The sequence below is a fragment of the Strix uralensis genome, chromosome 20, assembly GCF_047716275.1.
Source record: "Strix uralensis isolate ZFMK-TIS-50842 chromosome 20, bStrUra1, whole genome shotgun sequence".
Classification (NCBI taxonomy): Eukaryota; Metazoa; Chordata; class Aves; order Strigiformes; family Strigidae; genus Strix; species Strix uralensis.
In genome coordinates this window covers 10,512,562-10,786,965 of record NC_133991.1, presented here as the reverse complement: position 1 = coordinate 10,786,965, position 274,404 = coordinate 10,512,562, and the positions used below count along the sequence as shown (strand labels likewise).

At 37.7% G+C, this 274,404-nt stretch overlaps 6 protein-coding genes and 2 long non-coding RNA genes across 22 annotated transcripts; 2 read left to right on the top strand and 6 right to left on the bottom strand.

Moving 5' to 3' along the window:
• Positions 1–51,981: 51,981 nt before the first annotated feature.
• Positions 51,982–115,479, bottom strand: BRIP1 (BRCA1 interacting DNA helicase 1). 2 transcript variants are annotated; one of them, XM_074890288.1, is made up of 21 exons: positions 115,432–115,454; positions 114,807–114,910; positions 113,860–113,988; positions 112,965–113,076; positions 112,288–112,482; positions 111,852–111,979; positions 110,824–110,958; positions 104,290–104,583; positions 103,599–103,820; positions 102,873–103,072; positions 99,500–99,632; positions 98,837–98,988; positions 98,129–98,300; positions 97,884–98,021; positions 97,309–97,470; positions 73,505–73,664; positions 72,625–72,746; positions 58,997–59,109; positions 56,714–56,796; positions 54,696–55,022; positions 51,982–53,964 (listed from the first exon to the last, which is right to left on the bottom strand). In XM_074890288.1, exons 3-21 carry the CDS (start codon positions 113,950–113,952, stop codon positions 53,108–53,110), a joined length of 3,798 nt encoding a protein of 1,265 aa, XP_074746389.1. In that variant the 5' UTR covers positions 113,953–113,988; positions 114,807–114,910; positions 115,432–115,454; the 3' UTR covers positions 51,982–53,107. The 2 variants fall into 2 exon arrangements, with proteins under 2 accessions (XP_074746389.1, XP_074746388.1); XM_074890287.1 differs by lacking the exon at positions 114,807–114,910 and having other exon boundaries at positions 115,432–115,479.
• Positions 115,480–115,812: 333 nt separating this feature from the next.
• Positions 115,813–135,515, bottom strand: INTS2 (integrator complex subunit 2). 5 transcript variants are annotated; one of them, XM_074890282.1, is made up of 24 exons: positions 135,178–135,515; positions 134,612–134,750; positions 133,793–133,895; positions 133,447–133,560; positions 132,616–132,746; positions 132,347–132,520; positions 131,595–131,821; positions 130,664–130,789; positions 130,019–130,090; positions 129,810–129,924; positions 129,083–129,151; positions 128,508–128,642; positions 127,851–128,027; positions 127,024–127,207; positions 125,918–126,022; positions 125,295–125,459; positions 124,905–125,106; positions 124,240–124,365; positions 122,551–122,740; positions 121,367–121,609; positions 120,237–120,344; positions 118,746–118,851; positions 118,391–118,567; positions 115,813–117,532 (listed from the first exon to the last, which is right to left on the bottom strand). In XM_074890282.1, the coding sequence occupies exons 1-24, from the start codon at positions 135,468–135,470 to the stop codon at positions 117,363–117,365; spliced, it is 3,651 nt and encodes a 1,216-aa protein (XP_074746383.1). In that variant the 5' UTR covers positions 135,471–135,515; the 3' UTR covers positions 115,813–117,362. The 5 variants fall into 5 exon arrangements, with proteins under 5 accessions (XP_074746383.1, XP_074746387.1, XP_074746384.1 ...); XM_074890286.1 differs by having other exon boundaries at positions 121,445–121,609; XM_074890283.1 differs by having other exon boundaries at positions 127,030–127,207.
• A 159-nt stretch (positions 135,516–135,674) lies between these two features.
• On the bottom strand, positions 135,675–195,179 carry MED13 (mediator complex subunit 13). 2 transcript variants are annotated; one of them, XM_074890280.1, is made up of 30 exons: positions 193,607–195,179; positions 191,434–191,668; positions 181,505–181,673; positions 166,934–167,079; positions 165,661–165,858; positions 164,554–164,748; positions 163,465–163,627; positions 163,060–163,170; positions 160,379–161,062; positions 156,241–156,457; positions 155,231–155,315; positions 154,744–154,865; positions 153,446–153,536; positions 153,060–153,274; positions 152,414–152,610; positions 150,272–151,188; positions 148,662–148,829; positions 147,318–147,541; positions 146,575–146,764; positions 145,595–146,060; positions 144,885–145,104; positions 144,048–144,239; positions 143,679–143,902; positions 143,084–143,226; positions 142,698–142,856; positions 142,420–142,605; positions 142,072–142,220; positions 141,657–141,830; positions 140,392–140,492; positions 135,675–139,701 (listed from the first exon to the last, which is right to left on the bottom strand). In XM_074890280.1, exons 1-30 carry the CDS (start codon positions 193,670–193,672, stop codon positions 139,569–139,571), a joined length of 6,540 nt encoding a protein of 2,179 aa, XP_074746381.1. In that variant the 5' UTR covers positions 193,673–195,179; the 3' UTR covers positions 135,675–139,568. The 2 variants fall into 2 exon arrangements, with proteins under 2 accessions (XP_074746381.1, XP_074746382.1); XM_074890281.1 differs by lacking the exons at positions 166,934–167,079; positions 181,505–181,673; positions 191,434–191,668; positions 193,607–195,179 and adding an exon at positions 166,435–166,478.
• Positions 195,180–196,984: 1,805 nt separating this feature from the next.
• On the bottom strand, positions 196,985–227,776 carry LOC141952686 (uncharacterized). 2 transcript variants are annotated; one of them, XR_012631692.1, is made up of 5 exons: positions 227,033–227,776; positions 226,206–226,281; positions 205,958–206,015; positions 203,191–203,335; positions 196,985–197,463 (listed from the first exon to the last, which is right to left on the bottom strand). It is a non-coding gene; the product is annotated as an uncharacterized LOC141952686 (long non-coding RNA). The 2 variants fall into 2 exon arrangements; XR_012631693.1 differs by lacking the exon at positions 196,985–197,463 and adding an exon at positions 198,912–201,263.
• A 243-nt stretch (positions 227,777–228,019) lies between these two features.
• On the top strand, positions 228,020–237,140 carry RNFT1 (ring finger protein, transmembrane 1). Its single transcript, XM_074890414.1, is given in 10 exon segments — positions 228,020–228,039; positions 230,003–230,028; positions 230,031–230,420; positions 230,744–230,820; positions 231,447–231,547; positions 232,168–232,321; positions 233,976–234,134; positions 234,963–235,028; positions 235,859–235,960; positions 236,148–237,140. Coding segments are annotated over 10 exon segments (1,215 nt in total). The 5' UTR covers positions 228,020–228,034; the 3' UTR covers positions 236,283–237,140.
• On the bottom strand, positions 230,322–235,934 carry LOC141952687 (uncharacterized). The gene is made up of 3 exons (XR_012631694.1): positions 235,847–235,934; positions 233,410–233,470; positions 230,322–230,386 (listed from the first exon to the last, which is right to left on the bottom strand). It is a non-coding gene; the product is annotated as an uncharacterized LOC141952687 (long non-coding RNA).
• Positions 237,141–240,800: 3,660 nt separating the features above from the next.
• Positions 240,801–257,718, bottom strand: RPS6KB1 (ribosomal protein S6 kinase B1). Of its 3 annotated transcripts, XM_074890411.1 has the most exons (15): positions 257,505–257,718; positions 254,093–254,142; positions 252,903–253,023; positions 252,482–252,550; positions 251,895–252,042; positions 251,191–251,248; positions 250,097–250,197; positions 249,069–249,159; positions 248,776–248,866; positions 248,358–248,465; positions 248,008–248,070; positions 247,102–247,179; positions 245,382–245,489; positions 244,685–244,797; positions 240,801–244,123 (listed from the first exon to the last, which is right to left on the bottom strand). In XM_074890411.1, exons 1-15 carry the CDS (start codon positions 257,574–257,576, stop codon positions 243,886–243,888), a joined length of 1,509 nt encoding a protein of 502 aa, XP_074746512.1. In that variant the 5' UTR covers positions 257,577–257,718; the 3' UTR covers positions 240,801–243,885. The 3 variants fall into 3 exon arrangements, with proteins under 3 accessions (XP_074746512.1, XP_074746513.1, XP_074746514.1); XM_074890412.1 differs by lacking the exon at positions 247,102–247,179; XM_074890413.1 differs by lacking the exon at positions 252,903–253,023 and having other exon boundaries at positions 257,505–257,525.
• Positions 257,719–257,987: 269 nt separating this feature from the next.
• Positions 257,988–267,410, top strand: TUBD1 (tubulin delta 1). 6 transcript variants are annotated; one of them, XR_012631676.1, is made up of 10 exons: positions 257,988–258,073; positions 259,383–259,577; positions 260,180–260,327; positions 260,753–260,969; positions 261,507–261,738; positions 262,527–262,691; positions 263,374–263,514; positions 264,052–264,235; positions 265,492–265,724; positions 267,282–267,410. XR_012631676.1 is itself a non-coding variant. In XM_074890339.1 (9 exons), the coding sequence occupies exons 2-9, from the start codon at positions 259,406–259,408 to the stop codon at positions 265,592–265,594; spliced, it is 1,362 nt and encodes a 453-aa protein (XP_074746440.1). In that variant the 5' UTR covers positions 257,988–258,073; positions 259,383–259,405; the 3' UTR covers positions 265,595–266,590. The 6 variants fall into 6 exon arrangements, 5 of the variants coding, with proteins under 5 accessions (XP_074746440.1, XP_074746442.1, XP_074746444.1 ...); XM_074890339.1 differs by lacking the exon at positions 267,282–267,410 and having other exon boundaries at positions 265,492–266,590; XM_074890341.1 differs by lacking the exon at positions 267,282–267,410 and having other exon boundaries at positions 264,052–264,139; positions 265,492–266,118.
• The last annotated feature ends 6,994 nt before the right edge of the window (positions 267,411–274,404 follow it).

The window sequence follows — 274,404 nt, the reverse complement described above, 5'->3', positions numbered from 1 at the left end:
GAAAAGCTGTAAGCTTTATCCTCATTCCTTTCGAGCTCAGCACTTTCAGCTTCATGTCTTCACATTTCCTGAACTGATTGAAGAACTTTCCCTAGACGTTTCTGAGGTTCTGTCCTGGCTAGCCTCAGAACAGTTTTTATGGTCAATTTTTTCATAAGTCTAATATTTAACTGAACTACTTCCTTTAATTTTTCCACAGCTGCCAATTTTCCTTGTTTTACAAACCAAGATTATCACTTTTCCTAATTGTACAGTAAGGCTAGGGATCAGATTAGGATCGCCCCTTTTCATCATTCATTTTATAAACAGTACTTGAGTTACAGGATTTGGCTGCTAGGAGCTCCAGTTTCTGTCCATCTTTCCAGTCATTCATCAAGGCTGTGATTTGAACAGACCATATGCGCTCCTCCTGAAGTCCATGGCTCAGAAGTAGAGGGTTTTGATATTTTTTGAGCTGATCTAAATTATCCCCTCTGAGTATCTGTAAAATTCAAATTACAAGTATTTTTTTCTCCTAATTTCTCATCTCACAGAGATCACTGACTGACAATCGTTTTGTTACACTATGGACTTCAAATGTGACCTAAGATTCTTTGATTGCATTCCAAAATTGGTATTTTAGCTTATATCTTCATCTGTGCTAGCAAGTTCCAGGTGGGCCAAAACTTTCCTGCTTTCTGCCATCTTCTGGTAAGCTTTCTGGGTGATGGCAGTCAGATTGCTGGACGAGACAGTTCAGTCTTGGAGGTCTGTATGCAGCCTTCCCATCTGGCCTGAGAATTTTGTAGATGTCCCCAGATCTTTCTTTTTTATCACAGGTCTCAGTCCCTCCAAAAAGGGCTTCCAGACATTGCAGATTCTTCTTGAAATTACATCTGGCCATCTTTGATTTCTGCAAGTCCTGCAGAAAACAAGATACTTGAGAAAAAAGAAAAAAGCCACAACTTTTCAGATACTGGTGCTTAAAAACACTGTCTGGATGTTCTGCATTAATATTGTGTTAGAAGAAGCCAAATGGCTGTACGCCAAGACTCAACTCAAGGTGTATTTTTACGGCAAAGCTATAAAGCCACAAAATAAGTGGTTTATAATGGAAATTCTGACACACTTCTAATATTAAGAGCAGAAATATACTGGTTGTGGCAAGTAAGTATTTGACAGCTGTGGTACTCACCTGTCAGCTGTACTGCCTAAACAAGGCCATTTTGATGGTAGGATTCCTCCTTTATCTTATCCTGTTTCAGCCACACAGTTTTAGGGCAGATGGGCTGAGCCATATTCTGCAGGTCATTCTGGAGCTTTTCAAAACTCTTCTTCTGGCTGATTACAGCGGAAAGCAACAACTGGGATTTGCAGAGTACTGAAGCCTGCACTGTTCTGAAGCTTATTGCACTGACTTGGCTCCAGGCAGAGAGCAGCTTTCAGCAGCTGAAAGATGGGAAGTTTTCTTTGACACTGTTCCTCTTGAGAGGCACTTCCCCACAGCGGGACAAGGTCGGGAAGAACTGTGGGACTGAGCATATGGGCCTTGCTTTCTGTTTGAAACTCAATCAAAAACCATCCTTGGAAACTTGTGGACACGAGCTACGTATGACTGGAGAAAGGGGCAACCTTGAGTAATATTTAGGATACTCTATCAGTTTACATAGGCATAAAGATTATTGACATGCTATGAATGTGATAGTAAGAAGATATTGGCAATAATGATAATGGACTAAAAAGAATTTCATAAGGCTGAAATGTCATACAAATAAATACTATACCTAACACAATATGCTGTAACTCCAATTTGAAAAAAGACAAGGGACAGTTTTATTTGCACATGAATGCTCTAACAGATCACCTACATCAGTAGTCTCCCATCAACATATCATTTACATATAAAGGGAAAGTAGGAGGGAGAAGTGTGAAGCCATTTTTTATTAGAAATATTCAAGACGACAATGTTATGCACTGGGTCTATATCTGATCTGTCTGTACAGCATGTATTAAACCTGAGATTTCCAAATATAGTTAGGGCGGTTATGGATACTTTTGCCATTCCAAGCATCTTGATTTGCAGTCATGTTCTTCAAGAAAACCAAGAAATGCGTCAATCTTTGATTATCAGAATAGAAGTTGAGACATGCATACACACACTTATATACACATCTTGAACTTATTTCATACTTCACACACAAGTTGGAGAGAAAAGATTGTGACTCAAAGTGAATGAAATCTAAACAGCTGACAAATAAACACAGGATGATGGATTAAACTTTCCAAGTAGCATGCAAGCCTTCTATGCTATAAGATTAACTTTGGCTACTCTTAATGCACAGATTAACTGCAACAGCAAATAACAATGCAGAAAGCTTTTTCTTTTAAATAAAACAGAGAGGAAATGAAAACAAAATTACACATTACTTAAAAATAATCTATCTGAAGATGAAATAAAACATTTGTGACTATGAACCAAGATTCATACCTTCACTTCCAACAGCTTCAATTAACACCCCTAGGAAATTTAACACAATTAAATTAATGTTCTAAAGGGTACGCTGGATCGAGGGAAGCAGAGCCTGGGGCATACTAACTGGCTGCAGTCTTTAAGAGAGTCTAACAGCTTAAAGACATGAGTGAATTTTACTTGCATCTTGAGGACATTATTCATAAATTTACATTAGCTTAGTTTGGTAGATTCTAAGGGCATTTATAGAATGCCTAGAAATTAAATCAAAGCTAAAAAAAAGGCATTGTTTTGTTTCAAATCACAAGCAGGCTGCTTGTCTCAGATTTGAAAACCTCTGTGGTTCCCCACAGAACTTCCTGTAAAAACAAAATGCTGCCATAATGATTTAAGACAAGACTGAAACACTACTGACCAAAACAAAAAGTTGAATACAAGGCAAGAATCAGATGGAAGCTGATGGAAAGACAGCATATGAACGAATCTTAACAAAGATACATCTAGATACCTCAATAATAATGCAATTAGAATTTTTCAAAGGGCTGTGAATTAGAAAGAGTCAGGGCTTATACAAGCTTGTGCTTTTCATGCTGGATACATTAGTAGAGTTAGCTAAACTGTCCACAGTCTGCCTGACAGACAAGAAACACCTTGGCGGTTATGTGCTCTAGCGTTTTTCTTTGGAAATACAACTGGTATGTGAGACTTAAATGCCCTGGCTTCAGCTTGGATTAGGAGATCATTATAAGGTAATACACAAACCCCTTTTATCAGTTACGGCGATGTTGTTTTAAAATGTGGTACAAAGCATGTTGCTGCTCTACTTAGTCGACCTATCTTTAAAGTCTGTGTATCTACATATCTAGTCTACATACCTTTAAGTTAATTATTTTAGTGGCTCTTTTCATGTTTGCGTATAGATAAAAGACAGATGAGGGTATTTTTAATATTCTGGTAAAGAAGGTTATGTTCAGGCAAACTTCTGTCATCAACAGAAATAGAGGATCGTGCCTCCTGCCTTCATCCCATATATTTTCTGAACAAGTGGTACCCATTATACTTTGCACTATTTACTTCAGTAAGTTTTTTCGGTGCTTCAAGCATATACACACATACATAGTTAGAAAATAACATTAATTTTTAAAATATAAAATCAGTTCTGACGCAACCTGGTGAGCTGAAGGAAAGTATCAACGTGTCTGGGGAAACAGTCTTTGGCAAGAGAGTTTATTTTTCTTTTTGCGGAGATCAGGCTTTTTTTTAATGATTAGTCTCATATGTTTCTTGTTGGTTACTCGGGTTAATTTTTAAATATAAATTAATGTCTATGTTAGTTTAATCTCTCTATTTGGATGCTATTGGAATGGAGCCGCAGTGTGCCCAGGTCTTCTCCAGCTGTGCCTTGCAACTGAGGAGAAGGAAGGAGATTGACAGCAGCTCTTGTTGCTCCCCAGACCAGCTCTGCGAATCTACAACAGCCACAGTGCTTTCCTTGGCCCAGCCTTCCTCCTTTTATTAGCTCCTAGCTGCCTTTCTGGGTAAGAATATCAATGGAAAATGGATTTTTAAAAATATTTGTTTTGGTGCAAAAAAAAGATAGCCCAAGAAAAGTGCTTCAGACAGAAATCTCATGACTGAAGAATTAGACTGGTAAGATTTTAAAACCAAATTAAGAGTTAAGGTTTTTCTTGGTTTTACTTTCTTTGGAAGCAGTAGAAATCTACAAACCCTTTTTTGGTACAATGATGCTCAGGACCCTTGAGGGTCTAAGTATCTCCTTCTGATATGATTTAAGTAAAAAGATTTTTCTTAAATTGTATTAACTATTAGAATATTAGTTGTAAAGAAAGATATACAACTTTCACCATTGAGATGTAAAAGGTTTAACAACTCTGAGCGCCTACAGTCCAAGCAGCAGAAGAGCTAGAATATTTCCGCTATGGCACAGGAGCAGGATGTGGAAAGTTGGAAGGTCATTGGAAAAAACATGTGCCATAGGAACTCCATTTTTTTTCCATTTTGAAATCATCAGGGGAAAATTGAGGGATGCACGCCATGAGTACGAATGCAACCCCAAGCAGGGGGAGTGCAGCTCTTATGGAGCTGCTACAGCACCAGGTCTGAAGTGGGAAGTTTGGAGATCTGCTCTGTTGGTGTTCCCTGAAATGGCCACCTTACACCACTGTGCAAACCCCATTTACCTGGGCATCGCACAGAGGTGGAGAACTGAGCCAGTGCCTGCGAATGTGTCATGCATAGTCAGTCTGGATGGAGTAGAAGAAATCCTAAAATCACACAGACAAAGATAAATCTGTTTCTTAGGCCCTATCTAGACTACGAAAAGATGGGTTCTGCCCCTCGCTGCTGGGGCTGGAGAGGATGTGGTCAGCTGGGTACATTTGATCATGTACATTGTTGGACTGCACAAAACAAATCACTTCGCAGAAACAATGTTTACTGAAAATATTACGCTAACCCTAGCAGTAGCCTTGCTGGGCCCACAATGTCAACCTGCCAAATATAAAAAAATGAGGTTTTGTTAAGCTACTTGTTATTAGCAGCTCAAACCTTGACTGCAGCTGAATGAAGAAACCCCAACATTCCCATGACGAACACATGGCTTAACTAAAATACGGGAGGTCCTTTCCTCAGAGAAGATGACAAGCCTAGGAATAATTGTTAAAATAAATACTTCAAAACTTGGCTCTCTTTCTTCACCTACACAAAAAGGAACAGTTAAATCCATAAGCCAAAGTTTCTGACTAACTTTTACAAAGTATTTCTCCTTTGAAACAGTTAAGCAGCATACTTTGATCTTTGTGTATGAAATACTTCAACTTTCAGAGTAATCACAGTCAATATCCAGTCTCATTTTAAAGTATAATTTGTGGCTTTAATATTTACAGTGTTATTTTGAGGAAACACAAAAAATATAATTCATTCAGTATTGTTTATGTCTGGTTTGAAGTCACAGATGTTACAAATTGAAGTTAAGATATTCAAATTTTTCACATCTTTTGGAATTTTAAATTGTACCTATGGGACAAAATTTCTTCCTTCACAAGGTTCCTTCCCTGACTGGTCTCCAGTTCATTTCAGGATGATTTGATTTCTACCTGACATTAGAAAACACAAATTGGCTAAAAGTAAATTCTGGATCATATTAAGGATTATTTTCCTTGCCAAGTAATATTATCCTATAAGTCTATACAGTATAAAGCACTATAGTAAGGGAATATTTATATATGAATTATTTCCATACAAAAAGAAACCGATTAAGAAATACAGGACATTACTTTCTTATATCAGTGTAACACTACTGTACCACACGTATAGGGCTGTCTGAAAAGATGAGGTCTGGGGGAAAGGCTGGGGCACACGACAGGAGAGACCTCTTGGTGCGTAGATTAATGGAAAATGAAGAGCATGGAGGATGTTCACTGACTCTAGCACAAAGCACAGCAACAATTTAAACACAGATCAATACAAATAAAAGTTTATATTGACAGAAATCCTACCCAATATAACACGCCATTTTACATGTAGTAATAATTTAAAAAATAAAAGAAAAAGAAAAAAAGGATTGAAAGAATTGGCTCAAACCTGTAAACTCTTTAATGGGAGTACCTACAACATTTTCACGTTTTCCTGCCTTGTTTGTGATTGTTTTTATAAGGTGGATAAACTGTACTACCTTTGTTGCCTTAGAAATAACATCTCTAGTATTTTGACAGCATAAGTCATGCAGTACTCCTTGTGCAAACAAGGAGGACTGGACAAGAAGATAGCAGTCTCTTTTTTTGGAATGGCATTACCGCACCCCTTCCAGAAGAAAACTGGTATGTGCTCCTTAGATGAGAAAATAAATCATTTCTTCATGTACAAACCACTATTTTATTTGCAATAGCATTCATCTGATCCAGTTTTTAAACACAAATAAATGCAGAAGACAACATCTTCAGAAGCCAGAAAGAAGAAAGGCTCATGTGCCTTGAGAGCTGTTGTTACCAGAGAACGAGTCTTCCCAAGAGGCACCAACAAAATTAAAAATAGGTGGCAAAGATAAATTAATTAAATGCTTATAAAAAGGAACATCCACTATCTCTGTTCCTTTCCAACAGACATCCCCATCTGGAATTTATTTTTAGGATGCTCATTCCTTCTCACAGGTTCAATGCTACCCATTTCACACCATTTAACTATTGAAAGCTCTTGAAATTCCGGACCAGAGAAGCCAGAGCCCAGTGTATTTCACAGTGATGTAGCTAATGTGTCAGACTTGTAAAATAGCTCTTAGTGGTAGACCTCCATTTAGAGAAAGACGGAAACTAGCTTTAAATACTTAAGGCTTTAATATCTAGTCCATTACGCTGCAGCAAGGTCTTGTAAAGAGTCAATTATGGGATACTTCTGATTTGATCCACATGCAAGGGAAATCCGCTTCTTTGCCTTTAAACCTCTGTAGTAAGTGTCCTGTTTAAATAATTAGTGACACTTTTTCTTTGATCAAATTGATTCACATTGTTATTCTTTTATGTTAATTTAAAACTTAATCCATGTAAAATCCAAGACAGATCTTAATCCATCATTCAGAGCGCTTTTACAAAAAGGGACTATCATGAGATTGTCCAGAAAACACGACAGGTTAAAGACAGTAGTGAACCAACTTGAAGTAAATGCTTTTTTTTTTTTTTGGCCTTCTGAAAACCTGTGAATCACCAACCAAGCTAATACTAGTAGCATGGGAAGCAGTGTGACAATTTGGAAATAATTGTGAGTGGAGACTCAAAGCTAGCAGCTACTCTAGCACAAAACCTATTCTCCAGCATATTTAATAATGAAGCCAAAATCTGAGCGTTTCCTGCTATTAAAAATGTGTTAATCATGGAAAATATTTTAAAATAAACTGCAGCTACTTTTACTTATATTCTTGCTTTCTATTCAAAGCTTAGTTGTCCAGGTTACAGGGAAGTTACTAGCAACAAAGTTGGAAGGGTTTTCAGGCCAGACAGAGCTAGTTAATGTGCTCAGCCAGTAGACTACATAGAAGAAAAAATACTCTCAATATTTATAATTTCATGTCCATGCCATTGTCATTGGTAACATATTTCTATAAATATATGAATGAGAGGCTTGTAATAAAGTTACCTGTATAAGTACATAAATATTTAAGTTTTGTCCAAGCCCATAAATTCAATAGACCATACCAACTCTTTACTTGCTGTACACATTCAAATAATTTGAATTAGTATCTCCACAGTGAGGTAAAAATTAGTAAGTCTTAATTGAACATGAACTGATAATTTCTGGATAGCAGAGTTACATTTTACCATAACATTTCAGATGCTTGTATGTTTTCTAATAATAATTAAAAAGTTATGTTTCTAGACAGCAGCACTGCCATTTAATGACAAATGAGGCACAGGAACTACTTTGCTAAAATACTGCTGTACATTTCTTCAGAAGGCTTGATGGAGGAGTACTTAAACCTTCCAAGTGTTTTTCTAAAATATTACTGCAACACTGCAAAAGAAATAATAACAGATAATATTTCACAATATTCTAAAAAATATTTAAGGAAAACAAGATGACCATTTTGTTTAACAGTGAAATTGTTTTATAAAATGACTAATGGAATGTAATTGCTGCAACATTTCCACTTGAGCATGAACAGCTAGGTCTTGAGGACCTCTGCTGTTCAGGCAGTGCACCGTACAACTGCACATTCAGAATATTATCTCTGCTCAACAGTGAAGGTGAACAATTTTGCCTTATCTTCAGAAATTACTCTGGCTGTACAGTCACACTGAAATGTAAAAAATTGTTTCTTTTGGTATAATAACCTCAGTACTTTTGTAAGAAAGTATTGTTCAGCTATCCATTATTTATAAAGTTAGGGACTGCTGTGAAAATTTAAATAGCCAGTATTTCAATTCACCTGCTTAAATTTGTATCCTGACCATGAAACTTGGGGATTTGCCTGTATTTTCCTTTCACCATTTCAAATAGAGTGGAGTAAAAAGAAACTCGCAGATAACATTGGAGACACCACAGCACCAAAGATATGGCAGATACAGTCTGGTGAGCTGTACAGTGATAAAGCAAACTGAAGATAAAAATCTTCACATCTTCCCTTCTGTATAGCAATAGTCTCCATCTTTGAGGACAATGGCAAGTGGCGACAGCCCAGGGAGGCTGCTGCCGATTGTGCAGGGCAGCTCGAACGGCACATGCACGCTACCTGCGAATCAGCCGGATCGATCCACCACTGATTGAATGTCACTGGCTACAAACACCAGTCCCTCTTATGTACAAAGGAAAAATATCTAAGTTAGGGCTACAAATGCCCATAAGAAAAAGAATGTCTTGTTATTAAAGTAAGAGGGCACTTTCAGGGAGCATGAGAAAGGTAAGCTTTATATTCTGCCTTTAGGCTTTTGGAATCCGTGTCACATCCTCTCTGTGACATCTGAGCATTGTGCATACAGAGCTCATACACAGTCTACAAACTTGCATGTTCTACATATCTGTGAAAGCTGCTGGGATATATTCTAACCTTGTTTAAGCTACTAATTGTCCTTTATTGAGAAATATTTTTTATTTTTCAGGAAAAGCTGGACAGTAAAATTTTGCCCTAGAACTTGCTATTTGCCTTTCAAATACCATCTGAAGAAAGATTGCACAAACAGAGTGCAGGCAGTGTTCTACCTCCACCCTCGGTGTCCTGCCCTTGACAAGTATTCTCCTTTTAGAGGTATTAAATCTTGGCAACATCCATTGCAGTTCCCACTTAAGCTGAAGTAAGTACATGTACAGAAGGGCTCTGTCAACATATCTGAGTGGAAAGATGTTTGGATTAACTAAGAAAACCTATTTCAAATCTCAGATAATAAAATGTCCTCCTAAATCCTAATTGCAACTTTCATCTTGTGTCTTAGGCCTTGCCACCAGCTCATGTGCCGATACAGATCAAGTGTTTAGTTTGATAAATGCAGCTTACTAAGGCCTTGGTATTGCTGACTGACAGAGTAGCTGAATAGGATCCAGGCTTCTAAAGGTGATTATCTGCCTAAAGAAGGAAGAAGATGAGCACGGGACAACGTTGTTTGTCATTTTGCGCACTTAATCAGACAAAGCTCATAAGACTAAGAGCTTCTCTATACTATCAAAAATAAAAAGCAGCTTTCAAATAAATTACACTACCATTTTACAGAGGGAGAAATCCATAAGCATGCATTGGAGAATTATCTTCTGGTTGCTATATTCCAGCAAAAGAACTTATAACTGGAACAGTAAATCATATTCCCAGATTCTTTTCCTTAGACTGTTGAGTTTGGAGTTATTGCAGCCAGATCTCACTACATGGCACCCATAAAGCAGCATTCTTCAAACAATACATCCAGGTAGAAAGTCACTAGATAACAAAACCTGTCCTTTTAGTTTAAATTGTTATCTAAAACCAAATAGAAGTATAATGTTTTTTTCAAGGAAGATACAGGCTGACAAGGCTAACTCACTAATACCCCTTTTCCGTGCTGAGATAACACCAGTGGTATGTGGTCATTGCTTTATCTTTGTGTGTGTACAAAACCAAAAATGCATAAACCAATTCTAATGTAATATGACAGTGGTATATTTCTCGCTTATGGATTTAACTTACAAAGCATTATGTTTAAAGAAGTGTCCCATTACACCTTACTTTCAGCTTTGTTTTATATGACAAAGAAAAGAAAAGAAAAATTAATTTTCATGAAGTTCTCTTTCAGAAGGGAAAATCTGAGAAGGGCAAAATGAAGGTGGCTTATTCTTGGTTTTGCTTTAGGGTTAATATAACATCTACAGCTGTGTTACAAACTTCTTTCTATTTTGTAAAAATTTACTCTGTAAAATATTTACTTTGCATTTCTTTAACCAAGAGCTTGCATTAAATTGGTTTAATACTACTATAAATACAGAGTATTAAAAGCAGACATAATCAAAATACATACAAATAAGCAGCATTTTCAGTGGGGAGTACTCCACCACTTAAATGACAAATAAAACAAAAACTCCACACCTAAAGAAGCACTAAAGATGCCTAAGTAACATCACTTTAATACTAGTATTTAAAAAAGAATGAAAGGACTCAAAATCTCAACTGAAATGCAATCAATCTGGAAAAAAACCCCTACACCTTCAAAATTGCCAATAAGTTGCTATTCTCATTATTATCACAATTTAACAGCAATTGAATTCCTATTTCTCATTGGAAGGGCCTAGTTTTCACTTGTATATCACATACAGCAAATATTTAAGCAGCCAAGTGTCATAAAACAAATTCTAAACTAAAGGCCATTTGCTTTAAACCCTTAGTGTGCGAGTAGGCTCACTGGCATCTACAGGGCTATGCACAGAAGTGCAGTCTTGTAAGGTCCAGTGTTGATACTAAGAACTGCACTTTTTGGCAGTTAACTGGTATCAGAATAAGAGTACTTCAGTTCACAATTTCAAAGTTTTACAATTGATTATTGGCAGTATCATTTATTACTATTAATTTCATAGCTGAAAGGTTTTGATTATCAACTCTGTCAACCCAAGCAATTTCCAAGTGTCTTGTAATCACACCTAATTCTACATCTAAATCATTAGAAGGATAAAGTTGTTATACTTGTAATGGTATTTGTCCTACTTTGAACATTACCAAACTGTTTTATCTAATCCTTTAGGAAACACCATAATGAGGCTCATCTAATGGCTTCTACTAGTTAGGAAGGCAAACGAAAAGATTTAGCTCCTCAGTCTGTCTCTAAATCTTCTAAGTGAAAGATGATTTACAGGTAAGCTATGAAAAATGTGACCACTTGCAAGTCTGGAAAGTCTCAATCTGATTTCAGCAAACTTAAATCATGAGAAAAGATTGTGTCCCACTAAGTATAGATTGGCTTACCTAGGCAATCAGCATCTGGTGTGAAACATTCATTAAGTTATAAAAAGTTTATAGACTTGTCTGAACTTCTATTAGGAAAAATTGTTAGATTTTTCACTGAAAACACTGATCTGAAAGGTTAAGTTTATAGCTTCAGTGTTTGATACCTAAAATAATGTTTTTCTGTCCCACTTCCAAAAATATTATAAAATCAAGTAAAATATAAATCATTATTGTGAGAAAAAACAGAGTCATCTCAATACATTAAGACAAATATTTACAGAAATTAAAAAGTGGGGTTCTTCCTGTTATGATGAAGTTAAATACCCATCCTTTTGGAATTACTTGATCTTCGAAGTGTCTGAAGAACAAAAGAGGATGATACTGACATCATAGAAGCCATAAAACGTTTATAAAGGCAAGACTACATTTTGCTTAGAACTTAAAGCAAAGATTCAACAACTAATGATTTCACAGCAAGCAAATCAGGAGGTGAGAAGGGGAATGGAACCTATGGAATTCAATTAAAATACAAATTTTTTTGTACCAAGCTTTTAAAGGTTGATGCTTGCCTTTTGCCTTGTCAGAGACCCATGCTCCATCCCTCTGTTAATTCGTATGAGTCTCTACTCAGGACTCACAAATAGGTTGGAATTTGCAATACAGCTCTGCACCCTGTACTACCCAGTTAAAACACCAACAGCTGCTCGGTATTAATAAAACTCAAGTCTCCAATAAACCAGTGGAAGCTGTTTTGTTGAAGTGAACTGAAATCTTAATTTCAGAATTAAACCCTGTGCAGCACAAAAAAGAAAAAAGCTGAACGTGCAGCCAACTCAAATGACAAGTCATGACTGGGACTGAGAAGCTGCATTTAACAGAAAGTTACTATCTGGGAAAAATTAAAACAAAACAAAACAAAACAGAGGAAAACAAAAGAGAGAGATATCAAGGCCAATATTAACCTAAATGTGTATTTAAAGAAACAATTTCAAACGTCTGTGCTGAAACTCACTTCCTGAGTCTTCACTGGTACAAGAAGCAGCACTAACATCCGTAGGCTTCAGATGGTCTTTTGCCCATTGGGAACACTGCAACTACAGCACAACTCCCCTCTGCAAGCATACGTTTGTTGTGTGTCCTCAAAGTCCCCTACAGCAAAAATCCGTGTCACGGACAGTGGAGGGAGCGAGGCTGAAGTAAGCACTGGAGGAGGACTGTGAGGAAGAAAGTGGGAGGAAGCTGGGACAGCCAGAGGCAGAGAAGCCCTTGTTATTAGAGGATGTTCTAGTGGAATAAGAAAGTAACAAGCTCATGGAGATAAATTGAGTTTTGCTGGTGGCAGAACCTCCTGCTGTTTCAGTGATAGTGGGAGCAAAACCCATGGTTTCTTATACGCAGGTCTGGAAAAAATGGGAGAAAGCAACCTCACAGAGGTAACCTCACTAGAGATCCTCACTGTTGGTGCTGCCCTGCAACCCAGGGAGATCATCCTTTCTTGTCAGGTTTTAAATATTTGTCATAGTTGTTATTACTATGCTTAATACTGTAAGATTTCACTGTTCTTGCTAAACAACAAGAAAACATTTTTTATTATTTTCTTTCTTAGGCTTCAGGCTTCCTCCCTCTCAGAAGATCTCACAATTGCTTTCTGTTCTCTATTAAAGTGTCTCCTCACTGCAGAAAGGCAGGGACGCACGTGCCTCTGCACTTGTCACCAGTATTTCTCACTTAACTGCAGAAGTCCTGCTAAATGACATGTGGGAACCTTGCACTTTAAAGCCAGAAGAGTTGGCTTTAGATATAAGCTTTTAAGTAAAACAGCCTAGGGAATACGCAATCTACATCTCTGAAAGTAAATTTGGTTTTGATCCTAAGAACCACTCCTAATTAGAGTCAAAGCAAACTATTTCCTTGCAAAAATATTCTTCTGTCTTAAAAATAAAGTTTTGTACATTAAACAGGAATTTTATTACTAGTTTGATGGCCAGACAATAATCACCTAGGTATATAAGCAAGTCTGCTATAGCTGACACCACCATGCAAAAGTTAAAACCCTGATCCCCTCCCCCCCACAAAAAAAAAAAAAAGAAAAAAAAAGAAAAAAGAAATGGCTAGAGAGAAAAGCAGAATCTCAGGAAAGGAGACTTCAAAATGTTTTAGAATAGAGGTGAATGCATATGCAATATGCTTATTTGTAAAAAACAGTGAAAGTATTTGTAATAGCCACAAGTTCATCATATTTAAATAAAAATTAAAGAAAAGATTAAAGCATACAAGTTTAGCACTATGGGTTAATGTGCCCATTTTACCTTCCTCCCAAGAACATATTCCAACAGAAATCTGGGAAACAAAGCGTTTTCACGGCCTGTTCAAAGGGCTAAGCATTGTGCAGTTTGAGTGGTTTTCAGTTTGAATAGCAATATAAGCACACCTGCTGAAACACTATTCTTCAGTTAATGTTTACTTGGGGAATAAGAGTTTGGATTTTGGAGTTTCTTGCTATGACACCATTGAAAACATAATTTGAAAAGGTTATTTCAGTATTACCTTTTCAATGATCTGCATTTGACTGTTGATCTGTTCTGTGCTTTTGTCTGCTGTTCTGATGTGCTTACTCAAAATCTTTGTTATTAGCAACTTGTTATTCATAAAACCTGTGAAAAGTTTAGTATAACTAGTGATCAAATGAAAGCATCTTCAAGAACACAATAACTTTTGTGGCACTGGGTGTAACCTAAAATTGGAAGCTCTTCAATATTATGTATCATTACTTTAGCACATTGATATAACTAAATTCTACATGAAACCTTTATCATACACAAAAAAGCTCTCCAAATGCTCAAGGTATTATAAAGGCTGAGTTATTATTTCTGTTCAATGCAGTGCTGACAATAACAGAACAGTATGATGTATGACTAAGGCAGATGAAAACGAACATCTGAAACAGTCCATGAAAGCTGTGAATTGCTTACTTGTTCTAAAGAATATATTCAAAGTTTGCTTTGAACTTCCCTCTGCTGTGAGTGATGACTGTGAAGCATATGAAGAAGTGGAGAGAGAGCAAACACAATCCATTTTCTGACTTCCAGCTCTATTGTCCTCAACGGCACTTTTCCCCCACCTTTGTGTGAGGAAGAACTACAGTATGAAGGAGAAGTTCCCTTATAGATTGTCATGAAAAGGTTTGGTTCATGGTCACATTCATATCACAGCATTGTCAATCCATCCTCAGTACACATCAAGTAATTTGTACTTATTTTATAAATATTTCTATAGTATTTCGGATTTCTAGGAAAAAAAGAAGTACTCTGACAAATGGTAGACACAATATTATTATTCTCAATAATGACTCCAATGCAAAATAAGGTAAAACCACTGTCTAATAACATACACAGAAGATGCCTATATGTTTGTGAGACAAACTCAATTTTTTATCTCTTAGCTCTGATGATACAAATTATTCACATGTTCTTCAAAAAGGGAATTTAGTTGTAAGCGAATATGCCAGGCTGACAGCTCTGGAGAAGAATACTCTGTTTAAACACAGCAATTAGAAATTAGAAATAGCAGTCTACTACCCCGCACCTACTTACTATGGTGATTCAACATGGACCAAGAGTATCTCTACAGGTCAACTCCTGGTTTTATCACCCGTTCATTCATACCTACCCAGACTAATAACAGACAATTACAACACACAAGATTTTTGCATTCCAGGTATAACTAGGTTTTCACTTGCCTCACAAACATACACAGAGAAACCGGATAGACATAGATATTTACTATACTAGAGGAAGTAGTTACCATTTTGATAGGCATGGTGGAATCGTAATGAAACCAAAGGACATTCTCTGGCTACCAGTCCTTCACCATGCCCCAGAAGTAGCCATCACACCAACCACAGCTGAAGCTGCATGGCTTTCATAAGTTAAAAAGCTGCAAGAAATAGGGAAAGAGTTCCTATCATCGAAAGCCTACAGAGAGATGGCTGCCTAATAGCAGTGCGACAGCATGGCAGCTTCCTCATCTATATAGGCTTTACTTCCAGCCTTCAGCCTTCTGAGGACTTACTCCCAGTCTTCAAGCCTTCTAAAATTTAATTTTAGGATCTTCCTGGTTCCTGATCCCCAAACTGTGGCCTGTTCTCCCTACCTGGGAGGCTTTGTCCTTCTTTACAATAATGCACATGCCCAGGACACACAATGTTGATTTTAAGACTCTGAAATGCAAATCTACTCATCAGAGAATATAAGGTAAAAAGCACTAGACAGCACACACATTCCAGTATGTCTGGTTCTTATTCTTACTATGAGGAATAGGCACACACAGCTAGGAAACAAGCCAGTAGTAACACTACTCTGTTAGGACACATCATTTTGTGAACAATTTAGCTAGACAGTGTGTGCTGCAAATAGCCTCTGTTTGTATTTCCCAAAGGAAAAATCACACCCCCCCACTACTTTCTAACCACATCTTTTTACAGTTTGTCCCTATTTCACTTTCATAACATGCAAGCTAAAATAAACTTAAAACTTAAAAATATTAATATAATATTTTTAATAATAATATCAACTTAAAACATTTACCTACAAGTCAGTTATATTTTGTGGTGTCACTTACAAATATTTTCTCCATTTTATAAAATTTTACAGGATTCTGTATAAATATATGTGGCAAATTATATTTGGCTTATATTTAAAGTTACAGTGCTAATCTCACTAATGCTTAAAATTTTCTGTTCTGGCTTTATACACAGCATATCAGTTTGTCTTACAATTAAGCTAATAAATATAGATCTTCAGGCACCAGGATAAAAATCTTAGAACTTTGTCAGACCAAATACTGAAATATAATACAAAAAGGGAAAATTAGTCCTATTTGCAAAAAAATAATTCAAGCTGCATATAAACTAAATCAACAGCATTATCAGCTTTTATATTAATATCCTCATAGCAGACCATTTAGACATTGGGGCTGGGTAAAAATAACACTAGTGTTCTGCTGCCACCTGCAGCTGAACGAAGAGTGCTTGTTTCTTCAGCCACAACCCAAGGCCAGTGCTTATGTCTGAAGTTATATACTATTTTTAACCGTTAAAATGATCTCTCCCGGGTTATAATCCACAAATCTGTACGAGTTTTATTGCCTCGCATTGCTGAAGAGAAAACTGTTGAGAAATTCAGAAGGCTGATCCACCTGCTAGAGCAATTCATAATAGACTAGGAGAATAAACATATGAAATCTTTGAAGAGTATGAAATACAAGTCAGTTAAGCACACAACACTCAACACTTACAGAGAGAATATTTTAAATTGGTCTTTATTTAATAATTTAAAAGCAGCATTAATAACTGTGGGTATTTTTAAATTTCCAGTGTCGTTATCTGTACATACCATTACAAGCAATCTGACTAATTCAGAAGCTTTATTATCACTTTGCTAAAGGAATTGTGCAGTATGAAAAAACTTTCATTTTTATGCTGAACAAAACTGATTCATGCTCTGGTGAACAGTCAGCACCTGCGATACACACTTGTCTCTGCAGCTGGACTGCCTTGTGCCAACAGGAGAAACCCATACATCCATCATTAGTTGTAATTTATTATCTGTATAGAGGGTCTTAACAATGCCTTAGGTGTCTCAGAGAGGATGCAAAAGTTAAATGTTCTAAGATCCCAAAGACAAAGAAGTATTACTGGTACACATTCTGCTGTCCTGAAGCTAAAACTATTGCTGAAAACCATTGAAAGTTGTCATGAAGGACTCTAGTGGATATTGGCTGCTATAACAGCTAATCTCACTCTACCCTTCCATTTTTTAAAAATGTTGTGAATATTCATATCAGCATAAAACAGAATATTAAAATGCATATTACAAAAATGCATTAACACTAGTCATTAAACTTCTGTATCAGCTGTGCTAAATCATTAAGCACTGCCTTTGACTTCATTTGTACAGCTACCTGCAAGGAAAGCATTAACAGAGGATGCTGTAATATTCTGTGTCTCCTTTAGGTCTTCCCAAACAGAAGCCAGCAGTAAATAAAAGAAAATATAAGAATTTAGTGCTGTTCTGGATGTGCAATGACAAACAAGGTAACACAAGAACAGAATTCTGTTTCTTCAGAGCAAACTATATAAAAAAAAAAGATAAAGAAATAAAGCCCAAGTAAACATGCTGTGTTTAAAATCTGTAAATGTTCAAAAATAAATGTGTGAGCTACTTGTTATTCTTATGATTTCTACAAGCTTTTAATCTATTTAACTTTTTATTTATAAAACACAATAATTCTGGAGCCATCACAAACATACTTATCAGAACTTCTTATGCTTTACTTGTCACTACAATCAATATAAATAGTTTCTTGAGATTACAGGTCATTCTTCCTGGAATGAGGCAGTAGTAGTCCTTCTAAAGATCTACTACAGCCTCCTACCACGTCCTGATACTTCTCTCTGGGCATGTTATTTCTAAACATTTATGAACATCCAAAAGTCAACCCAGCCATATATCTGCAATGACATATAAGACTTAAGACACACAGTCATAGAAATTAAATGAACAACCTCTCACTCATCTTTCAGCATTGTGTAAAATGTTCCTAGTTTATCTGTCATCTTTAAAATAAACAAAGCAATTGCCAAGAAAGGCTCTGAAAGCTGCAGATTAAACTAGAAACTTTCCGTAACAGATCTACAACTTGGAATGGTCAGTTCTGAATGGCCTAAATTCTCATGTAATAAAAGTCATATATATACACACATGTCCATATCCTTATGCATGTATGTATATATACATGTATGTCTGTTTGTGTACACACACATAGATCTATTTAAAAAAAAAAACATATAAAGATATGCCCTAAACCAATGCAGACCCAAGGGATGAACAGCCAAAAAAATTAAATAGGTCATACTGTGCATAACTTACCACATATTGCTTCAAGGAGATATAAAAGTCAAAGAAAATAAACAGATATCAATATTAAATCAAAGGAATAGATAAGAAACTGGAAATAAAGCATATACTCTTCCAAAGAATATTTTGTAACAGGAGCACGTGTTTGAAAATTAGCATAGGAAATGTGCCCAGACGTCAAATAATGTGACAGGTGGTATCAGTGCACGAATGATAAGCATCCCGTGGAGGCCCCACAAAATGAGCAAGGACTGCTTAATATTTACTAGTCTGAGTGTCCTGCCTGACAGGCTGGAATAGTGACTCTCCAGTCACTAGTGCTGTCTGCCTCCTTCCCTTCCAGCGTCAGAGCTGTGAGCTCCACTGCAGCTTCTTAGCTCTCTTGTTGATGTTACTATCTTATAAAATGTAGTGAACCCCTAATGGCATGATAATTTAATCATAGCAAAAAGAAGAGTGACTGCCATGCTGACAGCCAGTGATTGACATGGCCTGGATTTCTGCTGTCAAAGATGTGCATGTCAGTCAGTAAGAACCAATATGGCATGTGTTTACAATGATCAGAAGTCATTTGATCTCAGTATCTTAGCAAAGCTTTGACAGAAATGAAATGAGATCCACGTTCGATATTCCCAGACATATGAACTACAATAGATTCATGCAGAGTTCTCAGTAGCTGAGTTAATGCACATTAATGCCGAGATGGGTTTGAGAACACAATGCTCTAACAACAAAACCATCAGGCAACATTTGCTTATTAAATTCAACGAGGATGCCATGCCTACTCCCAGGACTCTGTTCCATAGCTGTTCCTATTGATTTTGCAGCTTTCCATTTTATGAAATAATACATCTCCTCTAAATGTGTATGTGTGTGAAACTCATCACCTCTGGTAATGTCATCAGCCATGAATTATTACTGAGCTACATCTAGACTTCTTTCATAGTTTCTTTTGGCACTTCATGTGTTCACTTCCACTTTCTGTCTAAAGTATTGCAAGATCATTAGCTAAATTTGGAATGCAACTGGAGAACACTCAGACTGACAGAAGGATCTGAACATTAGATTCCAGAGAGAAAAATAACTTATCAGGCAGATATCCTTATTGCTTTAAATATCTGGCATGGTGTTCACTGGGAAACCATTCTGGATGAATGCCACAAAAACTCACATGAACTCATGCTGGTTTTATTGCAAATTCTTGATAGCAAAAAAATGCACGTCTGGTAGTAATCATAGTTGGGCATAATACCATCCTGTAATGCAATTCTGCGCACCCAAAGAGTGATAAAAAGTGTCTTGACCCTTCTTATTCATGACTGAGGAGGCCACAAATTTACCCAAGTGTACTGCAAGAGCAATAAAGCTTTTCTCTCCATAAGTGAGTTTCATGTTCTTAATCCTGCCCGCACGCTGACAGATCACATCTGAGCATTCTTTCATACTGATATTCTGACACACCAAAAAATAATACACCAAGACTGCAGAATGACTGTACAACTCCTTCTAGTTTTTGGTAATTTCTTCCTGTTTCTTCACACAGAACCTCTTCTAATGAGTGACCTGCTACAGCTGCTAATGCCAGTTTTTCCAGATAAGCTGAGTATTAGCTGTATGTGACATTCAATCGCAGTCAAAAAGTGTAAAGTACACTCACATTATATGTAGCACTACCTGGACCATTCATTAGAAGATGGATAGCTGTCAGATTTCCCATGTCTCTCTGGGGACTTATCTAAACATATGACCAAATGAATTATCCAGCAGAACAATAACAATGTGAACCTTTTTTTGATAGAAAAACATGAAAAAATGTTAGAACTGGGGGAAAAAATAAAAAAAAAAAAGAAAAAAAAGAACTAGGAAAGAGCCCAAGTTCTCTCTGCTCTAACTGCCAAGTCCATGTTGCCTTGCTTGTATCAGCTATTTGCATTTCCTGGATGGTCACTCAATGAAGTAATTGGTTCATCATTTTAAAGTCTAAATGCTATGTGCCTAGACAAGTTTTGCTTTTGTATATGTATATAACTCCTTCATCCTTTTACTGGCTTTAGAGCAATTCAGCGTGACTCAGTTTATAAAGGAGAGATGTGCAATTTTAGTTGGGATAAGAATTAACTGGCTATCCAGTAGCAGCAAGTTTTTCCTTCCTGCAGAAAACATTTTTTCACTTTAGCACACCATTCTTCCATTGTGACCCTAATCAAATAAACTGATGAAAGTAAACATCTGTAATTCAGGAGGCATTCGATCACTGCCTTTCCTCTGCATTTGAACCTAGGGGTTCTTTTACAAGATAACTGCCCTTCCCAGGGTGGTATATGTGATTACCCAATTCCTGTTGTTACATCAGACATGCTTAACCCACCTATTGTGTGTACTATCCATAATTATATTTGTGGTTTTGTTCCTCACTGTCTCCTGCTCTGTGAGCTCATGCCTCTCCTAATCCTCTTTAAATGAATGACACAGTTCTGAGGCCCAGAGATCTTGTTACCAACAATTACCAATTTCTGCCTTTTTACAACACTTAAGGAATCAAACATACAAAGAGGATATTAAAGATCTTTCAAATACATGAATCAATAAGTCACACTGGATTAAAAGAATTTATCAGCAACCCTTTAATAAATCTGCAAACATTAAAACTAAGAAATATTACAGTGACCCCAGGTTAAGTACAATAAGGGAACATAGATGATGAAATATGTCTGATGATTGTATTGAAATATGTGTGCAGAAGACACACGGGAGGCTGGAAATACAGTGCTAGGTTGTCCTCCTCCCCCTTAATCTTGTACCACACTATTATTATTTTCATTGTGTTGGCACACCATGAATGTTCACAGTCCATGGAACTAATTAAAGGAAAAAGCCTACTCTTCATAACAGAAACACTTTTAAGAAATTTAAGGCACCTGCATCCCTGCAAGGTCTCGTCCTAAAGCATTTTGGCCACTTTAAAAAAAAGTATTCCCCTGATACCAGGCCAAACCAGCTTTATTTCTATTATTTATGAGTTTAAAATGTGCTATATGAGAGAACAGCACATTTTCAAACATTGCTTGCTTAGATAAATACCTGGCAACTATCAAGGGAAAGAAAAGCCCCTTCCCACCATGGTTACACCTGCAGGGATAAGGAGGAAAGTAACTCTAGTAATACTAAAGTAACCCTGTGGCATGATTTTCCTTCAGCATTTTGATAACCCAGCAAGTCTTTTCTTGATATATTCTGTGTAATTTCACCTGGAAAACAGACCCTATGTTTGTTCTTCAAGAATCAGCAGGTGACAAGTCACTTGAATTTTACTGCAACCCATTATGCCATTTTTAAAAAAAGTGGTTTCCCTAAACTCTTCGTAGTAAATGTATTCAATACGCTGCACCCAAAAGCTGAGTGGCATCTGAGGGGAAGGTATTTAAAGGTATTTAAAAGAGAGGAACTATGTGTGAGAATTAACTCTGACACTGGATAACCAAATATCATATGCCTGCAGAAAAAAAGCTGAGCAATGCTGCAAAATACTATAAAATGAGACAAGTATTTTCCTGGTTGTCTCTCTTGCATTTTTTTATGATAACACACAAATTAAGATCTGTGTATATTTAACAAATACAATTAAAAATACATTTTATTGATAACTATCAATTTTATCCTCTGCACTTTGCAGTACAATTTACAGGAATCAATATAAAGTAGCAATCCCAAACTATTGGGACTTCATCCAGCTGCAAAACACAGGTTCAATAACAGAAGTGTTTGATAATGCACAGCATGATTGAAATCAAAGTTGGGGAAAAAACCCTCTCTTTAAAGGTCAGATGTATTTAATGTTTGACTGACATTTCAAAAAGATGAGAAAAATAAAAGTTACATTCCATTGAGGACACAGCAAAAAGATGTATAAAAAAGTAACCTCCGTAATAAAGCCAGTTTTGGTTTTGTGTCACTCAATGTACTTATACCTTACTAAAGTTATCAACTAAACTTCTATTCATTTTATTTATTTAAACAATCAGCTACAAGATTACTGAATATATATTTGTTATATTTCAATGAAGATCTAAGCACTATGTTCCTACAATAATAATATTAATTCCAGAGATTAATATTTTATAGGGAGACCTTACCCTAAAGTTAGTATATTAACTGCATTGGTTTCTCAAACACAAGAGACAAATTAATATCCACTCTATGCTAACTACCACACATAAAAGGTAGCTCATTAGAATATTTGGTAGACTAAAAGTAAAAAAGAAAGCTTACAGACTGCACTGGAATACTAACATTTTACAGTCCATAGTATATTTATTTCTTTATTGCCTAACTGATGGTTTTATTTTCTTCCCTTTATATAGAACGTTTATATCTAAATTAGATTTGGGAGATTAGAAACTGGCTGGAAATTTTTCATTGAAAGTGGCCAAATTCTGAAAGCCCTTATAACTGAATACATTTTAGAAAGCATGGGCAGATCTGTATGAGCATATACACACATGTCAGCATATGTAACATGCTTTAAGATGACAAGAATATAAATATATACACAAAAATCCCATACTGGTAAATCTAATCTGCAGTTTAACTCCACACCTCACCTCTGACAGTGTCCAATTCTACTTGATTCAGACTGTCAGAATTGAGGTAATAGGCAACCACAAAATTGAAGTGTACAGTTCTGGACCCCCAGTATAAGCCAGACTCTGATAAACTGGAGCGAGTTCAGCAGAGGGCCACCAAGAAAGTCAGGCTGCTAGAGCAGGCAGTCTAAGAGGAGGAGCTGGGAACTGGCTTGTTTAGCCTGGAGAAGAGAAAGCTTAAAGGGGGGGGCACAATGGCAGCTTGCCAGTACATACCAGGTTACCAAGAAGATGGAACCAAGCTCCTTACTGTTGTGTAGCGTGGGACAAGAGACTGCAGTCATAAATTAAAACAGGGGAAGTTCTGACTGGATATAAGGAAACAAAACAATCAAAAAAATCACTGAGAGGATAATTGAGCAGTGCAACAGGGGCCAAGAGAAGTAGGGAAATCTCCACCCTTCCTTGAAAGTTTCTGAGATTGGACGAAGTCCCAAGCAAACTGGTCTGAATTAAATCCTGCTTTGAGCAGGAGGCTGGACTACTGATCTCCCAAGGTCTCTATCAACCTGAATAAAGTTGTTCTGGGCCAGGCTAAACATACATCTGAACCCACAAGACCATTCTTCTAGACCATGCTTTCACCAAAAAAGGTTGGACCAGATGATCCTGGAGGTCCCTTCCAGCCTGGTATTCTATGATTCTTCTGAGACTGGCCAGAAGTGACCAGGAAGAGAAAAAAAATCAGAATTATAATGACCCATAGCTCAGGTTCCAGTTTATGGATTTCCAGAGCTGGTAGAGTGTTTTTTCTTATTTAACATCTTGTTTTCAACTCTTGAAATAATTCAATCAATTCTTGTTGCAGAGCTTTCTAAAATGAGTATTTCTAATTGCTTTTGGAACCCATTTATGCACAAAGCACATGTTACAACCCATTTCAAGTAGTCTCACAATCTAATTCAACAATGCATGAGAAGTATCATGGCCTTTCATGTACATCAAACCCTTCTCATTCATTGCTGAGCTCATATTTTTTTCTCTTAGAAACCCTTTTTTCTTACTATTTACAAAAAAAGTAATTAAAATATAATCAAGTTTGCTATGATCAATTTGGAAGAAAGACAGCAGTGATAAAATCCCTTTTGGATCCATAGTAGTCAATTATTTTTATCTGTTGTCTTTGGAGTTCAAAATACTAAGATCAGATACAACTAAACACATAACACTGAGTCACTATTGCAAAATGCAGTATGGGCCTAAGAAATTAAGAGCATTCATAACAAATATGTTACTTCACAGAGGGACAAGTTCCCTTTTGATTTGCTTAAGGGCCCCATCTAAAACCTTTTTACACCAGTCTTTCAATGGATTCCAACAGGATCTGCATCAGATTTTTACTGAAAGATAATTACAGGCAAAAACATCCTTTTCAGGTTTGTTTTTTTTGGTCTCACAAGCCTAGATACAAGTCTACCACTTGCTATAACCAGAACGCGCCTCCAGCCAAATAAGGTATTTCATAGAATCACAGGATGGTTTGGGTTGGAAGAGACCTTAAAGATCACCGAATTTCAACCCCCCTGCCCCAAGCAGGGACACCTTCCACTAGCCCAGGTTGCCCAAAGCCCCATCTAACCTGGCCTTGAACCCTTCCAGGGAGGGGGCAGCCACAGCTTCTCTGGGCAACCTGTGCCAGGGCCTCACCACCCTCACAGGGAAGAATTTCTTCCTTAGATCTCATCTAAATCTCCCCTCTGACAGTTTAAAACCATCACCCCTCGTCCTGTCCCTACGCCTCTGATCCAGAGTCCCTCCCCCCTTTCCTGTAGCCCCTTTCAGTCCTGGGAGGCTGCTCTAAGGTCTCCCCAGAGCCTTCTCCAGCTGAACCTCCCCAACTCTCTCAGCCTGTCCTCACAGGGGGGGTGGTCCAGCCCCCTGATCATCCTCGTGGCCTCCTCTGGACCCACTCAGCAGCACCTTCTGATGTTGGTGCCCCCAGAGCTGGACCCAGCACCGCAGGGGGATTGCACAAGAGCGGAGCAGAGGGGGAGAATCCCCCCCCTTGCCCTGCTGCCCACACTGCTCTGGATGCAGTCCAGCACACGGATGGCTTTCTGGGCTGTGAGCGCACGTTGCTGGCTCACAGTCAGTTTTCCATCCACTAACACCCCCAAGTCCTTCTCCTTGGGGCTGCTCCCCATCCACTCCTTGCCCAGCCTGGATTTGTGCTTGGGATTGTCCCTACCCATGGGCAGGACCTTGCACTTGTCATTGTTGAACAACATGAGGTTCACACGGTCCCACCTCTCCAGCCTGTCCAGGTCCCTCTGGATGGCACATCCCTTCCCTCCAGCGTGTCGACCGCACCACACAGCTCAGTGTCATCAGGGAACTTCCTGAGGGTGCCTCGATCCCGCTGTCCATGTCACTGACAGAGATGTTAAACAGTGCCAGTCCCAACACCGACCCCTGAGGAACAGCACTTGTCACTGCTCTCTACAAAGACATTGAGCTGTTGACCCCAACTCTGAGTGTGACCATCCATTGCTGTTTGACTCAGCCAGGCTACAGTCAGCCACACACACGGGCAGGATCTGGACACAGAAGCTCATGCAGGAGGGCACAGTTGTTTCTGATTTGGTATTGTAAGCAATTTCTTATTTTGAATGTATTATTTCTCATTATGACAGTTCCAGAGAAGAGAGGTTAGTAACAATAAAGGGCTGCCCTCACTTGTCTTTCAACAGCTATTAGATACTCTTCTTCTGAACATTTGTACTAAATTTAACTTCACATTGTTACAAAACTTGACTCCTCCCAAATCTTTCAACATGTGTTTGATTCCCTCTCATTGAAAAACTGTTCTTTTCCTCTGCTGCTGGATACACAAGAAGAAATGAGCTTAATTTGCAGCAAAGATTAAGGTTGCATGTAGGAAACCTTTCCAGCTCTAAAGGTAGTGCAACACTTGAGTAGGCTACCCAAGGAACCTATGGAATCTCTTTCAGTGAAGATTTTTAAGATGACAAACATCTGACAAAGATTATATTTGATCTTGTCTCTGTATAAGGGGCCAAAACTAGAATGTCTGTCTAGTCATATCCTTCAATGATTTCTATGACTGATGGATTCTTTTTCAAATTTTAACTTCTGTGCATTGTGCAAATAATACTTTTATTTCAAATCACTCCAATCACTTGCTCATTCATCAGACTATAACGTTTGTAAACACTGTAATACCTAAGCAAGAGACAGTGCATGCCATGCAAATTCTAAACATGTCTAACGAAGTTTTATGCAATTCTAGTAAATCACGGGGTTTTTTTCTTTTTAAAGATAAGTATGCCACCAGAATTTTGTCTTATTCTCCTTTTAGAAGTGTCTAAATATGCTCCTCAGAGATTTACCATTCATGCAGAGACCAATATAGTCCAGGAAACTAGAAAGACGTTAAGTTTTTAAAAGCTAGTTACAGAAACAATGGCATTTACTGTGCCCCCTTATTCTAATTGCTGAAGTTTGTTTTAAATGACTATGGCCTATAACTTGGCATAAGCTATTTATACCAATACAACTAATTTTCAAAAGTTTTACTCAAACTAGATATTTTGAGAGAGTCACTTTTCCTACATTATTTTTTCTTTTTTTAAGAGAGCAATGAGAGTATAATATTTACAAAGTCTGCTCTAAAACAGAAGGCTTTGATGTGGAAAAAGGAAATATGTTCAATTAAACCTGTAGAACCAGCTTTAATCTGGGACTTTCAAAGTTGCTAAAATAAGAAACATTCTTGAAAATGCCGTAATCAAAATGAATACATTTACATGTATTTTCAGACAACTAACAGTTATATTAAGGAGGCAAAATAGGGCAAGTTAAGAACAAAACGCTAAACTGAACTATGAAGTTCGTTGATACTTTCAACAATACATTCAATGTTACTTTAAGATATTTTTAATAGAATTTCAACTAAACACAAACCCCTGTATATTATATATAAACCTCCACTGGGAAAAATACTCAATTACTTTCTGCATGCATAATGACACTACATAATAATCTTAAACTTATATACAAAAGGAGTTTAAGTTTTTAACTAGGGATTTAGTCACACTTCATCAGTATCATATTTACACGAGCTCAGCCAAACACAAGTGAAAGTTTTACTGTCAACTTACTTTGCATGTTCTGTTATTAATCCATACAAAGCCCACTGAGGTAGTCCCCAAGGTACAATCAGCTTTCAAATGTTGTGAAGAGTGTTTAAAATCTAGGCTAAATGGATTTGCTAAGGTATGGATTTTGTCCTATAACAAGTTTAAAATGTAAAATGCAATTAAAAACAATCTGTAGTACCAGATAAGAGCTTTAAAGATGACAGAAAGATAACGCAGGATATTACACAATGGTCACATATTTATCTGTATGATTTGTACATGTATGTATATCACAGATTGGTAAATATACGCATTGAAGAAATTCTATAAATCATTACTATGAATACTGTTTTATTCTTACTCGCAGTTGCAAATTCCCAAAAGGCACTAACTGAGGGTGAAGGTTCATCGTGCTAGGTGTTGTCTAGGAAACACAATGAGCTTTCAAGCATTTGCTATCTAGATAGATAAATCAGACAAGTCCTCTCTCTATTAATGGATTTATACATCCTATAGATAAAAGATACAACAACAAACAATACAAGCACTTACAGTGTAGGGCAGCATCATTCATCTGTATACCATTACAAATGTTTAATGTATATTTCTATACAGCAACAGTACTTTTTAGCTCTTTAACTATTATAAATAATCGGAGGGATGCATATATGGGAATTTAAGGTCTAAGAAGTAAGTGAATATGAGCTATTCTTAAAGTAAGTCACATAAAACTGAACATTTTAAAGCCATAAACTTCCCAGTCTATTAGAAATAAAGCACACTCATATTTTAAGAGGTTTTCCAAGTGCAAGTGTGATTTACATTGTTCAGACACTTACAGTTATTATTCATTTCCGTGAAGCAATGCCCAGGAGAATGGCTTTGCATGATTCATCTTAAACTTGTGCCAGTTCTGTACTTTCTGTTTACACCTGTGTAGATGGCAGAGGTTTCGGTGTTGTTTTTTTTTCCAAAGCTGTATTTTTCCTCTGAACTACCTGAACAAACACTATACCCCTTATTTTACAAATACCTGCCATTATTACAGAATATTTGATATATTCGGTGTTTTAGCTCTAAAAAATTCCATATAGTAGTCAAGAACTATCAAGGTTATTTCCTTTAGATGAGTTATGTTTTGACTGGATTTTTCAATTTTTTTTACTATGGCAACATATGGCCAATCAGAATAAGGAAATCCCATCTGTTTGCAATTGGTTTCAGCTACTATGTTTTAGTCTGCTGGTAATATTTTGCATTCTGAGCTAAGTAGGACATAAGCTAAGATTTTTTAAAAAATAGACCTCTACAAAGGAGAAGATTCTGAAACAGGTTTAATACAGCAGTGATACTTTGAGAAACAATTTTAAGGTTTTTCATTCTAAACCATTATCAGAATCAGAATAATTGCATTTGTATATCTGTAGCTCTGTAAAAGATAAAAGCACAGAGGAAGTTACAAACCCACCTACAACTATAAGTGTCTTTATATTACAGCCCAATACAGCATTCATTGTGCTGAGAGATCAATAATTGTCTCAAGCTATGATTTAAAGCATTTAGAGGAAATAGTTTATAACAAAGCATGACTGCTTCTGGCATTGAAACTACATGACACTGGACTTGTCCAACCAGCTTTGAGCGAAATTCCTCTCTCATCATGTCTCAGGAAGACTTCCTGCTAAACAAACACCTGGGTGGGGAAAGTAGCTGGATGAACCAGGACTGCAAGCCTGGGCTACATTTATTTTCACTGGATTACTTATAATCCCTATCGTTGCTTCTTTCTAAAACTCTTCCATTTATATATTCTTAGAAACTTTTAGTATGACATATCACTACTTTTAAACACAGCTAAACTACTTAAAAAAAAACCCCAACCCAAACCAAAACACAACAGTGGCCACCGAATGATCAAAAGGTATACTGAATTTTTTAAAAAAGAGGGCAATATTTATTATATTTAAGCTTATATTCACTCTATGGTATATTATGTACCTCTATACCCTCTGAAGCAACTAACCAAGTGGTATACCAGATGCTACAAAACGTGACTTATGAGATTGTCATACTTGCTAGGCATCAACTAAAACAAGTTGCATATTCACAGGACAAGGAAGTCTTAAGATTAGTGTCTGATAAGGGAGTAAATAAACCGTACACTAAACAGGAATAATAATCCAAGCATTTATGTTATTAAACCTACTGTGCATCAAATCATCTCACCACTGTGTACGATGAAAACTTTTGAAAATAAACACCTGATAAATCATTCATGAAGAGACACAGTTAAATACAGACTTATACAACATACACAACCAAATGAAAATTTCAGGACAGATTTATTAGCGTGTGGATGTTCCTAATTATTTGAAAAACTATAGTCTTACTACCAATAGTAACAGCAATCTGTAATAAGACTCTAAATCTCAGAAAAAAAGAAGTCACTTATTGAAAAAATGAAGAATAAAAGGAGAGAGAAAATTAAACCAATCTTGTAACGTAAAGCGAACATATGGTGGGCAAGGGCAGTGGTCCCTTGCATCAGCACTGTTATCCTGTCACTACCAACAAGGCTTACTATAAGTATGAACTCAAAGATACAATGCAGAAGGCATACCAGAAGGAAGGCAGGGGAAGATTTATTGCATTCAATTATTTTTGTTTAAAAGTTTCCTCTGGGGCACAAGCACATAATATATTGTACTTTCCATTACCTGGTGCAAATGTAAAACATACCTGAAAAACACATTTCATGCTTATAACATATTAAAACAACAAGTAAGATGTCATGGCATGAGTTTGATAGATTAACTGCCAGTTACTGATGTTGTACTATATTAGTTAACAGCAAATTAATATCATCAGGCATATTTCCTCTTGTATACCTAAAAAATATTAGTATGGAAACAGAGATTCCCATAAATTCTTATCACTAGATTATAGAATAGGGCTTTTAATCTAACTTGGGACAAGATAAACTGCAATTCATACATTTGTTGGGAAATGTGTTAATCATATTCAAAACCTTTTCTACCTCAGTTACGTTTTGAAATTTAGAGAATTTTTATACTGTAGGCCCCAAAACCTATATAGGTACCCCCATGATTTTTTCACTGTGATACTGATTTTACTTGACACACACACACTCTTGTACTTTACGACGTAGCTCTTAAAAAGCATTTCAGTGAATTGTACTGAGTTTATGATAACTGTCCCTACTATAAAATGCAACCAGATCTTTCATCAATACCTTTAATTTAAATTTATATAGCTCTGTAGATTCACTGTTATTCAAAGTAAAAATAATGGGAAGCCAGCATGTTCTTGTATAGACTTTATATCACCACGCTTACTTACTATATAGCCTGACCACCTGGAATGTACCCTCATTTAATTTGTTTTGTTTTGTCTTTTATACTTCTTTCAAAGCAAGAAAAGCAAAGAAATGAATAGAAAGCAACTTGATGTAAAAATCAGATGCAAACTAAAGTCGAAAACATTATCATGTTGAACATATGGCTAAGTTTGGTCTTTTCATGCTTAGCATTCCGCATGCTCCACTGGATGTGCATTTCAATTACAATTAACTGTAATAAGTGACACATTGCTACATGCCTTTCCTGGCTCCACCTTCAGAATAAAACTGCAGACACATTAGTTTTGGCTAAAACGCTTCGACTGCCATTGAGATACCACTTCAAACCACCTAACAAAATGAAGCTTGTTTTAATACATGGTGGCCAAGTCCTGCAAACCCCCAGCCACAGCCATGAGTTGGACACATCCCAGTGTTGCTGTAAGTCCAAGCTTTCCTTAAAAGGTACCCCCACACCAGACAGGCTCTTCTTCCATATTAGATCTCTATAACCTTATGCTTCCTTTGACCTGAGAAGAACACAGTAGTGACTCTCTGGCATATTTCCTAAGTACAGGGATTTAAAATCGGAGTTCACAATCCACTGTTCCTAGCCCAGTGATAACCCTCAAGAGTTCCTAGTGATGGAAGCACATCCTTCCTTACAGCCCCAGCTTTGTGGAAGTCAGGACTGCATGTCATCTCTTCATGTGTATAACAGAAAAAGTGGACACAAGGGGTTTACTTGAATTTTAAAAAATAAAATCCCCCAATAAACACTGATCAACATCTCCTAATTTTTGAGAATTTTCTAGGCTTCAATCAAATTTCTTAAAGTTGTACAAGACTCCACACATCCTGCTCATATTTACTGTCCAAATTATGAAGTTTCTCTCAATCTTTTTCTAACTCTCCCTCTAAAATAATGAATTTCCTCAATTATCAGAATACTATCCCATTGCCAGAATTAGTAGGTTCAAATGTGAGTTCTCCAGCAATCTCTATTAGCAGTGGCCGGACAAGGCAGCACTTCCAGGTGAGTAATGGCAACTACAAGTACAGTCACCCTATATGATGGCATTAGTAATAGTAATTCTATTTAAGGCAGCCTTTGGTCAACAGTATAAGCCAGCAGCTGTGGCTCCAAGCAGCACTCCTGACCTTTGATTTATATATCAATTTCTGGCTTAGACTTCCAGACCCTTGGCTGCTATTTTGGTTCCTGTCTGGTTCCAGAGCCTTGGCTCTTGAAACACTGGCTACGGCACGATTGCCTACAACCCCATCCTTCACAGCACTCAAAGGATTTACTACTTCTTCCCAGGAGTTCCAATTCGAAGAACTGTTTTGTCCCACGCATTCACAGGTTTTTGTTCAGTTACTATTTTAAATTGGGAATCATCAAACTTTCTTCTGTTGTCCCAGGTTCTGAAGATTTATTGTGTAGAGTTGATATGATATGGCTGACTTCACATTCAATAAAGCATTGAGTAATACAGAAATTTCGTAGCTGAAATTCGTAAGTTATGCATATATCATTGCATTAGTGACATGGTCACAGCTCCAGTCTCTGAAGCCTAGAAATAGTATAAAATCTACAAGAACAAATTATCCATCTCTGGTTTTCAGGTTTTTAAAGTGTATTTGTATTGCTGCTTATGTTTACTGTACAATCCCGAGTACTAGAAATCTAATTCAATCAAAGAAAACTCATGTTCATACATGCTCACACACTTCTAGGAATTAAATTGGGAACCACCCACCCACCTTACTTATCTTCACAAAGAAGACTTCAGAAAATCTGTGCACTTTGTCTCCATAACATTACCAATAGAAATGAAAGCAAAACAGTACCCTGGATGTTTAAAAGGAAACAGGCACCTCTTTGAAGAGCACAGTCTGTGCTACCTGCACCTAAGACTTTCTATCATCACCAGTGGTGGTATTTCTACATTTCAAGCTTGTCTTTTAGGCAAGTTTTCACTCCATCCAAAATACAATTTAAACATTTTTCTTACAGCTATGTTCTGTTTTTCCAGTTATCCCCCATCCTTACCGACATCCAATTTATTTCTCCAGTACTTTTCTCACTCCCAAATAAACAGTCACATCTATAATCTATCCCAAAACATACTGATTGGCATAAGCAGGACTATGCAGTGGAGATCAGGAGTCCAAACTCTAATGCACAACAGTGGACAAAGGTAGATTTAAGTTAATGTTAAGCACTTCAACCACAGAAGGTTTTCAGTATTATCTATGTTTTTAGTATTACCTATATATGTAACTTCATCTATTCATAAACTTAATACTTTAAACAAGTTGTTACTAAATATAAAAAACAGAAGAGAGGTAGACGTGGGCTATGTTTCTTGTAAGTAACTTTCAGTGGTCTGGTGTGGTACCTGTGGTTTAATATGGAATGCAAAGAGGACGAAAGTGTCTTTCAAATGCTAACATTTAAACTTTCTTCTTTAGAACGCCACAAAGCACCAAAATGACTGATATTCATGTTCTTTTGCAGAAGCAGCTAAGAACACTGCTTCCCCCTCCTTTACGAACAGCTCTTTCACAGGGTTCTAATGTAGATTAAGTTATGACACTACAAACCCAATGGAGTTCAGAGTCACGCTATTGAAAAACACAGTAATGAAGGAAGATTCAACCTCCAGTTCAGTGATGACAAATGAACTTTATAAACTGACATTCCTAGCTTTTGCCAAAAAGAAAAAGAAAATCAATAGCATCTTTAATGACTAGCAATCATCTTTAATCAAACCAAACTGGTTGAGAACCCTCCTGTGATAGGAACAGGGCTGTGTTAATATAGTAAAATATAGGCTATAAAATAGAGGAATGGCTCTACAACGCCTCTCTAAAGAACAGCTCCGCTGCTGCTCAAGAGACAGCTGGCATGTGTAGAAGTGCAGAAAAATAAAGCTTTGAAGGATCAGGGTTCCGTTTATTATAAAAATATTAGTAATAAGATGATAAATAGAGGAGAAGAGAAAAATCACACTAGTTACATTAATTTGTTCTGTAAACCCAAATGCAGAAGTAAACATGAATCTCTATTAAACCCATATTTTCATATTTTCCAGATCGAGACCATAAGGAAGTATAGAGTGGAGGAAGTGGGTTTGATTAATTAAAAAAGAAGCAATACAAGACTACAGCTGTTCCTGCTTAAGCACACAGCTTCAGAAAACTTTGTTCAGTTTTGCAACCTTGATCTCAAGGCATTCCATCCTGGTTTCCTTCAGAAGAGGATGAAGAACTTGAATAATGCCATACAACATGGCTAACCTTTCATCCAGAATATCTTCTGTGGGTTTTGTTCTGTTTAATTAAAGAAATACATTTTAAAAATAAATTTGGGAAAAAAACTGGCACATAAGAAACATAGCTGCTGAATTAGAACGTGAAATTGTTCTGGTAAATTTGTATTTTAATATTTTGGAGTGTTAAGCAAAAACTGTAAAAAAAAATCATACTGTATTTATAAAAAAAAAAAAAAAAAAAAAGGACTGTGCCTGGTCTACTTAGAATCTAATGAATGTTCCTAATGCAAAGGAGGAAGAAAGAAGTTCTGTGCAGGAATCCTAAAAAAAAGCAAGTATCAAAAAAATAATGAAATGTGCAGCCGAGTGAAAGGTTCAGCATCTAATGATAACAGCACAGCAGTGATTCAAAAGCAAATAAATCCTGCCAGAATGAAAAATCAATGAGCTTTGAGAAATTCTGACAATGAAAAGGTCTCTCTCCCTGCGAGATCAAGTGGAGAAGCCCCATTAACAGAGCAGCCATCTGCTTCTTCCTGCTTGTTACCTACTGTACAACCATACACGCTACTTTCTCCTTCATCAATGCACGGACACTCACAACTGAGCAAATAGGCCCAAAACTTGGGAAAAAAAAAGAAAAAAAAATCATCTTGGGTGACACAGAAGGGTGTCAGAAAACAGCCTTTAAAACCAAACCAAAAAAAATCCAGCCCAGTGTTTGGAAATCAGAGAAACAACTTGCTGCACACACTATCTTCAGTGCCAGGGAAACCGATGAGTCCGCGAGGCCCTGAGCCTGAGGTACATCCCATGGAGGAAACTGATTATTCACATGCAGAGAAATTAAATATTTGTGTCAATTCTTTTGTGAGAGTATCTGACATGGCAGTGGGCAAAAAGTTTAAAGAAGCCAATGTCAAACAAGCATGATTTCCCTGAATGCTGCTGAATAAACTTCGAGATGAAGGACAAATCTGTATTACTGACAAATGCCTCTACTTGCCTCCTTTGATTAACCACCATGTTGATGTCTTTCTAGACAGGGTAAATGTTTCTAATATAAAAGCTGAAATACACACTGCAGAGGAAGAAGTTTTACAAGAGACACCACGTAACAAAGCAGCGGTAGATAACACAGCTTAAAAGAGAAAGGAAGTAGAAATTCCACTCTCTTGAAGAGAAAATTGGCTCCGATTCATTTCCTGAAGGTGACATTCATAACAAAATTCAAAGCAACAAGTGGTTTGGATTTGGGGTCTGTTTTATCAGCTGATAGTTGAAATCTAGCTGTAAGAAAGGAAACATTCTGATTCCATTCATGGTAGTTCTCTTGTTGCTTCGCATGACTTTCAAAGCACAAAACAGTTGGGAAATAAATTAATAAAAGTTAAAAAACTACTCATTATAATTAACAATCAGACATCTGCATTTACCAAAACACCCAAAATAAAGCTTGGTTCTTAATCACAGTCAATCCTGTGGACAGTGCACTGTGGAGGAATGTAATGAGTGTTTGGGCTACAGCGCTAATTCTTTTCAGTGAATAAATGTATTTGCTTAAAAAGTAATACAAAACATACATATTCCTTTCCAAATTCCCCAAGTGCCTTCTCTTCTTTTCCCCTATCCTTTCTGAAGGACTGTATTTAATGGACAAACATTTCTTCAATTTAGTAGTCTTTCAGCTAATTACGAGGGTATGCTAGCTCTTTACCACTAGAATTCAGATCTGTTTCTCTTCAACAAACTGTATTCTTCACTACAGTTTATACTGAAAGTCTAGTATGAGCAGACTGACTTTATACAATGGCTCTCAAGTTTATGACATAAGGAAAAAATTTTCTCTATTACTATAAATTCTAATGATTTATTTTAAACTAGTAAAATGGGGTTTTTTAGCTCCATTGATGAACTTATATATACAGTATTGATTCATCTTTTAAAAAGCATAAGCAGTGCAATGCATCAGAAAAAAATAAACCCAATCATTCATCAGCTTGCGGCATACTGGCTTTATGAGTTACAATAAAAATAACCTTTATTTAGATTTTCCCCCCCAGAAATATCCTAGAATGTTAAAATTTGGCATGGAAAATATATATGCATCAAGCAAAACCGTATTTTACAGTGATAAAAGGGATGACAACAGTTTAAGAGACAATAATGCCCGTTTGTGTCCCAGAAGAATTAGTTGTAATCTCTTGGTAAGGTGGTTCAAACAAAATAACATTTACTCAAAAAAAACCCCAACCCAAACTACTCTGCAAGCTACATATTTCTTACTTTTAAAAAGAATGTACAGTACTATCATAGCTTACTACAATTTCTCAGATGATTTCCAAATGTTTCATTACTACATAGTATGGGATACAATTTCTGATCCAGATGCTTAAAAGAACAAATCTAACAAAGAAACTTAATCTGAGCTAGACTTGGCAAATTTTCCAGAAAAAAAGTAGAATGATGTTTTGGAAGCTGCTCAAACAAAAGCCAAAATGGAAATATGCCTCTTTCAACCATACCCTAGGCTGCTGTTAAAAATAAAAGGACACTTACAGTTTCCACAAGTGTGAACTGCAGCTGAGGTTTATAAAATACAAAACTTAGACGTCAAAACTGCCCAAGAATAGTTCTTTACTTTTATCTAAAGCTAAAACACCCATTTTCTACACTGTATTAACAGAAGAAATCTATAAATGAGAGGTCTTAAATACACATGAAAGATTCTATATCAATTAGAATGAAAACAGTCATTATTTTTAATTACTATGTCTTTAAAAATAAATCTTGGAGCATGTAAATGGTAGAAAACCGATATCAGTCCACTAAGCAATAATAATGCACGCTTCTATATAAACTTTAATCTGACCATTTCAAAGCACCTAATGAACACAAGCTAAATGTATATAGAAGTTTTTTCCATCTACGTACTAGGAAAGTATAGGACAGAGATCTTAAATATGTTTAGAGTCATGTACGATTTACATGAATTCGAATGTGCTGAGGTATTGTTTTATCTGATAGCCTTGTTCCTCCCCTGAAGAAAGCCATGGCTAAATCTTTGTAGAGCCATGCATCTATCTATAAACACTATAAAATTCTTTAAAATCTTAGCCAATTTTTTTTATTAATGTTATTATTTCAAGCCCTTCAGAGAAAAGAAAGAACCGAATTTATCGTTGGCTTTGCTTACTTCAGGCAAAAAATTTGGCCAAATGTTTGTATTCCATCACAAGGAAGAAACTATGAACTTAAACAATAAAAATAACCAATACCATATACAAATTACATATGGAAGATTGGTGGTAATTGTCTGTCTTTCCTCCCCCCTACCTTATATTACTGCTGTATGGTTGCAATTTAAGAACTAGAAAAGTTCTCAAACTAGAATTCCTACAGTGAACTAGCCAGACATAACTACTACAGAGCATATCCCCGCCACGGCATACCACAGTCTGCGTGGTCCAATATACACCATGGAGTTTAATTATGTAAATCTATAATACTATAGTCGCGTTATATAAATCAATTTTATTCTAATTTCCTAGAAAGGAGGAATGGCTTACAGAACCCAGAGGTATCTGATTTAGAAAACATCTGCATCAAATCTAATTCACTCTTTCATTCTACTACAGCCACTTGGCTCTTAAAGTGTGAAAAACGGCTATCACTTAGTAAACTTAGTGTCAGACTACTTGAAAGTACACTCACTTTAAATATAAAAGTTAAATTACAAATGTCCTTACCTTGATTGGAGGTTTACATTTTATAATAGAATAGAAATTTACAAGAAGGGAGAGTTCAGTATATAAAATTAATGATGAGAAGTTTAGATGCATCTAGCGAATAAAAGTTCTATGGCATTCGTATGCTTTAACTATTCATCTATATTTTAATTATGTAACGAGGTAAAGTACAATTTAAAAAAAAGACTTGAATAGAATCATTTATACGCAACATTTAGACTCCTGTCAATGAATCGAGGAGCTTTTAATTCTTCCTGTGCATGATTGCTATTCTGTTTTGAATTCACACCCACAATGGCCAAGATATTTCCCATACTGACAACAAAGAGGGGTTTTGTTACTGCTGATTGAGGGGTCAGTGGCAGCTGCACTATGTGGCTGACAATCAGTATAAAATACCAGCTTGCAACAATGGCTGCTCATTAGAATATAAAACAATTGGAATGTTGAATCTAACTGAATGTAATTTCAGCAGCTGCTACTGTACATTTTTCTGTAACTTTTAAGATTCAGCTATCAGTGTGCTAACTTTCTGCTTCTTCACATCCCAGATCTCCTCTTACTGATAAAAACTGTTTGTGAGATTTTACCACAAATCAGATGCCCGAAATGATCCAGTATAAAAATAATCCCACAAAAATGGTAATATTCTTAATCCAAACCATTCCAGAGATGCATTTTGCAATGCAGCTTCTCAGTCGCCCCAACGTAGCAGAGGAACAGACTGAGGCATAGATTGAGACCCAGGAGTAGGTGAGGGACAGAAACTTTCCAGCTCAGGCTTTCCTTCAAAGCCAGCTTGGCCTGCAAAGACAACCTGAGTCTATATAAACAAAACTTTACTCTATTTTTGCATCTATAGAGCACTTCTGCAAAGGGAGCAAGCACAATAATTGCATTTTGCCACTCACAACTTCAACGATCACTGGCCTTGTCCGATGAAAGATCACTTGATTATCAGTACTAGGTAGACAATAAATCACAGTGCTGGTGACTGTCTCAGCACTTTAAGAAAATTTTAATATATGTTGGGCAAGCCTAACACTAGTTTTTGGTTCCTATATTTTAAAATATATCTCTCTCTAAAAAATATTTAAAGAAATGATATATATTTTAAAGCAAATGTCAATATAGTGGAATTCAAATAAGCCTGACAACTAACTTAGCAGAATTTTTCTGGCAGGCAGAACGCCAGCATGAACAGGGGGGTAGGAGATTAATTAGTGCTTCATTTATGTTATTTACCTATAAACAAAATAAAAAGCTTACATGAAGTGGCTCTGGAATTCCAGCCTTGAATTTAAAAAATAATTAGCTGGTGAACCACAAACTCTGCTTTCCTGTAAGCAGTTCTTCTCAGAAGACCACTTCTGCAGCAGCCCCACGACCAGACATGCTTTCACGCATGTCCGGCAGGCTTGTTCCCAGGCTAGTCCCTTTTATTAGTGCAGGCCTACAGTGACAGAGGCACAAGACTATGGATCTAGTATCACATCGAAATGGCAATAATCTGTCAGCACCAATGATGAAAACCGTCCTCAACTAAGAGATCATCCTGGTAAAAGCGTATTACATCAGATGCCATGAAATCATTCTACAATACTTAGGGGAACCTACACAACTTGCCTCTAAGCCAGACAACAAAGGAAAGACAAACTTCCAGGTTGGAAAGATAACATATTAGTACATTTACTGGTTTCCCCCCAACCACTCTCACTCTTGTCTGGATTGCACCTTTGCTGACCAGCTTTCTCGTCCACATCTAACATCTTCTGACACTCGGCAAGCTCCATCATAAGAGACAGAAATGCAGCTGTCATCAACCTACTGAAAACTTTGCAGATAGTATCTTCTTATTCATTCTCCTAACACCACATTACATGCATGAAGACATTTATGATTAATGAGAATTAAACCATGGAAAGAGAAGAAATGGTACTTTCGGAATTTTAAAATCAGATTGGGTAAGCACTATAAATTGTATCATGAGAATATCTGGAAGAATGGATTTGATGATCTGGGAGTCAGCTTCATTCCTATGCTTTACAGGCCAGTTTCTGCATCTCTCCTGGTATTGGGTTTATGGGGCAATACACTCCTTAACTAGTTAGTAGTTACTCAAGACTTATCCCTTCTTGTCAGTGACCATAGAAATATGCATTTGTACAAGTAAACTTTTGAGTATCTAGTACTACAAATCAAGAGAGGAGGAAAATTCATGTCTCGAAAGAAGACATCAAAAGCACTAGAAACTATAAAACAGCACTCAGAGGTTGACATGTATTTCTCACTAAATAGGATTTAGTTTCACTTAAATTATAGCTCTCAATGAATTCATTAAAGAATGAAATATTCAGTCTGTGATACCTAAAGCTTTCAACCTTATCAAAGAATGGGTATGGGTAAGCATGGGTAGGATGATAAATACATGGAAGATTTTGCAATGACAACATGACACACACTAGCATCCATAGAGGCATCTACTAAAACATTTACTCTTCTTCCCAGAGTTATAAGCCTGTTTTTTCTTCTTTAACAAGGCCATATATTCAGCAAATAACAATATTTACAGAGTCTGCAAACAACCTTTTAATGAGAAAGGTAGAGGTAGACTGCAAGTATTTCAATGCATTTCATACAATTCAAGCAGCAATGTCAGTGGAAAACAGAAAGGAACACAGTGAGGAGGCGAGAGAGAAGGAAGGAGAATGCATGTTTGGTCAAGTGAAAATTAATATATTCAGTGTCAAGAATAAGAAAAGCAGTTCAGACAGGTAAGTCCTGGCAGCACCAGCAGAAAGTAGCACTACAAAAGACCTTTTCCAAGGTCAACTATGGCTCTTCCCTTCTGACCATGTGCATAGGGATGGTCTGAAAATAACTAATCCATTTAAACTTAAACTCAGGTAAGTTCCAATATCCCCTGGCCTGCCAGTAACCAGGTCCTTAGCATGTTATTTCTCAGAAATTCTCAACAAGCCTTATGCAAGTGCTCAAGATCTGGTGTGGTGGGGTTATAGTCTTTGCATGAAATAAAATCACACACCGAAAAATAGCACAGATTAGATTTAGTCAAGCTACTTAATTGTAACAGGGTAACTAAACAGATCAGTGCAACTCACAGTAGCAGGGAAAGAAAAAATACAGAGCAGAAAGTGTTATTTCATGAGAATAGAAAAACATGGATTGTGGAGCAAAAGGAAAAGTGCAGTGTCAAACCATTGCAAAGACAAGCTCTTTTCAGCCCAGTTTAACAATCAGCTGCAATGATTACGTACATTTTATAGAAAGGAGTGTGTTCATATGCACTTGTATTATACTACAAACATACACACCAGCATGCAATATTGTCACTGAAAATTTACAAAGCATTTATTAAAAATTATGATCATCATGGTTGCAGAACCTCTGTATTAATAGTATACCTGTGCCTGTTCACAGTAATATATTCCCAGTCATTTCACATAATCCAAGTAAAATAAATAATTATTTCTGCAATGCCACCCCAACTATTCTCAATTTTTATCAGTCAAGTGATTTGTCAAGTAAATAACTATATGCCCAACAGCTAACAGCACAGTAAGGAGAATTTGGTCTCTGCAGAACAATTTCATTTTGATTTTTTGGAAGCATAAGACATGTCTGTCCTTCATAAATATTCAGCAATGATCTGTTACGTGTGAAATGTTTAAAGAATATTTTACAGCTAGCATGCTCCATTTATTTTAACTTGTACTGTACGAAGCCGCCACCATATTTAAATGGTGGTATCAGCTGACATAAGCAACTATTTAACACCAACCAAATGCAGTTAGACTTAAAAGTAATGTCAGATGAATGCTATTCTCCTCCTAACTCAAAGATATCTGTTTCAATGCTCATATATAATAAATAATTGCCAGTCACAAATACTTTTCTTCAGAAATAGTCACTATATCATTTAGGTTATATTGTCAACAAAAGTAACATTAAGAAAATTTAAGCTGATGTAATGGTTTTCAGGGCATCTTTTTGACAACAAAGCTTGTATCCAAGATCTGACCACTCACAATTTCTAAACCAGATTATAAAGCTAAATCCATGCAAACCCTTAATGGATCAGGATTTTATTTCTAACGCTGCAAAAACTTCAGTTGTGGCCAAGTCTTATCAGCTACAGTGGCAGACAGATTACAGAAGATGTGCCATGGATAAGTATGAAGCACTACCAGCTTAAACCAATTACACACTTAGCACTAAGTTGTCAAACTACAGATGGATGCCAAATCCTAACGTGTACTTTCTATCATGCTTACAAATTTTAGGAAGAATTATACTGAGTAGAGAGCCTGTAGGAAATGCAAAATGTAGCTGGGAAAACATGTGGTAGAAAGAACAGTACTTGGAAATATGTAAGATTTTAGTGGTGTGTAAATAAGGAAACCATACTAACTCAAGAATTACCATTTCAGAATCTACAGGATTTTTTACTAGAAATCCACAGTTCAAACTTGCCTGCATTGGCAGACATATCTATTAAATTATTTGCCAGCTGAGACTCATTTCTTTTACAATAAGAAGCATAATGAGAGGTAACTACAAAGCAATCCATAGCTGTCCTAATTACTCTTTACAGTCAGGAAATGTGTTTTGTGATTCACTTCCTCTGGTTTACTTGCTTTGGTACTGTTAACCTGTATCTTCTGATGGCCTTCTACAGTGCTCTTAAACCATATGAAAACAATCTAGACAGACAATCACTGTACAATTTAAGGCACATAATTAGCAATTATTTCATGCACACTTCACAATAATAATCTGTTACATTCTAAGGGAAAGAAACATTAATGAGCTACTTCTGGTGCTGTTCTGTGTATTGTGTTTGCATAATAATGAGGTACAATCTGCTAGAAAACACATAAAGGACAAATTAATAAGGTCATCATTTTTGTCTAATGATGCTCAATACAGTTTTAGCAATCTGCTCAAGACAAAAGACGGTCACTCAGACATAGCCGATTATGCATTCGCGTGGCAGATGAAATCTTTATTAAACAGAATGATGAATCTGATTAACATGCGATAACAAATATATAGTCTGCGAAAATGACTGTGCCACCTCCTGCAAGCATCCCTCACGTCGACTATTAAGGCTTTACTCAGATTGAGGTCAGACTGGTATTCCCAATAGGCGCATTAAGATAAAAGTTTGCCAAATGTGGTAACACGATGAACAAAACATCCTGTTATATAAAAGCTACTGTTTCAACAGCTGACTGTCTAATCGGTTATAGCAACAACTCCTTAATAAGTTTAAAAATTTAATTGTCAGAGTTTCATTCACCTTTTAACGTATGAAAGACAATTTATTACATTAGCTAAGCTTGTTTTTAAAGCACCACAAGTCCTCTGCATTTATGGCACCAAAATATTTTCTCTAAGTCCAAAAGTACTGTCTTCTATAAAGTTCTTACCATTTCACAAAGAGACTGCAAACAGGAATATACAATTATTTTGGGGTATTTTAAGGAATATAAATAACAATATTAATTTGTATGCCACCAATTTCACATAAAGCCTGAATAAGTTAATGGAGGTTTCTAGGTCAATGGCAAACACATGATGTAATTGAATTTGTAGAAATGTAGCAGTAAATTTAAAAATCTAATTTTCAATATAAATGTAACATTGATATAAAAGTAGATTTAAAAAAAAGATTTACAAAATGTAATTTGCTAATCACACCTTAAATCTAAAGTCATGAAAATACAACGTTGCCTCTTTAAATGATTACCAAACCTAGAGGTAAATTACAGATATTAAACCCAGTGATTCTATTTTAAGCTTGTTTTGCTATAGCAATGTGATTTCTATTAAATAAGCAATTCCTTGCCTTCCAGAACCAACTGTAGTTGATTTATAGACAGCACGTGACACGAAGTAATTTAAGATGACATATGATACCTCATGACAATGTACATGATTTAACAGAGGGTAGGCAGCAGTATAAACTACAATGTTGATTTTATCTCTACAAATACATTGCTCAACAGCAGCAGGATCTTGTATTCAAGAATATATAACCGGGAGCTAAAACTGACTTAATCACAGCTTCTTCACTTTAATGCATATGTGTTTGGTCTAGTATATGATAGCATATAATAAATCATAATTTTAAACTCCTTTGACTCATTCTATATATCTTCATTTGCATTCATATATTCTCAATTACAGGAACACACCAGCCATGCAATTTAAAGCAAGGAGATGATAAAAATTAAAGCTGGATTTACTTCTACCATCACTCAACCCTAGTTCATTCTACTTTTCTAAATAAATAACATTATTCTCACACACACACATTAAAAAAAAAAAAAAAAAGTAGTAGCTTCATTCCTCACCCTCACAACTCTCGCATTCAAATATCTGGCATGTTAATCTAGTCATATGGCATAGACTTTGCAACAGATCCAAAGCAGAGATGCCAGTTCTGACAATTGTTTCACAGGTCTATTGAAGATGATGGGATATCTTTTTCCCGAGCCTCTCTTTGAAACAAAGACATGCATTAAGAGATTAGGTGTCTCTGCTGAAAGCTACTAGCTTTCAGAATGACTCCAAAGCCAGATGTGGTCTTTTTTAGCCTATGTTACTCTTCCAAGCCTAGAAGTTTACTGAGATTTCTTTCTAGTGGAGGGAAATAGGATATAAGAAAAGAAGAGGAAACAGTCCCCGCCTTCAACTGCCTACCTAGCTAGCAGTATGAACAAAACCGCTGACAGGGTTTGGTTTGCACAGCCAGTCATGGGAAGCAACAAAGAAGTGGGACACAATGCTTCTAATTTCCTGGCAGTATTAGAACCCCTTACTTTAAATGTACAGAAAAAGACTATTAAAAAGATAAAACAAGAAATAATTTCATTATACCTCAGAGGAACCCATTATTTCATATTCTTTCAGTATACATTCCCTCAATGTAACATTTCATTATCTTTGATATAAAATGAATGCTAAAATACCATGAAATCTTAGGAATAGTGTTTGAAATATCAACGTTCATGGCATATAATGCTTCATAAACTTTCTTCCATCATCACCCTGTCATATAGTGCGTTTCAAACAGCTTGTACAGTCGATAATGATGCACACAGGCCAAAATGCAAGGATCGTACTCTGTTTATGGCAAAGTTTTAGTCTCCAAAATCTCCAATCAACTTCAATTTTATTTGTATCCACAGTATAACTGAAGGAAAATTCAGGAAGGGCATAGGTGTCCTAAGGTTACCTGCACAACCCATTCAGGATGGAGCCTCACCCTCTGTCTTTATCTTAAATGAAGGCATTAGTAAGAGTACAGTAAAAATACATATAGCTTTCTTGTCTAGATTTCAAAGAATTCTATTGAGAATTTAGTTTGCTGACATTGTTGGAAATACAATACCTCTACAAAAATTTCTTCCTGTTGACTCCTTTAGACTTTGTCTGTGTTCATCCACCAGGGTCTGATTAACACTTTTGTTGGTGCCACAAATAACAATAAAACTACACATCTGAAAATTCAAGTCTCACTGTATCACTTGTCAAAATATGTTTTGTTCTGTTTCTCCTTTCACAAAAGACATGGACAGCTGCTGCCTATTTTCCTATCCCTTTTCATAAGATGTAATACTATAGACGCTGCATCAAATTAGGTCTAGACAATTACAAATATATTAAGTGACCTGAACTCAGCTCTTAACTATAATTTCAAATCTGTGTAGAAATTAGATGACTCATATACAATTCATCTAAATAAAATGAAATTTTCATCCTACCTTTTACAGAAATGGTATTTTAATATATACTATACAAATCATTCACTAATCACTTTAATATACCAAATAAACTAATTTGACTTACCCATGAGTGTACTTTTTTATTGAAACAAGTAACCTCAGCTCCTATCAAAGGACATGGAGAAACTGACTGAATAACACAGGTCCTGCATTGTAAGTAACTTGTCAGAGAATATTCCTTCTCATTCCAAATAGCATTTAAAGATAAACTGGCATTCAAGTCTTTCAAAAAGAAAGAAAAATTGCTTTACATAGTCATCAAGAGGTATTTTAAAATAGATAAAAGATCACAAGTTGCACTTCACATTTGTAAACATAATGTTCTTCTTTTGCCAGAAAGCAACATGGTACAAAACGCTTACTAATCTTTCCAAACTTAGTGACTTCTAAAATAGAGCCCTTGTGACAAAAATCACGTATGATTAATTGTGCCATCCTAACACCAGAACTGCCCAGACACAAACAAAAGTACTTTACATTTGGTCTCTGTCACCTAAATGCTGCTAAAGGATTCCCCATTCCATGGTCTGACACCTGGACTCATTTCCTACCAAATACATTGCTTCTGTGGAGCCCTACTTTAACCACTGGGGCTGCAGGGTACATGCCTCCCAGTCACAGATCTTAATTTGTTGGAAGAAACTTAAATGATTCTGTTCAGTTTGGGAGTGGAGGGTAAGCTGGTATGCATCGTCAGTGTTTGGTTAAATGTGCAGAGCTCAACAGATCTCAGTGGAGTTTCGCCTGCTTCCAGTCAAGAGCTAATTGTGTGCGTCACTCCTTTTCTGTGTCAACCAATTCTACCAATTTCAGCTACTCATGATTGAGGAAACAAGATAGCATCTCAAAGGAACAAACCTTGCCATCAGCTTCCCAAGAGGTCAAAGCCATGGTCCAGTTAGGAGAAAATAAGTGTATATAATATATTTTCTTGGCCAAGTCCCACTATCAATAGCCAATTCTCCAACTCTGTATTTCCAGTCTCCTGAAAAAACCCATTGACTGAAAAACTCCATTGAAAAAACCCATGTGTTTTTTTTGTTTATCAGCTTTCAAGCCAAATGCTGTGCTTTGGACAGTAAGCTTCTACTGCCTTCAGTGTTCTTACTCCATAAAATAGTCAAACTTCTCCTTATAAGCTTTAAATAATCTCCCTCATTTATCTAAGGTCAAAGACATAGTTTATGGTTCTCACTAACATGTTTCAGCTTGGTAGTATCACTTTTATGCTTGTTTCACCTTCCAAATATTTCCTGAGATTTTCAGAAACATTCACAATCCTTAGGCAAGAGGACACAAAAATACCAGTATCATTGAAAGATGTGGTATTTTCACTTAAGAAAAAAAATTCATTTTCTTTAAGAAGCAAAATGTTCCTTTCAACAAGCTATGAAAAGGAAAGATGTCCCTGAAAGAGAAAGCAAATGGCCAGAGCATTTCATTCATATCCAGTAAAGAACTGTTGGATATCAGGTTTCCTACAAACTTACAGGAAGTTAAGTAGGAGCAATGGAAAGGTGTGGAACTTAAAGAACAATGTGGATGCAACCACCGCACTGTGGCAATAAACAAACCCTTGTTAAAATATCTCTTCAACAAAGATTAATGAAGCAAGATGCTAAGAGATGAAGATCACCAAAAAATCACCAACAAAATGAAGGCAGAATTATTGACCAACAGGTAGGCAAAAATCAATACCAAGACCTTACTGACACGAAAAGCAAAAGACTGTTTGCAGCAACTACACCCAGCCAATTGCTAACAGAAAACAGGTAGAATGCATTATTTGTAACATGGTATTCAACGTCCCTTACATGCAGGAAGTTTCCTAATAAGGAAACAATTATAACAAAGCTTTAAGTACAGCTTTGAACATTCTATATAACAACTTAACGAAAGACAGGTTACAGCCTTTTTGAAAGCTCACGTGTTTCTCTTGGCTCAAAAATGCTTTTCAGGAAAAATATCTGCAAAACCTGTACAGTGCTATTTTGGAGAGTAAGAAGTAGTGGGGCAAGAGACTTGTACTGGTCCTCTCCTATGGAGATTTCACACATAGATCAAGATATACAAACAGGTTATCAAAATCAAAAGCAACTGCAGGAAATGAAGGAAAACAATGTGTTGCGTTTAATTGAAAGCTAAAGGACTTGATGAATGTTAGGTGGTATTTATCAGTAATCAGTAAGGTTTACCTTCACTTTTTACTGGCACCTGATAAACCTTCAAAGTTTCTTTAAGATGGTTAAGACTTGCAGCATCTGAGATAATCAACATCGTATTATCATCTTCTGAAATGGGATCTAGTTCACACATGCAATTATTAATGGATTCTTTGCTTCTTATATTAGTATTTCTGAAGAGTTTCCAGATTATTTTCAGTTCAATATTACTGTAGCAAGCTTTTCTCAAAATTCCTATAATTTAAAAAGTGGGGTGTAAGACTTATATATACATGGTTTTGAATACAGTACTGTTCGAACATACTGCAAACTTTCCACATTTACAAGATGGTAATTTAGGCCCTGATCCAATACCCACTGGAGTCAGTGAAAAGACTTCTATTGATGTAAATGGACCTTGGAAGAAGGCCTTATTTAAATTTTTTAACGTGTCCAAAATTTACTTTTCAACAGATAATTTTCCCCTTGTTATTACTCCCAAATTGACCACTGAGTTTGAATCCACTTTGAATAAAGTCATTTATTTTTCATTTTCTTCAAACTGTGGCAGATTTTTTAACTTTCATCAATCAACTGACATCTGAGATTCAGTTTAAACAGCATAAAACTTCTTGTTGACAACGGACACCTTGGTAACTGTAGGCATTAGGCACCTCAGCCATTCAGAATGCTTTCATTTAATACATAGCAATGCCATTTCATTGATTCTATACCAAATTGCAAAGATATGATGATACTGATAAATTAAGGAAATGAAGGGAAGTCTACTGATGAGATTATACAAGTCTTAAAGGAGATACATTATGGTTACTCTAGGAAAACAGAGAGGCAACAAGTGGCCTCCATCACCTGGGCCTCCCTTTCTTTACCCGTAAGGCAACGTGGACTTTGCTAGCTGGCATGTGACTTTAATAGGTCCAGGAGCAATTGGGACATCTCCCACTCGCCGTTAGGCTCAGGTTTGGTTGGTGAAAGAGGAGACTTGTCCTTTGTTGAGTTCATCTGATCCAGATACCCTCTGGTCTAGCTTCAGGACCTGACGTCCAGTTCCGCTACATCACACAATGGAGTCATGAGCCACTAGCACTCAGTTCCTGCCTACTAAGCCTGGCCTCCCTCACTTTTATGGCTGAAGAGGATGACTTTGTAAGGGGTTGGGGTTTTTTTTTGCTAGTGTCACTTCTTTGATACCAGTTCCATCCTTGCTTCATCACTTAATGAACTTTTGGGGCAGTGGGAGGAACCTCAGAGAAGAGGAGGGAATGTTTAAGGGTCACATAACATAGGGGCTGTCGTAAACAAGACTCTGCACAAGAAACCGGTCTCTGCTCTGTGTCTAATGCACACCTCTCCAGCTCAACCTCCATATCATTTCTAACACCTTCTAAAAATGTAGTGTTCTGGCTTGCTTTCAAGGTCCTGAGACGTACTCACAAGGTACACAAAAGCAAATGCCATCTTACATTCAGATTTATAAAACCTGGGACCAGTTAAATCTTCACTAAATTCTCCTGGAGGATAATGTTTTATACCTTGTTTAAGTGTATTACGCATCTATATCTGATTGTTTCTGAATGTAAATGATGAGAATATTTTCTAATTAGGTCATAACCACAGGTCCAGTAGCCTGAAGAGTGCATTTTTAAAAAGTAGCAGAGTTGTTACTATTATCAGCTTTTAGACTTTCCCAAATTAAAGTGCCTCACAAAAACGTAGAGACAGTTTCCAAGAACATCTAATCTACTTTTTGTACAATGGGTCAACTGAGGACTAAAAAGCAAACTAAATTAATACAAGGTAGGTTACATATTGAAGAATAATAGTGTGATCATATGGTTTTTCAGTAAAACTTTTGACAGTTTCACTAAAACATGTATTGGATTCACAGAGTTACTGTGCCAAGATATTACCAAACTTCTCACAGCAACTGGTAGCAAATTAACACCTAATCCTTAGAAGGAACATACCCCAATGAATAGGCCACTATGTTACAAATAATTTCTTTCAGCCTCCCATAATATCAGGACCAGTTGCCTTCAGTTAACTCTTAAATACTAGTCAGATTCCCATTGTACTTCAAGATAGGTCAGCGTATCAGGACCACTGAATCAAGCACCAGAAATAGGTCAGAAAGAGATTATATTAACTATAACTTATTTTCACTGACATGCCAAATAAAAATAGTTGTGTTATTGTGACAACTCCCACTTTCTCTCCCAAAAAGATCTTCTGCAGGTCTCCAGTGCATTTCTAACAACTTGTTTATCTAGAGTGGAGAAATTATATCCATAATAATCCATATCCATATCCAGTGGAGAAATTGACCAATTATTCTGAAATATCCCTCCAGTATCCAAAACTGAGAAAGTAAAAAGGTGGATTAAAAAAACTATCATTCCCAACCTGAAACAAAAGATCAGTTACATAGATCTTACCCTCCGCTTTTGGCAGTATTTCAGCTCCACAAACAATACAATAAAGTCCCTTTTTGCAAGGCTGGTGGTGTGCTTCCTTCTAAGAAGACAACATACAATTTTATGTAAATACCAGTTTGCATATAGTAACTATGCAGATTGACACATTTAAATATAAACACAAAGAAATATATCAAAACTGCTTCAGAGAAATATACTAGAAATACTTGAAGAAATCTATTCAAATCAATGTTTATCATTTATATTAGCTAATAATATACATTATGCTAAAAATGCTTAACCTAACTTAAATTGAAATACTTTCATATAAAAGATGAGATATTTTATAGTCTGTAATGCTCAAACCTATCAAAGACATAGTTTAGAATTTTGCAAAGCAGCCTAGGAAGACAGATGCCCAACTTTTGAGTTTCAGTGCGATTACATTCTTACACTTTGCAAACCATGCCCTAAAAATTACGTACTAACCAGAAATCAGAAGCACTGCTTGTGATTCCTGTTTCAGTACATCTGTAATGAGTTATGAGCCAGACTCTGTAGGCAGTCCATATCTGCAGCTTCTACCTCTGTTAATAGGACTTGAAAACACTCAGCCTTTTTGTTTCTCACGAGAAACAAAGATATCTATTGAGCGTGGAAATTGTAAAGATCTGGAACAAATCGTGCAACTATGAATAAACTATTTCATCTCTATTATTTCACATAAAAGATCATATAATATTCCTATTTCCCTTGCACCTTAACATTCAACAGCAGCCACTTAAAAGAGGTACTTTTTTCTATCTGCATGGTACCTTTCTTTCGCAGGTGTAGCCTCTTTGCCTAACTGTAGCTTTTCTTCGTCTGCATTGTCTCTGAACTTTTAATCCTTTAATAAATTCAAGATTTTATGATTACTTTAGACAGAAGAGATCATACCTAGCTATTATATCAAAGTATGACAGGAATTTTCAATAATTTAGCTCTTATAGATTTGGGAAGTCCAAACAAATAATTCTAGGAAAGTTGGTACATTGACTTCACTTCCCTTCTATTTGTAGACGGGACTGCAGGGTATTTAATTTAATACTGGGAATCGCCATAAATATATTAACTATAGAAATAAAGAATATTCTTACCACTAACATTAAATACCACAGTTAGATATAAAGACAAATTAAGATTGAATTTACATAGCTTTTACACCAAAAGAAATTGCTCACCCCTTACCCCCCAAAACCCAGCAGTAATACAAAGGATTATGATCCATCAGTTGTCCCAGGCAACACAGCTATACTCAGGATTTGAGTTTAGTGAATTTGTGGACACTTTTCAAGAAAAATCTAGTAGGCCAAATGCTGATATTTCAATATGTATTTTAAAAAACAATGGTTAAGGAGTAGTTTTATATAAAATGTAGACATTGTAAATTCATGGAAAGTATTTGACAGGAAGAAGGCCATGTCTTCAAGGATTTTTGATCAGAGTGATATGCAACACAAGATCAAGAAAAGAACAATCTGCTTCAGATAAGGAAAGGAAGGTGGATTTTCTTTTTCTGAATGTAAACATTTTAAAGACAGACAATCTTCTGAAAGACACATAAGAGGTCTATGAGATGAGCAGACAAGTCATGAAGCTATAAGTGATTTCTATTATCTTTTTGATATACATAAACACAAAAAGTGGTTTGGTACAGAAGACTTGTTCTAAGAAAACTGAGCTCTTAGACTCATGAGGATCAAGCTGATCAGCTCTTGGGAGTGTAGCTGCAAAGCCACCTGCCACAGGCTGCCTCAGCATTTGCTGGGGGATATGGGACAGGTCAAGTCCAGAAGCCAGTTACGAAGAGAACCATACCTACCCTACTAAGTCCTGCTATCCAATCAATTACTTAAATGTAAATTAAGTATTTTTATTTTAGATGTGTCATTTGTTTAAATTGCTGTCAATATTAGGGCTTGCTTCTGCCCTATCAACTAGTTTAAAACCGTCATCATCCAATGATTAAGTAAATATCAGGAAACCTAAACCAAGAAAACATGATACTTACATGGCACCAATATAACAAAAAGTTTAACCAAATGCCTTAGGCTAAGTACTGCAAGACAACGCTTGTTAAAGAAATTCAACAGCATTCTTGCCATTCTTGCAAACAGAGTATCTAATTTTATGAAGATGCATTTATTGTCTAAAGAAAGGATACAATTCAAATTCTATTGATATGAACATATTCACAGCTCTCTAGAGGTAGACATCAGAATGTTATTTAGATGAACTTCTATGGAAAATGAACAATTAACAATTTCATCTTTGCTCTCAGTCAAAACATATAAGTACCTATGAACCAATCTTAAGACACTAAAAATCCCACATCTTCATTTTAATATGATGGAAATGAACAATCTTCTCTTGAAAAATCAGGCATAGTATGTTTTATTACAGCAAAATCCTAGCTGTTTTGATTGCAATATATGAAGGAAAAGTTTAAAATACTTCCAAAAAAAGTAGACTGAGGAAGATTTAAAGACCTTTATGTACAAATTTACATTGTTATATATTGCACAAAAAATGTGTTTGTAGGGCTTACAAATGAGTACATGTTTTGATATGAATGCATACAGAAGCTGACCAAAAGAACTTAGATCCTTTCACAAAAGAGAATTTTAAAGAAACTCAACTTTTATATGAAACAAGTTAAGGCCTCTGAAGAAGCCTCTCATCATCATCAAATATCAAACTGTTCAAATGCTACTATACTACTACTACACAGCTTCCGACATTTTGCCAAGAGAAATTTGAGGGAAACAAAGTACTGAAGAATACACCTATTTCAGTATCTAGTTGCTCAATCAACAGCAACTTGATCTGCAAAGATGCTGTTCTACATAATTAAAAGGCCTAACAAATGCAGAAAACCATAATTTGATTATACGAGTGTTTTGCTTTCTGAGAAAACCCCAGTTGTTTGATTGTATTTAATGGCGGATTAATTAAATCTCTAATAGACAAACCTCCTCAGCCTATAATTACAAGTCAGATGCTACTTGGGCTTTTGTTGACAATCTCCACACATGATAGCCTTTCGCCACACAGTTAGGATGAATAATCTTAACTGTATCTATAGAAAACTGCACGTTGAGTAACTTTCACAGTGAAAACCAAAAAAGTATAATAAAAAAATCGAGTCTGATAGTAGTATATATTAAATGAGAACTAGAAAGCCATCACTGCTCTACAGTGAGGCTATGTTGTAAAGGCTGCTCGCTACATTTCCTACAGAAGTGGTCACTATGTGCTAGTACTGTTCAATAGAAAAGATGACACACCTTTATTTCGTGATCTGGAAAGACTGATTTTCCGCTTTTTCGTGTCCCTCTCTTGAGATGCTATCTGCTCTGCTTCTATTTCACTAGTCATCTCTACATTATTAACTGCAGCACCCTTACTCCCCTCATTTTGCATTATTCCATGTAAACTTGTGCTTCTGCCATCATCATCAGTCATTTTTTTAGTCACACTTAGTGTTTCTGAGGTGTTGATTGCAAAAAGATCATCAGCGATTGTGGAGTTTTCACATTCAGTCCGATTCTCATTTGTATTACAGGTTGGAACCAGTGGTCTGATTATCTGTTCCTCTGCATCTACATCATCATAGAGTTCTGGTGTGAAATAGATACTCTCGTCCTCATCTTCAGCTTCTGCAGATACATTTAACATTGAAAGTTCAGATTTCCCTTCTGCTGAAGGAAACGCACTGCAGGGCTCAACTTGATGCTCTTCAGCAACTGGAGCCTTGGTATTTTGAACCGAAAAATTAGTTGTTTCCAAACATGGTTCAGGTACAGGTGGTTTATGTTCTGAAATTAACGATGACTGGCATTGATTTACACTATCAATAAATTCACTAGCCCTATTCCCATTCTTTTGTTTGCTACTAGCTGTGGACATGCAGTTCTTGGCTACAGGCACAGGAGTTGAAGTCAGTGGTTTAAGGCAGCAATGTTCTTTCATAATATCAGCATTAGTACAACCATTCTTTTTTTCTCGCTCTATTTCAGTTTCTAGCATTTTGGGTGTGGAGTCCATATGTTTTTTTCTTTGTGTTACATGGTGAGAATGACTCTCTGCATCAACTTTCTGGCCACCTGTGAAAAATCACAAAACATTAATTAATTGTATATGCCTTCCCCCCACTGATTTACAGCATGTTTAGCACATCAAAATTACCAGTTTTATTAGGTTTACAGTTATTTTATAATACTCATTAAGAGCCAATACAAACAAAAGCCCAGATGTTACAACTATCTTGCACATGAATTGTCTTAAGTAAATCAATAGATTAACTGGCATACGTAAAGTTAGAGTCTGACTGGATTTTAAATTTGTAATTTTTTTATTATTGTGTTCTGTTTACATCTTTCTTGCCTGAAATGAAGTCATAAGCTTTGCTAAAATTTAGGAATGGATAGATATTTACTTGTAAAGCTGGTACTAGAAGAGATTATATGAAAGGTGTCTCACAGCAATGTCTAAACAGGAGATATAGATTGAACCAAGGCATTCATCTTGCAATAATGCTAATCTTTATGTGTTTTAAATATATTTTAAATTAGTTTTAATAAAAAAAGAAATTTAAGTGAAAACATTTTTGATTGTACTATAAACTTATCAAACATTATCAATTGTTTTAAGACAACCAGATGGAATTACAATTAATTTCAGTCTGTTGATCACAGGCTCATACACACTTGTGAACAGTTATAATTTTGCACGATAACTCTTCTGTAATTTTAAAAACCATTTGTTTCTTCCAAAAAAGGTGCAACTTCCTATTTAAAATTGTTAATGAAGTTTTTCCCACAGGGAATGAACATACTTTGTTTCACTGTTGCCATGATGTTACTTGGCTGATTTGATGCTGTAGGATTAACTGAGTTTATGGTTGTATTAAAATTAATTTCTGAAACCAAACTTTGCTCCTCAATTTTAGCAGGAACATCTGGTGTCAGATGAGTAGTTGCCTCCTGTTGAGTAGCTTGTGACAGGTCTTTTGAATTTGAAGGTTCATGGAGAAATTCACTGCTGCACTCTGATGAACAATCAATGCTTTTCTGGTTTCTTATAGCAAATGCATGCAAGGACTCAAGTGCAGTACTAAAATTTTCATGGTGCTGGATTTGTTGACGAATCCACTTAGATAATCCTAAGAAAAAAAAAAAAGGAAAAAAAAGGAGTATTACTACAAAACTACATCACCTATACCAGGTATTTCATACCAGTAAATAGTACCTTAATATTGCAAATACTTCTACATATGTATAAGACAGATCCATAAAGATTTCAAGAAGTTGCTCATGAAAGTAAGATAACGCACATCTTCCTTTCCAGGGCTGGGAACTTGATTTAATCAACGGCAGTGTTGTGATGAGTAATACTAACAATATCTTTACTTTTCATTAAAAGACCTTTACCTTTTTCACTAATACTTTTTATAAGTTCAAACTTCTGTGTTGCAAAAACATCATTATACCTTTTTTATGCCTGGGTGTTCATTTTGCTCGTTATCATGAATTATTAAAAAGCAATTTACACACAGTACAGCTACTTATTATTATACTGACAGGGTCAGACAAAAATTAAAATATAATGAAGCTTTTACGACTTTATCTCAGATTAAGTAACAGTAACTCAGATATTCAGAAAGAATCATAACTGCCCAATAGCTAAAATATATTACAATACGCTCTTATACAGCAATTATTTTTAAAATTTGCATATACCAGATGTCTTGAGCATAATAGTCACTTAGATGATGTTGGAACACACAAGAGTGAAGTAAAAAATAACTTTCTTGATTTTTAAAAAGCGTTTTTAAATCCATTTAAATATTCTTTTAATGTCAATTTAAAAAAACCACAGAGAACTTGAATCTTCTGTGAAGTTTTACTTTTCAGAAAAAGTACTAATCTTACCAAGTCTTGAAAAGATAGATTATTTGTATTACTACACGAATTACTTCTGTTTACTTAGATAAATGTATTTTTAGTACAAACAGACATGTCAGGAAAGCAGTTTGACTTGTACTACAGCAGCTGAGCTCCACCTGCTGACTAGACTGCAATATTATCTGTTTACATCATCTTTTTGCCCATCTTCTGAACAGGGCAGGAACAAAGACACATAATGCATTTTTAAGCAATTTTTTTTTTTTTTTAAATTTTTATTTCTTTATTAAGGTAGTGAGCATGACCTGTTCTATTTTATCTGCATTTATTCCTAGCCAGTATAAAACCACAAACAGAAAATACTTTTTGCATATTGAGCATTTGGTGGTTCCAAATGACACAAGCTTTACCTGTTCTTACCTAAAAAGCCAGAATGTTAAATTCAGACTGCTAGCCCTACCCTAACCATTAAAGCTCCCGATAGGCAGAAAGTATACATCCACTAGAGACTTATCCAAAGTCCAAATAAAAATCTAGTAACTATTTTTAATACATACATATATACACATGCACACTTACGTATGCATACATTATATATATTTAATATGCAAGGATTAAGAGTCCTGAAGTTTTTATAGGTCCCATTTTAAGAAAGAATTCTCAAATTCTGCATACTGAAATTTCTGTATCATTATTTCTATATCCAAAAGGGGAAATTAAATTGACTGAAAATTGGTATCAACGTGATTCAGTGTATTTAATGAACTAGCAAGACACCAGAGTACAGTGTTAGAGTTTTCAGTTTCAACTGCACAATTTGAGCTCAATGGATATATTTCATTATGACTTTTCCTACTCACCTCTATTTGTATAACCATATTTCTGTAATCTTGATTTTTCACTATTTGTTAATATTAGGAACTTTCCCAGAAAAATTTTGACAGCTTACCAGTTATGTACTTATTAGGGTTATTCCGGAAGCGGTCATCAACTAAAATAAGAGCACCCCAGTCATTCTTATGTCTTATACACCTATAAGTGAGCAACAAAAAAGAATGTATATGGAATTAGAATGCAATGCAATAGGTTAGCTAGAATATGTAAAAATGTAAAGGAAGTGCTTTCCTACTGTCTTGCACTAAAAATTGTTATGGATGTCATGGAAGCTTAATTTTCCTTCAGTTCTTGAATTTACTACACAAAAACAGGTAAATGAAAAAAAACCCACATGAACATTCAGTGGCTAATGAAACCACATGTCATTTGTTTTCCACAACTGGGTAGTGTAAATACTGAAAGGAGAACATGTAAAAGTGCAAAAGAAAAGAAAATGGACTGATGCAACTGTAAGCAGTTTTTTAAAGAACTATGCACTTGTTTCTAAACTGCATGTTATTCCTAACTCTCCTTAGTAATGAAATGAATAACACTACATATCAAAGCTGTGAGCAATACCGTTCAGTTCGTAATTCAGTTGTTAGAGGCTTACAGAAATAATCTAATAGTCACTTTATATGTGTTGGCATTATTTTTAACATTATTTGGATTTCTATACTGCCTGACAGAAAAAAATTATTAAAGAAAACTGATAACATAAATGAAATATGGAAAAGAATCTGTCAGTAATAGTTTAGGATTTTTATCCCCATTGTATAAGAAGAGGACAACTTTTCAAGACAATGTTTACAAATGTACATAAAGCCACAAGTGTATCAGAGTCAGGGCTTCAAATGGCAGTGACAAGGCTGGCTCTCCAAAGAAATCTTATATATTTATATTTGAAGTCTCTCCATGATAAGAAAATCAAAATATCTTTAAGAAACAGATTTTTCCAAATTCTTATTTTTTCACTGCTTTAATAAATGTTAACTCACAGTTTAAATGAATTATGCCCACTAGAGACATCTCCCACACTTCTAGAAAAAGTAGCACTGCAAGGAACTCATAGCATGATTTTCACCTGGCCATACACACCATCTGTTATATTCCCAAAGGCTGCTATTTCATTTCATTGACTTGCATTACTTTATATAATGTAACAGCACTAAATTAACAGAAAAGTGCCAGATTGAAGACTATCACGCTCCTGCTCACTTCTATCCCTGCAGGCATCTTTGCAGTAAGAAGTGTGCCTATCTGCTATATGACTTACTATCAACTTAGTAGACTGTTCTGTTAGAATGGAAGTCTATTTTCTCCATTTCACTTTAGCACAATTTCATTCAAATGACAAATTATACATCAAGCAATTTTTACTAAAACTAGATTTAACTTAAAACTTTGTTCACTGTGACAAAACTTCAAGTTCATGTCTTACTATTAGCATTCCACAACTTTCTTAGGTTTTTCTTAACTAATTTTATCCAAAGAGGAATCTAAGAAATCAGACCTGTAACACATGAATTTACAATGAGATTTTACTAATGTAGACTATTTTCTCTCAGTTTGCTTTCTAAGCCTTCGTTTATGTCATCGCATTTGTATTGGGTCTAATTCAAATAACAAGAGTCTTCCAGCTGATGTTTCTCTTCTTATCTATAAACCTGTGTCTGTATCTCTATATATTTATGACAAATGTATGGCATCTACGATAGATACGGATGACAGATAGCTGTATCTATCTATGCATAGGGTAAATGTTGTTGGAGAAGGATGAATTAATTCTATCCTGTTAATAACATTTGGAGGGAATTTTTTCATTTAAGAAAGTAAGCTATACCGCTTCCTCTAAACCTGGAAAGAGATCAGTGAGCATGGTAATTGAATTGACCTTTTGCAAAGGTCTGAGAGAAACCCCCGCTTTTTCTCCCTTTCAAAAATACTTGTAGGCTAAACATCTAACAACTGTTGCGAGCCCACCAAGAGTGTGAACAATTAGTACATTTGAAAAGTCCTAAGAATTTTCATTTGGTTTATAAGCTCAAGAAATTTGTCTCTGCAAATGCTTTCCTTCTGGTGTATCCGGACTACAAGCAATAAAACCTGCAACCAAACTAAAGTGGATTCTGAATGTAAAACAAAAACTCTTAATTATAACAATGCTCAAATGCACAAAGAGAGTGAAAACCAGGCAGGTGCCAGTACAGAACAGCTGAAGACCCAATTTCTGCAATATGATGGTTTTGGCCTGATTTATCCTCTTTGTGTTAACAGTGAGGAATTAATCCTTAAAGATGTCACAAAAGAAGTTCTACAAATATATGTATTTTTAATTATGTTCAGTTTATCTCACCTTCCCAGGGCTTGGTTCAGAGCCCTATAAGCTTGAATTTCATACCACTGACTCCCTGGTAAAAGGCCTCTTGTACTTTTGTGCTGGTCATTGTACTTCCTCTTTAAATCAACCTAAGAAAGAAATTGTAAAATTTTTTTTTTAATAATGATGTTGAAAAGGAAGTATTCTAAAAGGGCAAAACAAGCAAACATTGACTAAATAAGTGAATATGTAAAGCGTGCTTCAAAGTTTCAGCTTTGTGTTTTGCATACTAACCAATTATGGCTTTTACCCTTCTGAAGTTATTCTTAACATGTGATCTACTCCAATAATTTATATGTAATGACACAACAACCACACTTATCCAAACCTCAATGCTAGCAAACAAAGGATAACCTGTTCACACAGGTAAAAAACCCAGATACAAGTACATGGACTAACTAGACCACAGTTTTATTTGCTCATCCAGAAGTAAATGATACAATAGAGATCTTTATCTTTTCCTTTATCACAAACGCTGACTCTTAATCTATTGCTGGAAAGAGATCATACTTTTCTCAAGTGAGGGTTAAGCAAATATAACCCCTTCTTCTACAAAAGCTAAGAAAGTACTTTAGAGACACAGTGGCCTTGCCAAAGCACCAGAAGCCAGCAACACCAACTCTAATTCCTAGCTTGGCACCACCTTCTGTGGTTTGGAAATGTTTCACTGGCTAAACGTGAAGCAAAGGCAGCAGCTAAGGTTTGCAGGCCCATGGGCTAGCATAAGGCAGAAAAGAGCACGCTCCTTTTTCAAAGACACTCTCTCCTAGCTGCTTCAAAAGCAGATCTGTTATCAACTGCAAAGAAATCCGTGGCCTCCCCTTTCTAATCATATGGATAATTACACATACAATATCCGATCCGAATCCGAACAAGAATTTGTATTTGGACATGATACACAGTTCCAACATAAATGAAAAGAATTTATTATTGGAAGGGGGATTTTTTTTAAAAAAAATAAACAAACATAAAACTACACCAGAAAGGGTCTTTCCACTGCTCTTTTGTACAGTATTAACCTTTCTAAACTGACAAGTGAAAGGACACGCTTCAGGAGAGAAAACAGCAGAATTCTAACCTCTTCTGACAGGTAACTTTCAGGTTGCATTTGGATAAGAAATTGTATTTTATGTACTTATGCCCTTTAAATTGCCTGTCAAATTTACAAATTCAATCTTAACAGCCAGAAAGTAAATTCAGTTTGATTTCACAGATTTAATATTTGTTCCAGTCACTCAGAATTTATTGACTTGCATGTGAGGTTTTCTTTGTAATTTTCAAAACTGAAGATGATTTCTTCTGAACATTAAAACCATTCCTTAAAAAGGAACTTAAGCACATCTGTGCATTTCTACAAATGGAAATCCTGCCTGGAGAAACAAAAAGGGTATTCCTCACCATTTGAAATGAGGTATGATGTCAGAAACTTTCACTGAAGTCTTTAAAACATAACCAGTGACAACATACTGCTGTACCTGCTTTGCATTTGTCTTCTAGTCCTGGTAAGTTTTCTAACAAACACCTTTTTTGAAGAATTTCTGTTACCGGTAAGATTTTGGCCAATTGTAACAAATGTAGCTTTACCACAGTTTGTTACTTTGCTAGCAGACTTCAGTATTAGAACAACTAGTCATGTGTCTTACACTGATAAAAATTATGACATTTTTAATTATGTGCATAAAACCACTGAAGTAACAGAATGCAAACCAGTCAGATCATCTGCATTGTACTGCATTACCTTGTGAATAAAATACATTACATTACATTCTTTTAATACATGTTAGCATTATACACATGTATACTGCTTGTACTGTACATCAACAATGACATTTTGTTTCTCAAATTATATAAAAATCCATATTCTCTTGGTCTGAATGTATAATGTGTCTTTAAAACCTATCTTTTCTATCTTGATTAAAAAGGGGTTAACAGAAACTAAACATTCTGTTTTCTCACTTAAATGATCATGTCTCAGCATGAGATGACAACTTACATTGCTGAGAGTTCAGTTTTCATTATAAGTCTACTAAAGGTAAAAGGCCAGGGCATGTCATTTTAATGCAATCAGAATCTATTTCATTGTATAACTCTTACATTATCAAGCATCAAATCAACGCCCAATTCAAAATGACATGTTACATATGTGAAAAAGCCAGTCTCTCCTGCTAGCAAATATCCTAAATGTGCAGTAAACCACAGGCTAGAAGGGATTAGTTAAAATGTCAAAAGACAGCCTTTTACTTTTACCTGTTCATCCTTAAAAATATACTCTTAGCTATCAGGCATGCTTTACAGACAAATAGCTTCAGCAAGCAGCAGCAGAAGGCCCGTGGCAAGCTCTGCCATCTTGTAGCTGTCAGACAGATTAGGCTTTGATCTATCTGGGAGGTCATGGTCACATTCACATTAACTGAAGTCTAACAACATTATACCTGCTAACCGCTCATTCTTTTAATGCTTAATTAGTTCGACATCTTTCACTATGGAATATTAACTGAGAAATTATCAACAAAAAATAAATGCCATAAACAAATTTCTTTTTATGACTTGGAAAAATATTGTGAGGCAGTTTCTGCTGCAATTCAAAAGAATTTTCAAGCTTATTTTTCAATCAAAATGAGCAATACAAGTTGTTCTTCGATAACAACAGCAGCATTAACAACATTGATTATAGTAGATATTAAGTGTTTGATACCCCCCCCCCCCCCCCCCCCCCAAGTTATCCATTGCTTCACATGAAGAAACTTGGACTTATTCAGGATTCAAGTGATATAAAGTGGGTTTATACTGTGACAACCATGGACTGTATCGGTTAGCTTATGGCACGAAGCTCAGAAGACTAGCTCAAAAACTAGAGCTTGTCTTTGAACCCCAAAATAAGCTACAAATCCAGACACAGAAGCCTGCAGCACGTCTTTCTAGCAACCCACCAGGCTGAACCAGATTTATTCAAAATTAACAAAAAACATGGCTGTATTTAACTGCAAGGTATACAAATGTCAATCTATTATGAACTATGTTTATATTTATGTTTCTACAGAAAAATCAATGATTAGACAATAAAATTAAAGCACCATTTTCTCCTTTGAGTTCTTTCCATTCTGTAAATATAAAGCTTCTCTTTGTTTTGCGGTCATAATTACAACTGAGATAAGGAAATGTGAAACACAATTTCAGTACATTTTCGATATCTTCAGCTAAAGGTCTGCACAGCATCCTACATGCTAATTTACCTGTTAAGAAGTTTTAAGGAGAAAGCATTTAACCTAAAAAGAATAAAAACTACTGTGCCACACAATTACTTTTTTAAAATTTTACTTTGGTAAAAAAAGCAGATGGTCCAACAGACAGTCATCCAGAATCATTTTATCTCAGCCAAAACCCAGGACCTTAGACCTAAAAAGCTAATAGCAAAGCCTAGCAGGACTGGAGAATGTGCACTTGGGGCACTTCCCGTTCATAATCAGAATACCGTAAACCTATTTATCAGTGCCAGTATCACAATACGAAGGTTGAATGGGCTAAACCACAGTATAAAATTTTTTATTTTGTGCGATTTAAATCAGCAAAATAAACTGTGTTGGGTTTTACTTCATCTGGCAAAGTTATGAGAATTTTTTAGATGCATTACTTTATTTAACCAAATGTAGTGCTATACTTTGCTTTCTGAAAACAAACAAAAAAATCCTAAACTGTTACTAATAGTTAACAAGCCAGGGCTGTTCTTTGACAAGACATCACTTCACAAACATATTCTATCGTCTCCTATTTTCTCTGGTAGATTAAAAATTACCTTCAATTTGTAACATGTGGGATTACAACCCAGATTACCCAGAAGTCTAAGGACAAGACAGAAATCAATGAATACAATGGCACTACTGTGAACAGTTAAACAGAGCACTCATCTCAACCTGCATTTCTCTTTACATCAGCATTTAGCAGTGTTGTGACAGCCCAGGTTAAAGAAAGGGACAACTGCTGAAAGGAAAAAGGCAAATAAACTTGGAACTGTGTCAACACATGCACACTTGTGTAGGTAGGTACATCTACACACACATGTGTAAATTCATGCCCTTCACTCCCCAGCACTCTCTTCCACCTATTCTCCACGGAAATAAAAGTCAGAAAATGGATATAAGTGTTTTCTGGCATTCCACTGACTTGTTTCTCTGGTTTTATGAGAAGAAAAATAGTAATGAAAGTAAAGACCACTGCTCATATCATCCAAAAAACTTTAAAAGACACATTCATGTTTAACATCTACTAATTCCCCATCTCCTAAAAACAAACAAGCAAAAAATACCAGGTGGTCATTGCCTGCTTCCATCTCAAAAAAAAGACATAAAAATGGTTTTTAAGCAAATCTACCGTCTTAAAAATCTCATGTGTCCAGTTAGAGTCTCTCTTCCACCTGAAATAGCAATAATTAGAATTCTTCAAGAACATACTTGCCATCTACTTTCCTCCTGACAAATGCCAAGTAATCATAAAAGTTTGTAAGTGCGGGAAAGTAAGAGACATGAAAACCCATTTCTTTTCTTTTACATCTGAAAATCCTTAAATGGAAGTAGCATTAAATAGTGCAGCATTTAACTCTCCCCCCTCACTTCAAAAGCAGTAACAACATCTGTAAGATTTAAGACTAAATAATGCAACGTGTAAAGACCTGGGTGAGTCATAGAATATGCTTCAAACATCCTCACTCCTCAGCAGACCTACTAAAAACTATATCTAAACACAATGTCTCAATTTATTGGCCCACAGGAAAAAGATATTATGGCAGGACGTTATCTTTAAATGCCCCAGGCATTCCAAGTGCAGTGTTACTACATATAAAACAGCATGAAATAAGCAAATGCTTATTACCTCTAATTTATCAAACTAGATTCTGTGTATGACAATAAGGCCATTCTAACCATCTCAGATACCTAAAGATGGTCACCAGACAGTTAAATACAACATTCTCTCCTGCTTTTACACACAAATACTGGATTTCTTTAGAAAAAAACCAAAACCCCAAAACTGTGAGCACAGCAATACCATATATCATAAGACATTATCAGCTAGAGACATGATCAACACTTCCTACTGCTCAATTATCTTCAAGACGATCTGTTAAACAGCTCCACCCTACACGAGTCTCTTCAGCAGAAGAATCACGGTGAGGCTGAACTCTGCACCCACCACCCTCCAGCAGCTGCCCCTTACAGAGGCCATCAACTCAAATCAATAGTTCATGCATCAAAGCCACATAAACTTAAAAATATTTCAGGTGACCTTTTCTGCCTGAAAATTTCTATGTGCACTTAAAAATTTGCCTTCCTTCAGTAATAGTGAATAAAATAAAGAAATAACATCTCTGCAGATCTAGATCTTGCAGCCTGTTGCGTCCAACCAGTGCACCTGGAAAGATACTGGGCATCCATGAGATTTAGTGCAATGGTTGTTGCTTCAATGAAGATATAATCAAAACTAGGAAAAGTTACTGGAACTGGGGAAGAAGAAAAAAAAAAAAAAATCACTAAAGTGCCAAGAAAGAAACCATATATGGAAAAACACCGATAGCTTGTTTCCCCGTTGCCCAAAAGCTTAAGTATGAGATATAACTTAAAAAAGTAAAGCCAACAACCCAACAGCAAACTACTGTCTATTAGAGTCTACTGAGTGGCGAGTGCTAGCGTCTGGGGCAGAGAAGCAGTACTATCACTGTATGCAAAGCTGATTTCTCTTCTTTTGAATTCACAAGGTATTTTATGACTAAATGCCTCCCCAGTATCTCACCCGTAATCCCAGTGTTAGAGAGATGGGAAGCTTATGTAATGTAACTGCTGAACACTTAGCATTGTCGACTACACCATGCGGCATCTCAGAGATCTGGAAGTTTTACAGTTTAACAAATCTTGTAGCACATTCACCCCAGGCCCATCTACTCATCTCAGTCTTGTAAGCTTTGAGGGACTGTGAACAAGTGACTTGATTAAAATCTAATGCAACCAAAACTCTCCTCTGAAGAGAAAATTCAATCCATTTCCAGTGAAGCAGAAGTGAAAAAAATCAAACAGCTTCCCTTGAGGTACAACGCTGCTGCATACGCTCAGTGCTACTGCGTCTAAGGTGAAGTGGTAAGTGTCAGTCATCCTTACAAATCCCCAAGGTGATAGCTTCACTTTTAAAGCTTTCAACATACTTTGACAGTAAAGTAAAAACTTAAAGGTCAACACTGCTTGCTAAGGACAAGATAAACGCACTTTGGAATTTTTTATGGATCAGAAAAGTAAACTATTAAATGTAAAGGGAAAGTTTTGATTTGCTATATTATTTATCCACAGGCTTAACTTCCGGATATACTCAGGGATGATTTCTGTGATCTGTGCCAACATATTGACATTAGCCTTGCACCAGTAGAAGAGAAATGCCATCCACTAGTCTTACATGTTAGGCTGAACTGTTAGCTGTTATCTTTCTTAGCTACAGGAATGCTATATTCCATAGGATTTTACAGCTACTCCCACAAATTAAGTCTCTGCCATCAATATTTTCTTAACACAATTTCTGTTGGATGTAAGAGTGTGGATGACTTTGACTTTTTACAACCATTCTTATTTCTGGAAAAGTGGGAAGTATAAGGCTTTTGAGATATCTTACTGCTTCAAACTGACATAAGAAATTGCCATACTGCCATATATTTACTGGATTGCTTGGGTTTTTTTGTAACACAGGTAGCTATACTCCCTGACATTTTCCTTTGGGGAGAAGGAAAAAAAAAAATGATGGAGATCTCCAATACCCAGCCAGTCATCTTGTTACAATGTGATTCTGCACACTGCATTACCCCTTAGTAAGCAGTATCACAGCAGACTGCAATAACTTACAGTGTACTGCTGCAAGACAAGAAAGATGCTGGCTGGATAATCTGAAAGCATGCTCTTTTACAAAATTTAAAGGCATGTTGTCTCGATAATTGTTATTTAACATCTAGAGGCTTGCTGCATAACATTGTACATTTCAATGGTGTAAGTATATTTCTTATTTACATCCTTCATCATTTCAAAAAGTTACTTTGCAATTAAAATACAAAATAAAATGGAATATGGAGTGGGGTGTGGAAGAAAGACAAGTGTGTGTGTGTAAAAATGTATCTACAAACACAAACACTTTTACCCTATTCAGTACTTCCCTCTCAGAGAACATTCAGTAAATAATATACCATGATATTTGGCTTTCCTGTGAAAGTTCCGTAAATGTTTTTCTGCTCCCCACTTTATATTTGTAATTTATTTCACAGTAATGGAATGAAGAAAAAAGTAAAAGTGGCTCAGGTTAGACAGCCATTAACATAGACAATAAAAAAAAATTAATCATTTTTACAAACATTTAAAAATCATACTGAAAATGATAGCACACAGTCTCAAGACTTTTACAATGAATGTCAGATTTGACTAGAAAGTTGTGGCAAAGTTGCTCAGAAGCATTCAGCCTGCTTAAAACAATCACATCAGTAACAGAACAGTCACAGCTCTAAAAGAATTCTTAACTTCACAGGGAATTTTCAAATTCTACTAAACACGACAATGACTTTCCCATAAAACACAGTTTTCTGTACCAGTTTGCCCATATTTTAAAACGATACTTTATTTTGAATAAGAAGTGAAAATATTTTTTAAGTGATGCAAAACTATGATAGAATTCATACAGTGCAGGTATGTTTCTCAGCTCAGGTTAAGCATTTAAAATAACAATAATTTTCTTAGAAATTTTTCTTTTCCTAGAATATACTATGCAAGAAATTAATTATTTCAGCAACCACTTATCTAGCACAAGATTCTTTCTCCTTTCAGTGGAGAAAAAGAATATAGGCTTAAAAATTGCCAGAAGGACTAGAAATTAACTTAAATATTTGGAAAAATGCCATTATTCTGAAATGATACAAATATCTCAATTTGTTGAGCGCTCAAGAAAGGAGAAAGAAACTTCAGCCAGATAATGATACAAAGAGTTTGCAGCTAAGTTACACATAACCCAGAAAATTGTAATTGAAATGATGTGTTCCATCATGTTTCACAAATTATCTTACTGGAAACAATAAAGAAAGTATCTGCCATCATAGTTCACATTCACCCTATAGCAGCTCTGGGAAACACTTCTCATTAATGGCAAACTCAGCTACAGTTCTCAAGTAACGTCACTGCACAGAAATCCTAGCCTTATCGAGTTTATTTTCCTTGCACATCTACTGATGTAAAAGAGTTTGACTGCATTTTCCTCTATATTTTGGTAAAGTTCTCTTAGCTGCTACATGATTAAGTACACTCTACTGTACTACGATCAAAAGCATCTGGAAAGGTGGAAGTGAAGAAATGCTCTCTGGGAAAGTTAGCTTAATGCTTGCACTTCAGAGTCGCCCATTATCAACATTTCATAGCAAGTTTCTTTATTTTCAGGTCCCCAAGGTAAGAACAGTAAATTATGACTTGAACTAAACAAGTCACACTTGGCTCCAAAATCAGATTTTCCTACCTCTAGTTTCAGGTCCCAGAGGTGGGCAGAGGAAATCCTGGTCACAGCCAAAGAAGTCATTTTTGGCTCTGAAATAAATTTTCCTGCTTCACTAGAGCCAAACCCTACCATTGAGAGTACCATAGCTTTAAGCAATACTTTAACATTTCTTTTATATATTTTGCTTTAGCAACCTGATTCTTCAGCAATACGAAACCCTTTTCAATAACACAGAATTAGGGTTTGGGCCTCTCTTTCTTAAATCAGTATTGTTTATTATCAAGTACACTTCTGAGCCTTAATCATTTCTTTCTCCCCAACACTGACAAAGTGTTTTAGACTCTTCTCTTTGTGAAAATAAGTGAACGTAAGATACTATGCGCCTAAAATTTTAAAGTGAAACTAAATGATACTCTTTAAAGCTCTACAGAAAATAACGTAACTTATAAAAGCATACAGTTACTTAAGGAAACCAAATGCTTGCCATTTAATACCAGAAGTTGTGGCATATATTTAGCACAAACATATGGAGAAAATAAAACCGGGTATTATACATCACACTCGACAATGAGATTCTTGCCCAAGTAAAGACTGATGTCTGCATCCAAAATGCTACAATTCAAAATATATAACAGAAGTTAATGAATAGTATGTTAGCATCAGGTAACATGTATATGGGATTACACATCTCTTTCTGTCACATTATTTATGTTCTCTAATATTACAGTTCACTGGTATTAGCATCAAGTTACAAATCATAAAATATATTTAGAAAGCAGGTTGATCACAGACAAGTAATATTAGTGGAGATGAGCCAACATCAAACTGCCAACATAAAATATTGGTCTCCAAAGGTACGATTCTACAAACCCTTATGACTGTGCACAGTCCTAAAAGTATTAAAGGGATTACTCACACAAGTAAAAGCTATGTGCAGGAGTAAGGGGTTATGGAATTGAGTCTTAAGAGGACTTTTATTAACCCAAAGAGCAGACAGGCAAGTGTATTTTCATGTAGAAGCAGAACACTTTTTAGTGATTTAAACCAATCCCAGAGGTATATCATTCATGGATGTTCCAAGGGAGCTGTTAATCATTGCATTTCCTATTTTTAAAGGGATGTCATTATTAATCATCTTATCTGTTTCTTCATTTGGTATACCTGCTAAGCACCTATTGCTATGTAAAAGCAACAGAAGTTCCTGGGTTCACAATTTTATGTCTATATAGCTCTAACTTGACTTGTGTCACTGTGTTTTGAATTTTCTTCTGCCTGCTGAAAACTCAAGCTCCTCCCAAAACTTCAAAGCTGGAAGTTTTAAAATTTCCAGGTTTTAATCAGCCTTCTGATTAGCCTACAAAATATAAAGAAACCCTAATCGACTAGATCATAAAAGTAAATGTTGTAACCATCCTATGAACTTTAACTGTTTCATCTGAGAACTTAACATATCCTAAAATTCTACAAAAAAAGATAAACTGTATAGTGTCCTTGAACATTTAATATCTGGATTCTTCTAATCCCAGGAGAAAAAAAGAATTCCAGTAGAAAAAACTGTTAATAAGGAGAGACACTTAAATAAAATCAGCCACCCTAAAAGAAAAGTCTCTTGGTTGCACTTGGAAGGAAGAATTAATATCTTCTTACTATGATGAGCACTACTGGTATGCTTTGAAAACAATCCTGAATAGGAAAAGATATTTGAAGAAAATACTGTAATCATATTCTTCCTGGTAGTTGTATCATAAATTATTTCTACTGTTTAATGCAAGGAGTATTTGAACATCAGCTTTCACTTAAAAATCCAACTCTATTCCCACCTCAGTTCCAAAGGATTTAGATCTGATCATAAAAGTATGGTTAGAAGATGAAGTTGCATCATAAGCAGGATGGCACAAGTATCGTTTAAACCCCTGGCAATTGGGCTTGTGACTTCTGGATTCTAACTGCTAATGAAACAGTAATACAGTCGGCCAACCTCCAACTGGTTCAGACAACAGCTTAAGCCTTAACAATCAATTGTCTATAATTAATACAGAATCTCTTTTCATTTCAGGTAATACTAATAACTATCTGTTACATGAGAGCATGGTTTACAGCATCCCTTCCAATCCCTACGAGTTTCCTGCACCTTTTTTTTCCCTTATTGACAAATTGATACTCCTTCGGTTCTACAAAGTTTTACCCACTGAAGATAACTCCAAAGCATTTAGAAGAATTATAATAAAGTGTACAGGAATAAAACTTTGACTTCTTTTCTAATGTTCAAGTAAGATATGTTGGTCTAGGGGGACTGAAGTAATTAACAACAATTTGCATTTGTTAATACACACAAACTATTAAAAATAGTTGTTTGTCACACAGGTTTTATATAAAGTTAACAAATTTTTTAAAATGTAATGCTAACTTTTCCGTAATATTTTTGCTTCGTTTCATTCTGGGAAGCAATACGATTGGATTAGCTCTCCACATATATACAAAAAGAATAGTTTCAGGTGAAAACTAGTGTTGTGTCCCATTCTCCCTCCCCTCCCTTCTTTTTATTTTTCATTTTACATGTTAGTCTTCACCATTAACAGCCAGTTTTCCTTAAAAATATAATTCTAACTCCTTTCCTGAGCTGACATGCTGCTGAAAAAGATGCTTAATCTTCCACATTTCTTTTGTATCTATGCTTATGATTCTACAAAGCTACTAATTAATCTTCAGTGAACAGAGTGGCTATCCTTCACTCTATCCTCCTTCACATAACTGAGCTCAACTGGTAAAAGAAACGCACATTAATCCAGAGCTTTGTGGTATCTGATAAACCTAAAGCCCTGGACAAAACAAAACATCGTTCAATTTAAAGGGAAATACTTCTAGTTGGGTATCACTTTGGATCCAAGTTCTTGAGCAAAAGACACATTTACAATAAAAACAATTTCCTCCAGCATTATTCCTGGAGCACTGCCACGCACCAGACATCTCCTCGGATCTGATGCTAAGAGACTGGTGCATGCCCTTCTCTCATCTAGAATTGATCACTGTAGTGCTTTGTGCATTACCATATCTAAATATATACACTCAAACCTTTCGCTGCTTGCAATTTGGCAGCTAGTGTTTCTATCCCTACTTAAAAATTTAGAGGTTTTCTTCAGTCTAATTAAAAAAATGTTTAACCCAACACCGATGTTTTGGAATTTAGTTATCAGTAATGGGATGTACTGCCTGTGATTCTATTATACTACATATTTGGTCGAACTCAAGGTAAAATCAAATACATTATTTTAATCTTAAGGAACATAATTCACTGTGAACACTTGACACATTCTTTTCAATTTAATTCTGTATCATTTAAACACAAAAATACTGACTTTCTGGAAATCATTTGGAGTAAATTGTAAGAGTTCCAGCCATACTACAGACCAAGTATTTCCAAAATATCATTTCAGCATACGTTTCTAAAACAAAGCATTTCTAACTGTAGCAAGAGTGCTAAGTATTCTTGAATGTAAATGTTTTTATGCTAAAGTACAGTGTACTTTAGTAAGATAAAAAAATGTTGTGGCTGAATAAGTGCCGCAAGAAAGTTATGCAAACATTGAAAGAACATTGCACCAGGCAGCCACCACTAATATAACCTTACTAGGCCTTATAGGATGTGGGGTTTTTTCCAGCAAGGCTGTAATTAGGCACACACTGTAGACAACAAAGAAGTCTTTGGTTGTTCACTTAAGCTCAGAACACATCTCTAAAACCAAAGCTGAGTCTGTCTGGGCTTTCAAGTGCAAACCTATGATTTTCTTGTTTGATTTGGCATTACTAATACCCAGAATCCAGCTGTTCCTGGTATTTATTTATTCTGCAATACTTCACTTTGTTTCTTAGCTTCACAAAGTAGTCCCCAAAAGCTCTAAAAGGTACATGTAAGATAAAGCAGCAACAGTGGCTATTGTCACTGGAAGAAGTGTGCCAGCAACTGGGTGACTACTTAAGGGACATGCACAGACCACTAAAAAAATAAGTGGTCTTACAAACTAGTCAAGAATAAATGTTCTTTTTCAGTGAAAGAAATTCTAGGAAAGCACTTTTCCATATTCATTGGCTTGCTTTCCCTTTACGAATGCCTGGCTTCAACTACGCTGTGCCTATTCTAATGGAACATCCTCTAGCCGTGAGACAAGACCTGCTGAAGTCAAAAGGAAGGAGGTGTTGGTGTGGGTACTTACACAGCAGTGCAAGCAACAGGATGTTACTTTGGCCACCTGCTGAAAAATACAAAGAGACTCAAATTTCTCTAACCAGAGGCACTTCAAAACACAATTTTTAGAATGCACTTAGAAGTTTTTCCCTAAAGTGAGATGAAACTTGAATTATCAAAATAGTAATGTCCTCAAGTACCCAGGAAGAGGTTATGCTATGTTGTAATTTCATAGCTCAAAATTCCAAGCTAATAAAGCAGCATGAGCCTGGGAAAGGTTTACAGTTCCATTCTAAGTGGGAAGTGTCATACACACAGTTACAATAACGAAGGGAATATAGACTGGAAAGGCGATAAACTGCAATCCATAATGTTCTAACGTGTGAAATACATTATGTTATTATTTTACACTATAACTATCTTTGTCTTTCCACCTATTTTCTGAAATAATCTTCAGATCAATCTGAATACCTTATTTAAAGTAGTATTTTCCTAGAATCTATCCCAGGCCTTCACAGCCAAATGCCCCACCACAGTAAGTCAGGAAATAACTTGATTTCTATACAAATGACACAAGTTTCAGTGTATGAAAACAGGCAAGTGAAGACGGAAACAGGTACTGTTGCCTGGCAGAGTATGAAGTTAACGAGCATTTTAACAATGCAATAGCTTTCACTAGCAATGTCAGACAAAACTTAACAATACATCTAGCATGATACACACTTACTTAGAATGACATAAATGAGTACACAACACATGCTACGCTGTTCCTCCTCTGACCTGTGTAGAAGGTAACTCAAAGGATTCAAACTGGATTGAGAAGAGCCCAAAGGTAAATAAACATTTAGAAAAAATATTTTGTGCACATTTGGTGTTTTAAACATGACATAAAAATAAAGTACAACTCTTTCAATTGATATCCTACCTGAAGGTCTTTCACATTTGGAAATGGAATACCTATGGTTATAACTGCACGGGCATTCTCATCACAGAAATCCAAGCCTTCACTAACTTTTCCTCTGCATACGGCTATAAGGAGTGCTCCATCTTGAACAAGCCAGAGAGGAATATACAAATCATTCCCAGTGATAAACTGAGTATCAGAAGAAAGTTTCACCAACATCTTTTAAAGAGCTAAACATAATATAGCACAATACACTCTGTATCAGTCTGGAAAAAGTAAGTCTATATAAAAATACAGACTTCTTTGTTAGAGGGATGAGATTAACTCCACTCTGATCAATAATATTGTGACTTTGAATAACAACTAGAAAAATAATTTTGCACTACATAATACAGTGGTACTTAGTTATTCAAGAACTATATGTATCTACAACAATCTTAAATTTTAAACCTTAAATTTTGCACTCCAAAAATCATGCTATTTGTTTTTTGACATACTATCATTCTTTATTCTTTACACTAACATTTAAGTATTTTGAGAAGAAATCCTATAGTGGCTGTAATATGAGAAGGTAAGTCACAGTTATACAACCTATTATAAGTCTGATTCTTTGAGAAGCCACTCTGTGCCCTGCTGGACACGCAACCACACATCCTTACACAGCTCACTGACTTCTGAATATCACTGTTAGGATTATGCATCATCCTGTACTTCCCTATATCCCCAAGCAACAATACAAATAGCAATTAAACTTCCTCATTTATCACTATAACTTATTAAGCTGAGATTAAGTTAACTATTTATCTCTATCTTATTCTAATTGTTAAGCACTTTAAGAATCCGTTTTTTTTTTAAACTTGAAGAGTCTGTATCAACTATTTCGTATGTCTGAAGAACATACCTTTTTCTCCTTTACATTTTATAGCATCATAGTATATTTTCAGCAGTTCATCAAAGTCACTCTTTGCTCCTCCTTGAGGCTCTGCAATGACTGTCTTAACCAGCTCCAGGTTTCTCCATAAGCCAGTGTGCATCCAGCGATCTTTTAATTTGTCCAACAGCTGAAAACAAACAGAAAAATCCAGAATAGCTGTAATGAAAGGTCAATCACTTGAACTGTTCAAATAAAGCACACAAAGACAAATTTTAGTGAAATTATTCAGGTTTTGTATTTATAAATACAAGTTTCCCTACCATACACTGCTCCACAGCTCTACAACACTTTGTAAACATGATGGCCACTAATTTTGCTAATTAGAAAAAGTCTAGATTTTTGAGTTATCAAAGCAAAACTCTCTATATCTACGAGAGTGGTCACTAAAGAGCATCTTCTGGATTTCTTCAAAGCAAGAGGAATGTTGTCCAAAGAAAAATGGAAATTACCTGTTTTTCTGACTATCAAGTAAGAGATCCATAAGTAAGACTGGAAGCAAATTCTATATTTATTTGAAACAAGCCTTTAAGTCTTAAATTTACACAGTATTTCAATATTTTAAAATTTACATAGGTAAACCGGGGGGAGCTATTCATGTAGGATTTATCAACAGCCCCCTCTGCTTCTTGAAGGGCCTGTCAGCTTTTTGTATCTACCAGATTCTGAACCGTGCATATTTTATTCCAAATCAGTACATGTTCAAATCTTGCAAGCAAATAAGCTTGTTCCACATTTAGTGCACATGTAATGAAAATATGTATTGCATTACAAAAAGCAAAGTCTAGAATTACAACAGAAACTGAAGTCAGATGGGTGGGGGTCATTTTACAGTTAGCAGTCATCAATTTCTAGACTGAATTTTATCAAGACAGGAGCAAAAAAGTCACTCCTTCACCTGACATGTTTGTCTGATGGTGCACAGCACTTCCCTCAAGATAAAAGCAAGGCAACCAACACATCGGAGAATGAACTGAGTAGATCTGGTTCAGTGGACAGAAGTAAATACTTTTAACTCCTTTTACTCTTCAGTGATCGTAGTGTGTCACTGTTGTGCAGTAGAGTTACTGAGCTTCGTATGTACAGAGATTTTAAATTCACAGATTCTGTAATAAGGGTTATGCTCCTAATTTGTCCGTACTTCCATCAACCCCACTCACTGAAGACTTTCTCAGTATTTTGCTTCAGGCTGTATAAACTGCTCCATCTGGAACCTGCACTTGCCCCAGTTCACTCCTCAAAAAGCCTCAGCGTCCCTTAACTCCAACCCACCTGCCTTTCTGATGCACTCCAGCCAAGATCTCAGGATCTTGAATGGTTAGATTGTTAGAAAATTTATCTGTTCCATCTCCACGTACACAGTTTAAGTGTTATTGTGAAGCAGAACTAGTGGTAACTAATTGTTGTCACGTTTGAGTTTACAGGGAGAACACTTGCAAACTTCTAGGAAACTCTTTACACGAACCCTGCATATTTCATGTTCTCAGCATTAAAGATCTGAACTTATTCTCTGACATTAAGTATTTGGATTGGTTTATTTTGAGGTACATGTGGTTCAGAGGGGACAAATACTATGTTATTCTTGAATTTTCACTAGTTTTGTTCAAGCCTCTATTCAGGGAATTACATTTGCTTACTACTGATGTGACACCACTATCAAGCAAGCACAGAGAGACTAAGTGAGGAATACTAGGAACAGTTTCCTACACACAGAGATGTAGCTGTAGAATAAATCATCTCTTCTAAATGTGTCTGTCCTACTGTTTGGCCCCTTCTCTACCAGCTCTGTCATTTCCTGGTAGCACACTGTCTGTAATCTCTTTTTATATAAAAGGTCGTAATACTATGACCGAGCAATGACTGTCCATCTTGCCATCCACAGCCTCCCACTATGTCTTCAGTTCTTGGATATGATATGAAGATAATTCTGGTAAAGAAAAGAATCAAACAAATTATGCCTCTAAGTACATCCATTTGGGATCTGCTAGAGCTGCCAGTGACTGTAACATTATTAGCTTTCCAGATTTCATTCTTCCTTCTGTGAAACTAATGTCTGCCTGAGCATCCACTTAGCAATCCACGCTAAAGTCGCTTCTAGCCCTGCCTGCTCTTTACCACGCACGACAAAAGGAGGCCAGAAAGATAATATAGACAGGATATATTTGGGTATAACCCAAATTTGATGTTTACATACATAAAACTATCCATGCTTTAACTTCTAAGGGTCACTTCCCCCTGACTTTCTCCTCCTCCTATCACCCCAGCTACTGAAATCAACTGGTATTTTTCACAGACACACCCTTATTGAGTGTTCTTAGCAGAAAAATTATTTCTTAATTTAAGAGAACCAAAGTCTCTTGATAGTCTCAGAAAGGGCAAGATTCCTTTCAAAAAATACTTAATCCCTCAATTCCACTGTATTTCTCTTATATGTGAAAGAAGTATAACTCATATTCATAGCTGGAAAGATGGCAGTAGAAAACCTTCCTCCAAATTCTTCAGAAAACATCTTTTCTCTTCTGTGGGTTACTCAGTCCCTCCAGGCAAGTATCTCTTAGACCACAATAGGTTCAAGTTTCTTGTTTAATTGACAGCAACCACCACAAAAGAAAATCTACAATTTTGATGGAAATGTGTGAACTATTCATGAAAATCTTTGGCAAGAATGGAAAAATTCATTTAATTCACACAAAAGCTATTACCTCTTCCTTTTAATAGAGTTTGCCAGATATAGAAACTTTCCTGCACACAGGAAAGTGTGCACAAACACACACATTACCCATGCTATAGACAGACACCAAAATGACAAGAATTATGGACATGACTGAATACAAATAAGTAAAATATAAAACACATACATGCCTTATAAGAGTTAGGAATCAAGTACAGGTTTCTCATAAAAAATTATTTCACTGCAGGTTGAAAAAGTGCAAATGGGAGCAAGACATAATGCCAGGAATCACAGGAAGCAACCATTAATGCCCACAGTCAGTCATTTTTTCTACCCAAGGGAATAATAGTTTCTGCAGTGGAAGGCAGTCTGTGTATATTTTATTAAATCCCTTAAAAATGGATTCTCAAATGGTTTATTAACAAATGGTCTTCCTCCAGGAGAGCAGAAAATCTTGTTAGAAAGAATCTGTCATCTTCCCATGCACTGAAGGATGTTTACTTTGATAGCTTTTTCCTTTTTTCCCTTTCTGCAATTTAAAGACACCTGTAAGCTATGAACCATAGAAACTATGAGCTCAGTATTTAGATTCACCATTCGTCGTTGTCAGCATCCCCCTTTTGAGGCAGCTTTTGAAGCACTCTTGAAGTTTGGGAATGGGGGAAACTGTTTTCTCAACATCTCTTGCCATTATGTTGCACTCTCAGGCAAAATCCTCTCATCCTGTGTCCACGAAGGAAAAGCTTTGCCCCTTTCCATTTGCCGCTTCGTTTTATACAGTGCCAAAAACTGCATTAGGGGTTTCCCATGTCATGAAGCAAGACCAAAGATTTGTTTAATGTATTTTACCCCAAGGCAAGTTCATTGTAATTTCCAGCATTTTAACGAAGTTGAGAAGTTAACTTGCAGCAATCAAGTTGCTGGGGATGCACTTTTTCTGCGGTATTCATTACCTCCTGAGAGTCATTTCTGAAGTAGCAATTACTTGAGATGAGGGGAGGGTCTAACAGAAAACACTATAACATGATGAGTTACTTATTCTAGTTTATAGTTCCCTAGCTCTTGTCCTGCTACAAGCACCTGCTACTAAAATTCTTTACATACAATATTCCCTAAAATTTTTAGCACTGATTCACGTAATTAATGGATTGCACCTTGCCAGCAGAGTAAAAAGGCATCACAGAAATAATCTCCCCATCCAAACATGCTTGGGGAAGCAATGGAACACTTAAAAACACAAAAGGATGTTCAAGAGCAGTACAGGACAAAAAGGATAATGACCTAAGCAGCACCTGACAGCAGAGTAAAATAACTCTGGGTTCATTGACTAGTTTAACAACTATTAACTATTTAATAATAACTATCCATTACAGTTGTATTGTATATTCTTGAGCACCTTTAAAACTATATGCTGTCTCGTTACCCATACATTTATATAATGATAACTGAACAAAAGGCATTTCAAGGTACATAAAATTTACATAAATATCCTGTAACCCTGTTAAAAGTCTGCCATTATACACTAAAAAACCCACTTCTCCAAACTTGGGTATTTTTTCATCTTGTTTCTATGTAATAATTTTTTTAATGAAATGAAATTCCACTTTCGTTTTTATTCAGATATGAAGGGTAGCTGGGGGAAGAAAGGAAACAGTCATTAGGTTTTTCTTAATAAAAATCAAAGTATTGGCACCACTGTTAGTGCAAAAAGTCAGAGATTCCCAAGGGACTAACATTGATCTAAAAGCCTCTTCCCAAGCAGAGATCTTCATGTGTTTGCTACCAGAATTTTCTTTTTGAATAAGCACTGCTTCAAATCAAAGTGTGTCTCCAGTGGGCTGGAAACGTGTTTGAAGGGTCAAATAGAAGTTCTACATGCAGCCAGCATAAAACTTCAGAAATGGAAAACAGACGGCCAACCCAGAGGTTGAGCAACGGGACTTACTTCACTAGGCTCCATTTTAGTAGAACTTTAGTAGAACTAAGAGGGCTGTGCTACACTGGGACTAAAAGGGCAGTCACTCACAGAAAAACAGGCTTATCATCCAATCCACCAACACGTTCAAGTGACACACAAAGATGTACAGCGCTGCTATAATGATGTAGTCTTACATCACCTTTTAAGTATCAGTCCAGTAACGCACATTCTACATACAGACACCAAAATTCTACATTTACATGAAAAGGAGTGAGGAAGAGGTGGTGTCAGTTTTAGAAGCAGCTAAAATCTCATAATACAAATATTTTCCCTTTAATTTCAAGGCTGTGTTACATGGTAGTGTGTTTTGGTTTTTTAAAATGTAATATAGACATATGCATCAAGATAATTTCCAAGTGTGGTTTGTAAAACCTGAAGAGACTGGCCTGGGCCATTCCCTGCTGAATACCTACAACCAATTAAAGAAAGTATTTCCAAAGGGAATCTAGCCTAAAGTAGAACACTAGAACATGTAGATTAAGGACTTCAAACGTGGACTAAAGGGATCCTCCAATGCTCTAGCAGATGGAGAAGAATATACTTTTACATCCACAAAGCTGAAATTCATCATGCTATTTTCCTAGTACACAGACTAGGGAAATTACAGATTATCTCATTAAACAGTTTCTTTTTCTACATAACTTTGGAACTGTCTTACAGATTTATTCTTTTTTAACTTTGCAATACCAAAAACATTTTAAGAAGCTGCAGATGTATGTACCCCATATCCAGCTGCACCTTTCTCCACATACGGGATGAGCAACTGTTTCAGCAACCATAATTAGATTCAGAGAGAGACAAGAGAACCTGTCAAATTGAATTGTGCTCTTCTAGTCCTTTCACAATCTTACATTGGGAAAAAGGCCATAAATTCCCCATCTACGCAAAATCAACCACAAAGTAAGGAAAATGGATCCAAAGGCAATTTCAACTGCCTAGAAATCTAGCTAGGATGAGGGAACAAAACTAAAACCTACTCATTTAAATAAAACAATAAAACTTTTTCCAACACATGGTACTATAATTTTAAAACTAGTGCTTCTTCAACTTTCATCTGAGTCAAACTTATGAAAATGAAACAGGTATCCTTGCATATTTTAAAAATACATTAATAAGGTCTTATACCTTTCCAAAGTATGCAACACTTAATGTCTTACCAGCATTTCAGTTTCAATAACACATTATAAAAGGGAACAAATACATCATAAAATAGACCACGGGAGATGCAAATCTGCAACTGATGAATATTGTGATTCAGTGACCAAAAAAAGCGAAATAACCTAGAGTCAGTACTCCAAACATCTAACAATAAAACAGCATTAAATAATTTTTGCTCTTTGTAAAATCTTTTAATTAAAAGTTTTTCATCTATCATGAAGAATGTGCATGAACCAGTCTTTCAAAAACATACGATTTAAGACAGACCTCACTAGCAGTGTGCCTAACATTTTCAATAGCTTTTCTTTAAATTTTACACTAGATGTAAATATAATTTATACCTTCTTCAGTAATAGAAGACATTAATTTCTCCTATCTTTCCTCTTCTTCCACTGATCTCATAAACTGTTTTGCTTCAAGACACTGAGTAACTCAGTCCTTCAGCGAGTGCTTTTATCTTATCTAAGCAACAGGAGGCAGCAGTAGAGTGGAGGAGGCAGAGGAGTGCAGATACCAAATTTATACACTGAGTTTTATCAAATGTTTTTGCTTCAACGCAGTGCTTGTATCTTGACAGAAAAATAACAGGTGTCAAAACCAAACAAATAAGAGGGTTTTTCTCCCTCTGCATCTACTGAAAACCCTAACATTCAGAGAGAATGCCAAGAAGAAATGCAGTTTTCTTGTGTTACTACAAAATGTTCCCCCCCATTTGGACTGTCTGCAAAAAAAGTAGTACAGGTTGCTTTATATATCACAGGACAGCTCAACCTGCATCTGCATCAGCTGCCTCCTCTCTTCCTTTCAGTAAAAAAACAATATAAAAAAAAAAATCTATACACTCTGACAGATCCTTCTGTAAATTTAAGCTGTTAGGATGGAGGACATCATATTTTCCACTAAAGTAATCCTCTGATGATCTCAAGGCACAGATGTTTTTATAATGTATCTAATTCCATAGGTATTGCATTACCTTTAATAAGCTTCCAGCATGATGCAGTTTGCTGAGTCAGCTGGTTAGCTACAGCTGTAACTTTTTGTTCAAATCACTCTCCCACTGCTCTCAAAGCTCTAGTCTGTTCAGCATGATGGTTAATTACCTGGTTGAATGTTCTACTTCTATTATGAAAGAATGAAACTGTCTCTATATTAGTGATAATCCCAAAATATATTCAGTCGTTAAATAAATGCATTTAGTACGTCACTTAAACACTAGTGGCCTTAAATTCATGTTATTTCAACGTAACCCTGGAGAATGTATCTGGCCAGACTCCACCCACTTTTTTCACATCACTTACATACTGGTATTACAGGCTCATATTAATCTAACTTCTTCAAGAACTAAGATGTTTTAGAAAAGTACAGAATTAGCAAAAGTTATTTGGCAGTTCTCTGCACTAAAAGGGTTGCCAAGCCTCTGTACTAAATGACCCGGAATCCTACAGGTAACTGACCTCCAGGACTATCAGAACTCTTCAATTTGGGGGAGAAAACATTTTACAAAACCAATGTGGTGGCATGGGATCAGTAATTAATTCAATTTCCACCTTCAGTTAAAAAACCCAACCAACAACAACAAAAGTCCTTTGAAGTTAAAAGTGAACACAAAGGCAACAGTAGAGGGAAGAAAGTAAACAGAGTAATGAAATGGGAATAAAAGATTGAAGGGACAAGGGGATAACTGCCTGGAAGGACTCGTGTGAAAGGAAAAAGCTGCGTTTCCTTCCAAAAACAGGAGGGAAAATATTTGGGCCAACTAACCAATAAAATCTAATGTCCGTTATCCAAATCTTTAAAACAAATTTGGAATAGCACTCTAGAACTATTAAAACTAGTACTCTTAAAAAGCACAATGTCCCTTAACAAGAATAAAAAGTTACATGTATGAAAAGAAAGCAAGGAAACCTAATAACATTTATCGACAACACAAAAAAATTACATGCTTTCAAAAGGACTGAGAGGATATGCACCTTTTAGCCACAAGTCATTTACCAAATTGGCAGAACTAATTTATAATCTCTTTTCCTTCTTAATCAACCTGTACACTTTTTCAACAGTGATTTTATTCTTAATCACATTCCTCACCAAAAAACAAAAAAACCTCAATTTTGCTTGACACCCAGACATTTGCACTCCACTAGGCTGGGACTATAGCAGCCAAGAATAACTTAGTCCATTGAATTATTTAAGCAGTTGTTCACACTCAATTAGATTTTCATGAAAGGTTAAGCAATAGACTGATTCACAGAAACCTCTTCATGTTTATGGGAGGTATCTAACATAATACAAGGAGGTTTTTAAAATTCATTCTTTTGAATGACTAAACTGATACAAAATACTAATGTATCTATTCATCAAAAAAAAAGTCTTTTAAGCTTCAAATTCCATTTTCTCCATTTCTAACAGATTCCATTTAAAGAGACCATGAAAATATCCGTGCCCAAAGTATTTCACTTGTGAAGTAAAATCTACTTTCAAAATAGAATGTTAATTTCCCACTGTTAATAGGAAACCAGAGAAAAATACCAAATGCCCATATAAATACATATGCACAGGTAATCTTTTCTTTATGTGCCAGAAATAAACTGATTTAAGGCAGCATTTTAATGGAAACAGGCCACACAAAGATGCTATTCTTATCGAGGAGAGGCTACACCTCCTTTCTACTGCACATTTCCCCAACTATTTATTATCATCGTGGGGCTACGACCAGCAATGCAAAGAAGTGTTCTTTTGAACCTGCCTGGGTTTACAGAGTATTAACTCCAGATCAATTTCTGTCTGATTTCCTTTCCCAAAGTGTCACAGAGCCTCTGTAATTAAGTGCCCCATAATTGCAAAACAGAAATTATATTTAAAAAAAAAATTAAAACAGTTTTTCTGCCTTCAGGAAAAAGAAAGCATTCTATTGCAAAACCAGTAATTAAAGAATACAGGGAACATAATATGTTCAGAGGCTTTGATTTCTTTGTTTTAGGGAATATGAAGACTAGGCAACAGAGAGGAATTTTAATGTGGAAAGACCTTAGAAAAGTCCTGAAATGAAAGTAGACATTATGAAGGAATGAGACCAGAATGTATGCTCATCTAAGTGCAACCTCCAGAGGAAAACACACATCCCTCACTTTTTTCAGAACCTCTCCTTTTCAGTTGATGAGGAAGATTTTCTAATGTGTATTTAACTGCTAACCCTTACCATCTGTTACAGCAAAAATCAAATCAAGTGCATAAAATACAAGCGCATATCTTTAAAGCAAAAGTAGTTAAAAGGAGAGCCATCTAAAAAACTTAAGCTTGCACAGACAGTCGTGATTCCAAAATTAAAACAAACTGAAGGTGAAGAATACTCAGCAGGTTATTCTCTTCTATAAGAAAAGTTACATTCTATTGGAAAGACTTCAACAGTCCACAGATGGAATTCAGGAAGCTGTGAAGGGACCTTGACCCAAGTCACACATTTATTCGGACATTTTACATTTCTTCCAGAGTGATGAAGAAAGATCATACGGGCTTTTAATTTTCTTAACAGGTGGTCTATACCACGGAGGCTTTCCTCAACATATCTCCTGGGAGAAAGCTGCCCTCAATTGGAAATACATATCGCTACTACATGTGCTATTTCAAGAGATTTTTCACTTGGATCTCTCTTACCATTTCTTTGCAACAGAAAATGAGCTTGAAGAATAAAACTTTAAAAGCATGTAAGTGTCTGTGATTTTTAGGAACTTGTGTGGGAAAAGTGTCTTTTTAAGTTTAGAAGTACTGTACTTATTTTCTCAAGGAAAATTTTAAACGAACATGAAAGAAAACAAACATTTAGAACCAAGACTCATGTGTCGAGATACCTACATATGCTAGGAAATGCAGGGTAAAAATCTGTGCTAGCCCACACAGGCTTGGCAGACACATTGGGGGGGGGGGGGGGGGGGCGCGCGGTGGAGGGGAGGGTATAGAAGGAAAAAAAAATAGATAAAGCTACCATGCAACTCAACTACATAATTAAACTAAACCCTGAACATGGTGAAAAACTCTGTATTATGAACAAGATTCTGATCACCATGTGCACACTCCAGCACAATAAAAGGTGAATAATTCATAATCATTTTCAAAGAAAAAGTATGCATCACTCAACTTGGGGGAAACACAAGGGATTTCACTGGTATGATTTTTCTTTAGGGACAATGACAAAGTGCCGCTCACCAGCAGGAAACTGAAGCACTGAACTGTGTTCCATGTGCCATAAATCAACACTGCAGCCTACAGGATGTCTCTCTGGTACCAACATACCATCAATTTTTCAATAACCTCCTTAAATAATGGAATATGTGAACGGCAACAACAGTAATGAAAAATGAAATGTTTTGCACGCCAAAGACTCTAGGATAACATGGTTAATACGTTGCTTCTACAGTTAAAGAAGCTTTTTTATATAAAATCTTTTCCCAAAAAACTCAACATGTTTTACCACAACACAATCTGGATAGCCTTTGAAGTATTCAGTCTTTGAGCTCCGTTGCAGCTGTTTCTAAACAACCCGGTTCAAAACAGGGTTTCTTTTGTGGTTTTAAAATTAACCAAGACAACAGCTTTCTGTGTTACAAGAACTGCTTGTACATTTACCTTAGGCTATCATTACACTTTCACATTCCAGTGAGAGAGCAATCCTTCACGCAAAGAAAGCTCTCCAGAAAAATTTATTTTTAAAAGGATTGTTTAGATCCTGATCCACAATCAGAAATAAAATTATTAACTGTTCATGAATGAATTCAGCATCCTACACTGCTGTCCTCTTCTTCACCAGTGAAAACCCAAGCTCAGTCATCTTTGACCTCTTTTTTTCCAGAATAAAGAGGAAAAAAGGTTGTCTTAGTGGCACATCAGCAGTGAAGCACAGTACTGTCTGGGCAAACTGATTCAAACAGACATGCAGTGTAGTCCTAGGGATGAGGCCAACCAAGTCCATGAATGTTCACACAGTAAAAGGGGGCAGGCAGATGTCTGTCATGGGGAACTGACTCCAAAAGCGGGAGAGTAACAGGTTTTAGTTTTTAGTCCTCCATTAACACTAACAGAGAAAATATTTTTAAATTTACAGAAGTCACTTTACACCTGTAGTTATCATACAATTTTAAGAAAGATTAATATTCTCTTTACTTTCTCAGAAAGGTTAGTCATTTTGCCCTTGTTATACAGAAAATCAATGCACGTAAAGGAACTAAGACAATGTCTCAGCAACAACCACGTATTGTCTGCACGATGTTGAGCTCTGAATAGGTAATTACATAATGATAAATTACAATAACAGGGAACAATATCAGCTCTGATTCTTGGAGACATCTAAAACCTCTCATTTGGGAAGTAGGACCAATAAACAGAAAAATCAGTACAATTCCAAGCCTAAGTCAAAGAATGAAGCAAATGTTGAAATACAGAAATGCAAAGTGATAAAACTTTGCACAATCATGACAATGCAAATGATGACCCTCACCACTGTCGCCAGTATTAGAAACACGTACTTCAGTCAGCAGCAATTAAGGAAGGAACAATAAGCAATTAATTTAACGCAGCAGGAAGCCATTCAATGACTTTACCGAATGAAAATTTTACAGCAACCTGCCAAAGTTAAGTATATAACATTTCTATAACAAACAAGAGAAAAGACAGGATTCTGTAGATAAAAAGAGCATAAATATTAAGAAAGAATCATAAACTGTTATCTATCCTATAAAAAGAATCTGATGCTGGGGAGGAAAACCTGAAAGCAGAATCCCTAAAGCCAAACTTTACCATAAATCCACTGACCTCATTGGAACTGTGCTAAGTTACACTACGTAAGGAGATGTTTTTCTGGTTTCGGGTGTTTGAATTTTTGGGGTTTTTTTAATTATCTTTCCTTCCAAAGTGAAAAAAAAAATATCTGACCTTATATAACTTGGACCATAGTTTTTCCCCAACAGTAAATGCTTGATATACCTTCACCATATATACTACATAATTAAAAAAAACCAAACCCCAAACAGTAAAAGAAAAAAAGCTAGTGTAAGTATTTCTTCAAAGTAGACAACTCTATCCCCTCCCCTCTCCCTCCTTTCCTTCTCCCCCATGAAAAAATGGAGGAAGAGAGAACATACATTTCAGAATATCTGATTCTTAGGAAAATAATTTCTCACCTTATGATCAAAAATAGGAAGAAAAAGCTGAAAACAAAGTTTTAAATGTAACACATTGCAATTTGGCTACCAACAAGCCAAGTGGCTCATTTGTAAGCCAAAACCAGAAGTTTTATGTTTTGTGCAAGTTACTTGTTTCAAAACATTTTTGCTAGAAATAATACATTAATGAGCTGTGAACTGAATCAAAATGCAATGAATACTCTTTAGAATACACCATCTCACCAATTAAATGTTATCACCAAGAAGCTTGCTTACCGAATTAGCAATTCAGTCTAAGGCATGATTTTCTAAGACACGATTTGATAGGCTGTCTTGACTTACCAACAAAGTAGAATTTTTCTGAATTTAAAATAGCCCAATTATCCCTTTCAATACATTTAATATTCAAATTCTTGTATATGCTAGTACATTGCTGATACAGAACACGCTACCTAAATATATGCTTTCAAGTACACTTTTTCTCATACATAGTGTTTTTCACACATGAAGAAGTCACATCTCTACGACATCAGGCAGTGAACCTCTCAGAAATGCCAAAGGGACCAGGAACTCTGCAGGCTGCAATGGTTCAGAACACCAGGAATGTCAAAGTAACCTGTGCAAGACCTTCTTAAAAATAATGCTGCTTATGTACACTGTTCCCTATTAATAACTACCGTTTTCCATCCTGCCTTCTCTCCCCTTCATTAAAAGCTCAAGGAAAAAAGCATGTTGACTGTAATTGTTATTTACTATTTGGACTTTTGTCATTCACAGAGTGCAAACTTCTTCTCTGCAAAAACTCATTTTCAATGCAGTTAATATTTAAATGGTAGGAAAAATATGCAAGCAGAAAGTGGTAATTACAACAGAAATTGGAGCATGTGTTAACTAGATACAACAATTCAGCTTGCAGCACTCTGACAAGTCAGAGCTCAGAAGTGAGAAATAATAATAGATTTTTAGTTTATTTTTGTGATGCTGCCTGCTCAGGGTATTTAAACTAACAGCGTAATAAAATATTAAACTACACAGCTCTCAGGGTGTGAAATTCACAAGCAAAACACTCATCTACCAGTATGGCATATAATTTTTTTAGACATAATATCCAATAATCTGCCACAGACTGTCGCTACGGATTCTACTTTATATGATGTGCAGATGCTATCAGAAAGTATATTTGCTCTATGCAAAAAGCAAGTGCCACAGGGCACTTGAATAATTGCACATCCCTTGCTGGTCACCGTACAAGTTCAGTAAGCCACGGAAAGTGTATTTGCTCATTCTTTGCAGCCAGTAATTCAAAATGATAAGATGGGACTCAAATCACACCTAGAAATTTCCCCTGAGCCAACAGCACCGAACTGCTAGAACACTCAAGCACAATGGCCATTAGGTACTCGAGGAGCAGCCGTGTGTAAAATGTCTGATTGCAATAAGTAGTACTTACAAACAGCAAACAGCTCCTCCATTCCCACAGTTTCTGCGGATTTCCCCAGAACGAGAAGTCAGAACAGGTCATTCCCTTCATATCACCTCACCCAAATTTCCATTCACCCAGAATATTCACCTGAGTAACTCTTCAGTTTATTTGGTTAATATGCAGTAAAGACAGACTCAGTTAACCGTGCTGCAATTTCATACTATCAACTTTATAACATCAACCATATTTCATAAAAAGATCCGAATTTCCAAATGAGTATCTTTATATAGTCTCATATTAAGGTCAACTACTGAAAAACGTGTTTTAAAAAAAAAAAAAAAGGACAGTAATGTTTCATCTCTGAGACTGAGCTCTAGCAGTAAAAAGGATAATCAGGTAATCAGGCTCCCTTCCTTGAGTGTGCGGTATCATCTCTTCCCTTGAGCTCTGACACTTCTCTGACCTTCTGATGACCCGACTCTGCTCATAAGGCAAGCAGAAAACTAACCAGGAAAAAAAAAAAAAAAAAGGAATAAAAACTTTTCCTTTGTTCTGGAGACGTAAATCAGCTGGCACAAAATTCAGAGTAGCACAAGAATGATCACAAGGAAAGGGGAAGAACCTTGTCATTCAGCAGCAAGCTGCTGGATTCTCTCATCTAACTTCTCTAAGCATATCTAATGTTTGGACTGTCTCTAATTTCCCAGAAACCAGGAAAATTACTCCATAACCAGTGCACATGTCTAGGATCCTGTCATAGTATTTAAGAAAGAAAACATATATTGCACAACTATTCAAATTGTCAGTTATCACCCCCCAAAGATGAAATTTTATCTTTGATGTAGCCCAACGTTTTTCTTGGCCTGCTTTGTGAGTAATCCATGTGGATGGTCAAAACTGAAATTAGCCATCGGTAACCAAGCAGTGGGGAAAAAAAACAACCACTGAAAAAAACCAAAACCCAAACAACTCCAGAGGTTAAAAAATTCTAAGTGAAAACATTCTGATAAATTGTTATAATAAAATAAGCATAAGCTTTAAGAGTTTAGGAGAACTTCAGCTATACAGAACTTCAATTATTCCTTTGGAGCGTAATTCAGCACAATTCTGGCTTTCTTATTTCATGGAGATACAAACATCAAGGAGATGTTTGCTGTAGCCTCTATAATTACACAAGAAATGATCTTGCCAGGGTGTGAACTGCCAGCTACATCTTCAAATTTAGTTTGGCAGAGTAACTTGATCGAACTGATGCCATGAAAGAAGGAGGCTTGCCAGCATAATTTGAGGATAAAGATTATATACCTGGTTATAGAAAACCCCTTATTCTAATTCTTTTTGTACAAACATCACTATTCCTTATGCTACTGTTGTTCTCTATTTGAACTGGTATCACCACAATAGTCTTCAGTGCCCGAGGCAGAGAAAAGAGCATCGTGATGGAATAGTTGAAATCTTCCATCCCACACAGTGATTTTTCATACATGTCTTCGCTATGCCCAAGTCAATGGGAGAAACTGAAACTGTAGACTTCAGAAAACACATTAAGATTTACAGGAGCTATTGGAGCTCTCAGAAGACACCTCAGATAATGTATATCAAGCCTGAAAATGGTTCTTTTGGATGAATGAGGGCCCCAATAGCTAGACAGTTTATATTACAGACATTTAAATGTTTAAATGATGGAAAAATAGAGAATAAAGCTGAAAGTAGATATTATATATATGATTAATGGGAGCAAAAAAACCCATAAAACATGAAGCAGCTGAGATAAAGATCAGAAAGAAAACTACCAGTGCAGAGTAGAGTGAAAAAACAAGAAATGAAGAAGCAACAGTGGACAACAAGTAAGGGAAAATTCCATCTAAGTTTATTAGGTAAAAATGTTGGAATGCATAGTTTTTGAGTCATTAGAATTCATCTTTTTTAGATCACATTTTCCCCAAATTACGCCCCATCACACAGAAATCACTTTACTAAAGTTTTCATCAGAGTAAGGGAAAGGACACAGCTTTAGAATCTGGCAATAAGCCTTTCTTTTCAAAGACAAAGAAAAAAAAAAAAACAACAAAGGGTCACTTCACCTCAGCCTTCTGCAGTCACTGAAAAAACCCCAGTGACTTCCAGGGGGCATTGCACAGAGTCGTTAGTGCCAGGAAAGACACAGAGTGCTCCTCACGTGTTGTTTTATTACTCTCCCATCACTTTGCTCTACTTTTATTGTTAGGTACTTGCACATAATTTGAGATAGCAAGGATGACAGAATTTTATTCCCTAAAGTCTCTTCTTGGTTTTAGGGTTTCTTACATACTGTAATAGCACCGTTGCAGCTGTTTGGCTCAAACAAATAAGGCTTCTGGAGTAAGAGAATGCCTTTCCCCTGAGAGCAGAAGGCAAATGCTGTGCAGAAAGTGAGTATCATTATTAATTTACCATTATTTCATAACTTACCCCTGATATGCCAGCCTGTTTAAAGGCCTCCTTTCTTTTCATCCCAACGAATGTGATGCTGGATTAGCTATAGTTAAAACATCTAAAAGTAGATGACACATTGGAACATTCTGTTTCCTTTATCACTTTAAAGCAGTAACAGTGTAAATTATATTCTCTAACATTAAAATTATGCAGAAAATTAATGTTCATGTAACTTTGAAGAACAAACTTCTGTCATAAAACATACTTGGTGCTAACAGATCCCCAGATCCTGCAAATATTTACACGCAGGAGTAAATCTGCTCCTCAAAGTACTCCTATGGATGTCAACAGGAATATCAAGGAGAATATTACTCTTGATAAAGCATTTATCCCTGCATGTTATACCTAAATACACCTAACAGAAAAATTTAAGCAATCTTATGGAACCCACCCGGACATTACTAGATAATTCCTCACATAAGCACTCTGCAATCAATGTGACTGCACCACGCAGCAACCATCTGTGGTGCAAATAACTGTCTTCCTATTTAATTTCAAATTCACCTTTTAACTGCACAAACCTAATGGCTTCCAATTTTTCCTCCGTACACATTACAAGCAAAAAGACACTGTGGAATGTTTATCTCTTATCTGGATATTGTAATTTCACTGTCTCAAACTTCTTAAAACAAGCTTTTCGCTAGGGAGGAAATCAGTCAGCATCAGACCTAGTGGGGAAACCCTGCACTTGCTCAATGTCTATGGCTCTTACATAGTTCCAGATGTTCAGAACATTAATAATGCACTAACTCAAAACCTCTTTTTGAAACTTTAGAATGTGCAAATTGCATTAAAACCTCTTTGCCCTCATTAATGGTATTGTTACAATCCCAGTACTCTGGAAAATGTTTTTTGGCATTTGTTTAACTTTGTGATATTGCCATTTACTCATTTTAACAGCCAGTGCTCAAATCTTAATGCTTTTAATAGGCCTGGCTAAACAGACTACCATCTTTTGTAAATTTATTGAAGTAATTTATTAAATAAGTAAAAGTTGTCCAAAGGCAGTGTTGGTTTTTTTTATTGATGGCAGAAAAAAAAATGGGTTTCTTATAATTTATTTACAAAACTCTGTTTCAGGAAAGTTTTAGAAATGAAAATATTCTGTTCTTTTTTTCAGTGTTACAACCAATTCATTTTCTGCCACTCTGACACAGACTTCTTAAAAAAATAAAAAATTTCTACCAACCTCACACAAATCTCAGTAAGAAAAGGGGTCTGTCTTAAACCAAGAAGAGCCAGACATTCAGAATTAATACTGAAACTGTATCCCTCCTTCAGGCTGTCATATATAGGGGTGGCACATTTACGTCCAGGCCAGGAGATGGATGTGAGACCAAGTCCCTGAATATACCATCGCAGACACGCTGCTGCGCAATGGCAGAAGAGTGCAATAGTCAGAGGTTAAACTGAGGTCCCTCCTGTTTATTCCAGATAAGTAACTAGACGAACCTGAAGATTCTTAATCTGAAGACAGCATGCATTAGATCTATTGCCATGCTCTACACTGCTCGCAGAGTTAATTAATATTGTTAAGGCCTACTTGCCTAAAGTTGTGTAATGCTGCCAAGAATGGTTTGTCAACAGAATGGTAAAGGGCACTTGTCTGCAACTTGACTACAGCTTTGGTTGATACCTTAAACATGGAAAGGGAGCTAAGACAATAAACAGAGGTGTTCCAGTCCAAATAGATTTACTGTCACCCAATCCTGTGTGTTCTCACTGAAGAAAACATGATCAGCCAAGAGAACAGGAAAATGGGATGAGATTGACAGAACTTAAACTCTGAACTAGCAGCTCTTAAAGTTACGAGATACATAGAAACTCAAATAAGAAACTCAGCATTTATTTTTTGCAAGTGGCAAAAGTTACTATATACATATCATTATAACCTTGCCCCAAAATTCTCAAGGGAAACAGCAAATGCAATGCAGCATTAATTGGTCTGAACCTACATGTTAATAGTTCCACCTTCCTAACACAGTACATGGCAATGCCAATTTATGACGAAGGGCATTTGTTCATTAGTAGTAGGATTGAGACTGCCAGATGTATTCAAGACTGGATATTGAAAAATTTGGTCTCAGATTTATTGCACACAAAACCCGTAACGTACTCACTTGCATGGAAAAGTAACAACTAACTGTTGTTAGAGCTGACTGTACTGCAAATATTTACCCTTATATTTAAACCTCAAGTTCAACAGCATCTGTGATAAAGCGAGCTAAAAATTATTTTCTCATTGTTTTGGTTGCTTTTAAATCGTACCCTTAGTTACAAGAGTCCTACTTCAATAATGGAGCTTTCAATTAGCCTTGTAATTCTTGTTTCCTCTTCTACTTTGTCTGTTCTGTTGTTCTTTTCCTCTATTTCAGCTCCCAGCGAAGGGCTGGTGAAGAGAAAAAGAACTCAAGCCAACTCCTGAACATAGGATGTATGAGAACCTTCCTTAGGATATACCAACTAACCTTACTAGAAGTAAGTCTGTCTGAAAAAAGGTCATCCACAAGAAAAGTGCTCTAGGAAACAAATGCCTTAGACCACTCTGTTCCAGCACCATATTTGTTACTCTTCAACAACCCTTGGAATCATTGCTGTATGCAGCAAAAGCTCTAGACAGTTCAAAAATTTTCCAGCAGCTATTGTTTAGTCGTAAGAAAGTCTTGCTACATTTCATTATTCTCCATTAAGTTCTCCTAAAAATATTAATTTGCTGGAAGTTATACAGACAAAAAGAATCAATGTTAATGCAATATAAGAAACACTTAAAAATTCTGCATTCATTTTCTTTTCCATTTCTATTATCTTCATTACTTTTATGGTAATTTTACTATTAGAGGTAAAATTCATATAGCACTGTAGCTGTAAACCTCAAACAACTGTAACCTGCATTTTAAAACAGTAACACAACTGGTATGAAGAAAAGCATCTATTTTACAGACATTTGGATACAAATGCTTCATAAAGAGTATAGCAAAGAATTTTTAAAATGTAGATTTAGATCATTCAGACAATTCTAAGGGGTTCATGAAACAGACAACAAAGCAGTTACTATTTCTATCTTTTAAGGTTAGTATTTCTTGAAATTCTCTTCATTTTTCCAAGACATTTCCCTCTACAAAAGTATTTGATACAGTATAATGCAAAATACACTGCAACACTGTGCAACTTACTGAGTAAAACTGCTATCTGACCTCAAAAATTAAAGTTTTGTAAAGGAAAGCAGAACAAAAGGAGTATGATTAATCTGAATCAATGAATAACACCACATCTTAGAGATGTGGGAGAAAAAGAAAACAGTAGTAAACAAATCTTTGATTGTCAAGCAAAGAATGCTTACCAGTTCATAAATTTTACTGCAGGTTGTTCAAACCCTTCTGAGCAACTATGTTTTTTAAAAATTTTACTTCCAAGTTATGGCTCAACAATTAGCAGATACAAATTAACCAACAAAGCCTTACAGAAAAAAAACCTCAAACCAAAACACCAACTTAACATTATTGTTCAAAGCTTATTTTGTAAAAAAGCTACTAAAGAAAGGTCAGTTAATTCATCATGATGGATTATCACTAAAATTTATAAGCATTAGCATTTTTCTCCTTGCTGGATACCTTGACTTTGATATGACACATATTGAATGAATCATCTAAGATGCAGGCACCAGGCAAGATATATCTTAATGCAGACAGGTCGGCAACATGAGCCCTAATGGTCCTTATCTTAATCTTGTTTAAAAGCATCTTAGATTTCTGAGTAATCTTTTCACCTTCTGATATTCTCTTTTATAGAGTGTTTTTGCTGGAGTTGCTACTGATTTTCACATAAATGCATTTTTGTTGCATAGTATCACCAGTTTTAGTTGCCCTAAAAATGATCTAGGTTTGCAACTTAGTAAATGTTAAGATTAAGCTTATTTTAAAAAAAGTCAATGTGTCACAACTCTGATAACGACAATAAAAATTTGTATGTTATTGTAGATTATCCCATTCATGAAACATGGCATCACAGCTGTTCATAACATCAACAGACACCTATTAAATGTGGAGTTGTATATCCGACACACTGTTTTCTTCTCATCCATGTATTTTCCTCCATTGCATTATTAACCTTGGATATTTGCCATACATATATTTTAAACAGTCACTCTTCAATGTAAAATATGTTTATTCAAATACCTGATTAAGATAAAGGGAACCTTCTCTACTATTGCTTTTTTCATATTCACATTGCATCTAGTAATTCCAAATTACACAGAGATAATGAGGTGGCAGACTCTTCCCACTAAACTGCACTGAGCTCCTTCTGCTATGAGCTGCTTTGATTAATAAAAAAACCACAAAAAAACAGGGGATGGAGGGGAACAGAGGAAGATAACAGGTGAATTATTTTAAAATCAGATTTTTTTTGCAGTACCAGCAGTTCATACATTACATAAAAAGGTCTTTGGAAAGTACCTTCTCAGCCTGACAAAGTATTTTCTTAAACTGATCATTAGGAAAGGATGCAGGCGTACAGTGTCATGGACTTTAAATTCTTTACAAAACAGTTGAGTAACTTTCTACTGATTATAAAGAGCTTGTTGTAAGGGGCACTCCGGAGCAAAACATAGACAAGTGACTACTACTTCCTGGCAGTAGACAGCTTCTTCAAAGAAATCTAGCATCTCCTAGGAAATAATCTACCTGAAGAAATGCTAACAGAGAAAACTGCAAGCCATTAAGGGATGCTTTTTGCACCCATTAGCACTGGAAGGAGTATGTGACTAAAATGCTGGCTCCTACAGCAACGTACTCTGCTGACATTTATAACGTTCATCTCAGATGTTCTGTAAGCAGCATCCAGTTTTCTCATTTTATGATTAGGTTAATGTGGTGACATTTAGAAATTTTACTTGCCCTCTATTTGTTTGCACATGGAAACTTTCTAGTAGGTTGGTATCTTCTAGGTGAGTATGAGGTATTTTTTCTATCATAAACTTCAGAAGTCTGAAACAAATCACAATTTCTGCCAGTTTGTTTCTCCAGCTCTAACATCAATACAGGGGTCATCACTTTCACCAAGTATTGGTAGATTATTTGTTTAATGTATACAAAGCAACCTGAAACTCCAGACAAAATATAGAGAAATAAATATTACTCATAAAAGCCCCTTAAATTTCAAACCGGGAATTTCAAATGGTATTATCTCTGCTAGCTCTGACATAAATTTGTTTCTGACATGGTGCAATGAAGTTCTGAATAACAGGACAAGAAGTAAGAGAACACTGCTTGGGTGCTAGCTCCAGGGTCCCAACATCGTTCATCCCAAACTGTGTCGGGCAGGGTCTCAACTTCTGCTTCCTGGGGCAGGTGTTAGACCCACCAGTCTTTCTATTCCCATCAACTGATGCCAAAAAGTGTTGATTTACAACAAAAACCCATATACCTATATTTTAAAGTGAAAAAAAGTGCATGAAATTCAAAGTGAATGGAAATGAAAGTGCAATAAGATGCTACTTCTGTTGCTGGCACTCTTCTTATATATAAACAAGGAAAGTAACATACTATTTACTACCTGAATTAAATTAATAATGGGCTTTCCAGAAAAATAAAATTAACTTTATTTACAAAGCAAAATAATTAGGGATAATCGTCAAAGAGGTTTTCAGGCAAACAGGTAAAAATGTGCCGCATGAGTGCTGAAAGAGAGGTACTGAAACAGAGAGAGCCATCCAAGCAGCAGGGCTTCTGTCAGCGGGGCAGAGCCAAGGACATCATTGCTGAGCCACAAATTCTGAAAACTGAAAGAATGTTGCACTGAGAAGTGCATCTGTAAGTGTAACCAAACTGAAACTCAATGTACACGCCTAAATTCAACCTCCATCAAATTACCTGAATAGATGGTACTCAAGATCAGAGCACTGCACCCTCAGCCTTCCAGAGATTTAAATAAGACTTTATTTTTCACTATTCCAAAGTTGAAACTCCAATTCACAGAACGGGTTGAGCCTTCAAAAGATCTGCTTAACCCATAGTAGTTAATTTAGTGAGGTACATGACCATGTACATTAGTCAGATCTTGATAGCCTTGAATTATTTCTTTACAAGCTGCAGGTTTTTTTAAGAGATGTAGCAATTTCCCCATGAAAATATCTGAAAATCAGTTTTGAAATGCAAATGTGCAGGTAAGCAATATTCTGCATGATGATGAAAGAAAAATACCTTGCTTTCCCTGTACTAATATGCTTACGCTTACATTATTCTGTGTTTTCAACATATTAATCTCAGACTTAAAGGCAACTTAATCCAGAACAAAAGAAGCAGAATGAAAAAGGGCATCCGTAGAAAAATATTGGCAATGTGATTTTAAAATATCATCCTTCAATGGTCTGCAATTTATATTTATCAATACTTTCGCTAGGATCATGGAAGTGTTCCCACAAAGAAAAAAAACACTCAACGTGTTTAGCTAGATGACCTTTCAGTAAAACATAAGGGCAGTGAGAGGGGGAAGGGTACCAGAGCTGTCCAGCAATCTCTTTCTTTCTTATTAAATGCCATTACAAAGTCTCTCCATACTTTCAATTCAGATTACTATTCTCATAAAAACTTTCATAAATATTTGTCAGGTCTGTATACATAAGATCAACTATCACATACTGTTCAACATTATACACTTTAGTAAAAGAATAATGATGATACTGAAAATGAAATATGCTCCCATCTAAGTTCTTACGTAAATTGAATGCAAAATTTCTTTTCCAATCATTAACTTTGCATTCAAGTGCATAGTTTTTGAGCTAGGATAAATAAATTTACAGTCAGTAATCTGCTTTTTTCAGTGACTGTACATTACCTGGTCTAATGTGGTCACCTAATGGTTACTGTCAGTAATTGCACTGATGACTGCAATTCTTTATAGACACCCAGCGAAGAAAAAAACCCCACTTCGCAGCCTCTTCAGCTAAATAATAAAACTAACATAAAGATTTTGTAAAAAAAGAAGAAATCGTTTTTATTTCATTTTTAAAAACATATTCTCTGTTAAGGAACCTTAATAGTCTGAAACCTTTATTTTCATTATGCTGGGGTTTGTGTTCATTTGGCAGGATTTTTTGGGGTTTGTTTTTTGAGAGGATTTTTTAAAATCATAAATGATAGTTTAAAACTAAAAAAGTCACACTCTTGCAAGCATTACAAGAAAAATGGGCATGAATTACAGAATTATATTGCAGGTTTATATTCCTGTTCCTCACAGCTGACCATAAATAATAGACAAGAAAGCAGAACTACTGTGAGGCACAGATTAACCATAATTAGATATCTGTTGTCACTGAAATTAGATATTGCATAGTTTGAAATGAAGAAATTGGATTCCTTTCAGCCAATGGGAGTGAGCAATTCCCCCAACTCAAGAAAAATAAACTAGGATCTCCAATGCAGTGAAATGGAACAAGAACGAAGGAAAGGAGAAATTAACTGGATGAATACTGCATGCAAACAGCACATAAAGAACACACAATGACATTCTTGCTGCTGAGGTATACACCTAAAGTTTCCTTTCATGTGTACTTACATGGAGGAGATATTTTTTTTTTTTAAATAATTTCAAAACATTCAGGGAAACAAGAAAAAAACACAGATCAGTCTGGCTTTTTTTTTGGTAAAACTAATTGAAACAATTGTACTCATTAACTAAGATATGGACAACATCTGTTGAAAACAAGTATGAACATGTTTTTCATGAAAACAAGCTTGTATGCCAGCCAATACGAGATCCAAGAAGTTACAATATAATACAATCACAATGTGTTATAGCAATACATTTGTTTTATAAACATTTATATATATTGATGCATAAAGCAAAAGATGACACACTACATTTTCAAGTAGAGTGTGTGTGATTTCAGAGAAAGATGATGTATTAAGATTTCCTTACCTTATAGGATGGCAAAAAGCACAGAATTCCTTGGCCAACTCTTTGACACACTGAAAGCAGAAGTGCTCCCACCTCATCTTGGAACTCAAAGGTCTCTGTATGCTGGAACGTGGCACACAGCTTCCGGCCGTTAGGGCCTGCTCCAATGGTGCCAACCCAAACCTGGTGTATTTCATATTAAAAAAGTTAATTCTAAAATATGCGCCACAAACTGTATTAAATTACATTAGGTTAAATAATGAAATTTTAAGCGTGAAGGAAAATATTGAGGTATTTCTAAAAAAATTAATTCCAGCAGTTAAAAACAGAAGGGAAAGTGCAATAACCGATATAAGACAGCTAATACCAAAATAGCATGACTTCAACTTTTCCAGGGGAGTATGTGTCTAAAAATTGCCCCCTTTTTCATTTGAAAATGTACTTTACAATTGCATTAATCCAAGCAATAGTCTGTTCTGTACATTTCTTTTTACTCACAGAATGGGTTTGTCATAGTTTTTATTTGCAAGTTATTGATTCTTTTACAAGGGCCAGCATTACACCTCAGGAGAGGGAACAACGATACAAAAGTTTACCTGTGAGTTCCGAATAACATGATTTGCCTCCAACTGAATAGAAAACTTCACGCCAAGCTCTGAAGAAAATGAATCCATGGGAGAGAGCGTACCAGACGTCAGAACAATTGTTCTAACATCACTTAAGTCTGAAAAAGCCTAGGTTGGAGAAAGAATGAATTTAGAAAAATCAATACAATCACTTTAAGATATATATTTATTATCACTCAAATTACTTAAGGCCTTCTACTTCACACTCAGCTTACCACGGCAGGATTCAGGCACCAAAAACTAAGCATGCGGACCGCGGCTTTCTGCCGCAAAGTCCTTTTATGCTTGGGCCGTGTAAAGAAGGCACTTGTTTCTGAAACATCAAGTTGGTTTTCATTCATCCAAGTGTAAGTTTGTTGTAGAGCAACTCTGTAGTCATCTGCATACCTATATAGAGATATAGAAAAATCAATAAAACCTATAATTAATCAATCTGTAGGCAATAATCTCATACAAAGCGAAGACAGTGCTGCTACAATGCATTTACAATTTAAGTATAAAAAAATTATACTTTCTGAAAAAACAGTGAAACTTTACAATAATTAATATTTAAAAATAAGGTTTAAATCAGAAATTTTTAGTAACTACTGGCATTAGTAGTCAAGATATCAAGACAGTCAAACAGTAAGTGCTACACAGAAAAACAAAACCCATGCATATTTAACTTGGCAACACATCAAGAAAATTTACACCTAGCCTTCAAATAAATTTCTTCAATATTTGAATTTATTTATGAATGAAAAAAAAATTGTTGGTATTTAAATTCTTCCCATACAAATAGATTTTTCCAAAGCTTTCTAAAATGTTAGTTTTGTTCAGAAGCCAGACACCATAACTGAGGCGTTCACAAATGAAAGAGGCAGTTTAGCAAAGCAGCTGAATTAAACACCACCACACAGCTCAGGCTATGTTTTTGCACTGACCTGCTATTATCTTTAAAAAGACATAAAAGAACCATGAATAACCCTTTCAGCACCATCTGAGTGGCAGGGCTCACAATCGGTATCTCAATAAGTTCCTCTCTACCGAGCAGCGATATTTTTTCTTCTTTTTCCAGGACAGTACACAGATGTTTCTATGACAGGCAAACAAATTCCACATTAACAACACTCTTAAGTATCTTCTCAAAACCAAAGCTAATACAGATACAAGACTATCAGCGCACTGTTTTAAAAGTTCACCTAAGATACCTATAAAGTCAGACCGAAGACAGAATTGGAAAAGTAGCAACGCTTTTAACATGTAACTTACACAGAAAGGAGGGATAAACTTGAAAATAGGGTAAATACATTTCAACAGTCAATAAAAATGAAGATGGATAGAACAGACAAAACTACCCCGACTCAATAGTTCAGTTTAAATAATTGTACATGAGCAACTATAGCCTTTAAAACACCGATTCTCCACAAATTCCAGTAGCTCAAATGGATTACTCCTGGTTTCCATCACGTATCATTTTCAGACAGCTTTTCGGTATTGCAGTAAATTAAAAGATCTGTTAGCATTTAGCTTATGTACATTTGAAAATGTTTAACAACATCAACATCATGCACTCTGGTACTAATTTATATAGCATACAACATTACCTGTAAAACGGGAAAAGTAATACCAGTTATTCCCATTTTGTACAAAATCGGGAGTATTTCTTTTCCTCTCCAAACCTTATCAGAAGTTTCATACCCTCTTTCTACTAGTTGACTACAGCTCTCCTTTAACCAGCTGTAAAAAGAGAGAAATCAGAAATCATTTCAGCATTAATTTTAGAGATTTAGAGACACTCTTCACATACATACCAAAGCTCAAAAACTGCACCAGGCTTCTATGATGATGATAACATCTAAGTAGAGAGATTCTGCTTTTCCTTATGCCAGTTTTTCACTGTTGAACTAACTTCTATGGAACTGCTCCTGATGCAGCTCATTGAAGCAAGAAGAAAATTCATCCCTCTACCTTTATATTTTATTATAATATCTTTACAATAAAGGGATTAAAATGTTATCTGCTCCTATGTCAGGCTCATTTAAGAGACTTCTGCTGTACTTTTAAAGCCACTCATTATTACTCTAACTGATGCAAGTTATTTTATCATCCCTGTCAACTGCAGACTTTCCTATTAAGAACAAACCTTGAGGCATGAAACGACTACTTTCAGTATTTATACACAGTAAGGAAAGGTAAGGCAATAAAAAGCGCATATTTTAACCTACCTACAGGTATTTGTAACTGCTACAATTTTAAAATTAAGTAGAATTATAATTGTACTGACAATGTAAAATGGGATAGGACTTCCTAAAAACATGATCTAAACATGCAGGCCATCTCATTTGTGGCAGAGCTAAAATTTTCTCTAATGGAATGTGTCCTTCATCATCCCTGCAGTATTACAAGACCTTCCCTCTGTCTAGAAAAGCAGGCAGGCTTCCCCCCCTCTCAGGAAATGCTGAAGCTGTCTGTTCCATCAACCAGCAGGAGGCATCAGAAAGACAGCTGTCATTTCTACAACCACTCAAAATATTTATCTGTAAAATCAGTTAATCATTATCAACTAAAGCAACAAGGCTCAGTGACTGCTTCCTGTCCTGTCACTGCAAATAATCTGATCAATGGAACAATTAAAAAAACCTTTCCTTTTACCAGGTTAAATGCAAACCCCCATAAATACTACCATGACAATCACTTCTTTGGCTATAATTTGCTTTATCTTATAAGGAATGATGATCACTAACATCAGCAGAACTTCACCAGTGGAGTACTCTGCCCCATTTCCTCAAATGTAACATCAAAAAGACCTGGAACTAAAATTAGGAAAAGGCCACATAAATTAAACAGCTTTACAACGGATAAAACATTTCAGGAAATGTAAAACTTCTGTTTCCCCATTATGAACTTCAAACACAATCACATACTTTCGAAATGGTCATGTTACAAATGCAAATACAAACCTAACACAACCACCTTCCTAATACTAAAATACCATGAAAAAAGCAAATCCTAGAATAAATTCCATCCAATTAAATCTAACGTTAAAGCATATACTTGAAATACCTCTTAATTTATTTTTAGAGTAAAGCAGTAAGCATAAATAAAACTAGCTTGATTCCCAGAAAGGTATCTATGGTTCTGAAGTGAAAACTGGTGTCTGCAATATTTTCAGGAAAAGATTTAACAAGTGTTAGAAACATGCCTTCAATTCAAGAAAGTATATTTGCTCCTTCTCTCCCTACCAGCAAGTCCCATTGTTGGTACAGCGTACTCCACTGAACAAAGTAATTTGTCCTGGTAAATCTGCATCTCATCAGCAAAGCCTGCCAGTACACCTCTATTGGTCTATCTTCAAATTCCTCTGAAAGGTCATTTTAGCACCTCTGTGGCACTAAGCCCATGCTTAAGTGCTTTCTGGAATGAGGGCCCAGGATCTTTATAACTGAAATAGGATTTTTCTAATTACCCATGCATTTGGCAAAGCCATGTCACTATGCAACAGCATTTTACCAATTACTGGCTATTTACACCCAGTCTTCTGCTTTCCAGCAACTGCTTTTCATGCTGTTGGCAGATTTGCCAAGACAATCAACCTTAGTTTTTCTGATAAGGTTAAAAAGCTTGAGGCAATCAAATCTCCAGCCATGCTATTCTCATCTTTTACTAAAATTTAACATTTGAAATATCCAAGGTAGGCGAATTAGCTTCTGCAAAAAAGAAAAACAGAAGTCACTTGTCTCTGTGGCACATAAACATTAACTCTCAGAATAGAGAAAGGATAGGAAAAATGGTGAACTACTTGCTTTAGTGTACTCCAGGGTCTATTTCACCAACCACTAATGCAACAAAATGACGATTTGACATGCACTGAACCAGAGTTCAGTTAACTTCAAAGCCACTTGTATCGTGATTCACTTTTATTCTGCTGACTTTGTTGTTCAAGGTTTCATTAGCAGTGCGTTTCTGAACTCTTTCAGTCCCTGGATCCCTCAAAAGAAAGGTTCAAAAATTAACAGCTGCAGAGCTGATTTCCAAATTCCACCTTTTCCTCTACGAGTACAGAGGCAGAAATAAGCAGAGAACATTTTTTATTTTTGCAGCTTTTTTCTGCCTTACGATCAACTCTTGCTTTCCAAACCACTCTCTCAACCATCCATATTTCTCTATCCACTGAACTCCACAATCCCCGTGTTCCAGCAAGGCAGGTACTAAGAGATTCAGCACATCCTTGATTTCAATTTCAGTACAAAAGCAAATCATCAACACCACATTTTACTGACACAGTCCAGGGCGAAAGAATGAACAATAACTCCATGTGGACAACTTTTGCCTGAGAATAATCAGAAGTTCAAAGAGATTAGTGCATGCTCTGTGAAAAGAGTTTGCTACCTGAATTCTCTAACGACTTCAACAAGTCTCTTCTGAGAATTTGCATGTACCCCAATTTTTCAGACCCTCATCTCTTTGCTCAAGTTCGAGTTGTTTCACAGGGAAAACAAAGGGCATGACTGATAAATTCACTTTCAACTACAAAGAATCTGTTCCAAATAGGTTCCAATCTGATTCCAAGAAGAGATTCCAACCTGTTCCAAACACTTCCTGTCCAAGGCTCTAAAAGCATTTTATAAATGTGAACTAATTAATGCTTTGACAAAATAATGTTATTATTATTTGTCAAAAAGGCAGAAGCATGTGAAAGACAAAACTGATTTATCCTAGGCAAAATTTCCATACAGAACGTCATCAACTAGGGCAGTAAGCCCCTTAAAGATCAGCACGCCATTCAAGAACATAACATTTTTCAAAACAGAATTTCAATGCTTCCCTTTGAGTCAGACAAGTATTTTTAATTAGATCAAAACCCTCTGGATCCCTCAAATGAACAAAACTCAGGTGACTGCCTAGTCTGAAGCATACCTCTGTTGCATTTTATCAGTAAATTGCATCAGCAAAAGGAATTAAAAAGAGTTGCCTTACTTTGTCAAAGAGCAGCACACACCCAGTAGGGCCTCATGATCCTTCTGTCTGATCTTGTTATTGACCATGAAGTCTAGCTCTTCTCGAGCAGCTCTGAGTTGACTTTCTGTAACGCTGTAGCTCACTGACTCCCGAGCACAGTCCTCAATATTATGGGCTTCATCTAAAATGACTACTTGCCCTTTTAGGTTAATTTCCATCTAAAAAAGAAAATGATTATCTGGTAAAACAGAGTGAAAGACATTAACGAGAAACAGCAACTAACAGGGTCCTGTTAAAAAAGTGCATATTCTGCATCATGGTGCAAGCAACAAAGTTTTCTGCTTTTCGATCCAATTTCTGTAACCTAGAAAATAACGGGGGGGGGGGGGGGGTGGAAAGCCTTATTTCAGCCTGGATGAATATAATCTGAACCTACTACACTCTCCATAAACCAAACAATTGTGAAGTTTGCAGGAGTTTCTTTTCCACTGATTGAAAAAATGATGTGACTGATCAGCTAGGGTATGAGACCAGTGGAAGCATTACTTGGAACACAGAAATGCTTCTTTTGAAAAAAGAAAAGAAAAAAAAAAAAGAGGGGAAAAATTCTTTAACCCAGGATTTATTCTGTAGATAGTATTTTGGATATAAATCAGATTTCAGTTGACCAGAGCCACTGAACATTATGTTTTTAACTTCCCTTTAACTTCAGTTATTGCAATCTCTTCTTACAAATATACTTACGCTCTCCCGTATCTGTGGGTCGAGGAGATAATTGTAAGGACAAAATACAATATCTGCGCCCACCATGAGTTCTCTGGCTGCAAAATATGCACAGGCACGAAGCTTTTTTCCAAGGCTCACTAGATCTTCAATGTCCCAAGCCTGATACATCCTATGTGCAGCCTGCAGGGCATGGTGTTCACTGAGTTTATGAACACCATGATAGTAAAGACAGGATTTGCCCTAAAAGCAAATAAGCGTAGATAGTTAGTGGTTACAAAAAATAATGAAAAACAAGTAAGCTTAAATCCTCCAAGTTGTTACATGCATTTGACTTTATTTCCTGGAAACATTTCTAACAGCTACTTTTTATGTCAGACAATAATGAAAAACACATCATGTCAGAAAGAAAACAGGCAAAACAGGACACTTCCTTCTTCTTCAACTATAAAACCAAAGACAATTTAAGTCTTACTAAGAACATTAACCTAGCAGTCATAAATATTATTCCTGTCATCATAATTTTTTTCAGTACTGATACCGTGTATCAACATTTTCTAACAATTAATATTTATTTTAAACCAAATTACCAGGAGGCATTTAACCACCACGGTATAAAGAAGTAAAAAATGTTACTTATTTCAGCTGTTCAACCACCTTTCATTTTAATATGTTGAAAGGAACGCTCATTTTCTGAAACAAAATTACTCACATGTTTTCCATCCAGCAATTCCACACACATTTCATTCCTGTTACTAACACTACTAGATACCACTGGATGAATACAGGTATGATCCCGGCTAGAAAGAATCGTCATAGGGACACTGGAATACATTGTTCTCTTCAACTCTCTGGTAATTTGGGATATTTGCTTGTGTGTTCGTGTTCCAAAAAATATTTTGGGAATGAACGACCGATCTCCATTTTCCTTCTTCTTTGTGTTACTAGTATCTTTATCAGTTTCTTTTCCAGAAGAACAGGAACATTCAGTGCAAGGGCCAGAAGACTGCAACCCAAGACAAAAAAAAGATTAACAAAATCTCACTGTAAAATGAGCATGCTAAATCTACTTATGGTCTATATAGAAAATGCCCTCTAGGATAGTTCAAGATTGCCTGTTCAATCACCAGGTTGGCCTATCAAACTGCAAAAAGTTTAAAAATGTTAAAGCATACACACAAGGTCCTCGTGCCTGACTATCTTAAAAAAACTTCTAGCAATCCCTAGATACAACTTTATCATAACCCAATGATAGAAAGAGTTATTATTCCAGTGGAGTATTTACACATAATGCAAATAAACTTCTCCCATTTAAGCATCAGCATAAGGACACTCCTGTTACAGAATAAGAAGTGTCCAGCACCTTCAATGAACCTTGGGACCAGACACTCAAATTAAAATACTGACAACATTTTTCCTTAAAGCAAGCAGAAGAAATCTAGACAGTTTAATGAAATCTGTTTGCAGATAAAACAGACTACATCATATACACTCCATTAGAAACATTTTTGCCATGCCATTATGTCAAAGGCCATCTAGTAACTGTAAGAATAAAAGACACATAGGGAATAATTCCAAACAGAACCTAATCCTGTAAAATATTTGTTAAAAGCCAGTTTTTTCCTTCCTGAGAAGCACCATCTTTCATAATACAAAATACTGGAACAACTGTCATGAAATTGTAATAATTAGTGTGAAAAGACACATAGAAAACAAATAACTCACGAGTAACCGTGTCCACACACACCTCCCATAAAAAATAATGAATTCTTCTAGTGTAAAAGAGTTTGGATTTGGTTTTCAGGTGATAGTGCAAGTAACAACATGTAGTTGCCCACTCAAATACTCCTCCCTCCCCTTTTAATTGTAATCAGTAAGATTATCCATTATAAACAAATGCTAAGTCATGCTGTGTGTTACACCACAATTCTGGGGATCAAGCTGTCTTTTAGCCTCCACTCTGAGGAAAAGCAAGTTCGTATTACCCTTGGTCCCACTCAGACTTGTCCGCCATTAAATATTACAATACATGATAGAACGCCTGTAAATGTAACCCTTCTGGAGCTGTCACTCACTGGGATAAAAGGTTCACTGATGTGCCAAATAAACAGGCCCTCAAAGCAGATAAAGTTACACCCATGCTGGAATTGTTACATTCCCCTCTCAGGTTGCCAGTAACAGCAGATTTCATTATAGTGTGCTGCCACATTAAATAGCCAGGTCCAAATATCCTGCCTTCTATATTGAATAATTACTTATTCACCGAAAGGATAAAAAGAAGAGTTATGAATGGGGCTCTTGTCAACAGCCAAGCAGGAAACAGCTGACATATGGTATATGTTACATATGTGGCAATACTCAACTCCATTTGTACTCACACACAAAACTGCAATGCAAATTGGACCTTGATATTTCTATCATCTATATTCTATTTTGCTCTTTGAAATAATAATGAAAAACACATTACCATGCTAACAATTAATATAACTGAAGCAATTACTGTGCAGGGCCTTTAAGAACATGTTTATCTTTTAATTTTAATTCAAGTCAGATTGTGTTTTCAGAGGTAAAAAGAATACACAGAATTCCAAGATGATACCATACCACCAATACTTTGCTGCTAATCCTAAGCCTCACGTTTAGTTTGCCAAATAAAAGTAATAGAAAAATATTAAGACCAATCAAGCAGCTATTTTGCAAAAATTGTTCTAACAGGAAAATGCAGTTCAAATAAACATATACATAAACATGAACAGAAAGGTCTTCTATGATGGGTCTAAAAAAAACCAGGTTGGTTTTTATGAAAAGAATTAAAAGTGTTCTTATGTGTAAGGCTTATAAATTACAGTATTTTACAGGTGGCCTTAAAAGTATTTCTTAAAAGGTTTGAAATTGGTATAATGCTGGCTTTAAGTAGCACTTTAGCCAGTATTCCAGTTTTAAAATGTTACCTTTAACTTTGAAAAAAGTTTAAAAAAAAAAAAAATCGACATTGAGAAAGTTGTAAACTCAGGCTCATTTTATAGTAACTAGTAAGAGTATAAAACTGCCTGCAGCAGCCATAACATTTCTGAAAGCCACAGACACCATTAGCCCAAAATGCATAAATAAATAAAACCTTTTTTAGAAGGTCCTTTATAATGAAGAGACTTTAAGAAAATGGTTAAAACATAGTTTAAAAGTTGAGTTCTTCATGTTATTTGCACATTATTCAAGTGTGTCAGCTTGCACTTGAATTCTTTGTCATCCTTTAGAAAATGGTTTGGCCATCTTTAAATTTTATTAAAGCCAACCTATTTTAACTCTGTATTTCTATAAAAAGAACTTACTGTCGATATCACATAGCAAAATCTAACGTGGTGTTAATCTTCCATTACTACAGCAAAAGGAAAGAGAATACTCTCCAGCTGAACAAAGTGATAACTCCAATATGGCAGTTTCCATAGCAGTGTTGCCTCATAAAGTATAAATTTGTAGACTCGTAACACAGAGATACTGGTTAAACTATAATAAAATTAGAAAATGGTTCAATTTATATGTGAAAGAATTGGGGGGCAGGGGCTAAGTAGAGATAATTAATATTAAGACAATAGAAAACTATTTCATAATTCCCTCTGGCTACAGAATTAAACCTGTTTTCAGCTGTTTGCATCTGAGATAGAGATTTTAATTTGGGAGAGGGGAAAAAAAAGATACTCCTCTACTTTCTGCAGTATTTAATCAGAAACATCCAGTAACAGATACTGGTAGAGATCAGATACCAGACTATATGGACCTTAGGCTAATCCAGCTTGTTTTTACTTCTGTCAGGGGATAGATAAAACAGCCTATCACATCAATATTTATATGGCAAAAACGTGGAAGTCCGATTAAAAAAGGAATAATCAAGTCTGCCAACCTGTCCTACGTGTAAAATAGAGCTAAACAAACACTGAGGCTATGATCTTTGAAACACAAAGAGATAAGAGGAGTTCTTCCTATCTTCATCTACATTTCCCAGTTACAAAGCCATCTCAATGATGCGGCAGTGAATACCTCTTGTGTGAAATATCACACAAGCACAATCTAGTAAGATATCAGCAGTGACATTACCAGAGCTTTTCAACTATTCCTTTATAAGCTCTCAAAAAGCACAGTATTCTGCTGCTGCTGCAGCCTCTTGATTAAAGTACACAAAGCAGCTGTTTATCCTCTCACAGTAACCAGCAGGTGAACCCGGTTCAATATTTATCACAGGCTTTCACAGATCACTGCTAACCAAGCAAACGTTTTAATTAAGCTGGAACTTGCTTCAAAGAGCTCATTCAAAATGTCAATCAGCATGAAAAGGATCAGATACGGTGTCAGGTGAGAGCGTGTAATACAAATCCACAACTTTCTTCATCCCATCGTGGTACATTAGCCTATTCTGGAGTCCAGACCCTGATTGTAACAGGCTGCCAGTCTCCTGGAATGTGTAACAGAAGTCACTCAAACTCCATTGTGAAGGTTGTAAGCAATATGTTAAACTGCAATGGGCTAGCACATTAAGACAGATTCTTTTCACAGTTGTTTTTTGATACCCCAAGTGTTTGTTACACTACTCTCCATTTACTGTTTACTTTTTTTACCTAGTATAAATGGGGATTCCTTAACCCAGCTGCCCCAGTTTCTCAGACCATATGCTTTGACAGAAGTAATCAAGAGAGTACCAGAAGGGTATAATTTCTCATTTAAACTCACACTAGAACTGCCCTCTCTGGCAAGAATTAACAGCAGAAGGACAGAAATGGATTCCCAGGCTCTGGACTGAAAGCAGCCAAGAGCAGGCAGTCACCTTGGGCAGAAGATCCTCACCTGTTGGATCTACAGGTGCAGCCATGCTGGGCAGTACCTCCCATGCTCTTACAACCACCAATCCATTCTCTTGGGCTACAAAAAGGACTTGACAAGAAGCTAAATTTGCTCTAAGCGCAGGATTGACTACAGTAAAGCACAAGTTATATAAAGGCAGGGTTATCTTATGGATTAAGAAAATATATTAATTGCATTATTGCATCATCCTAAGTATATAGCCATTACGGTAAGTGTTGAACATAACTTCAGCTGACTTTATTTCATAAGCCACACTAGAAAAGCATTTTTATACCTAACAGTCTATGCTGTGATGCTCCTCACATCTTAAACTTAATGTAGCTAAGCTGCAGAACTACTAAGTAAGGCCTTACTTTCTGCAATTGTTTCTTGATAGCAGACAAGTTCAGCCTGATAAAGTAAAACCATCACACGAACATAATACCTTATTCTTTCATCCTTAAAAGGAAACTTTTTTACAAAGAAATGTTCTTATTTCTTCTTAAAAATAAACTTTAATGGAAAGAAACACTTCTTTTTAGGTTACTTCTTTCTAAAGTAGTAGTAAACAGTATAGTGTGTAAACTTTGACTAGTATACTGTACTATCTGCAAAATCAAAGCCATGGATAGCACATCATAACACACACGTGTACATCTCTACTACACATGTAATTTTTGTAACTACATGTAGTTACAAAACTACTGTTACAAAAATTAAGAGTTTTCGTAGAAAATCAGACTATGATTCAGTATTTTATTAGTTAACGGTTAGTTGATCTATACTAAAAGTTTTCAGTTTTCTTCACTACGTGAAATTGTTACAAGTTGTAAATCAAGTTTTTCAGATACCCAACACCAAAGTACCAAAGCAAATTCTACAATCAAGGAAGGAAGGAAGATCTTTTTATTTGAAAATCAACAGCACACTCTGCTGGCCTTTATATTTCAAACTATCAATTGAAGTTCAGTGGCACAAAGCATTTCAAATCCTACTCAAAAACCTACAGAGCTTTCCAAAACTAATAAAAACTACTTCCCATCAAATGACCTAGAACACAGATTCACTTCTGTCAAGAAAAGATTTAGCTCCCAGTGTCTTAAAGTAATACCAAAGCTTTTGGCTCTTGAAGTTAAAACACACACTGATTGAAATAAAAGCTAATTTCGGACAAACAAAGAACCAAGGGCTGTTAGAAGAGGTGGAAAGAAAACTGAAATGCTTGTTGAAACCAATCATGTTTCCAAACGTCCATAAAAACCCCTGTACTTGGAAGCTGAGTTACCTACAGATGGGTATTACCATAAACAAACAAAAAATTACATTGAAAATGGAGAACGTTCTTTGCCTTTTGAAAGAAGAAAGTAGATTTTTGTACTGAAGAAAGAAATAAAGGTCAGACCTCATTCTTTCTTATATTTGTCTCAAACACATAATTTCATGATTTCATAGCATGCTCCTATATTTTAGTATTGACCAGAACTATTCTGTCACAGCCTTTGATAAGCATTCATAGGAACTACATCACCAACGTAATCTGGCATCTGACTCACCTCTCCACTGCCTCAGATTTCTTCTTCTACTGGTTTTGCTTCAACAAAGTTTTATGTAAAATTGGTAAGATTCAAACACCAAGAATGCAGAAGCTGCAAAAGCAACTGCATATTTATATCTCAACTTCTTACGTGATACTTCTGCTATGCAAAATGGTAATTTAAAAAAAACAAAAACAAAAAAACCAAGCCCAAAACGTAAATCACAGTTACACACAAGATTTTTCTTCTTAATCATGTGCAATATTTATTACTCAGTTTTTGTTATAATATATTGTAATGATCAGCTCCAACTTACTCCATACTACTTTTTTAAGGTCTAAAAGGCACATGTTAATATTAAATGCTGTCTTTCATTTATTACATGTGCCACAAAACAATGAATGGTAAATTGAACAAAAATCTACAAACTCTGATGCCACTTAATTTCCATGGTCCCAATTTCAAGTTCTTCCATAATGTCACAAATCTACTATAATGTACTATAACATAACACAGATTTATATCTGAATTGCTGGGTCAGATTTTGTGCTGTTGGGGAGCCGTGGTGTAAAAGAGTTCAACCCACTGTTTAGAAGAACAACTTTCACAGAAACAACTGACACTTCGCAAACCACATTGGTTAGCACCACTAGGAGTAAAAGCCACTGCAGTTCTCACTATGGATAGTGACAATACATTAACTCAACTTACACACTTGGGAACCTTTACATCAGTCTGTAATTCAGCTGGAGGTACAGTATTTTCTGAAACTATATTAACAACTTGCATTTCATGGATAATCTCTACACAGTAAATTTTTTTTTTTAAATTGCTCTTGAACTAACAGTCCTGATACAAGATATTACTATATTACTCACAGTTTTGGGAGAAAAAGTAGTGGTTTTCACACTTTTTTCAGAGTGAACAATCAGCTCTCCATTTTTTCTCTGATTATAAACTTCTAAAGCATCAACTAGCTGCACTCCTTTTGCAAAACAATGACGTTTTCTAACCTGCTTGGGAAAAAAAGTACCGTGTTCAAATCCACTGGACAGAAGTATGTGCTTACACTAGCAGTCAGTGATTTTGTTTCAACTGTTTTCCACTGAGTCTGTTTCAGTAACACAGTGCATCACTAATATTCGTTAACAGTTGAACCAAACCTAAGCCTCACGAGAGTAATTTGGGAAAAGTGATAAAGTTTTAATTACAAAATTCAGTAACAACAAAAAAGTCTGTAATTATTGCTGAGCTTTTCCTCTTTAATTTCCCACTGCTACAAACCTGATAGAAATTATAATACTATATAGATATAAGCAGAAAACTTCCGTAACTAAATCAAGAAGTAAAATCAAGCCATATTGATCTAAAAACTTAAACCAAAAGTAACCACCTGAGCAATACTAAAAGTTATTTACAGTGTGCATCTGAACACGAGCACTAAGTCACGTGATATCAGTACTGACACAGATGAAAACTTTACAGAAATCTCGCACTCCCCCTATGAGGCCAGAGATAATACATTTGACAGGATATAAAACAGAACTCTAATACATTCACAGTATTATTTGTATTTCTAATACATATTTGCAAGAGCGCTTTCAACTCTAGAATCTCATACTTTGACTTAATATTACAGATCAACTGGGGATAAATAGACTTTGGGGACATTTGGTGTTTAAATACGCAAGATATAATTTAGGACATGGTATTATGAACAATTTAGTGCAACAATGGACTTCTTTGTAACAACTAACAATAAAAATGAACAAAAACCTGTCAATCTAAACTATGACCATGATGTGACTCAATGATTCTCTATGCCCTTCGCTGAAATGTTGATTGGTATTTGACAGCTTTGTTGAGCTATGCCTGGATTATTTTACTGCCAATAAACTTTGCTCACCTGCTGCTCAGTTTCTAAAGGACGAATCCTTTTCCTGTCTACTTGAAAATCATCCTTCTCACTCTCACATAGAGATAACCTTTTTTTGGCAGACAATTTCGAGGCTAGTGTTTCATTTTCCTTACATTCTGTAATAAAAATACAATAAAATAAAAGGTATGTCCACTACTAGGAATGCATTAAATATTAAATAAGGGGAACATTTTAAAGATAGAATTTACTATAAAGACAGATGATGTAGGAAATAGTATTAGATGTTTCTAGACTCGTCAACCACCATTTTCATACAAATTTCCATGCAGGGCAGAATCATGTAGTACTCTGCTATTACGATGGTAAAAAAAGTCCCTGACTTAAAAGCAAAAAAAAAAATGACATCACTGGCTATGTATTTTACTTCCAGAACAGATTTTTAGCTGCCTATGTACGAAGTTACCTGTGTTTGTTACCGGGTTTCCAGGTTTTATGGAACTTCCCGTTTCAGAATTATTAAAAGAACATGAAGCACCATGATTCACACTTGTTGCAGCCTCGTTGCTCTTAGATTGGGAATGACACATGCAGCGACACGGTGGTGAGGGCTCTGGCTTTCTGTCTTCCTTTTCACATGATGATGTAAGCAGTGATTTCTCTGAAGGACACAGTCATTTGTCTTCCATTAAAAACTACTCAAGACTATACATGAGAACTAAGACTTTCCAAACAGTTAAGATTAAAGATTTTGTTTAGGTCCAGTTATAAACCTTGTGTCTCTACAAAATCTGAACAAGCTACTATAACCCTTTGAAGAACTGCAGTGCAAAGAACCGTAACAAGTTGCAGAGCTGAAAAATACCCCTCTTTTTCAATTCAGTTGCATAACTAAAATCCGCAAGTATTTTCTTTCACAGTTCCAACAGCCATGTAATTCCCTTATGATAACGGGTGGATAAACCCAGATTAGTATTACTGGCCATTACTGTTTTATATTGCTAATAAACAATATGCATAATGGTGGACAAAGACCTGGCTAGATTCCTGAAACTGAATGTTTAAAGGCTGATAAACAACAACAACTCATTAGCATATATTTTGGTAATAAAAACTGGGCAAACAGACCCTAAGACAACTTACCACGCAGAGACTGCTGCCATGATAACGCAGAACAAAGTAATGCCAAGCTTTTGCCACTTCCTGTAGGACTCTCCAACAAACAGTGCTGCTTGTTATTTAGGCCCTTAACAATCTTTAAGGAGAACAGCAAGAATAAAACCAGAATTAATAGGAAAAAAACAAAGAGGATGTCTTTAGCTAACCTAGAAATAACTTCTAAAAATAGATCAGGACACCTGCTGTCTTGTTAAAAAAAAACAAACAAACAAAAAAACCCCCCAAACCAAAACCACCTCCTCCCAATCCCCTTTAATAATAAAAACAGGTCAACAAGCCTTAGCTGCATTTCTCTCAAGAGGAACATGGCTCAGTAGCAATGCTCAGAGGTTCACTTGCAGGGGGCTGTGAAATACTTTCCTGCTAAGAGCAATACCTGATGGGGCTGGCTTGCTTCCTTTAGTCTTATGGAACCAAAACATTGAAAACATCTGTCAGACAACCAAACCATTTGTCCCACAGAGAAAAAGTGGTTAAAAATGGTTAAAACTGTTTAAATGTAAAGTATAATAATTCATTTTTAAAAACCCTCCAAGAAGTGAAAACTTATTGAAATATTATGTTCTGTTTAAAATACAGATGTTTTACTAAATCATTCCCTCCTTATATACTTATGAAATTATATAAAGTTTGTATTACATTATATCTAGTTCAATAATCACATATATTACATCGCACGTAACTTGTTTCTTAGCATAAATGTTCACAAATCCAAAATGTACTTCAGCGTTGCCTAGTCATGGGCCAGAGAGCATTGTACAGCACAGAGACCAGTAAGTTACAACTGAAATTCTCAAGATACCGAAGGCTCTGAAAACATAAGCTATTAGTTTAGCAAATGCTAATAAATTCTACTTACAGCATTCATCATTGCGAGTTGTGAAGGGTAAGCCTTGCAAGGGAATATAATCTTCACTCCCCCAATAGTATATTCTGACACATCAGAAGACATTGCCACTTTTTCCTCCTGGTTACTTCAGGTTTATAACTGCAATAAAAAACAGTATTAACAAGTCATCACTAACAACCAGGCAGAGCCTGAAACAACATATGGTACCAGACAAAACCAAGCAAAAACTGCTAAGCTGATAAGGGGGCTAAGCAGTTCGGGATAGTACCAGAACTGGCATAAAGGAATTTATACCACACACCGTCAGTTCAGACTCAGTCCTTGCTACACATGAGAGCAAGTGCCACCATCTGATGAGTAACATCAGCAATTTAAATAAAAGTATGAATGAACTCCACACATCATTTCAGATTCTATTTCTCACACTAAATATTCTTGGGGTAAGAACCCAAATCCTTAGGGGAAAAGTATTTTAGGATATTTAATAACTAAAAATAGCCAGTTTTTCAATTCTGCAGGTCCATTACCCTGAACTCCAAGACACTGCAAACTAAAAAGACACAGAAGACAACAGTAGCCTGTACTGTTCGTTTTATAATGAGAAAATAAAACTGGACACTGACTTTATAAATTAGATGTTTTAAATCAATGCTTTTTCTTCCACTACTAATACAGTAATTATTCAGGGGAAAATGAGGTGTCATCCACTTCACTGTTCTGTGAGCATTATCTTGCATTTCTCTCACTCTGGATAATAAAAGAAAGTCAGTTTTCCTATCACGCTAAAATGTTGAAACTATTGAATTAAAAATACTGAAGATGCATAGATGGCTTTAAAAAAAAAAACCTATATTTTTTAAATGACAGGGTTTTTTTCTATAGGTTTTCAGCATCTACAAAAGAAAAGGAGCCATTTTAAATTGGCAGGTTCCCTGTGATAAATTATACTCACTAACCTGTGTCTTTCATCTGACTTTTAATGAGTAAACATATACATCAAAACCACACCAATGTATCGCATGATTCAGCTTCATCATCAACTTTCTCAACAGAAGAAATCCTAGCGAAAAGAGAGCGCTAACATGAGTTTACCTCCTACCAAAAATGTAACCGCACCCTGTTAAAAGGTTTTTCCCCAACACATTCAGGGGGGTTCGCTTAAACGAGCACCACTTCGAATGGAGCTTTGCCCAAGGGAAAACAACCCCCCGTCGGGGCCATGGGAAGGATTCAACACCGGCCCTTCGTCCCGGTCTGCCCCGCTCCGCCCGGGAGCGCCTCTGGGCGAACCGGGGCCGCTCCCCAGAGCAACCCCGACGCCACCTTGGCCCTACTCTCGCTTCAGACCCGGGGAAAATTCTTCTGCCTCTCTGGGGCCGAGGGAGCGCTGAGGCAGCCGCTGTCATTGCCCTGTGCGTGTCGCCCCGCCCCAGCCTACACGGAGGCACCTGGGCGCCGCCTCCACCTCCTCTAAGCGGTAGGAGCCCCCAGACCGCCACTTCCCGCCCGCCGCGCGCGCACCCGCTCCCCTCACAGCCGCGCTCCGCGGAAGGCGACGAGCGGCGCCACGCGGCCGCGCACCTGCGGCGCCAGCGGCCCTCTTCAGCGTCCGTCCTTCCCGCCTCCGCCCCGGCGCCAATCAGCTGACAGGAAGGGGCCATCAGCCGCCAATCAGCAAATCGCAAACTGCGCTGCCCCCGCCTCCCACCTCTCCGCTATTAGAACCAATCACGGAGGGCCTTGCTAGTTTCCGGGTTGCGTGCGTTGCTAGGCAACCGCGTGTTTCCCGTAGGGGAATTGTATTGCAAAATAGTTTTAGGAAGTGGCTTTTAAATATTGACTCGAACGAGAGGCCTCGGTCCTTCTGTTCCCGTGTTCTGTGTGCCCCGGGGAGCTGCCCTCGGGTTACACTGGGCACGAATCCGGCAAATTTACCATCAAAACAAGCAACTCCCTTTGAAATTAAGTCATACGCTAGGGTTTTTTTATTTAAATACCACTATGGCATATAAAATGACACTTAGAACAGAAGAGAAAAAAAAAATACATACATTTAGATTATTTACATACTTTACATCGAGATGACAAAAATATGCTTGGTAGCCAGCTGGTGTTATGGGCTGGTGACAGCACGCTGGGAATCCCAGAACGCAAACCCAAGTGTGTGTGGCAATTCTGTATCAGCCTTCCTAAACCACTGTCCAACATGGGCAGAAGACAAGCTGTGCAAGGTTTTCCCAAGGCCACAGTAAAGAATCAGACCATTAATTTCTGGAATATAAACTGGTTTTAACTGAAAAATATTTTACTTATTTAAGGACCCTGGATGCTGTCATTTAAGAAAAAAGTAAGTGCTAGATTGACAAGTGTAGCAATTCAGGTGTGTAGAAGCACTACATTCACTTCTGGCACAACAGCCAAACGTTAATTTTCTTTCTCTGCCACAGAAGCATGTGCTGCCTCATGTAAGAGGTTGTGCAACCTTCAAGAAACTCCCAAATATTGCACCACACACTCCCTTCTGCAATGCCACAGAACACAGCTGTCGAGGCTAAATCCTGCAGCTTTTGTGGAGGAACAACCAACCAACTTCATGCGTGAAGCACAAAGGATTCAGTCTTCTTGTCCACTGAGCTGCATGTAACCGCCTTGGCATGGCAGAAATCTGTCATTCCTGCTTCCATTATAGGCAAATTTAGCTTCACAGTCACCCTCAACACTAACTTCTTTTTTTAAGCTTATCCTGATGACAACTTAAGATACCTTTGCACTTATTTCCTGAAGCCTTTCTCATCTCTTTTAAACTAAGTAATGTTAAAAAATACTAAACCATCCGAGCTGCATGAAAAATACATATTCTTTAAAAATCATTTACACAGCTCATTTTGTAGTATATTTTTTTTAAAGAAACTTTTGATCAGTTTCAAACTTTTACAGAAGGCTGGTTGATCCTTAAATGAAGTTCCTGATCTCATGAACTGAAATTTTGACCAATAGTTTGAAAGACAAAAAAAGGTTAAAGCATTTTCTTAGCACTCAATGTGATGGTGCAAGTTACTTACACCACTTTTTCAAGTCTTCCTTGGAGTATTTTATTCCATCTTGCTCTGTAAGGCTCTGGAACCACAGTTCATTTAACTTAAGCAAAGCACTCCAATCCCAAATTTTTCTTACCCATCATTTTGCTGTTTGCTCAACAAATTAAGTACTCACTTTTCACAGTGTTAAAAACCCTTTTGGGTGTGTTGCTGTATCACTTCAGAAACTGAGCAAGCCTGAAAATCATGCTCAGTTTTACTGAAACTACTTACTGGCCCAAACAGCCTCAAAAGCTTTCACTGGAAGCATCGTAAACCTCTTTAAAGAATTCTTTTCAGCCATAACTGAATTGAATGAATGAAGAACATGGACCTCTTGTGCTCCAGTTCCTCAGTCCACTTTCGCAGCTTTCTCCAAATTCAGGCACCACAGACCGTGGGACTAGCTACAGTACAATTTCATTTGCGTTCTTCCTAAACTCCACTTACACTCATGTTAATTATTTCAATGATAGTATTTTCAACACACTGGCATAACCGAACATCAGGGTCCATGCTTGCAATGTCCCTTGAATAACTTTTGTTAGATGAATCTTTACAAAGTCCTGACACTTCATGTGGTTTGTCCTTTAGCTGCTGGAGACCTAGAAAAATAAGTAGAAGAAGCAAAGTACATCTAAATAAATAATTATTTTTTTTTAAATGGTTATATTACATCCATAACACAAACATGTATGCTGTGAAATTACAAATTTAAGCCATCGCTATTTCATGCACCAGGCTTAACTCCACAGATTATTTCTAGAGAAACTACATTTCTTTTTCATTTCCTTATGTCTGAGTCCTTTGGGGTTTTTTATATTCCCTCTTACTTCTTTTAAAGTAAATATTCTAGCATCAGGGACCCTTGTATCGCATGAAGAGAGCATTTGTCTTTACACAAAAAGAAAAAAAGAGACAAAAACATGCTCAAGATCAGCTGATATACTTAAACGGTTCATCTGTGTTCACACAATCACTGTATCTTTATCCAACCATGCTACATCATGTGTAAGACTTCAGGTAGCTCGTTTGACTTTGCGTTTCCAACAGATTAGGAAAATTTGTATGGCCATTAAGCCTCAGCTGAGGGGTTGAAATGTCCTTGTGTTCTCAAAAGCCAATGGCCTTTGCTCACATCTTTAATCTTTAGACTACAATGGCAAACTCTATGCACAACACTTGCATGCAGGGATCCATCTTAAAACGATACAAGCAGGGAAATAAAACAGAAGGCAGGCAGTACAAAGGTTAATAAAAGGAGTACTTTCAGCCCCTTCAGCCTCTAAACTCTCTCCTCCAATCCAGTAAATCCACCTATCCTCCTATTCCTTCTATATTTACAAGACAACAGCAGTAAACTTCATACTGCATTCCAACTACACCCAAACTTTTGAAACATTCACATAATTTCCTCCCTGGGACCATGACATTACTTTTGAAATACAAGGTATTTTACTTACGTGTGATAATTGGATCGAAGTCTCTTGTCTGTGTAGCAACATCAGAGGCACAAACTTGTCCTATTTGTATCAGCAGAGACATAATGTCCTCATATAAAGGAGGAAAGGCTTGGCAGAACGACACCAAACAAGGCAGAGTTGGCATAAAAAAAGCATAGCGCTTCGACTGGGTTAAAACTATCAAGGAAAAGGAAACGGTTAAATAAAAAGGAATTATTATAAAAATCCAGTCAAAAATCATTGTTACTTTTACAATTATAATTAACATAGTGGCATTTAGACAACACTGCACTCAACCTAGACAAATAATTCTAATTTACACAATAATGTATCTAGGGGTTGGTGGAGTGCTTACCCGTGAGTAGGGTTCCCATCACATTGATAGCTAAACGAGCCACGCTGAGAGATTTTGGTAGTGCATACTGGATACACAAAAATGAAAGTAACTGGATGGCAAATATCTGTTAAGTAGGTGAAAGGCAAAAGAGAAACAAGCCATAAAGTTACAGATTGCTTTGAACTTTCTGTCCAAAGCTCTTCACATAACTTATGAGTTAGTAAATATTCTCTATTTTACCAATGAGGAAATTAAAGACAGAGAAGCCTTAATAATAGTTATTCTAATTTTTTTCTGTTGACATTAAGAAAAAAACCTCACACATACTTAACACAAATCAAAGTACCAGCATTAGTGTTTCAGAATTCCCCCCCCCCCCCCCCCCCCCGACACGATTTGTTCTGACATTAACGATGAGCAACAAAGCAACACATAATTTACAATATAACCCTGGTAACAGCTGTTTAAGGTCCGATGTGTTCTACTTTTAACTTTAGTTGAGTGTCCTCTCATCAGCAGTAATTTAATATTTGAGAAGGGATTAAATAAGAACAACTACAAAGTTGGCTTGATATAGAAAACAAAAGAATCTTTAGCCCAACAAGTTTCAGTTACCTACAACTAGCCCAATATGTAATCTCCCCTTGTCACAGTATACTAAATCAGGGTCTACAAATTGCTTTAGAAAGTAATAATAAACGATTAATTGACATTGTTTTCCATAATCATCGTGAGAAGACCTTCAAAAATATCAGTGAAACATTTAAAAATCAAACTCCTGACTCCCTCTTTGCTGAGCTTGCAGCGAGGAAAAACCACCACTTTCAGACTGAAACAGCAGAACTCTGAGGAAAGCCGTGCGTGTCATTCGAGCAGTTAGACCAGGGAAAGAATCGGTAAGACAACTGGCGAAGGAGAAATTTAAATTGATTTAGAAATATATGTCTTATAGGCTTGTCCCAAGCCTTCTTCAAGAAACAGTAGTAATACTCCCTCGAAAAAGACTTAGTAGTCAAGCTTTTCATGAGAATGAATAAAATTTTATTCTTACGGCTGCTTCATCTGTTCTACAGAATTATCTTTGCAAAAAAGGTTTTCAGAATTTAAATCTTCATAGAAGTCCCTGAAGCTATAAAGTATCCTGCAGATAAAAACTTAAGCAGTCAAAACTTTTGCCAACTGATTTAAACTCAACAAAAACAATGAATTAAAGTCATTGCTGAAAAAGTGTTTTTATTCATGTTCTTGAAGGCAATATTGGAACTCATGAGTACTTCCTGAACAAGTGTACAGAGATATGCGAGAGGAGCTGTCACAATCCCTGTCTGAAGGGGATTTAAAGGCCAGGACTTTAATTTAAGGTAAAAGTGCCTCAGATACTATCTTAATATCCTACGCAAGTTAGAACAGGGACTTTTTTTAGTGATGCTTTTGTTTTCTCCCCTTAACCAATACTTCATCAGGGTTAACTACTCACAGTGATTCTCAAACTAGATGACTGTACAGTACCTGTTTTTCAAGTTCAGGCTGGGCAATGAGCTCCGGTATAAAATCCAGACAGATGTGCATTGATGGAATCCCCGCCACTGTCAGTGCTAGAAGCTCACATGGATAACCCTGTGTGATAAAGAAAACAGATATGTCAAAGGTGTTTTAAAAATTCTGCTTCAATTAAGATTTAAAAATAGATTTGCGTTAATGCTTTTTTCAAAACTAATATACTTGCAAATCTCTTTTGTTCAGAATTATAAGCAACAGACCTGTATCCCAAGGCAACAACAAGGCAGGCTGGGTGACAAACCCAGGGTGTGAATCAGTTCTTTATCCTCAATACTCAACGTATTCTTTGCATACACCCGCCCCCCTCTCTGCTCCTTAAACTGAACCAGGCTGCAGTGACCCTTCCTTTCTCTGTCTTTCCGCTGTGTTCCAAACTTCACCATAGGCCCCAACTTGCTTAATTCACAACTGCACCATTATGACTTTTTTAGCACTTAATCAGTTCCAGGTCAAGGCAAATTAACTCCTTTTGAAGAGACTGCCATCTGGCAATGAGCAATTTAACACGCACTAAAGCCACATTTATATTAAAAAATGTACTAATCTTTCCCCTCTTCTTTTTTTGAAGGTGTACAGCTGCTTTGGCAGGGGCAACCTTTCTCCTTCCACTCTAAAGAGATAATCTGTGCCTTAACAAAAAGGAAAGATAAGAAGATGTTTACATTTGAAGCCAAATTACAGTTTTGAATAATGGGTATATGAATTTAAAAACATGGCCAGAAAAAAGTAACTCACGAAAGATGTGGAACAAGTAATTATAAGATGATTAGGCCAGTTTTCCCTGGCCTAGAATGGACAAACTGTTTGGGTATAAAAAAGGGCAGAGGCACAAACAAAGCATGTGTTTAATGATGAGGAACAGGCATAGTTTAGGTGCTCCCTTCTCAGCTACAGCACACAGTTCAGGCACTGAAATATGGAGGAAATGTAGGTACTACAAGCTGGCAAGAGAAGCAGAAAAGTGGGCCATTACAATTTCTCAGGAACACAACAACAGCGTTCAACATCCTTTGACCACTTCATTTGGCTCTTTCTTAACCAGAGGAACCATGAAAGAACTAAAACAGTGCAAAGCAGACCTGGAAATGAACTAGTTTGACTATGTTGGGATCAGCTATATACATCTGATGCAGTAGACAGCAGATCAGACACTGGACCTCTCGAAGATTACACAGCAAGCTATCTTCTTCTTCTAGTTCAGGACTCTTAGGGCCTGTGGTATTATGAACACTCTTCAGCAAACTGTGGGTATTACTGCTCTGGGTTTTCTCTTCTTCTGTAGGTAAGCAGATCTCTAGAAGAATCTGCACAGCAGCACTGTCCTGTGAAGAAAATAAGCAACAGAATAGGGTAAAAAACCCCAATGAAATCAAAGAAATCAAAGTAATGACAATTTAAGAAATGGAAGACTGTAAGGTGGCTAGAATTTCTAGCTATAGGGTTTTTTTATAGAGAATAAAATCAACTCTGTTCAAGACACACAAATTCTGTAGAACATGAATAAAAAAGCCCCAACACTTTATCTGAATCAAGACTCAAAGAAAAAAAGCTTAAATCCAACAGAAGATCATAATCACAGATCAAAAGAGTAAATTCAGCAGAATCCTGTATTGTTTCAAAATAAATATCCAAAGGTCCCTTAAAGCATCACGATCAAACAAAATATGCACATGGTCATGTAATTCACGTATTCAAGGGAGACTACACTACTCATTTAAATATAAAACCCCCTATTAACTCCAAAATCATGTTGTAATAGGGCTGATGTATGTGACATTCTTCTAGACAGAGGTAATAAGAGACTGTCTGCGAGAAAGGATTACTCAAGAATTCCCATAATGTCAAAACTAAGTAAGTTAACCATTCTTCAGCCTCACACTTTACAATACTGGCTGCTTCTCTTAAATAACACAGTTCAAATGATCATGCATAGGTCTGTCACATTTATTCATGTTTTACTGCTCCAAAACTAAGTACAGAAAGAGCCTCTGGATAACACAAACAATGAGGCAAAAGGGCTGGTAAGCAAAACTCTTCTGTTCTACCAGAAAAAAACACTATCAGAGCAGTTAACCAACACAATGCTTCAGACTAGAAAACAGAAGACTGAAAATACTTAACAAGAGGCTGTTTTCTTTTTCATGGTAACATAAGTCGGTAAAAAAAGAAGTTAAAACATCTCCTTTTTAATTTCCTGTTTCTGTATTTCTGTTTTATCACTGTCTTTCCTCACATCACTTAATATCCATTTCTTCCCCCTTACCTGAGCAGCAAGCAACGCATTTTTTAATTCTTCCCTTGTGACTTCTGGGGCCTCTGGACCCATTGTGTTGTTTTGGGATGGCCTAATGTCCTGCTCTGCCGTTTCTTTTAGGTGAGAATTGAGGTAAGCTTTTGAAGCAAGAAGATAGCCGTTCAACATGTGCAAAGTTATATCCATCAGAGGAGGACTCCTGATATGGGAAGACATGATAAAATAAAGGCATTTCAGTAGGCAGAACAGTAAGACAGCAATAATATGAACAAAGTAAAAGCACTCCTCAAAGGTTCCTTTGGTTGTAGTCTGGTTCATACTAAAGGTGTTTTCCCTCACACGGCAAAATACTACAGGTCACAATCCCTTCTGCTGCCCTGCCATTCAGTCCTACTTCTCCCATGCACACACATGTATGCAGACACTACAAAACCAAGGAACTGCAGAAGAGACTAATTTCTGATCAAGAGAGGAAACCCAAAAAGTGTTGGCTGTACATGAAGTAAGGAGAAAATAATTATCTGAATGATGGGGAGAAACAAGGCAGACAAGCTCTGAACTGCTTCCACAATACTAAGATGGTAGTTTTCAAATCACATTGCATTATAAATCTCCCTAACAGCTTTAGAAACGTAGGAGTTTCAATTTGCATCCAGGGCTGAAGGGACATACATTTAAATATTTCACCTACGGGTTGGGGATTAAAGATGTCATCAATGGAAACTTGCTAAAAGGCAAGGGGGGACAGATGCATACAAATAAGAACACAAAGAACAAATCAAGTTGACTATTAGCCATTTATTATGAACAAAAGGATAATAAAAAAGGGGAAAAATAAATCGCAGCTGACAGAAAACGTGAAAAAGAATACACAAGGAATAAAGCTGGGGGCTAAAGTACATTTAAAATGATTAACTATCTTTTTAGAATAACAGATGCAATTTTCTTCATTACTATGAAAAAGCAAAGTTATAATTTACAAATTCTGACTTCTTGTTTGCATTATTTCCTATTCTCCTTAAAAGCTGGTTTGTTGCTATCGATTATGATCATTTTCACTACTTAAATTCTCAGCTTATTCTTCTGCATCAGAGCCATAAAGCAGTATTACACATCCTCCTCTGTCATCACTGACATCTAGAGGAACTAATTTCTAAGTACTACTAAAAGATTTTCTTGGGAAATTAAGCAAATCTTTGTCATATCCATCAAGCACCCACTGGCAGAAATTGTTACGCAGAAAGATGGAATACCTACAGGCCCATGAGGGATGGCAAAAGACAGCATGCAGTGAAGGGTGTTACAGCTACAACCTCAACCACCACCACCACCATGTGGCAGCAGCCATTTTAAGCACTCTGCTGCAGCCTCTACTTAGAACAAATTCATACACGCAAATCTAAAATGGATGACTTATGTACAAATCCCAGTTTCTGAAACAGAACTGGGTGTGAAGTTGTCCAACAAGACACTCAGCTGGCCAGTATGACATGCTGAAACAGCATGCACGGCTGGCTCAGTCCTCAGACCAAGAAGCTTAATACAAAAAAGATGGAACTTACAAGCTCTTATGATTAGTTTGAAAATATGTTCTGAAGTACTGAAAGCTTTTAGAAGTTTTCTGAGTCACCTTTACGTTTAGCATATATCAATGTAAGTACCACAGAACACAAAACACTAAAGCAGGGAGATGCTTACCTATGAACTCTCTGATCGCATCTTAGTACAATCAAAGGATCAATCATCAGGTCGTTCTGAGTGTATTTCTGCTGTCGGACTATTTTTACTGAAGGCTGTAGAGCATTAACAGTCATCACCCACAACCTAAAATGAGATTATTTTTTATTATTTTTTAATAGATAGTCTGTATGAGAAAAGGGACCACATAGGCATCTGGACGCTCACTTATCTCAGCTGTATTTTTCTAAGCCTCTCAAGGCACAAACCCCCCATATTTCATTTGCACCCCTTGAAGTTAACCACAATAGTTAACTTACATTCACCAGAATTACAGCAACCAAACTGTTTTCACTGCAATAGAGCATCCACTTCCTCAGAAAAGGCATGGTCTTACCGAAGCAATTTTGTGTTTTGTCAGTGATTTGTCATGAACAACATACGCTATAAAACCTGAATTTTAAGCAAACTGGTGACTTCCTTTCCCCTGAGAATAACAAGTACCTTCTGTTTTAAATGCAAAGGTTAAAAATTTCAACAAAGCAAAAAGGAATGCAACTGCAACATATTCTATTCAGTTAACAACCTCCAGTTTCCCAGGCAAAGGCACCATGTCATTAGTTTTGAAAGAGAAAGCGGCATTCCACCTATCTGCAACAACAAATTAAACAGTATTCTGAGCCTACCTTCTTGGCATCACAGTGTTAAGAACCATCCAAAGTTTATTGACAGTCTGAAGAATCCTCCGAGGGACTCCAGCATTCAGCAAGCAATTCATATTCGATGTCAATACTTCTGCATATGGGATCAATTCACCAGCTGAGAGAAGTGTTAAATGTTCTAAGATCTGCATCAGCTGGGTATGATTTCCAGGCAGCATGGAAAATGCTATAAAATAAAGACAATGGGATCTTGGTAAAACTGGACTGCTGACATTTTTTCTGACTTGGCAGCAAAACATTTTCATTAGACAAATGCAGTATGATCAAATGAATTAAAGGGCTGCACACTTCCAAATCCACTCTATCCCAACCAATTTGGAAAGAACTCTGCTTACTTCACACGAAGTAATTTACCTTCCTGGAGCTGTTTGGGAGAGTGATTCTTCGCAATGTTTGTCAGAAGCATCCTCCTCAGTAAGGCATCAGTGCCCGTGATCTGTTCCTCACAGATCCAGTCTTCCACAATGCAGAGGTGTGGATAGTTAGTTGCAAGAAGGCGTAACAGTGCAGAATGCAAGCCTTTAGGGGTATTAAGAAAGTATGCATCTTAGATTTAAGCAGTTACATCTTTCGCCTGAACGTATTTGTGCCTATCATTTCAACAACAGACCTTAACTGAATCACCCCCAAGAAGTTCAGTGAGCTTGCATGTTCCTAGCCTGATATTCTAACTCCAACAGAAAGGAAAAGTTACCTTTTGGAAAGGTGGGAGGACCCTGTAGTAACTCTTAAACTCAGTCTGGAATAATTAGAAATCCTCCTGCAATTCCTACTCTGAAACCTACCCTAGCAAAGAACTGCCTTCCTCAAACTTTCACTATTACTCTTCAAACATATCTGTAATCTCACTAATTACTACTGCCAGATTTTAAAAGAAAGAGAAAGGAAGGCACACTACGAAACAGATGATAGCCACAGAGCTGGAAACACATTTAGCTTTCCTTCTTCATGCATTAGACTTTCACACACTGATATACCTCCCAGTTCCTGCTGCAGCCCTTGTGCCTGTCGGATGAGGTACTTGATGGGAATCTGATCCATTAATGCTGAAGAGTAAGACTTGGGTTTTTTCTGCATGGCAGCTATAAGGGAACAGGACAAGAAACCACGAATAACAAGTTACAGTTATAAAAAAATTATTTCCCCAACTGAATGAATACAGAAAATGTAAACCATTGTCTCTATGTTATCGAGGTAAAATAGAGAAAAACCCAAATAACACACCTCATTCCTATTAAAGTATTAAATTAAGCTCTTCAGGAAACCATTTCTGTGAACATTTCCATGTAAAGATTTTCCTGGCATGTAGATTTGTACACAAGATCTCCATAGTATCTTTGATAAATCCAACTGATTTTGAGATCATAGCTCAAATCTGCACTTTCTTTATTCAAGGTTTTTTATTTTTAAAGAAGACAGAAGTTGGTACAGGGAATTCAAACTGTTGGCACATACAACACCCTGTAGTGAGGTGGAAGTTATAAATGCAGGAAGAACTGTAATTGATTTTATTTCACTCTTTCTTGAATAGCATGAAGAAAATAGCACTGATGAATGCTGAAGTTTTGCACCCTAAAAAGGGCAGGTAAAAGCACCCACCAGATATAAACACTGTGTTTTCACTGGAATTCAACTCTGTTAATAAACTACGTAACATTCTTCTAGAATTGATTTAAAGTCTCAGTTTCAAAGGTAAAAAGGGATTATTCAGTATTGTCAACCATATAATTGCAAACCCAAAGAAATGTGTGTGCAAGTTTGATGACACATGAATAAATGAAGATCTGAAGTAATTAAGAAGTCTTTGTTAATTGTTGCTCTTTTTATTAGATGGTTATAAACATTTCTGGTAACTTTTTGGCTAGTTTGGACCTTTTTTCATCTGGAAAACAAATTACTCAACTACACCGTTTTAGCAGAAACTTCATCTCCTGAATTTCTACAGTGATGCTGTATTTATTACGACAATCTAAACTTTTTATGCTGTGCTTGAATCTGACAGCAACATGAATTCTGGTTATTGCAAGAATTCCTCTCTTTGCACCTAATTTTCAGGGAATCTGTCTTCCACTGATGCACTCACATGTACCTAGTGTCTTTGTGTTTGCCAGAAGTGCTTCTTCATACGACAGGACATAGTAGAGGACAAGCAATTGTGTTGTGATGCTGTACCGTTGAGTGAGACGAGTATTTTCTCCCTGTACATAAAACCACATACAAAGGTCATGTTGCATTCCTGATTCTTGAGAACAAAAATTTGGATTTACCTGCAAATACGAAGAAAAATAAGGCAGTAAGCCTTGTACAAAAATATCAAGCCATATGAGGTCCAAACTGAAAGCTGCAGGGGACCTTTTCTTTCTTTTTTTTTTTTTTTTTAATGAGCTTTGAACATAAAATGGATTTTTGGTATCTTGGGGCACTAATAAGGAGTAATCCCAGGATTCCAACGCAAGACAATGCTTGCCACTCATTCTACATGTGTCCAAGTGACTATTTTCATAATTCTATCAAAATGAAAATGCTTCTTTCAAAACCAGCTAGACTGCTTCAGTTAAACAGTATTTTTATCTAACAAGACCAAGTCAGTAACAAAAAGTATACAAATCCTGTGTAAACACCTCCACTTTTAAATCCATGAAGTGCTTTTCTTTGCATTTTTAACAGCGTGAGTTGGTGAGTTCCCAAGGAAAAGGGCAAAACAGGGACAAATAGCAATCTTCCTAAAAATCTGAGTAGCACTAACAAGTTTCACTTCAAAATACATGACTATCACTACAGTAGGACGCAGTTTACTCTACAGGTATTAAAGACAAAAAGTGAGACAACTTACAGAATCTGTTTTGTATATATACAAAATACTAAACCACGTGTTTGCATTAAAGTACATGAAAGAAGCAAATTATTTACCCCAGAGAGTCCTTGAAAAACATTCAGTATCTCCTGTTCCGTGACAGGCTGATTTGTGGCCTCTGGGTTGGATTTAGATGCAGGAGTAAGGATAGAGTTAATGTAGACATCAATAAGAGGAAGCAACTGAGGATGGAGTGGAGTGGTCGTTTCACAGAGCTGCCGATAGATCCAGTCCTAGAAAAAAACATGCCATTACATCTTCAGTTTCAGAGCTGAGGGCAACTTTTCTTGTCTGCAAGCACATCCCCTTTTAACTGGTTACAAAAAAAAAAGGAACTGATGAGGCTTTGACTTTGGAAAGTGTAATACCAGTTTGGAGTTGGGCCTGGTCATAAACTGTGTATCCTGGACCCTGCTCTGTATAGACCCACCAATAAAACTTGTCCTGGCTGGAAATATCATTCCAACTACCATTTTATTAAGCTCAAACAGGGGGAGAGAGAGAACTTGCTCATTATTTTTAACTTCACTAAATTGTGGGTTTTGGATTACAGAGCTAAAACTGAGTACCCTAACTTAATACACAGTTCCTTCTTAAATCACATGGTTAGGCTGTAAGATTCATCAAGAATTCTGTTCCTAAACAAAAAAAAACAGCCTGCAAAACCTAGTCAACATTCAAAATGATGAACAGAAATAAAATGAAGGTCATACCTTAATGGATACTTTGTGCTTGGTGAATGATCGACTTTTTAAAAGCTGGTAAATGCAGTGAATAGGTAAAAACCCAGTAATGTTGGCACTGAGATTGCCTGTAACAGGCACGCGAACTGCGTGGGCCGTAACAACCTAAAGGAAAGTTATCATTAACAAGAAAAATACCACAAATATTCAACTTATCACAATGCATAAGCACAAGGTGACAAAGTCGCACAAGCTACATTCTTTCTGGCAGTTATTTGGTTTTGTTTGGATGGAAGCTGAAGAACATTTTTATGTAGTTTAATACAGTATGTGTGAAACTGTAGCACACGTATGTTTGTGAAGATTTCTTGCTACTGCAGAAAATAATTTCATACTGGACAATTTTTCTCCTTTGCTTCCCCATTATTTAACAAAGTCAAGTGCTCAAAAAGCATAATCAGAGCAGAGTACAAAAAGAAAGAGTCAAGGCTCTTCAGTATCAGCAGGGCTTGAATTCTTGTAGGTCAAACTGAAGCAATTACAGAAGAAAGAAGAAAAAAAAAAAAAAAAGGAGGAAAAAACCCCCAAACCTAGGCTTAAAATACCTGCTCGGTGAAAATCTCCTGTGTGAAGATTGTCTTCATTCTGCTGAGTGAGCTGGGTTTAATAACAATCTGAAACAAAGAACAAAGTACTTTTAATTTTAAGTTCTAGCTTTCTTATTCAAAGTACTGCAAATTTATTTTATAAACTGTTAATTTTTAACCTTTTTAAACTTGTCTTCACTGGGATACCAGGAAAACATTCACATCTATACTTCAAATGTAAAACAAAAATATTTTCAAATGTCACGAGTTCATCGCTCTACGTCTTCCTTATCCTACAAACTACCTACTTAGCTTTTACATTTGATGAGATACTGTTTCGTGATAGTAAACTGAAGACAAGTCTCCCTCAGTAATTTTCAGAAATTAATTATTACATATATAGATATTTTTTTCAACTATTTAAAAGAAAAACTTTGCAGCTCAGTTTGGAAAGTACTTCAATTAGTCTTCTAAAAAAGTTCATTTCTTGAAAATAATAATTTCAACAATTCAGCACTTGTTGAAGATACTTTTATCATAACGTATCAAGAGGTATGCAAAGTTTAATGTTTTTCTAGAGGAACTAATTTAGTTAGCTATCCCTTTTTTTACTTTATGTTTGCTTTAAGTATATTGGCAAAACCAAAGTTCTTGACATCAAAACTGAAGTAAATACAAGAACATAAATACAGAGTAAAAAGTTAATTTTAACAGAGGAATGCATGTGCTAGAAATTAGGATTTACCTTCATTCCCAAGGTGGAGCAGACCAAATCAATGATAGCACTGAGCTGATTACTATGGAAATACATGGCCACCAAGAGAAGCATCTCTCCAAAAGAAGCAGACACACCAGAAATGCTAACGATAACAAAAGGAAGAGTTAATTTCCAATTGGACATGAGTAAATGCGAGATTACTGGAATCATTAAAAACAAAAGAAGCCTGCTCTCACCTTTCAAAGTAAGCTTCTTCCTTTATCATCCAACTAAGCCACATTACCATGAGTTGCTCCTGTTCTGGGGTGCTGCACAAAGAAAATCCATAAAAGAGCCTTTTCCCAGGAAGTACTGCTAGTTTCACTAATGATTTCTAGCAGAAAAACCAGTATTTTAAAATCTTACACCAGGAGACTTATTGTCACTTTCGCCTTCGCATCAAACAGCTGATAAGCACCAATATTTAGCACGAACTTCAGTCCAACTGTCAGGCAATTTCCTGTCTTGAACCACACAGCAGAAAGCTACACCCATTAAACACCTATATGGCTACTCTTTTGAACAGGGTCTCTAAAGAATTTAGCCATAAAGATGTTCAATGGAAAAGTGAACTAGTAAGGCCAACTTTAACCCTCAAAACCCATTCCAAACTAAGCTAATGCCGATGCTCCCCTCTCAGAAGATTTGCTATAAACAAGAGGGACAGCAGAGTGGAATTATCAATTTACTCACCATAGTGCGAGACAAATTCCTTCAACCAACATATGGAGATTTGTGTAGAGAATTAGGAAAGAAAAACTGTGCAGCTCAAGGGAGGTCACTGCCTTAATGGTGCTAAAACAGTAACGTCTTTACAAAGCTCCTCCTTTATTGAGAGGTACCTGACAAGAGTGGAGAAGGCCAGAAGCATACAAAAGGAAAGAGATACAAAGCGAACACCAGCTGGAGTTGCGGGAGGCCGGCTGGTCATCAGCTGCAGTAGCTGCTCAGCTTCTTCATCAGTTGGCCTAAACAGGACAGGAAAAGAACAAAACCCACGCTGTTCATTTAAAAGTGAAGAGATTTCTAATCTCGTCACAACGGTTAAAGTTTAAATTTTCCCTGTTATTTAACCTGTTTATCAAGTTGCCATCAATAAATGAGCATCAAGATTAACCAGTAATTCTCTTTGAACTTAAAAGACATAAAAAATCTCTGTTCAGAGATAACAACCATGAGAAAACTTCCCCAGGATACAACCTTGCCTATTAGTACAAAATACCCAGATTAAAACTAACAATGCATGAAGATGTTACATTAGCATTCTCTAAAGGAGAGCAACAGAAATTCTAAATTCATGTCATGTATGTCGCTAGAGCTTTCACCTGCTTTCTCTTCTACACACTGCTCCAACCACCTAGGCCTAGACTTCTTTTAACAAGTCAGTAGAACTGATTTTGCAGCATTAAAGAAAGCACCACACTTCTTGCATTATTTCAGATTTTAAAAAATCAGCAAAGTTGATAAACAGATCTTTACCATTAGAATGGATAAACTTTTCTGCTGAGAATAGTATCAAAAACCATACTGTCTCCTCAGCACTACATAATATTTGCTTTCTACACTATAAAGATAAGAAACTTCCATCAACGGGCAACTCAGCACGTGAGAAGGGTCTCCCCCAGTACTGAAGTTGGCAAGTCCTGCCAACACTGTTCCAAGGACTCAATGGCACTAAGAGACAGCTCATGTTAAAAGTGCCCAGAGCTCTCAAGCTCTCTTTAAATGGACAGACAATGAATAAAAAACACAGAGAATTAAAACATTCATTACTTCAGCCCAGCAATTCCCATCAAAGCGCAATAGAGACGTAACAATGCGCTGGCTTTCACGACATGCTCTTCCTTCAGCCCTGAATACACGGACACATTTGGCTCCATATCAACATCTGCTTCTTCAACAATGTGTGTGCTGCGAACCGTGGGAAGGATTCCCATGAGCTCCAGGAGCAGCTGCCTCCTCATTTGCCAAAGCACAGAGCTGATATTATCTCTCTTTCTCTGTGTAAGCAGTTAAAAGATGAGAACAACAATGTAATATTCATCCCATCAAACAATGTATTACATAAGAGCTTCCAGAACGATGAAGTCAAGGAAAAAAAAAAGAAGGGGGGGAGAGGAAATCTTTTAAATTACAATTTGCAGTACCAGGGCAACAGGCAACACGTGATCATATTACAACAGCTTATTACATTAAAACACAAGCTTTAACTAACTGAACTAAGCAAGTCAAGATGCAACTTCTTGTTGTGAACACTGAGGATAAATGTATTTGTCAGGTGAATGTTATGAACTTACAATTCCCTGGTTTCCAGGAAATCTCTCAGAGGAACAACCAAATAGCTGCCTTCAGGGACACTATTTATAGACCTGATAGTCCCGTAAGAAGAGGTTGTATTGTAAAGGTTGCTCCAAGACACGTAACAGGATTTATATGCGCTCAGATAGGGGCGCCCACATCCAGAAGAGTTACAGCAAACTTTAGGAATATTTTTTTAAAAGCAGAATATTCAAAGACTTTCATACCTGTTGGCCATTTCGGATAAAAGTTCCAAACCAAGTTCGAACCTTTGCGTTTGTTCCAAGTAGCAAACCACTCACAAAGCACACCAGGTCACTCACTCCATCATCTGAAGATTCGTTTTTGGTGTGATCCAAGGTCAAAGCCACACCAAGACCTGGTAGATGACACTCTTCCACCTAGATAAAATGCTTAGGCTCAATCATTGTTGTTTTTAAAGCTCCTATAAGGATCAAGATTCTGATTCTCATGACAGACTAATGACAAGCCTTACCACCATGCCTCGGACCCTTAGAGCTTGGGAAGGGTTCATTTTACACAGGTGGCGAAGTGCTTCTGTTCTGCGACGGCCTCCAGCACTTTCCTCATCCTGCCGCTCACCGTTCTTAATCAAACCTCTACAGACTAAATATCCAACAGGAGCTGTAAGTAAATCTGCCCTTTCCAGCAGAAAGCCACGTAAACACAAACAAAGAAAGCCAAGCCATTCTGTTCAGGTCACTACGATTTATTAACTGGGCCACACAAACCTTGTCTGGGTGAGAACGCATGATCTGCACCATATAAACAGAATAAGAAAATGGTCTTTTTCCTCAGAGAAATTACAGGGTCATTACAGATTTACGTGTCATACAATTGCTACTTACACTCTATCTAATGTACCCTGTGCATCTGGCAGCCATGGAGACTGAAATCTCACTGCGAGGTAAGGGATGCCAAACAGGCACCCTCAGTAAAAATTTTTCACCTCATAATATGGCTCAGACTAAGGGACAAGAATGATTAAGCAAGGTTAGACCAGGTTCATAGTCCCGGTCTATTCACTGCCTGAGTCAGCCTTTGTAACGGGGACCTACAGCTGAAAATCTGCGACATGCACACAGCGAGTCTATAAGCAGGCTGCAAAAAAGGGACTCGACACGATGAGAGTGGGAGTCCATCACCATCTCTAGGTATAAATGCAGTCAAATTATATTTCGTACGTCAAACGCTCTCCAGTTCAAATATTTATGACACGCGGTTTAGCCCAGAATTAACTATAGTGCTAGAAATCATTTCAAACCTTTAGAAAAAGTAAGCTGGACAAGAAGAAACTGTAACTCACCCTCATTAAAGCTATCAGGAACATTGGCCACCAGAAGGCAGAGGAACCAGGCTCCATTTTTAACATGCAAGAGAGCTTCAGCCACGTCAACTATCGGCAACAGTGATGGCAGCTCTGGATAAAAAAAGACTTTTAAGAGTCACAGTGTTTCTAGTAAAATCTTGCTTTTAATACACATTTAAATAACACGCTGAAATCAACGAATGGAAAATCAGTCTGTGACCCGTCCCCTCTTTCAAAGAGCTAGACAGCCTTGATTAATCTTAAATCACTCAAAATGGCTCCATAAGTTATTTTTTTACATTTGTAAAAAGGTAGAAGACACTATAAATACACAATACTACACCTGCTTGCAAAATGCAGAGAACATCTGCTGCCTCCTCCAGATAAACAGGACTCTCGAAGAGCTCAGAAGATTTGAGAAAAAACTCACCATTGGATTCCAACACCTACAAGACATCATTCATCATCACTGAACAGGTTTTATGAAGCAATTTGCCTAAACGGTCTTTTATGGCTTTAAATTCAGCAGATTGTAACACATGAAAAACTGCCAAAAATGTACAGCTATGAACACAGAACAGGCAAGAAAAGTGTTTAGAATAAGAAATATTTACTAGTAGAAGTACTTTGGTACAGCTGGTATCGTTGCTTCTTTCCAGAAGAAAAATAGCTCACTGACAATTCTAAAACCACAGTAAGTTTACACAAGGAAAATAAAATGCTGGGGAGGGGCGAAGATGCAGGGTAAGAGAAATATGGTTCCTAATATCACACTGCAGTAGGAGTAAAGAACTGGATGGAAAAAAGTCATAATTTCTTTTTCAAATATGATTTCTGCACCAATGCATCACAAAATCACATTATGCTTGAGGACAGCATATAACAGAACATACAGAGTCTGTATCATATCAGCAAAGATCACCCTTGTTTGTTCTGAGGAAGAAATAATTCCTCTAGGAACCACCGTTTGTAAGGAGTTTAATCACAAACCACCATTCAATCAGACTGAGATTTAAAGTCTTGGTGAAGCAGGTAAGAGCTGGAGAAGAGTCCTCACGCACAACAGCAGCACCAGAAACAGAACCAGACAGCGTATCAACCTACCCAGAGTGCATTTCCACTGATGGAAAACTCGCAAGCGTCCAGATAGGGAGAAATTTACCTTATTCATAATTGCTAGTAATTCGCTAAGTACGAGACGAAGCCGACGAGGTGAATCGCTGTGTTCAAATTCCAGTGTCAGCCCATGCTGAAGCTGCGACACCAAGATGCTTTCTCCGCTACCTCCTCCAAGCTTGTGCCTAACGGACAATTAAAAACAACAGCTATTAAGTGTTTCTGCAAACGCAGAAATTTTATCAAAAGGCGGCAGTACTTCTATAGGGATTTCTTCTATCGTGCTAATGATCAGAAAAGACTTGTAACTGTAATACATAGTAAATCTAATTCAGTAGATTATCAAAATGTCACTCTCAGACTGGGCAGCTCCCCACAAGTGCATCGCGCACCCCCAGTCACCGGGCAGCACAGGGAGAAAGAGATCCCCAGCACAGACAACTAACTCCTGGATGTTGCTCTGTCAGAAATCGGGGTTTTCGTAAGAGACTATCAAGGGACGTGAACACCAACGGCCAGGTCAGCCCGGCACTCCAACAGCAGCAACAAAGCAAGCCCCCGGAAAAGCCCCACAGCGGTTTTCACCACAGAAGCCGCCGTTCTCTGCGTTACCGGAGCTGCTGCTCCTTGCTGGCATCCTGCTCCAGGGCGTGGAAGTCCACAGAGAGCAAGGCCACGATGGAGTTGACCGCCTCCACGCCCGAGAGGAGCCGCAGGATGAGTTTCTTGTCCTGGGCCCAGCTCTGGCTCTGGTCGGCGGGGGCGCAGAGGGCCATGCGCACCAGGCAGGGCAGCAGCAGCCGCAGCTCGGGGTCGCTGAGCGCGGCCAGCCGCACCACGTCCACCTTCTGCATGGCCTCGAAAGCGTACGGGCTGACAAACTGGAGGCCGGAGCACTCCGCCATGGCGGCCCCGTCTCACGGCGGCGGCTCCCCGTGCCCCCCCTCTTCCGGCGCCCCCCGAGCGCGTCAGGGCGGAGGCGCGCGGGAAGTGACGTCATGGCCGCGCGCCGCCGTGGCGGGAAGGCTCAAGGGGGCCGGGAGGCCGCAGCCCCGCCGCAGCCCCGCCCCTCCCCCCCCTCCCCCGCTGTAAATAAGGCGACACCACAATCAAGGCTTCATGAATAATTTATTCCATTTGAAATTTTTTTAAAAAGTATAAACCTTTTTCATTTCCTCAATCACAATTTGTACAACTCAGTGTTTATGGCATTCGGCAGCAATAGTGTTTGTTCCTTAATCGCTTTTTTTAAATTTTTAATTTTTTTTTGTCACGATAAATACGATGACTTGGCCCATGGCGTGTGGCGGCTGTGTGAGAAGGTAGAACGGCTCCCTCGGAGTGACCCAGCCGTGCCGGGCGTGGCGGGAAGGTGACATGTCCAGTAACGAGGCCACAGGCTGTGTCATCCCAACCCAATGGCGCTGCAAGGTCCTCACGTCCAGTTTACTCAGAAAAACCTAAAGCTAGATTAGTAACGTCCTGAAAAAGTGACCCTGAGGATTGTGGTAGGTCCCAAATCCAGTTTTACTGTAAATTAAGCTTTACTCCACTGAAAATAAAAAGTACACCCACAAACAATAATAAAAAAACCCTTTAAGTATGAAGCGTAGTCCTGGGTCCTTTACTAAAAAAAAAAAAAAAAAAAGAAACCAAACCTTCCCAGCTGGAGGTTGTCAAGACAGTAATGTCATACATTGTCACCTAATTAACGAATTCTCAAAAGAAACCCAGAATCAAAACATTGTTTATGCAGCATTACTATCAAAACAGACTGATATGCTGTGCCATACTGTTGTGCAGCAAATTATATGGTGCAATAACATTTTTTTTTAAAACATTTTACTCTTATTTTTGAAAGCTTTAAAATAATGCAACATAATATTTTGATATTACAGTATTAACAAATAGTGCTTGATTAAAGACATCTGCAAGTCTTCATAGCAACACATGAAGTTAAAATTACCATCAGAGGTAAATATAGAAATACAATAATCTGCGCCATAACTGACAGCTAAGTGAGAACATAGCTGAGGATTTAAATATAAATTCATTTATCTTTAATTATTTCAGGAAATGTTAGAAAGATCTAAAGTGTTACAGCTACTTTAAAATGTAAGGGTTGTTTGCAAGTACAATTGGTGGCCTGCTGGTCTAGCAACAGGGTTTTCAGAAATCTAATTCAAAGGGTAATGAGTCAAAGTTGACTAAATGGCTTAAATACAGTAATAGGTTAAAATACGTATTTTTAATCAGAATGGAAGGATCTCAGATTCTTCTTTCACTTTGTACTTAAGAGGAGGTAAACCTCCACAGCTACTTAACAGAGAGCACTGCCAGGAACAGTATTTTCTTGCAAGACCATTTTGAAAAGCTACAGCTGAAGTTCTCAAATCTTTAAGCTCGTACTTGCTAAAGAACCCCAGTTACTGGATTGTGACGATTTTATTTATAAACTATTATGTGCACTTAAAATAGTTAAATGGAAGTAGCTAACAAAAAATTATGCCCAATGCAGTAGTTGGCTCCATGGTGCTGGCAAGTTTGATATGTCCATTGCCGGCTGTGAAATGGCCAGAAATGGCCCTCCCAATCTTTTCTAGTGGTTATATTATAATAATTGACTTTAACTGCATTTGGGGGAGGAGTGGGAAACTGGCAGCTTTCACAGTTGGAGAGTTTCACAGGGAAGGCTGTGGTCCAGGTAACAGAATACAGTTACACCAATGTTCAGGCAGCTGATTCACTTACCTTTATGCATACAAGTCAGATTTAACACAAAGAAAGCCACACCAAAACCCAGCCCTTGGAACTTGGCTAACTGAGCCAGGGTTCGAAATGACCACTTAGCAACAAAGCTTAAAAAAAAAAAAAAGAAAAGGACATACTCTTTGAAAATTCCAGTTTTAGGAGCACTTTTCCACTTCAAAAATCTCAGCCAAATGAGAAAAAAACCTTCTGTAAGACAATAATGTGCTGTTTAATCTGCAGTGCATTACCATTAAAGTAATGGACAGACCCAGTTTTTAACTCTATTTATCAAAATATGCTAACTTCTGATTGCACACGTTATTGTGAAGAAATGACTGAAAATTTTCATCACCAATTGTACAACTTCTTTATACAAAACCAAAAAAGTTGCTAATGTTGTATATACATGACTCAAGGAGACTGTTTATATGAAAAATGATCTCAGGCAGGTATTTTGCATTTACGAAACATGATTTTCATTAACACAGTAAGTTTTGTAAATGCAAGCGAATTCTTCCTTGTAGAGGATTCACAGCGGGTGCACAAATGGATCTTAAAACTTGCTCCTTGAAAGGTTTAAACCAGTGAGACGGACAGTATTAAGACCCAGGACATGGGTTATCGCAACAGGCTCACATGAGCGCTGCAGGAGTTAAGTTTTTCATCTGGCAGTCAGATGAGGAACCCAGAAAAAGCATATGCAGTTGCTCTTCAGCACCCGTAGGGGCTATTTTAGAGCACCATCGGACATTTGGCATGTGCTAGGAGAAAGGAAGGAAACTACTGAGAAAAAAAAAAAAAGTGGTGACTGTAGATAGAGGGAGACAATTCCAAAAGCCTTGTGAGTTGTCAGTCCCTTCCTTCGGGAGGGCTAAGCCTCCTTGGCACATGCCCCAGCCAGAGCCTGAAAAGGGGGTATGGGGAAGGCCATACACTGATACTTGGGACCTTCACCACAGTGCCAAAAATACATGAAAAAGGAGAATGTTCAGGGTTTCGTGCTGTTTTTTTACTAGTGGAATAAAATCTGAATACCAGAATTCACTGAGAATCTATATACACCACATTTTAGTTAAACACACACCAATCTTAAAGTCAAGATTGACTATTTTTGCATTTGTAAAATGGTTAGAGCTGGGCTAAATTTCAGCCTTACAGGAGACTTTGGATAAGATCAGTTTTTTGTGTGTTCCACCTCAGATTCATGTTTTATCGCAAATGTGGAAGAACACAACAGTCACCACAGTGCCAAGAATATCTAGGTAACAACAATGAGCAATAGATATTCTTGTAATATTACAACTTGTATACTGGAAATAGATCTGAGAATCTAGCCACAGCCCTGAACCATAACACAAACTTCAGTTGAAGAGTTTATTCATTTTATTCTCACTACAAGTTAAACCACCTACAATATCACTTATATATTGCCATTGTTACTCTGTAAAGGTGTGATATAAAATGCTGTAAGACCCGGTACCTTTTCAATTTATATAAACACAGTGAACTTCATTACTGTACATGTACTCTGCAACTACAGCTTAGCTGTAAATCCCCCACACACAATGGTATGGACATTAACCCCTCTATCCCCATTAAACTGTACATCAAGACAATACAAATTTACTGTCCCCACCCACCCCTTACAAAAAAATAATACTCTAAAAGCAACCTACTGCAACTTTTAATTAAGACGATTACATATATTTTAGACCAATTGCTTTAAAGCAAGAAGGCAGTATAAACCTTCTAGGAAAATTTTTATAAAAGAGGTTAAGAAATATAAGACAATTTATACATTTAAAAACTTACAATAAATAAGAGATGCAGGCATTTTTGAATACTAGATACTATAATCCAATACAAGAACATCTTGATGTTCTGAAGCCATAGGTTGAAACTTATTGTTCCTCATGTTTCTTCTCATCTCCATGCTTTTAATATTCATTAACCATGACTGGGTACTATGGCTCATTACTCTTCACAAATACTGTGGCTGGGGAAAAATGGTTAATTTTGCTACTAAAAATGTTATAATACACTTTCTGATCATCATTCTGAAGTGTCCCCCATAGTCAATGACTCAAAAGACAGTAGGGCAATAGGTGCCCCTCTCACAAGTCAAACCAATATTTGCTGGAAGTAACAAGATTCATACCCCATCACAAACAACTTGCACTGAGAAGAATAATTTAGTCCTGCAGTGAAATATCCCTTTTCCTCATTTTTGTCTTGCAAAATTCAGATGAAGATCACAGCATATTCATAATAAAGTTATACAACTGATTCAGCACCACAAAATGAATTGGGAGACACGACCGTCTGTCCTGGGTTGCAGGATCACAGGTTAGCCAGGAGAGTGCATTGTACTGTTCCAGAACAAACCTGAAAAGCAAACAAGCTTCCATTAGCCAATGGACTTTCTCACCAGTATTTCACAGTCCTAATTTACTATAATCCAGTTTCTTTGGCATTAAAACCATAAAATAGGTTTGTCAACATTCTGAAATAACATGACTTCAGAATTATTACAAGCAGTTCAGAGCTAAACTTTCAGTGGAAAACTGTCATTTTAATTGTCTATGCTTAATTAACGTCAAGAGGTTCACATATCAAAAGAACACGAAGAAAAAAACTTGATGTTTTCTCAACAAGTGTCCTATGTTTACACGAGTCTAGACTCTAGTACGTCAGCATTTCGGTATTTCCACAAGATTGCCATGCAAAGTTCTGGCTTAACTATAACTATCTTCCACTCATTTATGCACCATCTTCTGTGCAACCTTAAACTCTCTTCTAGCTTGAGGAATTCATTGCCTTTCAAATATTTTCAGTTGTAATCAACACTGATTAGTTAAAGAAGGGCTTAGAGATGTTTGGTTTTAATTGCACTGTTCTGTGATAAAGCCATCTTTTAATCACTCAAAGCAGAGCAATTTATATTGTCTCTGTGATGTACTAAGGATATCAGCAGCACAAAAAAATGAACAGCAAGAAAAACAAATACGTAGCTTCACTGCAGCAGTATTAAAAACAAAATGTACAATATTTTTGCAAGTGATCAATCATAAATACCTGAGCACATCAGAAGTTTGATTAGAATCAAGTGGATGGGAGTGTTTACTGTGGAGTAGCTCGTCTGATTGCACTGAAGGCACATGGAGGTGCAAAGAGGCCTAACAAAGGAAGAAAGATGCCAGCAGTTACTGCCTGATTCAACCACAGCATATTTTCTTCCCTCCGTATTGTTGATCCCGTACCTTGCAGTCACCTTCTACTCTGACACACAAGCCAAAACAAATCTTATCCTTAGGCCATCAGCAAGTTCAGGAATTATCAGAATATAAAGAAAATGCACGCAGGTCTCTCCTAAAAGCACAGCACCAGTCGTGTAATCAAGAACTTTTATTAATCCCTTTGCTACATTAAGTGATTATTAAAAAAGCAACTCAAGTGGCCCAAGATGTTTAGTAATACACAGACTTGGAAGTTCAGTTGCTTTCCACAAGACTAGTCTATTTATATCCCATATATAGAGCTGCTTAGGGTAAATAATAAATCCTCTATTCAAAAAAATGTCTTATATCAAAGCCACAGCTGAGCTTAGGCCAAGAGGAACCGCTAATCCAGACACAAATAAGACTGCAGAAGATATATCTGTATCATTAGAAAATAAAGTATAGTATCAGAGATGCTGATTAAAGTCAAAAATGAATAACGTTAATACAGAAAGTTTCTCTGTACACTAATGTATAGCCTTAAATGTGCCAAGTATGTCTTGATTGTGCCATTAAAAGATAACGGGATCAGACAATATCCAGACAGATGATACAATGACTATCACTTGGCAACAGCAAACATGAAAAACCTAGCTTTCATGCTTTGTGCAATAGAGTTGTTTTTTTTTTTTTTTTACCCAGCGTTAGTGAGATATTACATTGCACTTGTGTATTTCCCTCTTTACCACCAGTCCCCACAGGAGTCAAGCATTAACCAGAGATCTGTCTAGAAATTCAACCTGTTCTTACAAAACACCGTAGCACAAAGTCAGAGAGAGAGAAGTCCAAACTACCGTGAAGAAACTATCAGAAGAGCAGAACCCTTCAGAACATTTGCTACTTCCATTAATCATTTTTCTTCCCTTAAAAAAAGTGAACATAAAAAGCCAAAGCTCAAGAACTTAAAACCCAACCTCTCTTGATGCAAAAGCAGACGTATTCCAAGAGACATGTGCTGACTTTGTTTTAAACATAGTAATTCTCATAATTCAGACCCCTGCACAACTGTCTATGACGGGCTGTGCAGGAAGACAGCTGTACAGCCTGCTGAAGTTACAGTACCTTAAGAAACAAGGGACACTGATTTTGTGCTTGAGGACACGCTGACCAAAACCAGTCAGGCAAGGGACCCGCTTTGGCAGTTGACACAAAATAACCGAGGGCCAGTGGCTGCTGCAGTATATTTGTTACTTCATCATGAGATTCTGTTGAAAGCAATCGATCTGTACCTTGACCCTGTAAAACAACAGGCAATGGTTTAATATTAGGAGAGCACAAACTTAGCAGAAATTACCTGTAGCTTTCAAAACACCAAACATTTTGAAATATCCAAGCATTGCATGAATCTTGCAAAGACAATCCAATATCCAATTGATTCAAAACATTTCATAGGAACCTTTCATTCCACAAAAGGAAATCAGCACATGGAGAAAAACAAACACCACAAATACATAACTGTATTTACACTAATAGTTACCTTGCCCATATCACCTCCGTGGGGGTAGTGGGACCCTGGAGAATGCACAGGGGATCCAGTAGGGGATGCAGGAAGAATATTTATAATATCAGGATCAAGATCATCTCCAGTGTCTAACAAGTCAAAGATTCCCATTCCATCTGCTCCATCTAGAAAACGAACACGAGCAGTGAATTGCTAGCTTCCCTACATCAGGATATGACACCATATTCTGAAATCAAGTGATTTTCCACATAAATTTTGTGGTTCATTAGAACAAGCAGTTTTATTCGTAATACTATAGGGGAAGTGACAAAGGGTTTTTTTGTTGGTTTGTTTTTAAAGTAAGAATAAATCCAATCTACTAACCATTGTTTGTGTTGAAGGCCAGATCCAAGTTTTCAGTGGTATAAGTTGACGATGCTACTTGCACAGATGCAGATGTGGGAAACACAAGTATGTGAGTGCATGATGTGTCCTGGGGGGTATTCAGCTGAGACGTCTGCATATTTAAAGTGGTGCTGCGTCCAAATACAGAGCCGGTCGATACAGAATCTTTGGAAGAGAAATGAAGTGTTTCCTTAGTTTTGCTAAACCCGAGCTATTCGTTCCCTTGCCAAAAAAGAGAAAGAGAGTTTCTCAAATACCTGGCATAATGATGAAGGACCCCTGTGGTTCCATTGCCACCAAACAAGCACTGAGAATGCTGGGAGAGTCTGCAGCAGAGATACCACACATTCTGCACATGTCTTTTAGTCTCTTACTGAGGGACTGAAGGTTTCGGCGACTCAGCAAACAGCTCCAATCTGACGATATATAAAGAACATAAGTTTGTCTAGAAAAACTGCTTGCAGCAGAATACATATTTTACATCTAAGTGTGTGGTGCAAACTTCACATGTGTTAGATTTCAAATACACAAAGAAACACTGAAATTATTTAGGTTTTCTTCCAGAAACAGGGACAAACACTTTGTATTATTGAAATATGAAAGCTTCAAATCAAGTTTTAGACTCTAAAAATGGTAATGTTACCTTTTAATTCCCCGTGTCCTATTCTTCCTAAACGGCCTATTACAACTCTCCACGGCAAAGAGCTCATCTGCACAAGTCCCAGGCACCATTCCCAGAGTTTCTGAAGACCAAGTCTGCGGGCAGAGCCCTTTTTCCTGCGAGCTCTAGGATTAAGGAAGAAGGGAAAACAAAGCTAGAACTCCTCTGCAACAAGTTTTTATTGCCACATTTGGAACTTATTTGTATTAACCTGAACATTCACAGAACTCAAGAAGGTTAGTAGTGTAGTACATCAATTGCAACTTCAGTTCGTTTGTGTTTTTAATTAATCCCATTCTAACACTGACATCAAAAGCCAGCAAGTGCATGTGGCGAGTATGAACACACATACAAAAAGACTCAAGAGTCACATGAAACCAAGTAACATTCTTCTAGAAATTTAGCTTAAAACAACATGCACATAATAGAGAAAATTTCCATTTGCTTTAGCTAGTTTCACGATATAGCGAGTCTACAAAAGTCAGAGTAATTCTTATATCATCATAAACAAAATATTCTTCAGGGCAATGAAAGAAGATATACATGCTAAAAATTAATTTCACAGGTTTGTTCTTACCTGTTTGGTACATCAATATTAATTATGCAAGTTTCTAACTGTTCTCCATAAAGATCTGTACAGGATGCAAGAAGCCATCTTTGATCATGAGACAAACAGTAGCCTACAAAGAGTACGTTATACTTCTGGCCAGCTTCTCCAAAAGTTTCTCCTAGTTCCGTTTGCTTGTCCTTTACAGGAGCCAGTATAAAAGGAGGGGTGTATAGTCGAATACACTCAGGTCTCTATAAAGATAACAGAACAGACAATGAAGTTTCAGGCAGCACTTATTCCTAAAAACTCTAGTTAATGTGAAAGACACCACTGATTTAGGAAACAGGGACATTTCTCTGATCTGCATATTTACACAGTCACATTAACGATACTCACATCAGGGCTCTTAAGAGCAGTTTCCATGGCTAAACCTGGGCCAAAGCCCGTTAATGTTTTCACGTTGGTGGAAGTGGGAAGAGGTCTCCGACACTGAGTAAAAGCTGAAAATGCCAAAGATTTTAAATGCTGAGTGTAAATCTGCCGGTCTTCATGTTTCACAGGTTGTAGAAGGTATTGACATGGGACAATCTAGAACAGATTACAGAAGGGGGGGGAAAAAAAAATCAATTACTGTTTCATCATTAGATTAAATGGGTTTCGAGACAGTATTTGGGTATGCTGCTTTTAGAATTTTATTTCACAATCAAATTTCTCTAGTTCTTGGATATCTCCTGCCACTTCTTCCAAAGCTACATGGCACTTCAAGCAATTATTCTCACTGAAATTTTCTTCAGAGAACAAAAGAATGTTTAGAAGAGAATCTTAATGATTCCTGCAAAAGGATGCCCTCTGTTAACCAGTTCAGCAGCTGCTGACAACATTACAGCTGGGTGTCTATCAAGAAGGAGCACTGTCTACAGCCCAGCAGGGTCAAGCTGGCAGCACAGACTCCAGTGATGGGACAAGCAGCTTTCCTATACTTCACTCTCTACTGGAGCAGGCCACTACATTTCCTGTGAGGTAAGACTGATGAGTTTGGAATCTACTACAGGATTTGTCTTTTGTTAATAACACCCAAGCTGCTCTAAAAACTATAATCTTAATGATTTAACAGCTGTAGAACTGTAAGTAATGTTTACCAAGCAAATGAAACTTTCACCTTGAGGGCATTACTGCCTCCAAAACACAGCCAAAGCTACTTTGTTTGGCATGTTTCTATAAATGTTGGCTCACCTGCACAGAAATTATATTCTTGATGTTAGGAGGAAGAACCTGAACCATCTCTAAAAAGCAGCGCAGAAGTCCAAGTGTCCACAAACTAGATGAGCTACTGTTCTCATCCTTTTTTTCATATGTAAAAGGATCAATTATGTAAACTACAATTGCAGGTGGATAGGTGATAGCATGTGAATCTCCATCTGTGGGGACTCCAACTTTATCACGATCCATAGTGCTGGAAATGAAATTTTGAAACCAGTTACAAAAAGCTGAGTTTTATAATGATTTATTTTTACTTTAAAGCTAAAATCAAATTGTCAAATATTAATTTGAAAGACCTTTGAGTCAACTATGGTGTAAGAAACAGTCTTTTTATTTTGTTTTTGTGTATGAGCTTATCAGCAACTCAGTATTGCTTGTTTTTTCTCAAGCTTTATTACAGAAGCTCAAGACTACATAGTTCTATTGCTTCAAGTGGGGAACAAGAAGATCTACAAGGCCAGTCTCTCAGTAAGAGCTGTCTTTACTACTATAGCTTTGATTACAGAAAATAGAACTTTAAGATGGTGCCAGTTATCTACCTCCCCCACCCCTGTAAAATATACAAGTAGTTTGGTGAATTTTCTCTCTGTAGAGAGAGAAGAAAAAAGAGAAAGTTTATTTTTTGTACCACAGCAGACACTGAGATGCAATTAGAACTGCAATTAGACTCCGCAGTTCATTACCTTTCAGAAACCTCTGGATGGGGCTGTGCAGGCGCTGAAGTAGTATCTCCAGACATCCCCGCTGTTTGCAGTGTTGGCTGTTGCTGCTGTCCTCCTGTTTGCCCATTTTGGACTGTTGCAGCCTGTGCGGGCAGGGAGGCAGAAGTGGTATTGTTCATACTGCTAAAAGGTGGAAAAGAAGAAGGCTTGCTTGTTGGTATCCCACTGCCTATATTGGCAGAAGAGGAGGATGGGGCAGTGGTAGTCAACGTTGAATTAGCTGTAGTAGCTGCAGAAGACATGGCACTGTTTGATGTTGTCGTCATAGTACTACTGGTGGGAGCGGCTGGAGCAGAGGATGGAGTGTTCGGGTTTCCAGTGTTAGCTGTCACTGGGGGCAGAGCAGTGGCCGGCTGGCTGCAAGGAGGGACCAGATTTGTTTGGGAAAGTAAAGAATTGTCCAAAGGCTGAGAAGCAAGATAAGGACCTAAAACCAGAAAAAAGCATAAATTTTATATTGCAGCTGTTTTTAAGCATATTTCACCTATGTAAGACTACAGTTTTAACAAGACACGGAGCAAACCCTTAGCATACATTTTACCTCTCAAATTAGAATACCTGTATTGAATTTCCAAATTCTAATATTCTCATAAGACTCTTTCAAAAATATCCAGAAATCTATTTTTAAACTAATTTTTTTAGCCATGCTGAATTGCTAGAAAACACTGCTTCAGAATTTAAGTCACCAATACAAAAAAAGACAACCAAAGTGCCAGGCAGCAACACTGATCCATTCCCTAAAGATACTGCTAGATGATCAGAAGCCATTTTAGCACAAATCTAAATATATGGGGGGGTTGGATTTCCCTCCCCGCCCTCCCCAAGCTTAAAACTAGAAAACTGCAACAAACAATAAGACTCAGTGAATAAATGCAATGATTCCTTCTCCTCTACTAGAATGGAATACGGGGTAATTTATGAAATAAGAAAAAATTTCATACCCAGCTCGTATCTGCAAACTTGGGCGTATAGTTTGAGTTTGGAAAATGCTTCATTGTTGGCATTAGCTGTCTGTGAGAACCATTCTGTGACCAACTTCTCAGAAAGTTTCTTTGAAGCAGTAGGTCCAACTCTCATGATCCCGTCAGGCAGTAACTTACAGATGGGTCTGTGCTGACCAAGCCTGCATGACTGCAAAGAAGGTAAAATAGAAGATGCAAGATAAGGAATTTGTAAGCCTTAAAAACTGTTAAATATCACACAAAGGAGCATGAAGACAGAGAACTCAGTTCAGTTATGATATTTCAAAGTAACATTTTAATTCTAGAATACTACACCAGTATTAAATATTGTATAGTGATTTTATGGTTTATTTTCAGGTTTTCCTAAACGCAAGCAAAACAGATTGATACATCATCTACTCTAATCTTATCCACAATCCAAGTAATACATGCATACAATTAATTAATTAAATGTAGCTAAAACAAAGTGGTAATACAGAGTTTTACCACTGAGTGGCGTTTATCAGATCAAAATAGCTATTACTGAAAGGAATGGTAAGCAGCAGGAACAACCCTCATCTTCCAAGCTCCCGTTCCTAAAATCCTTTGTAGCAGCTTTCCAAGACAGATGATATAAACGCTTGCACAGAATGCTGAGACAAGCCCGATAAGTAGTTATGAGTTTGTATTAGAAACAGTCTTTCAAAAATCCATTTCACTGTTAACTGCCATAAATAACGTACCTCATATATTGCAGTCAGATCCCTAAAGAAGCTTTTCGCTCCGTTCAGCAGAGCCTCATTCTCAGGGCACACCACAACATAAGCAACATCTCTTTGAGATCCGTAAGGTTCCAACATCAGCCTCTCCCAGTATGGCAACGCAAATGGAGACAGCACCAGAAAATCGTAATCATATCCCAACAAAAATGTTGGGATTGGCAGTGGTTCTGGGGACTCATCAGTTCCTGGAAAAGCAAGACATACTTTCCAATATATTAAGCAGAAAGCTTAAAATTAACACCCTGCTTCTAGGAAACGTGAACAGAAAAAACACTAGCATTCCCAGCATCTACAGGAAGTAGCACTGATTATAAATGGAATAGTTCTCATCTTAACAAATACAAATGAAAAGCCAGCATGTATGATCCAACCCTCTGCAAAAAAAGCATTAGCTAATTATTTTTATTTGGAACCTCTCAGGGCCTCAGGAAGAAGTTCTACAGTTGTTTAGCTGTCTATATATCAATAGAAATATCATGAACAGATCTTTACTGTCCAGGAAGCCTTCCCACAAAGTGATGAAAAAGAGGTGGAAAAAATGTAAATAGTCTAAACAGAGATGTAAAGGACCACAGAAGGAAAAAAAAAACAAACCAAAACAAAAAAACACCACACCACCAACTTAAAACCATGCATTTACATGTACCCTAAATATATAATTACCATGTTCTAAATATAGCTACAAAAGACCCGCTGGTGAAAGGTCACTCTTCCACATAGTGGTAAATCAATCTCATATGCTAATGAAGTCAGTTTCAATCTTGAGTGCACAAAATTTACCTTGTATCTGTAAATGTGCATCACGTGTTGGCCACTCCAAATATTTATCACAGACAACACACTTGATAACCTCAGATCTTCCACACAGTTCTGAAACTACTGAGCAATAAAGCACACTTTTTCTAGCATTTCAAAGCTAGTATTTTTAACTACACTATTTTTAGAGTAATTAAAGAGGAGCAATTCTTTTGAGTAAAAAAACCCACAGAACAATCACTGTTTTTAACATTAAATTCATCTTTGCAATTTCAGTGCCTCACTTGGAGAAGTGTCAGGTGTATATAAACAGTGCAATTGAAGCTGTTCATTTTAAATACACATCTAATTCATTTACTGTTTTAAGTAATGTAAGTATTTTCTGTTTTTCTAAAGAGAAGAATTCTCCCCGGTCTAATAGCTCTTGTTAGTTTAAAGAAAGGTCAAATGCTGTTTCGAATTCCAATAGCCTGAGCAGCATCCAGACACTGAGGTTTGGTGGCCGGATCAAGCAGAGATTAACAGACAGGAGTCTACACAGCAGTTTACCGTAAGAGCCTCTGCCAGCCATTTTGTGAAACTGTTGCCATGTGAGGGGGCCTTGCACACCCCAAGACCGGACTGTTCGCTTTTTCTGAATTGCATCCTGAAGAACTGGCTGGAGCGAGAGGAGCATACGAAGGATGTCCTGGGAACACTGCATGCTCACATCCACAACTGAAAGCACAAAAAAATTGTCAAGGCCTACTGCAGCAACAGGATACAATAAAGCCCTCCACAGATGACCCAGAATCCTAAACCACCTTGATGTTGAACAAAGTCACTCTCTTCAGAAACATACACGCAGGTCACCCAAAGGCCATGATATAAAAAGTTAAGCGCAGGGATTTAGAGTTCTCCCTCTTCCCTTCTCAGCCACTTATAAAAAACACACGCAGATTTTCTTTTTTTTTCCCCCGTAGAGTTTTTTTCCCATAAAAGCCTTACCATCTTACGATTTAAGCTAAGGGAAAAAACCCTAAAATTTAAAAAAACCCAAGCCCAAAACAAAACACAAACAAACAAGTTGTACAACCCCTTAAACTACAGGATTTTCCCTCCAAATAAAGGAGTGTTAGGCAGACTGCCACCCAGTGCTCACTTCACAGAAGTCAAGGGAAGCCTCAGTCACAGCCCATTTCATCAGCTTGCCACCACTATGCCATTTACTGCACAGTGTCTAAGAATAAAAAGCCGACATGAAATTTCGTACTGCTATAATTTCGTAGCCTTCCATTTAAAAGCATTTTTACATCTTTTTATCCTAAATACCAAGGTCACAGTAACACTGAGTCTTCTTCTAGGTGCCTGAAAACATTGCTTTATCTACAGCCTGGGCTTTTAAACTTAATCCCCCACCGATACGCAGAAACCTAGCTGTGTTTTACTGTGAGTCCTCCTCATCCTCATTAACAACTATGAATCGCAGCTAACTGCTATCAGAGTTTCCTATTTCACTATTCATCCTGCTAGAGCTGCTACTTGAAAAGACTATTATTGAGAGAAGTACGCAAATACACGCAATAAAGGGTATTCCGTGAGACAGTGTATCGTTGGTCAGGCCCTAGGAAGACAAATCCAAGGATCTCTGGCAGATCCACCATACAGTGAAGGCTACAATAATGCTTTATTTGCCACACATGCCATTAAACTACCGCCCCCCCCTTAAAGAAGAGGGGGAAGCTGACTGAATCATAGATGTTGTTTAATTCTACCACAGTAGCCTTGACAATACCGTCACCATTTGAACCACCTACACTTCCTATGTACACTCATTCCACAGAGCCTCTGTAGATGCAGTCACCGAAAGCCGCTTTAAAAGAATAAGCCTAATGAAGTGTTGTGGACATTTACTGTGGTCTTACATTACACTTCAAATTTATGTTCGCAATTTACAACTGATGGTAGCCAAGGCCTACGCTCTGCTTGGTGCATGGTACCAACACAGAACGTAAAAGGAATCGTTATTCTGAACATTGTTAAAAAAGAAATTATGCAAGTACACAGGTAGAAGAACAGTCTTAAGCATCCTATATTCACACAGGAAAAACAAAAACCAAACCCTTAAAAAAAATATTCTTAGGCAGAGAAATAGAAAATAAGCTGTTTTCAACACTTACCATTTCTTTTTGACCAGTGGTGCAAGCAAGTAGTTTTCACAAGTGCTTCATCAACTTTCCCTCCCGACATATTGTCCATGAACTGCCGTCCATGCTCCAAGGCTAAGTAGCAGTCATTGCAACAATCCCTTTCTTCTACACGTACCAGGTTGCTAACTGCACCAACTTTGGGAATGGAATCTTGATCTGCTGCTCCAAACGGTGAGAACAAGTTGGTGCACTGATCCTGCAGTAACAGTATTAACTCATCGGGCAGTTTCTCAGGTTCTTTCAGTCCTCCACTGCCATGTTCAATAGAAGTGGCTCTGAGAGCTTCAAAGCGTTTTTCTGCTTCTTTGCCGCACTCCGTATTACGTCCTAGAATATCCAATTCATCTTCAAGAAACAGTCCAGAACTGTTGCCAAATTTTCTATTCATAACAGCACTGAAACCACAGGTACACCTATACTGGGCCTCTTGTGTTGGATCAGGAATGTAAACTCCAACATCAGCACCTTTGATGTTCATATTGCAAACACATATGCAGCAGCTGTCAAAGTTACAGTCTTTGAAGAGATTCATTACAGACTCTGAGAGGATGAGATTCACATAAAGACTGTGTGCCTCTGGAATGGAAGGCACAGTTGCAGGTTCAACAGAATTAAGCGGCCTACACGTCGATGGTGTGGAAGCTGGTGAGTATAAATCAGAGTTCTCATATTTGACTGAACCCTGTGCGCTTGCAGGTCCACCAGCTCCACGAGGTGTTCGAGGAGTCCTTGGTGTTCGAGGAGTCGGGAAACGAGGGGTGGAAGGAGAAGGGAGAATTCCAGCTCCACTGTTACTGGGAGGCGCACTGCTTGGTGGCATCCCAAACGGAGTATGAGTTTGTGGCGTGTATGCAGGGCCATACTCTTGATCCATAGTGCTTCCATCACTAATAGCAGCCACAAGAAGAAGGAAATACTCTTAAGTACACAACATACTGGTTTTGAAGTTTAAGTCTCAAATTTCTAAAGAAGGACCTTTTAATTAATATTTGCTTTTATAAACTAGTCTTTCATAATTCACAGCAAGATTTTCATTCCCCAAGGAACTTCAAGAGCATTTGTTCTAAATGATTTTGCAGACAAAGTCCCACTGACAGCACCGTTAAAGAATCTTTCCCTGTCTCCTTTCGTCTTTTCCTTTGCACAAAGCTTCCAGGAAACCAGTGTGGTCAGAATAAATTATAAATTCTGTGGTTGTATGGAGTCTAAAGGATACCTTTTTTTTGTTCATGTTTTATTTACACATTGTGTTGACACACACTAGGAAAATATACCAGGTCTATCAACAGCAGATTCAGCTGGATCCATGAGAAAAGTATCACCTGGAAACATTTAACATTTTCTTTCCTAAACAGCTGAGTATCTCCAAAGACCTGTAAGGCTAATGAGACCAGGAAACATATTGCTTGTGAATAACACTAACAGAAGCAATGTCAGTATTTACTCCAAGATTTAATCTTCCTAGAATTTTATCAATAAATACATAGCCTTCTTGTTGCCTAATCCATTTATACCAGCTACTAATGCAGAAGAGAAAGAGGAATAAATATTTTCTTCAAGGAGAACTGCCAGCAAGACCATCACTACCAAATGCAGATTAGAGAAATGCCTACTGCAATACTACTGTTACCAGGCAATGTCACACTGGGCATAGCTTCCAATCAAAGGAAATGTTTTCCTAGTCCCAACACAGCTGAGATTACTGCTATTTAAGAAAATAATTTAAGAAACAGAAGCACCACCTACTAAACCCTTACAGTACCTACAACACTACTGCAAAAACAAAGTCCCAAGTTTATATTTATCTTGATTGTTACCATCTTCATTACTTATTAAAACTGGACTTGCACCATTAAGCTTCCCCAAGAAACCTTTAAATGAGACAACGAATAAAACGTATGCACAGTTAAGAAGCTATTTGAGAAGAGTCTCTTACAGTCAGGTTTAATCGTAAGGATTTTTTTTAAAGACTATCAGTTTTATAAACACAGTGTGCCTTTACAAATACTTCTCATTACAGAATTACCAAACCCAAAACATTTAGGGGTACTTCCTATAGTGTGGATAACTGACCACCTTCCAGAGCTCAAACATCTGCAGCGCAGGTCATACCCATCTTTGATGAATGGCATGGCAGGTCCTGGAGGAAGTAAATCCAACTTTCCCACAGTCCAACTCTGGCGATAAATGCATTCTTCTGGCAGTTTGATGGCAGGAAGACACTGGCTGGGAAGTGTCTTCAGTGGTGCAAACATGGAACATCCCACTAAAGCTTGACAATTCTCAGGTTTATAAACATAAGAATAATCCTAGAAGTTAGACATAGTAAAGCATCAGCACGTAAATTAGATCACTTCAGCAATTAAAATGCTTCTCAAAAAAATGAGTGACTAAGTTCAAGCAGTAGTTCTTTAATATTAAATCCTGATATAGCTGCAAAAGAGAAAGTTAGACTTATACACACATCATTCTTACCCCATGGTTCTCCAAAAAGCAATATGCCAGCACAAAACAATGAACTACAATTACTGAAATGTAGTTTCAGCTTACTAATGGCTAATTATGTATTACTCTTTCCTAAAGTTTAAGTGATAAAATGCTGTATACTATTTACTAGAATGTGCATTACTTAGCCCAGTATAATGCAGGACACAAGTTACAAATTGTACTTGATGTCCTGCAGTTCCTATTCAGGATTAAGTAATAAACTGAACAACAATCATTACAAACATTTATCAGGATTATCAGGACTACCTACCTTTATTTCAGCAGGTTTGGGACTGCAGAAGCCCTCATCTACTTCAATTCTGAACTGAGCTCCCACACTAGAGCTATTCCCTTCAAGTACTGTTCCTCCAAGTGTAGTGTCCATGCTGCCATATTCCTTATTATTCATGTTCATTGGAGAAAATCCCATAATATGTTGTTCCAATGAAGGTGGAGTTGGATACATTTTATGGAGATCTGCAGTGCCTATTTTCAGATTAGAAGGAGGCTTTAGAGCATGAAAACATTCTGAAGTATTTCCTTTGTCTTCAAATTTTAGTAGGGCAAGTGAAGCGTATGTTTCCAAATTCCCACAACATATTAGCAATCAAATGTTTAGAGCTAGTATTCCATTTAGAAAAAACAAATAAAGCTTACTTATGCATGACAGTGGGTCTAGATTTCCTGCTTTTGCCTCTTTGCAGTTGGATTTGTCATCAGCACCGTTCACTGTTCTTTTAGATCCAGGCTAAGAAAAAAAGTATTGTAATAAAATCACTTCAGACATGAACAAAAGTTGAAATTTCCTGTTAGCAGGAAATATGATATGCAGTGGACATACAAAGCTGAGACTTTGTATAATATTTAGAAAAATTAAAATAAATCAGAAGCCCAATGCTAGTAGTTGGGGTTACACTTGTCCTCCCTTAATATTTGTAACTCAGAGAATGCTCTCCCATCAAGTCATGATGCTATTAAAATGAAAGACCAGTTACAAAATAACTCTCAGCCTGTTAGCAGACATATTAAAAAAGCTAAATTGGGCTGCCCACAATCTATCAGAAAAAACATACACACTCCCAAAGCCATGCTAACATTACTGATGTTACCACATGAACAGGAATAGAAAAGAGAGAGAAACACAAATCCTGGAACAAGAGGTACAGGGAAGAATAGCTGTTGAAATTAAAAGAACAAGAGATATTTTACAATGTTTAGACAGTACTAAAGTCTATAGAAAATAAGAGTCTTCATGTTTAAGAGCAAATACGCTTGCTTTATATAATGATGACCTTTGATGGCTATTAAGATCCCTCAGCCCTTACTCAGCTACAGCTCCCATTAAAGTTGATGGGCATTTTGTCTGGGTAAGGGGATTTAGAATTAAGCATGAAACAAAGTACAGTTCAGAAAAGACAACTGATTACGAACAGTATTGAAATAGAAACTGGAAAGATAATGGATTCAGAGCCATCAGAGACTGCAAGAGAAACTGTTCCAAGATAATAGCTGCTTCATTGCAGCAGCTATTATTTGGCAGAAAGTCCACATGTTTAAATGCCTCTTCTCTTTCAGAAGTTCTTGTTTTGTTTCAGTATTACCTTTATTGACTACTTAAACAGAACCTAGACCATAGGAAAAGAGCACTAAGTACCACTGCTAAATCTGTAAAATTAGAACTAAAGTATATTCAAGAAGCATATACTGTCTGGTTAGTAAGGATAAAAGATCAAAAGCTTGTTTGTATCAAAAATATGGTTGTATGAGTCAACCAGAACAGTACATCTGCTATAGAGGAGCCACCGCACTTGCTTATATGCATGTTTTGCAACCTCTCCTAGAGACGCCAAAAAGAAAAAAAAAAACAAACAACAAAAAACAAAACCACAAAAAGACATACTTGTTCCTTGCAGGTTTTTGTCTAGCAGCTGTCATTACTTTTGCACATCACTTACTGTTAGTTCATCTTCATCAGAATTGAAGAGATTGTCAAGGTCAGTATAAGAGACCACTAAATCTGTTTCATGGAACAGGCTAGTCGATGCAGTGCGAGCATGAGCAGCAATACGTTGGGCATCTATAAAGGAAAACAAACATTACAAAAACATTGATACTATATATTTATTAAAAATATAAAGACATCTTAAGAACTATTTCCACAGCTTGGGGGGGGAAAAAAAAGTATGTTCTCAGTTCCACTCAACTATCTTAGACATAAGTGAGGTCCCTTCAATTTTATAACATTTGGATTTTATAGTCAACATTCATTCACAAGGTGCAACAAAGAAAATGTGTTCCAAGCAGATTCCTAATTCTGAAGGGACAGGGAAATACAAAAACCATAAAGTTAAAACTTAGTAGCCTATTAGAATCTGTTGACAATTCAAGAAATCATTAATATAGCACAATTAAAAGAGAAGGAAAGAAAAAAAGTCTCTTTACCTTGCTTGACAGAAGGACTAAATAGAGACATAGCATCCTCTCCTTCATGGGATAAAACTGTAACACTAGATGTCCCATCCTCAGCCTATTAAAAAAAAAAAGGCAGAAAAGTTTGCTTAAATTAACAGGGGGGATGGGGGCATTTTATCTCCCTATAGGAATTCTTGTCTGTCTCGGAAGTATCAAGTTCTCATTAGCCTGCCAGCTCAGCAAGGTGCAGTCTGGGGGTGTGGGTAGTGGTACTTGCTGAGGGAGAAGGAAGCTTGGAATACAGACAACGTGCTAGCAACACACAGATGATGAGCACAGATAAGAATGTAAGTCTTAGGGTTTGTGTTGGGAATAAATTTAAAAAGCAAGCTGTGGGTTCTTGCTACAACACCTTATTGAAAAAACACTTGCCATCAAATGCAATACATTAACTAGACTAGTTATTGAATGAAACTCTCGATACCAAGAGTTCATACACACACAACTAGTCCTAATAAGCAAATTTATCTCATATACAAGCTCCCAAGGCAGTCATATTTTCTCCTTTTTTGGAGGGTGTACTTTTGTTTTAAGCAGAAGCCTCATGTAGTTGGTACTGGCTAAAGCACAAGAAAAAAAAATATTCAATTCATTGTCCAGGCAACTAGTCAAGAGTTCACCTGACCTACCCCCAACCTTTCCACACATGAACAAAGCACTTTCCTTGTTCTTCCTGCCTTCCCCAAGCAGCTGCCATCACCCATTTCTACAGAAAGGTGACTGAGCCAGATTGGTTTTGTTCTGATCCAGCAGTGCTCTCCCAGTGTAAGCCCTAAACCCTAACGCAACAGCACCATCAGTGTGCCAAAAGATTTTACGTGTAGTTAGAAGCATGCTGCATAATTTCATTGATCATTTCTGCTAGAATACAATTTTTAATGTACTTCTAAAAACACAGAGAAGGATTTAAATTATATTTGGTGACTAAAGCAATTTGTTTTAATCTCATCACTGATTTGTATCCTCAGTCCTTTACTCACCTTGTGTTTCTTCACAGCTTCCCTCTCAATGTTCTGCCTATCTTTTTTACTATCAGGAAATAAGAATTCCACATCACCATCAACAAAGGCATAAGGATCGATTTCAGGCTCCTGGTCAGCTTCCATCGCTACTGCTGCTAGGTATTGGTTTTTACTCTGATACTGTTGCACCAGTTCATCTGAAACCTTTAAAGGTTTCCTACATTGCACCATTAATCTGAACAGAAGAAAAATAAAAATCACAAAATATTATTTATCATTTACTATGTGGAAATATTTTTGCTATCACACAGTCTTTACAAGAACAACTTCATCTTCCCATCCCACTTTCTTCCTTTCCACCCCAGCTTCAGAAAACTTTTTGGGAAAAAAGATTAAATCATTAGTCATTTAATATAACCTCCTTACACACACCAGATACAGCAGTGTGATTCATTCTGCCCATCTCTCCTCAAGCCCTGTCAATTCAGATAAAGATTAGTAATTTATCCCAGGTAGTAGCTGTCATTTGTTATAAATTACTAATGTATTAAGCTATCTATATCACTAAAAGAAACTCACCAGTTTAAGAAATTACTCATTGCCATTCCCCATCCATGTCCAAACAAACGATCAGGAAGAAGTGATTAAACCTCAATTTTGCGTATTTTAAGAATCTACTTCCAGAACATTTAATTCATTTAAATGTAGAAAATATGCCAACCCTCCCAACACCTGGCTGTGTCTAACACAACACACAGACCAACACTGCTGTACACAAAGCCTGGCTATCCAAAATGCCCAAGCAATAACCACTACTAACGCACACAAATGCCACTATGTTCAGTAGTTATTTATATCACTTCTATCGATACAATCAAAGCTTGCAACACACCAATATCTAATTTACTAATGAGAATAATAAACACACATTTGCCTTTGTCAGCATTTTTCTTTTCTTAACATTTGGAGCCAAAAATGGAGTTGGTAAGTACACAGAAATTTAGTTATCAGGGTTATTAGTTTCACAGATACAACATTGCACCAGCAAAAAGATACTGGCAAGCAGAAAACGATGTTATGATTATTAACTACACACATGCCCCTCTACCTTCTGCCCCTAAATAAACTTTATTTTACATATCCCGGTGTACGAAAGGCACCATGTGAGGAAGGTATTCCTTCAAACAAGACACGTATCTCAGGAGTGTCAGGCTAATGTAGGTACACAACTCCTTCTTGCTCCCGAGAACCTCCCCCTTCCTCCCAAACAGCAACAGAATGACCAGTGAGAAGCATTTACAGAAGTCTCAGGCATTAAAAGGAAAAGGGACCTTGCAAGGATGAAGGTTACAGAGGGATACTTCGAGTCCAAACACAGGCTCCAACATATCTATTGTTTCCCTTCTCAAGCCTCTAGCCAAACAGAAATTCTGTCCCGTAAGAAATGAACGTGTCTCACAATTAGTAGGGCTTGTTTTTGACAGCCTAGACACAGACACTAACCTGTAGTTTAGAATAAGATAGGCTTACATTTCTCCTCTGAGAGACCAGAAAGAAAAGTGTGATACAGAACAAATCAAAAGAGATGAACCTGAACCTGGGAGCCCTCCTCGCTGCCTTGTACATCCCTGTCAACTACATGGCACGAGAAAGGACACAGAAACAGTTCTACTTTGTCAAAAGATCTCCTAGGAATAATCTTTCCAAAGAAACACCTCACAGCCAACAACACTGTCAAATCCACCCATGCTCAATAAAACCCTGTGTTTAGGCGTGCCCATCACAGCACAACTGCCCCAGACAACAGTGCAATGGGTGTGGCTTTGTGTCAAACACCTCGGCATTTATGTCTGGAGCAGCACTCAATGGAGTTGAGAATTTCCTCTTTTCTAAATCCTGAAAAAATTACCATCAGAAAAAAAGAGATGGGAATGACTTTCTAGGAACAAGGAATTAAACACCAAGAAAAACACATAACAAAAGCAAGCAGCAGTTTCCAGCATTTTTGACCACCGAAGAGGAAGAGAAGTTAATAGCCAGATACTCTGGGGAAAAAAAATATGTTCAGTAAGTTGTTACATCAAACTAGAAGCCATACAAGGAAAGACTAGGTCTTGAACAGAAAAAAAAGAAAGTTTTGAAGTAGAGCATATCTTTCACTGTCTGGTCGGCTGAAATGAATTCAAGGCAAAAAAAGCACTAAAAATCCTACAAATGCACATCTTGAAAGAGTTGAGACATGCACTAGCTAATGTAAACTCTTAAACAGTGAACACAAAAGATATGGCTAAGAAAATGTGTACAAGAACAGACCAACAGCTACAGCATATTTACTACTTCTCACAGCTTTCCTACGCAGCAAAGTCAATGTGACTGCCATCAGTGGCTTTCCACTGCCAGCAGCGAAACAGAAAATCAACACTGAAATTTCAGTCTTGTAAGTAGCTGCTTCAACTCTTCTACTACAAATTAAGTACACTACCTCCTGAAAAACAAAAACAAGGAGAAAAAAACCTCAATTTAATTTGATACTGGTCACATTTAAGAGCCTCCTTTCACAAGAGTTAAAAAATAATTTTGGAGCAAAAATAATCAACAGCAAGTGAGCTGACAGAGGCAACTCTGGGGGCATTCAAGATGCGTTTTTGTAATCCCTCGATCACAACCCTAAGCCAAAGTTTGTCACCTCTGCATCCAGGTCCCGCTCATGTTAACTTTAGACTGCTATTAGCAAGCCCTGTCAGCACCTCTTGCTTCCCATTACCATCCTTCTCCTGCAGCATGGCCTCACAAGGAAGCGGTGTAAAAGATGGATGACTGAAAAAATTTCTTTCGCAGTACAACAGCAAAGGAGACAACCCAGAAGGCCAAGTGGTTTTGTTTCAGGTTTTTTGTTCCTATGGGGTCTTTTTTTGGTTTGGTGGTGGGTTTGGGGATTTTTTTTGGTGGTGAGGTCTTTTTTTGGGGAGTTTGTTTTTGCTTTAATTGGTAAAGAAAATCCATGTCAATTCATTCTGCAGTAAAACAGAGCTCAAATATAAGTTTTAGTATTAAAACCACTGGCGTTATTCTTTTCCTCCATTGCCTCTAAGCTCCATAATTTATTAAAAGAGGCAGTATCAAAAAAATGACCAATTCCTTTATCCTGATTGGAACAGATAGCAGCAGAGTAGACCATTTTAAAACCTGGTGCAAGATAACACAAGCTTTCAAAAATAAATTCTATTTATTCAACAAAACCCCATTTTAAAATAACTATAGATGACACATACTTTATTTCAAGACAATATTCGCTTATGTTATTTATTTTATTCAATTTTAAATATTCTCAAATGTATTTCCTGTAACTCCAAGGCTGAGGCTCTAACAAGGATCTAGTCTATGACAATATTTCAAGTTAGACAAGCTTTGTTTAATGAACGAGGTTTCCCATATGACCTGAGGTCCAAGAGCAGTAACAGTAGACACACCAGTCACTTTTCTTTGAATGATAACCTCAAATTTTTAAGCCTTTTGAACAACACCACAGAGAATGCACCATGCACAAGAACACCAGTTTATGTTACTTATTCCAAAGAGAAATTTCCGATATTAGAAAGTAGTTGCAGCCTACATTAAATTTAACATCTTCCAGAAAACCCGATTAGTTTTCCTCATTGTTCCCATCAGTCATTTAAATTCCAGCTTTCAAAATCCAAGAGCTCTTTGAATAAAGAGCAGGACTGAGATAGAAGAAACTTTAACAGGATAAACCTGCAGCTGAGACCATCCAAGTATTAAAATAAGAAAGTTTCTGATTTGGTTTGGAGACAGGGGGGACACTAAGTCCCGAATAGGCATAATGTGGCTACAGATTAACTTTACAGTAGAAAAATAAACTTCATGGCCATCTGCTAAATCAGATTTCTAATGAGAAAAAGCCTTAAAGTCTTACTACATATTTGACTGTGCTTCATGCTCACATTTCACAAGTATTATCTTCTTGTATACGGGCAGCACAGATAGTTATGCTCACACACTCAGCATTACTGCTCGAGCTGATGAGAACAACATTATGCTTTAGTGACAAGCTTGCTTATAATGAGAAACTACTGCCTTTGGCCTTTCAGCTACCTCACCTTCTCGCATTATTACTATAGTATTAAGCACTACTTACTCTGTAACTGATGTTACGTTTTCCTGTCCAGCAGGTATTACTGGATCATCTCTCAATTTATCATTTGGAAGCTGAGGTGGTAAGAATTCCACATCCTTTTTCTTTGGAACTTTATAATACTTCCAAGTAGTATCAGCTTCATCTTCCTCCAAATTCACTGCAGTACCAACATACATTGTAGGCTCTATAACTTCAGGAAATTGAGCTGGAAACGGCTGAGACAAGCCATCAAGTCTGTCTTCCATTGTTTTTGTGGGAACCAAGGGGTCTGGTGTTGGCATCTGGTAGAAGTGTTGACTCTGAGGAGTAGAAGGAGCTTTAGCTACCCCTTCATCAACTACATCACACGGGTGAGGACTAAGTGGTGGTGGCTGAGGTGAACTTGCCATTTCAGCATTATGCATCTGAGGAGTCTTTGCTACATCATTAGTTCGGATATTTGAAAATCTCACTTGACTGTCTGGCGCAGTCATCACAAGCCTCTGACTTGCCGAATCCGCCTCCATGGCAACATCATCACTGATAGATACACGATGATGAAAAGGAGTCAAAGGGCGTTTCTGTGGCTTATCCCCTTTGTCTTGCTTCTCATTTGTCTTGTGCTTTGGAGCTGCTTGCTGTTGTTGGCCCACAGGTGGTGCCTGCCCCTGTTGACCTGAATTTCTTGGTTTGAGATTTTTGTGCCTGCAGAATTAATACAGGGGAAAATACTTCACATTAATCTTTCAAATATGCCTATCAGGTCCTTTTTCACTAGATAAGAACCTGCTTCTAAGCCATTAAACAGCCGATTATAGAAGTCTGAAACTGATACCACTCCGAAGTGAAGCTGCCTCTTTCTGACCGTAACTTAGTTTCAATGACTTGAGTAGCATTGCAAGATTTTAGAATACCATTTCAAAAAACTGGAAAAGCTGTCCTATAAGCTAAACATGCACATAATCCTCATAACTGAAGACAGTATTCTGTAACGGCTTTTAACAAAAATAGTCACATGAACGCATTGTTGCTTTTAACTTCTGCCAACACTGATGAATCAGTAGAACAATGTATGAATTAGCAAACAACTTCTTGAATTCAAGCATCAATACTAACCAATAGCACTGTCCAAGTCTCTACGGGTTAAGGAGTGGAAAATTAACATCAAGAATCTAGAAGCCAAGCTCAGTCCTACAAAAGCTATTTTGAAGCTTTCGTAGCTATTTACCTACAAATTTAGCAAGTGTGGAAGAAAACCTCAATGTCTCGACTGCATTAATAGTTAGCTTTTTTCCAGTATAAATGCACTTGAGCTTAAACATTTCATCTTGAAGTCTGAGATGCCAACTTTCTAGATCATCTGACAGAATGACGGACATGAAATACCAAAGTCTAGAATGAAATGTTTATGATGAAGCTATTGAACTGCATGTACATCCTGCCTGGGAGTTCTTTGTCACTCCTCCATTAGAAAAGTTAAGCAGCATGCAACTTGAATTAAAAAAACAGGGTTAGGCAGGAATAAAAGGTAAGATGTATCAAAATGTATCTTTACTTTAAACTCTCATACACATACACATTTTTCACCACTTAGAATTCAAAATACAGAGAACAATACGGGGTTTTAAGTCTGCAATTTCTCTTCAGGCAACTGCATATTTCTAATACCCACCTCACATAGTTAATTGATTGTTTTCTCTTAACTAGTGCTATCATATTTAAATTCTCCTTTAACAGAATATTTAATCCTCCTCCGTCTCCCAGCTCTTCTCAGGACAGGTATTTCCACAGAACTTAAACCAACCATTTCAATAAAGGAGGAAAAAATGAATTTCTTTCAAAAATGCTACATCCTTCAGACATTATTGGTTTTTTAATATTCCAATATTCATTGCAAGGTAATCAGGGTAGCATTTAAACCAGAGAAAGCATTTAAATCTTTGCAACACTTCAGTCACCTAAAGATTAGTATTCTGCCATAACTACAGAAATAGAGAATTCCCTGAAATTAATGTTGCCATTTATTTGAAACTGTATTAGCAGTCTGTGTCATTGCACAGTTTCAAAGCAAAAGTCATAACAAAAACTGGAAGTTAAATCCAGACTTTCCCCCTGTGTTTCGATTCTTTTTTTTTTTTTCCCCAGCTAATAGAAAAAACATATACTGGCAATCAACTCTCAGAAAAGCAGTTTCATATACAGACACCCATGGAATGCCGTATTTCCCCAAAAGTAAAGCAGGTTTGGGTGGGGTTTTTTTTATATTCATCAAGACACAATGCTACAATCATCTTGCTGTTGATGAACAGCTTTCTTCCTTCAAGGCTGATGCCACAACCCTCCAGAAAAAGTTCTCAGTTCCTAAATAATTCCTAATAAACAGGCATTCCCTTTCCACTGCAGCCCAAGAAAGTTGCCCATGAGATTGTTTCTACCCATATACAGCCCAAGACTAAGGAATTGTCACTGAACTGCCAGTAGGTCCACTCAGATGATTCACTTGAATAAAACCTCTGCATTATCTTACTGGGCAGAGTTTCAAGACCTACAATGACTTTTAGGATATGAGATACAAATTTTGTTACAGCTTTCCTACAAGCAGCTATCACTTAATTACTCCTAAAGGAGTCATCACGAGCCCTCTCCTGAGCACTTCAATCTCAATGTACGTTGTTGGGCTGCGGGTTTGCCAAGTACCATACCTTGAACAATTGCAATTTGTCCTCTGCGTGGCTTCAACAAAATCCCAGGATGCTACCTTGTCAGGTATCTCTTCATCACACAAGCCATTTGATGTAGCAGAATACTTCCTCCTATGATTCAATATCGGGAGAGTTATTTGAGATCAACATATGTTCTTTCCTTATCTTCTGTCAAACCTCAAAAGCAGTTTTGTGACACAGGATTCAAAGGATTATAAGTAGCCTTTTACTAACACAGACTGAGAACTAAAGGTACTAGTCAGGAAAAAATTAGTTTCTTTAAAATGTTTTATTACTAAGAGTAAAGTACCTTCTACTAGCAGTCACAGCATCTTTGACAGAACTTTCTACAACAAATACACAGGATACCATGAGGGTTTTTAGCTTGACAAAATGAGTACGTACTTGTTCTGTGCTCTGTTCATATTGCATTCTTGCCAAACTCTGTCCACCACTTGATTGGCTAGCTTCCTAGGTATTTTGCCACCATGATGGCTAGTACTGTCAGAGATAAATCCATCAGAAACTGAAGAAAACTTCACCCATTTCTGGGCAGATTGAGCATCAACTGAAAAGCAGCACCAGAGGAAATAGTTTTAGGCAATGAGGCGATACCCTCACAACCACTATTACTCCAATACAACCACCACAGGAACATCTTGGAAAGAAAAGTGTCGTCTTAACTCAATGTTAGGAAATAAAAACAAATCGAAAATTTAGGTATAGTAGTTGATTGTTATAATATGGTTCCCTCTCATAAGGAAAAAAGAAAAAAGCACCATATATGATTATGTTATAGCTGGGCTGGCTATTCCTTACCTTCCAAGAAACTACAGATCTGAAAAAGAAAATAACTTGAACAAAGCTACCTGTTAGCAAATTTAACAGTATTATTAAAAAAAAAAAAAAGGGCCAAACTAATGTAACAGAAGACCTTGGGGGGAAAAAACCAAACAAAACCTCTTCTGCACAAGAAGAACTGTATGTAAAGCCTGAAACTATCAGTGAGCCTTACATGCTTTGACTTAAAGCAGTTTACCACAACCACTATTCACACGCACACAGCCTTACTGGAAACTTAACTACAAGGAATCTTCCTCAGACTGTGAAAAAGGCTGAAAACATCACCTTGCTCACTAATGACTGAGATGCACAATAAATGCCAGAATGCATACATGCACACAAACACACACAGAGCAGGGAAAAAAACCCCACAAACCCAAAACCAAAAACTTGACCATGGAAATTTAAAGTAGAGATAACAACATCAGGTACAAAAGCAGTCCTCGTTTCACCAACCTACAAAAGTGCTGGAGTCAATTTAGCCCACAATAAAAACTGGTTTTACTACAACAGACTAATGACTAAAGAAATGTGATTTTTGGTAACAAGTCAGTTGTCCAGAGAACATCTGAATCCTTTCCAAACACTGCTAGATTTAAAAGAGAAGCCATCAAAATGACTTCCCACGCGCAGAAGCTAATTTTATTATACCTGTTTGAACTTCCTCTGGGGATGTCGGTGGAGTCAGAGTTACTGAAGACATGGCAGGATCTCTTGTGGAAGCAGGCACTTGGTGGACACCCAAGCAAGTAGTTGAACAGTGAGATGCCCCTACAGTACTAGGAGCAGGGATGTCTGTCTGAGGAACCAGAACGAAGCACGCTGGGTACACCATTCGCACACCAGCTGAGAAAAGAAGAGCAAGTTGATTTTACAGTTGTTTACTAAAAACTTACATTTAAAGTAATCAACAAATGGATCAGTTTACCAGTCACTCACAAGTTTACCTGCCCTTTCCACCTACTAAAGCATTATCCTTGGACAAAAAGTCTCTGTTGTCACCCTCATCATTAGTTTATGATTTGCTTTATACAGAAGATTTGGGTGAATGAATAAAAAGGGGTTTGTATATGCAGGCAGAGACAGCCTTGGCATCTACATGCTACCACCTGCTTCTATCATTTTGTCTTATAAAGAAAACTGAGAACATACTTTTTAGTATCACGTAAAACTGACAATATTCCCATCATCACCAGGGTCTCCAGCTATCACTGCAATACAAGCTTGTAACGCTCGTTACAGAGATACGATTACATTAGTTGGCAAATCAAAGGTCAATAGCCCACAGCAGAGGAACAAACTACTGCGTCCCAGGGGCTTAGATTTTAGGAACAGCAGCAGATAAATGTAGTGCCCGAGTACATTAAGTTCTCCAGGACCGTGGTTTTGAAGACATCCCTGAAAGGCACATCTGTTCCGTTTGAATCTGCACAGAATCTGAAACAGTACAACGTGCTTTTGATGCATCTCAGATGTCAACCGTGACACTCTAGGGTTTTTTGATTATTGTTTTTTTTAATTTATTTTTAAAATAATCTTGCTTCTCAGGGCACATCAAGACAAACACCTCCTACTAATAGGTCAGCAAAACCCACTTTAAGCAGCAACTCATTTTGGATAGAACTGAGCATTAAACAGAAAAAAAAAGACCAACAGCAGTTGCAAAAAGAGTAAAACGGGGTCACTTTTGCATTCAGAATTTTGCAGACCAAACGGGCCAGTTTATTTCAGTAATTAAAAGGCATTCAGAGCACTCACCAACAAGGACTTCAACAGCAGCTAAAGAATCATCCTCCCAGTCCATTTCTTCTTGTTTTTCCTCAGATCCCTCCTTCAAGTTAGATGTGACAGGATAGAATTGTTTCCATTCACCAATAAGCTTTTTTGTCGATGAATCAGAAAGCTTGAATGACTGCCCTGTGAGCGTGCCATTTAATCCAAAGGGACTCAGAATAACTAAAGAGATAAATAAAAATATGTTGGAGATTATATCTAACCAAAATTCACTCTTCCCCACTCAAACAGGATTACTGTTATTTCAGCCACACCAAACAAACAACTTACCATCGGTAAGTCAGAATGCACCCTAATCACATTTTACTACACTGCCTAAATTGTTGGTAATAGGTACACACTGTTAAAGGGATGTGTACTGTAAGAATCAAGGTACCACAACAACAATTACAAATTAATCTACTTAAACAAGCAACGAGCAAGTTTTCATCTTGGCTAGCAAGGGAGTCTCTAACACACAGGTAGGATAAAGACACACTGTTTCAAATTCTGACAGAGTTAAGGTGTTTCCTCATCCCTTCATTCTGCTTGGTACAGTTAAAACAACAATGTATATACAGGGAAGTAATCTGTTTCTTGTTTAGTCTTGTTCATATTAGGAAAGCACAGCGGCTGTTAAATTGCATTCAAAAAAAGCAAGTTTGGACACTGAACATTAATAAAGAAGGGCAGTGTGTGGTCATGCAGGAAAACTGATTTCTGTAGCCAACACACGTATGTCTAAGACAGTGAACTAACCAGACTCAGGCCCCATCACTCCTTTGTCTTCCAGAGCATAGCCTGCATCTGCTGGTGGAACCAAAGGAATTTACAGGCAAGGAAAAGCCAAATAAAAGAAGGGGTAAGGGAGTGAATAGGTTAAGTATGTTGAGTCAGAAATGGATTTCTAAAAGAAGAGTCAATGAAGATATGTGGTGGTTATAAAGCTTGTTGAACAAGCAAAATGTTTAAGTCACCAATAGGACAGCACTTAGAAATTAAGTTTATTGTGTCATGAAGACAAATTATTTGGCTACATGCCAAGAGATGAAAATGGAAATCATCCACCTGCAGAAGAGCTGAGACACCAACTGGCTTCTGACTATATCAAGACAGGGGACATGTGGGGAGCACACGTAATCAATACAAAACAGGTATCGCCTCCGCTCCCACTTCCAGTCTTTGCCAGGAGTCCTCATTCTGAGCAACTCAAAGGATTGATTCATTTTAATACTCGCTACTGACTGGCAAAACCTACCTTGAAAAGGGCTGTTAGACTGCTGGGCGAGAGTGAGGTGTTCTTCACTGAGCAGGTACACAGGTTGATGCTGACTGATTTCCACACTGGTGCAAACATTGCTATCTCCATGTAAGAAGAAGGTGAATGAGCAGGACAAGTGCTCGCTGGGAAAGAGAAGTGTGGAGGGTGGAGGGGGTGGAAGGGAGAGAAGGAAAAAAAGAAATTTAAGTATAGAACATAAAATAAGTTGATGGCTTTCTCACTAGTTTGAAGGCATTTCCTCCCAAAATATTCACTAATGAAGTAACCAAAAATCCCTTCTATCTAAATAACAAGAAAATGCTAAATACATGTTCCCTTGGAGCATCTACTCTCCAGCATTAAAACCAAAGATCAGTTAGAAAACAACAGGCACTAAGTTTTCAATCTCTTTAGACTGACACTTCATATTTTAAGGTCTGGAGGAAATGTAAAACACATTTTTTGCAAGACAAAAATTTATAACTTAATAATTTTACATCTTATATATTTAAAACCTATAAAAATGTTTCTGAACATATACTAATTTTAATGAGATCACATCTAGGTTCTCCTGTCACAGATCCATTAAGCAGAAACTCTGGTTTAAGGTTTATATTTAATATTAGCCAACAAGTCATTTATTTAAAAGCAGGAAGAAGAATGGTAACAGCTTTGAGAAGTGCTGGTTTTGTTGGGTTTTTTTAAATTGAATCTTATCTTCAATGCTCTTGAAGCCAATCAAGTAACTAAAAATGAAATCCCATACCTACACACAGAAGGGAAGATACAATCAATTAAAAAAAAACACAAACCCAAAGTTTAAGTCATTGTTAAAGTCATTAAAGCAAGTATCATGTTTATTATCAGACGCTTCACTGATAGCTTCTCTCAGTCCAGAGTGTTTTAGAAAAAAAATAAACAGTTCTGTACAGCAAGATACCCCAACAATAAACATAGATCCCTCACATAACTCTGAATTAAATGCTATTTTCACATTGCTGTGGAGTTAGCAACTCCATGAAATCTTCTACCTCCCAAGATCATGCTTCAGAGAATTCCCAATTTTTGCAGCTCTGCTAGCTGTTATTTCATTACAACAATACAGATAACCCCCTGTAAGCACAACTATCAAAATATTTTATTTTTATTTCAATTGATTTCAATTCAGTGGTTTATGTGAAATATATTTTAACAATTTTAATTAAAAGGCAGGAATAGAGCAGGAAGGCAAAAAAAGCAGATCCCTGCCAGGATGCTGCAGAAGCAGTACATCTTCATACCCAGTTCCATCTGAAAAAACTTTGTTTTCCTTTTTAAAGAAGTTGTACAGGCACAGGAATTTTCAGTTATATTAGCTACAAGTTATCTCAAGTGTCTGCCAGACTAATACACTCCCATAGGAAAAGAACAGATGTTTAACAGCAAGAAGATGCTATTCACATTGGACATTAAATTAGGTCCACCATCTCAGTAATAGAAGAATGAAAGTCAAGGAGAACTTTAAAAGTACTTCATAAACTACTGAACAGAAAATAAATCCTTCTCTGTAAGGAGGGTAGCATCAAGCATCTGCTCAGTCTCCGGAAAAAAAAAAAGAGAAAGAAACAAGTCAAGGGAAACAGACTAAATTCAGTCAGTCAAAATAGCAGATATTAGTGCATTTCTTGCACTAATTAAGTGGAAAAGACACTCCATGAACTACTGTAGCTTAAGAACACAACACCACTGCTTCTCCCCAGAATAAAATTAGACCCCATCAACTAACACCCAGGATGGTGCATGTGCTCTGACCTCATGAAACGCTTGCATTTCTTAGTCTACAGCACAAGAACACAAACCAAGTTTTGCGCTCCTAAAAAAGATACAAACAGATCTCCAGGGCATGAAGAACTGACAGACTTCAAGCATCTGATCAACCCTGTTAAAATGCAATCTCCACCGGTGCCGTTACTGGATATACCTTTAGTGTCATTTCCAAGATGTTTCTTTCCTCCACCAGCAGGTAGATGGTGGGACAGTAAGGAAAAAATAGTTTCTGGAATTGGCACAGTCCGCTCAGTCTATGAAAATGGAGATAAATCGGTTCACTGAGTCTCACCCCAAAGACTCAAAGAGCAGCCACCAGGGTAGTCACTACAATGAGAAGGAGGCTACAGCATTAAATACATGGCTTTGCCTACCAGCAGATTTAAAATTAAGGACCTAAAATGCTTCAAGGATGAGAGAACCCACAAACCATTCAAGGAGGAACAGGAAATGCAGCACATTTTTTATTACAGTAACTTAGAGCAAGCCATGAAGTGAACTCAACAAGGAACTGCTCTACGTGGCTGGCCCTGACTGAAGCATAACAGTTTTCATGGTGCATCAAGTCTGCGGTGGTATGCTGATTCGCTGTTCAATTTTAATTGTGTTTTAGGAACAAAAAAGGCAGGATCCAGACATATGAGTGAATTATCACTATTCACTGACAACTATGTAGCACAACTGCTTCAGTAATGCAGCTCTGGACACAATACTCCCTGCAGAGAAAATACTGCTCAGGAATCCCAGTAAAGTTCGTTTCCAAAAGGCCATGATGATGGAGCTAAGCATCTTGTTGATGTTTTCAAGTTCAAGTGAAGTCACATGGTTAGCAAACACCACTGAACCCCTATATGGAAATCTGATTAAACTTTAATCCTTACGCAAATAGTTGAAGACTAATTTTCAAATTGAATTTTAAAATCATATTGGATGGTTTGAGGTGCAAGAGTGGATAGTGTTCTTGGTTGAGTGACAGATAACAATTTAGAAGCTTAGTGTAAGTGAGGCAAAGCTTAAAAATAAAAGCACATATTCTTTAAATACACTAAATGCAATTAAGCTATGTCTCTTGTAAACACCACATTATTACACAAATAAAGGGCAGACAATTGTAGCATAATCTGATGGAATTCAAATAAACCAAGACAAAGAGAAGCATCAGCATGATAACAGAAGCATTTCAATTCATTACACTGCAAAACTAGTCCTAAGAAGTAGCAAGGAAAATTCAAGGTCATAATGCAAAAGCCAAATCAAAAAAAAAAACCCCACCAAAAAAACCCCCAAATTAGAACTCTTTTCTCCCCTCACTCAGCAGGGGAGAAGTTTCCAACAAAATAATAAAATAAGAGAGTAGCCATTGTTGTCACTGACACCATTCAACCAGCTTTGGCATGCAAGCTGCAAGCACACTACTTGTACAGCAGGGAGAGCAGATCTGCTGTGGTACAACACATTCTAGAAAATCCAAACATTATAAATTTACAACCAGAAATAGTGAAAATTTTAAGTGTTAAAAAGCACGATTATGCATACCACCTCAGTTTTTTGTTTCAGTACTTTCAGATGTGCAGCGAAGTGGTTTTACCCACACCACAGGATAATATTGTTTCATAGTAGAAATACATAGTTAAAACAGGGTTGTCCTTAAACTCAAGCTAAGGGACCCAGATTTCCACATGGTACACAGTGTCTCCTGAAAACGAGTCTCTTTAAATGAAAGATTAACATGAAAAGCAAAACTAACACTTTACGACCTCAAACATAGCATTAAATTTCTTCCTAGCTAGTCATGCTCAGAAACTGTTTCTTCACATTTAACATCACAATTTCTGTTAGGTTACAAAACTTTAGGAAAGATCAGTGCATGTGAAAATCACAAGAAATACAATGAAGAATCCTAATTTAAAAAAAAAGAAAAATCAAAACCATACTGAAGCTCTTTGCAGGGACATGGAGAAAAGGAAGAAGGAAAAGAACCAGAACTCTAAGTTACTCGATGCCCTTACATACACTGTTTTATGGACTCAGCAAGAAACTCAAACGTGCATAGTTTTTTTGGGTTTTGTTGGGTCGTTTTTTTTTTTTTGGTTGGTTGGTTTTTTTAAATTAGTACATTCGTACATTCTCCAATTCCTTAAGTTTCCAGAGACTGACTGCTAGTACACAATGCTGCCTCAACCTCTGCTTAGGAGGAATCTTCTCAAACCTTACCACAACCTATTAAAAAAAAAAAAAAGTGTATCTCTCTCCCCACCATTTCTTTAAGTCTTTCTCTCCTATTCTCAGTAACTCACCTCACAGCCAAAAACCCTAATCAAGCAAAAAATTCATCTATCACTTTGGGGTAAACAGGCAAATTACCTTTAAAATTCAGTCAAGGACACAATAACAGAAAGCAAGCTGGTGGTTTCCTGCCTACAAACATAGAGTTCATTCTATGCTTTTATTTGCAAACATTTTTTTAAGTAGCTCAGAAGATCACTAGATAATTTGTGCAGAGCATCTCATGACTGAAATATTTAAAATATACCTATATCTCAATGCTCAGAACTTTTGTCCTGCATGCAGAAAGAATCAGTGAATTCCTTAAGGTGCAAATACAGCAAAAAAAAAAAAAAAAATAGCTTGTTTTAATCCTTTTCCCCCCCCCCCCCCCTCTTATGTCTTGTATATGCACATGTAACAATACCCGATCTTGGGTATTTTTTGCAGTATTTCTAATAATTCTGTTAAAATTCTGAAAACAAAATCCTAGTTCTCCCAAAAATCTCATTTTTTTGCCTGGCCCTGAATATGAAGTTACTCCATTAGTATTTCTAGTATTTTTAATTTACTTAATTTCATTAGAGGCCCGATCACAGAACTTAAATATCAATAATCCAGTTTCCAACTGATCTCTGAATACAGATGTTATGAAGTGTCATCAGAATGAGCATTCCTTATGAATTTCCATCTGAACGCATCAGGATTCAGTCAGAATGAGTTCCAATACTGAAAGCAACTTAAAAAAATAATAATAAAAATAAAATTAAAAAGAAGAGACACTCTTTGGAAGTAATGCTACTTTAAGCAACCTTCAGTCCTCACCCATGCTCCATTAAAATACATTTGTATAAAAAACGTTTTTTTTCCCCCATGCTCCCTCTTCACTCTAATCATACAAAACAAAGATGTTTTAGTTTCAGAGACAAAGGATTGATTCTATGTGAAAAGAAACAGAACCTGAAAAGAAACAGAACCTGATGTGGACAATTTCAATATAATTTCTACTTCTACCTTTGTAAGAGAAACCGAGGGGTAGGAGGGGAAGCACACTAAAATTTACATATACATGAGGTTTCTACATCTCCATTAGCAGATTTGAAAATACTTTTTTGATAAAAAGGCAATTAGGTCTGTTTTTTCTCCACATAAGTACTTAGGTAGAGTTTTATATCTTCAAAGTGCTTCACAAACATTAGCTGCATTAGAACCTCACTAATCCACACTTCACTAGATTGCATACTTCAAATCAGCACCACACTACGGCTGAAAGGCAAGGAGACTGCAACATCACAGGCAGCAAGGAAGGCTCCGACTAAAAAAACCTATAGTGCATTTAATAGCAAATTCAAAAAAGCATCCAATCATTTCAACTGAGAGAATGTTTTTTGTGGGGTTTGTGTTGGTTTTTTTTTTTAATAATTACATTCTCATATTTTCCTAGATTGACTTTGTAAATTACTTCTGAGTTGAACCAAGAGTGGCTTACCAAGTAAAAGCACTGCTAACCCTACCAAAATATTTACCATATCCGTATAAACTATATACTTTCTACTGCTATTTCCTAGATAAGGAAAATGAATGTTGCAAAGTAAAATTACTGTCCCAGAACTAATGCCTGTCACAATTAGGATTCTACCATTTCCCTTTCAATGGGGTAGAACACACCTTGTTTAAGAGCACTAACACATCAGCTACAATTTTAAGTCTCTAATTAATATGCAACATTGTTTCAGACTGTTATAAAATGTTTGCCAAAAATTGGTACATATTGGCCAGCACCCAGAATCCTTTGGGGCATTTTGACCAAGAATCAATATATCATGACTGGCTGACAACAAATAGCAGCAGCAGCAGCAACAGACCTGAGAGTTCCCAACTGATGCATCATAGCTGCCCAAATAGAAGCTATTTCTCACTACAGACTATTTTGGTATGACACTTTAAATTTAAAGTATCAAAGAAGTTCCTTTTTTAAAAGGTGACAGTTGCCTTTTATAGTAAATTCTTGACATGGAGAACACAGTCTTACAATTAAATAGGTTCTTCTGGAAATAAAAATTTAAACAGAAAAAAGTTTTAAGGTGACACACACACATATCATGAAGCCCTAAGACCCTTCACATTCCATTGTTTGTTTGTTGTTTTTTTCCTTTTTCCTTTAACCAGATGGAGAGACAACACTCTAGCAACCAGCATAGGATAGAAAACAAAACATAACTGCCAAAGAATAAGTCTCAGGGAATTACATACCTGACCACATGCTCAACATGCACTACATCGTCCTCTATTCTACGATACATTACACGATACGCTTTGTTCTTTGTCAGGCAACCCTCTAGGGCTCTTCATCGTGGAGAAGAAAGAGTGAAGCTGCCAACCCACTTGAGGCTTTCTGAGCTAACAGAAGGAAAGCAGAAGCAGCTCCCTCAAGACAACCCATCTACCACATTTTCTTTGTAAGCGCTTGTTCAGAATAGTTCTTTGTGACTACACACATCTTCCAGGTATAGCCATAACACCACAATGCACTAACGAAGAGAAGCTTTCTATGCAGCCACCTCCACACCTATGCTGCTTCAATAGCTGATCGGATTTTAAACACGGCATCTTCAATTTCCACTCGCCATCCATAATCCTGAATTACGAAACTCCACAATCTCAATTCAGACTAGAAAGGAACAGGAAATTAAGTATGCATTTGTTGTAATACACAAAATATTAAATAAGTAAAATACTAAAACCAGATTGTTGTATTATACAGCACCAAAAATAATTGCCAGGAAAAGCATTTGGATTTTCTTGATTTAAGAAATGAAAGAAAAAAAAAAAAAAGAAACACGCAAAGCAAGTACACAAATTGTTTCAATTATTAAATACTTCAGGAGCTTCTTTGAGTTTTAGTTATTTGGGGGTGGGGGGTGTGTTTTGCTTTTGAGCTGCTAGGGGCTGAAGGAAATAGAGGATAAGCTAAATTAGTTGCTAGTTCTCTAGGAAGAACACGCTATCATACATACTCATTACACTGCAGTACTACTTTTTATGATAAGAGTTTGAATCATCATTAATCAATTCACAAACATGCCTTTCTTGCCCTTGGCTACAAGTTCCCCTATAACATCAGAGTTTGTATCAGCCCCATCATGAGATCTGCACTTCCAAGCAGACACAGTGGCATTAATATCCTTAACGTGAAAATGCAAAGAAATCTAAACAAATATACATCTACATTTTCCAGCAAGTTACATATTCTGTATCTTAACACGAAGTAATAAGATCTCAAAATGTAAATACTTCCCTAACTACTGACAAATAGATGGAACAGCTTACATTTTTCTAAGCATCTCTGAGTAACTCCCTATGGTCATGAAGGTAAATATAGCAGAAAGCTGATTTTGATGATAACACAAAGCAAAAAACATAGCTAATAGCAAAGTAGAAAAAAACCTTCCAGTTCAAAGCACATCATTAATGACTACTGTCAAAAGGTTCTCCAAAATATTTTTCACATAGCTGAGGATGTTTTGATTTTAGACCTGTGAGTTAAAAATATTTATTTATTCCATAGCCAAGCTATGTGCACTAAAACAAATACAAAAGTAGCAAGTGACCTGTATTCCAGAATAAGTCGTATCCATCTTAAAGACTTCCACATTTTTAAATTAACTTCACTATTAGTGAGCTTAGCTTCAGCCCAATAAAAACAAGCTTGGAAAAAAACCCTATTTTTGTACACTACTAAAACTACAGCATGACATCTTACAAAGAAGCAAACCTGATTTTTGCCAGAATGCAACTAGAAGTTTATATATACACACACAAAAAAGTATATACTTCTTCAGATACAACAATTATAAGCAATACTACAAAAAAGAGTTTGCTCATGTTCCTGTATTTCAGAACTTAAATGAGACTAATAAACCTGTCACCTTATATTTTAGCATCCTTTAATTATTGAGGATGCAAATCTCAATTATCTGAACTTGAGCTTTCACAATGAAATGTATGTGTGCTATAAAGAATAAGAATCCAGAACATATTTGGAAAATGGAGAATAGCTAGACATTACTCTATTTCAAAGACAGTGTAACAGCTTCCAATGTATTGCTCTTTCCCATTCTGAAACATTTACAAACATCTTAAGCCAGATTTTTTCAAAGTTCAAAATTGAAATGCATTATAAAATTTTCATTTAACAAAATCTGAATTATCTCTATGGTTTTTGTATTATTTCATTGTTCAGTGAACAAAAAGAGCATAGATTTATTGCTGAAAGCTAAAAACCACGAGCCATATCTTTTTTTCATTTTTCCTGATGATCCAACTACCACTGTAACTTAAGCTAAATAAGAGAAAACTGCTTTGTGATGTAAAGTGCTAAATTTGTCTGCTTGTAGTCTCTGTAGCAACCCAATATTCCAAAGAGACAATCATGTGATCAATGCTCTCAGCTCCTGCTGTTTATCCTGCACTGTCCTACTTACAGCAGCTCTCAATTCCAGCTGTCTACAGTAAAAGGAAAAACATCACCTGCTCTCCTGCCGGTACATGATGCCAGAACAGCCTCATTAGAGCTGTTGTAAGAAAATGTTGACATTGTTTGATTTAAAGATTAACATCAGGAGGAAATTTACACTGCAAAAAAGAGTTGAGCAGACTTAATAGAAAATATTCCAACAGTATCAAGGAAGAGCCCTGTAGTTTCAGCTACTAAGGTTTCAAATTAAATATACAGAAATAAATGCAAAACCTGTGGCTACACGTTGTTCTTATATAGTTAACTCTCTCAAGAATGAAGAGGTTTTTGAGCTTCAGCACCCGGGAATCTCATTCTGTTCCTGAATAATAATTCACAGCATCATTCTAGAGGGATCAAGCAGCAAACTACTCCGTTCCTATGGAAAGAGAACCCATGGGAAATGGGAAAGAGGAAACCAAGCAGGGGGATAAGGCAGGAATGCAGGCTCAGGACCAAAAGCACTCCCTTTGTCTTAAGGGCAGTGAAAACCAAACAGACAACAGCTGATCTCATTCATGCCGTTACATTCTCGATGCAAACATTTCTGAAGTAGGCACCAAGACCATTTCCACCACCCAACTGAAAAAAATAAAATGCCCCCCCCACACACGGCAGCCACAGCCATTCAAGAATGCAGATTTGCCACCACACTTGCACCGAACTCAGGAATCACATCCATTGTGGCTAGTTTTACCGCTTCCTCACAGCAAGATGAGATAGAGAGAAAGAAAAAAATAAAAAAAAAAAAATATATTCAGAACTATGATAAGCACACCTTCAAAACAAGGTAACTGCATGTCCAAAGGCTTACAACAAAACCAAATTTATAGGTAGAATATTTTTCAGCAGTCATTTCCCATAAAGTCTTACACTTACTATTTACATCAGGTAGCTAAAACAGTATTTCCATGAAAAAAATAAATGAACAGTGGGCTGGCATTATGAAAACCTGTACCCAGACTGACGTTAAAACAGCATTACCTGTGAAACCTGTACAGCAAGTTTCATTTTGTAAACTATGATAAGCTTATCACTTATGATTTTCCAAGTGGGTTTTTGGTTTTTTGGTGTTTTGGGTTTGGGTTTTGGGTTTTTTTGGTTTGTTGGTTTTTTGGTTTGGTTTTTTTTTGTTTGTTTTTTTTTTTTTTAATTTGCCTTGGGTGTGTGGTGGTTTTCTCTGGTGGTTTTTTGTGTTTTGTCTTCCAAGTGAACTCAGCAGACGCAAGTTCTGGTTTGCCACCCACTGCAATTGGTTGTATTATTTCCTATTTACAAGGGGGAGAGGAAAAAAAAGCAACCATACAAGTAATATAGTAGCTTTTAGTATTCTAGATTTTCAGTTGTCTATTAGATCCTCCCACAAAAAAACAGGATTACTCAGTTATTTGCTTACTGCTATTTCAATTGTGTTAAAGTTCAGCAAGTTGTACTTACCACTAAAACTTCTGGAGATACCCTCCATGTAAGCACTTAATATTTTCATTTCATTAGGAGTGTCAGATTTAATCTCCATTAAGGAATTGTATCTAAAATAACCTTAATCTGACAAAGTTTCCTACTCATATTTTTTCCAGGTACATGCTACTATTTTAGCATCCAGTTGGCAAGAAGAAAAGTTCATCCAAAGGCTGTTATTTGAGCAGTCTAACCAGAAAAGTTACAGACAATTGGATGCAGCAGATCACAATCTCCATCTCATACATTTATAGAGTGGATTTTTGAATAAAGAGTACACAACCATGTTTCTGAACATGGCAATAACAACACAAGAGGTTGAAAAGGAGAAAAGAGAAAGACATTCTTATTTGTCAAACTTTGTAATTTAATATGCAGTCATTTAAACCACATTATTGAGCTTCTGTAATCTACCTTGCTTTAAGTGATTGAAAAAGGTCGTGACAAATACCAAGGCAATGATTTTTTTTTTTCCTGTTTGGTTACAACTAAGACCATTAGCAAAACCTTCTCTTTAGTCTTTTATTCTACTATTTTTCTCCTGCTGACCCCCATCACCCATTCCTGAAAACTGAAAATCACCTACTTAGAAGCAAGCAACAAAAAACCCACCAGGCACAGTTCAGGGAGTTAGTTACTCCATTCCTGCCCTATCTATAAACAGAAGTGGAACTAGCATACTTGAAAACCTCAGACAGCTTCCTCAGGCATGGTAATCGTGACTTGTTCTAACATATCAAATTTCACCAAATACATGACTGTCTCGGTTTTCCCAATGCTGGTTTTAGACTGGGGAGAGGTAGGGGGAGGAAGGGAAGAGCAGGTCATGGTTATTACCTTGCAGCCTTGTCAACATGCAGCATGTGACTGCATAATGCAAACATCTGAGGTTTTTACTTTTTCCACAGCAAAAATTTTAAGAGACATTAAACAATAATATGAGGTTAGTTTAATAAGTTAGTTTGTTTTAGGAGTCACATCATTACAGCAAACAGCAAACACTTTATCTAAATCTTACTTTCTTGGTCATCTATTCACATGCTACTGTGGCACGAGTTTATGAACGTTAAGGATGGCCCTTCTAAAATTAAAATGTATGGAACACAATGATGAAATGGACTTTTTCTTAATATAACCTTATACAAGGAGGAAAAAATAACAGAGCGACAGGAAGCCATGGCTGCTTGAGGATCTGTTGTCACAGCCAAACACCTATTAGAAATCACAGCCTTACGACTGTTTTATTACCGCATACATACAAAAAGTGCAACACGACCGACTTCTATTGTTGGAAGACCAGAAAACAGAAAATCTCACATTCTGGAACCACATGCTTTCAAAGAGAACTCAGAAAAATCCAGATGGGATCAGCTTCAAATGAAAGAAATAGCTCTATTCGCACATCCTTCAAAGAGAAAGAAAGGGAAAAAGTGGGACCAAGGTCCTGCACATCGCTCAACCTAGCTCCAGAAAGCACACGTTAAGAAGTTACCTCCACCACCAAGAGCACTGACTGCTCAGTCTCTAATCAAAGTCTTTGAAACTAAAGATTGGCAGCAAAAACAACCAACCTTATCGAAGTCTGTAGTTATAACACAGAGAGAACAAGTCTATAGAGCAGCCAGCCAAGCCCCAAAGTGCAGGGTAGTATAAACTATGATCTGAAGCAGACCGGTAGCAGACTTCATATCCCCAGCACAGTAAGTGCCTTTAAATTATATGGACACATGAATTCTGTTTCAGGGTTTTTGAATGTTAATGCAAAGAACAGTCCCAGAAAAAGCAAAGCATACATAATATGGGATGGAAGTTAGCACTACAGGTAACAGTAACAAGGTCTGAAATGAAGCCAACATGCAGGGATACCAGACTGTGGGGCAAAGCCTTCCTATTTTGGGGTACGCAGTTTCTTCCTGTACTTCTCCCAATATTCAATGCTTTCTAAGAAAAGGGTGAATAAAAATAGACCACACGCCACCATGGGTAACTTTTTTCTTCTTTAAGAATGAAGTATACATTTAATCAACACAAGCAATATAGAGAAGCAATTAAAACCTTCCTGAACAGAAAAGCTTTATTCCCCATGACAGAGGCAATACCTGGCACATTCATCTGTGGTCACTTCTACATAGGAGAAGCACTACCTTTTGGGGAGATATATATACATATATGTATTTTAACAGAGGAAGAAACAGAAGGTCTTCTGAAAAAGACTCTATTCTTCCTACATCAAGAAACTAATATAACATCCTTTTGAGATTAGCATTATGAATATTACTATTCCTATTACTTGAAAGATGGTGGAAATGCCCAAAAGACAAAAAATATAGCTTCAAAACTCTTCTGATTAAGATATGCGCATCCATAATCATGAACAGAAAAACAGCTTTGGGGAGGGGCTGTTGGTGATTTGTTTTAGTTTTTAATTAAGTCAGTCACATCTACAAAACAAGATAAACCTAGTATAGGTCCTGCTGATTAAATGAATCCTAAGGAAAGAGAAATACACAGAAGTTGTATTACGGTTTAGGTTTTGTTAGTTCTAGACCTAGGTAAGAAACCTATCAGCACCCCAGGTGCAACATTCAGGCCATTTTCTAGCTAACTACCTGCAAGTCCTTTTACATGGAGTTTGCTGCAGTGTCACCCTAACATTTGATTAGGGAGAAACGTCCCTTTTGACTAGAAGAGTATTCCAGTTTATACAAGAGACCAAAATCCACTCAAACCATTCCACTTGACGTTTCCCCCTCAATCACAGAGTGACACACTTTCTAGCTACAGAGGTGGTATCATGAAGCACCTATTTCAATCATTTTGGTTTCTCCCACAGGAAGTTGCTGGGAACAGAGGCCTGAACTGATACCTCTGAACAGCCTAACCTTCCAGAGAGTATAGATTATCCAAATTCTAGATATTCCTAGAAGGGACGAAATAAATATGCCATGAGTACGCACATCTGTTAACCATTCCCCTCACTTCACTTCATGAAAGCCACTACTCAGAATATCATGTGGTATTGAGCTATCTGGTAGGAAACACCGAGATTTCTTTACAGTGAAACTGTCTTACACAGATCAGTCTAATCTTTCTGCACATTTTTCCAGTAGTTCTGGACTATTTATGATGAAATTGTTGTGTGGGTAAGCACACAATTCCTTCAGTTATTTTCATCAGGCATGCTGACCCTCTGACCTTCTTATAAAAAGAATCAGAGTCTCCAAATTAAACAAACACCACTATTTTATTTTAAAAGCTTTCATCAGCTTTTCCAGCTGCTGCAGAGCGCTTTATAGAATTACTGTAAGAGATGCCATGCCATAACTAATGCTAGTTTCAAATGGCAATTTGGAAAACCAGTTCCTCAAATGAGGAAAGTCCAGACTGTGCCAAGACAATATTGGCCTAAATAGTTAAAAGTAAACTCTTTACTATCGATTTATAGCAATAACACACAGAAGAAATGGATGGACAAGGACACCCCAGAGAGGAAAAATTTGCCCTGTCCAGGGTGGAGAAAGAGATGCCTAGAACTAAAGGACAAATTTATACATAAATTAAAAGCAGCAGTTCGCAACTACTAATAGAAACACACACAAACATGTGCTTCTGCTTCTTCTGCTCCAGAACAGCTCTAATTTTCTTTCAAGTTTAAATGCATTGCAGAAGATGTCAACAATGGCCAACTCCACACCCAAAAAGCAAAGCCACTGATCTCAAAATTTCCTGCATGCAAGATTTAACACATACACACACCAAAAAAACCCACACACACATAAAAAACATCGTCTAAGCTTTAAATTACTTTGGATTTTAAAAGCTGATTTGAGAACAGCGATTAAACTTGTTCCAGCTAACCTAGTTTTTATTCATTTCATTATTTATTGCTAGGCAACATAGACCGTGTCAAACCATGTTAGAACCATGAGAAGAAGTCCTTCCGATTTAGTTCAAAAATTCTCCTCTTGTCATCCTCCCCCTCAATGTAGAGGCCACATTTATTCCTTTCACACCAGTGTTCCCAGACAACTTTCTTTTTGACCAGGAGCTGACATTTCAAACTCTCTTCTCAACATCTCCCATAAGATGCAATTTATCCAAACCTCATGCGGTGCCTGTAAACAGCTCTCTAGATCCTGCTTGCTCGAAGAATAAGTCTTAGTATTTACAATCAGAATTAGTCCCAGTCACTATACCGGCAAGTCCAGAGAGCAGGTATGTCTTCACACAGTTATCCTTTTCTTCCTTTCTAGAAGACTCTATCTTCTTTTCCAGCATCCCTATTATCCATGGTCTGTATATGCGTACCAGTACAGAAGAGACTGCCTACTACCTTTAGTATTACTTCCTTTCATCATAAGGAAGTTTTGAAGAACTCCAAGAAGGCAGAAAACCAAGCAAGATCAGAAATCCAGGTTCCCAAACAAACTATAAACAGAGTGCTCTTAATTAAATGTTTCTTCTAACGCAAAGCTTAAATAAACCCTATAACTTCTTTAATAAAGCAAAATAAAACATCCTACCTTTTGTTTATAGGTTTTTCATCTTTCTCATAAGGCTTCACAAACCATTTCCCAATGCGTACAAAATTCCGATTCATTAAACACCTCTCCAACAGGTTGTGAACGGCTTTGAAAAGTAGAGTGCGACATTCATAAGAAAGTCCATTCTCCCAAACACCATCTTCCTCTTCTATAAGGCAAAGGGAAAAAAATAAGTTAGCATTGAATTCCATCCTATTATTTCATGTGCATGTCACAATATCCTTTTCTCTCCCACAAGCTTTTAAGACATTCACAGCGTAACATGCAAGCAAAAAAAACCCTGTAACATTCAGATAATAACTCTACTCACTTTATAATAGTATAAATGCTAGAAGTGATCAGCTATAAAAATATCTGGTCTCCCGCAAGAAAAAAAAAAGATTCAACAGCTATTTGTACACAAAAGGAAACAACTAGCACCAGTACATTACATATTTCAGCCTGCAAGATCACTGTATACTGATCCATCTGCAAGGTAACTCATGTTTTAGGTAGTCTGAACTACTTATCCTGAAGAGTTAGCTGACAATTACACTTAAAAATAAATTGCCCAAAGCCAAACTTTTAATATATCGTACTGTCTTTAGCTACCACTGACTGAGGAAAGCTGGGCACAAGGATCAGCTGACTCAATGTTCAACAATTTGCTAGAGGAGGGGGGAAAAAAAAAAAAAAAAAAAACCAAACCAAAACACTCAAATTCAGAGAACTGGTGAAAGCAACCTGATTCTCCCCAGAAGACTCTCACAACTGCTATTTCTCTTTTTAATTCAAAATAAAAAATAAACTTATTTAAGCAGGCAAGTCCTGCTTTCTGATCTATGCATAGAACAGAAGAGAAAAACAGCAAGACAGAAAGACAAAGCCCGGTTCATACTGATAGGATTCTGAAGTGAAACACTGAAATCTTATGGGCCCCACAAATCAAACACAGTCATGGAATCCAACTTTCACAAGCCAAGTTGATTTGCCAAATCAGAAAGCAAGATTCATTACAAGAAGCTGTAATCTCTTCACCACTCTGGCTCATAATCAGTGTTTGAACATAGTTTACAGGCCCTAGAAGTATATGCACTGGTCCAAAGAATTACAATGGCGTTACAATTACGTTACACAAGTGAAACGAGGGACATTTGAAAGTTCCTGTAGCATCTCTCAGTATGTATGTGGTATCACTCATTCCCAGCAACACTAATATGCAAGATAATATAAGAAAAGTCAAGATCTTGTCCTTAAATTACTGGCAATCAGGACTTATCTTTATGCCTACAATTCCTTGTATATGGCATTTTACATATATCCCTAAGGATCTGCTACTGGTCTCCTTGGACTAACCTAGCATAGTTACAATGCCATTGCTTTTATACTCCAGGTAGCAGCAGAGACTAGAAGACTGTCTGACATAGATAAGGAGACATATTTTTACTTCAGTCTCTGGATAGTCATGGAATAATTTAGGTTGAAAGGGACCTGTGGAGGTCATCTGCTCCAACCCCCACTCAGATTTCAAAGTTAGAGCAGGTTGCTCACATCCCACACCTTCTTTTGCACCTCTCCAAGAAGCGAGGTTTGCGTGCAGGTTTAGTTCCATACAACAGGTCTTACAATAGCGACCTGTCCGTTCCCCTCTCCTTCACAGAGGATTTTGGTTCAAATAGCTTTCCACTGGTTTGCTCGATGGTCAGAAAACCTCAGTAGTACAGTCAAGTCCTTGCATTTTAAATCCCCCTTTGAAATAAGCCCCTTCACCTTTATCTGGAAGCCACTTACAAGCTTAAAAGGTTGCAACAGTATTAACTAAAGTCTCAATATCCTTAAATTAGAGAGCATGTAGAAAACCAGACACTTAAGAGTTTTATTTAGGAAAATAAACAAAAAACCCCATTGTAATAAACAATCTGTAAGACAAAGATGACAGAGAAAGGAATTTCAAGATACTACCACAACCAGAAGGTGGTGGTCGTATTTGTATAGTGCCAGATTCCACACAAATGAAAGTATATTTCCACTCAAGATCAGGATTGTGAGTTAAAGAAAATTACTCCCAGGATCCTTCTCTGCAGGACAGAAGAGTAAACAGACCTGCCCCATAATTTAAAAATGAAGAGGTGTACACCATTACAGATGAATCATTACATGAAATAATTTTCTGGTAAAGACAAGGAAAAACAACAAGGAACCGCATTTCCTAAATAAGAGACCTCACGACGAATTTCCTACCTCATCACCCTATTCCAGTTTTGAAGTTCAGCCAAAACTTGTTTTTAAAAACCATAAAGCTAAAAGATAACATAGTAACTCACTAAAGAAACAACAAGAAGCTTGTAACAAAAAAGCAACAAAGGTCCAAAGTCAAAGGGTATAAAATGTTTGTGCCAAGAGGACACATTTTTCCCCAGCTCAGAGATTTGTAGACACACACAAAGGAGCAGCCCTATCCCACAGGCAGCTTGGCTGTTCAGCACATGCTGCTCAACTGGTGGCAAACAAGCAGCTCAATAGAGCAAACATTAACTACAAAGCTTAATGATATTGGACTTTAACTGCACAATAAACTCCACACCATTTCAAAGGTTAAATAGCTGGTTTCTATATGGCTCTCGTAATTTTAAAAAATCATTCTAAGAACATCCCCTGCATCAATTACCCATTATAAGAGGAAATAGAAAGAGCTATTTCCAGCCTTTATGCCTAATTTTGTTTTGACGTACTAGTGTATCAATAAGAAGAAAGATGCTGAAATTGCAAAGATACTGAGGCGTAATTCAAAGCTTGTATTTGGATGGTCATACTATGGACACAAAGGAGAGGTTTCAATTTTCTGAAGACACTCCAAAGCACTAGGTATTTCATTTAACATTAATAGTTGTGCTGACAACCAAGTTACGAACAAAAGTTTACATGCAAGAACTTGCCACAAGATTGTAATTCCTAAGAGCTCTCCTAGCTGTCTTAGTTTAGTTGCTGAAACGGAGAGCTCTTCAATGAGCATATTATGTGGGGAAAGTGTAAGGCATTAGATAGAAATAACAATTAAAACTCTAATATTTAAAAAGACGGCATGCTGCAAGCATGCCTACTGATCAGGAAGAACGTCTGGTACCCAAAATAAGACCACCTGTTCAAACTGAAGTGCATCTTGCTATAGAAAGGGAAGGTTAAATAAGATGACAGTTAAAGATACCCTCATTTCAGAACATTATTCAAATTCATGCAAAAAAATATCAGTAAGTGTTCTGTGTCTTTTTGAAGCCTATTTAGTCATCCCCCCCTCCCCCTTTTTTTAGAGTGGCGGATGGAAGGAGAGAAATATGACATCTGCTCACATCTCCCAACTATTTTTCTTCTTCATTCAAATTGTTGTTTCTCAACATGAGAAAAATCCTCCTACTTAATAGAAACTGTACAAAGTAAACCATTTTCTAAAAGAGAGAGAAAGGGAGAGGTACTTTTGTCTTCTAATCTTTCTTAAACACAGTAACTTCAAATGTTCAATCTGATAGTGATAACAAACCAAAATAAGTTGCTGACTCATTTTAAGAAGGTGTTAAGCCACAAATTCACTTCAGATGAGTGTTATCCACAAAAGTGCTCTGGCAACCTGAAGGTTACAAATATTTTATTTTTGATTAGTTCTCTTTAGCTGTCCAAACCACTCAACTCCCCTGAGACATACTCTTATGTCAATCCATTAAACAAGTTATACACATATCATCCCGCTATAATTAATTTAGTTCCCTCTCTCTTTACATCACGTATTAGGCAGAGAGTTTTCCTTAAAGGAAGCTAAAAGTTATCAGGAAGTGAAGAATAAATGGTAACAATGGCCAGGAAAAGGCAATTTTTACACTACACAAATAACAAACTTTCTCAGTCAACATCTCCTTGATACTACCACCATCCATTTTTGAAGAAACAGTTGTAGGAGGCGATTTGCTTTCAGTACTTTTATGTTCTATTTTACATTCTTCATACAGTTCACCTGAAACAGTAAAGTTCGTTTTTACTGATTATGCCCTTCTGGTGCTCTTGGACAAGCATGCTGTGAGGCAGGACTTTGGAAGCATGCTCAGAATACAAAAGCCTTGCAATTTTTAGTGAATTCCGATAAAGCAGTATCTTTAAACCTTTTCATTTAATTCAAGTCAGATGTTTTAAACCACATTTGTTACCCATAGATCTTTAGCCAGATTATTCAAGGATTGCTAACAAATAAACAGATCTTTGCTTAATGCATGTTTTTTGCAAGAAAACCAATTTTGAATTTCTTAATCAATTTTGAATTTCTTAATCTATATTCCAACAGATACAGTATTAAAAATTACATTTTCAAGAAGACTTCTAAAGAACATGGATTCTCCCCCCTTCCTCCTTTTAGCATGTCGCTGGCCAGGGCAGCAAATCACCAGTAATCAATTCTTGAGAAGGCTGAATATGTTTACCATACCATTAAAAATATCTTCTTAATGCTCAATGAACCTCTAAAATAAACTATGCAAAGAAACAAACCATAGTCAAGCCTCCACTTTGGACTACAATTCCTCCCCCCCACCCCCCAATTACTTCAATTACAGAGAGGAAAAATCCATTCCTTAACATCATGACTGAGATGCATCTTTTAGAAGTATTACTTACCTTCACAGGCTTCCTTTCTGTCACCATTTGACAGCATGCCAGTGACAGAAATAGACTGATGCAAAACTGATTTATACAACCAAACTTCCTATATAAGCTTCAGATTACAAGGGAGGTATAATAAGCAAAGCAGTGAGAAATTGCTGCTGTATACAATATTGTAATAATACGACAGAAACACTTCAAGTAAAGTTTTCTATTTAGAAAACAGATTTTAAAATTCAAGTACTTTGAATAAAATTGCTCAAAGCAAGAATTGCCCAGTTAACCTACTGAAAAATAATTTTGAGGGCCTATATCCCTTATGAAATAAGTGGGAAGCAACAGATTTTGCTTGAAGAAAGGGACTGAATACAATTCAAAAATACCAGCTTCAGAATACAAGACAACTGAAGTTGGTTTTAGTACAGTATCTGTTATCTACATTCACCGATAAGAGTCTAGATATAAGACTCCAGATATCCAAGCTAGCTGGAAAATTTCTTCAACTGAGAAGGAAGCCAAAACATGAGCTACTGTCCAAAATACCATACTCAAAATATTCAGCACCAGTACAAGTTAGTTTTTGTAGTGCTAGTCATCTACCATCAGAATATTTTTAGAAAAAGTAAAAATTTAAAGGTATGACCTTTCTGTAAGTGTGTAGCTATGCCTGTTTATAAGAATAATAACAGCTTTCCCTCACTATTTGTTGGATACAAGTTTGGCTGGTCTGGTCTGCACGGCCACAAGAAAAGCAAAGCTGAGAAACTCTACCTTAGCGTTCCAGTCTCCTCCTCCACACCGACTTTCAGTAATTCCATATGCAGGTATATTTTACTTATATTGTTAAATCTTACCCTCAGTGCCCATGGAGTCATTGCTTTTATTTATACAGGTATATTATGCATGTGACATTGTACATATAACCAACATAACAGGATGCAAAATCCTCATTTACTGTGACAAAGTACTCCACAGATCACACATGCATTTTGGTCAGGAGAAAAGAAAAAAGGAAAAAAGTTAAACACCACTTTTGGGCTGGTACTCACAGCAAGTCACAGAAGTTTTACAAAGACTGCTTCAGTAATTTTTGCATAATGCTTATCAGCAGTTTTGGTTAAGTGGACACATCTCTAACATGGAGGACTGAAGAAATGCTAAAGCATCAACGCACCACGCAGCAAGGCACATTTGTAACGTTGCCTTATTACATACACAGGAACACATGGACCCACCACAGACAAGTTACTTAGGCTCACTGTACTGACATAAGGTGCAAAATTTTTAAGAAAGCATCCCTTTTTTTTGTAGGAGCTAAATGGTCTTAGGAAGCAAATGTTATTAAAAAAATGCAAGCCACAAGCTGAACTATTTTCAAAGCTCACTTTGCCAACTACTTGCAACTGGCAGGCTTTTTTGCAGAACCCTTGGTGTGATAACTGGCTCATATTCTGGTTTCCATTGTATTAAAAGTAACGAGACACTCAGTGCTGACATCAGCACAAACCAACCAATTCACAGATTTGTTTGGAGACAAAGATTTGATCTATAATGCACACGTATCGAGAACTACACAGCACAGAGAAGCCTTTGCTGCTTTTACCATAGTAGATCAACACACAAGCATCAGTATACAGACCTTTCTCCTTATTCTTTCAAGCCATCCTACAAGCCCAGCAAGGAGTTCAGACTAGCATTATTTTTATACATTTATCCCTCACAGAAGCATGAGAAAGACTGCTCGATAAACAAAACCTGATTAACTTGATATATGACAGGTACAAGGAAAATTCTTTAATTTTTAAGGTAAATTAACGATAGACACCAGAATGAAAAAGATGCATCTCATAGCTCACCATTGCAAAGATACAATTTGAAGGTCAAAGGCATATAAAGGCATTTCCCTATCCAAGCATTAATCAAATTGTAACCATTTCCTTGGGACTACGTCTTGTACATAATTCATACCCACCTGTTCTCAGGTTTGAAACCATCTACGGCCAATTTAAAAAATAATAAAAAAATCCAAGTGTAAAAGCAACCACTTTAAAACAAGAACAAACCTATCTGGTAAAGTAACTGCTAACCAGACCAGTAAGAGACCATTGCCTTCCGAAATCTGAAGAGATATCCTACTTTAAGGTTTGAACTGCAGGAATTACTATAATGAAGTCTCACCATCACAACAAAAACATAACCTTTGAGGTTGTCAGAGGATAAAATAACATTTCACTAACTTCTGTCTGCCTCTAGCTATGTTGGGGTAGAAATAGACTTAAGGGGTTTTTTGGCATTACATACATTAAGTAGCTTCCTAGGGAAGGAAAAAAAAAGCTTTAGTGAAGTCAATATTACTGATCAATCAGCATCTCTGAACAAGTCTCCTTCTGACACACCCCCAGGCAACAGCAATCCCTGACCATCAACAACACAGTTATCCAAGGCCTGATACAGGGATTCAGACACAGCCAGTAGCGGGCATTCAAACACATCTCCAGGGCAAAGATGAACTAGAATGTACAGGCTGAAGAGAGATACGATTTATTTTTTTAATCTGATATGCATAGATGTACACCCGCAAAACTGTACGTTCCCTTTTGAAGTGATCTTGGGAAGGGGACAAAAGGATTCTTGACAGCTGCCATATTTCAAATCCCAGAGGGTTGATAACCAAGATGTGTTCCAGACACTGCATGTCCATTGTTCGCTGAAACTACAAATCACCAAAAAAAGTCAAAAACCGTCAAAATACCAACCTCTCCTTAACAGGCATAGTTTCATATCAAAGGAAGCCAGAATCACAAGTTATTAACATTGCTCTGGCATATTTTTACCTACAGCTCTTTCAAGGCCCACCACCCCACAGGCAGTAAGGGACAGGCTAGCAGCAACGGACAGCACTCAGTCCCTCTCTGCCTCCCTCACCCCATCCTTTAGGGCAATTCTTCACCTACCAAGCAGAGAAGTTCTAAATGAGGCAGCACCTTAACCTTCAGCAGCAAACAATTTCCAATCAATTTTGCAGGTAACAAGCCTCTGCTAGGAGGTAATTTATCTTTCCCATTGAAAATGTAACAAGCAATCATTTGGAGACCAGGGCAATGTGAATTACTAGGAGAAATTGTCCACCAATGAAAAAAATCCATTAGGACTACGACAAAGGTCAGATAACATTGTTTGGGTTCAGCCATAATTCTTTCTTGTATGAGGTTCACATTAAGATTTTGTGTAACAGGAAAGAGAAAAAGTGCAGGTGCAGGCACTCCTCAGCCATCTCCTTCACAATCTAGCTGATTAGTACCTTTATCAACTTCTGGTCAGAAGAGCCAAGCAGACTAACACACTCTAAGAGATCATAATGTCTTCTTTTTAATTAAAAGGAGACAAAAACATGCCTACAAAAAACAAGATGTCAGATACATCTACACACAGACACAGGTAACAGACTCGTGACTGATAAGCATATCTGTAGAAAAGTATCTAACAGCAAGACGTATGGAACAGCTCTACTGAAGCACAGACATCCACAGGTGACCTGAACAAAGAAAATACCCAAAACAATTGCAAACACATGGCTGGGAGACTCTAATCCTCTACTATCTTTCCCTTAGACCCTAAGAGAGGTTAAGAGTTGATAAGTACCTAGGATGATATGTGCTTATCTACCTGCGCAAAAGCATAATTCCATAAAAGCATAAATACACGCTGATCAGCTACAAACCACCACTATTTTCAAAAGGTGCCTCTATACTAAATCACTAGTAGATATATTCAACAGAGAATGCAAAGAAAGTTGCTCAAATGATTTTGGTGGCCAGGTAGTGCAGAAATGATTCTCCAAATGGCTTAACTTTTATTTGATCTTCCATTCAAAAAATAATGTAACTCATTTGTCTCAATTTAATCCCACCAGCCAACAGCACGTAAAATTTACATAGATAGATACTTTCGCACAAGTGTTGGTCTTTGTTCAGTGCAGGCCCAGACCAAAACCAGCATTTAGTCTAAGTTACATCTCAGTCATACAAAGGATGTTCCCTGCAGGTCAAGACTGAGGTTATTCATAGGGCAAAATAAGGAAGCCTTAAATGCACCAAAATATCGAGCAACCTAGAATGTAAGTGCCATTTAAGATGCAAAGTTTCTAGTTCCAGGACAGACAGGAATACAAGCAACATCCCAATCTTTGAAGTCAATTATTCAAAGAAATAAATATCATTTTGATGCGTCAATTGTTTTTCAGATCATATTATTTTTGTATGAAAATTCCACACATTATTAAATTCTTTCAAGTCAACTTCCTCAGCGGCACTTCAAACTCCCATTTGTTCTTCAGCTTATCCACAAACACAGCCAGCATTAACAATTTCTGGTTACCAGGTCACCAAGCCATGGTCTCATTTTACACTTCAGTAATTTGAATACTGTGTATTATTTGAAAGGAAATTGGAGTGATGTGACTTTTTTTTTTTCCCTCCTAGAATTAGTATAGTCTCACCACTAGACTTACAGAGATAATTTAAAAACCTAACATCATCACCTTACTGATAAGCAACTGGAAAGCCATCTACCTTGGGAATTGAGATCAACAAGTAAACATCTCCAAAACAAGGTGCCAAATTATAAGTACAACATTACAGAGAAATATAAATATCCTCAGTCTTTCAAAAGCCTAGGCTTGAAAGCAGGTGCAGGTTCAGAGCACTAGGAAAGGGGGAGAGAGAAATCATAAGAATACAGGGTTTAGAGATTCTTACACAAAAACAGCAAGCTAGTTCCAGATGACTTCTTTTGAGGGCTTCTCACCAATAATTTGACTTCCAATCAAAACAACTCCGTACGGTTCAAGAGTTGCCGAGACCTCTACAATCCTTATTACATAATAAAATGGGGTTTACTATTTGAATTTTAAAGTTCTAATTGCCCAACAAAAGGGATCTTATCAAAACATGTTTAAGACATCACTTCTGAATCACAGGCACAGCTTTGGGCACAGCTTTCTTGTGAAGAAGCTGCCAAAATTCATAGGCTTGGTTTTTTTCAAAAGAAAAAAGTGGGGAGCAAAAACTTGTTTCTTGAAAATGTAGCAGTCCAAGACCACCTAGACACAGACAGCAGCTGTTTGATCACTGCGCTGCCGTAATAATTTTGTGTAGATTGTAGCAACGAATTTATCTTACCTATTGACACCAGACCATCTAGTACAGATTTTCTGAGGGCTGGCAGAAGACAGTGCTGAGTAACAGCATCCTTTTATTGACCAAGAGAAGGTATTCATTTCCTCCTACCTGAGAGATCATGATGAATAAGGTCAGCAAAGTTGGGGTCATCACCCCACCAAAATATCCATAGCTCCCTGCGTCCAGGTCTCTGGTCTCGGCGCCAAACACTGAGTACATCCGCCTTCAGACAGCGACTGAAACTGCTCAAAATAGGGTCCTCTTCCGTGACCGGAAAGAGAATTGGGGCAGATGTTGGACCCTGCCATACATATCGCTTCCATTTAATTCCAGTTAGATCAGCCTAAGGGAAAGAAAAGAACAACTGTCAGACACTGGGGCAGGTACATCCCCAACAGAAACATCCTGCTGTAACAAGATGATGGCACAGCAAGAGGCGGGTGGAAGGAAGAGAGGAAGGATTAATCCAACAAAATTTAGCAGAAACCATACTTGCAAGTTTTGTGTACCTTGGAAGATAAACTGGAAACAATCAGGCACCCTATTTTATAATCTCCTTTAGTAACTGCAGTAAAGCAAAAGCTCATTTTCACTGCAGCTTTAAGATTACAGAGAGAGAAGTCAGATTTGATTTAAAATAAAGTGAAAGACGAGTGAATAATGTAATTATTTGCAGACTGCAACTGTCCAATCTACTAAACACTTGCCTCAGCAAAGAACGTCTTTCTTTTTGCTTACTTATGCATACACTACCTTTTCAATCCAAGATTACTCTAAGGAAATAGGTAATACAGTAAATCTAACTCGAGCGGACATTCTTCCAGTAATACACTACTTTGGAAAATTTCACAAGTTTCTCCATTGTAAAATATTCGCTATCTCACACAGGAAACCTCTCAAGTATGCTTATTTTACCCAGAGCTATCACACTTTTCATTTCTCACACCACATTCTAACAATTTAAATCCTGTTTCTATCATTAAATTATACATCTGACTTGCATCCACATTGGTTATGATCCACTAAATCCCCTTCTAGGCAAAAATTCGTTTGACTTCATACAGTAAAGAGTTCCTGCTATATGTAATGGGAAATAAGACAATTCCTGGGTTATCTACAATGCAATACCATACCAAGTTTTAGCACTAAGTTTTTTCACATGAGGACAGTCACCTTAAGGCTCATAGGGGAGGCATTGCCCTGGCTTCTCTCTGAGAAGGCACAACAAGGTAGGCTGGCATTTGCTAAGAAGTCACTTTTTTTTTTTTTCCCCCCCAAAATGACAACACACAGAAGATTACTGCAACATTTAAACCTAACATGGCAGCCTTCCTACCTTCTGGAGGGGAAGCAATTTAGACGAAAGGTAGTCTGCAACAGTTGATACTTTGGAAAGACTTTAAGATTTTAAAATGCACTACTAAAATGGAGCTGCAGGCCTGATGCAGGCTGCAGACATGTTCAGGCTGTCCAGACCGCCCTCCATCCAAAAAATATTAGTACCACAGCTTGGCACAGGTTTTTACTTATAACAATCTCTAGAATAATAAATACCAGTCAGTCAGCTAAGATTAGCTAATTTGCATTAAAAAGCCGATGAAACAGCTCAGCAGAGCCACCAAAAATTGCATCACAGTCCAGTTACATCAAATTTACTTTGGGAGTTACCAAAATCAACAATTTGAACGATTTCATACTCGGGTTAAAACAAGACAAAATGGTGCACAAATAAGATACCACTGCTTCACAGAGAGTGCATCACCAAAAGCAGACCTCCCGAATAAAAACAAGCAGCAAAAGAGATCACTTTAAAAGCAAGGAAGAAGGGAGGTTTTGGCTCTGATTTGCCTGGGATGTCACTAGCGGGGAGAGAAGAGAGAAAGTTCCCCGAGATGTGGGGCTGAAAGAAGAAGGAGCAGCAGATCTCCTTACCTCCTGCGAGAAATAATCACGTTCAGAAGCAGAGATAGGAAGATACGGAGAAAGGAGGAAAAGTTGCAGGCAAGGAAAGCAAAGGAAAAGGCGAGTTGCAGCGAGGATACTACCCAGGAAGAAAGCGGAGGGAGGGGCAAGGCGAGACAGACAGCGATGGAGGGGGAACCAGAGGGGCATGGGAGAGTTGGCTGGCTCCAGGCAGGGCCTACTCTGAGGACTCATCCAACAGAAGCTATGCTAAAAATGGCTGCTTTGCTTCCACTACCCCTTCCTCCCCTCCCCCAAACCTCCTCTCTCTTTCACTCTATGTCTGTCGTGCGTGTGTGTGCCGGTGGCCGACACTTACCAGGCAGAAGAGGTTGGAATGGCAATCCTCCAGGCTGGCCCCGTTCGGCACGAAGCAGGAACTCATCCTCACAGCCACAACCCACACGCCATTATCCCACAGCCTCCGACAAGAAAGAAAGAGACAGACAGAGAGAGAGAGAGACAGACACCGAGAGGGAAAGGGGGGAGGGGGGACTATGCACACGCACAAATAATAATACAATTAAATAAGGGATTTACATACAGACACACACGCACGCGAAATAGTGGCAGGATAAATAACCCAGGAGGAGAGTGGTATCCGAGAGGGGGGTAAAAAAATATATTAAAAAAAAAATTTAAAAAAAAAATTAAGAGAAACTCGGAACGTTTTCTCTTCTTCTGGATATCAAACGGGGGGGTAAAGCCACCGTGGAAGGGGAGAACAGAAAGAGGGAGGTGGTAAGTAATCCAACGACGGGAGATTAAGATCAAAATCCTCCCTGTTCCTCTTGTCTTCTCATTCGCATAAGGAGGGGAGGGAGAGGAGGTAAGGTGAAGGGGTAATTGATCCAACAAGAGAATAAAAATGGGGTAATTAATCCAGGGGGGCTAGGGGTAAAAATCAGTTGACATCCCTCCTTCCTCTCTTCTCGGATGCCAAGCAAGAGAAGTAGGAAAAAAAATAAATAATCCAGTGGGGGCAATTAATCCAGAAACCTCCCTCCTCTTCCTCCTGTTTCTTTAGTCATCAGATGAGAAAGGGGCAAATTGTGGAATGACTGGGAAGGATTGGCTGTGGGAGAGAGAAAAATCCAGGCTCGTCTCTTCGGAGTCCGAGGGCAACAGGGTGGGGGGGGGGGTGGGGGGTGTCAGATTCTTCTCTCCTGCTCCAAAAATATTCCAAATAAATTAAAATTTAAAATCATAAAACCAAACTTTAGGGGCCAGAAGAAAAGCGAGTCTGAAGAATTCGTAAAGGCAGGACAAGAAAAATTTCCTGGGGTGTACCCCAAAAAAACATCTGTGGGGGCAGGGGAGGGGGGAAGGTATTCCTTGAGAAAGGCCGCAAAAGTCTCCTTAGCAGCCCAGCGGGGGATTAAATTCCCCTGTGGAAACCCCCCTCCCCAAAGCGAAATACTCTTCGCAGAGAGGGCAAAACCAAAATATCCTCCGTTGGGTAAAAATCCTTCCGTGGGGAAAGGAGAGAGGGGGAGAAGGGTGGAAGGAGGAAATTGTGGGTGACCCTCGAAATCTCTTCGGGGAAGGATGGAGGAGTCTCCCAGAGGCCGATCCCCAGTCTTTTCGGGGGAGGAGGAAGGGGTAAATCGCAGAGTGTCTTCAGGGAGGCTCGTGTCCCCCCCCCCCCCCCCCAGCTGTCCTCCGGGGCCGAGGGAGCCCCACAAAGTCCACACGGCTGGGCGGGTCTCTTCAGGGGAGCCCGGACCCCGCCAAGTTACCGCCGAGAGCCGGAGGAAGGGGGGGGATCCGGGGCAGGGAGGGCCCCCTCCACCGCGCCAAACCCCGCAAGACCCCCTCGAGAAGGGGGCGGGGGGGGAAGCGAGGCGGGCAGGGACCAGCCCAGCTGAGAGGCTGGTCTCTTAAAAAAATAAAGAAAAAAAAAAAAACAACGGGAGGAGGAGGAGGAGGAGGAGGAGGAGGACGGGGGGGGGGGGGGGGGGGGGAAGAAAAATATAAAATTATAGTCTTCAAACGGAGGGGTCTCTTCTGCGAGGGGAGGGTAGCGAGCCCCGAAATCCCTCTGGCGGGGCGGGGGCCCCCGCTCTCCTCAGGTGAGGCGTCTCGTTTCCCGGAGGGCCGGTGAACCGACGGTTGCCACGGGAATGCTCCGCGTCGCCCCGCTGCGGCGTCCCCGCGGGGGCAGTGGGCGGAGGGCCCCCTCCCCGAGGTCTCCTCGGGAGGGCGGGGAGGCGGCGGCTGAGCCCCGGGCTCTCCTCAGCCGGAAGAGCCGCGGGGGAAGGGGTCGGAGCCCCACAATTCCCGGCCCCGCCGCCGCCGTGCGCCGAGACAGAGGGACGCGGCCGCCGCCGCCGCTGGCGGAGTCGGTGCCCCGAAGCCCCCGCCGGCGGGTCTCCTCCTCGCTTCCCCTCAGCGGTGCCTCTGTCGGCGGCTGCCCGGCCGCGGCATCCTGGTCAGCCAGCTCCCCCTCAGCGAGTCTCCCCCATGTCGCGTCGCGGCCGGAGCGGGGAGGGGGAGGGAGGATTCTTCTCCCGTTTAATTCCGAGCCCCTTTTTCTTTAATGGCGGCCACAGGGACGAGAGTTGGGGCCCCCCTGCCGCGCTCTCATTGGCCGGCGCGCCGTCACGTGGGCCCGCACAGCGATGGCCGCCGCTGCTGCTGGGGGAAGGCCGGGTGCAGCGGCGCCGCGCGGCCGCCAGGCGCGTGCTGGGCGCTCGCGAGCCGCCCGCCTTCCTCGTTGGGAGGCCGCCATCTAGTGGCCGCGCCGGGCCGTGGCGCAGCGGGCTGCGCCGCACGTTTGGGCGCAGAGGGACCGCGTGTTCGAGTCCCGCCTCGCCAGCAGGCCCGCGGCTGCTGGGCCCCGCCGCTGGGCCCCGAGCTCGTTGTCTGTCGCCCCACTGATGCCGCCGAACCCCCCCGCCCCCGCGGCGGGGGCCGTCGTGGCTCTCCTCCGCACGTGGGCCTCATCCCGGAGGCGTTTCTCATGCATCCACCACTGCTGGTCAGCCCGGGGCCAAAGTCCGGCAGAGAAAACACTGGCCCTGGCTCCTCTTCCACAAATTTCACCTCTTGGCAGAGGTTTCCCGAGAGCTGTGCTCAATACTGTGCTGGCGCTTTGCTCCGCGGAGCAAATTCCATACTAAGGATCTCAGAGCCTTTTTAAAAAGATACTCAAGTATTCGGAAAGCTTGCATTAATATTTAACGCTTTCACCAGTCCCACAGACATCAGATCTGCTGGAGCAGAACTGTTCTCCAAAATTCAATTTTTTTCATGCACACACAGATACATATTGTGCAGTTTGTGAGGATGAAGTAGGTGGTTTCTCTGTTACTATATGCACAGCTTTGCAGAAGGACTTTGAGATTATTCAGAATTAAGATGCTACAGTGAAAGCTATTTTTAAGAGATATTTGGAAAGTATATGCATCTTGTTAATCCTCTCATATTACATATTTTCTATGCAATGCTTTGCACATAGAACGTAACATTTTAAATTACTATATACAGAATTTTTTGACTGCAAAGTTAAAGTGAAAATACAAACCAGTGTAAAAGTGCTTGAAGCAAAAGCCGAATGTCTCCGCTAACATGACATTCACATTAAAATATGATACGTTCATGCAACAGCAGCACATTGCATCACAACTATGCAACATGATGATGTTTCAAAGGCCCTGCAAATTATTTCAGGACTCATGAACAAGACAAGCGGCAACCTTCTGCAAATGTCTTGATAGAGTAGGAGGAAAGAAGGACACTCTATAAATAAATTTATATGGTAAGTTAAAAAAAAAGCGAGGCTAGATATTTTCACCAAGAGAAACTTTGAAGATTTACTCACACTAAGACTATTTTTGTATGTCAGTGTAGGCAAGCAAGATTCTTCTTTTTATCTAAATAGAACCGGAGTATTTTTAACGCAGGAGATTCATTCCCTCACTGCTCATCGAAACACGGCAGCTGGGGACGGAGCCGGGATGCGGGGGGAGGGCGTGTGGAACCAAACCCCTTTCCAAGGGGAACAGATGGTTTTCTCCGCGGTGACTGCAGACGAGGACCGCGGTGCGAGGAGGCTTCACGCGGCGGCGGCGGCGCTCAGAACCCGCTCCTCCACGCTGCCGGGGGTGCCGAGGGGCACGCGAAGGCCCTCCAAAGTTTCAGGGCGCCGCGTCAGTCGTTAGAGCGATTACCTCACTGCGCAGAGAGACATTATGAAGTCATACCTCCCGAAGGAGAAATCCAGTGCTTTGAAGGCAATAAAAGAAAGCAGCATTCGGCATCAGTACACAAGAACTGACACAGCTTTCTCTCTAAGAGGAAAAAGCATCCTTTGGTAAAACTGGGATTTGGTAGAGGGAATGGAAATCCCAGGCGATGACTCAGTGTGGGCTTGGTGCACAGCAAATGTACTCTTGCATTTCCCCACTGATTTCAGGATGACACCAAATTCTCACTAACTGAGAATTCATTTCTTTTGCCTGAAACAGCACAGCTCAACGTCTGGATGAGAGGATTAATCTAGTGTCTAACACCGGTTTTGGCACTGATTCACTTCACAGTTCTGAGGAACCCAGCTTCTGTGTCTCAGTTTACTTATTTGTAAAATGCATTTTGAGATCTGGTTCATTAGTACTTGCCTATTAGACTGTACCAGCACAGTCAAGCACAGAACAAAATTTTTCCAGTCAAATAAATACAGGATAAAGAATTAATAAAATATTGACAAGAATTAATAAAATATTGACAAAAGAGGAAAGAAAACTAACACATCAACTAGAGATTTTTTTAAGAGCCATTCCCTTCCTGTTTCGTATCTGAATTACAGAACCAACAAGGCACCAGCTTTCCCAGTTACATGTACAGCACTAAATAACAGTAAGGGCACAGGGTAACAGTCATACCCATGTCTGGCAAATTTCAGACCTGAGACACCGCCTGCCCTTTGCATACTGTAGGTGCTCTTTGGGAAATAAAGCCTCCTTAGAAAATGGGGAGGAGGCAGATCAAAATAAAAAGTGGAAAAATTGCTATTGAAAATATGCTTTCTATTTTTCAGATAGGTTCTTACATCATTGTCATCTCTGCAACTTCCAGAAGTGCATTAAGCTGCATAATTAGCATCTGTCACATGTAGCCTTTTCCTTCCCTCTTCCTCTCCCTAGAGGGAAACCGCATGAAGAAATTTTAATATAAATTTTAGTATATATGCTGTGCAGTGCATTCATATTAGGAAAGACACAGTCAAGTAAGTTTGTGCTCAATCTTCGGTTAATCTTTGTGTAATATAAACTTTACCAGTTTAAAAAAAATGCTACTGATCCAGTTTAAAAATTAACTAGTCTTTTGGAAAGACAATGGTAGCGGGGGTGGGGGTGAGATGATCCCTGTTGCATCAGATTTAAACCAATGGAATTGTTATGAGCTGGGGAGTTAATGCTAGTCACTCGTCCTGGTTTTATATCCTTACGCTCTCACAGTCACATTGAAACATCTAGCCAAAAGTAGTAAGGGATAGATGATTGTCCCCTTTAGTCAAAAGTATTTATTTTGACAGGAATAACGATACTTTGAAAAGCATCAAAACAAAAAGTAGGACTTTATATTGCTTTTTCACTCCCATTAGAAGATACTCCACTGTTGAATATAAAAAGTCAATGGACTACTGCATCTCCTAGTGAATCTCTGTAGATGAATTTAAAAGAAGATGCTACCTTGTAGAAGTAAAGAAATGCAGCTTAAGAACAGCAGCAACATGAAAACCAATGACATTATTTAGCATGTGATTTCCATTCAGACTCTTCTAATTTTTCTAAGTATTTATTTTCTACTTAATTAGTTCAAAGAAAATTGAGGTTATAGAATTGAACATATTGCCAACAACCTTGAGGTATGAAGTACAGACTGAATGCTTAAACTTCAGCTATGGAGGTGGTAATTATTGTAATTGGCCCATGTGAAGCAAATATATCGAGTAGTATAGAGTTCAACCTCATGCCAGTTAGTCTCCAGTTGGCACCAACAGTTCTATCAGGAGGATACAGAGGTCTCAGCAGGACTTATTATTGGCAACTGTTCAACAGTTCTCTTCTCCAAATGGTTTCAAGGGGATTTGGGTGGGAAGAAAGATCATTTTTAACAAATTAAACTACCTAAAAATGGCTAGATGCCCAGAGCCACCTAGTCTGCATTAGTCACTACTACCAAACAATTTTAAAATGAAGATTAAAGATATCATTGCTGTAAAGAAATGTCTATCTGGCTTTAACAATATGATCAGATCACTGCAAAGTTACCCAAACGTGTACTCAACACCTTAATACAAGTATGTATACAAATATGTCCAGAATAAAAGGTATAGCAGAATATTTACACAGTGTGTGTTTCTCGGAAAACAACTAGCTCAAGTTACGGGAATCCAAGTATTCCTATAAAGACACACCATATAGTTTCAAGAAATTAGAAGACCACTTACTTTTTAATTAAAAATGACAATAGCAAAGCCCCCATAGGAGACAAGATTAGGGGGACTGTTTATTTCCCATTAGTATTTATCTTACAGCATTTGTAAGGTGTCCATGATTGTGGTGTAAAACATAATTTCGATTTGCACCGAGAGTTTTCACAGGAGACTCTGCTCTGTGCCATATTGATGTGCGGCTGCTTTGTTTAGATTTTACAAGAATGCTTTTTTCCAATGGTGAGTATGTCATTTTTAGCAGAGGTCTCTAAGAGAAGATTTGAGTTTAATGCACAGCAATAAAAAGAGGAATATGAGAATTCTTGCTCTCTTTAGTGTCAGCTTTGGTTAAGACGTATGAATGCACATGAATAGTCTTGTCAGAATCTCTGGGGCTACTGACATTCAAGATCTAACGTATTATTACTTCTGACCAGAACATTAGCTGCTATGCAGTAAGGAGAAGGGAAAGAGAAAGAGATAGGACCACTCCCTAATCAGACAGAAATTGTTATGTATTTCTCTAGTTGGAAATCCCTGAACAGAACTTCTCTGCTGTGAAAATACAATGCATATTTTCTCCGATCTGAGATGAATGACTGTACATGCTCTTTAAATCTGCAGCAGGAAAACCAAAACAAATCATCGTTTAATGCCTGATCTTGCACCTTTTACTCATGGAAAGGATTCTAGTTAACTCGTATAAATAAAGACCATACAACCAAGTGTTACATCCTTGTAAAGGACGCGTGCTTATCAGAAGAAAGGTTCTAGCATTTCTAGCTGCTGACTCTACTTTTTACCACTGAAAGTTTCCTTGAATTACTAGTTCAAGATAAAAATAAGCTAATTAAAGAATTCCATTACAATAAGATAATTTTAATTAAAATGTCAGTGTATATCATATCTGTATACCGCTACAATGGAAAGGTTCATTCACCAGAAGCAAAAATCTTACAATATGCTTCTGGCTGAGTTAAGAGAAAATATATTTCAGATTTTTTTTGTTGTTGTTGTTAACAATTTGTTGCCAAATAAATTGAAATTTTTCAAAGGCATTGAAATTGGTTTAATCAGTATGTTTGTCTTCTGAAATTTGAGACGACTGAGTACCTTTCATTTATAGTGCAACAAAAGAGAATATCCTGCCCTTTGCAACTGAAACTACCTTTAGTCCACATTCATGAGTTACAGCATGTCAGACAAAGAAACGGATTTGTTTGGTGCAATAAATGATAGCAGACCTTTACATATTTGAAGTGCAACAGATGGTCTTCCAAGAAGAGCATAATGACTGGCAGACAGTACACTTCATTAGAGTGGCTTGGAATGTCTTCAGCAATTACACACAGAGTGTTCTGGGGGGGAAGCCCTGTCATCTCTACGATTCTTTTCATGCAAATAGCTGTGATTTCCCTGTTTAGATGCTAAAAAATTGTATCTTCTAAAACCCAACAAGCTAGCCAGTGAACTGGTAAAGGAAGCACCTTTGGCCCTCCCAAGACTAGTCAAGATGAGGCTCCAAACATTTTGTCACCTGGGAAAAGAGATGTAAGTAGGAAAAAAATAAATCAACATTTAAAGGAAACAACGTTGGGCACATAACTGTAAAACTATTAATCCACAGCCAAGTATTCCATGGAAATGTAATTTACAAAAAAAGGAAGGTTTAAAACAAGGTCCTTTAGACATTTAGGAGCTGGGAAGTCTACAGATACAACATGTGAAATATCTAGGGGAGAAAAAAAAAAAAAGACTAAATTACTGAATTACAACCTCCTCCTTTTGGGAAACTGGTGACTTTTGAAGAGTCCTCTTCAACATGAAACACTGTGGCTACAGTTCTTCAGGGCAGGGTAAAGTGAGCTTTTTTGAGGCTGTGACAGTCTTTCAATTTTCATAGACAAGCTACTCCACAAGCCAGCAATTAAGTAAGAGTTATAATAAACAAAAAGAATAATAAAATGCTGATCTTTAATACCGTATATGTGGTTTAGAGAAATTTAACTTCTATCCCTTCCTCCCTTCCCCCTAATCCTAGAATTAGTCTTTTCTGTTATAAAATCTTCCCCACCAAATTCACCCTGAGTAAAATTTTATGTGGCAACATAGACACAACCAAAACGTGTCCTTTAACAATGTAACTTAAATGTTGATGGAATCATAACTGCATTACTCCCTCTCCAATTAGCAGCAGCATTCTTTATGTTTGCTTATGAAGCGTAAACTGTTCGCTTGTCACTACAAAGACCTTCTGTAGAGGACTTAAAAAAACAGCCACAGCAATTAAAATGACAACAACAGAGGTGGATTGGTCACATTATGACAGAAAATAAAATATCCAGCTGTTTCTTTCCAGCAAAAGGATACACCAACTATCTGAAATACTACGACCAAATTTTGTCAGTCTGCATAATGCTGATGGATGTTCTGGCAAAAGTGCAGATTTCCAAGAAAGGAATAGACTAATATAGAACTAAATCTCCCCTCACAGCCTGATTTTTTTTCCACCCGATGAGGATTATCACTCATCCTTTTTACCCATACAAATTTCCCTTTTTGCTAAAACTATAGATTCTCTATTCTGTGAGAAATTCTCTAAAAATAAGAAAAATTTGGGGTTTTGTCATCCAAAATAAGCAAGGCAAGAAGTAAACTGATAGGGTTAGGACAAGTAAATTAGATTTTAAACTTATTTACTTCAGTTGTGTTCAAAGATTCTAAAAATTAATTAAGACGATAAGTCTCATTACACCCAGGCTATTACTTCTAAGACGCTAACCTCTGTTACAATCACATCTGTCTCTGCTGCTGGTTCCTGCCTGTTCTGCTTCATGCAGTAATGACATGGGGAGTTATATGTAATACATGTAGGGATTTTTAAAAATTATTTTAAACATGCATTTAAATAATAAAAAAAGTCTGAAAAATAAATATTTCATGTTAGCTTTTCCTAGTTAAGGTTAAAGGGAGTGAACATCTGAAGTGATAAGGTAGGTTTGATTTCTAATACAGCAAGAAAGACGGTGAGACAATAACTGACACACACAGAACCAGCCATTCGGGGGGGAAAAACCGAACACTGTCTGTAGAATCCACCTACAGATATGTCCTTGGAGAAAAACTGATGAGAAAATTATCAGGAATATTTTCATTGCTGTTTCTTTTCTAGAAGTTTTTGCCTCTCTTAACAGCACAGACATGGCAAGTGATACGTATCAGAATTCATCCATGCATTATATTATGCACATCAAATTAAGTTGATTATCCATGACTTTTTACGCAAACACAGGAATGCAGAAAACGTCAGCTGTTATATACAGAATATATGGGCATTTCACTCCTTACTTTACATTTAGAAAGAGCAGCAGATAATGAGCTCAACCATTACACTGTGAATAAATTTCATTTGCAAGTTCAGAAGTATCTCTGGCTTTTTATCTGTTTTGTGAACCAGAACTTACAGGTAGCTCAAAACGTTTGTCTTCTGAGTTGTGGTTGTCTCCAGAGTAATTGCTGTAAGTGGGCAAAAGCTTTAACGTCATCTTCTTTATACCTTCAGTCATAATGTTTTCCATAAGCAGAGAACTTACAGACTCAAAACAATTACTGCAAAATACAGAGGACAAGAAAGAAATAAAAAATTAAGAAAACCAAGAAACTGTCTTTTCCCTTCCCTAAATTCCCAGAACTCATTTTCAGATTTCATGCCTGTAAATCACCGAAAGTATTTTCAGACTATATTACCCTTCTGTACGTTTCATCTAATTGCTTGACAACAAGCATCTCTTTCTCTGCGAATATCCTGTAGTGAATTTATTCACATCAGAAAAAAAAAAATTGAAAGGTCTGATTTTAAAGTTTGCAAATTAGACACCAGTGACAAACAGTTTAGTGTGACAGCATAGGCAAGACACAACCTTGAACCATTCTGCCGTTTTGTGGCCACACAACTCATTAATAGCCATAAGAAATATTAGACTGCCAGCAGTTTGGGAATCAGCAGGTTTTGACAAAACAGTAACAAAACCTGAGCAAATAAAAAAGAATAAGTATGTTTGAGCAATATCTCACAAATACAATTATTCTTTGCAGATGTTTGCTATTTAATACAATGGAAAGGATGTTCCATCTGGCCACGTAGTATCAGACACCATTTTTACTAAGACAACGAGCACAAGACTGTTCAATCTCAAAAGGTAAATTCCTTGACATTAGGCTGATAAAGTCATTTGAGATTTTTAAATATGTGTGTCATACAATAATTACATTTTATTTTGTAGTTTACAAAAATCTATTCACAAAAATACAGAAGCTTGTCATGCATTCTTTATTTTCAAAGAAAACACTCATCCGTGTAAACAGTCCGATTTAAATCACCGTGCTCGCTTGCAGATGAAAATTACTGGATAAAGCAAATAGTATCTTAGTGGAATGTATTAGAAACAGAAATCAGAGTATCTTTTGTGACTTGTTTTGCAACCTCGCGGAAGTCATATAAACAACAGAGTGTGAAAGTAAAGCTTTACAATAACAAGCCAGACAGTAATAACTGTACCTATGTTATTGTCTTTGTTGGCTAATTCACTCATATTTGTCTCAGAAAGGACTGACTAGCCACCACTAGGTCAGAAGGGAAAGTACTGTAACAATGGCTTAACAAGATGTCCATTTTACCTCTGAAGTCCTAAGCTTTCACACGTTCAGGAAGCACAAGCTTTGAGTCACTCTTTTTACTTAGATACTCAAAAACCAACCAGGTTTAGAAGGCATTGGGTACCAGAAATGCTATCTGCTTTCAGACACAATGGGCCTTTCTGGTCACAGAAGTCTTGCAGGATTCTACAGTGAAACAGAAAAGAGTCCAAATGTGGAAGACGTGAACACTTGGCCCCACAATGACTGCAAAATGCAAGTAAAGCATTAAGTTGCAACTGCAGTGTAGGAGTGGAGATGGAGTTCTAGCTGGAAGTTGAATCAAATCCCTTTGTATGAAGTGAATGACCACTACTTACTATCACATTTCAAAAAATTAGAATTCTATGATCTGAACAGCATAAAATTGGGTTCTATTTGTCCATATGTCAGAAGTTCTAGCACGCTTAGTCAAAAAAGATCTTTTTATTTATTTCAGAAACTTTCTGGAAGACTGGTTGATGTTTAAGTACTGGATATGGTCTGAATATTAGCATGTTTCACAAAAGTGTAACTGCAGTGTAATTCCAATAAGGCTGCAGACCATGTAGAGCAGAAAACTAGGGAGAAGGCAAAAAACTTCTTGTGCTGGAAGGCCCTAAAAGATTCAGTGAAGAAACTGGTGGAATGTGCCCTTCCTCTACATGCAGACACCTGCATAGCCACAGTAATCGCAGTGAAACAACCAAAAGGCTGTACAAATGACAAAACAACATGGCAGCCATAGAGCAGGACATTCTACCAACATATGGATCCTGAAAACACAGACTTCTGGATTACAGCATCTGGAAGTACAGCAGAGAACAAAACCCCTCACTTCTGTGAGGTGGAGTAGGATCCTATGTCAACAAGAATCACCCGCTCATATTATTGCTCAACAGGTGTACTTGAACTAGAGAGATAAACTACTTTAAACATAGAAGGTATGTGCAAACTGTTTTGCCTCTTGTGCCTCTTTCATTGTAGGGGAAATGCACACTAGCCAGGATTCAGAATACCTTATTCTGTAGTAAGTGAAAAAAAATGAGCAAAAGAAATCTTGTCAATATGCAATCATATAGTGTAGTGTGAGAAGATGGGAGAACAACCTTGATAAAGCACAAGCACAGATAAAGCCGATACATACGTAAATTAGAACACAGTAAGTACACCTACCACTGAAAAAAATTTTAAGCAAATCCCTCTCCTGAGGAAGACTTTAAGACTGTTTTCCTTTTTTCAAATCTATGTCACCAGTGAAGTTCCATAAATGAATATTCTCTTGCAAATAAAGTGGTCTTCACTTTTTGGCAACTGCAGTAAGAACTGCCTTACAAAAAAGATCTCGTAAGTAGGTTTTATTCCTGTGAGTAATCTCCTCAAAGAGTGAGGAGAAAACATGAGCTAAAATTACTTGCACAATCATGTTTCATAACTGTTCCTAGACTAGTGGTATTGGTCCTTCCCTTTCCCAAGCACAAAAATGCACAAACTTTTCGCCCTCTTTTACTAAAAGGAAAAAAAACCCCAAAATTCTGCTTATCCTTGGATACTTACAGAGTTTGGAGGAGCTCAAAACAATGGAGCACTGTGTGCCCCACTCATCACATAGACTCTGAAAAAAGAAGTATGGAAAAGAATGCACAAAGTATGTAATTACTGTTTCACAAGATAATTTCATTATTAATACATCCCCAAAGATAGCATGCACAGTACTGCAGTTTAATTAGATGATAACTGGAGGGGGTTTGAATTTATGAGGTAATAAATATATTTTGGACTAATAAACTCCAAGGCTGAAGTGTTTATTAATCTAGTTTATGTAGTTGATAGGAGACAACCTCAGGTTGTGCTGAGATGCCTATTATTTATATATTTGAAAATTAATATATTCCTTCTTTTGGGAGCTAGATCAGAAAGCCAAGATTGCTGTGGGTGGTACTGAAGAATACTAGAAACTGTCCAGCAACTATGTGTTCTCAAAGGCAAAGACTACTTAAGTCTCAGAAGATGTTGTGTTTTTAAAGTTTCACCTTTTAATCAATTTGTCACCTCCTAAACTGTTAAGTACTGCAAATATAGCCTCTATACTATGCCTTCTGACAGCTGTCAGTGTCTTATTCTGATCCTCTGTAGGATAACCAGAGCCTTCACAAGACTAACAGACCCCTCCCCTGCTCCCCTCAAATACTCAATTCTGTCTCAATTTTTCTGCTTTTGGATTCACCTGCAAGCCTACACCATGTGGTGAGCAAGTACAACAATTTTAGTGTCTCATTAAATTTCTTCTTTCCTTAACATCATTCTATAAACTTTTTGCCTAGTACAGCACATCAAGGATTTGGAAACTAACTGTTCACCACTGTGAGGATTTATATCCCAAACAGCTGTGCCAAGAAGTCAGAGGAATCAAATGGCATAATCTATTAACTTGTCCTCGGGTAGTTGCAACTAGAGCTTTTAAATTGCCATAGAGTTCAGCCCATTGAAACTACATTTCTGTGTTATTTTGAAAGCATCAGTGTCCCACACAGGCAAGACAGAAGATCAAATTTAGTCCAGGAAAATGTGTGCACGATTGAAGTCAAAGACCAGGATGCTTAAGCCAAAGCTAAATTTTGGCCTGAGAGAACTACGGAGAAAGAAAAAGGAAGAGAGACTAGGAGATATAGCGTGTGGCACTCTCTCCTTGAAGATGGAACAAGACTAACAAATTCAAAGGGAACCATAACCTCACATGACTGAGTGACGGATGCTGTAGCATTACTGGACAAAACCAGGGAAATCCTGGATGTGCCGAAAGCGCCACGGCACACTGGGGCAGAAGCAAGGAGAGGAGGAAAGGGGCAAGATACATCACATCTCAGATTTATTGGTAAGAAAAAGTCCTGCTTCCTGAGCCAGTCCATGTTGTGTGATAACAGTAGGAAAGTTGTGTTACTGAGGGCTGTAAAGATGTAAAGATACTTAAGAAAATGTTTATTATTTAGCTTACGTGATCCAAATATAATTGGTCATGGGTTCAGACAGTTTCCAGTCTGGCTCTGTAGGTTTAGAGCAAAGGCCTCAACACTAAATCCTGAGAAGACTATACAGATAATTAATGGAAGATGACGATGATGGCCATTTCCAAAGCTCCTGCTTTTTAATTCCCAGGCTTATATACTCTCTCCAAATGAAACAAGCAACAGAGCTAACTTTCCAATATTAAATCTCTAGGCAGTATGTTATTCATACAGCTTATGTAGATGTCTTTACCCTCTGGAAAAACAAAGTTTAAGAAAAATGGTTCTATCTTTGGGGAACAGTTTAAGTCTCAGGATAACTACATTAGGAAATCTAACTCTATTACTTTGTATCTTACATTTTATTACTAGATTGGTAATAGGAAATTACCAAATAAAATTGGTATTTTACTTGGTAATTTTTTTCCGTGGGCCTCGTCTAATATGAAAGATGGTGATCATCAAATTTATTCAAGTTTTCCTGTCAACAACATCATTAACCAAATCCCTCAATTTCAAAGTAAATAAAAGCATCTGGGCTTCTCGCACAGCAAGACTGACTTGCATATTTAAGCCTCATATATAGATGAATTTGCACTGGACCAAATTTGCATATTAATGAAGGACTAATTGCTCTTTGCAGTCAATTTTATGCAGATGAATTTACTCCTCTCAGTACAATTTTCATAATGTTCAGAAAGAACCAAAAAATGTAAAACTTTTAAAAAGTACACAAATGTTAGACAATCAAGGAAGAAATATCATAATGACATCAAACAGCTTTACATTAAATTGTATATAATTCATCTTTTATATCGTTGCTTTATTTTAACAGCCTCCCACAAAGAACAGAACAATTCATAGAATAACTTCAGCCTATTCCCCCTCCTCAGTCTCAAATTTTAACAGCTTGTAACAACCCATTATAATATCTTGTTTCCAGCTGGAAGGATACAGCCTGAATTTTCAGAAGTTAAATTTGTTAAACAGGAACTTATTTTCTCTCCGTCATCCTCATGCCACAGGTCAGTTAAGAGATACCCCGCCCCCCATGATTTTAAGGTAGTTTCTACCCAGTTTTGCACTATTAAGAAAAAGCTCAAGGCCCAAATCTCCCGTCAGTCTCTCCTTCTGAGCTAAAGTACAAAATACTGAGAAAAAGACAGGATAGTACGTGGGAAAGACAGACATCAACAAATGCTGAGGAAAAAATGGTAACATCAGGGAGGAAAGGGGAAAATAGAAATACTGGAGTAGAAGAGGAAAGGAAGTCGAAATGGAAGGAAAGAAAAATGATGATTCGATATATGTATTCAGATCTAGCTAAAAAGAGGAAAACTGAAGGATTTGGGAGAAAGTTCAAGGCCAAGTAAACAAATAAAAGAGAAAAATGCAGCCACAAATGTACCCATAAAAAAGAAAAAGAATGGGAAAGACAAGGAAACAAGAAATAAAGCGAGAATCAAAGAATAGAAGATACATAAAGAAATAGATAAAAAAGAAGTTATGAAAAACACAGTTTTTCCTAATTCTGTTGGAACATAAGGGCAGAGTTAGTGGAAATGCATTAGGAATCTGCATTTGCATGTATAGCCTTCCTCTTGCCAAAGAGAAAAGCCTTATTTTAACCATGAAGACTGATAACCATAATATTTATATGTATCATAAAATCACTTACAGAAGATGATTTTAATCAGAAAAGGAATAGCATAAAAGTTATATCTTTAAATGGCTTCAAGGCCTTTTGTAGAAGGAACATGGGAACACGTTTCACAATCACATCTGCCGTATCTTTGATTGCATTTTTTGCCCTTCTCTACAGCTTTTGCTGTTTTAACATAGCCTTTTTAAGACACACAGTACTCAAGATGCAGATGCATGATGGTTTTATAGTGGTATCAAAAAGTTTCTCACGCTTTTTCTCTATTTCTTTTCTAATAATTCCTACCATTCTACTTGCTCTCTGGACCACAGAGCATTGAGCTTACAGATCTCTTATTATAATTCCACAATTTCATTCCTGACAAGCAAGAGTTTGTAACCATCACAATATTTCATGATCACAATAAAACAGTCTTCAGTATGAACATCTTTTGACTGAGCTATAGAGTCCTTCCCAAAGAAGAATCTGAAGAGCTCCCGAGCCCCAGATGCAAGGTGGAGGGAGCACAGTAAAACTGCCAGAAGGTTGCTTTGCAGTCTCTCCTTTTGGTCTTTCCAACCTTGATGACAGAAGCCACAACATATGGAGCATTTGTTAGGGATACACTCCTCCCATGAGCAATAAAGGCAATGGTTGTGCCGAGGCAAGATCTAGCCATTGCAGAAAAAAAAATTAAAAAAAAAAAAAAAAAAGGCTTTAGGGCAGAAGAGTTGGCAGAAAATATCAAACTGAAGGGAAGGACAGGGAAAATGACCAAGAAGCTTTCACTAGGATTCAAAAAAAGAACAGACCACAGAACAAAGACAGTTATAAAATAATAACAGTAATTATTGGAAAAGAATGAAAAATACTCTACCAGGAAAATATTGCAATGCTACTGCTGAAGAATTTTCACTGAGGAAACAAGACTTAGTTCAGCTGATCAGCCTCGAGGACTTGCTTTTAAAAGTTATTTGAAAACAAACTACAGTTCTTTGTGTACTTTGAAAATACAGCTTTTATTCTGGATTATGAATTCAAAATGTCTTCCTATTTTGCTCATAGAGAGGAATGAAGGGAAATGCATCCTCCTTTATAACTTATGTATACAGCATTTAAAAACCTGCTATGGGCACTCTTTTTCCAAAAGATGCCTGGTTCAAGTGATTAATGCTGTGTGAATGTAAACAAAGATAATTATTCAAACAAGAACAAGATGTTCCACCCAAAATTATTAGCTTTTTCAGTGGACGAGATGCCTACTTCTAATTATCAAGAAAGGTTAACCTGACCAGATTTAATTAGCTACTTAATACAATAATAAAGATGCATACATAATTGGTGAGGAAAAGACTGCAGAAGCAACACAGAATCCAAGCAAAATACCTCCGTCAAGCACAAAGCCTGGGCTGTTATTACATGATTACACTGATGTAAGAATTCCCAAGTTTTTGTATCCACCAATTGTCTGTGTGGAACTTCACCTGATTAATAAACATATATTAAACAAACAAAAAAAGAAAGAAACAACATCCCTAAAATTCAATGATAAAACAAATGCAATGTTTTTTCTTAACACTGGGCTTCAAATTCATAGATGAAGTCAGCTAGTTTGTACAGATTATTTGAGGACTACAGCCTTAAAGCAAAATAAGTTACTATTTCCTCATAATCAAAAGAACTAGAAAATATTCATCACTTTTTTGGAATCACGGCTGCTCAACTAACCCCTGCAAAGCAAAGTTCTGACTCTTCCTGCTTAAGTGTATTTCAATAGATACTTCTCTGCAGAACAGATGTTTTCAAGTTTTGTGGGTACCATAAACATTAAGAACTGGGCAATACAGTTTAGAAGGCAGTTCTCATTAATCTGCTAGCATTTGATTTCTGAATGAGAAGGACTACGTCTTATGGAAGATTTTATTTTATATATATCTACATAAAAGGAGATATCAGACAGACATTTTCAACACAGAGTTGATAATTTCAGCGAAAAAAAAATACTAGTCTTACTCTGGAATATTTCCCTAATAATTAAATGAAAGCTTTCTATTACAATAATAAAACAACTTGTAAGTATTTAAATGTTATATATTGGGAATAGTGCAAAATATATTACATTTCAAAGAATGTTAGGAAATTTTATTAGCCTTGTATCTCTGGATAACATGCATGGCACTTGCTGGTTGAGGGAGGTTGTATCTCAAAGCATTACCAAATAATGAGTTTTGAAGTGGAGGACTGGGCATCAGACCTTCCATTTTCTTTCAGTAAAGTTTAAACATCCCTTAAAATAAACAATTCAGTGCAAACCAACGTATCTGATATTGATTTATTCTATTCATAAAAAGTAACAACGTAATGGTAAATTCAATCTATTCAATGAGAAGTTTATGAGCTTAAATATATCAAAAGGGCAATGAAAGCTAATATACAGTGATTAAATAACAATCTGTGAAAAAAAGACACACAACTTTCAATTCCATTATACTGAAATCATATACTGACGAAAAGCAGGCATTTGAGTTCTTTCAAAGGAAGCTGCAGCCATTTGCCCTTTTTAACAGCTTGGAAGTTCACAAGGAAAGATTAATTTATAATTTAACTGAAGTGTATCTCAAATAAAGTTTTTGATTAAAATCTACATTTCTGAGCCTCCTGGCAGTGCCAATATTGCTGAAACAGGACATCAGCTGCAACGCCAGCAATTCTGGAATGCAATGCCATAAACTGTAAATCAGTTTTGTCCTACTTTAATATTGGTTTAACAATAAAAGAAGAACTTTGATGTTTAATATTTAAATAGCATAATTATTCCTTTAGAACTAAGTCCAGAAGGACCCTTCATGGATACACAATGTGAAACAACAATGAAGAGAATGTGGGTTTGCTACACTAGGAGGCTTTCATTTGTAGGACCCAGTTGAAAGGTACAGCACAATTTCTGTGTGCTGCAGGAGATTCCACAGAAACTCTTTAGAAGGAGAAATGCTCTCCCACAATGAAGATGATGCCAGTGGATCCATGCACAAAATTGAACAACAAAGCTTAAATACTGTCAAAGCAGAGAACTGTGAATAATATCCACTTCAGTTGCTCAAAAATCATCACCAGCTGGCTATCCTGGTGCCTTGGTTTTGAAACCCAGACACAAGGCTTGCTTTCTTCATCATTTCTGAAGTCAAGATTTGAGCAAACAAAGACTTCCCTTTCCCCTTTCCCCTCTCTCCTACCTTTTGCCACTTCAGGATGGGTGAACACAGAAAAATTTAAGATTTTTGGGGAGGAATGCCTATAATTATAAGCTAAGTATTGTCTCTGAACATTTAGTGAATTAGTAATGTTCAGATACAATAATTTTTCTGTTTTGGAGGAAGGTTAGAGACAAGTTAAGTTCTGCACGTGCGCTACAACCAGGGAATGCAGGGTGAGTTTTAACTGCAACTGTCAATTTTTGCCAACCATAGAGGACACTAGAAATACAAAAACATTTCCCACTACTTAAACAGATCCAAGGTACTACTGTAAATGCAAAGACAATTACCTGCTGTAACAGAGAAAACTCTTGTATGTTCAAGGAAATATGAGAGGAAGATGTCATTCATTTTGACTTAGAATGCTGTTTGTCAGATGAAGCAATTAGAGTTACGCGCACCGAGGAAGGATGAGTGATAGAGGGATATAGGCTGAACTATGACTTTGTGATGCAAGGAACATTCAAAGCAGCAGGAGCTTCTGCAATGCAGAAGACAGGCATTATAACATGGCTTCTAGTGGTGGGATCACATCAACTGCCAACGCCTACAAATAGTCTTAACCCAGGGCTGTACTGCACTGTGCAGTGTTTGGCCACCATGTTTCATGTACGTTATAATACAAGCTGTGCACTGGAACTAAATCATGGTTATCTAATTAATAAGTCAATTATTTACAGAATCCTACCTTAATTTGTTCCAGAAATGGGGGGGGGGGGGGGGGGGGGGGGGGGGGGGAAGGTATAATGAATAGAAAAGGAAAACTAAAGAAGAGAAAGTTTCATGATTAAGGCAGATGAATACCGTCTGGGGAACCGAATACTACCGCTACTTCTAGCACGGAGTTCCAGTGCAATGAAAGGTAAGTTATATAAAGCCATGCTCTTCAGCATTCGGTTACTAATTGGGCTCTCAACATGAAAGCATCATTAAATGTAAAGTCTCATTTCAGCACTATTCCCTGGAATGGTACGCTGCACAGTTCAATTACAGGAAGGAACTGTGACAGCTGGAACAAGCTCAGGAAACAGATTCATCTGAGATTTTAGTTGCTGAAGTCTATCAATATGTTTACATAGTTGTGGGTGCAGACTCTAAAACAGATTCTCTCCCATAGTTTTCTTTCTGAAATGCCATATTTGTAGCTACATTTAAATTTTAGTACAGGCTAAGGTCTTCCACAGAGCAGTGGTGGGATGTGATGTCTCAAATCTGAGGTCTCCTCCCAGCTGTGCCTGTTTGCATTAACCATAAGCTGGAGTCATGGCCCGATCTCTCCACCCTGCTACTTCACACGTGCTTGACTTCAGCCTCTGCAGGCACTGAAGTGGTTACCTGTAGCTGTAAGGCTCCTACATCACTAGTGTAGGACAGAGACCATGGTGATTCATCTGCATAGCCAGGGCCTACAAAGGCTCTACTAAACACATACACAGTCAAAAAGAGAAAAAGTGGCACTCTTAAGAAGGCAGAGTTTGCAGTCCCACCAATAGCATTAAGAAATGCTGCTAAAAATGTAAAAAAGTTATATAGTGATAATGATCATAGTAATTGCTGTTAAGATCAAAATTCATACTGATTAACATCTGAATACTGGAAAATAGCGCTCACCTTTAATAACAATTGCAATGCTGACTTATTACACTGAATTAATTCTGAGAATAAGGAATCTTTATATCTGAATGCAAATAAAGACATCTACTTCATCAATGTAGTAAGAAACTGGTCGCTTAATGAAAACAAGATGGGTTGTCATTCCCTATTTATCATTGCATTCTTACTCCACAGTTTTCAAGGGCCATGTAATAGCCCTGGAAGTTTGTTTGCTCAAGCATTGTTTACTATTTGCATTATTTCAAGATGAAAGATAACTAAATTTCTCTATATCTTGTATACTTGCATAAACACTCAGATATTTTATACACAATTATGCTTAGTGTTTAGTGACTTAAGTCCAGAAAGTGTATGTACACTTATGTCTGGACAGATAGGGATCTACAGATTACGTGTGTCCAGAGAGGGAATGCGCATACGCAGGCATTTGTATGTAACAAAAGTAGAGCGCTATTTACTACCTAACGCAGATGGATAAGTCCACTTTGGAGATCTCTGCAGACTTGTGAAATCAGGATGACATGTTTGGAATTCTTCCTCTCTTCTCCACTGCTGAAGTAACTCAGGCAAATGCATGTTGGCAGCTCCTTTAGAGATTCAAACTAACCCCCCATTTTTCATAATAACCTTCAGCTGCATTAAACACAAAGACACAAAAACCAGGTAGCGCAAATACTAAAGTCTAAATTTGTATTACTTACATACAAAATACACAAAGTCTGAATAATTTTGCAATTAAATCAGTAAACTAAAATAATTTTTCAACTAAGTTGGATTATCCATCAGACACATTAGTCTTAGGAGCGAAGTCTGCACCCAGAGCAAAGTTCCAGTAACCAAGTGGTGTGCTTCCTGAGACAACTGAGGAATGGCAAATAGATCAAGACATCCCTAGACCTGTTGGTTCCTATCAAATCAACAAAAATCTGGTCTCCTGGGGTATTATAAGCCCCTGCTCAGAACAGCTCTGTCAAATGGAAAATGCAAGTTTTCTGTATTAAAGAACCCTCTTATGCCATAGCTCCTAATGAGCATTTGCCTCCACACTGAAGTGCACGACTTTCACACTCCTTGTGTATTAATTTATTTGTTGCTGAGCATAAGAAAAGCTTAAATCATAACTCTCTGAAACAGCAAATGAAACTAATCTATTTCCAATCTAAATTTTAATTATTTTACTTCAGCATTTCACTTTATTGCTACAAATTACTGGGAGGCATGTGCAATAAAGAAGCTCTATAGAACAACTGAATGCATGAGAATGAATATAAAAATATTTACTTTGAAACTTTCATTTATTTTTCTCTAAATTGTTAAATGTTATTTGGTTCATTGAAATAACGTACAGACACAGTAACAGAAATATTAGGTGACAGAAGAGAATGGACCAGATCCTCGTGATTCAAGTCCATTTTACCAGGCACATAAAACTAAACTTGCCTCAGCTTGATGCAACTGCTATATCTCCAAAATGAATGTTAGACATGAAATAGCAAAAAGGCTGGTGAGCCAAATTTGTCTTATGTTTTTTTTGCTATTATTCCCCTTCTACATTTTCGAAATACCCCTTAATGCTCTTTCCTTTCATAAGGAAATCTAAGCCTCTCAAAATAATATTTACAATCTCAGCTGCAATCTCCTTCATGGTAATTCACTCTGGATGTTTGTTACTTTCTGTGAGGAATAGTTCTGCTTGAGTTCTCCACTTAGAACGAAACAACTCTGTTTTCCTGATATACTTCATATTCAAATTATTCCAAAATGTAGCACAGAGAAATGAATTAGATAAGGGCACAGGGAAATGTGTAATTCATACATGACTGCCATGATGAGCTCTCCAGTAACTGATACAGCTTTGAACATTAAAACAACTTTAATGAGAGATGATCTTGACCTGAATGCCAGAGTTATCACTACTTCCTTAAAACAAACAAAAAAAAAAAGATTAAGTTCCACTTCAGCAGTCTACACTGGCAAATATTTTAGTTTAATATCTACTTCTGATTTCCATTAAAATACCTTTGCACTGCTACTTAGATATATGAGAATTTCAAGCAATCTCCATTTTAGTTTTCTATAGCCCTATGATTTTTACACTCGCTTATAATTAATTAGAAAGAATTACAACTTCTTTTGTCTTTCTACCTAATTCAAAGACAGATGTAATATACTGTATCTTTTACTACCTTCTCTCTAAATTAATAACACTGTTTCTGTGCAGCCTTTCATAAAGTTCCCAGATGACAATAAGTATCTAGTGCAGTGGGTCTGTTGTTTCTGGTCATTGCTAACGCAGAACCAGATACAATTCTGTCTTTTCTACATCTACATCGCAGTAAGAAGTGCAACCCGACGCACACGGGTACTCAGGCTGCACCTCTTAAAACCAGCAGCAATACAGCTGGGGCAGCACAGCCTACCAACCCCTGTCCCCAGTTCCTGACTCGCTGCTGCCCGTGCTGGGTGGATTAACACGAGCTCAGCTTCCCTGCGTGTGTGGTAATCACACATCTGACTGCTGCAGCAATGTTGACTGTAGGAAACTGAAACTATAAGGTAACTTTCACGACTAAGATGAGCTATCAATAATCATCTATTTTTAAGTACAGCATCCTATAAATCCTCCTAATTAGTAAACTAGATGTCTTCTTTTTAGCAAACAATCCCCAGCCTACTTCCTTATTTATTTTCTTGAATTCAATTATATTTGCCACCTGCTGGCCCAATCACCTAAATGACAGATTCTGGATGTAAGGTAGAAGCTGAGCCATAAACAATAATTTCATTATAGTTCAATTTAAAATATTGCCTGCACCTACTTTCTCCGCTTTATGAAGAATGTTTATGCTATTTCCTCCCCCAGGGCTCTGCTGGCTGTGGGACTCTGTGCTCCCGTCGGGAGACGCAGCAGCACCAGCAAGAATTTTGCACGGCTCCCTATCCTCCAGTGCTGACCCCATCGGGAATCCAAGCTGAGATTCTTCTGGAGGGGAGGGACCACTAGAGGCTGAATAAAGAGCGAGGAGTGATTTCCAACCCTGGACTGAAAAGTTGATTGGCTAAAAAGGACCCTTGGTAAAATAAAGGTTAGGAAATATTTCTTTAGAGCATAAAAATAATAGAACTTCTTTTGACATGAAAATAGATGGACGAGGCTGTACTCCTGTCATTATTTACCTATCATGGGGCTCTAAAATCCATCTACTCTATAAACCCAATGATTTACATTTCCAAAAATCTCCCTGAATGAAATCCAGTCTGTAAAATGCACATCTTGCAGACAAACAGCTTAACTTGAAACATGAATTCAAATGCTTTGTTCAGCACAGCAGACTACTCTCAAGTTTGGTAAAAGTAAAGGGGCACTGAAGCCCCTCATTGCCTTTAAGAACTAAATGACATAGAGGCGGATTGCTATCGAACTGGGAAAGCCCACAGTCCTATCATGTATGAGCAGAAGGAAAGATCGAAGACTGAAATCTGTTTCAGTCCACTTTGCTCTTGACTAGAAACTCAACAACATCCAAACCATCAGGGTTCTACAGCTCAGGCCTTCAAAGAAATCGACGTTTCCTTCCATCACATTTTGAAGCATAACCTGCAAACCTACCCTCAAAAACTCGCTGGTACATTGTGAGCCATTACACCTTTCCCAAAAAATACCAAAACCATGGAAAAGCTGCCCTTCTGAAACTGAGTTATCAAAACTCAACCTTCTGGTAGGAGACAATAAAAGCAATGACCCAGTATAGACAAATCCGTGCTGCAAAAACTTTCTCCATTATATTTTCTTATAACTCGTTAAGAATACATATAAGCACAAGTTATTCTCTACCAACTCATTTATTCCATGATTCTGCACCTTTCATTTCACCGATCCTCCCCCAGATTTATTTTCCATTGACTTTCACAGTTTCAATATTAATGTTAAGCCAATATTGGATAAAATTATTATTTTACCATATTTATTTTGCAATAAACAGTAATTTGAGTGTGTAAAACTGTATTATACATAAATGAAAACATTAACCAAACCGGAGGCATACAGTCAGTTAATCCCTAATAGAGGAGCCTTGGAGAGAGAAACTGTACGGCATTTTTATGTAGCATGTGGGAAAACTGTGCAGCATGGGAGTTTTGAACATTAATACTGCAGCTGTACTAAATCTACTGTGTCAGACTCTGTCTGCCAGCAAACCAGATTTAAGGAAGTACATTTTTACTGCAGCATTGGAGGCTGAAAAATGGTTAACTTGGTTAAGTTCAACAGAAGTAAGTTCAGCTTACTTAAAAAAGAACAGACATGAATTATGTGTACCTGTTAAATAGTCACTGACAAATAGTTCTGTATGTAGACAATTACGTGACCTGTATAAAGGTTCAAATTATAGACCAAAGAGTAATGCATTTTACAATTATGTTTTAACACTGTGGCAATTATGTGTGATAGAGAACAATTACTGTATCAGGATCTAAACAATGAAAAATATAAAACATTTCCGCTGACCATAATTTCATTGCTTAATGTCTTCTATCTGCTCTCGTCTTTCTCTGAATGCACTGTAAAATGTTAGATGGATATCTGAGTGACCCTGAGCAGGATTCACAGATATTATTTTGCTGTAGGGTTTCATATTTTCTTATACATTAAAAGAAAAAATAATGTTCTATTGCACACAGAAATACACACAGGACAAATGCTGTTCCGCTGCTGTTATCATTGTGACATATTTAAGAAATTTAAAGAAATATGCCAACTCTTCTGCAAGACTTGAATTAGTTGTTTTTCCACAAGCACCAAACACATTGTTGGTCTCGCTGAAGATTGTGCAGAAGACATTCTGCAGGCCCTGTCTGACAAGAGGCACAAAGAAATATTCTCTGTACAGGAAAGTTCTGCAAGATGGGATGCATGACTGGGAAGTTTGGAAAAGTATGTATGCACACATCCACATACACACACACGTGCGAAAGTTTTGGGCTTCTATTACATTATAGCTGGAGTCCTAACAGTGCTATGATATATTTAATTTATAGGTTAATTTACATCTGTTCCCCTCTCCTCATGCTGTTGTTTTCTAGCTCTCTCCCCTTTCACTGGGCTGAAGAGAATCTTTTGTTGGTCTGTACATACTCCACCACATGTTCCTTGTCCACAGCCCCTGCTCACACAGTTGACATCTGCATTTGGTCTTCTCTAGGAAGCTACTATCAAAATTATAATTGTAATGATTTCAAAAAAACCAAACAAAGACACATACACAAACAAGCAGTGTGATGTGATGAACTCAGCAACAAAAGCAGAAATCAGAGAGTGGTACACCAAACTTTCCAAGTTTGAATGCCTGAAGTTACACATCCAGATCCTTATTTACATGCATTAGGAAGCCTGTTTTTCACCAGACATGCTCAGGCCTCCCAGTTACTAGGACTTTCTGCAGCACTTTTTATTTAGGTACTTATCTATGGATTTCTTGCGTAACTTCAGACAATCAAGTCCTACAATTTTCACTTATAAATTTCAGCGCTTCAGCTGCCACATCAATAAAAATGAGTCGTTAACTTGCTGGAGCCTGAATAGCCTTCAGCAAACTTTTTGTTTCTACTTTTGATCTATGAGCAGAGACCTGGCTGAAACTGATGGGCAAGACAGTAATTTTCTACTGAAAATAGGGAAGACAACGCCAGACCTCGAATCATCCAAGCTGACATGCTTAATCATCATAATGCCTTCTGAAAGAGGTTATATATGAGCCTAAGATGAATTCCAATATTCCTTCACCAGTGTTTTCCTTTGTAAGTAGTTCTTAGTTAAGTAGTAAGTACTCTTGTAGGTAGTCTTCCATTAATTCTTTCTATTAATGAAGAAAAATACTGAGTGAGCTAGAACTCACTTTTAAATTAAGATAATCATTATCATAAACATATGTTTTATTTGACAGTTTGAGTGATATGGGCATGCTGTGATTTAGTTCAGAGACTTTAGTCCAACTGAAGACTCAGACCATAATATTAAATTAATTAAATAGCCTCATGCTTGTCTCTAATTGTATAAATCATAAAATCACCTCTCTAAGGGACAGAATTGGAGATCTTCGCAGAAAGAGACTAGTTTTGTTTCATGACATAAGTGCAAACATACTGAATTTTCTCTGCCTACTCAGAATGGGTTTTAAGTATGCCACTGCAAGAAAAGTGTACATTGCAGCAAGATAACAAATGTGTCTTGCTTAACAACCAACAGTGTTATCTCCTTTGCCCAGACACCAAGTAGATGGCACTATCTCTTAACCATATGCTGCAGACAAAGCCTCTGGCAGGTTGAAAGTCAAACACCTCATACTATCATATATCCACTTACAATATAACTAAACACTGAAAAATAAGCATACAGCCAACTATGATATACATATGAAATGCATGGGGGAAAAATTCTTCTGTGGAAATGAAGTGTCACATTTGGGAACATGGACTAGTCAACCATAAGGATCTAAAGGTCCTCCCAAGCGTGACTACTGTACTTACTCTGACTTAATTGAAAAACGGCTAAGTTTGTGCTTGATTTCAAAAAAAAAAAAAAAAAAAAAAAAATTCCAATTAGGAGGAGGAGTAATGTAACTTTATTCCAGAAACCTTTGCCTTCTGAATTAACATCTGCATCTTAATTTTTACAACCAAAACATTTGCATGGTTAACCATGGGGAAGTATGATGAACAACTGCTTAAACAATACCCGTTTCACAAGCAGTATTTAGTTCAGAAATGTGCTGCCTCTTCACCAAGCTGTTGAAGTCTAGATCTGATTTTGTAGCGACTAGGAGCACAGGATATTCGTAATATCAGCAACAAGTAATTCTGCATTTTGCATAATTCAGTTACTAATTTTTCACTTTTCACGAGCTACAACATTACATAGCATACTATAGTACTAGCCTCAAGAATACCTGGAAACACGCTTGTTGCTGTTAAGGTCAATGAAAAGTCTATCACTGATTTCAACAAGGGCAAGCATGATAAAATTATAGACACCCATTTCTGTGTGATACATATCCTAACAAATTCTGTCATGAACAACCATAACTCCATAAATTATACAAATATCAATATCTCCTCTCCAGCTAAACCATTTTTATTCATGAAATCAGAAAACAGTGAGCTCTGTGTGGGCACGAGCAGAAGGATTTCCTAATAGCAAAGCAATTATTTTTACATAATGTTGAGGTAAAGAGGGCCTTGGTCCTACAAACTCATGCAAATAACTTCACAGACAAGGAGCCCCTTGATTCTAACGAGACAACTCACTTACGTATGCTAATCACATACATTCATAGGATTACATCCTAAAAATTACCACAGAGGTGGACTGCACTGCTGAAAGCACAGTAAATTTCTTGGGGAAACTACTGCCAACATATCTCAACGTGTTTTACTCATTCTTTGCATATTCTATTCTATCTATGATACTGATAAAATCAAGGAAAAGTTATATAGCTTTGCCTCTAGATTCATAAACCTCCTTGAAAATCATGATGAGCATAGTTTCTGCCACTTCTACAAACTCTGGTGGACACAGAGATTCTATGGTGATTACTTTGTAACAGGAAGTAGGTAGACATGGCTAGAAATTTGTATTAGAGATATATTTGTTGTGAATGAATACCATGCAGTTGTATAAAAATAATTTTTCCCCTCCCACACTATTGACATTTCAAAATCTGTGTCCAATCTCTTCATTAATATATGCTCCTTTTCTGAATGGATTACTTAATTAAAAGCCTGACAGCCTATTTATTTGTTTGTTTATTCATTTTTAAGACCAGGTTAAGCACCTTCACTCAGCATTTGTTTTTCAGTCAGCCTCCGCAAGTACGCTAATGCCAGACAACTTCACTGCAAGGAGGTCTGGCCCATGGAAACCCTATTCAGCAGGCTATGCCTGCTTTTCTTCTAATCGAGCTGTAGCTTTTCCCACCAACACACAGAAGAGGAGTATCTTGTCCTCAGAGAGCTGGGAAGTTTCTCCTAATGCTATTTTTCAGAGTTATTAATGCTTGAGCCTCCCATTATTATAAATCAAAACTAGTAGAATATGTTGGCTTCCCAGGGTTGGAAAAATCTTTTAGTGTTACATTTTGTATTACAGCGGTCATCTCTACTGATTTGTAACATACTTGCAATAAATAGCTTTGAGTTTTAGTTAAACCAAATCAATTCTGTTTAGGCTATTAATCAATTTTAACAGCAACATACTGCTTGTACAGTATATTAGTAAGAAAAATATTACCATGTATTAATCTAAACATGAATGGAATACAAATGTTTTAACAAGGAAGAATTTTGCACTCTCTAATAAGAGACCCCAGAAAGTTGGGATGAAGGAAGCACAGAAGAAACTTTTATTTAGTGATGGTCAACAAGAGCTAGTGCAGAAAAGACAACCATAATTTCTTCAAAATATTGGAGAATATTTGTAACAGGGAGCAAACCAGTGTGTTCTTGAGCTTTCAGAAGGACCCAGTGCTCACTTCTATTACACCTCTAAATTGGTGAGCAAGGACTCTAGCTGAGCATCTGAACATAGTCCAGGATTTCTGAAGTAAGGATCCAGGCAGTGCTCACCTACTATCAGATGAGAATCTTCAAAAACACTTCGCAAGGTAAATTAAAAATCTGAAGAGAAGCAATGATGAAAGCAATAGCATCATGCAAAGGCAAACTACCACAGATGACTTTAAAGTCTTTTCCTTTTTTTCCCCCCACGTTTCTCTTTCTTCTTCTAACATATTTGACCATGAAGTACAAATTTTCAAAATGTCAACACTAAAAAAACCAAACAAACAAAACCCAAAGAGACCACACCACAAATAAACAGAACCCGCAGTAGGGTTCTGTGGTTCTTTCATGGGAAGCTGGGATATGCAAGAAATTATGCACTGGATCTAGATGACAAGCATTTCCTTAAGACACATTGGGGATTTATCCAAATTTAACTCACGATAACATTTCTATGAGCCAAAAATCTACATGTTGTTTCTGAGGTTGTCCTTCAGTCTAATTATTTTATCTTACACAAGGAACATTGAAAAACAAAATTCCAAACCATCATTTAATGAATAATGGCACATTTTCCTTCACCAGAGAACTTGACGGGCACAAAACAAGCACAAAAACCAACTGATGTGAAATTCCTATTTTACAGTCTTAAGCAAGTATTTTTAAAATTGGTAATATATTTAGTCATTTTACCCTTTTTTTTTTTTTAATTATCCTTTCTGTACTTGTAAAATGTTATAGGCATAATCTGGATAATCTTATTACATGATGAACATGGTCTTATTTGTGGATAAGACTTCTTAATAAACTAACGCACATCTGTTAATACAAGATCTTTTTTGTTAGTAAAGAAGCAAAAAAGCCCTCCATAACGTTAGAAATAGAGAATTTTATATATTGTCACCAAACTAAAAACAGTAAGTAAATATTAACTTTGTGAAGTGCAAAACAAGTTTTATTGACCAGTGAGGTAAATATTGACTGAAGTGAAGCAAATATTTATGTGCTGACGTTAATGGGACAAATCCCGTTCAACACGACAAACAAGATTTTGCCTACTCTATTCATGTGTTTGTATTTATTCTAAAAGTTCTGAAAGGAAATATCTGGAAATCTGTCTACAGTGGTAATGCTTTTTAAAAACAATTGGTTTTCCTTTGCAACTAAAATGGATATGCATTCAGAGGGCCAGAATATTTTTGACCTTGTACAAGACAGAGGTTTAACAAATTGTTTTCAGTCAGAATGTGTTAACACACTTACTAAAATCTGACCAGATAACAACATCTAAGACCTCTGTTTAACTGATCTCTAAAAAGGTAAACAGAAAGTGGGTCAATTTTCAGCCACTCATATTTTTTTTCTTACACATGCAGTGGTAACTAATGCCAGAAGATTCTTTATCTCACCATTTGTTCATGTTATAGTCGGTCAAATAAAACTTTTTATGGCAGAGAATTTTAATAATTACAAAGAAGGTAGAGTTTTCTTCTGTGAGTTAAAAGCTGCCACCCAATGAGAACATGGACAGAGCAGTTACATGAGTACTTAAGAGGAAGCAACACCTCAGCCTGAGGTACCAACAGAACCAGCCTCGGTAAACCAGCGTTCCCTCCTATCGACAATGTGTCACAGAAGCCCCCCCCCCCAATAAAACCCCTTCCCACTATAAAACACAAACTAACCTAAATTAATAAACCCATATAACTTTTAAACATTTCCATTTTATGAGTTGTTAGAACATTCATTTGATTTTTTAACCTAAAAGATACTAATATTTACCAAGGAAAATAAAGTATAATTAAGGATATAACTATAAGCAGGTACCTCAGACCGAATATAAATCAGCAAACCTATCTACCCCTTCCTCATAGATCCACTCAGGGTAGGTTTTTACATACATGAGAAGTCATTATTCAATAGAACGATTCACACCTCCAGATTAACACATTAGATTGGAAAAAAAAATTAATTGTGAAAAACTTCAAAGATTCTATTGAAAATTCTGGCACCTTTAAGCAGACCCATTAGAGAATACCAAGGTGTTACACAAGTGGATGATCATTACAGTACATCTTCTGACCTAAATACCTTTGTAATGGTCTTACAACAGCAATTAACACACACCTTCTAAAATTCTTTAACAGCTGAATATTTTTTGAGTGATTGTACTTAACAGATCCTTCAATGTCACCGCAAGAAAAGACCAGTTCAGAAAACAGCTTTTCCACTTCATTCTAATGACCATGGGAATCGCTCTTTCTTGCAGATAAAGACAGAGGCTGAGCACCCTCCTGTGCAGTGAGCAAAAATTACAACTGCCCTTTGTGGCTCTGCTATCTAATTTTAATTCAAGGCTCTATCTATATAGAAAACCCAAGACTCTGGGATCTAATTCACCAGTTTTAAAACAATTATATGACACCATTTCAGTGGAATTACTCTCAGTTTAGAATGACTTAACAGAAACGAGCACGCTGCTGTACACAGAGAGCTAGTAAGATTTCTGGAAACCTCAGGGAACAAGATGATGTCATCGCATTATAAAAATATCTGGTTCAATTTCTTTGCGAGTCTGCTTGACAAAGCTTACACGATCAGACTTCAACAGTGAAATTCAGGCTCCTCTGCCATCGCTGCAGTGGTGAGTTTTCAAAACTGGCCCCTATTCTTCAGTGCCTTAAATACGGGAGCACAGGAGCTGTTTTCTTGTGCTCGAAAATCAAACTGAAGTAAAGGTTGTGTAATTGCAGGAGCTAGTTTTAAAAAGATTGAGCATTCAAAGCTCAGGAAGCATTCAAATTTTAAAGGTCATTTGAGCCTCTTGGCAAGACTTTCAAATCCTTCAAACAATTTAAACTAAACCCTCTTAATTTCGCAAAAGTCTTCCATACTCAAGTAACATTCGGTGTAGAATGAACACAACCAATCAAGCCTTTGAATATTCAGGACATTCTGCTATTTTACAGACTCCTGGAAGAAAACAATTTTTTATCATATCATTAACTACAATTCCTTTCCATGTATCTGAGATCAGTTCCTTTAAATTTCAGCAAAGATGTATGCTGTACACCTAATTTTAAAGGACTAGTTCCTTTTACACCTTCTGATGAAAAATAGTGATACTACAGTTTATTAGGAGGAACAAAAATTGAAGACTGTAATCCCTTAATCTGCACTACACAGGAAGACTTCTGCAGAGCTCCTTCAGGAATTAGGACTAGGATACAAAATATTTTCTTCTAACATTTCTGTGCATAGAACTAGTTCTCAGCAACTTTTAGTACAGAGTAACTCTTGAAAAGGTAAGTATTGCACTGCCAGGGCATCACCGGCAGAGTTCCACGAGGACCAGTGTTTGGTCCAATATTGTCTCAGGCATTTAACAACCACAGGAAAAGCAGGTCTATGCTGATGAAATCTGCTGATAGCATCAGTTAAGGAGGTACCACCTACACCTAGGAGGATGAGAAAGTCTGGGATACTTATATCTGAGTGTATATATACACCTGAAAACATGCCTGGACACTGATTCTGCTGTCTGTGTGAAATTTATGGGCCTCTTAGGAGGAGAGTCCGAAATACAGATTGGTAAATTTATTACTAGGTATTACATGACCCAATGAGTGCAATACCCATGGGAAAAGACTTCCAATTTTATGTTAATGGTCTCTGAAATCTTTCTTGTGTCAGAGTTACTAAATCCAGAGATCATTAATAGCACCATGAAAACATACCTGTTATTTAACAACATCACTGAAGAGTTACGTTCCTTCTAATGAGCTGCGAATTGGAGATAAACCAGCAAGTGACCTGCATGAGCAAACATTATTGATTAATAAACTGCCATGAATTAATTTCATATTTCCAGTGCATGTAACAATAAGAAACAGTTTGAGAACAACTTTGATTTAAAACTACATTTGTAATTTAATGCATTTTATAATTACAAAAAAGAAACAGCTGAATGAGGCTTTTATATTTATACACTTCCCAGCAATGTACAGAAGGCACGCATAATTGCCAACCATAAGATACTATTTAAAAATAAAAGATTTATAATTGCTTTTCCTGATTTGAGAATCAAATGAAGACTTTTCACATTGTCCTTCATAATCCAAACACTACGTGAATGACTAACTGAGCAAAGAGTAAGAGAATGAACAATATGGCACAGCATAAGTCAAAGACAACAGTTTTGTGTTATCCTTGGAAGAATGGGGATATAGCCATAAAATTCTTAGAGTGCTTCCAGCCGAGCATCTGAAATCTGCGTTGGTGCTGCTACTGAGCAGTACTGTGATAATTAGGCAGTACCATACAAATTAGAAGGTCTTCTGAATTTAGAGGGCCTACAGGAACAGGAGACTTGTGAGTTTGTTAAACATATTGTAGTAACATATCTGTAGTAACTAGCTCAAATTTCTTCCATCACACCAGCCACAGCCCAAGTGAAATACAGAGGATATGAGGCCTGAAATTATCACTCAAGAAAATTCTAGCTAGGGTCCAAAACCATCATAAATGTAGACCAAATTGCTGCAGATGCCTCCTTAAAACCTACCTTCAACAGAGATGCGTCCAGTGTTTTCAGCTGCTTCCTCAAGTATAAAAGAGAAGGTTTATTGTTAGATGGTATGCGTTACTAAACGCCCGGCCACTTAGCTCTTCTAAATACTTAGTTTTTCACCTCATGAGATCTGCCAAGTGCCCATCTTTTCCCTCTGCCAGGGTTACTGACCCCACAGCATTTCTGTATTTAAAAATTTGAATTAAATTCTGTTTTAACTCTAAACAACACAGGACTGATTTCCAAAACTGCTCAGATATTAGGCACCGGTTCCAGTGTGAGCTGCATACCTAAACACTTCTAGAAAAATAGCTGAGCCAAGGAAAACAGATGCCATTTCTGGATGCAAACTAATTTATTCAAGAGCATATTTTGAAAGAAAACCCTGTATCTATTTAATTTCAAGCTTCTCCTAAGAGCTATACGGCAGCATATTTTGAAAGAAAACCCTGTATCTATTTCATTTCAAGCTTCTCCTAAGAGCTATGGCAGCATTAACCAGGGCAGCATTTTCCTCAGGTTTCCTAGGAGGCAAAGCCAATTTCCAGGCAGCAGGACTTCCCTGCGGTGAGCACTAATCGCCACCGAGAAGCAATGATACCGCAGTACATATACATATATATTTATATAGACTTATTAATTTCTTTCATTATTATTGCCTTCCCAGATTAATTTTAATTGAGGCTTTAAATAAAAAGCAACAGGAAGCACCGCTCCCCCCCCCGTTTGGCGGGCCCGACCCGCAGCCTGTCCCCGGCCCTGAGGTGATTCCCCCTCCCCGTCCCCTGACGGGGCGAAGGCCTCGACGAGCCGCGGCCGCTCGTTGCCAGAGCAACGCCCAGCTCAGGGCCTTCCTCCTCCTCCTCCCCTCACGGCTCCTCCTCTTCCTCCCCCCGCCGCGCCCTCTCCCACCCACTCGGCCTCGGCGGCGGCGATGGAGGCGGCGGGCGGCCGCGGCCTGGGCAGCGGCGCCGGGCGGGAGGCGCCGGGCGCCTGATGAGGTACCGCCGCCGGGCCGCGGGCTGGCGCCTGGCCGGGCCGCGCAGGGGAGAGGGCGGGAAAGGGGCTCCCGGCGGCCGCTCCCCCTCAGAGCCCGGGGCGGGCGGGCGGGCGGGCAGGAAGCGGGGACGCGCCTCCGGGGTCACCCCCTCCCCGCGCTGGGGCGTCTGTGGGGGCCGGGGGGGCGCTGCCGGCGCTGCCCCCAGCGGCACCCGCCCTCCCGCCGCCTCCGAGGGGGCTGGCGGCGGGTTCCGGCGGCGGCGCGGCCCTGCGAGCGGCGCGGGCGAGGCGGCCGCGGCCCAGCGGGAGAGCGGCTGCCCAAGTGCGGTGGGAGCAGCGGCCAGGGAGGGACGGGGGATGTTCGAGGAGAAAAGGCTTTATCAAGGACCTTACTTTATCTGATATGGGGGGAAAGAAATTCGGGAAGCCGTCCGCTTCGTGCGGGTTTCTCACGCTTTAATAACTTATTTGAAAGTTTGTTAGGCAGAGTGCCAAGGGAAGCTGCGTTACTCGAACTATGGGATCGCTCACTTTTTTTAAACGCCAAACTGTCAGTTTTTGCAGAAGCCGGCCCTAGACCCCTAACTGAAGAGTGCTAATGAAGTTCTTTTACTCCGCCCCCCCCCCCCCCCCTTTTAAAAACAGCATTCGTGGCCGGATCCCGCAGACACACTGAGTAATAGTGCTCTTACACGTCAATACAATTTCCAGTTTATTTGCTTTATTCGTGTGCATAAAATCACAGAACGTGAATTTTGGATGAAGTATGATGTAATCTTTGGCCAACAAAAATGTAGGTAGTAGCACCAGCAGCGTTTCTAAACGGTAATAAGTTCCCCTATTCAGATACTGTTTAAACTCTTCTAATGTAATGTAATCTAATCTCCATTTTAAAGGCTAAATAATTCTAGGTTTGTGCGAATATATTAACTTCTTGCAGTACAAAACCAATTTTGCTTTAACCTTTTTGTATCCCTGGTGAAACTAGCTGTGTATATACGCTAAGCTTTGGAAAAATAATTTCAAAGAGGAATGTGGAAGAGTTTGAATGATTGAAAAAGGATTATAATAAAATTTCCAATGTTTCAGTGTTATTACTTGATAGTGACAAGTATTGTGCCGAATCCAGCTTCAAACCATTCTCCAAAATCACTACTTTCCTATCACACCAGTCCAGAGAGGTAGATTTAATGCACTTTGAGTAATGTAAAGACTGACACAAAAGTTAAAAACTACCCTGGAAGACAGTAGAAAGATGTCAGTGGAAAGAAATAAAACCTCATTTGGGTGGTCTCACTGTTAGATTACTGCTTGTTGCCTGCACTTCTTTTTTCACCTAGACCATATGGTCCAGGCTTTTTTAAATGCTTCTTACAAAATGGACTAACCTGGTTCTGCTCCCTTACCCAGACAGGATAATCTCATTAATCTCATAATGGCCCTGAATTTTGAGCATGCCCTGGCTTTTGACTAGACTTGTCTCTGCACAAGCGCTTACCATTTCATGGATGCATGTAAATGTACTCTTTGCTTCCTTCCCATCATTGTTTGCTCCTCTGGCCTACTACTGTTACTATTTTTGTGAAATTATGCAGCACTGCTCATATCTCTTCTGTACAAGCTACTGCTGGTCTCCTCTTCAGCAGCTTTTGTTGTTCTGATTTGCACTGAAGCAACTTTAGATTTTACTGAGGCAGCCAGGTTCACTGCGGGCTAGAGGATCTGCATGTGCATGAAAGGAAGTCATTTAATATGGCACATGGAAAGCTGCCCCTTGGAGATGGGGTGCAAACCCAGCATGCCAGCTTTCAGAACAGAGACAGACAGTATCTCTCGAAAGAATCTTTACTTCATGCAGGCAATCACTCAGAACAATCTATTGTATTTTTGTGTTGGGTTTTTTGAGTATTTTTTTTCCCCTAGTTATCTCTTCCTTCAACTGTGACTTTTTATATCCCACTCTAGGAGACAAAATAGCAAGAATCTGGACCAGAAAAAAACCCTACCATGCAACCAAATTGCAGTCATCTCCACAACATCCAAGGGAGTGGTGATGACTCTTCATCTTCTCCGAGCGCCCACGCAGCGAGGTTGTCAGGAGAGAGCTCGTGCCATCACAGCGGAGATGTTCGCATACAGCTGAACTCTGCTGTGGGAGAAGCCAGAGAAAACGCGAGTTCCCGGCACTCGAGGCCAAGTTCCCAAAGTCACTCACACGGACATGCCCACAGCGAAGCAGGGGGGCTCGATGATTCCACTCCAGACTCAGAGGAACACAGCGGCACCTCCCTCTCAGAGCTCAGATACCTCCTCCAGTGGCTGCACAAAAGTCTGCCGTATATCTTGATTCTGTGTGTCAAATTGATCATGCAGCATATAATTGGTAGAGTATAACAAAATAAGGTCTGAGGGAACAGACCCTCCCCCCAAAGAGACAGACTAATAACCATGCCTGAAATATAATTCAATTTATTTTTAGCTTTATTTTTATTTGCTTTATTCATCAGAAAGAGAGATCCACTAAACTACGTTTCAGTGGCTTCTGTTTCCTTTGCTGGCGTATGTACAATGTGCTAAATTATTCTGGCTTGATAGTCTGAGCTATTAATTGTAATTACAAAGACATATTAGAAGTGGCTGGTTTTTAACCCAGTTCAGTAAAGTTTTTTATTTTCTTGTGTATAACTGACCCTTTTTTCCTACTAGGCATTTCTCTTGGAATTGGGCTGCTAACAACTTACATGTATGCAAACAAAAGCATAGTAAATCAGGTTTTTCTAAGAGTAAGTATCACCATACCTAACAAAATTCTGTAAGTTAACCAAGACCTTTATCCACCAATTTGTTGAAAGAAATGTGAATGGAGATAGTGTTTTATTTACCTAATAATACTAGGTGTCAAGGTTTCAAGATGGAAATAAAGTCTTAATGCTTCTGTACAATGTAGAGCTTCTCAGATAAATAAGGTTTTCAAAATTCAAAAAGAGGGTTTTTTTCCCCCCTCTGACTTTGAATATTGAAAACACTTCAACTGATAAAAGCTTTTTGGAATTTATGGAAGAACTTCTTAACTATATCTGTGGAATCAAATAGCAGTTGACAGCTTAAACTTTCAGCTGTCTCTGTTCACTCCCAAAGGAAAAATCTGTTGTTTCTTCAGAGTGGGGTGGGTTTTGGTTATCTTTTTAGAAAAAACCTCGATGCACATAGAAATTGTTGTGTTGAAACATAAAAATTACCACTTTACCTTTCCACTGAGTAGTTCTATTTTATTTGGCCTAAAACCACAAAGATAAAGTCCTCTAGTAGTAACTCTGTTCAGATATAACAGACTTGGTGCTTTGGAGATATATTTAAGACACTGATACTGAGATAAGGACTGTAATATGTCTTTACAACTATCTTACAGGAACGGTGCTCCAAGTTGCAATGTGCTTGGTTACTAGTATACCTAACTGGATCATCTCTCCTCTTGTATTACACCTTTCATTCTCAATCACTGTATTACAGGTAAGTAGAGGAACATCTCTACTCACATCATAAATTACTCAAATATTAACTTGGAACATTTTATCTGGGCTGCTGCTGTTTTTCTATAATTGGGGCATTGGTTTCTCTTTCAATTTAATCTTCATTCCTCCTCTTCTGCCAAACTGAACTGGTGCTGTCCTTAAAAACAGTACGTTAGAATTTGCAAGATTAGACCCCATACTCGGTGGCATGTACCTGGGTTTGATTCCTAGCTTTGACCCTGCCTCCTTGCCTTCAGAATACTGAATATGGCATTCTGGTGCTCTATGGAGTTTATGGCTCCAACTTATTTTCTATCCCTCCTACCATTCTGTAGCTACAGTCTTGGCTGTAAATCAGTCAAAGGCTGTATTGCTAAAATGAGAAAGCAAGCCTATCTCTAGAGAATGGGGGTTGTGATGAAGAAAGAAGATTCAAAAATGGAAAGGTTGTCAGATCATCAATTATCAATTTACAATAAAGAGTTCATTTTCTTAGCAAATACTTTTCCTCTCTGTAAAACCAGGTCTCCTTTTTAAATTAAACCTGCCGTGATAATCTCTGGTCATGCTTTCCTCTACACAGGGTGCCCCAGTAACTTCTGATACTTCTTCTTGTAGCTTAATCTTCTTAAACCCTACTGTGGATTTTATGAACTTCTGGGAGGTACTTTGGATTGTGGGAGTCACAGACTTTATTCTGAAATTCCTCTTCATGGGCTTCAAGTGCTTTATTCTCTTGGTGCCTTCTTTTATGATGTCCTTTAAATCCAAGGTAAGGAAACAAACTGCATTTTTGCTTCCTTATAAAGTTTCTTTTACAGTAAAATTAGCTAAATGTTAAATTCTACCCAGAGAAAAGTCTGTTTAATTAAAAGTCAGTATATAATCCACCACTACACTGTGGGCAAGAAAACCCTGTGGATTTCATGTTCTTCCCTGCTTGGTGTTAAGGAAAGTTTACAGTCTGATCTGAAACAATTGCTTGTATTATGTCATCAGATAAATGGGTTTATTTCTGTCTCTTAAGTGGGGGGACACGCAGAAACCTTTTATTTGCTGCAGTGTAACTGTGTATAGAGGCGGTTAGTGGGGAGCAGCTGAAGCACAGTAAATTTTTTACATGCTCAACAGTAACTGACATGGGAAGATTTTAAGATCTCTGCATGCAAACAGCTGTTTTTTTCTGTCTCCAAGAAATAATTTGGAATTTTAGTTTAGAAACTTAAGCAATATTTGTGTCAGATCAATGAATTTGATTCATAGCTTAATTCCACAAACCATTAAAGTTTAGTAATTTTCACAGAAGCCTACACTGGTTGGTGGGGTATTTATTTTTATCTGCTTCCTGAGGTGAGACAGGCAAAACCAATTAAATTTTCTGTCAAAATAGCAAATACTAGTATTGGTTCAAAAAAACACCAAAATAAGTACAATTCATATGTGGTAGCATTTGAACAGGATGTTTTGGTAGGTTTTATCTCTTAAAATGTACCGGAACAAGTTTTTCTCAGGTACAACTGATTTCTCTAAATACCAATTTATAATCAAGATCTCTATTTTCGTAACATCCAAAAAATAGTTACTGAAAATTGCATTACACCAACTATGACCTAAACTGTGGCTAAATTAAAAAAGGAATTTGGTTAACAGAGACATTATCCAGTGTATATTATAGAAAGAATGTCTTCCCTGTACTTCTTCCCTGTTATAAACATAGTTTTAAAGACAAACTTAAGGAAATAAAGTAACTAAGCTAAGTATCTGTTACAGGCACGCACACACAGAGTGCTCTGTGCAGGACACTTGCACTTTGTAGTTGTTACTCAGTCATTTTTTAGGGTGTCATTGAAATCTGTTTACCTGTTCAGTCCAGCTGCCCTGTGCTTCTTTCCTGATCTCCCAATTTTCTTATCACCCCATCCTATAAAGGAGTTGATTATCACAAGGTAAGGCATGAAATAATGTTTACAGGAAAACAGTTTGTAATTTAAGTCTGTTAATAAAAGAATGGGCCTTGCTCTCGTTATTTAATCCTGAATGCAGGACACAACTCTGCTAATGACAAACTGATCTACGTGACCAAATTTGTCTTATTTTCCTTTTCATGTAACTTTTCTTTTTTAATGCTTATGAAATTAAGTCTGATAGCATTATTTATTAAGCAGGTAGGCATCTGACAAAGCCATCCTATTTTAGCCTATTAATTTGATTTTCTGCAGTACAGCAATCATTTGTGTTATTGTTACTTGTACAGTTGTGGTGAGACTCATCGTCTGGTCTTCATTCTTTTTCATTCTTCATATTTAGTTGTTTCAAGATATTATGAGAGGAAGTTACGCAAAATAATAACAATGCATCTTTTCTCTATATTTTAAAAATCCTTTGTGTTTTGAATCTTGAGCGATTCCTTTGCATGTCTTGCTTAGGGCTACTGGTACATGCTGTTAGAAGAACTCTGCCAGTATTACCGTATGTTTGTCCCCATACCAGTTTGGTTCCGTTATCTTATTGGCAATGGGGAGCTGGACAGTGTACTAGGATGGAGCCTTGGGATATTGCTGGGCCTTCTCTACTTCATCCTAAAAGTATGTAAGCTTTATATTCCTCTCAAACTTATCACTGGAGGATTAGAGACACATAAACTGACACATTTCTGAAAGTTCCCCTGGGTTTGAACTGAGTTGCAAGTTGATGATTCAGTTTAACTGATAGAGCCTTCCAAAACTGAAAGGAAAACTGGCTCAGGACACTAAATCCTCTTTTTCCTGCACCTGTTCTGGGAATGGATTGGGGTTGCATATCAAAGAATACTTACTATAGCTCTCCTCACATCAGACACTGATCAGACTGTTATCAGATATTGATAACAGGAAAGAGCTTGCAAAAATAAAGGTTTATGGCTAAAAGAATCAGCATTTTCCAGGAAACTAGATTTTCTCTCTGCTAGAGCGTGTGATGCTAAACAAATTAAAGATAAGTGTTCATACTGGCTGTCTACTTCACCAAAGAGCTAATCTGCCCCAGATGTAACCAGACTCAGTACAAGTTTGGCTTTGAATATGGAAAATACTTTATAATGCGATGGTATCTTAATTACAAGCCTAAAGACTATTGCATATGTGATAATAATGCTGATAGATTCGCACTTGAGTGCCTAATTTCAGAACCCCAACACAGTATTTCTTCTAAAGAACAGACACCTACTGGGAAAAATTCATGCTAAATTCTTGTTTTGGTTACATATTAAGCAGCTAAACTCGGGTCAGTCTGAACTATAGCTTTGCTTTATGTTCCTGCCAACACAAAACTAGCAGTGTGAATTCTAGTGTTGGAATCTGCACAGAAGCTTGGAAGCTTTTTAGTTCACAGAATAAAATACTAAGTGTAACTCAGGTTTTCTTTTCCCATTTCAGCTTTTGAGCTTTTTTGGACAGTTGAGAAACTTCAGGCAGGTCTTACGGATATTTTGCACACGACCAGTGAGTACTGAATTCTCTTACGACAAAACAATAAACCCAGTTTACATGAAAATACTTATTTTTTTTAATGCCCCAGTCTTATATTACTTTGTATTCTAGCAACAGATAACTGAATTTTTAAAGTAAACCCTGGATACTTGTTATCGCATTTGACGCTCTGAATTACTTGACTATGTGATTACATTGTCATCTAGACAACAAAAAAACCCCAGAGAATCTATTCTGCATGTAATAACATGCCCTCTTTGTCCTGCTTCCTACTTTTTAACTGGAATAAATATTGATTGGATGCAGGCAGAGCTTTATGCTGAAATACAGGGAGAATTGAAGCTTGCCAAAATAATTGACATGCAAGTAACTTCTGTTAGAATTGTATGTTTCTGGATAATCTTCCTCTGTAGTAAGAGGTATTGGTTAGAGTGTGCTATTCATGCAGTAAAATGCGTAGAACATTTGGAGCACAGTGTTATTAAACTAAAAGAATAATAAACAACTTCGCATTTTCTAAGTGCTATCTTGATTGAATTGGAACTTAACACAGTGTTTTACTGGAGGTTACGGTTAAAATAAAAATTGCCACAGATTCTTCCAGTAACCGTGATCAGGGGAAGATATTAACTAGACAGCGTGCCACGTACGAGCACGTAAGCTTTAGGCCCCAAGACAACTATTAAAAACTTAGCAATATTTTGTTGCATTAGGGATTGGGTAGTTTTCCTGACACGGCAGCCCTTATTCCCAATTCCTCTCTGTCCTGGTATTTCTGTGTTTGTTTTGGCTTTCCCCCTCCCCTAGAAACTAATATTGGCTGAAAATACCTTGTTTCACAGCACTACGGGGTGACAGCTAGCAAGAGACAGTGTTCCGAATCGGATGATATCTGTTCAATCTGCCAAGCTGAATTTCAGAAGCCTATTCTGCTTATCTGTCAGGTAATACACATAAACATAATTATTTTTTGCAAATTTAAGAATATTTTAAACAACTGGTAAACAAAACAACACAGCTTAGCGAGTGTATGTCTTCTGATTATTTTTAGAAATCAGGCTATGCAAATAATATACCGTCTTATAAATGGAAGAGCTTAGAAGCTCTAAGTTCTCATTCTTTTCATTACAGCACACATTTTGTGAAGAATGCATCTCTTTATGGTTTAATAGAGAAAAAACGTGTCCACTCTGCAGAACTGTTATTTCAGACCATGTTAACAAGTGGAAGGATGGAGCTACATCTATGCATCTACAGATTTTCTAAAGCATGTCAAACAACTTGTTTTACAGTTTGTTTGTTCAAGCTAAAGTTTTTCAGTTTACTGCAGATTAAATTGTAGGTGGCACAAAGAAGAAGTTTCCAAATTCTAGATTATCATGCTTTTATGAAATGTTCCAGTATTTAAAACAGTGCAGAAAATGTTAACTTGACCTTCTTAAGTATAGAAAAGTAAGTTTTCAGAAAGAATGCAGAAAAGCCAGCATTGTGTCTCTTGTGATTCTCATAGGAAACAATCAAGTCCTTGAAAAATGCTGCATTACTTCTTCCAGCAGCTTCTTAATTCAAGATTTTATTTAAAAGTTTAAGTAGAGTTCCAGACTGTACTAAATTGTATTTATCCTCCTAACATGACTCAACCCAAAAGGTCAACCTACCAGTTTTATTAATACTATGAGCAAACTTTACACTCTGGACTACAGTGAGAATTAGAGCTACTTATCACACTTGGCATTAAGGATCCCTTAATGCTTGCCCAGTAGATATGAGAAATTAACTTCTTATTCACACACCTGTAACAGCAACAATTCTCACTGTAGCTGGAGATAAACCCCAAGAATAAGACATTTCCCCTTTAGGTTCTTGTAGACTTCTAATGGATCTTTGGCTTAATATATAAACCAACCACTGATATTAGTTTTTTACTTAGCATTTTTTAAAGTTGGTATTTTTCAAACAAATCTTTAATACTATATTTTTGTCATAACAGGAACCAGATTTTTCTTACAGGGGAGAATCTATTTTATACTATATTTGCAATTTGTAGTATGCATAAAAATCAGAGAGAATAAATGCATTTAAATCTATTTGTTTGGTGCATGTTGAATAAAGAAACAAGATTCATTCCTGCTTCAGTATTAACTTACATGTAAGCACATAACAGCTCACTGCTATATACTTTTCCTGTTGATGTCTCAAAACCAAAAAAACCTCCAAATGCTACAACTTATTCATGACTAGTCTTTATGCTAATTAGTGAGCTAACTTGTGTATAATCTCACTTTTTTTTTTTTTTCTGCTTGTCTTTTTTCACCTTGCTATTCAAATAAGACTGAAAAAAACCCACTCAAATGATTCTGTTACAGCAAAGTTAAATTGAGTTGCCATTAACTTGAGCTTGTCTTAACTGAATACCTTTAGGAAACTTCTAAGTTCGGGAAAAAGCAGAACTTAAAAGTTAAACACTTACTTGATGAATGATGTAGCAACTCAAATGGCCAGGCAGTGACTGAGTACTGTAAAGTTACAGCTGACACAGCCAGATTTATAGGGCTGACAGGGCATGATGGGAGAGTGCCCTTAAAGGTACAGCTAGGAGTCTAATACTAGTAGAATTTAGTATTCTGAATAAAAATGTAATGACATGGAAGATTCAAGCTAAGACGTATCATTTTATGTTCAAGCTTGCTTTTGCTATAGCATGCTGCATATTTGCTAATTGTTATTTTTGTTTGAAGTTGACTGCAGTTCAGAGTAAGTGTGCCCTATGGTTGTTCCACCGTGCTATCTGAGTGACTGGGGAAAGACTCCAGATTAAAGAAAACAGGCAAAAGTTCCTAAGTCTGTAATTGGAAACTTATGGGAGTAGAAGAGCCTGGTTCTCATGGAAGCCTCTCCCAGCAGGTGAGGTACTTAGTTTGGAGAATGTACAGCTGAATGGGGTTAGAGCAGTCCTGAGGGTGGCAGGGAAGACTTGGAAATTGGCCACAGCCAGAGCTGTGCCGTAACGGGCTTGTGCCTGTACCTCCAGTACTGTCAGAACAAACTGCTCTTTGTTTCCTCAGAGAGATCTAGCTATGCCTTAGCTTGCAGCTGAAGTTCCTACAAGATCAGAACTGTTTGTTATTTAAATTTCATCGGTGCTGATATTCAGACTGCTGCTGCAGCAGAACTCCTCTTGAGAGATGGACAAGAACTGAATCAGTCAAGGAACAAAAAAAGAGTAGGGGGAATTTAAGGCTGGATTCTGAATCTCTGATGGGCCCACAGAGACTTTGGCAGCTCACTTGGTTACACAATCATATTTAGACTTTTCCAAATTTAATCATGAACATACAGTTTAGCTAAAGGGTGTTTTAAGGGGTTTTTTTCTTCATACAAATATTGTGCGAGTACTGTGTAAACAATGTATTTCATTTAGTCAACAAATAGCACCTTTAAAAAAGCTTTGCTTGTGTGAGTAAAATGCGTGACTAAGCCCAATACACTTCGTAAGTGCAGATGCAATAACCAACCCTTTCTAAAACACTGGGCAAAATAAAAATTGTAAGTTATCCTGGATTAGCTTTTCCTGAAATGCTAATACCAACCACTTAATCACTTTTTAATTCACAAATCCTCTCTGAGAAAATACAAACTATAATTCATTAGACTTGGACATGACGTTAGAGCAAGGAAATGCACTTCCTAATACTTGAATATTGATTAAATCCATTGCCTACCAGTAATGGGTAGTCATTCATCACAATTCCAGTATTCTGAGATGGACTTTCAAAAGTCTTTTTAGAACAATAGGTCTAAATCACCTAGTCCTAACCCTAATACTAACTGGGAAGGTACAGATTCTGACGTGCACCAGCTGCTTGATAGAAACAGTTGTGTCGAAAGCAGAGCCACTACCTTGCTGACTAAGGGAAAAGATCTGAGAAACAAGTATGCTTTCTTACTGCCTTATCCCTCAGACGAGTAAATAGCAGCCCCATTGCTTATGTGGCAGAGAAGAGTGAGAGGGAAGCTTCCTGTTTCATCATGGAATCGATGATTCTAGGACAGCGCAAAGCTGAGTGGTCTGTCAGGACCAACACCTTGCACTGGCAGACCTGAGATGAACTAGGAAGGTGGTTACAGATCAAGGAACATGCTGCTTTACACATATACATTCAAATATGCAGGAACATTTGAAAGCAATTAGCCTGAACTAAATATTCCTTTGGTATAGAACATCAGTATTTATAAACTACTTACCTCAAGAGGTAGTTCAATATCTAGGACAGATACTGTACATTGAGGAATTAAGGCATCAAGGACCATATGCAAGGCCAGTGTTATTACTAAGAAATACAAAACTAATTTAGAAGTATTACACTTGTGGTTAAGAAAAAAAATCAACACAAGAACTCCACAGTGTCATCTGGCCTGTAAAGTTCACCAGGACTGTTTCACGGAGCACAACAAAACATGGTGTCAGTGCTTTAAGTCAACCCTGGATTGTTGCTGATCTTTGTCTACTACATAGTAGTAACATCATCTTACTAGGATAAGGGTGGTTGTTGGTCGGAGAGAGGACCAGGGAACAAGCTGACTTAGTTATACTCTGTTGATGAATTTTTTTTCCTTTAAGATCCAGTGAAAATTATTCAAACCCAGTAATCTTATCAAACACATTTTATTAAAACAAAGAACTAAAAAGAGATTTCGCTCAACCAGTTTAGATTTACACTTCATAAACGAAACAAGTCATTCTCATCTTAGTTACGGAGAGGGAAGAAAGTGAGTAACTTACATCCATGAATGACATCCTCTCTGATCCACTTGTTGGCACCCTGCTATTAAGATGCAGCTCTTCCTCATCAAGCCCACTCAGGCCAGGGTAGCTGCCCTGCTCTCCAGACACCCAGCACATGTCTGACTCTGCAGGAGACAGAACAAAGAAGAGGTTGACAAAGGGCAATCAGTAGCCACTTTTTAAGAGCCCAAGAACCTAGGGGAAGGTACCAGCCCCTTGGTAAGCCAGACGGATCAGAACTGGCATGTCAGGTCCTTTAAGTTCTAAGTGGAATTCCTCCTCCCTCCCTCTCCCTTCCAAGCTGTCATGAAAGACAATGATTTAGATCCAGTTACACTTGGGGCCTACCTACTTCTGATTAAAAAAAAAAAAATAGGTCACTTGGATTAGCATATGTTTAAATTTGCATTTAATTGCTATTCACATCCATCTTATTCAGCAGTTGAGTATATTTAGTTCCAGTAAACTGTGAAAGATGAAAACAGAATAGGGATTACCTTTATTTCTACCAAGGCAGCTCAAGTTTGTTTCTTGAAGACGGCTACAAAGCCACGTTAATCTAGAAGAAAACAATCTGTAGAAGTTCATATATAGGAACTGCATACAGTATACCATCAAGGATCTGCAGGAAGAATCGTTAAGTAATTTGCCGCCTTCTTAATAACTTCTCCTCTACCCCTGAGGGTAAAGGATTTCCCTCTAAACTGGGAAAATGAAACAGCAACTATCCTGCTGTAGAGACAGATTTTTTAAAAAAAAAAACAAACAACCATCAAAACCCAAGCATCTGTCCTAAGAACAATAGCAGTCTCCCTCAGAGTTTGATGCACTTTCTGATTAACAGTGAGAGCAGGTTGGGAGTTAATATTAAAAAGAAAATAGTCCCAAAGTAAACATCCACTGTATAGTTAGAGTGGACTCAAATACTAAATGTTCTCCAGCAGTTCAGCTTTTAGATAGCAAGGCAAAAAAAAGGGATATTGAAAAGAACAATTGACTCATTTATTTTTATCTTTTATTATGAGCTAATACCAGGATGACATTCAAATGTCAGATGGCACAATTAAGACAGTCTTGGTAGGAATTATTCCAGCATTCCCAAAATTACAATTTAGTACACGAATGGCATCAAATGTATGCATCACTCCCACAGAGAAAAATGATGAAATTCTGAATATCTTATACCAGAATAGTTTCTGCATCAAATGGGAAAAGAAAAACTGCTGGTAACACAGCTGACCTATAAACCTTTTGTGATAATGACCTGCGGAACAAAATATTCCCCTATTTAACATCTGGTAAAAAAAAATATGACTTTTGTTCAAGTTTAAGATTTAATACTTTTATATGGTTAGCCACAACAGGTATTAACCTCAGTTTTACTATATTTTTGTAATGCTACAAAAATCCTATAAAATCAAATTATAGTGAATTTTTCAGTGATTATAATTAAAAAAGCGCAGCTTGTACAAAATAAAAAAAATAAGATTCTATACTCTAATGAAAAATTTAAGACATTTTTAAATGAACAAAAGAAAGCACTTGTTAAGCTCTCCAATATTCAATGCATTCTGCACTTATCTGAAATAGCCAGACAGGAGCTAGAACTCCACTCCCCTTAGTTCACGACTAGTAATTTTGACACTATTATATATATATAGAGGATCTATGTCTGATATTTTTACAAATAAATACAGGATAAACCATATTGCATAGTGTGTGCTTGCTGTCTGAGTCACACTCCAAAAGTTTCACAGTTATGGTAGGGAATTAAACTCATAATCTATGGGATGAAACATTGACAGTACATGAAATTTACTTTTAAAACCAATGAATTGTATCTGTAATTAATCAGTGAACTCAGACAAACAACTCTTGCCATTCTTGCCAGCCATATTAAACCAATTCTACTGGACAATACATCCAGCCAACCAAAAGCAACCGTTAGCTGTAACTAGGACCAAGAGAGATCTGCCTCAAAAAAAAAAAAAAAAAAAAAAAATTTTTTAAAACCAAGTTCCTTTATACTCAGTAAACATGTTAGGAAACCTATGTTAACAAGTGGCACAGACAGGCACTGCTTGAAGTGTTGAGTATTTGCAAATACGCATAATACAAACACACAGGAGCACTTTGATTTCAGTTTCACAACATGTCACCGGTGGCTGTATTACCAAAGGGAAAAAAGGCAATCTGCCAGTACAATTTGGGTCACTGTAAGGTAACTTGATTTTCTTTATAAAACTAAATAAAGAAATTTTCCAACAAAAGGCTTATCAGGAAGGAAAAAAAAAAATTTTGCTCTGATCATAACCATCTTTTTTGTTGGTTCTTTATTAGTATCAATGAGATACTGATGAATCCTTCTGACTTGCAAATTTTAGAAAACAGCACTCTGATTGGATTCAACATGCTTAGAGAGTTTTATGGCTTGGATCCTATGGCTCAAAAAGATTCAGTATACACAGAGTAAGCAGAATCTATAAAAAAATCCCTACTGTTGTGAAACGCTAGAAGTAGACTTTGCACAGTTTGACTAAAGATAATGCAACGTGTGGCAGGCAAAAAGTGACAGGACTTGTATGCAGTTGCATGATCATATACACACACACGCACACACCATACACACTCTAACTAGTGTAAAGCTCTGCAGATATTAACCCTTTCACCAGCTATGTTCATGGAAATGCTTTCTTTAAGGCAGGAAGTATTTAAGTAAGGTAAAGTTACCTTTATTTTATTCTTTGTACCTGTAAGTCATTTGTACAGATTGTGACAATTTCAAAAACATAAATAGTGTCCTTAGAACATGTTTCCTAAATTAAGTTGCTAAAGTTCTGACCCACTGTGGAAGACATTCACTGAAAGGCCATTTAACACTTTTCTCATACAATCAGCAAATTTATTGCCCCAGCATAGAAAAAAATTGATAAATTTAGAAATGTATAATGGCAGGGAACTCCCATACGCAAAATTTTATTTAAAAAAAAAAATCCTCAAATTCTTACCCACTGATTACAAAAAGGTTTATTTCGTTATACCATGTGGAATTTGTATATGTTTCCTGTGGTACTTCCTATATGTTTCTACTGACCTTGTTTTCCAATGCACTTTTTCCTGATCTTTTATATGGGTAAGAATCTGAACATATTCAGCTGTCTCCGTCTAAGGACTAGCGTATACAAAAGTGATGTTTCCCAGTGAAATGTCTGCTGAGGACAAGGATGAAATAAGCAGGACATGTATGTATGTGAGCCCATGGCTTCCAGTTAAGCCTAGAACATAGCAGCATTGCCATTTGATTAGATCCATTTGTCTTTGCAGGAACAGGTATTTCAGCTGGGTAAGCAAGTGAAACAGTTCTCTCCCACCCCACATTGCCAAGCTGGTAATTGAGTGATTCACTTATTGATTTGTTGTTTCACGAGGAGAAGAATCAGAACTAGAGCCTTTACTTTCTTCACAGCAACCAATTATTTTGCATTTTTAATTTTGGGATACTTTCCATAATGAGCTGAATCAAAAAATCTATTTGAAAAATATATATTTTTTTTATATATATAAAAAACTCATTATGTTTTGAATGTGAAATACCAATTAATTTTATCTTTCATCTTTGATTCCACCCCATTGTAGGAAACAGCTTAACCAAGCTTGCATGCTAATTATTCCTCAGACGCAAGCATGTAGGCATTTCATACTCTGCCTAGTGAAAGGGCTAACCCTCCTTGACACATTCATGACTAGACCAGTGATTCTGAAGCAACATCCTGACCCTTAATACTGTCAGTTTCAAGCTATCAAGCTGAAAAATCCTTGATAAGGTGAGAAGATGTCACTGCGAATCAGTTGGATGATGTGCCTAGAGTTCTGCAATACCATTTTCTAAAGTTTTTTATGCACCATTGATTGACAGAAAAAAATCCATTTTTCTTTGCTTTCCAAGTCGCTCTGTGCAATGACTGACTCTTTGATACTGTCACTTTTTAAAAGTAAACCATACAAGCCCTCATATTTCAACTTCAAGGGGGCTTATGTCCATTCTTTGTTTTCCACCTTCAAAGGCTTAAAAAAATTGTGTCGTCATAGATTCATGCGCAAGTGCTCTGGTCGTTTGGAAATCATGGGAAAAGCTTGTTTTTTATATGGCCCAGAGTTTGGTTGCCGGATTGGAAGTGGTGCTGAGGCCTCTCCACAGACTGTCACATCCATTTGTTCTATTCCACTTGTCTCCATTGGATATTCCACAGGTGTCTGAGTATTTGATGCGCTGGCAGAAGCACCTCTTCCCCAGAATTCCCCAGGGGAAAACTTTACAGGGCTTTAAAACAAGAAATATAAAAATCAGAGATGAAGATACACACAGCACCAAGGTACGTCCTTTACTCTGCAGGAAGCTGAGCTCAAATGCCTATTGAGAAGCATTTATAATTCTTCCTTCCACTTCCAGAAGTTTGAGAAAGTTTCCATGTCTAGCTTCTACCACAGTCTCTTGTAAAGTAAAATTCTCTCATCTGAGTAGTGAGGATTTATTTCTAGATGATTGCAGAAGGAATTTTCTGTACTAACATGATTCTTTAGCGGCACATAAGTACTTAGGATGTTCTGAGACAGTTCTAGAGGAATGGTGTACCAAGGTCACCAGACTGTGAGGCTGTATCAGCACTGAACAGCAAGCAAATTAGTACTTCTTGTGCTGCCAAACGCCATAGATTTGTCTCTAATAATGTGGTTTGTAAAACAGGATCAATGCTGCACTTCTAATGGAAGTGATGGGCTTACTGAGAAGAAAGGCCGCATTTTTTATTTTTAGTGCAGATCTATTTCAACTACTTGCCAAAAAGTGTATTACAAAAAAGAAAAAAAAAAAAAAAAAAGATACCTGACTGGTGTCCTAGGGCTACCTATGAATCTGCGAGGTGATCGAATTTTTGGTTCAAAAGAAAATTTCTCTTTTACGCTTTCAAGTACAGATGGAGCCACATACGTAAAACCCTGCAAAACAGGAAGGAACGCACTGTAACTTACAGGCAAGATTTACATTTATGATCACTTGTACAGTTATGACTGGCATGAAATAATTATAAATAGGAGAGTAAATGTAGACATACAAACTTCTACTCACTTCCTGAAGCAAACAGGTTTAGGGAGTTCCTCACCCGGGTGCCTGCACACCCCAGATATTTCTACACACATCACAGATTCCCACAGGCATGCTCAATTTAATTAATTTTGATCTATAGAATGGACATTGTTCTCTCTGCATGACTATGAAAGCAATCACATGCCCAGGGTTCACAATGCCACTATGAATTAGAATGCTGACATTTCAGAAGGTAAGCAGTGTTTGTTGGCTGATTTATCTATATAAAGATAACGTCAGCAATAATCAAACTATTTCCCAAGCCCTTAAACATTTCAAATCTGTCGCAGAACGTGTGTTTAAAATTTTGACAGTTTGCTTCAAGTATCAGGTGTTAAGATTCAGTAGAATTCATTTACCTGAAATGCCCTACTGTTTCCAAGTAACACCACATACCTCTGCACAGTCGTTATACACTCGTCCCTGGCTCACTTACCAGAAAGACCTGGTTGGCACTTTCACTGAGAGTAGAGTCATCTGGGCTATCAACAGGTGTCTGACGTGTAAACTTTGAATCAAACTGGCTCACATCCTCTTCAGATTGCTTTGCAAAAACAAAATGATTAAGGGTTTATATTACAGATATCAACCAAATGGCTTAGCGGTGATCAGTGTAGCCTCTGGATGGAGTTCATTCCATAGATTTTTGGCAGAGTTCTGCTGTAGTAAAACCCTGGAGTGGTGTCGGAATCCTGTCGCTGCCAGTGGGAGGTCACTATGGGCACTGACACTGAGAAATAAAGGCAAGGGGGAGGGGCAAAAATTATGGATCAAAAAGGAACATAAATTAAAAAGATGCCTTTAAAAAAAAAAATCTCAAATTACAAACAAAAACTTTTAGAAATACAATGCCAGTCTCTCGCAAGTTCAGCCCTCGTTACAACCAGTATAGAACAGTTGCAACTATTAAGTTTTTGGAAGCCTCTCCAGATAATTTCACCCCATTTTTGCAAATACAGAAGTGTTTATGCTGTGAGGGATAGATGACAAATCTCGAATAAGTGACTATGAAGAATAGTGTTTTCTTCAGTCAAAGAACAACAGACATCATTCCACAATCCCTTCTCTCATTCCTCAGTGTAACTGAAAAGGCAGTGGGTATTCATTTGTGCAGGCCTTTGCGCAACCGTGGAAGCACGTTCTCAAAAACCATCTGGTTTGTACAAATAACGTTCATAAAACCCCAAATTATCTTCAGATAATTCATTTGGAAACAGCAGTCTTGTGTCATTCTGAATTTCATTCAAAAAGGTGAGGAAAAAAGGTCTGGAGTCCCCATGCTCAACATTAGCAATGCCTAAGTCAGTTTAAAGTGAGATTTTTCGCAGTCAGGAACTATCGGGGTGGCAACACCCATTGCTGCTGTAGCTAATTGTACCCAGAGGGGAAAAAAAAGACAGACATCCTACCATCAAAACATAAGATAGGATAATAAAGGCTTATTCATCACATCGCTGGTTTGAGGCAAACTTTAATTACTGCCTATAATGCACAAGATGCACTGTAAATATTAATAAGCAAACATACAAAATGCTTAATTAGGTGACTTCATTTACTTTTGCTTAGCAACTATTTATCATCTTAGTTTCTATTAAGTATTAGAAGCAGAAATTCAGAGGTAACCGCACTTGCAAGTCTGTTTAACCTACAGATTAGAAGCAGGAGGAAGTAAAACTGAAGCAGAACTTTCTTCCTCCAGGAGACTCTGAAGAGAAGGATATTAGCTCTTAGCTGATTTTTGCCACCTTCTCACATAAAAAAGCAAGATCTTATTCCAGTGATGGATGAGTCCCTTGACCACAGAGTAGCAGAACACAGAACACGCTCATGACAGCCAGTATTTCATACTGGGTGGAGATTTAAAATAAAGAGGTTTTTTTAATTGTTGATACAGCACCAGTTCTCAGGAAGAAAAGAAAAAGTCTGCATGAGGTAGTATATCTGGTAGATCCGGTGGTAGATCTGCCATCTTTAATTTGACAAGAGTGAATCTGAGAACCAGTAACCTAAGTTGATGCATTTAACTGTTGAAAGTACCAGAAGTCAATGGCACTCCAGTTTGTACAAGTGAACGTTCCTAAGTTTTAGACTCCACATTGTTTAAGACCTTTCCTAAAGGCATACAAGGAGTATCTCACAGCATTCTGAGTACGTACCAATAAGGGTTTAAAAGGAGGTTCCACCTTTCGTGCCAACAGCTCATCCCAGTTAATGTGTCTGAAGAACGGGTGAGCCTACAAGAGTTACCAACAGCAGAGAGTCATAATCTGCCTTCTGAGTATAAATCACACTCATTTAAGAATTAAGCATGTTCTTTTCAGACCCTCTCTGTGGTGTCTTTCTTTCCAAAATCACGCATGGACCTCGTGTCATATATTCTGCAGCACTACATCAGAGTAGCTGGAAGAGCTGAAAATTGATACCATACCTCCAAGTCAGATAACATATTTCCCTATCATGTTTTCCTTGAAAGTATTAGAAAAAGCCAGTTTGCATGCAAAATACCTCTGCATTTTTCAACGTAAAAGTTAGATATCTAAAAATAATGACAAAACACTGTATTAATGACAAATTATCAGCACACTGAAATAAGGAGGACTCTTTAGTACATTGTTCATCTCACCACAAAAAGTCAAGCTGGAAGCAACAGGAACTAGGCCTCTGCCTTAACTTTTAACTGTGCCACACTGAATGCAAACTAACAACACTCCTCCCTTGAAAGGGCTGCACTAAATGCAAGGGCTGGCAGGTTTTTCATCAGACTGTGAGAGTATCATCGCTCTTCCACGGCTGACTGTACAATTAGCATTGTGCAACGAGTAGAAAAGATCGACTGGAAGATAGAGCTGAAGAATAAAAGTTACTTTCCAAATCTCAAATGATCAAAATAGGTAGACAGCTGCTTTCTTTAAAGCATTCACATTTTGATTAGCTGTCACATGTGGCTGCCTTTTTGCTCATTACACTTCAGAACAGACGTACTCTCCTTCCCTGATGTACCCTCAAAGCTGTTTTATTTTCAGTGAGGTAAATTAAGAATTCTTAAGTTAAGCAAAAGTTACCTGAACTTCTCCAGCATCTCCAGGACCAGCTCCTAGACGTGAGGCAGCATTTCTTTTTAGCAGCTTAAGGAGAAATAACATCCAAAGAAGAAAAATTAGTTATGCCATTATGACTGGACTAGTTCTGACATGAATCATCATTTGAATGAATACCACGCAGAATGAACACCGAACAGTCAGAAATTCTGCATTCTTTACAAAACAATTGTATTTTCAAGGCAAATCACTTTCTGTACCACGCAAACCAATACTCATAGATAGTAAAACAAGCACGGACTGAATAGCCATAGTCATATTATATTTCTATTTTCTACATACACATGTAGTACTGACATTCATTAAGATTCTACCTTTTTAAGCAGATCTCTGGCTTCTTGTGTGAGGTAGGGAGGCAAGTTGAGTTTACACTTGAGAATCTTGTCAATTGTTTTCTTTCTGTTCTCCCCAGTGAAAGGAGGCTAGAAAGCACCATTGTAACAGGAGAAAAAATAGGACTTGTTCAGGTCTCTTGTTTGTGTACACAGAACTCACTTCAGTAATTTATAAAGCAGATAACATTACTGCAAATCGGACTTCTAAATAACTGTTTGGATGAAAGCGGCTCGTGACCGCAGTCAATGTTAAGTGTAGCCGTATTTTAGTTATATTTCTTACTTGCAGTTTGTATATATACAAATATATATATATTTATACATGCATCTGAATTAGAATACAGGTAACTACAAAAGCTACAAAGAGAAATACATGCAATTATAACTGTGCACCTACTGCTCCAGTCAGCATGTCATACATTAATGCCCCCAAACTCCACCAGTCCACAGCACGATTATGCCCACTCCTCATCAAGATTTCAGGGGCCCTATAATCAGAAAAATGGAAAATATGAATGTATTTTAACAAGCTTAATACTAATTCTGACTACTAGTTTTCAAACAAAACCACATTTATCAAGTAAAATTTCCATAAGCAACTGAACATATGAACCATCAGTTAAAAAAGGCAAAATTTAGCCATTACCCCCAGACCAGAGTAACACTTTTCTATTTCATCATGCAGCTCACATGTATTCAATTGTTCCACAGAATGTGTGTGTGACTGTTCCATCGTGAATAGATTCTTTACATAATCCGAAGTCAGTCAATTTTACATGACCTGAAATTAAATATATAAAATTTAAGACTTGCCAGAATTCTGACATTTATGTAAGTAACATTAAAATAATAGGAATTTTTAACACGGATATGTAGTAACTCTGAGCTACTTCCAGATGCCTTCAATGGTCTGACAAAGCGATACAGCTATAAATCACACTTACAGATAAAACCTCTGCATTATACCTGCGTGAGAGAGTGTTGCCACTTGAAGAGAAACAAGACAAACCACCAAAACTTACTCACGTATAGACAAATGTATTGAAACATAAACATTGTAGAGCATCATTCAGATAAGAAAGTAGGCTAGTGAATTTTACTGCTTACTTCCAAGTTCAGAGAACAACCTTCAACAAATTGTAAAGTGTCCTGAATAATTCAGTACAAAGACTTAAGACTAAGTACGTAAGTGGTTTAAGATAACATGAAAATACTGGATGGTACAGACTGCCAAACTAATCAGTGTCATATAGTCAATGTAACAGTGCATTCAAGATTTGCTGCTACTGTCAGGTCAAGTGTCAACAGCTGGATAAGTCATTTCAGCTACAGATGATCTAGCATCCTACCTAAATTGCCTTTCCTAACGCCTCATCTCCATTACTAAAACGTCACTGATGCTACACTGAAGACACAGATCTGTAAGTACTTTCCAATAACCGAGTAGAAGAAAAATTTCAGAGCTGCAGAAGTAGCAAGTCAATCATTCAAAAAATGCCTGTGTCCATACATATGGAACTCAGAGCTTGCCGTGGCCTATTAAAGCCAAAGAAGCTGTGTTTAAGGGCAAGCAATTAGCTTTGGCAATTCTTCAGTTACACCAAGAGTGGTAACAAACATGCCACTGTTCTAAGGAAATTCACGTAAGAGTGAAGTGTTGTGACCTTTCAAGAGCTGTTTTCAAATGACTGGCAATGTAACTGTTACTATATTTCTACCTTGATGATTAAGCATGATATTTTCTGGCTTCAGATCACGATAGATGATTCCTTTTTGATGCAAGTGCCCCAGTGCCATTGAGATTTCTGCCAAGTAAAAGCTGGAAGGAAATATATACCACAAAATTAGACATACTCAATCATGCAAAGCATCTTAAGCACTAAGACTATTAACGTACATAGCAACAGTTCCTTGAAAGTATCATTAGAAGTGTACCAGAGAATAAACAAGAGAAACAATGATGCCTTTGAAGTTGGGTTGCCAAAAGGCACACAGACTTCGAGATGAACTACGAAATTACACCATCAGTGTTAGGTTTACCTGTTCAGCAGCTATCTTATCATGAATATATCTGGAGGAATCTGAATTTACCAGTTAGTGGTTAAAATATGCTTCAATCCATATTACAACATCTAGATGGCAGAGTTGAAGAAAAAAAAAAAAGCTCAGAAGGTAACTGGCAGCACCCAGAGTGCTCTCTGTGGGACAGTATTAGAGCCCCATAGGCACATCAAAGCTTTTCTGAGGCATTATCAGCATGCGCTGTGGGGAAGATACAACTGTATTCAGTTGTGTGAAGCCTAATCAACTAGGAATAATTTAAACTTGCTTATACATAAAATATCACTACTCAAAAGGCCTTTTCTCCTTCATTAGCATAATTACCTTTATCACTTCACACATCTGATCATTGGAATACAGCCATTACAGTGACTTGGAAATTCTGTAACTGGCTGGTGAAATTGTGTGTGGATCAAGAGCAAAAAAAAAAAAAAAAAAAAAAATTACGTTTACAGCAAGTCTTTCAGAGTCTTTTCTCCAACACCCAAACCACCTCCTTTACCACAACCCTATGGACTACAGCCCACTTGGCAACGAGCAATGGACCCTATTCTGTAGTAAGACTGGAGTCACACCAGCACAAACTGGTAAGTACGGAAAACACACATCTTTCTAAAACCCAGTTAACTGCTCTTTTCACTATACTATGAAATGAATGAGTAGTTATATAGAGTTTTTAAAGTCAGAGTGTACAGTTTAAGCACTTAAAAAAAACCCCAAACTATCGATTTACCAAAATAGTTTCACTTACCAAGCTGTGTCTTCCATAAATATCCCTTCTCTCTCTAACTGCATAAATAGTTCTCCTCCTGTCATGAGAAAAATGAGATTATACTCCAATAAAGTATCATTTTTAGTCAGTCAAGTCTATATTCTAGAAAAACTATATGCAACGGTATTCTGCCCTGCTCTACAAAAAGTTATTTCATAAAAAACAACTTAGAACTTACTATTCTGTTATTCTCAGAATTCTAGCAACCTAAAGAAATGCCAAAAGAAATCAAAAGAGCAAGCTGAAAAAGCCAGCAGCATTTCTGTCCCTGTTTCTTCTGTTGTTATAGCTTGAGCAAATTGCTTCTAATCTGTGTCTGTTTCCCTATCTGTGAAATAAAGATAACGATTTCTTGTTTCACAAAGAACCTGCAAGGACTAAAACCTCAGGTACTCTGTATGACTGCACAGAATCTAAGTGTCACATACAGGAATTAACAAGCCTGATGGAAGAAGAAGTATTAAAACCCCTCCTCTCCTGTACTGTCATGAAAAATAACTATGCTTCATTCATCTTTATTGAACTGAAAGGTTTATGTTTTTCTACGTATTTTTAATACTAACCTATTTTACATTTTTAAGACACCATGCCAATAGTTAGCTGGCCTTCTGAAGTAGAATAAGAAATCCAAATTCCCAGTTACGTAAGATACCAAGAAGCCTGTAACAATTTCATGTACTGACCACTGAGATACTCAAGGATGAGGTAGAGTTTTCCACCAGTCTGAAAGGCATAAATTAAGTCTACGATGAAGGGATGTTTCACTTCCTCCAGTATATTCCGCTCTGCTTTTGTATGAGCTGTATCCTTTGCATTCCTTACAATCATTGCCTACAAAGAGCAGAGAGATGTGAGCACAAGAACATGCTAAACAAGACAGACTTTTATATTTAGTTCAATCCTGAGTTTACTACACACTCACAACACTACCTATGAGTCAGCAACATCATTAAAAAAAGAAAATTTCACCACAATATATACATGACAGGTTTCCTGTGGAAGTTTAGGTCTTTATTTATTTCATAGAATCATACAATAATTTAGGTTGGAATGAACCTCCAGAGCTATTTAAATTAGCTGCTAAGAACTACACAGACAAAACACTTTAAAGACTAATTATAATTCCAACTGTACCTGGATAACAACTGTATATATCACAGATAAAAGTTTAATTTTAGGTATATGATATAATTAGATAATTATAACAGCTAAAGAGAGGAATAGATTTCTTTAGATTCCGACAGTAGCGAAACATGAGCACTCAGGTTACCTTTTTAAGAACTTTCATGGCAAATATTTTCCCAGTGTTTGCTCCGGTTACTTTTCGTACTTGAAATACCTACACAACACCAATACAAAAGCAATCACGTATTACTACCGTGTTAGCTATCTCAAGTGAAAAAACAAAGTTCTGCAAAAGAGAGATGAGATCACCTACAAACTGCAACGCTGCCTGAAGGAGAAGAGCTAGTGCTTTGAACCAGAACCAGTTTGGGACATTACCTACTGCCACCAGCTGGTGAGGCTCTGCCAGTGACCTCGGTCCCACCGCACCAACCCTGGCAGCCCCGAGGTTACCTTCTGGTGGAATGAACTTTGCAGAAAACAGGACAGGAAGATTAGACCTTGCCAAAGCACTTTAGCCACCTCCGGTGTAATGGATTTACTTCTGCAGAAAAAGAGTTCCTTACCTTTCCATAGCCACCTTTGCCAAGCACGCGTAGTAACTCAAAGCACTCTGGTCGGATCTTTTCTGGACCTCTGTTTACACTAGTCTCTGAAATCTCAAATTTTTCACAATGTTCCATGCCACTGGATAAAACCGAAACAAGAATATAAGACTACCTGATACTCAAAAACCATCAAATGAAAGCAAGCAAGCAAATTACTTTCCAAAAAGCATATACTGTATCTGACATAACTGAATGACTGCTTCGGACATTCAGAGAATTCTCAGCATCAGAAATTTTGTTTAGGTGTGTGCAAAGCAGCAAGTTGCAACTTGCACAGAAAAGATTATCTGCAAATTTTGGGGATTTATAGTACCAAGATTTCCTTCGGTTTCCTTCTTTTTAACGCATAATAAATCTCCGTATTACACCAGAATTAAGTTTAAAAGACCAAAGCCTCAAACGGACTGATATTTCTACAAGACCTCAAGTAAAGGCAAGGCTATAAGGTACGTTTAAGTTTCAGATCCCATTCAGCAGTCCCAACAGTCATGGTAAGACTTCTATAACACAACTATCTCGCAGAAAGAGCTGCAACAGAAAAAGTCTCACAACTCTGAACATACCACAAAAGACTGATCCATAATTTAATGATGCTTCTAAATTATGCTACAGCTCGGTAAAAGACTAACAGACTGATCCTGCTAAAGCAAATATAACTGAACTGTTTTAACTATCATTGCTTTCTTCTCACAACACGGTATGCTGAAACAATCTGGAAATCTATAAAGGAAGAAATGCTAAAGGTAGCTGTCTCCTGAACGTCAAATCGGAACTTCTGACTTCTCATCTGCTTCAGGCTGCCACGCAACTCTGCAGCTGGAGCCCTTATAAAATGAACAGAACATACAATGTTCTGCAGACAGTGCATTATACTCATATTACAAGTACTATTCCAGTACAAGAGATATGTTAGGAGAAACAAGGATTAAAAGACAAACAGAAAGTTTTGCCAGAATTTTTTTTTATTATTATTATATTTCAAGATACAATTCACAAATTTTAATGTGAAGAAATAGTGAAACGACTAGAAACAACTCAAAATTGAACAAGAATGACAAAATTTTCTATTTAACTTAACAATGTAACAAAATTAGAAGTTATATGTAGTTGGCATGAATGATACAGAACATTTTCTAGCAGCAACTTACAGGTCATATTGGCCAACTCCTCCATGGTCCATGCTCTCACTTAATTGACCCTGGGGATGGGAGGGGTAGAAGGAAGGTTAATTATAACAAAAGAAAAAAAGCAGCCTTAAAAATAAATGCTCCGATGTGTTTTACAACTTCTTAAATTATATATATAAAAATAATTCTATATATATCATTTAATTATATAATATATAACTATATTATATAATTAAACAAGTCTAAAGGTCAGGAATAATAAATTATCAGTAGAAGATAAGAAATCTACAAAACTCTGTGCAAGATTTGCAATACTTCCACATATCTGAAACCGTGACACAGTGAACCACTGTTTTACCTGACTGCATTGTTAAATATTAGAGGTAACAATTTCACACACCCCCAGGTGAATTTGAAAAACATTAAGGTACTGCATTTTTCTTTACAGTTGCTCTTACATACAAATTTTTAGATCCTATTACAGTACTATGCAAATTAGAAGAATAGTAAAGGATATGCAAGCAGATGAACTCTGCACTAGAAACAATCTACTGAAAAGGTTTTATTATTCTATATTGCTAATAATCAAATCCCAATAGTAATGAAAGAATTAAGCTTTACTCTGATGTTAAATACCTTTTCTAACCAATATTCATTCAGACGGATTAATGCATGCAAATATTACGGAAGAAGGTTCAAGCACTTCAACATCAGAACTAGTCACCATTAAAGAATGTAGTTCAATTCTAAAGAGATATTTTCTTCAAAGAATTTTCAGCTTGATCCCTTATGCAAGATAATACTTCCCTATAATTGTGACTCTACATGGCAAAAGAAGTGCAAACCAAGCAGAGAGCTGTAATGGGTACAGGTAGAATTTAATGGGCAAGCTTCTAATGGGCTTTAGACTATACCTTAACATTTTTATTTTTAAAAATATGTACATGAAGTAACAACTGCAAGTTAGTGAGAAACAGTCTGGAACCTACGGATACATTGAGTGATGTGTGAAATTCAGAGCACCAGAAGGAAAAAAAAAAACCCAACACAGAGATCTGCAAAAAGCAGACCAAGCCAAGGAGTGCATTTTAAAATATTATGTAAGTGAAAACACTAACCAAAGAAAATTAGAAACTTTCAATAGTTTCCAAACCATTTCAAGTTTACAGACATTGGTTTATTTTGGTGGGTGATCTAGAAGGGAATTTAACTCCTGGTTCCACCTACTAGCACACAAGCAATTATGGAGTCCAAAAGTTCAAGTTTGTTTCCAGGTCAAGAGTTGCTAGCTCATGTCCTCGTGATAACATTTATTAGAGAAATCCAGCTTATTGACATCTGTTTCACAACAAAACCCACTAAAGCTGCCCTTGACCCTACTGTTAGATGCCAACAAAAGAATTTAAAAAAATTCAACAAACACAGAGAATAAACACCCATCATGTTCCTAGAACAACTTCTCAAGTTACCCAATGGTTCTGGCAAAGTTTACACACGCTTTTCTTGCCCCTGTGAACTATGGTTTTCATTCTCAGTATTTACTTGAACAAAATTCACTTCAGATACCATTCCGCTATTTTCAGGATTTCTTCTCATTTCACAAAACCAAGAAAGGCAACGCTGTTCTGGCTGGAAGGCTAGCAGTCCTTCAGTCTATATGTATTGTTTCATTTATTACAAACACAAAAATTAAGGCTGTTTTTTTCACCATAATAATTAGCGCAAACAACCATATGGCTTATGTGTAAACTCTCCATTTAAACAATTCTTCAGATTTTCCGGAATGGCTGTGCCAATTCAAAACAACACATCTGTTCTTGCTACTACCAGGTTTACAGCTTTCAGGAGGTACCAGGGACCAGCACCACAGAGATGAGACAAAGACAGTCCAGGCTTTACACCTTGCTCACTTCCAGTTTAGTGATCTCAACTGCTCTGGCTGCAATGTCTTTCCAATCCTTGTAAGACATGCACAACACCTACAGAGATAACTTTCAGTGAAACATTTTTCCCCTTACATTGATGCTTCCCTTCTTTCCTGCTCTTATATTCCTTGCTTTTCAGTTCCGTTTTAATTTCAAGTCCATTCTCACCCTCCTTTATGTTTGCCAAAAGGCACCTAAGAGCCAAATTAAGTTGCCAATGTGCATTCATGTTCACAGTTGTTCCACAAAAATTTCAGTCATAGCAATTTTTTAAAATCCACAATAACGATTTTTTTAATTGTTCCCTGAGACTGAATTATTGGAACACGAGAGAGAACAAATTCAACTTTCTTGCCACCCCCTTAGAACCTGTTCTTGGCAACATTAACGGTGTGATGCAAGTAATTCTTTTAAGCCAAGTACTTTATTGATTTTTGAGGTGACAAACAGTGCTTTTTCCTGCAGGCCGAGAATCGTTCAAGCCTTCAGCTGTCAAACAATGTCTCTACAGTTTATACCTAGTGTGGGTATTCCAACTGTGATAGAGAGCATTTGGTTATCTCAAAGACTCCAGGAATGTCATCAGTATTTAAATAGCACAAAAATAAATGCAGTAGCAGTTTAAGCAATAGCAAATGTTTAATATACAAAACAAGATAAAAAAGCAACAGTAGCACTAGAAAAATATCAACAGAGATCTTGTAATAAAATTTCCCCCAAAGCCTTAACAGAATCTATATGAACATTACAAAATGACAAACTACAGATTACAAGGTGAACCGTTCACGGAAGCATGAGATGGAGATGCACGTTGATCCATACAGACGCCTAACGCAGCATTTTAAAGCTTTGCTTTTAATTTTGGCGCTAGAGCACCGGCTTTATACAGTTCCAGAAAGATTAGCATCTCTACACTGACGTTAAAACATGTGACAAGGAAAAAAAAAAAAAAAAAAAAAAACCACCAACCCGCTGCGGCACTTGTGCTAAGAAATCCACCGCAAAACTTCCACGGGAAAAGGCTCCCGCAAGTTGGGCGCAGCCCGCACCCTCGGCGGGGAAGCGCTGCTAACCGGCTGCCTGAAACCTGCTCCCGGCCAAGGGCGCGACGCCGCCTCCCTCCGGCGGACGGGAACGCCCCGGCCGCCTCCCGGGCGCTACGAGGCCGGGCCGGGCGCGGGGCCCGCTGCCGCCGCAGCGCTGCCTCCCCCGGCGGGGCAGCGCGCCCGGCTCCAGGCGGCTTGGGCGCGGTCGCGGCCGCCTCACCTGCGCGGGGCCAGGGCGGCGGCCGACCCCGCGCTCCGCCTCGCCCGGCTCCCGCCCCGCCGCAGCGCGGCCCCAGCCCGCCTCCGCGGTGTCCCCGCCAGGCCGCCCGCCGGCGAGATGCACCCCCTGCCCGCCGGCGCCGGCGGCCTCCCGCGCCCTCCCCTCAGGCCTCGCCCCTGGCGCCGCTCCCGCAGCGGCCTCCCGCTCCCCTCCCCGCGCCGGCTCGGGCTCCCCCCTCTCACCCCCTCCTCCAGCTCCTCGTCCGAACCCGCGTCCTCAGGCTGGTCCAGGTCGATGTCGAACACGCCCGCCATGGCGCGGGTGTGAGCCGCGGCGCCGCCGCCCCTTCCTGGCTGTGCTGGGTGCGCGGGGCCTGGGCCGCCTCATGGGCCCGCACCCCCCAACTCCGCCACGGCCGCCATCACCGGCTGCGCGGCCTCAGCGCGCCTGCGCCCCCGCCCCGACAGCGGCTGCCGCGCAGGCGCACGACCCCTTCCGGCCTCGGCCGGGGCGGTACTGAGCATGCGCGGGGCGGCCGCCGCCGGGCGGGTGGGCGTGGCGCTGGCAATGAGCACGCGCCGTGGGCGCCCGCCTCCCCGGCTCCTGGCACAGAGCATGCGCAGAGGCCACGGCGAAGCCGCTGGGGTGGCGCATGCGTAGAGCCCGCGGTGAAGCCCAGAGGCCTGACCGTCGTGCCCGACTGGCCCGGAGTCCCTTCTGGGCATGCGCGGAGCGGGTTGTTCGAAGGCGCGTCCCGGCGGGGAAGGGGGATCGCGTGTGCGCCGCCGGCGCCTGAGCGAGGGGTGTCGAGGTCAGCCCTGAGGAGGGGCCGGTGGTGAGCGGGGCTGAGGGCGGCCGGCGCTGCCCGGGCAGGGGCAGGCAGCCCGGGAGAGCAGCTGGCCCGGCGGGGAGGCCCGCGCGGGAGGGGGCCGGTGAGGAGAAAGGCTCTGGAAGGGGGCGAGGTGGCCGAGCGACGTGAGGGCCGGGCGGCGGGCAGCACCGGGACATGGCGGCCCCGGAGGGCGGGCGGCCGTTGGGCAGGCCCGGCGGAGCCCGAGGGGGTCTCCCCACGCAGGCCGGTGACGGTAGCTTCAGAGGGGAGGGCGCAAACGACAGCTGCCTGCTCCGAGTGACATGCGCAGAGCACACCGACAGTAGGCACGGGAGGGTCGGTATCACACGCGTGGGTTGGACATGAGCCTTTTCTGAAAATCATTTGCATATTTATTTATGTCTTTATTTGCTGCGGTAAGGAGTAACTCAAGTCTTGCAGTAACACACAGGCTGGCCTTAAGCTATGAGGTGCAGACTGGCAGCAGCACTGAAATCAAGCACAGGAATCAAAAATAGCACATAACCTGCCTGCAAAATGCAGCAGGATCAAGTTCTAGGCACTGGCAGTTATCCAAAGAAGGCAGTTACAGAAGTGCTGCAGCACAGCTGGGATGATAATGAAAACTAGCAGCCCAGAATAATGAAGTGAGTTTAAAAAAATTGACCTTGTTTCTGAGAAAGGAGAATAGAAAAGTGAGAAAGCAGAGCTACTGCAAAATGCCGAGTGGGGTAAAAAATGTCAAAACGTACCAGTACTGAATCAAAACCTTTGCTTTCTGTGGTGGAAGCAAAGGGAATACTCTAGGGAATCATTTTGTCACCTCAGTAGATTTTGGCATCAGGCCCATAGCAGAACAGGACTGGAAATCAGCTAGATTTTTGAACAGTCTTCACATTTCTAAAGGCTTATGGTACTTCCTTATTATGTTTTTACAGCCTAATCCTATAACTTTGAGTTATAATTTTTTGTTTCTGTCCTGCCTTACTAAGCAAAAGTAAGAAAACAAAGACTTGGCTTCTTGTATGGTTGGTTTCAGCTCCCTCCAGATGTACAGCAACAGTAAACAGATTGATTTCCTGTAAACTGCCATCTGCATTCTTCTGATGCTCAGGAGAAAGTGCTGACAGTCTGCTTTTCTGCAGAAATAGCCAGTGGTTATAGTGTAGCCTTTTCCTTCTCACTAGAGGTTCTCGAAAAATTGCAAAACTGATCAGAAATCTACTTGTCAGAACTTCTTTCCCCCCTCTTTTTCCACAGTTACTCAAGGCATACTTTTCTTTTTTAGGCTTAAATACAAAGTGAATAAGAATGTCGATAGTCACAGTCCAGCTTGGTCAGTGTGGTAATCAAATTGGTCATGAGGTGTTTAATGCCATCTGCAGTGACGTCCATGGCACACATGGCTTGTGTTCCAAGAAGGAGAATGAATCCTACCATGATGCTTGCAAAGAACGTTTTTTCTGTGAGGAAGAATCTGAAGGTACAGCATTTAAGTGTTTGTTTCCCACAGAGGGTCTGGTTTTCAGCCTAATACAGATAAGAATACAGAAAAAATGTCTTTTACCTTCAGTCTTGAAGAATTGTCACAACCTACTTTCAGTCTTGAAGAACTGTCACAACCCTCTGCTTTCATGACATTGCTAACAACCATGGAAGCAAAATCAGTGCAGTAAAGTGTCAGACCACAGAGCGAGTTTGCCAGTAACACAGCCGGGAGCTGAGCATGTGTGCATCCATAATCTGTCTTTCCAAATGTCTGCATATTCTGCTGTAGATAGATCCTACCATAGAGTAGGACCCAGAGTATCTGAATTTGGTGTTATCAAATGCATTAAGTGGTTTCTTTCCTGAAAGATCTATGGTGTCTAGAGTTCAGATTTGTCTTTGCAACAATAGATGGTTTGTCAGAAATCCAGGGCCTTACCAAGTCCTTTCTGTACCTGCCTGTACTGTCACATTAATAGTTCAGCTTATGTGGGCGGGAGGAATACAATTTGGGCCGTGGTGCAAGTCCATCCATCTTACGTAAACAAGCTCTAATATTGGCACATTATTCTTAGTTTTGTTTTTCTTCCTATCCAGTACCTATTGCCCGGGCTGTGCTTGTTGACATGGAACCTAAAGTAATCAGCCAAACCTTATCAATGGCCGCCAGGTCTGGCTACTGGAAATACGACGATCGGTCGCACTTCTGTCAGAAGCAAGGGTCTGGGAACAACTGGGCAAATGGGTATGAACAATTGTTTCAGGCTTCACTGAGGAGGCTAATGAGCTGTCTAGACTCTCCAGGAGTGGCACTATTGCAGCTGTGTGAGGTACAGAGTATGTAACATTAACCTGATTTAAGTTAAAGGAGCAGTATATAGAGCAGTGAAATTTCTAAACTGCTTTTTGCAAGGTAAAATTGGTATTTACAGTGAAAATGTAACATTTTAGAATCAAGTGACTATAGTTGATTTAAGAATAGGAAACAGTAAGGAGAGTTTATAAAGAGTTGTTTTACAAAATGTCACAGCTGAGGATAGTTTACTGCAGATAGAATGGATGACATAACGTGAGGTTATACAAATAAGAAAATTATGCTTTATGAATAGCTTTCTGCTTTTATTTTGATATTATCTGCCCTGTCTCACTGTTTTTTCTGTTATTCAACAGTTATTCTGTTCACGGGCCTAGACACAAAGAAGTGATAATGGATCTGGTGCAAAAAGAAGCAGAGAAATGTGATCGTCTCGGTGGATTTTTCACAATAATGAGCATGGCTGGTGGTACAGGATCTGGCCTGGGAGCATTTGTGACCCAGTGTTTAAGGGATGCTTTTCCAACCTCATTTATACTAAATCATGTGATCTGGCCCTACGGCACTGGTGAGGTGAATGTTGTATTTCCCAAAGATACTCTACAAGTTTATAATCACTGTTTATTTTCAAACATAAAATATCTGCAACTGAAATACACTAGAAAAGAGGTACATTTTACTTTTTAAAAGTTTAACATGACAGCAAGTAACACAGCTAATGAATTGTTTGCCTAATATTTGGTACATGCAGTTTCACAAAAAAAAACCCTTCTTGATAATATAAGTGCTAAAGTATAATGCATGAGAATCTCTATTAACTAACTAGAAATCTCCTGTTACGATAGAATGTCAGCATTATAATCAGTTCCCAGACAGATTTTATTCTAGCATGTTTGTAGGAAGTGAGATGGATAACATGATTTTCACAGGTCTTGCTCTCTTTCCATGAAAAAACTTTGCTAGATCTTGACCTCATTCTGCACTTTGGCAAAGAAAATTAATCACTTCCTAAATCATAACTGAGGAAATGACAGTAGCCAGAGGATTATAAACTAGAAAGAGATTAAGTTGTTTGACTCTTATTTGTGTGTATTTTTTGTTTGTTTCCAGGTCATTGTTCAAAACTACAACTCTGTTTTGACTCTGTCACATCTGTACCAGTCATCAGATGCCCTTCTTGTTCATGAAAATGATGTCATCCACAAGATCTGTGCTCAGCTGATGAATATTAAACAGATCTCCTTCAGGGATGTAAATCAAGTCATCGCACATCAACTGGGGAGTGTTTTCCAGCCCACTTACACAGCAGAAGGGGGCTTACACTACAGCAGAAACCCATTAGGTATCTAACACAGAGCTGGCTAATGCATCCTCACACATCTTTGTGTAATCACTTCATGTTGTGAATTTAAGATCCTCAGTCTCCTTACTCAAGCATTCGGATACATCCCAAGTTTTAAGACAGCAAAAGTGAAGCAAAAGACCAAATTAGAAGTTCAATCCCAATTTTGTAGCAGAGTCAAAAATAGATCCCCCAGCTTCTGGTTTAATTCTGTGCCAGAACCACCCTGTTTCTCCTTTTTCAAATGATTATAGACACCCTTGTACCTATGTACACATTTCAGAGGAAATTTGTGCAGGACATTAATTTTGGACTGGGTTTTACTTTTCACATTAGGTTAGAAGTTTGTATAAACTGAAACAAAATGAAAGTGTTGTGTTTTGCTCAGGCAGAAGACAGGCTAGCATACAACTTGGTAGCAACAGGCTGACAGCTGCATCTTTAAGGGATTAGAGAAAGTTCCCTATATTGCCAAGAGTTTTGCTTGTAAAACTAAACTTTCACATCTGTCTGTCAATCTTTTTAGCAGTGCATAGGGTCTTTGAGATTTTGAGCCAGACTATAAAGCAAGACAAGTCTAAAAAGAGCTACTGACATATTTGTATAGAACTCAGCAGTCTGTAGAATGTGTGTCCATATATTTGTCAAATTAAAAGTTAATATATCCGGCTTTGTTTCTTACCTTAAGTTGCCAGATCTTTGTAAAATTCCTCACGCTCTTCTCCTGTTTTAGCTAGGCTATGCAATATTTTTGTCAAACATGAGCAGCTGTTAATTTCTTCTTTCAGGAGACTTAATGGAGACATTAGTTCCACATCCTGAATTCAAGATGTTGGGTCTTCGTAACATACCTCAGATGCCTGAAAACTCCCTCGCTTATAGCACATTCAGTTGGCCTGGACTCATCAAACATTTAAGGCAGATGCTCATTGCTAATGCTAAAATGGAGGAAGGTAAAAAGCATTCACACATTTTCAGTATCCATCACTCTTTAAGCATTTATTTTTACAGATGAAATAAAGTTTATTGTTTTGTGGAGCTTGCTGACTAGCTTTAGTCAGTTCAGAAAGGAGTTGCTGCCCTCAAGACAGCAGGAATTTGCCTCTACATAGCCAGCTGCTCCTTTAACTATTCACTCAGCTGCCACAGCAGCTCCCGCCTTGCTCCCAGACATCTCAGTTAATTATAACTATTGAAAATATGCAAAACAAACCAACAGTTTTCGGCCGTGCGCTTAATTTACATGATTCATTTAGAACATTCCTTGGATAGTTCTGCTATGCTTTTTCTTTTTACACCTTCTAATAAAAACCATGCTTAGCTCTCCCATATCATTTACATGGGGAATTCAGTATAGCTTCCAGTTATGCAAGGAATGGGCTGGCAGACTGCTAAGTATAGAAACATTTTCTCTGGTAAGACTAGTGACTAGCAGGCAAATAATGCTGGATTAACACTGTTTTTCTCTAAGAATTGTGTAATTGCTGCTTAACTAATGTGCAGAAACTACAAACCCTGCTATGATGTCAGCTTGGGGCACAGTGTTAGTCACCATCTGACTCTTTAGCTAGTCTGAATCCAGGTTTCATGAAACACTAGCTTTCTTTTATATCTTTTTTTGCCAAAATCTCATAGGTATTGATTGGCAAGTACAACCACCTCGTCTAGGCTCCTCCCTCCCCTCCAGCCATTCCACCAACAGGCCCCTGCATTTCAACACTTCCATTGCCAACCTGGTTATCCTGCGAGGAAAAGATACACACAGCGTAGACTTAGGTAAGAAGGAAAAACACGGTACTTCAGTGATTCTTGTTTCAGATCTCACTGTTTTCTTTGCAACCACATCTGATGAAAGTGAAAAAACCCCAAGGCCACGTATTTGACCACTAAGGTCAATATTCACTCTAAAAACATTTTAAGTCCAAGGCCACGTTGTCTAATTGCTCAGGGCTGTTATATTTACAGCCAAGACTTCTGTGTTTCCTGAAGCACTTCAGGGAAGGAGGAAGAGACTGAAGTCCATATATATGATAGGATTCTTGGGCTGTATTGTCTCAAAATATATTTAGCCACTTCTGGAGTGATGAGCATAGCTTGCAGATGAAGTACTGACACAAGAGTATGCTTCTAGGTAATCTAATGAAGCTGTTTAAAGCAGTTATATTTTCAGCAGGCTGACCACTTTGCAGATTTTTTTCCAAGGCCTGAATTGATCTGCCAAGCATTGATTAGGTCACACAGGACTACCGAGACCAAGATGTCGGAGCTGGGAGCTTTACATTTGTCAAAAGGGTTGTCTTATTTCTGCTACAGGAAGTTTCCGAGATCCCTCACTATATACATCGTGGCTAAACCCTCGGGATGCTTTTAATGCGTGGAAAACACCCAGAGCATTTAACAAGTACGAAAAGTCTGCTTCTTTGGTCAGCAATAGCCAGTTCCTGCTGAAACCTCTTGACAATGTTGTAGGAAAAGCTTGGAATATGTTTGCTTCCAAGTAAGTGAAAATAATTATGGTGATACTTCATTAATAACTGCCAATATCTTCAGTGGTAGCAAAATCATTTTAAATACAGCTCGCTCTTTCAGGAAGGTAATGGTGAGTAAGCATGAAGACTGTTCCCACACTTTGTGGAAACATTTTTATGCTTGAAACATGATGGCAGGGTGAGGAATACAGAACAGTGCTTATGTTCTGTGGATAAATGAGACCAGAGATTCTAGTGCTGTCAGTTTGACTATTTTCTCAGTAATAAAACTCCCCAAATTTAGTGCATTCCAATGTGACCATTCTAAAAATAACACATAGAAACTCTTTTACTGATCATGTAGTTTCTAAATTGTGTACAGACATGCTGCCCAGTCTGGGGAAAAAGGTTGCTGGGTCAGTTCAGAAGCATTTAGGGGATTTGTGTGTTTACTAAGGCTCCCATGCTATTAGTTTGATTTTTCATTAGAACTAAGAAATCTAGAAAAAGAATTGCCTCTTTACATTGATCATCATGAAGCCAGGGTTACTGCATGTCACAGCAGATGCCTGCTAAACATGAGTTTCTAGCCCAGGAAATCTGCAATTAAAAGCAAAATGAGGAAACCTGCTGTCCCTAGCTGTGCTCTGGGTTTTACCACCTGTTACAAAAGCACCAGTGATGAGAAGCCAAGCTAGCCTGCACACACAGGTTTAGGCTTTGATCTCTATAAATTACTTTTCTCATTTATTAATCCCTTGTCCTTCCATTTCACAGCTAGTCCAATTTTGTTAGCTGCGATTTTGTTTCCTTAAGCAATACACAAAGTTATAAAACCTATTAGAAACGATTGGAAGGGACCTTAAAGATCATCCAGTTCTCACTCCCCTGCCATGAGCAGGGACACCTTCCACTAGCCCAGGTTGCCCAAAGCCCGGTCCAACCTGGCCTTGAACCCTTCCAGGGAGGGGCTAGCCACAGCCTCTCCGGGCAGCCTGTGTCAGCCCTCACAGGGAAGAATTTCTTCCATAGATCTAATCTGCATCTCCCCTCTGTCAGTTTAAAACCATCACCCCTCATCCTATCCCTACACCCCCTGATCAGTAAGTATGAATAACAAAATGAGTTCAAGAGAGCACAGTTTAAACTAACCAGCACAGTTATGGGTGGAAATCAATCTTCATTTGAAGTTTTTACAATAGCTATGCAGTCTGATTTCATGTGTCAGATTCTTCACTATTTTCTAATGTCTTACCCATTTTCCTACTGTGACTTCAACACACAGAGCCTATATTCACCAGTACACTAAATTCGGAATCGAAGAGGAAGATTTCCTGGACAGCTTCACAGCTCTGGAACAAGTGATCTCCAGTTACACCATCCTTTGATATTTTTTTTTTTTTTTTTTTTTTTAAGTACTCTGAAATAGAGCTTTCCTGAAAGAACCCAGTGCTGGAAAACCTTCCATCAACTTCCTGAAGTATATAAATTACTGGACTGTAGCTATTTTTCAGTCTTGTAAGCAGTGTGTGTGTGTGTGTGTATCTTAGAATAGTAAGAACTGAATCCGAAATTAATATATTCATATGGACAGGTATTATTAATTTATAATATATATAATAGCTATTTTTCAATACATTTGCTATGTACTGTAGCTGAGTCTTTGAACATCATTTTTGGCACTTGGATAGTTTTCATAAAGACTGTCTATACAAAAGGATTCTTTTCCAGGCTGAACTCCAGCATCTATTCATTCTATCATGAACTAATGTGTGATAAAAATTACTTGTGTGCTTGACTACAGTAGTAAGGCATCCCTCATCCTCCAATTTCAATTTTTCATTATAACACTTCACCCTAAGAATGCTTCAATATTGATAAAAACACACAGTATCAGAATTATTAATCCAAACTCCATTCGGGTATCATTCAACATACAACAGTGTGCCACCTGTTCCTTTAAAGCAAAGTAAGACTTAAATTCTATTTTAAAGACCTTAACCTTGGAAGTGGAAGTTTTGAACCATCTTTTTAAAAAAGGTATGAAGGGTTCTTCATTTTTCTGTCATCCTCAAGTTATATTAGAGATTATAATGAATTATGTGCTTTTCTGGCCATTTCACTGTGCTGTGTTTTCAAGTGGTGTTACCTACCACTTGAAGAAAAAAAAAAAGTCCCTACAGCAATCAGAGGTCTTGGCTATTTATTATAGGCAAACCATAGGTTTAAGAAAAACTACCAACTCTTGCTCTTCTTCCAGTAAGTTAGAAGCAGGTAGGTTTTTTAAATTAATTTTTTATTTAAACCTATTTGGGAGGAGAATTGCTGGTAGATTTCAAATGTAAAAGCCTGTATTACAATAAATATAAATTTTATAATTTCAAAAGTCGATTTAAGAAATGGGCTGGGTTTTGCACAGATTTTACCACAACCACAAGGTGGTGCCCCTGGGAAGCTGCAGCCTGCAAACACTCGGCTGCACCAGCCTGATAGGAGGAAGAGTTTGTGGGGGCACAGACTGGCTGTTTATAAAATAAAAGAGTAGAGTAGAATTCAGGATAATGTTCCAACACTGAGCTTTCTTCTGCCTCTGATAGCTTTTCACTTAATGGGAGGGAGGGCTTTTGGAATTCTTGCCACTCCTCCCCCTTCATCACACTGTTCTCCCATAGAAATAATCCCACTCACTATTAAATAGGTATGCCAAAAATAGAAGTGAAAAAATCAGTCTCAAGGACTTCCCTTGACAAGTGAGCAAATCTCATAGTTTCCCTTCAGGTTTTGGTGCTGTTTCATAACAGGCTTCTGATCTTCTAACTAAAAAGATGAGCACGCACATAGTATGATGCTAAATATGATCAAGATGTTTGCACTATGGCTAATGATGCCCACAGAGAAATCTTACCCTGTTAGAGATTCTGATTTAGATTTTAAATCCTTAATGAATTAACAGTGGTAGAAGCAGAAGTGACGTTATACTTCTGCTAGGCTTCAGTTAGAGCATAGCAGGCACTCTGTATTACTTTTACCTTTATTTCCTTTCCTAATTTCATTTACCTCTTCACTTTCGTTCAGGTCAGGTACAGAGGCACTAAAATCCACTCCTGGAGCACCTGTGGCAGCTCTGGCACTTGACACCTGGAATAGCAAACAGACTTCTTGACAAGATTCAAGTAACTATGATTGAATCTGAAGAAAATAAGTAAGTACTGAGGCTAAGTTCTCAATTGCTCAGATACACCCACAGTAATGGTTGTGTCAGTGCAAGCCTCGGTGGATGCTGATAAATTTCATGGTAGCTTATAGACAAGCAATGTTAATCTTCTCACGCCTTCAAAAAAAAAGTTTCAACTGCCTGTTAGTAGTAGGGCAACCTTCAGCACACATTAAAGTTGAGTCTAGTCCTAGTTCATGCAGAAAAATTATCTATGTAAATTAAAAGCTATATTGATGCTTCAATTCAATAGCTAAATCATTAAATATACAGGGGAAAGAATCATCCGTGGGGTGGGTGGGGAGAACACAAGAGGAAAGGCAAAGTGGAGAAAGCAGATAGGGTAAATACACCCAATAACTTACAGAAAGACACTTGACATTTATGACAAAACATTTTGACAATATTCTTCTTGCAGAACACAGTACATAATCCAACAACTCAGTCTGGTTTGCTTTCTGTTTTCACTCAGCTCTGCTAATTCATTTTAGGAACTCCCTCTCAAAAGGGGAAGACACAATAATCATAGTTCAACTATTCAGCCATACTTCAAGCCCTACACTGCTCAGTAAAATTTCAGTTATTTGGAAGTTCAAAACTGCATATAACTTCTGTTATAGAATATTATTTGCAGTATTTTTTTTTTCCCCACAAAATCACTTCCTGACAGCTCAGAGCTAGGGGACTGTTGTGATCAAAAGGGCTTTTCTGGTGTGTTTTTCTCAGTTTCAACCATTGTCTTTAGCTTGGGTATTTTCACAGAAGAAACGGGAGGAAAGATTGCACAAGAAGTTAAGATAAACAGCACAGGCAATTCAAGTTTGCAAGGAACAAAGGGTCAGGAAAGGAGACGGTATGGTGAAGTCTTCCCTCCTCCCTCCTTCAAAAGGCACAGGATGTTCAGCAACATAGAAATAATTTTCCCTAGTGTTTTCAAGAGATACCAGACTGAGAATTTCTTCCAGTATCCAAAATGAGAATAGGTAATTTCATGTCTAAAGAAACAACCAACTCCCAGAAATGCATACTCATCCTCATTGTTCCACAGGACAGGTAAAAGATTTTTAAAAAGCTAAGGACAGGTAAGTCCTCTCAGAAACAAAGAGAGCAATGGGGTTATTGTACTGTTATATCAGTAGGTAACTTGATCGCAGAAATAATCTCACATTATCTCTATGTATTCATAATTCTGAGAATGAAGCAAATAGAGCAGGCACTTCTTGCACCTGTGAATGATATAGACCCATTTATCCATTCTGTATAGGGAATTTTATTATTTATGGCTTATGTCACTTTTAGTTAATGGAGCAGGATATTTGGGGGTTTTTTTAAGTTTGATGGCAAAATTTGGGCCATGTCAGGAAATGCAGCACACAGCTAAGATGTATAGCCCCAAAGCAAAAATAAAAAATTTCTTACTCAGTCTGTAGTTATAACATATGAAAATATAGAGGAACGCTTCCGCAGCTGAAAGGCAGAGCTAGGCCAACAGGTTCATTACTGCTTAAGAAGGATACTTCTTTAAGAGCTTGTTCACTTTGGATTCAGGGAAAATACTCCTACTTGCATGGAAAAACAAAGTTTTTCAGAGCAGCCATAGAGGATCACAACCATTAGCCAAATTTTGACAATACAGATTCCTCAAAACCACAAAAAAAAAAAAAAAAGAGGTGAGAACAAACGTGTGTCGCTGTTGTATTAGCTGTTCTAATTCCTTTCATTGCTCTGGAGAACAGATTGACAGGAATTGTTTTAGGTATCTCTAGGGTTCTTCCTGTTAGTGTTTTTCACTGCTGACCTCAGTTCTGAAATTCTCACACCCTTTCCCAAACTAAGCCTTCAGTTTTGATCTATGGCTGGATTCCTCTATTTTTTTCCCCAGGATGTGGAGAGGGTCAAAGTGACAGGAAGTGAATAGCTATTACCAAATATTCATCATCTACAATTATATTAGAAGGTGAAATAGTCATTTTCTATTTTATTGATAAAAATAATTATGTAGATAAGTCAAAGCCTGGAAGAGGGCCTTTATTTCATTAGAAATTAATTTAATGAGGTAGATCAAAGGTCAGCAGAAGCCAATGGCTCACTGAGGCAGGAACAACAGAATCAGTAGCCTTGACCTAGCTAGTTTGAGGCAAGCTACCCACAGGATGCCCATAAACCACGGAACAATGCATCAAATCTCACTATTGTTTTTTGTAATGGACAGGTGCAGCTCACTTGGAAGTTGATTCAAGGACTCAAACTATAGCAGACATATTTATGAATGGGATAACTTGTATTTGGCCACAAAAAAAAAAAAAAAAAAAAAAACAGGAACAAAAATTAACCTGTTACAAATACTTTAAACATAGTAACTGTCTGGCAAGTGGCAGGGCACTAATGCAGTTATAGATACACTGTATTGGACTCAAATATATACTGGTGCTTGTAAGGTTAGACTGCCTACCAGTACAGAAAGGATAGAACCTTAGTGTAAATATGTAAGGGGTTTTCAAGAGGATTACCTGCACAGATTTACCAAACTGAAACAGCTCAAGATTAAGGACAAAAAAATCTGTGGTTTCCACAACATCCAGGATTTTATCAATAAGAGAGAAGGAATTTATATTCAAATTACCAGCTGATACACTACTGGGAAACGTTAAGGTACAAAAGGATATTGAATGAATAATTAATTTCTTTCTTGTTAATACATTTACAGTAGATAAATATTATGAAATGAGGGACCAAACATTCTCAGATGCCCAAGTGTACTTTACAGAAGTCTGCGTTTTGCTGGACACCACTTCAGAAACTGCACAAGAGTCGTCAGGGGTGTGATTCATGGATCTGATAGGGTACAAAAAACTCGCAAAAGGAATTGAGCTGCTGCCCTTTCTCCACTGCTTTCAAGGGCAGCCCAGACACAGCTTTACCAAGGCAGCAGATTCCAGTGGGAGCTTCCTCCTGGAGCCTCCTGCCTCTGGGCTTCCTACCCAGCTCTGCCCGTGCTCCAGAAGCCAGCCCAGACACTCAGACAGCCTTTAACTCGCCTGGATGTAGAGCTGATAATCCTGAATTTTAACTGTAGAGCCTTTCCGGCTCTTTCAGTCAAACTCGAAGTTCACAATGGTCCCTTCTGATTTCACATTGTATGAATCCTCTCCCTCTAGACAGCCACTTCCCCTCTATCCGGGTGGGGTAATGAGTCACTTACCTCCGTGATTCAGCAGAACCTGCTTAACCCTTTCCCAGAAGCAGGAACAGCTGCAAGGAGGGTGGTGTTTCAGACAAGTGTTATTGCCAACCCTAGGGAGCCCACTGGAAAAGGTAAAGATAGCCCGAGATACAAGATTAGAGAAGCTGCTTCTGCTCATTAGGAAATTTAAAGGCAATTTTTAGAGGTATAAATGTGTTCCACAGAGATCATGGAAGAAGTCTAAACCTTAACCCCAGGGGTCATAAAGCCTGAAAGATTCTAAACAGTGACTTCTAAGAGTCTAGTGGTAGAAAACAAAGGCACAAGGCCTCTGTACTTATCTGTGTGAAATCAGACTGCAAAAACCTTGTCTGTTAGTCTTCAAAGCAGAATTTTAAAAACATTGGATATTACACCGTAAGAGAGAAAAATAAGTAAAATGAGCACGCTCTCTAGGCCCAGATTCCTATTTTAAAAGAGCAGTAAGTAGAGAAATTAACTAAAATAAGCCACTGGTTAATGCAAAAAAAAGACAGAATAAACATTGCTTGAGTAGTGAGCTATGAGCTTTTTCACTAGTTATATGTGATGAGAAATAAATACCATCTTCTACGGTATATTTGCATTTAAATGGGTGTGTTCTGCAAAAATGATTATTGTACATATTTGGTTACATGTGCAATGTAATGTTTACTTAAAGGCTCACAAAAATACACTTCAGTTGCCTGAGAATGGTGTAATTGTGGTCAGATGGCATGATTTAATTTGAACTTTTGCCCAGCAGTCTCCAATATGTAATAGATCATTCACAGGAGCATGTAAGCAGAACACAGCCGAAGGAGCCAAATGGAAAGGAGCCTTATCCCACACGCTGAAGGTGTAATAAAATACTCTGTACTTGGTTGGCAAGGGCAGCTGTAGCTGTTCATTATAATATCCTCAATAAGTATGGTGAGAGCTGGGCAGTAGTTCAGAGCTACTGCTCTCCAGATGGCTCAGAACAATACTGAGTTCAAGAATACATATTTCCATGTAAGACGGCTTGCTGCTGGCTGTCAGGCATTTCTGCCACTTGCAGAGAAAACACTGGGAGATTTCCTCCCCACCCCACTTTGGGCAACTTCTGCCTGTATCACTACCTGATTCTGAGTCATCTAGTCAGCAACTGTGTTTATGTAGTTATCTGACATTGTAAACCAGCAATTTCTCCTTCCTAGGCTGAACTTTGGTGAAGAAACCTAATGTAACTGTTAAAAACATAAATTTGGCAACTGATGAACATAAATCCAATTAAATACTCTTCTCCCAAGAAGAAAGCTTCCGTTCCCTCCCTACCAAACATTAACTCAGGCTTTCACATTATTTTCCTCTATAAAGATTTAGTCAGGCTTCTCCACACCACCGGTATTTTCACAGTGAATTATTCTTCTATAAAAAGTAGATACAAACCTAATGCATGCTGTGAAAGGGGAGCTTATTCTTCAATTACATTATAAAGGAAACGTGAACTGGCTTTAGTACACATGGGGTTCTGTTCAAGCTGAACAAAACTCCAGTCAACAGGCCTGAACTTGCCCAAACGTCGTTAAGCACCAAGGCCAGACAGGGCTACCGGAAGGACTGAGAGAAGAGACATCGGTGACAGTTTTAAGCTAGGACTCTCAGGATTAGGTCTGCCAAACAACAATTAAAACACTCCTTATTCATTTAATTGGAATGATCCTCTCTCAGCCACAGCTGAGCTGTTTTGCCAAAGGACAGCACAGCAGCTTTCCACACTCCACTTAGAAACACCAGGCTCCTCCTGGGCAGCCGTACCAATTCTAGCTCATGCACAAATGCTGCAGGGTGATTTGCCCACACAGTGGTTGTGCGCTTGCAGAAGTGTTTAAAACAGAAGTTAAAGGAGGCAACTGAATTAAAATCACCAATTTTATTAGCATAGATCTAGTAGAAATACTGCTTTTAAACTTTTTTTGGCATCCATTACTTTGAGCTTCACTAAATACCAGCTTCAGACATCTTTAAAGTTTCACTCTTCCTGCTGCTCCCCACCTAGAGAGTCTTATGCAATACACATGGATGCATGTGACTGTATGTCACAAGAGGTCAGCTGGACTGAGGTGAGACATAAAAATCAAGGAAACAGAGAAATTAAATCTGTTGTTAGGAAAATATCCTAAATATTACAGCTCTCGAGAAAACAGCTGCAGCAAACAAGAGGCAGAGAGAAGCATGGTTTCTTAACAGACCAGGGATTTTGTGAACATGGCTAGATTTGAACAACTTAAATCTAAATGTGTATTTTCTCTTTATGCAGGTCCAGTTTCTTTTAGAGACAGAAAAGCAATGCTGAGCACACAAACCTGCTTTTTCAAGCCTTGTCAACAGATGGAAGGAGGTTAAGAAACATGCAGCGTCAGGAAAGACACACAGTCCCTTAAAACTCACACAGTTTCTACACGTAAGTGTTAGCCTCAAACAAAGTATTTATGTGGTTTAGTTAGCAGCAGCTTCTGCAACAGGACTTCCAGTTTCTCTCCTGACAATATGGAAGAAAAATCAAGGTACCACAAGGTCACTGCATGCAGACAGAACTAGCTTTGGGAAACACATCTAATCTCTTAGATAATTTCTTATACTTTGTCAGATGGTTCGAGGCAGAATTGAACCTCCCCAGGCACACCGGTGCCTGTGCTCACACAGCTTAGAGCTCTGGCTGACCCCTTCCACCAAATCAATGCTACCTTCCAGGGAAATGGCTTCAGACTGTGGAAATGTCAGGCAGAGGCCATAGGTGACTCCCTACAGACTGCTGCCATCAGTCACAACCGTGATCACAATCTTGTGTAAAACCAGGCTAACAAACACTTCGGTGTAGTTCACAGAATTTGCCTAGATCTGAGATATCTTTGAGAGAAGTGCAACACTCCATAGAGCAAAAAGCAGCTAAATGACACGCTACCCAAGACCACAAGGAAACAAAAAAGTTCCAACCAACCACCTCTTGTGAGGAGGCACAATCAGACCTGCATGGCCTGTTCTGCTACATTAGCATTAAAAATAAAACTAACCCAAAACTGGTGGATTATGCCTTAAATCACACATAGCCATTCCCTCGCAGGACCCCTCAAGCAGGAACAGTGCAGCAGTCACCAGAGAAAAGACACCAACTCACACATTTTACAAGGATAGAAAAGCAATTTCTGAGGCCATGGGAGAAGGGTGCGGCTTGCGGGGCAGTTATCAGAGCAGGGAACAATGCACTGAGCTGACAAGTCCTATCTCTTGCCTTTCATCAGGAAATAGCAGCTAGTTTCCTTATTACCAGCTGCCTGGGCAACTCATTTAAGCTTCTTGGGAAACAGAACAATTAAGCTGGGAGTAACTCCCTTGAAACACGGAAGATGCAGCATGCTTACTTATCCATATCTGAACAGCATGTCAAATGAGGTTTAAAGAAAGATGACCTTTGATTTAATGCTAATGTAGTCAATGCTCCTTGAATCATTCCATGAATCAATAATAATAATAAAAACACCCTCTAGCACAATAAAGGACAGTGTTAAAAGGCAAACTAAACCAAAGCTTGGCCCATTTAACAGGTTCACATTCGTTTTACCACAGCTGAACACCACTAGCAGTGAACAGGCTGGATGACTTCACAACTCAACGGCCTCTTCACTTGACATTCAGCACAGAGTAATAATCAGCTTTTTTGACCAAAATACCATTTTGCTCAATTCTTGACACATGCCAAGAAGCCCGTTGGAGGTTGCTGGGCTCTTCCCGTTTGCTTC

What these genes read in the sequence shown, in the direction of transcription:
- BRIP1 (XM_074890287.1), bottom strand. Translation starts at nt 113,952, where the DNA reads ATGTCTTCTGATGTGTCAGAATATACTATTGGGGGAGTGAAGATTATA. An exon ending in GGTGCCTGAATCCTGCCGTG is followed by an intron (nt 98,022 to 98,128) that starts GTAAGCTGAGTG and finishes TCTCCAACCTAG; the next exon opens with GCTTTTTCAGACTTAAGTGA. An exon ending in ATGTTATTCGGAACTCACAG is followed by an intron (nt 97,471 to 97,883) that starts GTAAACTTTTGT and finishes GAAATACACCAG; the next exon opens with GTTTGGGTTGGCACCATTGG.
- INTS2 (XM_074890282.1), bottom strand. Translation starts at nt 135,470, where the DNA reads ATGGCGGAGTGCTCCGGCCTCCAGTTTGTCAGCCCGTACGCTTTCGAG. An exon ending in TACTAGCAATTATGAATAAG is followed by an intron (nt 133,896 to 134,611) that starts GTAAATTTCTCC and finishes GATGTCTTGTAG; the next exon opens with GTGTTGGAATCCAATGGTGA. An exon ending in AGCACAAAGTATCCATTAAG is followed by an intron (nt 128,028 to 128,507) that starts GTATGACCTTCA and finishes GTTTTTTTCTAG; the next exon opens with GACTGGATCTATCGGCAGCT.
- MED13 (XM_074890280.1), bottom strand. Translation starts at nt 193,672, where the DNA reads ATGAGTTCCTGCTTCGTGCCGAACGGGGCCAGCCTGGAGGATTGCCAT. An exon ending in AACGTAACATCAGTTACAGA is followed by an intron (nt 156,458 to 160,378) that starts GTAAGTAGTGCT and finishes TCTTCTGTTCAG; the next exon opens with ATTAATGGTGCAATGTAGGA. An exon ending in CCAAACCTGCTGAAATAAAG is followed by an intron (nt 152,611 to 153,059) that starts GTAGGTAGTCCT and finishes TCTAACTTCTAG; the next exon opens with GATTATTCTTATGTTTATAA.
- RPS6KB1 (XM_074890411.1), bottom strand. Translation starts at nt 257,576, where the DNA reads ATGGCGGGCGTGTTCGACATCGACCTGGACCAGCCTGAGGACGCGGGT. An exon ending in GGAGTTGGCCAATATGACCT is followed by an intron (nt 253,024 to 254,092) that starts GTAAGTTGCTGC and finishes GGTTTTATCCAG; the next exon opens with TGGCATGGAACATTGTGAAA. An exon ending in TGTGGAACAATTGAATACAT is followed by an intron (nt 248,867 to 249,068) that starts GTGAGCTGCATG and finishes TTCTGATTATAG; the next exon opens with GGCCCCTGAAATCTTGATGA.
- TUBD1 (XM_074890339.1), top strand. Translation starts at nt 259,406, where the DNA reads ATGTCGATAGTCACAGTCCAGCTTGGTCAGTGTGGTAATCAAATTGGT. An exon ending in CTGTGAGGAAGAATCTGAAG is followed by an intron (nt 259,578 to 260,179) that starts GTACAGCATTTA and finishes CTTCCTATCCAG; the next exon opens with TACCTATTGCCCGGGCTGTG. An exon ending in TAATGCTAAAATGGAGGAAG is followed by an intron (nt 262,692 to 263,373) that starts GTAAAAAGCATT and finishes AAAATCTCATAG; the next exon opens with GTATTGATTGGCAAGTACAA.